Source organism: Amphibalanus amphitrite, unplaced genomic scaffold (assembly GCF_019059575.1).
Source record: "Amphibalanus amphitrite isolate SeventyFive unplaced genomic scaffold, NRLGWU_Aamphi_draft 000252F_arrow, whole genome shotgun sequence".
NCBI classification, from domain to species: Eukaryota; Metazoa; Arthropoda; class Thecostraca; order Balanomorpha; family Balanidae; genus Amphibalanus; species Amphibalanus amphitrite.
Genome location: NW_024881747.1, coordinates 1 through 286,606, shown reverse-complemented (window position 1 = coordinate 286,606; position 286,606 = coordinate 1). Strand labels below are relative to the sequence as shown.

Genomic DNA, 286,606 nt, shown 5'->3' with positions numbered 1-286,606 from the left:
TAACCTCACCCGTGGTGGGGTCACTTAGCACTACGCCGCGGGCGATAGAGCTGGCATCGGTCCACACCGTCACCGAGTCTCCTGAGACGCACCACTGTCCTCGTGCCGGGTCACACTCTGCCAGCCGCCGGGCCACATCACTGACTTGTTTGCGCAGGTCATCGTCGGTGATCGGTGAGTCCCAATCTTTGGTGACCTTGTTCGCCGCCCTTTTCAGCCAGGCGGCGGCCGGCCGCAGCCACCCGGCGACGGGCACGTGTGATGTTAGCTGACCCGCCCAGGCGAAGATTGACCGCCTGGTCAGCACCCCGGGTGGCTCAGCTGGTGTCTCGCCGTCCCGAGACCATCTCAGTGTGCCGTCACCGCCAGACTGCCGTCTCACTCGGAGCCCCAGCATCCGGGCTCCGGCCTCATCCGCTACCCGTTCCGGTGGCTTACACGAGAGCCCGTATGCGGCAAAATGTTCGGCCACCCGCTCAGCAGAGATGAGCGTCTCGTTGACGAGCAGGTCGTCAGCGTACGGGAGCACTGCTTTTGCGATCTCTGGACTTTGATCCAAAACTTCCCGCACTACCGCTTGCATGATGCCGCTTGCAACGCTGAGACCAAATCCGACCCTTGTCAGACAATGTCGCTGGCCGTCCACGATTACCGTCTGAAACGGCCACAGCTCCTGGGCCACGTGCAGCTGCAGAAACGCCTTCTTCAGGTCGATGACGGCCACATCGTCGCCGTGTTGCCGCCACTTGCGGAGCTGGTCGCGGCACACATCAGCTTCAGCCGTGTGAGCCACCAGGTGCTCATTCAGTTCACGGTAGTCGAGCACCGGCCTGACCTTGTCCTTGGCTTCCTGGGTGACCGCCATGAGCGGAATTAGGCCACGCACCGGCCCGTGTTCCTGCTCATTGTACGGTTGCAGCCACCCTTCCTCGATCCACAGCCGTAACTCTGCGTCGAACCGCTCCTGCGACTCTGCCGGCACGCGATATTGCGGCACAGTATTCTTGAGTTGTTTTGGCTCCTTTCCGTCGGCCCACTTCCACCAAACTGTCCACTTTCCGTCGCTGAACTTAGCCACAAAATCAGCCGTCTCGATTTGTCTGTCCACTGGACCACGCCCCTGAGACACCGCTGCCGACATACCGCTCGATTCTGCCTTTACACCGGCGCACCCCGAACGCTCCCCCGTCACCACTTTACCACCAAAACGCACCTCTCCACCACTAACAAACACACCACCCAGCGCCTCTAACCCGGTCATGCCCAACAGCACGTCAACACCCAACAACCTTTCCGCCACTACCACAGCACGGACCACCGCCCGCCGGCCTTGTGCCTCCAGCAGCACCTCTGCACTCCCGCAGCATCGCACGACACTCCCATTCACCGCGGTCAAGTTTGTCTCACATCGATCCCATTTATCGACACAACCCGCGAACACCACGGTCTCCTCGCAGCCCGTGTCCACCAGCGCGTGACACGGTCGCCCGTCGAGCAGCATCTGGATTACCGGCGCTCTGCTGCCGGCTCGGTGGACGGCGGAGGAGGTGCTGGCGCTGATGCAGCTCCCCCGCCGCAGCCGTTTGGGCACATCCGGGCGATATGACCTGGGCGACCACATATCCAGCATCTGATCGGAGCCGGCCGGCGACTTGACCTTGAAATGTCACGTGATGGCCCACTCGCCGCCGCCGCCGCCGCCGCCGCCGCCCCCGCCGCCGCCGCTGCCGCCGCCGGTGGCGCTGCCGTGACTGCTGTCCTGGACAGTACGGCTCTCGCTCGGTCCAGGACGTACTCGAGAGTGAACTCGTCTCCGAGCCCGTCCCGAACCGCAGCTTGCGCAGCCTCCGGCAGCCCATTGACGAAGGTGATGGCGATAGCTCTCTCCGGCAGACCTCCCATCAACTCAGCGAGCTGCTGCAGCGCCGCTAAGTACACATCCGCCGTCTCTCCGGGATGAAGGCGACGCCGTGCCATTTCCGCCTGCGCGGTGAACGGGTCCATGGCGAAGGCCCTCAGCAGCTTAGCCTTCACGCTGGGCAGCTGATGACGAGTCGCTGCGGGCATTCGGGACCACACCGCGAAAGCACCGCCGCGCAGGCGAGTCGGCAACACAGCCATCAAGGACACTGATCGCAGCTCGCACAGGAGAGCAGCCTGCTCCAGCCACTCCACTACGTTTCCAGTTCCGTCGAACTCCGGAATAGTCCTGGCGTCGAACGCCGGAGTCACCTCCATCACCGCTCTTCCCGCGGCGTCACTGGTCTCCTCCTCGACACTCGGCATCTTCTCACCACTTGTCAGAAAAATGCCGAAATAGCTTGTGGCATTCAAACCTTGCGTCTATCGTAGACTGTATTTCTTCACCCTTCTTACATCTCAACGCGCACACCGACCCGTCCTCTCTCTCTCTCCCGCCCTGCTCTCCACTGCCCGCCCGTCTCCCATTGTCCAGCCGGGCCGCCCGATATACGGGCCGGCGTGTCCCTGCTGCCGCGCACATGTGTGGCACATGGACCTCGATTTATGACCACTTATGACCCGACGCCGACCCTACGCGACAAGGCTAGAATACAAACTATGTGAACAAACAGAGAGACACAATATGATTGCAAAATATGAAGTGAATGGAAAGAAAACATTTGCTCATGTATGTTCCTTTGCACACTGTAGTTCATAAGTATTATCAGTGGGAAAAGGGCTGTTTTACACGATGCAATCAATGATTTCTACAAACGGTTTGTATTAGGTAATTGACTTTTGGGGAACGGGTCCAACTGGTCCCGATTCCAACTTAGACCGGGTCCGACTGGTTCCAGAGATGTCCAGCCGGGTCTGGTTCGAGTCTGGTTCCCAAAATTTTCACGTTTTGCCACCTCTAGATCAAAGCAGGAGTAATTTGTAGGCATCATTTCGTGATAACTTGATATCACCTGGTGAGCCACAGACTTCTGCATGTCTCGGTATACAGAGGTATATGGGTGACCTAAGCTTGAACGCTCTCAGCCTGGGATTAACCCGCGCCGGGCTGGTGCTCCGCGACTTCCGCGCCGGGCGGTGAGGGGGGTGTCTGGTCTAACTCGGCTCCTGGGTCACGTAGCGACACGCAGTAAGCATCATTCGAAAGAGCGTCAAAAATAATGACGGAAACACTTCGGTCATTTTTTGGGTCAGGTCAAAGGTCAGGTCGCCTGAGGTCATCGAAGGTCAAATGTAGGCCATTTCAACAATTTTGGAAACTGCAACGGCTAACTCGGGACCAATAGAGCTACAGCGCCGCGGAAAAGCGCATTCGATAGCCCTTTTACAGACCTTTCTGACCATTGTTCTCAGATTTGACCTAAGGTCAACGACCTAAGGTCAACTCAGTAAAATAGCAGTTTTCACGAAAACTGTTTTTCGGCAATAACTTTTGACTTAAGAGTGCCACGACATTACTTTTGGCAGCATCATGTTCCTCTCGTCGAGACGCGTCGAATGAACTATTTTTTTTACCTTAAATGGTCATTTTTAAAATTTGACCTCAGGTCAAGGTCATAACCTGACCGAAAAGGGTCATGTTGCATTTCAGTCGATCCGTATCGTCGAGCTGAATACATCTGAAGTGTTTTCATCGCTCTAGCACGCCTTTATCAAAAGTTACAGCCAAAAAACTGGTGGTGACCGTCTATCACCTGAGATGACCTCAAGGGCACACAGAGGGGTCACAGGTGCATTTTTTCCGATTCAGTGTATCATGTTTACCTATGAAACGATGTTTGAGAGGGTTCTAAATACCATTCGTCCAAAAAAGGCTCATTTCAATTTTCTCCCATTGACTTATAATGGAGAGGTCGCAAAATTGACCTGACCATAGGTCACTGATATCAAAATTCCGAGATAAACATTTTAGACATACTGTTACTCTTATCAATCGCTGAAAGTTTCAAGGCGATCGTTCGTCGGTGTAGCTATGACGAGGATTGCAACTTTTTTTCTGAGGTGAGGTCTTTTGACGTGACCTGGTGACCTGACCTTGAGAGCTCTGGGTCTGAAATTTGCACATGTGTAAAAAAAAAGATGCATGAACAGGTGTGCCAAAAACGGCGGCGCGGAGTTTTGAGATATCTGCGAAAAACCGCAGGGGAGGTGTTCACTCCCCCCCCCCGGCCCGGCGCGGGCGGGGGGGGGGGGCAATTTTTTATTTTTTTCGATGAGGGCAAATTTTTGCCACTGGTTTGCTTCTAGAACACGTGCGGAAAAGATGCAGTATGAAGTGTGTTCTTAACTTAAAAGGGGAGGCGTAAAAACGTCCCTTGCTTCTGCGTGGGGTGAAGTTCTACAGATTTGTTTCTTTAATCTCGCCTTTTTATCAGTTGTTTTTTCTTTTCTTTTTGTCAATTCATCAGTTCGTCTCGTTTCTTTAGAAGAACTAGGGGAGAACGGGGTCAATTGTAACATTTTTTGCATTTTATCATCTGGTGCAAACACGTTTGCAGCTATAAAGCTCTTTCTTTTATTTTCAGAAACTATGATGTTTTGTCTTTAAAATGCAGTTAAAACATTTCCGAAATAGCTTCTTTTTCGGGTCAAAATTGTTGTTCGAAAAAGTCAATTCAGCTGTTACAATTCGCCCCAGATACGGGGTCAAAAGTAACACCATCCGGGGACAATTGTAACATGTTCATTTACAGGCTACAGCAACACAATTTTTTCCAAAACTTTGATTTAACAAAAGTATTGAACACTTGTTTATCTTCCCAGACTTGGTAGGGACGGTTCTTCTCAGGAAGAAGGCAATAAAACCTCGCACTTATACAGGGGTTGGATGGACCTCCTCTCCCTTGGTTTTTCGCAAATAAATCGCGTAAAAAGCTGCCGATTGCGACAAAACTCACAGTTCTCTTAATTCTAGCAATGTTTCATCTCCCTTGAAAATTTGACGACTTTGACATAATGGCCACTGACCTATAACCTGTTACATTTGACCCCTGCAAAAATGTTACAATTGTCCCCGTCGCGCCTTGACATATTTTAGACGAAACATGGCGCAAAAAGATGTTGCATGTAGGCAGCATTTAATGCTTTCAATTTATCGACAACAAGCCTGCCAACGCTTACACAAACTCTGAAGTCGATATCTTTTCAATGGCGGGAATGAGCTAATCAAATATAACGGCATAAAAATCTACAAAATGCTCTCAAAAACACATTACTGTGCACAGCCATCGACATACCCGGCACTTTCGCTTCAAACTCCGTTGGGAAAGGCAGTATAGAATTACGCATTTTCGGTCTGAACATCAGCTCATTCTATTGGTAAGTTTATGAATTATTAACACTGTTACAATTGCCCCGTGTTACATTTGACCCCGCTCTCCCCTACCATATGCGTTGTTTAATAAGGCGTCACTACCCTGGTCCCCAATTCCACTACCCGCCCCCGGTCTCTGGTCCCCAAAGTGCTTTCAAAATGTATTTGGTTACAAAATAATTCCGCGCTTTTGGCGCGCTATTTCAGAAAAAAACTGCAACATAACGTGCCAAAACACGACGGCACAAAAACAACGTGCTATGGTAAAAAAATGCTGCCGTAAACTGAAATAAGACTTATTTCTAGACAGTCACGGGGAGGCGCCCCCATGCCCTTAAAAAGGCGCCCCCGACAGCGTTGCCCCCCCAACGAAAACCAAAAAGTTACGCCCCTGACAGGATCAGACGCAAGAACCACCAATAAAGAACCCAGAACCAGCAAGCGCCATGCAATCAAGAGCAGCCATGATAGCGTTTGATTAACTTTCAGAAAACCCTGGAAGACGCCAGACGGTGAGCAATCAAGAGATCTTACAAGACCAGTAGTTACTTGAAAATGAGAACCGCCAGGAAAATCAGTAGATTCTTCAATTGCAACACATTTCAACATCTATCTAGCAATGATTTGCAGTTTGCACCAGCGAGGTGCTATCATTGTGTTTTGTGTCTGTATCCCTATAAACTGCTCAAAAATATTTGTCAATAAATAAACAAACAAACAATAATGCGTCTATTTCTACTGAAAGTAAGTCCTCCAAGTGGCAGGGGATGAATAATAGAAGGTACCTACCTAATTTATTGTCCTCTATTCATTCAATTCATAGGCAATTCAGGGCATCGATCGGCAGCGCCCTTACTGCATGGTACTGCGGATCGTCAATGGGTTTCTTGATGACTCCGACTCTCACTCAGACTTTCAAAAATCAACTGACTTTGATTTCAAATATCGGCTCTGACTGACTCCGACTCCACACTTCACAGCCCTAGCAGGTCTGCGGAGGCAATGGATTTTTGGTGACTCAGACTCCGACTCTGGCTTTCAAAATCGACTCTGACTCTGACTCTGGTCAGAACTGTCGACTTCGATCGACTACAACTCCGACTACGGAACCCTGAAAGGTCTGCCTGGTGACTGACTCAGACTCCAGCTTTTAAAATCGACTCTGACTCTGACTCGACGACTCAGGTCAGAACTATCGACTCCGACCGACTACAACTCCGACTACGGAACCCTGAAAGGTCTGCGGAGGGGATCGAATTTCGGTGACTGACTCAGATTCCAGCTTTTAAAATCGACTCTGACTCGACGACTCAGGTCAGAACTGTCAATTCCGACCGACTTCATGACTCCGACTCCGGAGCCCTACTGGCAGTTATCACGCCAGGAAGCTGCAAATCGTATGTTCTGTGGCGGTTTATGGCATTAAAGTCGATAATGCGGCTGAATCGCACTATGAAACACCCTTATTGGCTGCAAGAACCACGAATGATAGCGCATCACCACTGGAAAACGTGACAAGTTATCCATTAATTGGCCCTGGATTTGGATAAATAACATGTTGATGATCATATTAGCACACATTTACATTATCATCTATCTCAGGGTTGCCCTTCAGGCGGCTCTAAACTTTGGCATTTTCCCTATCTTCAACATGTAAATGCCCTCGGGCGTCCTCGTGGTGACGTAGGCATGGGAGTGCCAGGTTGGTAGGAACTAGACTTCGACGCCCCCTGAGTAAATCCAGCCAATTAGCGGCACACGTTTCTGTCGATTTACATTTATCTTGTCGCTACCGCTTGCGGATAAGGATTTTGAACGGAATTTGTCGACAATCCTTCATGAACGCCTATCGCACTCTTTTCAATTGTTGTTTTTCTACCAGTACCTCTGTCATTTTTGCTCTTTTGCTATATGCAGGGGTGGCTAGTGTGCCTATTTTTTTCCCCAGTGCATTCAAATTGATATCACGCTAAATGCATAACATAAAATAATTTATGACACATTTACCTTTTTCTCAGGACTCTGTTTTTGTCCATGGCGACTTTTTGTTTTACGTGCAGGGCCGGTTTGGGTTGTCTTTAATTTGTGAGCTTATGAAATTGAAATTGGAGTTGGTAGGTAGGAAAGCTACCTACTACATGCCTCTAACAAATGTTTGCTGCAGTTTTATATGCTTATAGTCAAGCCTGACTGATGTGTTATTAAAGAATCAAGATGAAGAAAACAAAACAAAGCTACAGTTCAAGCTTATGGGCAGAAGGAAATATGCCACTCCTCAAATAAGTTTTTTTGCCTTAGTTTTATAATTTCATACGCTTAAAATGATAACAAATGAAAATGATTTTTAGATATTTAAATATAGGAAGATCTATTTTCTATCTTTGATAGAGGCAAGCAGTGCTAGTGGCGAAAGCCTATTACACATTGACCAATCATGTTGCATGCTTCAACACCAACTGCACTCTGATTGGCTGACATTGGCTTCTGCCAGAAGTGGGTGCATTCTCTGCATTCCTCGGTAAGCCGTAAGGCACCACATTTCAGCTTAACCCACACCCTGGTCAGGTGGGGGCTTATAACACCCTGTTTATAACGCGACCTGGCTGGGGGGGGGCTATTTTTTGTTCCCCCTCGTATCTCTGAAACTACTGAATGGATCCACAAAATTCAAACGGTGTTCAATAGCCCTGTTAAATCTGTCAAGGAAAATCTAATTTCATTGACCTCGGAGTCACTGATGACGTCACAAGTCAAGTCAAAGATAAAATGTTTTTTCTGGTCATGGGTCTTCTAGGGAATGCGCTATAACATCAAGTAAAACTCATTTTATCGAAAATCAGTGATAGGGCGTCAGTTGCCTTGTACACTACATGTGTTGCTAATTGCTATTAGAGGTCACTGATAGTACCAGGTCAGGTCACCAAGGGTCAGCACATGAACCCAATTTTGCTAGGGCTGTGTGATGCATGTTTTGTTTTATGGCCAATTTTTCATTTCAAACTCAATAGTGTTGGTTATAAGACCATCAGGAACAGTTTAAGTCACTTCATGGTGGACAGGTAAAAAAGGTCAAATTTGGAAGTTGGTATTTTGGCATAAAATAAGTATCGATTCGATGCAGCTCTTCACGGCGAGTCTAATGGTGGTCTTTGTTTTGCGTTACGTGGTCTAGAATTGCTAAAAATTGAGTTCGAAAATTTGACATCATCAATGTTGAACAGTTTTTTGGATATAACTTGGCCCAAAAAAGAGATATCGATCTCAAATTTGGTATGTGAATAGAAAGCGGTAGGGACTATCACTTATGTTCCGTTTTTCGAAATTCAGAAAACTTCTTTGGATTTTTTGCCTATTATATTAACAAAATACCATTTGATTTTTGGGGATCAAAATCCAAAAATTTCAAAAATCCGACATAGCAGTTTTGTAGTCCTGTTAATTCTACACCTTTTATGTCAAAAACATTTTTCTGTATCTCTAAAGCTGTAGGCCCGACAGCTCGTCCCACGAAACCTTTTTTTGGGTCGAAAATGGCAGAACATGACGTTACTCTGACGTCATTTGCGGCCAACCTATCATAGCCTTTGGAAAAATTTTAGTCACGATGTGTAAAATTGATGCCCTGGAGAGTACTGAAAGTTTGGTGACGATCGGCGCAGCGGTTCTGGAGATATATCGAAAAGTCTGGAGGGGGGGGGGGGCAAAAAATAATCCCCTCCCTCCCCCACCAGGGCGCGGGTTAATGAACACTGTTTTTGGAATGAGAATTAAAATATCCTTGCTTATGGTGATCGTTAAGCGGAAAAAGTAGTTAGGTATGGCTAATGAATTTTTCTTGGCTATAATTAGTTATTAAATGTTAAAAAACAATTAAAATACCTTTGTTATTCCAGGTTTACCGAACTTCACCCAGAGATGCTCATGTGCTGGTGATATATTTATCTAGTTTTATTAAGACTACAAGGGAATCAGCTTTTTATAGCTATGGCAACATCATCTCTTACTAAGGTGAGAATCATTTGTATGCAGCCGATAGGCGATACTGACATCTAGTGTTTGTGAGCCTGATGAGTCTTAAAATGCACTTTTGAAGTGCCTCTGATCTGTTTTTGTTTGTTTGGTACACTGATAGGTATTGTACTATTTTTCCAGTCCTGTTTTGTATTCAAACCCAAGTCTGGTGGGTCTAGCTCAGCGGCTCTAGACAGCAGCCAATACTTTGCTGGCCTCTCCGATGACATGGGTATCCAGTCTGCTGAACGAAGGAGCCAGACATTCAACTCTACATGGCAGACAGCTGAGAAACTGTGCACAGTAAGTGGAGGCAAGCAAACAACAGAACTGAAGCAGGGTCTATGGGGTTTAACAACAGTAAAGCAGCTCCTCCAAAAGTACCTGTCTAGCACATCTCTGCTCAACTTTAACACGGAAATAGACACTATGCAAACACTATAGATAAACACGATGTTGGCAACCACTGCTCTCTTTACAAGCCAAACATGCCCGCTGTCAGCAGAAACCTTAAAGTCAGCACATTCTTACCGCCATCATGCTGTATTGATATGTGACTGTATGCATTTGTGCAGGACTTCCAAGAGGAAATGTTCAACACTGTGTTCCACGAGATGATTGAGTACCTGCAGGGCTCTGTTGACATTGAGGAGGACGCTGGTATTCCTACTGCCACCCTCATCACAGGTAAGTCATGACAATTAGTAAGTACCTAGTTGACAACATGATTGGCTCATTTGTTTTTAGCAGACATTACATATATGTGATAGGCAATTGCTAAAGCAGATGCAGGCATTGCATCTTTTTCTTTTTGTAAACTCTGTCTACATTATAGGTAATGTATAAATGGTGCTTTGTTGTAGTTGTCAGACCTGAGACCAGTCAGATTCTGCCTCTGGACACATTTTCTACCCAAATCGTGCCACTCGGAAAGTCGACCATCTGGCACATGTCGCCCTTCCTTTGACGCCTACTCGTCCGTTTCTTCGGCCAGGTGTGAACATGCCCGACCACACCGGCGTGTTCCGTTCACTGGCCGAGCGGCTCCGAGCGCAGGTCACTGCGCACGTGGCCGTACTGGAGGCGGCCTCGTGCACCACCGTCCAGGCCACCGTGCGCGCCATGGTGCGCCAGCTCACTGCGGCTGGGGAGGTGAGCTGGCCGTCCGGAGGGGAGCGGGGCTGCCGGAGAGCTGCCAAACAATGCAGCGTCGTCTTGTGGGTGACTGATATGCCGTGAGCACTGAGCAGTGAATGCTGAGACATGGATCTTAGTCATCGTTGATATTTTTGTAACCAAGTTGCAATGTAGGTGCTATGTATGTAGTTTTATTTTATTTTATGCGGAAGTGCTTACCTACAAGTGCAAAAAAGGAATAAGCACCATAGTACCTATAACGTTGCTATTCACCGCTCCTCGCTGCAACAACCACATTGACTGCATCGATTACCTATAACCTCGGATCCAGTATGTATGTATGTCCGACGCTTGCTGGCACGCCAAACAGCACCGGAGACCGTGTACCTTTACCTCACCAGTCGGCGCTACGACGCGCTGGCAGCGTTCACAGCCAACGACAATAGCAGTTGTTACCGGAGGTTTTGGGAGGTCGATATCATGGCTACTCACGGATAGCCCAGCAACACTGGCGGGCGTTCCGCGTCCTCTCACAGTACTGGCAAGGTGAACGTCCTGTTGTTGTTCCATCCGCCTGCCTTTGCCTCTGTTTTTAGGCCGTCGTGTCTTTGCGTTCACGTATCCGCCCGTCCGCCTCGCCTCGACCTGTCTTGTTCTTTCTGTTTGGGTGAAGATCGCCTCTCTGTGTAACATCAGTCGCTCAGTCTCGTCTCTCCTTACTTCAGCCGCTGAGTCCGGACGTTCCTGTGGTCGATGAAGACGACGAGGACGACTGTTTGCTGGACGTACCCGATCAGACCAGCCGCCAGCGTCGGGCGCCTGCCACCATGCCGGCGCTAGTGGCGCACTATGAAGCGGCACAGGAGACGGTCGCCTCGCCAAAGAAAAGTAGGTACTAAGTGACATTTTGTTACAGGTACTGATCATGTGAATGGTTTTTGAGTGAATGTATGTAAGCATTGGAGGTGTCACCCTTAAGACCTGCTTAGACTTGAGTGCAATCCTAGGAGTTCTCTGATTAAATAGGTTTTGATTTGTCCTTACGAGCGTATTCGTGGTCTTGACACTTTATCCTCTAATTCGATACGCTCGTAAACTCCAAATTGCTAGCGAGCTGCACCAACATCTCGATGGCAGACTGATGTGTGCATTGTGACGTGACAGGGTCTCCGCGGAAGAGAGCAAGGACAGCACCGCAGCGCCGACCCTTGGTGGTGGTCTGGAGAGACCTGGAGGCGTTTCAACCCCGCGTGCTGCAGGACCTGGTCCTCATCTGCAGGTGAGCAATGAGCATGCTGTCCTACATGGGGTGATGTCGATTGAACGTGCTGTACTTGAATGAAGTGGACTTGAACTCAGCAGCTAGAATGACGCGAATGCAAAATATGATTAGAAACATACACAATGCAAATTGCTATCGTGTTTCTAGCAGGCCTTTTAGATAATATTCTCGAAAATTGTGTCGTGAAAGTGATCTCTTAAAATTTGCAATAGATAGTTTGTCATCAGATCGTCAACGCTCGACTGTCATTCAGCCTAAGAGATAGCCAGACGGGAGACTGGCTTATGGAGTTCCTCAAAGATCTCTCAGGATATCAACCACTGGAGTGAACGACGCCCACACTCGCACACAAATCGCATTGGATCTGCATCGCATGACACTTTGTTTGGCCACTGTGTGCTCGTTTCAGCCAGTACCGCTCCCGGCTGCCCATCTCGTTTGTGTTCGGCGTGTCGACGTGCGCGTCAGCCGTGCACCGGCTGCTGCCCCAGCACGTCTCCGCGCGCCTCAGTCTGCACAAGTTCCACTCCCAGCTGGCTACCCACTGTCTGGCCGAGATGATTGACAAGGTGGGTGAAATGATGGTGCTAAGGTGATTGACACAACACACGGGCGCTGGCTATGCCCGTGTGTTTTGTGGGCATCCCTTTCTGGTGACCCGACGTTGTGGAAAAGCAGTCGGATGAGCCACGTGAACAGGGCCCAATCCTCCCAGCGCAGCGACCATTTTTAACGCTGGTGGTAATGACTACAGACACCGCCGGCTGATCCAATGTCTCTTTTTGTGCCGTGTCAGGTGTTGCTGTCTCCGTCCATGCCGTTCCGGCTGGGAGGGCGCGCGCTGCGGCTGCTGCTGGACATCTTTCTCTACCACGACTTCTCCGTCAACAACTTCATCTCGGCGTACAAGGTATAGTCGGTCAAATATGTATCTTTCCCGGCCGGCCCTCCCCACGCTGGACAGGTCGGTAACTTGGCTGAATCCGCCGGCCGCTGCGAGTACTACGGAGGGGAGGGGACAGGTTGTGCGGTTGCCGCGTCGGCCAATGAGCGCGGACCTGGCGAGCGGGCTGGGGCCACGGCGTGTTGACCTAATATGGTCAAAGGTTCATGCCCTGCGGGTATGGTCTGCGGCCAGCTGGCCCACTGATTGAGCCACAGCACCGGGTCGCGGAAAGGTTTCGATAGGTATCTGAATTGGAGAGTGGAGACCGTTAGCTTGAACTTGAGTGTAGTCGCTCTAGGTTTGAGATGCCGTATCACTGCATCTGCATATCAACAGTTGTAGCTTTGGTGCAAGTTCAAACTTTTTGTGACGTTAGGTCACTCAAACCGACCTGTTGACCTGACCTTAAGTCATATAAGGTCAAAATTCGCACACAGTATGCGCAATAGATGGAAAAACAGGTATGCAAAATTTGGTGGCGCTGCACGCCGCCGTTTTTCGGCTATCTGCGAAAAACCTGGGGGGGGGGCGCAAATCGCCCCCCCCCCGGCCCGGCGCAGGTTAAGATTTTCAGTAGATATGGCTTAACGCTTTCCCGTTAATGCCAAAAAAAGTTTTTGCTTTATCAAAAAATAACCGGTCATAATTCGATTAAATATTTCTCTTGCGCTAATCATCATATCACCAAGCATTCGATCGTATCAAGAGCAACCATCTTAATTTTTAGGTCAGCGACCCCTGTTGAAACACCAGATAATCCTTTGATAGCTCATAGCACTCAGTCTACAATTTACACGGCGCATGAAAGCACAGCCATCATTAGATCATCGCGCTGCCCTCACATTCGTTAGATTCCTAACGCATCCGCTTGCTCGCCTCTCCCGGCCAGACCCGCCGGAGCACCCGGCGGCGAGGCCGTCCAGTGCTGGTCTGCGGTCACTCTCCAGCCGGCCGCTGTGTAGCTCCGCCCCCCGCGCGTAACGTCACAGGGCCGCCAGAGCCGCCAGGGCAGCTGGGGTGTGGGCTCAGCCAACTATCGAATCCAGACCGTAGCGCCACTTGGCGGCCGGGAAAGATACATATTTGACCGACTATACTAGAAATGGCCCCTGCACTGGTCGACTGCTGTGTACCGGATTGGTATACTACTTGCTAGTTTGAGAAACTAGACGCTCGAGGCGAACTTTTAGTTGTTCGTCATAACGAACTGCCGAAGTGATCCTTGTATTATTTAATCCATTCATATTCCATTCATTCATTCATTCATTCATTCATTCATTCATTCGCTTTTTAGATAATGATTACATGTGTGATTTTAACTGCTATGGGCGCCGTTGACCACTGTAGTCCGGGCGCCCAAAAACCCCAATTCATCATCATCATCATCATCGATTTTAACTGTTGATGCAAACTTCCTGACTAAATTATCCCTCGCATAATATGCGAAATTCCTATTATATTTCATATGTGTTACGCTTATATGACACAAACATAATATGCACATGATGTTCTGTCAGTATTTTAGTGGTGATCTTACGACTGGACTACACGCCTGTATTCGCTCACTGTCCGGCCCAGCATCTAACACCCGCTGCTTCCCCTGCTCCTGCCGTCAGTTCTGCATGCTCAGCCACTTCCTCTGGTCACCGGCGAGCGCGCTCTGCTGCGAGCCCGGTCAGCTGGAGGAGAGAGTGGAGGAGCTGACGGGCGCCCAGGTGGCCGGGCTCCGTGCTCTGCCCTCGGTGCGCGCCTACCTGGACGATTTAGAACAGGAGGAGAGGCACACACTGCAACATGATGGGGTGTTTAAGGTGAGGGTGGACGGGGAGGAGGGGCGGATATGATACCACAGGATGTGGTTGGGCTGAGAGACCAGCACAGGACTCATATGTTGGGTGAACTCATTAATGGAGATACTCGGGGACGAGGGTGATAGACTCAGTCGAGGACCACGTCTGCATACCAGATTAATGATAATGTAGTTATCTCGTTCAAAAGATACGTTTGGTTGTGTCGTCTTGTCTCTTTAATTTTGTGTTGATAAAGCAAGCGTTTTCTATCTTACATATTATCATACGTATGACGAGCTATTGATGCTTGAATTATAGCTCGCATGCTGTTTTTTGTTCCATCCGTGTGTTAGCTCGTATCATTATCTTTGCGTTTCACACCTCTGATTAGCGTTTCGCCGCTGCGTGTCTGTGTTGGTCAGGAGTGGGTGCTGCACATGGCGCCAAAACTGCACTCCAAACACGAAGAACTGCTGGTCGGACTACGCTGTCTGTTTGCGCTCACCAAGCGACTGCCGGGCGCGCTGCTTGGAAAACAGGTCAGTCTACCCGCTCCCTAGAACAGAAGCATCACTATACGAGTAGAGTTGGCGAATACTCCTTAACCCTGAATATAAAGGCAGACAAAACGACGCTGCTTTGTGTATTGATGCGCCCATCTGTGGTCTAAATCGGCGTAATATTTGCATAAGAAGGGATCCGTTATTTTCCAGTAACTCCTGTAAATTACTGTGATTAGAGCCGCCAGTTAATTATGCACCGAGTGAGTGTAGGCCTTGTGTGGTTCAAAAACATTCTTATGCCTTTTTTCATTTGAATGCCAGGATTCGTTGAAAAGATGAAGTTGTCTGATTTTATGACCATATATGGTCATCGCTCCGCCCACTCCAGCCGCTGATTGGCTAATCCAATTTTTGTTTGGCTCCTCGTAGTTTCCCCAACTGAGTTGCCGGTGATAATGTTTTTACTGTAGGTATCGCGGTTTACCGCATCAGCCATCAACACCTCTGAGTTTGACCCTACCACCTTTCCTTTACGTCCTTATCTTCTGCTGCCCCAGTTCCGCGAGGCGTACAACCTGGCGCTGCTGCACGCGCTGCCGGAGAGGGACGAGTACAAGCGCACCTTCCAGCTGCTCAATATGCTCTCCCGCCAGGAGCTCACTGCCACGCTGGAGCACGCACTGGAGGCAGTGTCAGGTGGGGACGTGCTTATGGCGTAGTGGATCGGTTCTTTGGTACTCGGGATGCTCGTGTGTGATGTTGATTTGTAATCGGCTGGATAGTAGATACATTTTTGCAGTATAATCAGTACACCGTATTTTCACGTAGTTTTTATGTTATACTCCTGTCCTGATTGATTTATAAATTTGAATCGGAAGGACCCTCTATCACCTGACCATTTTTATGCGCCGTCTTCAACTTTGTGACTACATCACCGCTCCAGTTATACACTAAGATTCAATGCTCTCACTGTGTATTGAAAGGGCTAACCGTCAACCTATACTATAATGCTAATCGAGCCCCTTCCTGCGCCCAGGCTCCGGCAGCGCTCTGTCCACCCTGCTGAGGACCCAGCTGGACCGGGTGCGCGCGCTGGACGACCGGCCGACGCCCGTCTCGGCCGAGGAGAGCAGCCAACAGCGCCGACTGGTGGCCGACACACTCAAACAGGCCACCAGCCGGCAGTCGCTGCGAGAGGTGCGTGTGTATGAGTGGCACCATGGGAGGGGAGGCTTCTGGTAGAGGGGTTTGGTGGATGGGTTTCAGGGGTAGGTTTCAAAGTGGTGTATGAAGCTGCTGAGAAAGTGAGGGTTGTGTAGGGATGGTATTATGCCTAAAGTGTCTCTGTTTTATGCAATGCAATGATGTGATGCGTAGCTCAACCTGATATGCTTGCACATTGTCGTTTGCTTGAACGTGTTCTTTGGCGCGTCTAGGTGTCAATACTGCCGATGGTCCTGTACACGAAAATGCAGAGTACAACCAGAGACCCTATAAACTAGTCGTATTTTGTAATTATATTGCCTCTACTCCTCGATTGATCGCTGCTTCACCGCCATCCTCCTCCCCACTATACCTAATTCGCATCCCTCCCCTCCCCATTATGTGTAACTCCTACCTCCACCCCTCCCCTCAACACAGAGCTTACAGTCGATGGGCGCGGCGCGGAACGCCCGGCTGAACCCGTACGAGACGCTGCGGTCGGCGCTGCTGGCCGAACTAGACGAACACCTGCGCGGACTCATCGTACAGCCTTCCAAATGGCCGTTCAATGTGAGTGGGCTCGACGTGCAGTGGAAAGGGACCAGACTGGCGCGGTGGCTGGACGAGACGATCGCAGCACTCTTGTATGTAGGAGTGGAAGGCATGTCGAGCTGGCGTTAGTTGGGGGTGCCAGCTGTACGAATATAAGGTAGTGGAGTAGCGTATGATATTCTCGATACCGGAGTTTGTTGTGTTTGGCGAGAATTGTGTGGTGTTTAATGGTTTTTCCAGTGTATTGTGTTAAGTCAGGAATTATGTGGTGTTTGATGGCGTTTCCTGTGTTGTGTTTGGTGAGGAACTGTGTGGTGTTTGATGGCGTTTCCTCTCCCTCTCCAGGAGTGTGTGGTGTTTGATGGCTTAACCTCTGTTCCCCAGGAGTGTTTGTTGTTTGATGGCGCACCCTCCGTTTCCAGGAGTGTGTGGTGTTTGATGACGTGTCTCTGGTCCGACGGAGGCTGGTCGGCGCTCCTCGGTCCTCTGTACAGACGGCGCTCGCCGACCCGGCCAAGTACCTGCAGTGTACCTGCTGCCAGGTGAGTCACATCCCCGTCACCTAAGTGAGCAGCTCATCCCCTTATCCGAGTTTACATCACGCCGTCCGCTGGGCTGAAACTGGGCAGCACACTGTCTCACAAGGTGAACACTGCACCTAGTCTCATTCTGGCACGCATTGCCACTGGCCTGTTAGGCCGCCTGCGGTCCATTGGATGGGCTTTGCAACGTCACTTTGGCACTGCGATCCTTGTGTTGCTAGACGGCATGATCACAGCTGGAGGCCGGTAATCCATAATTGTTCCGGCTATTGTTAGTGGTCTTGCTTGTTTTTATACTCCTCTGTAAATAGTGGATTGTTCTACGGAGTAAATTACCTTGAATACCAACCTTTTTTTAATCAGACGTGAACCACCACTTATGTCGTGGCTCACCGTGTCGGTGATCCCCATTGAGCCCTCGCCTCTTGTTTGCGCAGCTGGGAGACGCCGCGTCCATTCGGCCCACCATGCCCGATCTGTGTATCGTCTACAAACTGCACCTCGAGTGCGGCCGTCTGATCAACCTGTTCGACTGGATGCAGGCGTTCAGAGCGGTGGTGGGCGCGTCGGACGACGATCAGACCATACAGTATCCTTTGTACACGCCAAGAGGCTTGGAGGTGTATGTAGGGCATTGTAGGGGGACGGGAGCTTTGAGCGTGATGAAGTGTAACGTATTCCGTTATGGCAGGTTATCTGCGGCGTCAAGATTTGTGAACCACTATGAATACGTTCAAGTTCGGTTTGCTACAGCTTGATGGTGTTCGGTGGTTCAATGTTTTTCAATGACAGATCTATCGTTAATTATCTTTTTTATAGAATTTTACCTTCTTTTTTCCTGACAAGTATTGCATTAATGTACCTTCTTCATTGCAAGATGCGTGTATAACCTTGTCAGTTACCACCACCAGGCTATGGTTGTGCATGCCCTGATTCGTTTTTCGAATTGATTCCTATTGTTGACCATGTACTCCAGTACCAGCCATTCTCCTTAACTCGCGTGTTCAGAGCGCGGTTCGCCCACTGTGTGGCCGAACTACAGTTCCTAGGATTTATCAAGTCGACCCAGCGGAAAACTGACCACGTGGCTCGGCTGACCTGGGGCTCGTGCTGAGCTGAGCTGAGCTGAGCTGAGCTGCCTGACCCAGCTGCCCGGTCAGTCCAGTGCTGTGGGACCCGTTTTAGAATAGGTTCACAGCCTGCTTATGTGATTTGTGTTTGTCGGTCACAGCAAGCGAACGCTTGTTGAACTCACTGCCATAGTTCAGAAATGATGCCCTGTGATGACGTCACTCAGTGATGTCGTTAGTTGCCCACAGTCATTCTTTCAACGTTTTCCCGCCCCGCTAGGGAATCGGAATCTGCTACAGGTACAAAGCCTTGATTGTGTGATGGCGGATGTTTTGAATACATGCCTTTTTGTAGTAATCATGATTGAAGGCAGTACATAATAGCTCATTTCTTTGATGATGTAATGAGTGAGTTTAGCCAGCCCATGATTTTAAATCATGATGCTCAGCACTTTGATTGTTTGAGCAATGTCTTTATGGACCAAAGCGCGTCGGATAAGCTTGCAATTTGTCATTTTTGTTGCATTAGGTTCAATTGAAATTCATGGAATGAATTTGAATGAATTTGAAATTCATTGATTGGGAAGAATTTTTGGCCAAGTAGGATTATTCTGATTTATATTACTGACAAAACGACACGGAATGCTTCTGGAAATCATTTTCGAGGTATACATTACAACTCCGCATAAGATGCTACACAATATGCATTGCAAAGCTCTGTGAAAATACTTATTGCTCATGTGCCATATAACTATAAACCACAATATTATTTGGTCAAGTCACAATATCCCTTGGTCAGCATCAACGGTTCCATAGCCTCCTCCATTCACGGTTCAGTCCTTTTCCACATCTTTCTTCGGCCGCCATGAGTCTCTGGCGTTTGTTATGACGATACTGGCTGCGATGGTGGCATCGTCTTCTTGAGGACCATGAGACGCCTTCACCTGGAATCGTCAAATAGGAACGCTCAGTTTTGAGCATGGGTAGTGTATGGTGCATATGCGCCGCGAGTGTGGTTAGCCTTTACTTTTGATGCATTCAACTGTTGAGAATGAAGGCGACATTAAAACGAGGTATTGGAACACACTGCAACGAAGTTTGATAGGCTGTGACACGTTTGTGTATGAACTTGCAAAGAAGTTTCAGCTAAATGACCGGCACACAAGTAAAAAGCCTCACCTTTGCGTTCGTAGGTCGTCGCGTCAGAAGTTTTATCGTCACGAAGTACAATATTTCGGCAATGGATACGATAGAAAAGCCGAGGAATAGTCCGAGAAGACCACCGACGTTCGCTGAAAAAAAATAGAGAAAAGTTTGGTAACGGGGCATCATTAACCGTGCTTTTAACGATTGCCTGCAGATGAGGCCGATGGACTGTTTCCATTGCAAAGGGATGTCGCTGGAGAAAGCTCACAGGCGCGCATGCTCTTTGTTTGATTTACACAACTGGTACTGGTATGAGAGGTTTGTCGGTACCAAGATTCTTACAGATAGTCGGTACAACAGTATCTGGGACAAATACTAGTTTTTTGGGGGGGGCTTTTGGGAATTCAAAAGGCGCTGTTGTGGTACGGATCATGTGCTAACACACCTAAAAAGGGGAGCATTATGCATGTATGACTGTTCAGCCAGAGCAGTGCACTCACCAACAAGCTGGTCCGTGGTGTACAGAACACCGCGCTTGTACCGTGTGATGGAGTTGCTCTTGAAGTACGCGTGCACTTTGACCATGTTTGCCCTGCGGTAGATCAAGGCAGAACGTTACCGTTTGAGACACAAGGGTTTGCCTGCACAAATGACAAGAAATCATCGCTATTTTCTTGTCGTTTGGAGCTAATGAATTCGTTGTAACAATCATCGTTATAACAATATCTAGGGATACTCATTAAAAGAGGAAAGGTCAGTTACCATTGTCCTAGGAAACAACACATGCAAGCGTCTGCCGTCTGGCGAAAAATCGTTTCGCAATTAAATTTAGTAGGTATACATGTATAGTTGTTAGAAAATTGCTGCCATGTAAAAGCCCCCAGAGGCTCCTTGCTGCCCCACTGATATGTAATTCCGTTCACCTGGCGTATCGGACGGCGGCTGCGTAGAGGGCATTGGCGTCGTGTTCGTTAGCCGACGGAAGGAGGTGGCCCTCAGTGGCGCCCGATAGTAGAGCTGCCAGTTTATCCCTGTCGGTCGAGTCCGGATACTGTCCTGAGGCGATGGCGTCGCACAGGGCGGCCAGCTCCGTCTCCTGTGTGAAACGCCAGGGAAGGTGACGATTTTTACCGAAGTCGACCCCAGATCATTATCAACATTCTACATTTTTCTGAACAAACAGTGACTCTGAATACCCAGACATTAACCCAGTCTGTGTGAACGTACGCAAGGAGCTTTTGTCGCTGAATGCACGAGATGTGCTCCCTTTCATGTTTAGCAATCACACACCTTCAAATGTATGCATGATTCACGGCCTAACTGATATTTCATTTTCACACATCCTTTAGCCTCGAAACGGGCCTCAGTCGGCACCTTTCTCTCACCTCCAGCGTTAGTTTGTCGTGGTGAACCGCCTTGCACATACTGGCCACTATCAGTTGCACAGTATCTCCAAAGGAGGGGTGTGAGATCAGCTCCCGGCTGGGAAACTCCGAACTGGACGTGTACGGTAGATATTTTATCTCGTCGCAGGCGGGCAGACACTTCCGCCATGCCTCCTCTGATTGTCGCAGGTCCTTGGAGGCGTTGTCTGAAAGACGTGGATTAGTTTGTTCAGGCCCTTGGGAGGCATTGTTTGAAAATGTGGATTAGTTTGTTCAGGCCTTTGGGGGCAGTATCTGAAAGGTTATCGTGTTAGATACTGAATGGTGCACTGAACATGACTGATTGAGTTGTCAGCTGATTGAACAAAGGCTTACGTGTCACGTATAAGTCATTTGATTATCTGACATGAATGTGACATGCTAGCGCTAGAAACAATGATAAACCGATGAACCCTCGTTTTATCGAGGCAATGACGAGAAAGGTTTGTTTGGCGGCAGTTGCTCCTATCCATAACTTTTAAGTTTCGCACACATAAGGTCAGGGGTGTTGATTCATCGTCAACCGCCTTTTTGGAAGTTCATGAGTTTCTCTTGTTTCGTGTTATTTTTAATTACCTACTTTTTTACTTGATTAGTGCCTTGTATTAGTCATTTTGTTCAGTAACACGTAATATGGCCAATTTGTCGAGGCCGCTCGGGGCCGGGGTATTCCATATCATCAGCGCCTCATTAGACAAGCGAGTGCCGTGCGATTACCTGGCAAATGTACCTCGGTGGGCTAGAGCTACCTATTTGTTGGCTGTATCGGTTTACTTACATGTCAGGCGTCTGAGACAGGGTAAATGATCCTCCTCGCATATTGTCCCATTGCCTGAAATTCATTTTGTGCGTTATTGTATCGCATGAATTAGGTAGGGAGAACGACATATTCACTATTATGGTGTACGTGATGTCGTAGGCATACATATTACATACACAACATATTCTTATGGAAAAGCTGTTGTGCGCAGCCAGGTCAATTCTGATTCCAATCACCGATTTAAATACCGAATCAAGGACATGTCGGCCAATCAGTATGTAAACCATGGAAATGGAGACATTCACATTTATGTAAGCAGCTTAAATCAGCCAATCCCATGTCTGCCCAGCGTTCAGCCAGCCTCTATTGCAGCTCCTATACTGACCGGGCATGTAGTGTGCCACGCAGCCACAGCCTTCGTGGATCCGCGCCGTCAGGTGGCTGAGAAGACAGTTGGACAGCGTGTAGACGTGGGTGTCGGCGAATTCCAGCTCCACCTCGTGCTGCTCGAAACAGTTCCTCTGCTCCGGCGTGAACGAGTGAAGCGCCTCGTCTGTGAAGAGGAAGGGTTGACGTGTGATCGATGAGTGGGGTGACTGGGTGAGAGTAAGCAATTTTTGTGCATCGAACAATTCCAGCAATCGTGAATGGAATCAAATTCAACGTGTACCGATAAATGGCACGGAACTCTGAAAATAAAATGTTCCAATGCAGTTATAGTGAATCTTGCAACGTCTGAAGAAAATCAATCTGAAAACATAATGGCACTGATCATTATCTTCCCGCTGTGTCTAGTCCTTGACAGAGACCTGCCGACTTTCGACCTGACCTGACCTAACCTGCGGCTAAACCCTGATGACTTCCTCCCTGGTCCACTTGAACCCTGCCCAGACTGACCTGTGGTGTAGACGTGCTCAGCCGTGATGGAAATGAACATCTCATTTCCGGGCTGGATGGCCAGACCTCGCTCACGGACCTCTGGCTCGTCATACGGTGCGTGGATCAGCACCTGGGTGTATGTTAGGGTGGGGGAGGAGGTGCCAAGTCATGACGACCGTCTTATGGAGAACTTGGGCCGGTTATATATGTGGACGGTTGATAATTCACCAGGAAGCTATAAGCTACCACACTCAATGAATCGTTGTGCTCTTGATAACTGAGGGTAGAACGGCAATGCTGGTTGAATTCGACGTGTTTTTCTTCGCTAGGGTCTCCTAACGTACGTCAAGACACTCGAATCGTATCCATGGACCTGCTGAGTTAATAATGAAAGTAAAATACCTATCCCATTGAGGGGTACTGGGATGGGAGTACTGACCTTGAATCCCACGGAGAGGTACTGGGATGAGGTACTGACCTTGAATCCCACGGAGAGGTACTGGGAGTGCGAGTACTGACCTTGAATCCCACGGAGAGGTACTGGGAGTGCGAGTACTCGTAGCGCCGCGCGTCCAGCATCATGCTGAGTCCGTTCGTGTAGCCGGCGCCCGTGTGCTTGTCGTCCTTAGCATGTTCGCCGCTGCAACATACGCAGCGGCAAACATTGTGGGAAAGCAGATCAGAGTGGCGGCTCATATGTCATCAATAAAGGCATAAAGCTTTAAAAACATGGCTTTCCAGTTTCCATGAAAACAAAACCAAGTTCTTTGAAACGCCTGTAAAAGTCGGAATTCAACTGATCGGTGTATCTAATAGTTAGTTACCGATATTACACCATACTGATTTCTTGCTGTCTTTCATTCAGTTTATCAGGTGGATTACCCCGCCCTGTCTGACCTGGTGTTGTCAGGTAGATTACCCCCTCCCTGTCTGACCTCGTGTTGTCAGGTAGATTACCCCCTCCCTGTCTGACCTCGTGTTGTCAGGTAGATTACCCCCTCCCTGTCTGACCTCGTGTTGTCAGGTGGATTGTCCCCCCCCCCCCCGCCCTGTCTGACCTCGTGTTGATCAGGCCCTGTCTGACCTTGTGTTGTCAGGTGGTTTACCCCGCCCTGTCTGACCTCGTATTGTCAGGTGGATTGCCCCCCCCCCCCGCCCTGTCTGACCTCGTGTTGTCAGGTGGATTATCCCGCCCTGTCTGACCTCGTGTTGTCAGGTGGATTACCCCGCCCCGTCTGACCTCGTGTTTTCCTATTCCCGGGAACATTGAGAACGGTCCCTGCGGTGTTGGAGTGAAGGGATGTGCATTGTGCAGACGCTACGCTGAATTATGCCCGTATTATTTATTAGTTTTAGCATCCGATAATCACTGTGCAAGGTATTGCATTTCTCCCTTTCCACTAAATATCCCAATGAAACTTTTACCTGGCTCGGTGTTCTATATAAATGGCAATTCCCAGATAACACATTTATCTCTGTAGCCATTTCACTGATTTGTGTCCATTAACCCGCGCCCCAGTGGCGGTCTCAGCCAACTTCGCCCTAGTGGGGGGGGGGGGGGGCATATGTTGTCACCCACCTCTAACTCAAAAACTAAGAGGGCTAGAAAGACGCGGTAAAAAGCAGTCGATAGCTCTCAATGCGTTGGTTTGAAAGTATATCAGTCATTTTTCATCTTAGAGCAATATTGGGGTCACCAGAGGTCATCAAAGGTCAAAATTTGCCAATTGTCATTATGTTTTTCAGAAAACATGCCGTTATCTCAGAAACTATGGTAGCTAGAAAAACGCAAAAGGAAAAGCAATCGATAGCTTTCGAACTCTTCTTTTGAAAAGGTCATTATCAAAATTGACCTCAGGTCAACGGTTTAGCCTCCAGACGGCAAAAACTCCAAAAATAGCTGTTTTTTACGAAAAGTGTTTTTCGACAATAACTTTCGACTACAAAAAGCCACGACATTTCTATTGCCAGAATCGTGTTCCTCTCGCCGAGACGCGGCGAATGAACTATAAGTTGACCTTGAAAGGTCAACTTGAAAATTTGACCTCAGGTCAAGGAACCGGAAAAGGTCATGTTGCATATTAGTCGATGCGTCTCAACAAGACAAACACAATGAGACCATCCCCAGCGTTCTATCTCTTTCCAATCGCGAGTTATTGGCAAAAAACTGTTTGTAGCCTCAAATGACCTCGGATGACATTTCTAGAGACTATCAGCAAAAATGACGCCTTGGTCATCACGGGTGGTCCAAATCATTGTGATTCTGAAATATTTGGACTGTTCCTATGCGTACACATGGATCTAGAGGCATTTTCATTTTTCTCCGTTGACTTATAATGGAAAGGTCACGCCACTGACCTGACCTTAGGTCACAGATATAAAAAATCCGAGATATACAAATTGTAGGCGCCCATAACAGCATGCAATCCACCAAGTTTAAAACCTTTCTGACAAAGACTGCAGGCTGGACATGATTGCAAACTTTTTTAGGCTTGGTCAGTTAACTTGACCTGGTGACCTGACCTGACATGACCTGGGGTCAAAAATTTCACACCTTGTCCAAAATTGATGAACCAAAAGCTACCCCAAACGGCGCGGCGCTACGCGCCGCGGTTTTTTATTCACACGCGAAAAACGCGACAGGGTGGTAACATATGCCCCCCCCCCGCCCACTGGGGCGAAGGTTAAGTGATAATTTGCAAGCCGTCTTTTTCTCGAAAGGTGATGTAATTATCCAATTTTACCTCATTTGCTCCCTTACCACGATTTTTAAACATCATCTTGCATGCTTAGTGCTTACTGCACCTAGTAATCGTGCTAAATACGGCGCCGGTAATTTCCGTTCATTGTTCATGGTGCGTGTTGCACTCGTCCGTTCGGTTGATCGATGGCAATGTGTTAATTAGCCTCATAAGTAGGAAATACTCCCGGAAGATGGCCTAATGAACTAGCGCAGTCAGGCCAAGTAATTGGTATGCGAGCCTCGTGATAGACCAGGCTAACCCATTTCGTGGAATTCGGCTGTCCCACCATTGATCCGACGCTTTACAATGTGATAAGAAAGCTGTGCTACTGCAGTGACGTACCCAAGGGGGGGGGGGGCACGGGGGCCATGCCCCCCCCCCCTGAGCGCCGAAGGCGCGAGGGAGGGGGCCCCTGCGGTCCATAGATAACTCTGGTGGACCTAGCACGCCGAAGGCGTGCTAGATCCCTGTGCCTTAATTCCAATGCTAGATAGAATGTCTTTTACTCGAAAGAAAAAATAATATCGAAGAGGGATTATGTCACGGTGACGAGCCCACAGCGCCTCTTTCTAACTGAGGGCCACTGGTTACCTGAGTGGCCCCTGGTCACATGAGGGGCCCCTGGCCATCTGAGGGGCCCTGGTCACCTGAGGGCCCCCCTGGTCATCTGAGGGGCTCCCTGGTCACCTGAAAGGCCTTCTGGTTACCTCACTGGTCACCTGAGAGGACCCCTGGTCAACTGATTGGCTCCTAACTACCTGAGGGCCCCCTGGTCACCTGAGGGGCCTCCTGGTCACCTGAGGGGCCCCCTGGTCATCTGAGGGGCCCCTGACTACCTGAGGGGCCTCCTGGTCACCTGAGAGAGGCCCCCTGGTTACCTGAGGGGCCCCCTAGTCGCTTGAGGGGCCTCTGGTCACCTAAGGGGCCCCCTAATTACCTCACTGGTCACCTGAGGGCCCCCTGGTCATCGGAGCGGCCCCTGGCCATCTGAGGGACCTCCTGGTCACCTGAAAGGCTCCCTGGTTACCTGAGGGGCCCCTGATCACTTGAGGAGCCCCTAATCACCTGAGGGCCCCCCTAGTTACCTCACTGGTCACCTGAGGACCCCCTGGTCATCTGAGTGGATCCTGACCATCCGAGGGTCCCCTGGCCATCTGATGGGCCCCTGGTCACCTGAGGCCCCCTGGTTACCTCCGTGGTGGTCACCTTAGGGCCCCCTGGTCACCTGATGGACCGTGTTTATCCGGGAAATGTCTGGTTATCTGCAAGGCCCCTGCAGCCATATGAAGGCCCTTAGTTACGCGAGGGGCCCCTGATATAAATGACCCCTGTTTATAAGAGGGTTCCCTGGTCACTTAGTGGGATCTGGTCAATGGAAAGTCCCCTGGTCATTTGAGACGCCCCTGATTAAGGAGGCCCCTGATCACTTTGATTCAGTGGCATAGCCAGGGGGCTAGGGGGCATGTGGCCGTTATCGGGTTTAGGTTCCCTCGGGCCCGAGGGGCCCTGTGGTGCCAATTGGCGGCAGACAGAGGGTCCACGCTGACCATCTTTCAATTGAAAAGCACGCGACAGGGCTTGAGAGAGCAACTCGTGGGCTCGTATGTAGCCACACTCTCCAGAAGGGCCCCACGTCGGCTTCTGAGGGACCTTTGTCGGCCTCTGAGGGCTTAGCTGGCCAATGAGGGATCAGTTATAAGGGCCCCACATTCGTCTGTTATGGACCCACGACCCACATCAGTGCTTCTGAGTGCCCTCATAACAGCGCCTGCGAAAGCCCTCACCGCCACATCTAAGCGCCCCCCACCAGTGCCTCATGAGGGCCCACATTTGCAGCTCTAAGAGCCCCCACACCGGCGCCTCTGAGGGCCCTCCACTAGCACATCTGACGGCATTTACCAGCGACTCTGAGGGCTTTTGACCGGCTTCTGAGGGTCTCTTGTCGGCCTATGAAGAGCCACCAGTAACTTTCAGGGCCCCACACATGCCTATGATGACCCCCACCAGTGTCTCTATAACCCTAAGGCCCCCACAACGGCGCCTGTGAGGACCCCACACCGTTGCATCTGTTGATCTTTCACCGGCACCTCTGAGCGCCCCAGATCAGTGCCTCCGAGGGACCCACACAGGCGACTCTGAGACGCTCGCTCGCTACGCTCGCTCATAAGATTCTGCATTTTATGCATACTTTTCAGGCAAAAATGACGTTTTCGCCTTCCAATTTTCCACATTTTCTTAGGGCTAAGACCGTTACAGATGGGCCCGTCTGCAAGGGAGGACTGGGCCCGCTGTACCCAGCCCCCCCCCCCCCCATCGAAAGGTTCTGAGCACGCCCCCTGCCTAGGCTGGCAGGGGGCGCCCTAAAGCCCCAATTAACAAACAAGGCTGGCAGGGGGCCCCCGGGTGACCAGGGGGCCCCTTTGAGAGCAGGTGGCCCCCTCCTGGGCAAAATCCTGGGTAGGTACGTGCCTGTGCTACTGTGTGTTGACTGTTGATATCCTAACAATGCATAATTACACTAAAGAATTGCATTCGTGAATTGTGTTCCGGTTTCAACATAACCGGTTTCAACATAACAAAAGCGGCTGTTAAAATTTGAACTTGTGTTTTTAATCATTAATTAATTCAAACTCATTGTTAATCAAGTAATGAGTTGCACCTCTCTGCAGTGTCCTCGGATACACCTCTCTGGGTTGACCCGAGTTACACCTCTCTGGAGTGTCCTCGGGATACGCCTCTCAGTCCTTCACACTCACTGTTTGTGCTCGAAGTCGGCGTTAAACACACAGCAGTAGCCGAAATCGGTGTGGTGCGGCTCGAACAGCTCCTTACACGAGTGGGGCGTGTTGCGCCACGAGCAGGCGGAGATCATCTCCTCGCAGGATGGTGACGTCTGTGGACGAACATAGCGTGAGCGCAACCAACTGTCGGCTGATCGTAGTGCATACCAGGGTCAGTTGAAGCTGTTTCAGCTATTGGTCATGATAGGATGCCTCCAGAGGTCATCTAGACTCATTTTTATATTTGCCGACTGGGATCGTCTTTTTCTCCGCCAATGGTGCCGTAGCTCGTTATACACTATCTAATAGCAGAGCTATAGCACCTAATAGCAGAGCTAGCACATCGCCTGCGTTTCGCCGACTTTCCACTGTATGAAGAATGTGCGGTCAGCTTCTCGACAGAATGGGCGCCGATGACAATACCCCTTGGGCCTGGTAACACCCATGTTCCGGTACCACTGACCAGCTCTATGATGCGGAGCACCTGCTCGGTGGTGAAGTGCTCCTCGTCGTGAAGCTCGTGGCACTGGTCACCCTCGCAGCTAGTGGTGGCATAGATGTTCTCCAGCACGTGCTCGACACGCTCGTGCCACTCTGTGTCGTTGGCAAACACCACTCTGTCGAACAGGGGCGCGAGCAGGGCAGTGTAACTGTATACGTCAGTGATGGCTGCACACTGATGTCGATGGGATTCACACGCCTGAGAGGTGGTCTGGTGAAGTCTTATTTACCTGCGTACCAACGGACCGAGGTACACCCGCCTGGCACATCGATATTGCGCTACATTGCTCGAGCTCTTTTGTTAGCAAACTTTTGAAGCATGCATAGACACTTGAAGACAGTTGGACGCTTCAAATCGGCATTGTGTATGATAAATGGTCTATCTTCGTCAACTGTGAAGCCTTCGCAGCAGTCCAACGGGTTTAAACTGAACACTAGCGATCGATACACCCTCAAGCTTGTTCCAACATCCCCGAGGCAGGTTTTCCCACTTACCTGAACCCTAACCCTAGCGACTCAGCGAGCCTGACTAGCACCACGCAGCATACCATATTTCCGATCGCGCTTGTCGGGTGGCATGCGCCGGTTGTCGAGCCTCGCACGGCACCGGCTGTCAAGGCTGGTTCGAAGCCGGTTGTCGACTGTCGAGTCCCTCTCACCTTCCCAGCACCTGCTGTTGGTCAGGCGGCATGCGTCGGCTGTCGATCTTGTTCATGTTGCACACGGTCAGTGCCGGGAAGCGCAGCCGGTGCACGGGATAGTCGGTGTTGTCGATGCTCAGCAGTGTTGGCGTGTAGTAGTAGGTGATGACCACGCGGTAGATGAAATAGCCAGAGGCGATCACCATGGCGAGAAGAATGGCCAGCCAGTAACACCTGCCGGGAGGGTTAAGTGGGGTCGCGCGAGGGATAATGTGGTTAGGGGCGTTTGTTCATGATATTATAAACAAAACAGCAGACCAAACGTGATCTTTTTTCATCAATGCATGACGAAAAATGCTTATGCTTTTGGATTGTAAGCCCCGTAATGCGTCGCATACCTATACGCGTGTGTACGTAATGTCATATTCTATGTATGAAATAAACTTTCAGTTAACAGAACAAAAAAGCAGTTTTAGTTGAACAATTTCCAGATGTGCGGATATCTTTCATGGGGACCAGCAGTCGTCCTAATGTGAAACGGAACGTCCTCTGTCGTTTGTCCTCCATTATGGCTTATAAGCCAGTAGCCACATTAATGCGTGGTTTACTGAGCTGCGAGTTTTTCGCAGTTATCGTGATTCGTTGCGTCATCATCTGTTGGTATTCCACAGATGCCTACCCTTAGGTAGGCATCTGTTCTCGGGCGAGAATCTAGATGCATGGGGTGGGGTATCGGACATCTCAAGACTCTTTTCATTTATGCAAAATTGATTTTACCAATGATGACTTATGTTAGGTGAATTAAAAAAAGAAATAGTTATTTAGGATGTTTGAATGCCTCCTTGATAATGACGTCTAGCTAGTCCAGTCCACACCTGCCACACATAGTATTATAGTAATATTGTTCGTGACTAGCTCCTCTAGCATGTACATTCTACCATTTTAATTACCGGTTGTGCATTACTTGCGGCGCTACGCACGACATTTCCACCGAGACATGGCGTGGAAGGACGGCCAAAGTTCGGTGGTACTGTTATCGTCCCGATCGGCCGAGACGATAACAGTAATCGGCCGGGTTTTCAATCAGTTACAACGCAGAATGCGTTTATTCCGTTATCCTGTCGTGACTCGTATCTACGCGGACTGCAGTCATATTCTGTGACTAATTTGTTCACTTTCAACACAAGTGCCAGACGTAATATGCACCGGTCCGACTACGCTGGCTATTTGTCGGTTGGAGCATGTTCAGGGGGATCCCCTAGGGACTCAAGTTTGTTATAGCAAACGGTCAATACAGGCCACGTCGTTTTCCATGTATATTGTATACCTGGTCCCATTTGCACTGCCCGAGGCACTTACAATTTCGGGAAAACTACCTCGACTGATGGTTCCTCGGTGCCCGCGGTGTTTGTGTTTGAAGGATGTGTTGTGCTGAGGTCATTGCTTTGTTTCTGTAGCATTCTGTATGCAGAATACGGTTTGCCTTGAGGACACTAGAGCTAACGGTCACTTGCTGCGAAGCAAGACGTGGATAAAATATGAAAATTGTTATTGGTTTCCGCACTCCCGACAGCTGGGGTGTCATTGGTTTCTCGTAATGGCCATTGTGGCGGGCATATGTATTTAGCAGAGTGAGGCCTGGCCAATGGCCATCATTTCCGCACTCCCGACAGCTGGGGTGTCATTGGTTTCTCGTAATGGCCATTGTGGCGGGCATATGTATTTAGCAGAGTGAGGCCTGGCCAATGGCCATCATACAATAGGTACAATGCGTGAGAAAGGAATTTGTTAGGGCTCGGCCGCTCGGTGCTACATAAGAGCAATGTGAGTGGGGCAATTGATAAGATAAGATAAACAACAATGACTTCTTCATATTTTTTATGTGTGCAAGCTAGGCATATAACTTCGCAGTTCCACGCTTGTCGATGCTCATTGCTCATGCTATCTCACTCACCTATCCCAACCGCTGGCTGTCTGTAGGTACTTGATGCCGTGCAATGTTGTGTTATTGCAATATTCTTCCAGGAGACAGTCATCTTCTTCTGCGATCTGCAATATTTCGAGACGCAATGCATTAATGACTGGTGTGCCTTGTGTAACGTAGGAATTAAATATCTCGGTTAGGCCCGCGTTTATCTTTGTATGCATCTCACAGTGACAGCTCACTCTTCGATCGCAAACTTCTAACATTTGGGTCTTACCCGTGGTTGTGTGGGTTGCTCTGTGGAGCTTTGGGTGAGTTTTGGTGGCGTAACAAATCTCCAGTCTTGCGGTCGGTTCGGGTAGATTTTGATCACGTTCTTCTCCCGCGCTGCCTGTACCAACAAACGACAGAAACATATAAACTACAAAGCATGCTTTGTGAATGCACAATTTGTCAGCAATAATGGTTTCATCAAGTTGTTGAGCAGCCGCTCCAACTCACCCTGGCTGTCCGCAGCAGACCTGCCGACACACGGCGCGTTTGGTCGACCTTCGTCATTCTCTCGGCTGTCGCGCTCGACGCTGGCGCCCGTCGCGGTCGACGTTGCCGCCCTCTCCTCGCCGTCGTTCGGGGTCGACTCCGTGTCTGTGCCAGTGGACAGCCGTCCCACCCCAGCAGCCCAGTTCGCTGTCCCTCCACCAATGCGCACGCAATGCTCGGGCCACCTAAAGCGGCGCGTATCCACGGAAACCCATCGCATTATACCCCAGGATATCAATGAACGAAAGGCGCCATTTACTGACGCGAGCCGGTGGCAGTTGTAGTCGAAATGGACCATTGTTTGCGCCGCTGTGCTGTCGCTCAGTCAGTGGATTATTCAGTGGGAGGCTGCGCTGGGGCGTTGGGTCCCAAGGCTTGCGCCAGACGGTAATGGGTCACCTGGTTGCTGATGTATGACAGCATGATGAGGTCGGACTCGGTAGTCATGTGAAAATGCCGCGAAATTCGATATGCGAGTCTGGATGTGCCTATTGCACACAAAGGATGCTACGGAAATAATGATAGACCATTGTCAGGCTATTCACAGACTTGTGCCTACCGGCATACAGATGCCTACTGCCTAGTGAAGACAAATGTCGCCTACCTACTCACTGGTGCCTGGTAACTGCCAGAGCTTTTGTCATCACAGAGCTGCATGTGGCGTGTATGTTCGTGCTAGAATGGTCAGTCGCTCCGAATGCCTGGGACGTTTAGTCGTCGTGCCACCTGACGCTAAAGCTGGCTTCTTTTGCATCAGCAAAAGATGTGCTTTCTGATGTAATATTTTAGCGCAGTACACAGTATTATATAACTTCATAGCATTTCCTCATCCTGGGATGAAATATATCTGATATTAACATACATTTTCACTCGCTAGTGTATTTAAGCCTAGTCAAAAAAAAAAAAATATTAGTCCTATCAACAAATCGTTACGCTGCATTGAAATGTATGGGGTAGTGTTGATCATATCCGTAAAAAAATGATAGATGCTATCGGGATTGCTTCGATCTAGAAGTGACGTCCTGTTAATTTACCTATATTTTAGTTGCCTGAAGTTATTTCAAAACCGAAGTGTCCCGCTCGCCGCTACCGCTACGCCGCTAAATTATCTTTTTTGTGAATTTAGCTCGAATATTTAAACGGACGTACTGAGGGAGATGGAGTCCACGCTAAGCAGAGCTTGTTGCGTATCACCCCGACCTGTATATGTATGTAGGTACAGTCCGATTGGGTGATGTCTGGTAACGAGAAATCAAGACACCTGAAATTTGGAGATGGACTTATTTGGAAGAGAGCACGCATAGATCGAGGAGGAAAAGAAGCAACACACGTACATAAATAATTTATTAAGTACACAATACACAATACCATGTCCGTAGTCAGGTGTTCATATATGTATTTGCTTCACACAAATAACCTGTTATTTGCTGGCAATCATAGTTACGTGTTATGCCTATTTTTGTAGGGGAGAGTGGGGCAAAGCGGCCACCCGGGGCAAAGCGGCCACCCATCGTTTTAGCCCTTCATAGCTGGCGTCAGTTCCAATTTATGGTTTCCAATTATACTTCTCTTCACGGTCGTTCGAATGAGCCAGACCGGGGTTTCAGGCCCATCACCATTGTTCTGTGAAACACAGAAAAGCCTTTCTTGCCAGGTTACCAACTATGTTTACAATTTTTAAATGTTATGTTATTCCATAGCCGTTTGGAATTTTTACAAGCGCTCTTGTCCATGCATTGCATGGTTATCGTATATGTATTCTACCAATTTTATTGTTTTTTACTCCACTAATAGTTAAGCTGGAATATTTTTGTCTCGGACGGTATGCGCGGGGCAAAGTGGCCGGGGCAAAGTGGCCACCCCCCAATTTGCCATAAGTTGTTTCCATCTGGATAAACAACATTATTTATATTCAAATGTGTCCTCATGCATCCATCTTGGCCACTTTTCAGTTGCATGAGTTACCAAATAATGCAATTAAATGTTTTTTTTCATTAAAATCCTTTTTTGTTTATCTACAGGTGGAAGATGATAAAGTTAACATCCATCCTCGCTTAAACCTTGTCACCATCTAATAACCTAGTCGTACATGAGGCAAATATTTTCTTCCTCATATCGGGACTTGAGAAGACGCCGGTGGCCGCTTTGCCCCAGGGTATGGGGCAAAGTGGCCAATATGCATAGGTTTAAAGTTTTGTCAATATCTTCCATATGCGAACGCCTTTGGAAATGAAACGCAGTTGAAATAAAAGGCAACTTAATAGGGATCACATTGGTATAGAAAGGATCTTTCCAAGTTTAAAAATCAAGCGTTGGCATCGTGAGAAGCGTTAGGGTGGCCGCTTTGCCCCACTATCCCCTACATCAATTGGCAGCCGCCAACTGGAATGTTCCGACATTGTGACCTGCGTATGCTGTGGAGCTCATAAAATAACCAACTTCCATCGCGTGCTATGACTAGGCGCGAGCACTATTTGAAAATCCCTCCTAGAGTGACAACTATTCACCTTATTGTCTGGAAATCAGATATTATATCACCAGAGCAACCACTTTACATAGTCCTTGACATTGTATAAACGAAAACAGCATAACTGTCAAAACGGCTACATAAACAATGAATTGATTGCCAAGCATAACGCAACGCAAATTCATCCAGTAATCACGCGCGCTAGGCGTGCTGGTGCCCCGCCTGCGTGTCTGGCTCGTGGACGGACGGCCGGGCCCCTCAGACTCGGGCGGGGTGGCTCCGCCTGGGGCGAGTTCGTAGGACGGGCTCTCCCAGAGGGTCTCCCCGGCGGCACGGCCTGTCCGAGGGCGAGGGGCGACGCATCGCCAGCAGTGAGTCCAGCACGTCGTCCATGGTGACGGACGCCAGACGCTTAGTGACAGCGTCGGCACCGTCGTCGGCGTCAATGTCGCTGACGACTCCGCCGTCTGCGCAGAGAACTGTGTGAGGGCTAGGCAAGTGGGCAAACGTAATAATACAGTATGGAGAGCGCGGAAAATCGCTTCTATGATGACTGACTCGCATAATGTCGGTTAAATGTTGAAACGTTTAGGTACCATTTTATCAGTTTTTTTTTTAACAATACATTTATGGTGAGTGAGCATTAGAACCAAAAACAGTAATTGACGGGGGCATTATCATATCACAAAAGGAATATGGGTTCCTACATTATGGACGGAAAACTGATATAGAGAGTTTTAGGTTTAATTATCGAAAGTTAAAAAAGAAATGGAAACAATTTCATTCTATATAGTTGGTATAAACAATCTCAAGTTTTCATTACATCGCAAAAACACGACTTCGGTGGTAAGACATGCGGACTTTGCCACTCCAGGCACTACACTCGAAATCAACATTCAACAGCTCTCAAGCGTCATGCATAGCATAACATTCATTCAAACTTGTTTGCGGAAAATTGTGAGAATTAGTAGGTAGGTACGCAAAAATTATTTCCAACTAAAAAGATTTGCCCTATAATTACAACTTTTCCTTGTAAGTGATTAACGTCTGCGACTAATATGCAAGGCATTTTAAAAAGTGACCCCGAAAGCCCTGCCAGGTTTGTTGTAATATAATTCGTTCGCAATAGTCTATGATCTCGCGTTGTGTTCAAAAATGAAGTCGTTCTCTTCAGTTTATATTGGCTTTAGTCAAAATGAGATTAGTCGGTCCGAGACTCAAATCGGCTCGGTTGAACGTCTCTCCGGCGAGTCTGTCCTGTCGACTCGTGGCGGCCACGGCCGCACCTCGGCTCGACCGGTATACAATCATGCGTCATACATGTACGTCATATCCCGGGGCCAATAAGGAAAGGATTACCATATAAGGAATTAAAGCTGGGCGGTGGGACAAGGAGGCTATTTGATAGGACAGTAGGTTACTTCGTTACATTTGTGGCCCGTCTTATGGAGCCGTGCCAGACTTGCCACGATTTTAACCCGCGCACCGACGGGGGTCTGCGCCAACTTCGCATCGACGGGGGGGGGGGCGGATGACCGCCCCCCCCCCTGAGATCTCGATACGCACGGTCAAGATCTACAATTTTTACTAAGGTCATTTTCAGGTCAGGTCAAAGATGACGTCACAGGGGTCGAAAAAGTCAAAATGGCGGTGCTAGATATGGAGAGAGTTTTTCTCGAATAACTTTCGAATAAGTAAAGATAGGAACAAACTAAGGGCATCATCGTGATCCTCTCGTCAATCCGCATCGAATGATATTTATGTTGACCTCGAAAGGTCAAGGTCAAAGGTTGACCTCAGGTCACGTGACCTCGAGGTCAACATGTATATCATTCGATGCGTCTTGACGAGCTGAACACAATGAGACCATCCACGCGGCTGTATCTTGTTCCTGTACGGAGTTATTGGCCAAAAACCTTTGGTGACCTTTGATGACGTCACATGACCTCACAGCTGCCCAACAGCAAAATAGACCTCAAGGTAGTGAAGGTTGATCGTATATGAAGTCATGTATGGTATATGGGGCCATTCCGACCCGTTTTAGTGGTAAAAATAGGGAGTTGATTTTTCCCCCATTGACTTATAATGGGGAGGTCGCGAAATTGACCTGACCTTAGGTCACCGATATCAAAATTCCGAGATATACAAATTGTAGCTACTAATGACCTTATAACATCCTGCGACTTTCAAAGGCCTCCGACATCTACTGTAGCTCTGGCACGGTGACAAAGTTGCAAAAAAAGTGACTTGAGGTTGGGTCATTCAAAGTGACCTGGTGACCTGACCTTAAAAGGTAGGAGGTTCAAACTTGCACACCATGTGTAAAATTGATGAGGGAATAGTCATACCAAATTTCGCGGCGCTACGCGCCGCAGTTTTCCCGCTATTCGCGAAAAACCTCAGGGGGGGCGGATATCCGCCCCCCCGTCGGTGCGCGGGTTAAATATAAGTTACCTAGAGACAAAACAAACCAAGACATTGCATTTTGCAATAATGGAAGCTCAGGTGCACCTTTGTTGTCTACCTATCGTAGTTTCTTTCATAGCATTGTATTGTGTATGCATTGATTGTTTTTGAAACGATGGTGAATTATTTTTTAGTGTTAATGGTTAGTATAAGTAAAAAAAAGATTCACTACGTGCAAGAATAACGGAACGAACACAGATGAGATTAGTAGCATAGGAATCACATAGGCAAAAGTTATTGGGTTGAGTGCATTGCAAACTCCTATTTCAAAACCACTTCCATTGTGAATGACGCTGTTACCTCTTCAGTGCAGAACCATGCCGCTTACTGACAAGAAAAAAAAAACTAACGGAGTTAGTCTCAAGAGCATTTTCCGCAACGTGCTAAACAAGGATAAATTCATGAGTAACGAGTTTTTGGTCAGCCAAGACTTTGATCAGACAAGACGGCAGGTGTAATCCTGCGGTGCCATTGCTTACGGAATACTCGCTAGATGTCGCTGGTAAAAGACGCCTGAATTAATACTGTACCGCAATGCACTCCACGAAAACCCAACACAGTGAGTGCATTGCGAAGGTTACAGGTGCCTACATGAACGTTATTACGCTGGATTGTTGCCATTTGGCGAAGCATGATAGTGCGTTTACTAGTTCTGACATGGCTTTTGGTGGTTGAATTAGGAGTCATCGATTTTACGGGCCAGCACATCACATGTGCTTATGTAGGTACCCCATTAAGAGCGCACGGAAGATCAGCAATCGGAGTACCCAAATAACCCATGGTACGCTGTTGCCTGTTTATGTAAGTGGCATCGCAAGTCAAGCTTTTTTCTTTCACCAGTTGGTTTTTTTCCTCGAGTTCGTATTTTTAAGACATTGGGAGCACACCCCTTAGAATAACAATACATCCAACAACGATGACAATAAAGCGATGGGTTTAAAGCAAACTGAATTCAAAGCGGCTAGCTTATAGAGCCATGCAGACGTAACTCACCTTTCCATTGATCGAGGAGCGTGCGCGCATGGTCAGGCCGAACCTAGTTAACTTCATGTAATCTTCGCACAAAATTGACTACATTACAGAGCACAACAATCATCGCACAGAAAAGATACTTGTTGGCCACTCTCATCATTTATTTAGAAAACAAACACTTCAGTTGAATATCCACGGGTGGAGACGCATACGCACAGCAGTCAGTGTCGTGAATAACCATTAAACCCGCACCTAGGATTTCACAAAGCGGAAGAATAACCAGTGTGTTCATTGGTAGAAGGGGAAGTAACTAGACGTTTACGTATTTATATGTTGGTGGGTGTATGTTTTGAGTGTAAGAGGATACGTCAAAACACTTTAACCAGTGTTACTTGTGTTAACGTGTGCATGTAACTACCAAATCAAAGAGCTCTACATAAAAATAGCCTAGCATCTGAGTGAGAAAAGCCCGGGAGATCTTTACTGGTGCCAATTATATATAATGCGGCTGCCGAGATAATACAAACGTAAAATATATACCTATATACACAATACATATCGGTTGTCACAGTCCGCATCACGCATCGCAGTGCTTACAATATTTACTACAAGCGTTCTTCAATAACAAACGCATCACCTATGTGCCAAGTCAGCCGACTTGCTCCTTCCACGTCCACGAATTATGGCTACCACAGAAAAACTCGCGTCAAACAATAGCCCGGACTTGATACTTTGGAACCATTCAAACGTCGTAGTGCGTGCCCAGATGGGTCACCAGCACAGATAGCACGACCACGGCAGTCACACACTTTCGGCCGGTGCTCATAAGGGAGACAGCCGGCCTATCACAAACGATACAGGCAGGCAGACAGGGCAGCGATAGAGGTGCAAACACACAGCTAAAGCGGACGCCGCCGAGGGAGCGGGCCCGGCAGCAGCCGGCGGGCGACGCTGCCAGGCACACTGCCGACGAAGCGGAAGCGAAAGCACACGGTGAAGCAGGGCACAAAGAGAAGGCAGCTGCCGCGATCACAGCTAGACGGTCAGCGGCCGCGTCAGACTGCGACAAACTCACCCAGCTCGAACCGCTCCTTCCTCGCGTCGCTGGGCGCCAGCAGTCGGTCGATAGTGCTGCCACCTTTTGTCGGCTCGCCAGAGCCCTCTGCCGGCCGGTTACCGACGAACGCAGTCTCCAGCCACATGGCACGGTGCTTTGAGGGCGATTCTTCCCTCGCCGTCCGCGCCGTTGCCGGTGATTCCATCCGACCGTTCTGGCCCTGAACATCAGGATCGAAATAATGTACAATTGCATCAGAAACTTCTCTAATGGACGTTTTCACATCATCGGTCGGCGGCGGGGGCCGCGCAGGGTCGGCGCTGGCCGGTGACTGCTCTGGTGGCGCCACCTGTCTCCGCACACCAGGAGTGCCGCGGAAGCTGCTGGCCAGTCTCTCAACGGGCGTCTGGTAGCCCTGTCTGGTAAGCCTCTCCTGACTACGCCAGCCCAGGTAGGGCCGACGCAGACTCTGTGTAGCCGTCACGGCGGGGGCGCCCGTCGGGGGAGGCCCCGGCCGGCGCGCGCTGCCCGCAGAGGCCCGTCGGTACAGCGGTACAGGAGAGGCAGAGGCCGTGCCCGGTACAGAGGCGGTCTCACGGGCGGCACGGAACGAGCGCCAGTCGCCGCGCCGCGGCACCGGTGTGGGGGTGGCCGCTGAGCTGGTGGGTAGGCTCTCCTTGGAGTTTGACTTGGAGCTGAGCCCGGACCAGCCGCCTGAGGGTGACACGGACAGCCAGATGTCAGCACTGGAGATATCTGCTGCCACTTCGAAATAGAAAGGTTCACAGAAAGTTCAGTAACAAAGGCACGATGGTAAATGATACCTTGACGGCGATAAGAAATGCAAGCTCGACCGGGAAAAATCCTTTATCAGGAACGTAATGGATATAATCCAAAAATTTTCGCTCCCCATACAAATTATTAATGGACGTTACGCAAACATAAACCACCTCGCGCCTAAACCCAAACCTACAGTGTGAACGCACCCCTGCCGTTCCCGCGCCCACACCTACCCTGCAGTGAGGCGGTGTCCAGGTTCCTTCTGAGCGCGGCCGTCGGTGCCACGGCCGCCCTCCTGTACCACTCCGGGGTGTGCAGGTTCCGCAGGGAGCGCTGGAAGCGCAGTTCATGTCGGCTCAGCTGGCGCGCCGCCTCGCCGCCGCGCATCAGCTGATTCTCGGGCGGCTGAAAACGTCAGGTCAGGGGTCAGAGACGGCTGGGGGCCTCACTTAGCCCGGGTCCGGGTATTATCATCGATCCAGTGATAGCTGATAGTCGATAGACCCAGGGCGATAAGGGGATTCAATTAAAACGAGTCAATATTCACGAGCAAACATTATATTCTAATGCATACAGTAAGGCTTTTGGTCACATTTGCAAGAGAGCAATGGTAGGCAATGGATGGGCATCCATCCGTGACGGTTGACATGCCAATCACACCACGACTCGAAACAGCCAAACAAGCTAACGGTCTGGAATAGCGAGGTAGCTGAGACGTTTGTTTTGATAGCGGGACCGCATGTCGTGTTGATGAACTATGCAATCGCGGTTTTATAACAGGAATCGATCGCCCATATGTAGGTAACCCAAGCAGCGATTTACGAATACCATCAATGTCCACAGTGTGCTGTGAATGAAGATGATAGACAGATAAGCAGATGATTGAAGAAGAAAAGAGAAATGCCTGAAATGCATACAATAGAAATGCAGAAGATCAGAAAAGCCGCTGCGAAGTTGAGATAAACTATGATATCAAGAAGTCACCAGTCTGAGGACGGACTAGAGATCCCGACAGACGACAAAAAAAAAGACATACTGATAAATAACTGAGAAGGCGACGGATGAGAGGCGCCGACGCAGCCAAAGCCAGACGTCGGCTATAGCTGACTCACCCCCACCGCGAGGGAATAATAAAAGTATAAATAAAACCCAGACGACTAAGCCGACTCTAAGCGCAACAGTGCCTCTGTCCAGGATATCTACTAGCCAACTGCGACACAGCGGCCTCAGCACAAACGGCGCGGCACCACGTGCGCCAAAGGAGGATGTGCCAATAATTAGACAATGTTCCGCTGTCATCAGCATAACAGGCGCTCATGGACGGGACTAATTTGGTCCCTGTTACCGAGCCTAGGGTGGTCTATCGGAATAAGGTTAGTCGCTTCAGTTTTCGGACGCATTCTTGACTGACACCCACAGATCCTGATCTCAACTCTTCGCCTCTTATTCATTTCGCTGGATAACTGATGTTTGCAAAATGCACAGGCACCCTGCCTTGCACTGCGGTGACATAATCGTCACGGTAAAATAAGAACAGTGGCCTCAATACACACGACACACAGTAACGCCGCCGAAACTGAAACCAGCGGGGCTCGTGTAAAAACAGCGCCCGGAAAAAGCGCGCGCGCCGTGTCTGGTGGCGCGCCGGCGGCCGGCAGGTACGGCGCGGGCGCGGGACTCGGAGACGGCACCCACGGCGGCCGCCCCGCCTACTGAACGACGCCAGCGGCGGGGACAGTGGGAAACGGCGCGCTCGCCCCGCGCGCAAATGTGGAGAAACTGAGCTGCAGAACACAGCGTCCAGCTGTGATACTTCAGGAGTTATGTGTATGTGAAATGCACCTTACCCCATGTGTATAACGAGCGTGCACGCCTGTTGAATGTCACCCGCGCTGACTGGACAGTAGAATGCAATTGTGTGCTTCTTTGGGCCATTATAGGGTGCGCGCACACTGGCACTGCACGTCACCGATAAGTGGAGGAGAAAGGGCAACTGCGCATTTCCGCTTCTTTATACTACCTGTGACCTTATACTTAACCTGTGAGCTATAAGAATGTATATGGTCGCGATAGGGGAGCGCTACTATGTAATCCAAATTTTATCGCGTATTGGACCGAAAACTGTAAACAAATAAACGTTTATCAACGGACGCGTAACTAGTACATGTAGGTATGTACCAAGCGTCTGGTGATAGACGTTTATTTCATTTTATCCTACATGCACCACTCGGCCTTAGCTTGGCGCCAGAGCAGCGAGAAGAGTTTCCACTGCCAAAAAAGAGCCTGTAGGGATTTGTAGGGACTTGGACTCTTTTCGCTTGAGAATTGCAATATCAGCGAGTTACACACTATAAACAGCACATATCCAGTAAACGGTACATGCATAAACAGCACCGTTCTGCTGAAAACCGTACGAATAACTGCGACAAGAGGCCACTGCGATTGTGCGGACATATGGCTCCACTGTAAGTACACCCGAATAGACACGTGCAAGGCAAATTCGACATGTAAGCAAGCGAACTATGCCGGCGCGACGCCAGGTAAGCAGTGTGTTTACACAACTCCAGTGTAAACTTCCAACCTCGGTACCGCCAGCGCCTCACGCCCGTTTGAACAACACAGAGCGGGCGCGTCAAATAGCAGCAGCTTATCAGCAAACGAAAACTGAAAATACACCGCTCTCGGTGTCCCATTGTTGCTTCCGACCGGAAGCGCGGAAATGGGACCGCACCGGTGCGCGATCTTATCGGACGGTTGATAGGAGGTACCCACACGCGTGTTTCCGGCGTGCCAGCGCTGCAAACACGGGGCATCGAACGCGACAGGTGAACTCGAGGCCGCCTTTCTCTGCGATTCGAGGACTCGAAACAGCCCGGCGAGGGCGTCAGGACTGTGTATGACAGTTCGATGGCCTGTTATAGATAGTTTGATAGCGCGCAGATGCTCAGTTTCAGGGGCTGGCTGCTCGGTCTGAATCGGTCAGAACGGGCCCGGAGTCCCGGGTTTAGGGCAGCTCATAACTGCCCGAAAGCCTAGTCTTTGAACAGCACAGGACAGCTCGACAGTCCGCTATCAGGAAAGACAGCCAGGTTTTCATATAGGCCGATAGAAGGTATCCGGGCAGGGTTCGGTATGTATATTAAAAAAGTCATGTGTTGAACAGTCTGAGGCTTTGATAGCCAGGTCACTGAGAGGCATCTAGACGTGAGTCGTATGTCCTCGGATCCAGGACAGCCTGCCCATCGGCGAACCGTCCATGGGGTATGTGTCATGTGTCACGCTTCGAAAATGCACTGAGTTCAGCGTGCCGGCCGGTTTAGCCCAGCAAAACGATGAAGGCATGCAGCTATGAATCAGTTAAACGGTTGGCTCTGATACTGCACGCAAATATGGAGTTACATCCGATAAAATAAGTCTATCCCATTCCAGCTTCATGGCTTAAGTTCCAGGTCTTCGTGCAGTGCAGTGCGTGCAAGCGCTGGTACTAACCGAGTGCCAATTTACTCCACCTCTCAGCAGGTGCCCCGTGCCAGACACTCGGCACGCTCCGACTACCCATATCTACCTAACAGGAGTCCACTCTGCCCGACCTGCCGCGCCGGTCACCGCCGCATAACGTCGAGCCACACGGCGGTATCCCATGGCGCCTCAGAGTGACCGTCCGCCACCCGGCGATCCGAGGGGCCGCGACGAGCTCTAATGTGTGTCTGGGCAGCTGGCCAGCCGAATAGAGCGCCCCACTTTGTTTTCTAACCAGCGTCATTAATCGAACTCCACTGACGAAGCCGTCGAGGACGCTGGAACGCAAAGCTGGACTCCGTTCTCGGTACAATTACAGCATGAATTAGATTGCTACCAGCTGATAAATGGTTACGGTAATACGAATAATTACATTTATTACGGCCTGAGTTGAGGCTGTAGTTCGCACTAGCGTGCATTAGTTCGGCAAGGCGCGTGGAGCTTCTTATCTGTGAATCCGATCAGCGCTGAGGTTTGACAATATCGATGTCGTGCACCACCGGCCTGTGCGCAGTTGCAGCATATAAATGCAGTGACTGTCCCAGGAAAACATCATAAAACACGCAGCGCGCGCTTTTCTGCAGAATATGGAGCTGGTGGAAGATGTAATCTCGAAGTCAGTGCATTATACCACATTTCGCTCGTAAGCACTGCGATGTAACATCACTACAGCACAACTGTTGTGCCCAAAGGCAGATGCATGTAGGCAGCTATGATGTTAACAGTAATGAATAACACATTAACAGTGCTATTTATATATGAAGAAGGTATTATGCTGCATATAAAAACATAGTTATGTAATTTTCCTTCCAGCTTCATAAGCCAATTTCAATCCCACTGAAGCCATCGTCATGGGAGACCTATCTCCTCAGCTGGCCTCTGGCTGTCAGCGTCCCGGCGCCTCTGTGCGGTCACCTGACCTCGACAGTGGACCACTTGGCCCGCGCCCTGTGCCGGTGACCGCGCTATGACACGGTGGCAGGACCCGCGTCATCCGAGTGGCGGTCAGCACCCTGGCAGCGGCGCTGGCGTCCGTCCGACTGCCAAACGACAGCCGAGCTGTCAACTGCCGCCGTCCGACACGTCCCTACCGGCGGTGCTCCGGCTGACAGGGTTCGGAGTTCACCTCTGAGGGACACGGTGATACAGACTCCCGCTGGTCTGACATGTTTGTAGACTGTCCGACCACCGTCCATCTTCTGGCCCAGACAGTTCCTCCATGCGACAGCTCGGTGCACAAACGCCGACCCGCGCCGGACGCCGTCCAAGAATGCGCCAACTATCCGAGGCTGCCTCCGAGTGGCATGTGGCAGCGAAGTCGCCAGCCGTAACCCCAAAATGCCCACTCACCTCTTCACGGTGGGAAAACCTCAAAGAGCACCGCAGGAAAAATAGCTCGCCGACTATCCGTCATAGCGGCTCGGGGCCCGGGCCAGGTCGTTGGCCACGCCTGCCTGCCACCGGAAGGTCAGGAGAGACGACGCTATGGGGATCTCCTCTGAACATGTCACGAGGTGCTCCAGAATTCTTCACAACGCAGAAAGACGAACCGCTCTGGCTGTCGTGCCCTCCACGAGGCACGAGCTCCTAGTTCGTTCGTTTGCATATTCGCTCTAACCCTCTGGATGGTCTATGGCGGAATTTCGGCGGCTATTTGTAAGCGCGTGCCGACTGTTTTGCACCTGGTGACAACACCCGCGCGAGCGGAGACGACGATGGCGACAAAAACGCACCCGGATGGGGCCCGAGCAGGAGATGGGCCGTGGAGGGGTGCCAGCGGCGCAACCTGAGCCGATGGCACGCGACCGTCGCGACCGCCACCAGCAGAGAGCGACTATTTTTATGCGTCTGACAAAACAGATGTTTCTTGATAGAGTGGATAGGTGTCACACCGACGGTTTTCATTGCGTTTTACGGTTGACCGAATAGAAGGTAGGTAGTTACTGAGAAACTATGCAAGGTATAACGAAAATTTGCTCAGTTTCGTTTCGGTCTCATAGTATTCAACTTTTAAAAAGTATAATAGTCTAGGACAAGGAAATTAATGTAATGATAATAAATGCCTGGGCGACATTTGATCTGCATCAACCATCACCGTTTAACCCTCGCCGGCACAGGCCACTTCGCGTCCTTCGACGGCACAAGGGGGGGGGGGGGGTTGGTACGACCCCCCTCGCGTTTGGCCCCTGATCGAGCTAGAGCTTCGCGGAAAAAACGAGCGTGTTGCCCGTCACGAGAGAAAGCCGATGATACCCAACTTTAAGGTCCTAGGTCATCGGGTGACCTTCCAGGTCAGGTCAATGACCCGAAAACCGGGAAAATCGGGATCTGTAAGAAAGTCGTAAATTGTGGCTGCTATAGGGTTTTCCGGGGTGCTGATCACGGATATCGTGTTAGTTTTGATCAGAGATGATGTCTTTAAGCATTTAGACCAGGTCGGGTCAGGTCAGGTCAGGTCAACCGGTAGGGGTTGTGACGGGTATTCGTAATACGTGTCAACCGCCTCTGACAGCTTCGTAACATGTTACGAAGGCACCAAAACTACTTCGTAAATGTTCAAATGGTTGCTAAATTCGAATCCAGCTCCAAAAACTAGCCTAGAAACATGTAAAACTCGAAAAAGTGAACCGAGGTCACCCGAGGTCACCAAAGGTCAATGACCTGACCTGACCTTCAGGTGACCTTGGCACCCACCCTAATGTATGGGAGCAACATCAAATCACATGTTTGAACGTTTGAAACCACGAAAAGCTTGCAAACGCGCGGCTAATGCGAGCCGACATACGCCGAATCGCGATTCCGGCCAAACATGGTCTCGGAAAAGAGGTCACAGGTCAAAGGTCATTTGGGTCAGGGTCATGAAATTTTCAGGGTAGGTGTATAATTGATCAATGCGAGGGTACTGAAAGTTTCGTCGCGATCGGCCGCTTTTTACGCGAGTTATTCGCGAAAAACCTTAGGGGGGTTGCATCAACCCCCCCCCCCTGTGCCGGCGAGGGTTAAAGTCCCCCAGGCCACCCACTCGCTCAGCCAAAGCCTCACTCAGAGATGGAAGTCGCCTCCTTCCGGCTGGAGTCCATCCCTATCAGCCTATTCCGGATATGTTTATTTTCTCTATCTCTCTCCCTCCATGACGAGAGCGTCTCCCCCAGCCCGTGCCCGGGAGAGAGCCGAGGCACCACGACAAACAGCTCGCCCTGAGGGGCTCTCATTAACGCCGCTCCTCTGCCGCTGCTGCCTCCCGAGGACAGTCCTCTCCGGAAAGAGAGGACGGGTCGGAGGACCTTCCTCGGCACTGGAGGGATGAGGATGTAGACCACTCGGGAGGGGAGGGGGAGCGGTGGCCGGTGGCATGCGACTGGCACGTGGCTTCCACGCTGGTGTGGGCGCCGACAAGAGGTAGCATTGTGTGCCGGCGCGACGGGTCACGCACCGTCACCGAACACACTCGCGCCGCTGTCACCGCGTCACCGATGGCGCGGCACCGTGTCACCGATGGCGCGGCACCGTGTCACCGATGGCGCGTCACCGATGGAAGGTGAACGGTGAGGCAGGGAGGCAGCGGCCGAGTGACGGGCAAAGGTGTAGCGGTAACCCACAGACGCAGCGCGGTCTCACTGATGCTGACCAGCGGTCAATAAGTCACAGCAATATGATCTGGTATGGTTTACAAATGCGATCGCTGGGTGTGGTCGCTGAACTACATTACTGGCAACAAAAGGATGTGTGTGCAATAATCTGTGCGGTTATGCAACCTCTGCCCTTCCTCAGACTAGCTCGATCCATTAGGCGGCTTTTCAGCTCGCTGCGCCAGACAAGCAAGAGGAACCCTTATATAATAAAAGCAATATCATGCTTCCATGGCAACCGTCAGCACCCACCAGTGCAGCCAAAAACGAGTCAGAAGAGAGCTAGATGTCGGCCCGCACCTTGGGACGACCCTGCCCCATAGGCAACAACCTGCATTTGGAGAACATTTCGTGTCTCCGAGTCTGAGCCAGCGGGCCGGCAGCCAACTAGGAGGACACTGTGTTTAGAAAGAAAACTACCGCTGATCGTTAGTCACGTTTTACGAAAGACGGATGTCGCAATAAACTCTCCCGAGATGAACCTTATATCTCACAACGCGTATCTAAAGAACACAGTTTCAAACATCGCGCGCGTTACCGATACTACAAAAAACGGTTAAATTGTTCCTGAGGATACCTACAAATTGGAAAACGCATGCCTAGATTTGAACATCATGTAGCCTAAGTAGTCACGTCTGGCAAAGTAAAATGTTAAAACCATGGCAAAGTCCCTGAGCCTGGGACTGGTAAGAATAACTTTATTCACGCCCTTTCGTGGAATGCATACAAACATAAATTCAACTTATTTTCTCCCCTCAAATCGATCCGGATTTTGTTAATCCTAGGCTTTCGCAGGTAACTTTCTGGAGCTGCATCAAAGTTCGCCAAGTTCGGCAAGAGCTTGTGCAATGGAGGATCATTAAAGCTGCCGGTATGACAGTTCACCGAGCACAGAATGCGCCGGTGCATCGGCGAATCATTAGAGACCTGCCGGTATATGACAGCATCGAGAAGGAGACACAGCACCAGACGCACAGATGCCTGGTCTAAGTGGACACCGGAGCCCGGCTGGGATTTAATGGGACACCCGAGAAGAGACGGAGGGGTGCTATGAAGGGGAGGGGTGGACGGTGGGGAGTACCTAGAAGAGGCATGTGTAACTGTACCTATATCCGAACGGTGCACCCAATATCAGCCGACAGAGACTGGCCGATGGAAGAGTCCTCAGTTACGGAATGGATACGAGAGCAAAACCACTTTTATGGACGGAGAAAAGAATGTGCTTCAGTGAAATAAAAGAGAAAATTTGCAACTAAGGACTACGGGGGTAAATATAAAGCTACCGGAGGATCCAATGATACACCACTCTTTCTAAACGCCAAGACTCCGACTCGAGCAGAGCGGCTGCGGCTGCCCGAGCCCCACTCGTCACCCGGCAGCGCAGGTGGCGCAGAGGGGTGTCTCCCTGCGTCTCCCCCACCCCTCTGAAGGAGTGGCACGGGCTCGGTATAACGGATGGGACTGCCACAAGTCGGCTGGTGCGGCGTGATGAGACGCAGGCCACGCACAGGGAGGGGAGAGAAGCGAGAGGGGGAAGAGAGAGAGAGAGAGAGGGAGGGAGAGAGGGAGGGAGAGAAACAGGCAGGGGAGAGGAGAGAGAAGTGCGAGCGGGGAGACATACGCGGCACTCTGCCTCCATCGACAGCCAAATGACGTGAGATTTTCAATTTTCCATCGAGATCTCAAGTTCCTCATCAAATTAAAATGCCAAAGTGAAGAAGCCTCCAGGTCAGGTGGCCAGTAATATAGGGGCGAAGTGGGTTAAATTGACCTGTCACGTTGGACTGACGTATAGCGGCATGTCAGATCTGACAGAAAGTGACAAGTTATGACTAGTTGGTTGTGGACATTGAGAAGGACAAGTTTCGCGGAAATGCCATCGTCTGTCAAAAAGGTGCAACCCTTCCTGTCATAAATTCGCAGTTCGGCCATGCCTGTTCCTGGCATTCTTGGTCTGGGCTTTACATTCTCAAAAGTAGCCGGCAATTATGCGGTGCACTAAATGAAAACATGGCGGTTACCCCCAGACATCCGGTCAGTCCCCCACCCTTGCACCTGTTGGGACCAAACGTTAGACACCCTCCACCCCTCAGTAATTACACCCCTTCACAAAGGCCTCCCCTGGGCTGAAAGGACGGTCCACGCCGGACACGGTCCTTCACTCCGGTTCAACGTTCTACGGGAGAGGAAATAAGCTCCACGGGGAGCGGGTAAAGAGGAGGTGGAGACACCCAGCTCTCTCTCTCTCTCTCTCTCTCTCTCTCTCTCTCTCTCTCTCTCTCTCTCTCTCTCTCTCTCTCTCTCTCTCTCTCTCTCTCTCTCTCTCTCTCTCTCTCTCTCTCTTTCTGCCGACACAGCCGCAAACTGACGCCCGCTTCCGCGATGACCGCAACAGCCGCAGCCGCCGGAGTACATACGTCGGAACCACACTGGAACCACACTGGAACCACGATAGAACCTCGACAGAACTTCACTGGAACCATGGTAGAACCTCGATAAAACCACGGTGGAATTTATGAAGAATGAAAGCGGAAACAAGACTGAATTCCGCTCTGCTGGCCTTCCCGGGATAGGCGGATACGACAGTTGATATCACCATTCTACATACATACACCCCATGGCGTCATCAGCGTCTGACCTGCAGCGCGACATTATCCGTCACACGTATGAAGTCCGTTACCACATGTCACATATGTGACAGAATGTGGTCCCCCCCCCGCGCTCGCTCCAGCCTGCGGGGGCGTTCAGGTCCCACCCGGCTCCACCGCGGGCGGCATACCATACCAGCACCCTCAACCCTGCACCCACCAGGGCGTGCCGCTGCACCCGCAGAGCACCCGGCGCCGCATGGGGTGGGAGTACTGCGTCAGAGTGATTCGTAGCAATCATTCTGGTCTGTGAAGGGCAAGGCATGCAATCCAAGTGGCCTTCATAAAATCGATGGACGTTCAGACATTCGAAGAATTGAGTTATGCTCCAACCGACCGATGACAATGTAAAGTCGAATGCCTCTGCGCCCGAGCCATTGATTCAATTCGTGAATTCAACTGTTGGACCCGATGGTTCAACCAGCATTGATCGAACTCTGTACCTAATGCTCCAAGGGCTAACATTCAAGAATGAGTCATTTCCTGTGACGAAGTCTGCGTAAGAGGCAGATAACCTTTTGACCTTTAGCACGAAGACATCGATGCTTCGTCACGCACCGGAGTCTTGTCTAGCGAGAGTGAGTTGCGATACTCTCAGTGACCACGTAGGCAGATATCTGTTATTCAGCACTCACAAACCACTTAGCAAGCTCAACAACGTCCAAAGGTCACATGCATACACATTGCACGCTCTTTTATACCACCGCTAAAATCAGGATCATAAAACCGACATTGCAAAACAGTCGGCTCCAAACAAGTCGTTCAAAACTCACCTTATGTGACCCGGAGAGAGTCGTAGGCAAGTCGGCATCAGCCAGCTCACATAGCTGCACCCTCTGTGCAGTTGGAGTTCGATCAGACCAAACGGAGTCCTCGGATATCGTATCGTCACATGGGACCACATTGCACTCTCTCACCGGCTTGGACATCACTTCGCGCCCAGTCTCTTGACGACGCCGGTCAGGCTATGAGACGACGCTTCTGTGCGAAACGTTACAACACGGTTCCGTCCGAGACAGAAGCGATGACGGACTGCGAAAGTCGCCCACAAAGGGAGCGCGCAGGATAGCGCAGCTCACCGCAGACTTCCTGGCGTCTGAATGCAACAGGCGACCGCCGGAGACGGATGGAGACCGACACACTGACGGGTGAAGAAACGGGTAAAGACTGGTCCAGACGAGCCGATCAGAGATCTCCGTCTCACTGACCCCACCAACCGTCCTGCCGGCGCGTGCTCCGAGCCCAGACTAGCGCCGGTCTGCCGTCGTCTCTCTCCCCTCTGTCACGACCCGGAGCGGCGGCCGTCTCAGTGGAACTCCCGGCGATCCGTCGTCGGCCTCAAAGGCTGCCGTCAGCTGCCGACGCCGCCGCAGTCGTCATCGGTCTCATGACGTGCGCGCCGCTGGCACTCAGCGGACGTCAGAGTGACGTGAAACTGCACCGACCCGCTGCAATGCTCTCACGCCGCTCCAAATCAGGCGTGCTTCGAAAGTCACCAGCCCCGGGTCGTCCTCGTGTCGTGCGGTTTTCGTCCCGTGTGTTCTCGTGGTTGTTTTCTCAGCAATTATTCAGACAATTTGCGGCGCACAGTACACAGAGCTCCGTATTCGAGCCTCTGTTGTACGTCTTGATCCGACTCCAATCGGTATGCGTTGCTGGACAGAGCACTCACCGCTCACAAGCCGCACCCTGCGAACGTGTCCTAGCACTGTTTTTGCCGCGCCGCGCGCGCCGTGGTGCTGTCGGGGCGTGCTCTAACCGAGGTCGGCCGTGCTCGGACCGAGTTCAGCCGTGCTCGGACAGAGTTCACCCGTGCTCTCTCACTGCCTGCGGCCAACTGAGCTCGTGTCGAAACTGAGCGGAACTGACCGCGTCTGCGTGCGACGGGATATCGTCGAACGGGGCGGTATCGGAGCCGCCCCCGCCCCCGCCCCCGCCGCCGCTATTGTGGTGGCGATACCCACAGCCGGCGCGCCAGTCATGGCCGCAGATGCGTCACAACCGTCGAGGAGGGCACGAGCCAGCCGCAGCAGCGGTGGGGGCGCGGTTAGATCTCTCAGCGACAGACGGTCCACTATCAGCGCTATGGTAAACAGAGACATACGGGCGGCCGGCTGAGAACGCGGGGGCGGCACGGCGGGGGCTGATCTGTAGCGCCATGAATCGACCCACAGAGCCGACAGACAGAACGCCACTTAGAGGTGAGGTAACTCAAGGAAAATGTGAGCAGCAATACACACAGGAAACTGATTGGATGTGTTTAGTACCGGACCAACGGTATCAAAGATAAGACAGAAACAAATACATTTCCTCGCACGGAAAACTGGTTTGATAAGACTTGATGGCCAGATAATATAGGTAATTGATGGGGATGGGGAATGAATAAATTTCCCTGGTGGGAGGAAGTTACTGGTCGAACCTCGGGCCGAGTGAGGCAAACAGTAAGAAAACATTTAATGTGCAGTCGCTATTTAGCCTCTGACATGAGTAATTGACTCACAAATGCACATTTGAGAATAGAAGATCATCCTCTTGTCAGATTTTCAACATCACGAACAATCATGATTTCCCTCTGAATAAGCAACTTCATTCAAAACCAACCGATCACGTTTTAGAAGTCCGTGCACTCGCCTTGATACCAACCGATTTGTGCACACCTCTGAGCCCATATTTCATGGCCGGCCATAGTGATTCAATAAGCACTCCCGGCTTTCTGTTGAACGGTCACGCATTCCGTCCGACTGGGCCCTCGTGACGGGTCATAAACCAGTCGATAACGAGAGGCCGCCACATCTGCACCCACTGGTAACGTCGCATTATTCAGCACGGCTGAGGCCCATGGGTCAGCCCGGGCAGTGCTGGTCTTTTCGGCATGGTATGGTACGGCACGCGGTACTCTGGTACAAAGTACCGTGTATACTTCCATAAAATCATACTTGTTCTTGCGGCATGGCACAGGAGAGCTTGCCACTGATGTGAAAGTATGGTAATGGCGTAATGGGATTCGCCATGGTTGTTGGAATGAGTTGATATCAATTACGAAAACTTCATCTCCAAGTTAATCCGTGTAATCTTTTAATCATGTAATAAGGACGCATTTTATATTACGAAGGAACTGTCCTTATGTAAGATAAATGTCGGCCTTCTGCGCATTACAAGTTTGCATAGGCGGAGTGGAGCGACAAATCTCGAGGCCGGCGCAATACCTATATGTAATATTCATACAAAACACATGACCCGAACGACCTAAGAGATATATCTACGTCACTTCTTAACCGTCTATGATTGATATGTATCTCAATGGATGATCTTTATGCATAGGGTAGTACTCGGATCCCGTCTAACACATGTGCACCAGTCAGTGGGTCCGGGCCCGTACGGGTCAGGATGAGCACCACAGGGGTGTGTCCCACTGTCCCACTGGACAGGACAGGAGGGGGATGGCGCCGCTGACCGCAGCCAGCCGTGACGTGACGTCACCGGTCTGTGACGTCACGGTCCGGCGCCGGCGGCCGTATTTGGTGACCCAGTGATGCCGACCCTCTGACGGGGCTCCTGGGATGGGTTACGGGATGGCACCCCACTTAAAACACGTATATACAGAGTGCAGTGGACGATTTATGACATGATACCGCGAAAATCTCGACGACTGGACGACCGGCCTGACAGTTGAGAAACGGAAACCGAGCGGAAAATAGCCATAAAACGACTCTGCAGAGGAAGGACACATCCTCTGAAATGGTCAGCTGAGAGTCCATTTAACCACACTCGATAGCCAGTTCTGTGAATATCCGCAACTAACGGCGGTCAGGTTCGGTCTGTGAACCATCTTCACCCCATTGAACCGACCTGACCAATGCCAAACCACTGCCAAATTAAACAGCCTCCCGCTGAGGCCACCAACGGTCCCTGCTGTACAGCAGGCACCTCTGCGGCGCGTGACACCGCTCTCAGGTCACCAGGTCATCGTCTGGGACGTGGGGTCACGCCGTGGGGCCGCCGGGTCACGGGGGTCACTCCACTCAGCTGACTGGCGGCGAGCGCCGACCAAAGAGCCATGTAATGTATGTCGTCCCGGCGGCTGAACTCTGCACGAACTGCGCCGTACCGTTCGCGAGACCGGCGGGCCAGTCGTCTGGTGCTCGTCAGCCGAGTTTGTTTAAAACGCCCCCGGCATGGCACTGACCAGCGGTGACCGGGGGCGGCGGCAGCGGAAATCGCTGGACGAGAGCGAACATTACCGGACACTGGAAGCCACCATCGGACGACTGACAATAGCGCCGAGCGGATACCGGTGGGGAACGCTGGACACCAGTGGATACATATCGTACACACAAACTATGTAGTGGGCATGCAAATGGATATAAGCGAGAGCCGAAAACTTGTCATTGGACTAGGGGCCTTGACAGCCGAGCACAAGTGACGAGTAACAGGACCCCTAGAAGGGCGACAGCGACCGTCGACTGACAGCATCACCAAGCTGCAGCACTCGGCTGATCAAAGTCGCCTACTGAGCCTAAAGCAACACGAGATAACGATCGTGGCCGGCCGATGACAGGTCAGCGATGGAATGCGTACACACTGAGAGAAGGAAGACGGCCGTTATCTCAGTGTGAAAAACATTCCTGCAATGTTAATGACAAAATCGCCACCAATCCTCAGAGAACTCAGATAGATCAAACATTCATCTCTTCCTGCTTCTGAAAGCAATTAATATACCTAGATAATATAAGTGTTGAAAAAAGTTTGATTTCAAATAAGGAATTAGACATTCCCTTCTTTCTGAATGTGAAACATAATGCCTTTGCCTAGTGATGCAAGTCAATGCCGACAGCACGCGATTCAAAATCATTCTACGACATCGTTGCCAAATCAATCCGCTTCCCCAGCCTTCTGTCGTCGGCGATATGGACTGTTTATACCGAGCTGCCAGCGGTGTTTTCAACCACACCGGGCATAGTGCGACGGACATGTGGCAGCGAGCCAGGGGCAGAGCTCAGATGGATCTCGCTCAGAGCAGACCGTCACGCGACCCAGCAGCGGCAGAATCGGACTCTTATCGCGCACAGAGCCCGAGCTACGGCAATGCTTCGGTTCCTTGAAGCGTGATAGAGCTGGATTTCAACCGCTCATTTCTAATACGGTCGAGGTAATGACTAGCTATGAAGTTATCGAGCAATATAATCATAGGAGGCGGAACGGGGAGGGCACCGGAGCACCATGCCCCCCTTGATTATGGCTTTTTTACATTAGCCCTCCCTATGGGCGTTGCATGGAAAGAATGGGACCAAAAGCCGGCAGTGCCCCCCACCCCTTAATTCAAGGTGTTCCGCCGCTACTGAATATAATTGATTTTTTTTAGGAATCGAAGTGGGTCTATATTTTGTTCATTTATCAACGAAGCTCTCTCCAAGCAGAACATAAATCAGATTTAACATTAACATATAAATCAACATAACATATAAAGTATTTAACATTTAACATATAAAATATTAGACCAAAATAGCGATGCCTTAGTTCGAAAAAAGGCCTCCATAACTATTCGGATAAATATTTCTTAATCGATTTCACGAACAGGTAAAAAAATGCCTATAACGATAAATGAAAACACCCAGGATAGTGTCAGAAGTAACGATAACAGAAATGTGAGAGATTGAGAGACAGACGATACAGCAGTGAAAGAAAGGCTGCAACTAGCCCAGCTACGGTAAGTGAGAAGGTTGACTAACTACTGGCAGAGAAAAAGACTCCGGTCAGCACACTCGGTAATACTACCCTTTATTAGGCCGTTTAAGTCCGTACTCACCTTGGGACAACGGTCGAAGCGTCAATTCGCTTAGCGAAGGAGTGCTGCAATGACTTAAGCTATACAAGAGCTCGGCTTTTTATTTCGCTCAGGACATCAATGATCAACATGGATCGAGTTTCACGTCTTTGCATGGTGATACCGTGTAAGTGAACGCCTTTTAAGAAAAATGGCAAATAACTTGGCCAATTAATTATGTAGCTTTATTTTGAGCTCCAGGAGACTTGCGATGAACTTGCATATGGTCAATGGTGTAAAAATAACCGATGTTTCTAGTTATGTTTACTCTGACTGCACTGTCCGAAAGTTCGTGCAATGTAAGAGTGCACCGTACAAGGCCACTTGACTAACAATTAGCGAATGACTTCAGGATAATAGCTTCAAAGCTAGTGATGAATTACTTCTTTGTATAACTAATTTGCGTAAGTGGCGTTATATACATAATGCGTACCTACGCATAAACTAAACACGATGACTCTCTGGGAGACAAGTTTTGATGGAAATAAATAGAAATATAGACAAATATCGATGTCTGGAAGTAAATTCAGACCCAGAGGTTCTAGATGCCACAATTTGGAACGAAGTGAGGCCAAATTTGAGCAATAGGGACAGTTCAGCATTGCATCGTTACGGTCCAATTTATCCAATTAATACAGCAGCACTCCTTCGCTAAATGGTATCCCATCAATCGCCAACACAGGTGTTAGGCCAAGCACAAGCAGTGTCCAGTCAGTCCCCGTGCAGAGTTAGTCACACATGCGGAGAGAGAAAGAAGGTGTTACCATCGCTGAGCGCCAACCCAGCGCGCCGATCCCGAGAGCAGTGCCCGAGCGATACTACCCTCTAAAAGTCTGCACCGGTACGGTGAGGAAGACCGCGCCCAGGCCGCCGGTGAGCCGCGCAACTCCACTCTAACTCACCAGAGTTGTCGCCTTGTTTTCATCGTCCAGCAGGAACTCCATCGACTTGGCGCGGGAGTCGGACGTCGCAGACGACCTGCCCAGCTGTTCGGCTTCCTCCAGATTCAGCATACTCTTGGCCTTCTCCCTCGGTGGTGAGATCTCGTCGATGAACTGCTGTAAGCCGCGAACGATGGCGTCCAGGTCCGTCTCTTTACACGGCAGGTTCTCCTCGGCGTGTGTCCGCGCTGCCGGCACCTTGGGCCACGCCCTGGCCGCCAGCGAGGGACGTGCCGACCCTCTAGCCGGCCGCACAGTGGAAGTCGACTCTCCCCACTCGATCTCGTAGCTGTCATCGTGCCCGAAGGTGGTGACCTCCACCCGTCGCGGCCGCGGATCGGGGGACGGCGGCCGCACCAGCTGTTTGGTCGTCGTCTCGATCAGGCTGAGATCTGGGGTACTGAGTGCTAACCGCGCACGGTCCTCCTGTGCCTGACGCCTGAATCGCTCGAACGCCTCTCTCACGTCAGTGGCCGTGTCGCCGCTCGGGGCTGCGTCGGAGACCGGCGGGGGCAGCACAGGATGCGCGGTCGGTCCCCACGGCTGAGCACCGCCTGCTGCCGGGGACGCGCTCGATGTGCTCAGGAATTGGTGGCGCGCGCTACTGAGGCGTGCTCGTGTCACCTGACTGGCAGTGACACGCGGCGGCAGCGGCGGCTTGGAGATGGATTCCTCCGGCGCGCTGGTAGATTCACTCCCCGGAGGAGTGGGGACGGTGGCCGGTCGGTCCAGTCGCTCGGTCGCACGCTGTAGGGGAGACTGGAGTGGAGTCGCGGGCTCTGTCGAGCCTCCTCGTCTGGAGGTGTCCCATGTCCGGCCAACGGCGGCTGCTGCTGCAACTGCTGCCGCTTCCGCTGGTGACACGGCTCTCGCTGTCACCGAGGGGGCTGCCGGGGGCGCACTCATTCGAGTAGCATCAGACACCCCCGCCGCCACCGCCGCCCTCTCAGCCCTAGGACTGACAATCTCAGTCTCTCTCACCACCACACTGCTAACACCTGGAGACGGTGACCGACGAGAGACAGGACTGGCCCTCTCCTGACCCCCAGTCGCCCGCCGCCGGCTCCCTGACAGTCTGCCCAGTCCGAGTCGCTCCATCATCGTCCTGGGCCTCTCCGCTGCTGCTCTGGGCGCCGCCGGAGGAGTCGCCAGGCCGCCGTTGGTGCGTCGCTCCCGTCGCTCCATCTCAGCGGCGTCGGTGCGTGGCTGCGTCGTGTCGGCCGCGGCGCGCTCACACGTGACCACCTGTCGGCGCACGCCGGCGCCGTCTCCGCTGTCCACCGGGTAGGAGACACGGAGCCGGTGGGTCTCCACCGGCCGCGCCGACGCCGGGCGACTGTCTGTGCGTGGCGGGGGCTGCGGCGGTCCGGCCGCCGCTGAGGAGGGGGCGGGGCCCGCCGGCCGCAGATCGGCGTGCTGAGCGGGCAGCGGCGGCCGCGGCGGCGCGCTGCGCTCCTCTGGTGACGTGTCTGGGTCTCGTTCATCCCAAGCAGGAGACAGGCTACGTCCGTCAGTTGATTCCTCGTCTATGTATGTCTCACGCCAGCGAACTTCCGAGACGAGCGGGCTGAACTGGACACCTTTAACGCGGCCGGGAGCGGCGGGCGGAGGTTTACCGTCTTGTCGGTTAATGCGGACTTCCACGGCGCTCTGCGGACCGTACCGGCGAACAGAGCCATCCGAGCCGCTGATCAGACCGGGCAGACGGACAGTGTCCGGCGGCGCGGCGGACACGGCCACACGCGAGAAGAAGCCGCCCACAGAGCTCGTCTCGCCGGTGTCGGCCGGCTCCATACTAGTGTCCAGCCAGTCCGGGTAGCCCAGTCCGGGGCCGTGCAGTCGGGGAAGGTCGGAGGCCGGCGCCGGCGGCGCGGCCGGCTCCGGACGGCCCCAGGAGCGCGCCTCCTGCCGCGGCACAGTCATGTTCGCCTCGCACGAGCCGACCTCACGAACACTGCCGTCGAGCACACTGCCCGTCGGTTCCGGCGCGGCCGGCCCGTCCGCCACCACCGACAGGTCGCACTGACTGGGCGACTGCCTATTTCCAGGCGCCGCCGGGCCCGCCGCCGCCGGCGCCGCGATTGGCCGGTCGGCCGCCCCCGCCGCCGCCCCGGCTGCCGCGCCGGCCGCCCCCGCCCCCTCGGCCGGCCCCTCGCTGCGGATGTGACGCGCCCCGTCCGGTGAGAACACGAAAGCATCCGTTGCGAAACGCTCACCCTCCGCTCCCTCTAACAGGATAAATTCCTGCGCGGTCGCAATGTCGAGCGGTTTAGGACGACCCGCCGCCCGGCGGTGGATCATTAAAGGCTGGGGTTCGTTATTTGTCAGATAGATGTCGCGCGGTTCTTCGTCACGCACCGATTCATGAGCCAGGGAACCACCTCTGGACACGGCCGGGAGGGACCTGTCCTGCCATCTGCCGTCAAAGGCTGTAAGTTCACCTTTCTCCCCCGCGCCGGCCGGTCCGCTCACCCCTGGGCCGATGACGGCCCGTCGGACCGTCACCGGCGCGTCACTCACACCATCGTCAGCCGCGTCACCGCAGTCACCCGCGTCACGGTCGAGCGGCGTGTCGGTCGTGGCGCGTGCAATCCCACGCGTCGTCGGCGTCGGTCGCGCCGCCACCGCGCCAGCGCGCTGCCCACTGCACATACCTGAGTCAGCCGGGGGACCGGGGTCCGGGGACGGAGCCGGGTCCGGGGCCGGGGCCGGAGCTGGGTCCGGGCCGCGGCCGGCGCCGGAGCTGCCGTTTACCTGTGTGGTGCGGCGTACAGCCTCCTTGCCGTCACCAGCCGCCAGCGCTGCCAGCCAGGCGTTGGGCGGCACGTTCTGATACACGGCCGCCGGTTTGGGCGGGGCGGAGCGCGGCGCCGGTACAGGGCGCTCCTTGGACACCCCAGCCGCCGTCTCCAGACTGAGCTGCCGCCGGGGGACCGTCGGCTGGGCCGCGGCGTCCAGCCCGGCGGCGTCCCGGGCGTCGGACGCCGCGGCGTCCAGGTACACCCGCGCCCGACGCCGCTCGTCGCGTCCGATGAGCTCGAGCAGTCGGCGGCGGCGCTGGGCGCTCGGGCTCAGGTCCGGTGTGGACTGAGACCGGCGGCTGAGCCGGCTGGGCGCCGTCTCCGGCTGACCTGAGCTCTCCTCTCGTGGTGTGGTGAGAGACAGGCTCGGCGGCGGTGAGCTGGCCTCAGAGGAGCTGCGCGCCCCCACCGTCTGCTCACCGAACCCAGAGTCCTCGCTGAGGTTCTCACTGGAGTGGCGCAGGAGCTCGACACGCGCGTGCGGCCGCGGCACGGTCGTCTCTGGAGTACTGATGTTCGTCTGCTGCGCTGCGCCGAGTTCGAGTCGCCGTCGATTTGAGTCGTTTTGGTGGCGCCGCGTCGCGCGGCCGGCCGCTCGGAGCGGGCATCATCACCGATCATGGTCAGGTCACCGGAGCTATGGAAGCGCCTTACCGGCTCACAGAGCTGGTTTGGCTCCTCAGTAGACGCCTGTCTGGAGCTGGAGAGCCGCTGGTAGCGCCGCCGCTGCACGTCTGTAGCCGACTCCAGGCTCTCCAAAGTCTGTAGCGTCCTCTCCTCCTCCTCAAAGTCGAACGTCAAAGACTCGATCCGACGGTCCAGGTTCTCAAAGTCCTCACAGCTGCCCAGGTCCCACTTGGGGTCGGCGGCGGTCGGCACGCGTCCGTCCGCCGTCGCCTTGGGCACCTCAGTGCCACCGCGCGCGCCGGTGGGTGTTGATGTCACCGCCGCGCGCTCAGAACTGACGGCGCACCTTTCCGCTGTGCTGGCCGCCAATTGAGCGTTGTGTGCCGCTCCCAAACCCCCGGTCGTTGGGTCGTGACCGATGGCCGGCGCGTCGCTCCCACCGCCGGTGACCGAGCGCGGCGTGGGAGCCGGCCGCTCCGGTGACCTCCGGTGACCCTGCGGTGACACGGGCCGGCCGCCGGTCACTGGGCGGTCGTCCCGTCCGTCAGACGGCTCAGCGAGGGTCACCGGCAGACCGATACGGCCGCCAAAGGTGCCAGGGTCGCTGTGCCGCCGACCGCCGGGGCCGGCGCAGCTCAGTTCCGCACTGATTGGTTCATTGTCCACGCGCCAGTGGTGGCCTCGGAAGTCACTGTGCGACAGCGGCGCCATCTGCGACAGCAGTTCGGGAGACTGACGCCAGGCGGCGCTGGTGGTGGCGGCCAGCGGCCGGGCTGGCGGCAGTTCGCTGAACAGTGGTGCTCCGACACAGGACTTGGTGAGCGGCTGGTCCCAGCTCATCAGTCCACCGCGGCCGAGTCCGTCTGCCTCCAGCAGCTCGTCACCGGCTGAGGCCCGCCGCACTCGTGGCTTCGGCTCGCACTCCTCTGAAAAGGACAAAACGATCGTGTCAAACTCTTATTCAACATCAAAGTTCAGCTACTGAAACGGGTGTTGTAATGTGACAATTTACTATAATTATGTGTTTTTGTTAAGCGCTTATTTAACTGAACTCAGATTGAGCTAATCATGCAGAGTGGCTTATAAGGGAGGAGGTAGTGAATTCACTGTGATAAGCACTGCTCGGGCAATGTACGAACATGAAACATAACGGTCAATCATTCTGTCAGATTACTTCAAACACCACCATTATGCAACAACCGGACAATTTCACTGCACAATAATTCTATCACCACCTGCCAACACGGACATTTTTCTAAATCGCCGATAGCAATCTCCTAGATCTATCTCCCATCACTGTAAAAAGCCGTCTCCGTTGTCCGTTCGTTACTCTGCCTCAGTGGGAAGTATGGCTGGTAGCTATAGCCCCCAGTCACGACCGGGCAATCCTCGACCGCGTACGATAGGCAGCGTTCAACAGTGGCACGTTCCTGCCCAGTTCGTGCGCCGTGAGCATTACACCGACCGGTGATTTGCCGTGTGGCGAATTCCTGACAGCCATTCAGTGGCGCGGGAACCGGGGGGGCTAGGGGGGGCTGAGCCCCTCCAACTTTTCGGCTGGGGGGGCTCGTAATGTATTTGAGCCCCCCCCCCCAGCTGGAGGAATCGAAATCGGAAATCTACCAACACAATTTCATAGATTCATACATAGGCGCGAGAAAGTAATCTTGGGCGCGGGAACCGGGGGAGAGGGCAGTGGGGGAAGCTTGCCCTCACAACTCTGGGGCCGTGGGGGCGGTGCCTCACATCTTTTTATGAGGCCAGGAACCGTTGGGGCAGCTTGTCCTCCCCAAATTAGGGGTTGTGAGTCACAAAGAAAGAAAGCATGTAAGTGAAAAAATCTACCTATTTTACTGACTCGGCAACTCATTTGGCAGCTTAAAACCTTTATTCCAGGTTGCCAAAACGGTAGTTTCTTCACTCAGCTGAGACGGAATACCTATCTCACTTTTTTGCAAATATTTTCTTCTTTTTTTTTCGTTGAAAAGGCCAAGGTCTGAAAAATAAGTGGCCTAAAACCGATGAGAAAACTAGATTTGGGGGTACCCTAGGTTGATCTCTATGATGGTTCAGCCCCCCCAGTCTGGAAGAAGTTCCCACGCCACTGCAGCCATTCACCCGAACTATCCCCGAGTGTTCTGCTGCTCTCACGGTGCTTAGATCAGGGGTACGTCTCGGCAGTGAACTCATAAAGCCAGTCTAATAGCAGGTTGGGTGCTGTTTGAGCTTATCGGCAAATGTAATAGCCTAATAGGGATCGCACATGTTATATCACTGATCGTCACGAATGTTGACTGTGATAGCTGGGTGTGTTCTCATGTGTCATAATATTTTGCGGCAGGTACCTTGCACTGACCCGAACGCAAGACACCGACTGTTACCAGTGGACCTGCGGCGAGCCGCCGCTCCGGGCGGACGAGGCCGGCGCCGTATCCGTTTTTCCGTTTTTACTTCTGCGGCGTTCAGTGGCCGCCGCTGGCCTTGGTTCCAGCGGCACCGCAGCAGACACCTGTCCCTTCTGAGAACCGGTCCTCGCACTGGCCGTTATTTACCGGGCCCGCAGCGCGGAGCAGTGCCGCCGGGCCACTACATAAAATGCATGAGCGTCATACTCAACAACGTCAGATTCTCGGAAGGCGCTGTATAACGCTGCATAATCAGGCCCGGTGTATTCAGATCACCCGATCGGCGGGTATTTGCAGGCCAATAACGTCAGCAATGTATCGCCAGGGGCAGTCTGCTGCCGAGGAAAAACCACATCGATACAGGACGGACAATAATTCCCGCACAGCAGACCTGCTGTGAAAACAGAGCATTAATGGCATACGACGCATTGTGATGGTGAGTCCAATAGCTTAATCGGAGTTTAAATCGATGGTGAATTCTTTGAGCGGTTTATATAAATCGCATGTTTAAAGAATATATAAAAATAAATTACAGCTGACCAACGAGACTATCTGGATCTAAAGCGGAGCAAGAAATGTGTAAGCTCCAGGTAACGTCACCTTCCGCGACGGTAAAAATCAAGGTGCGTCACTTCTCTACATTCTCCCCCCCCCCCACCCCCCACCCCCTCCGCCGTGCCCGTGACAATGGGGTGGCTGCGCACCTGCCACTGTCGTCATTACTCCGTGGGGTCACCTATAGGTCAGATGGCCCCACTTCCGTCGCTCGCGCCGTGACCGTTACGCACAGTAACGCGCGCCGTCCGTGACGAATAGTGACGTGTTAACAATACCGACCACGTGACGGATTGCAACACTCGTGTGCAATGCGCACACAGACACACACAGACACGCACGTATCAAAACAGCGGTGCGCCACTTCAAACTGTGGCGCACCGCGACGGAGTAAAGTGACTCTTCCACGACTCCTCGCACCAAACCTTGGACGTCCGGGTCGCGTCGGTCTGAGAAATCGCCGTCTGGAGGTACTGACACCTAATTAAAGCCGTACACCACCCTTGGACGCTATAGCGGGACACGCTGTGTGGTGACAATGGACCCAAGCACCACGCCGTGACAGCCCGCCCTCGTCCTAAAGCCGACCTAAAACGCCTCGAGCCGTTACTCCACAATCTGTCGCCCTCAAAACATCCCCACCAGGGTGAAGGGCGCCCCCCCCCCCCACTACCACCACACGTCAACAGAAGGTTGCACACCCGGGCACTCACTCGCTCAATCCTCGCGCCCTTGCAATTCTCGTTTGCGCAACGGATCTGTCACTGCTGACACCCGCCCCATCAGCGACGTCACCGCGGCGTCTGACGTGATGTGGTGACGTGGCTGATGCGTGGGCGGAGTGACGTGGTGGTGTGTATAGTGCAGTGCAGGCTCTGAGGGTGTGTTATTGCCGCCGACGAAATGGCCCGCATCGCCCAGCTGTTATATGCAGAGGAGATGCCCTGCGACCTACGGCATTACTGCTTGCCTGCTAGGTTTGTTTGAAATCGTGGATATGTCTGCCCTTGGTTGTTTATTGGGGGGTTCCAGGACGTCCCGACTGCTGTGGTCATTTTGCGTCCACTGCAGATTGCTTTCAATTTCCGACCGTCTAAATTATGTCATCGTGTCCGTATCCTGTTTCCGTCCAATCTTCAGTTCATATGTTTATAGTTCCCAGCCCATTTCCGTTTCATTTTAGTAATGCTTGTTTGTCCATGCACCCTTCCTGCCAGCCCTCTACTTTCTCTCTCCCTTTTCCTGACCTAGCTCAGTTCAACCCTTCTCCTCCCGTCCGCTTCGTCCCAGCCATCCCATCCTCTCCTCCCCACCTGCCACTCCTTTCTCTCCACACCATATAACGGACCCTTTATGCTACCAGCCGGGCGGCAGGGCCATCGGTTCAGGAAGTAGCGGTACCACACTACCCTCTCGACAATCGACACCTGAGCCCATACAGCGTAACGGGGACATCTGCAGGCCCTGTAGAGTGTAGACATCTCCTCTATGACCTGTTTTGGGTGATTTTAGGCCCAACATCTAGACTATTATTACTTATCAGCAAACGTCACACTCACAGCCACGTCAGACATCAGACGGGCAACGTCAAACGTCAAGACGGATCACATCACACTTTACACCTCAGAAGCGCCGTGTGAGTGTCCTACGTCACGCCGCTACATCAGACATCAAATCATGGCGACATCACCGGGCCACGTCAGGCCGCCAAAGTTGGAGTGATCAGTTGCCGGTTATGGCAGAACTCTACAGAAAAGGAGCGTGTTCCAAAGCTGGCCCGGGGCCGATCGCCCACGCTTCTGCCGCAATCACAGGGCTGGCGGTCCTCAACTGTCGTCGTCGGGATGTTCTAGGAAGAGGGACGTATCGGTAGAGGACGAGTGAATAAAGAGGAGAGGCGAGCCCGCGAGCGAAAGTAAGAAAAAGAGAGAGAGAGAGAGAGAGAGAGAGAGAGAGAGAGAGAGAGAGAGAGAGAGAGAGAGAGAAAAAAAAACAGAAAGGGAAGGGAGAGACGGAGAAAGAAAGGGTGATAGGGAGAAAGCAAAAGGAAAAGACCACATTAGCGGGATCTGAGATTCTCCCTGATCTGATGCGATCTATCCAGTAAGCCTCAGACACAACCTGACGGCTTACAAAGCGCAGTCCGGCGCTAACAACGGAGAAACAGCGAGCTCAACCCAAACACCAGCGTGATAAACTCTATTATCTTCCTCAGAGAACATAGCTGGCAAGTCGCATCGCGCCCGCCTTCTGCAGGCACAAACATTGCAAGTCACCTAACAAAAACCTCTCCCGGGCGCCCCCCTCCGACACCCTCTGCGCGTCCCTCCATATGTGGCCGGGTCACCTCCCAGCAGTGGTCGTCACGACTGCTATGGACAGGGGCGTCGGCTGGTGCCGACCCCGTTAGTAGACGGGTCACGACCCACACCCACTGCAGACGCAACAGACGAGCTCGGCCGGCCGGCAGTGGCGCAGTAGACCGGTCGGTGCCAGCCGCGTGGGTGTGTAGTGCTATGAGCGCTGTTGTACTGGCACCAATACCGGCACCGACCCAAACTGATAAAAGGTGCTGCAATGCTATTTACGGCATTTGTCAACATACGCACTGCAGCACCTATACCAGTGTTGGCAAACGCGTATCCGAATCATCCGAATCAACAAAACGATTCGGGGCCGTCAATATATGGACTGAAATGTGTAAAAAAACATTCAATTTAGTAGCCGTTTTCGGCAGCTGAAATTCAGCCAGTGCTGTCATATCCATTCCACGGAATTTATAAGATTGGATTCAGTTGCCTGGTTTCCCAGTGGTATCCACTCTACCACACACCGGGCAAGGCCCGAACGGTCCAGGCAGAGCCTCCATGTGAACAGACCGTCGACGATACCGCCGCGGGCAGTGTCCCGAGGCCAGGAGGGTGGCGGCCACCGAACTGTGCCGTGCACTGGTCTGCTACAGACCGGTCAGCCGGCGGAGGGGTGGACGGCATTATGAATGCAACAGCGCGGGTCGCCCGGGAAGAGGCCATGGGCCTTGGAAGGATCCGGACCGGCCTTTCCACTTGTTGCCCTCTAGTGCGGGTTTTAACTTCTCATAGTTATTTGTTACGAGGCAGTTGGTGAGGATGCAAAGGTTGTATGAATTTTGTAACACGCTAGAAGTACGAGTAGACGGCTTTGTTTGGCCTTCGCTGAGCCTCTTGCTTTCGGCAGGCTTTAGCGCATCCACTTGCAGACGCATCATTAACCCGCCCGAATTCCCAATATTCGCAACCATGTCGCGATATTCCTAGAAACGCCCCCTCTCCCCCCCCCCCCACACACACACACAATACTACACATCAACAGTCAACAGCTATACCAAATACCAATCCCACTTTCCCCATCCAAACCGTGCCCATTTTGCAGCCCTCACTGACAACTCCCGGGCCATGACACAACGCTCGCGCGTCACAGGGTCGCTCGGTGACCCGTGACGCGGGGCGGACACATGACGGGACGTTACGTGACGGAATGGGTGGTGACGTGACGGCTCTATTGACCGTCACGCTCGTCACGCTGCCGATGCCAAAGTGTTCTGTCCGCGAGATACCACGCCGGGAGTTGTAATGGCGTTGTCAGATCGGGCCGTCCCAGCCATGACGGTATGACGTTTTGACATGGCTGCTTTGATGTCGGAAAGCAGCGAGTGTACGGTCACCTGACACCTGTTTTGGTATCACGTTAGCGATCAATGTAAGGATAATTTGTGGTTATTTTCTGGTTTCTCTGACAGCTACTATCATCGCCATCTAATAGATGGTCAGCGACCCAATTACAACCTAACCAGCTAGAATTTTGTTGTGCCTTAGTCCGTAAATCATAACTGATAACACTGATCAGAACTGTCAAGACAGATCAACAAATAACAACTCAAGAAACATAGAATGAAAGACAAAATAACTGTCGATCATTTACTGATAATCAGAGCATCGCGGATGTATTTATTGGGTCCAGAGCCAAGCATCAATTCATCTTGACAAAGCAAGCATACCTAGCATTCGCTTCAAGACAGTACATTTAACGTGCGCTAAACCATGAACTGCCTTATACTAGTATAAACCGCTGCACATGTCTTTCGGGACATCTTGATCTGAGTGCCGTCCACCCAGTTCCCCCCCCCCCCCTGCATCGACTCGTGCAGGCAGCTCGTGACATGGCAGGGGAAGGGGAGGGGAGGGCGGAGAGAGACAGGGAACTTTCACAATGCACTCCTCACTCCAGCTGAACGTGCACTGTGCCCCACCCACGCGTCAGGAACGTCGTCCACGTATGACGTAACCAGTGCAATGTCTCGTTAAATGTGGCCACCGAGGCATGACTTCCGGACTGGCAGTCAAATTAGGAGTGCATTTATCAGTTGGCAGTCCGCAGACGTCACTTTAGCCTTGTAAGCTGTACTCCATGCATCGCACGAGGTATTCTGCGACAGTTTTGATGAATCGAGGCACGGAGCGAGCTGACTTGCACGCAATTTTAAATAGGGACAATCAACATTTCTTTGATCGCTAGAAATAAACGTTGGGTATTTGCCATGCTAAGGCAAAGTGACGAGCCACCGGTGTCCAAGAGCGGTGTCCTGTATATTTATACGACCCGCAATGCCGCCGCCGGTGGTCAAAACAAAGTCAGCTGGCGTGCATACTATAACTAGGCTGCCACTTTGAGAGTCTCGTGAGAATATTCAACGCTAGGTAGCTCTATCCATAGGAGATAGCCAAATCGAGTGTTGACAATGTGGTTTTACAGACATAACAATGCCAGTTTCCATGCACACAAGCTGATGAATCACTCAGCAAATTGCTGAAGCCAAATAGTGACCTTGCACTTCATGCTTACCTAATGCCAAATAATTACTTCGTGCACAACATGCCTTCCTACCTATCCGGCATGCCTTAATGCTTTGGTATTGCCTGTTGAAAAATGTAATTTCAGGGCTAAGGCGTCGAATTAAATTACTGGATTAATGCTGTCATTGTTATAGAGGCATAAAGCACCAATAATGTTTTCAATGCGCAATAAGACTTCGCCAGAAATTAGGTGATGTCTTTTGCCTCAAATATGGCTTCGCTCTTTCCTGCCATTGACAGCCATTATCCTCATTTAACAGGTCGTTTTCCCTGTCTTTCCCACACCCAGCCATCGACGACCATTGACTGGTTTGACTGACCCACTAAGCCACACCACTCGAGGTGCTCCTGACGACCTTTTGGGCCCTGCCTTCCTGAAGTTCTCAGCCCCCAAATAACCTGGACGGTGTAATTACATCCCTAACGCACTTAGCAGATCGAGGTCTTCATGAACTTCATGACATGATCGGAAATACTGTCTGACCAGTAACATTCTAGACCACGAGCCGAAGAATGCGTCTAGTCCGTCATGGTAGCCCAGTTATAAGTAACGCGTGTAACATTCCTCGATACCTTCTTGTTTGCATCTCCGGTGACTTGTTTTCGATGCCCACCCCTCTCTGCTGCTCATTGTCATTCTAGGCAACCCTCGTGACGCTCAGCACAATCTCTCTACTCTGCAATCTAGCTCGCCCCTCATGGACAACTGGTTCTAAAGTTTCCTATCTAGGCCCCTCCTCCCGTCTAGAACCCTCCCGATGACAGTGCTGAGATGTTTGGACATAACCTTCATCAATTATTCAATAATACCTTTTAAGTATTCGTCTGTCGTTCTTTCAACACTAATGGCCCAAGTTCGGAACGCTATTTCTTTCTTAGCATCTTCAAATGTTGCAAGCGATCTGTCCTTCTGCCAGGGAGCACCTGCAGTGCCCCGCGCCGGTCATGCCAACATTCTGACCCCAAATCATCGACATTTAGTTCACACCAGTGATACTGACCTGATCTCCAGTCATCTTTACACAATCCGCGCCAGGATACCAGTGATAGTTACTGGCCTTCTCACCCCCTGGTCATTGATATAGAGCATATTTTGGTACACGGGATATTACGCCCCACTGATATTATCGCCACCCGTGATACTGACCTTCTGAGCCCCAGTCGTCGGCGGCGCCGGTCGAGTCGGACGGCTCCAGGCACCAGGTCCAGCCCGGCGGGCCGGCGGTCAGTGCAGACGGAGAGGTAGTCCCGTCCTGGCCGTCCGAGTCCTCAGACCAGTCCCGGCTGGCCGGACCAGAGCGCAAGCTGTCGCTGTCGCTGCGCATATCGTCTGGGGAGAGAGGAAGACCGGCGGTCAGGTCGTGCTGAGTCACTCACGGTCATGACTCATGAGTCATGGGCGTGAAATTATAACCAGTCGGCAATCACGACCTGAGTACTGTCGCGCACCGTCCCAACAAAGGTATATTTGTGTGGTTCTGAGTCAACGTATACGGTAAAACAACATGTCACGAATCACAATCGTGAGTACAGTGTACTTTAGAGTTAACAAAAATAAGGCGCCCTCATTTTCAAAGGCACATACGAACCACAAGTATCAACCTAGAACGCTTGGAACTATATATGCTCCATTGAACACCTATGTAAGCACCTTAGCCCTTAAGTGAACCCGAATCTCATTAGTCACGGGGCGCACATTCACGACCGCCGTAGCGTAGCGCGCAGGCCGCAGGGTGAAGGGCAGCGCTCGTGAAGGTGCCCTTCCACCGCGCCGCGCTGCCGTGAGTCTTCCAGGGGCGGAGTGGAGCGTCGGACGCTGACCAGCACGCTCAGCGCCAGGCTAGCCATGACCAGTCTCTCACGGGGACACAGAGATTGTCGTTTCACGATCATTAACTCGGCGGTTACCGCGGTCGTTAGCCTGCTCTTGTCAAATTGGAGTCCTGATTGTGTGGGAAGTTTAATATGGGAATGCTCGCGGCGAGCGCCATGACCACTCGAAACAGCGGCGGAACAGGAAGTATCCATGACTCACGATGCATGGCGAGGCGAAATGCTTAGCAAAGCGACGTTCGAAGTTTTGCGGGGTTAAGTAATTACGCATATGTCGGAACGCCAATTCCATTACACTATTTGAATTGCTGTGTCATCTTGCGATTAAATTTGCCGTCAGTTAACTATGTAAGTACCTATTCACATATATAGAGGCGTAGCAGCTGCAGCATTGCATGAAGCACTTGCCAACCATTGATATAATCAAAATGTATCCTGCACAACAACTGCTTAAAATGACAAATTGTTTGCCTTTTGAGATCCTTTAACTTTCTTTACAACGGTGCAGGCGATAATATGCCACCAATACAATCATCCTCAAATGAGAAAAGGTTTTTAGAGTCAAATGAGAATCGTTCGTGCCACGAACGACTCATGATAGAAAATTGAAAAGCTATCGGGATGGGCTCCGTCAGAAGCGTGGGTTTTCAATTAATTTCACTGAAAGGTCAGAGGAATTTCAGGAATATCGAATGTCAGTTTGACTACATGAATAAATTAAAGCTCCATATGTAGAAGAAATTAAGTACGAGAATGTTCGAGACATTTCGTAATCGAAGCATGCATGAAAAGTGGTGAAGATATTTCACCAGCAGGAACAAGGTGGAACCGAAGAAATGGAGGCGGGGGTGGAGCGGGGCGGGAGTGGGAGTGGAAGCGGGGCGGAGGCTCCATCGGCACACATCCCAGACAGGAGTGGTTCCCACCATTTCCGGTGTCGGTGACGGCTCCTCCTTCCTTGAGGATCCCCCAAACATTCACGTCATCGTCCCTTCTCAACCAACAATTTTTTCACTACCGGGTGCGCCAAGGAAGGCCTCAATTCCTTCATGTCACAAGTCCAAGTCTGTGTTACTCGCTCTTCTTCCAGACGACCTACCGCAGTCGCCGCGTTGCTTTCTCGTAATGATCGACACATTGCTGGGCAGTGGGCACGACCAGCTCCGGCGCGTACCGGGCGTAGCCACCGTTCGACACGAGTTGTTCCGGCGGCGGGCTGGCGCCGCGGAGCCGCTGTTTTGGCCGAGCGGAGCGCCGTGTCTCGGCTCCGTCACGCCGGATCGAGCTGCGTGCCGCCGACACAGCCGGCAGCCGCCGCGCCGAGACGCGCCGCCTGATCGCCACAAATGCGCCAGTCATCGCCGCAACAGCGTGCGTGAGGAGCAATACGGCGGCGTCGCATCTACAATGTTTTTTGTGGGCTGTTTTGCAGCTCTTTAAGCGCAGTCTCCTCTCTCCTACCGCAGTTTCGTCCCACACGCGTTGGTCGGCGGACTGCTGCGTCGAACGGATATAATCGCTGGCGATTCGGATTTGACGCATGGCTTCCCTCGCCGCATGACGGAGCAAATGGATTAGCAAACGGCTTCAACCGAGCATGACCGACCGGCTGGAGGTAACGGGCGACCGACCGGGCAGGTCCAGCAGAGGTCGGTGGGAAACCCGACACGCCAGCACCCGGTAGAAAGGTCGATGAGCTAAAAATGTGCGCTAAATTGGTGGCGTGATGCTGAATTGTGACATGTTTGACCTTTTGCCTGACATGACACGCATCCCTATAAGGAACAGTTTCTCCTTGTGACCCAGCCTAGCCTCAAGGCTCATTTGACCTTCTCCTGCCATCACTGGGCCTTGACATGACCACTCGTGTGACCCCCTTCCCATGTCCAACTCATATGATACATATGTAACTCGCCTCGCGTGCTCCGAAAACACCACAGGCGGTCCTCTGTAACATTGGCATGACCTCATTGTTCCATGTTATACATAATATAGTCCGAAGGAATGCTGGTAGGTATTTTTAGCCGCATCAGGCCAGGCGGGAATATGCAATTCCTGGCTCACGTCACAAGCAATCTCATCCTGTAACAAGCCTGTTACCAACTTCACGTCGCTAGTGCGTACATCAAACGCTCTGATCAGCCTTTTGATGTCGCTATTGCATCGGATCACATCCTCCGGTGCAGCCCCAGAGCTTCCAATCAAGAGCTTCCGCTAGACTGCCAGAGCGTGCAGCTTTGTCGGCAGCTACAGGCCAAACGGATATGAGCATTCGTACAATAGGTTTGTGGACCGACTTTGCCATGCTGAGGTCGACGGCAACTCGCGGCACGGGTCTCTCAGGCTGGGCGTGGGGCCGGTAGCGGTACAGGTCACTCAGGATGAGGTCGGTGGCGGCACGGGTCACTCGAGTTCCAACGAGGCTTTGTCCGTCTGTCAGTGCTGAACATTAGAGTCATTGGGGATTTATGGCAGTCGATAACGACATGAGCTAGGGTTCGATAGATGGGCCATACAACGGGGCTGTGAAACGGGACGCGGCCGTCGTAACTTACGTGTAGCCGGTTAGGAACTTCGTGGGGTTATTGGGTCCATGGGGTTGGATAGTGGACAGGGGCGCGGGAACTACTTTCCGACTGGGGGGGCACACCATAATAGAGATCAACCTAGGGTACCCCCAAATCTAGTTTTCTCACCAGTTTTAGGCCACTTATTTTCCACCCCTCGGCTTTTTCAACAAAAAAAGAAAACATTTGCAAAAAAAGTGTGGTATTCCGTCTCAAAGCTGTGGGGGCACCGCCCCCACGGCCCCAGAGTTGGGGGGGGGGCAAGCTGCCCCCACTGCCCCCCCGGGCTCCCGCGCCTATGATAGTGGATACCTTCTTGAATCAACAGACACAAAACAATGAGTCTCATCCAACTTAGCAAGTCTGTCATCGCTAATCGCTATCCAATTTTTAATCATGTTACTGGTGATGATTCTTGATTGGATTAGTAATCAATTCGGACCTTTTAACCCTCGCCCGCACATGCCATTTTCCCATCCTAGAACGCACATGGGGGGGGGGGGTGGTTGCCACCCCCCCCCCGCGCCATTTCGTTCCTGTTGGAGATAGAGCTTAGCAGTAAAGACCAAAAAGATTCTTTGGGAAAAGACGAATCCAATGATACCCAGTTTTACCTTCTCAGGTCAGTCATTGACCTTCCAGGTCAGGTCAAACTAAAAAATGTTGCTGTTTTGGGTCACCGTTGGATATCAAGTGCGCTGCCTATCAAATACCGATGACGATGCTGTTTTCTGGTGCCAAGCCAGCTAGAACCTCTTTGTCACACTATCCGACCAGAATTTTGCTGCTGAGGTCATTTCAGGTCAAGTTAGGTCAAGGTCAATTATATGTTTTTGTATGTCTGTGTGTGTCTGTGTGTATACTGATGTGTGCACCGATTGTTTTTGGGTCCATATCACATGAAATCATGATCTGAGAAGCTTTTACCAAAAATGCAGTCAAAAAACTTCACAAAAAGTAAATTCAGCTTGCCTAAAACGCAATTATCTTAGATGACCTAGGTTGACCTTGACCCTGACCTTGACCCCTGTACATCGTCGAACAACATGTTCCATGATAGGTGGGAGGTAAGACTGGCAAAAAAGGCCGAAATCAGGGTGTCAAAAGCTCACAAGGCCCATGGCAAACGCAAGATGTTGAGAATTGGCCATTTGGGTCATGACATGACCTAAAAAACAAGGTCATATCTCCGAAACCAAAAATCACAGAAACTTGAAATTTTCAGTGGACATCAAGAAAGGATAGACGAGCAGCTATACGAAAAATCAGCCTTCTAGCTTTAAAAATGTTGAGTGCAGAGCAGAAAGACTGCCTGGGGGGTGGCAACCACCCCCCCCCCCCATGTGCGGGCGAGGGTTAAAGAAAGCCCGATACAAAACATAGACATACATTAGCATGCATCACATTTTCTAAAACATTGCGACAGTAGAGTTACAAGACTCACCGGAATTCTCTTCGACGATGGTCTCCAGGCAGCTGTAGCCTTCGATGAAGTCTGGCTCCGAGCCCAGGTCTCCGGCCAGGTGGAACATGGCGGCGGGCCGGCGACCCGGCTCGGCCGAGCCCGCCTCTTCATAGAACGGCTGCAGGTCGGCAGTGGCAACTGCAACAGCCGGGAAATAGGGTTAAGAAGACGGTGACCGATGAGCATATTTCCTCTTATGGAGTAGGTCTGATTACCAAAAATGGTGAATTCAATAAAAAAATATTCGTATAAGCATCGAAATAATTAAATAGGTACACATCAACAGAAACAACATGATACCGGACCGGACACCTACTGCACTGTAGGTGCACTGTAGCTACCGGACACCTTCTGCACTGATGCACTCTTGACATCTAGCCACAAATGCAACACGGTGTGTTACTCATCTCTGAGAATGTAGCAACCAGCTGAAATGTGCTCCAAGTGACAACAAGCACGCTGAAGAACCGTTGAGACAAGTGTCGAGCACAGCGAACAAAAACAAGGCTCGTTACGATGACGTCGAGTGACACACAGCACAGCCTCCTCGAATGATGACAAGTGACGCCTGACGGGTGCTAGTGATGTGACGAGCTGACACTGCAGCGGAGGGGCGCGGCGGGGAGCAGGTCGAACCGACACAGTCGAAAGCGGCGTCCGATTGGGGTCAACAGGGTGAGAACTGGGGGCCCTGGTGAGAACTGGGGGCGGGCGGTGTCACTTCCGATCGTCGGTCGTTGCGGCGGCGGCGCAGATCCCACGGTGTTCGTGGGACGCGAGCTGTTTGGTGGCGGTTGTGGCTAGGGTGTCATGAAGAGCGATGATTCGCCTTGTGTGGATTGAATAAAGGGAAGTTCTAGCTTGGCTGGCTGCGAGGTGAACGCTCATTTGCATAGCGACTGAGCCCCATGCAATGGCAAATCTCCAGCCATGACAGACACAGTGTTGACTCACGAGACCAGTGATAACCAATAGTGAATATCAAACACATCGCGGTATGTGCACCTAAAGTGGGTACCAATCATTGGCATTAATGCCTTCGGAAAGGGTGTTAAGTCATAACTGAGCTGATAAAGCAACTATGTCGCATTTTTTATATAACTGACTTGCACGAAATAGCTGGCATTATACATACGGGAATGACGGGGTATTGTCCTTATTGGCGGATGCTGACCTGAATACAAACTGTTAATAACTGTTAATCATTTCATCATACGTCGAAGTCGAAAGTAAAGCTGCATTCAAGGCGAATAAGGCATTTTCTGGTTTGACCACTAGATAAACAATACGTTGTCATCATAATCAGCCCAACCGTTGGCATATAGGACGATTATGTATGTATGAGCAAATGTGGCTTTAAAGCCATATGAAGCCGGACACAACATTATAACATTGGATAGCGAAACATTGAATCTTAGCACGGTTGTGAGAAACATCAAATAAATGTGATGAGCGAAGAAGGAGAGACAAAGATAGAAGAACTCTTCCCTACAGACGCTTTTACAATAGTCTATTCATGAAAATAATCAAATGAATTGAATCACAACACAATTACCAAGATCAACAACTGTGTCATTTTTCCATTAGCCAGCGCACGCAAAACCCATTAGTCCGCTGAGGACCACGTGTGGCGTTCCCATTCCGGGCGTAAAACGAGCCTCTGTCATCGGCCGGCACCTGAGCTCCGCGACAAACATCGATTTATCGGGGAAACCGTCACACCCGGCCGCCAGGCTGTCTGGCCCGCCGGCAGCAGCTCCTCGACAGATGCAAATGCCGCCCTTTTAACCGGCTGAAGCCGACCAACCAACCGCTGACCGTGTCGGACGTCAGTCGGGCGTGAGTGGAAGGCGACTGAAGGCGACAGCGAAAAGGGGTGGAAGGAGACAGGGCGGGAACGGAACGGAAAAGGTAACTGGAAACTGAACGGAAATGGCATGGGAACGGAGAGAAAATAGATCGGAGACGGAGATGGAGACGGGAATACGGGATAAAGGCGGTAAGACAGAGACGGGATGGAGACGGAACGGGACAGAGACGGAACAAAACATGACAGAGAAAGAGAGGCGGTACAGAGCCGAAATGAAGACAAAATGAGAACGAAGGGCGACGAAAAGAAAGCAAACGGACAAAGGCAGGACACAAAACGGACGAGGTTGGTCGGAACGTGACCGCCAAGCAGCTAAGGCTGGATAAAAGGGAGCCAAGTGCAGCACATCAGTAAGGGTGTTCGTCACGGTATTCTGACGGTAAGCTGCACAGCGTATGGGCGGGCAGGGATAATGGGGCGGGAGGCGGGGAAATTTTTGTGAAGCGTGGGTGATGGCCTGGTGAGTTGTGTGCGTCTGAGATGCTCAAAAGAGGAGGCATGGTGAGAAGCATGTCGACTGTGCGACCTAAGATATTATACAGACAGGATGAGTAGTATATAACATCATTTAGAAATATGAAGAGCTGAAATTACACACCAGAGAATTGAATGTACAAAATGTGTGATACACGGAAAATTCAGCAAAAACATCAATAGAATCAATGAATTGCGCAGACACGTAGTCGATGTTATCTCAACCAGCTACGCTCATGAGCCACCCGCCCTGTTTGCCCACAAATCGCCATGGAGTGACGCTTAGTCACATCACACTGATGTGGGCCCCGCAGACCAGGTCAAGGCCGCCCCCCATCTCGCTCACGGCACTGCCGATGCGTTTGCCCTCATGTCACCAGCTCTGCGCGACGGCCCAGTTCGGGTCTGTTGGGCGTTCAAACAGCACTGATGGTCCATCGACCAAAAACAAACCCCACTGCCCCGTATTGGCCGGCCTTGGACAGAGGCACACACGCAGCAATTCACGTCACTCGGCGCACAGGTGGCCGGTCGCAGCGCTCAGCTGTTTAGAGAGCGCAAATTGCCTCTGTGCTGCCCGCCCCTATGTGCGTTGCTGACTGTGTGTGTATGGGAGTGTTGTCAAGGTGACACAAGGTCACTTGTTTGTTCGCACAACAGCGTGATGCAGCAATTCTGCACAGTAGCGACAGCCGCTTGTAATAAATATTTCGGTACATCCAGTCTTGCCGTAGACGCATGCCCAAAGAAAAGAAAACTAAAAGTAGAGATGGGGAGCCTTTGAGTGATCCAATGCGAAAACCTGAACAAAGCGCCCCAGTCAAACCCGTCCTAAGAAAGGTTTCGCACTGGATGCCATACATCAGTTTTCATGTAACAAACAGCTTAGGCCAGACGGATAGCTTTCCTATGTGACAGCCGAGCAGCCTATAACTCCCGACCAGCGACCATTCACGCCACAACACAATGGTCACCAGAACATGTCTCGTATTTCCGGTGAATGGACCCGGTTTTTCGCCCTGCACGAACGTTCGCGAAACGCGCTAATGATCACCGTCTAAAGGCCTCTCCTCACGAAACCGGGGCCGCAGAATGGCACATAAAAGCCTCCCGCTGGCTAAAAACGTCCGCCGCCACCGCGAGGGATTTTGAACTGACCGAGCTCTAACTGGCGCGGCAGTCCGTGCCTCCCGACCGCAGCGATCGGGCTCGGCGGTGTTCCGTTTCGGGCGAACTGCACCGGATGCCTCCCATCTGGTAGCGCCGGTGCTCTCAGGCCGCCTCTGATTCATCGGTGCTCACTGCACCGACTAATCGGATAATGGCAGCCAATCGAGCGCGAGCCCGGTGACAGATGCGACGCGGTGTGCGCCAGATTCACCCGTCCCGCGCGCCGCCGGCCCACTGGGGCATCACGACCGGCCGTGTCACAACATCCGCCGCCTCCGGCTACGGTGGGTCACCTGATTCAAGCGGCGCGGCGCGCTCACTTCCGGCTTCCATGTGAACACGCCGCGCGCACGCCGCCGAGCGTCGCCGTGCGCTGCGAACGCCGCCGCCGCACGTCACACCGGTCATAGCACGTCCGGCCGTTGGCGTTGGCCGTGATTGCCCCCCGGGCGGCGGGTGACTGTGCTCGGAACGCTGTGGTCACTTTCGTGGTCATGTCCGGCCAGCTTCCACTGATCACCGAGCCGCCATGCAGGTAGCATCAAGGAGCCAGGCCATCGCTAAGCGACATTTTTAATGTAACCAATGTCCATGCCATCACTTGTACAGTCTGTCTTAAAAGTACCGCGCAAAGTGACGGTGGATCCATCAAGCCTGACCGATGAAGGACTGCCAAATTTGAGTCACCGAAGCAATGGACATCCTCGTCCATTCCCCAGCTCCATTGGTTCGGTGACTTTCAAATTATAGCAGGCCCTTCCTCGGTCAGGCTTGATGGATCCACCGTCACTTTGCGCGGTACTTTTAAGACAGACTGTACACTGACGTGACCGTCATGAGAAGGGCTGCAGCCCAAGGTGGCAGTAGATCGACTCTGGAAAGGCCGATACGGCCGCGGGAAAGTCGCACCCGTCGCCACGCCAGTCCGTGTTCGTGGGCGGGTGAAAGTCTTGTGACGCCCGTGCCGGCCCTAATGAGATACATCAGGTCGCCGTGCTGATTATGTGCCCTGCATCAGTGATAACGGATGGCGAACGGTCTCCCTGCAAAGACTGGCGACATCAGCCAGTGAACGCCCATAACGTCCAAGCGCCACTAATAATTTCGGATACATAACCGCTAGGCGTTGCATAGAAAATGGCTGCGGTATCCTGAATTACCCATTACAATCGAGCCAACGCACTTCGTGTCCACCGTGGTAGTACCTATCCGTTGTCGAGCGATGGTGTCTAAGCAGCGATGGTGTCTATTCTGACCTAAAAACGTTACTTGGGCACTAAAGCCCCTGAACCCGTGCATCATTTTGGCACTGCCTTGCACATCATACACGTAAAAGTATAAGGTATGCATCTATAGTTAACCTTTTATTTAATCATATATAACAAAACAAAATACGCTGTACTCAGGGACAAAGGACAGCAGAACAAAACTTCGACCTCCCAGTTCCAACATGGCGGTCATCTCAGTTTTCATCGGATCCAGAACCGCTACCCTCACTTCCCTCTTCCTCTTCTCCGAGCTCATCCAGGTTTTTCTTCTTCTTTCGTCGTTTCATGAGGAGCAGACACAGAAGACAGAGGAGCAGCAGCGCTGCGACGGCTCCGATGATGGCGGCCATGCCGCCGGCACCTCCGGCTGCCGTCATCGCTGCCGCCGTGACCGTCAGCGGCGACTCGGTACCGTTGACGCCACCCACGCCGCCGCCGCCATCAGAGGTCCTGTTTTGTTTCTGTGTCAGCTTCGGTGGCTCCCGATAGTGAGCCTCGAGAATAAACCTCGATGTGTCTCTTGAGACATATTCTATGCTGTGGAACCATTCTCCCAAACGATTGCTGTAAGTCAACGTCATGTTTTCGGATCGTGCGCTCAAAACGCGAGCATTTTCTTTCGGCTCGTTGAAGCCGAACACCGAGGTGCATTCGCAGGCCAGGCGGCGACCTTTGTCCTGGTTATCGCTCCCCCACATCATGCGTATTCCCCAGGTGCAGTCCCACATGCTCGGTCTCGTCATTGCGTCTTTTTCCTCTCTCTTTATCGATTCGTGCAAGGCTTTCACACCGTCCGGATGCATACGAACCGAGACGAAGGGTAACACGCCTTTGCCTGAAGGTTCCAGCTTGACAATGATAAATATTACATCGAACTTGTCTGGATCAACAGGCGCGCTGATTGGCATCATTTCGCCCAGATCGTATACTCCACCCTCCGTAATGGTACAGTTGAAGACCCCGTCTTGCAAAGGGTAAGGAAAATTGGTTGATATTTTTGTTTCGCATAATTTTCCAGTATAAACAGGCAAACACGAGCACACACAATCCTTCGTCAGATAGCCGTAATTCTTGCATTTCGGGACTTCTTTGCCACTTTCCCGGCATGCCGCTGCCCAGTCATCAGTGCATTTGTACATCAAATTGATGGTCTGCAGGTCAAGCGCACTCGGAGGAGGCATTTGGAAATTTTTGTACTCAAAAAGATATTGCTGGTATGGATCTCGAGACACAATGGTAGGAACCGTATCAACATTATTATAAATATATGAGTAATAACTCATCATCGATAAAAAATCCATTGGCATCGGCACAGATTTTCCGGAATCGAGACATTTCAGAGAAGCTCTAACACTCGATAGATCTTTATTGATCTCAATCATATTCTCGTAGTTTAATGAGATGTAAGTGTCTCTGTCATCTCGATAGATGATGTATAACATTCCTAGCTTTTCTCCAAGTTTCGCTTCATTGACGCCACGACCCAAAGTTAGACTGTGGTCCCACTTCACGCATCTATCGTCTTTTTTCGGCGATATGCCATAATCCTGGCCGGCATTTAACGTCATCAATAAAACCTTGTCTTTCTTTTCTACATCTTGCCAGCACCAGTCATCGATCTCCTTCTGATTTTCCGATGGCAAAGAAACCTTCTCAAACTTCAAACATGTGTTCGTTGTCCACCACTTCAATCTATTTTCTTGCCAATCTATCACGGCTTTCAATTTGTCATCAGGCTTTAAAAACGGTGGTGAGAATGCATACCGTATTGGCAGCCGGTTTCCCTCCTTGTCCATCCACCTATGATTTTCATCAGCAACCGCGGCTCGACCACTCACAAACATTTCATTCGTTTCGGGCGTTGCATTTCCGTGGCTATACATCTTGACTTGGTTGTGTATAATTACACAGTCAATCAGGTGGACGCTTCGAATCTGACAGCTTTATCGACTGTCGTTGTCGTTCTCAGGTTCCTACCACAAATTCCTAAAATAATGACGAAACATCTTAAATGTGTTAAAGAAAGCCTGGAAATTCAATCCACTATATTATTTCCAGCAAAATAAAGAGATATAAACAAAGTCAAACATAAAATATAAAGAATGGACAAGCAAAAGATTTAGGTAAATGAGAAAACGTACCTAACTACAAGCATTGTCCGCCCCGTGCTAACTATTATCGATACCTAACAACTCTTCAAAGGAATACGCTCACAGTGCAAAATGCTAAAGGCAGCACACAAATGACGTCACTGACCGGTCTGGCTTCTGCGTTTAAAGAGCAGTGTAATACACGGAGCGCAGCCTTTAACAGGTAACATTGAACAGAGCATTATAACATTTGTTAACACCGATTGAGTAGAGTGATGTTTCCGATAGGCTTTCGATTGTCTGATAACTATCTGATAGCCTGAACGCAACAACACCAAAACGAATTCACAGTCACAGGAAAGACAGCTTCAACGGCATACGCGGCTAGAGCGTTGGGCGCAGTGGACAGGTCGCGTCAGCTGTGTTGCACTGGATGAACGAGCCGATCGGTGAGCTCTTCTGCGAGGGTGACGCGCAGAGTTGTGCAGGACAAGGATCGAGGCGCGAGTGATAGGTAACGGGCCAGTTGGGGACCGCCCACAACAGTGCCGCTTATTCGCTCGGCATTATGTGCCTTGCTGATGCTACTACCGCCGTACCGGTCAGCTTATGGTGGGTGTACCCTGTTGTACCCCCTGTACCGCGGTGTGAATCTGTCCTTCCCGTTGCCATGTGGCGCTATGGGCCGATTTACCGACCTAGCAGGTTTCGCTTTCTGCTGCAGTCTGTCAGGGGAGATAAACCGAATAATGGAAATTAACTATCGTGATGAAGGAAAATTTATAAATCAAAACACCCCAACATCGAATCAGTGCCGTTTTTTGGTGAAAACTCATGTTATGACGTCATCATAATGACTAGCAAACATATTTCCTACACAGGTGCTAAAATACCTAAGTCAATGCGTTCAACTCTATCACAAGAAAATACCAAGCTTATTCTAAGTCTCGTGAACATATGTCATCGGAAGCCACGTTGAAAAAAGTCTCAAGAACACAATAGCCGTTTCCACGACGGGCTATCTGTCGAATGCACCAAATTTGACCAAATCTGCACCAAATTTCTTTTGCAAGAAATATCTTAATATTATGAATTTATTCAGTGTTTTAACCGAAAATAATGTCTGATAATTTGAAAAAAAGAGGTCTATAAGCATATGTGCAGCCCAAACGGACAGTGTTAAAGAAACACAATGAACCTCATTTGACCACATCTGCACCAAATCTGCACCCAATCTGAACAAAAAGTGTACCAGATTGCCGCCGTGAAAACAGCTATTACCTACTCCCCCACAAAAAAAAAAAAAACGGAGAAGCTCTCGCATGGTTCAACCCATCAGTTTGGCACGAAACATCAAGTGGCCATAAAGGGCAAATGTTCGGCATTGACAAGCCTGAAGTCGGGCACTCCTGAACTCGGAATTCGTCGCCGTTGCTTGCCGTGCATTTGAACGACCCACCTGCCGATGATAGGTCTTTCACTGGGGACAGGCCTGGGCGACGGGACGATTGCCAGTCATGACTCATCGGCTGAGTGGTTACTTCATAGTTACTGGTTACCTCACCACCACAGAGCGTATCCGGTCCTGTGATGCCGAGGCGCCGCCGCCAGGTAGCACTTCGCAGTCCCCCCCCCCCCCATCAGTGGAGCGGCACCCGCGCATGATTCACGATCCCGAACGACCCAGATCGCTGGCCAACCGGCAACCATCGGCCGAGGGCAACCAGGTTGGCAAACACCAAAACCACCGTGACAGTATTGCAGTTAGCATCACATTGCGGTTTTAATAAACCACACCGGAACATATTATCACGGGACATTTAACCAGCACAATCGGTGCTGAAGTGACTGAGGGATTGTACGTAACGTACACAACTAGGCGTAACAGCACATTGTTCAAAAACGAATATTTTCGAGTCGGCCCACGATGGCAGAAACTGGAAACGCTAACGGTTTCTCGCGCTAGTATGTGGCTTCATCAAAACCTGTCCCAACGTCAGCCCGCCACCTTGTTAGACAGCTATTCCATCCACGCCAATGAAGGAAATAGCGAACAGCTCGCCGGCTGGCGTCCTGCTCTCACACCTTGTGGCTTCACGCCGGAAAAACACGAACGCTCCGAGTCTCACGCAGCTTTCACGCACGGCTGCCGTGCCTGGTTCGCGTTACGGGCGTGACTGGAAGGTACAGCGAATCTGGCGTGTTTTCCGTGGATCGCCTCGAAGGATCGCTAAAGCCTGAACAAAGTCTCATCAGTAAACAGAGCCGATGAGGCGTGGATCCGCATACTGGCTTACAAGGAAGATCGGGGATCGAAACCGACTAACATTTGGCCGACGTCGTACCAAATACTAAGTCGTGAGCCAGATATGTAAGAACGTTGCATTCCAGACCATCTAAATCTCAGCTATTGCGATCAGTTTCAAGAAATCAGTTTCAAGAACAATAAGTAAGCTTCAGCAACAAGCGGTTTCGGGCATGATCAAGTACCGGCTAAGAGGCTCCGCACACAATTTTTCCGGATCATATCCGCCATGGGCCATCATACCGTGGCAGATCAAGTATCGATGTCTAGCCATACAACCCGTAACCACCCAGCTGCAGCGCTGCTCGGTAGGTATCGATCGCAAGTCGTGACGCTCTTCACTGCCGACGGGCCAGGCGGGCTCACGAGTCACAGTCATGGGCAGGGGCGCCATCCGACCTGTAGGTGGGGTGCTCCGCCGTCCGTCGTCAAGGTTCATTGCGTACAGCCGGCTCGACTTCCGGAGAGGGGCTGGAGACGCCGCCGCGGCCACTGTCTGTCCGGTGGGTGGTCTAGCCCCCGGGCGTAGCCAGCGCACCGTCCCTGCACCCCACCGAGACGGACGGAAGAAGATTGCATCTACCCGTGCAAGATTGTAGCGCCACGGGCCACGGCTGAGGGCTTCGTGGAAAGGGTGTTCCTCAGCCTTTGACGTGTTTGATTCTCCAAGATTTGGTGAAAGTCGTTGCTAGTGTCATGGTTGACATTGGGGCTAGTGGCTACAGGGGTTTATTTTTAAGCTGTCTGCAGAGGGTGAATGCTAGCGGCGGAGACATGAGAAGATAGTGCAAGAAAAGTGAGAAGTGTCAGAGCTTTCCTTCACGCTTTGTTCTAACATGACTTATATTTGAATACAAGCAGCGGTATTATAAAAAATGAACCCACAGCATTCTATAGCGAATGACTGATGACGTCCACCTGTCCCAGTCCAATGACTTCCATCGATCTGATTATTCTACCTATAACTACCACATCTTAACCCGCGCGGGGCTGGGGTCTCCAGCCGAACGCGCGGGGCTGGGGGGGGGGGGGTAAATTTTACTCCCCCTCCCTGTTATCTCCCGAACTAATGATCCGATTTGGAAAAATCAAACGCCAATCGAAAGCTCTCATCACGAACAACTAAAAACATGTACTTAATTTAAAGTTTGAGGTCACGGTCAAGGTTAGGTCAAGGGTACAAATTGCAAGTTTCTACAGTAGCGGCCTTGCACCGTAGTTGCCGAAGAATGGAGTCATGGACTGAGACACTGATGGCCCAAAACGTGTTCTTAGGCTACCAAGACAATATTCGTTGCATACAATATCATTCAGAGGTCAAGGTCAAGGTCAGGTCAGGTCAGGTCAGGTCACCAAAAAACAAAATATAGAAAAGGGCATGTGTGACACATGTTTTATGGGTCATTTTACTCATAGAATTCAATAGGCACACTCAATAAGTGATATGGACCACCTCTGGATGAATTTCAGGTCGAGGTCAGGTCAAGGTCAGGTCAAGTGAGGTCATATTTTGAAGTTGGTTGTTAAGGCCTAAAAAGGTGTCTATCTGATGCAGTTTTTCACGGCGAATCGAATGGTGCTATTTTTGTTACCGTACGAGGTCTAGAACTTCAAAAAAATTATTTTTCAAAATTTTTGTGTGTCGTGACGTCATAAAATTTTGAATAACTCCCACATTTTTGAACCGATTCTTCTAAAAATTTGTATGTAGGTGCACATAGACCACTTCTCTGAGATATATTCCGGTTTTTTCGATAGACTCAAAATTTTGGATTTTATAATCATTTTCCCAAAAAAGTCAGTTTTTTGAAAAAATTGGGCTAAAATCCAAAATTTTCAAAAAACCGAGATAGTCATTTGATAGACAAAGTAGAATTACGTATAAACTTTTTTGTTACGTCTTGATTCCTTTAAAAATGAAGATGTTAGCGGCATTTGAAATTTTGCTGTTTTTGAGGCGAAAATGGCGAACATGACGTCACTAAAACGTCAATTTCTCAAAAAATTCCGACGGATTTCGCTCAAATTTTCAGGGAACGTGTCAAATTGATGTAAGAAAAGGTACTGAAAGTTTGGCGGCGCTCGCCGTTTTTGAGATATTGCAAAAATTCGCGAGGGGGTAAAATTTACCCCCCCCCCCCCCAGCCCCGCGCGGGAACCAACACCGCAAAAGCACAACTAAAGGTATGCAGCTCCTAAAATGGTTCTGTCCCAAGGTCAATCAGCTGGATCTTAATGACAAAAAAGGCTTCAGAGGTTCTTTTAGCCGATTGCCATCTCCCCACGCCACGTGGGTGGAAAGGGTCACGGCGCGGTTGGTCCCCCGACCCTGGCGACCGGCCGGGGCAGACAGTGGACGCAGGTGGGCTGTGGAGGAATGCGACGCCCGGCTCCGGTGGGGGTTCAGGAGGAAGGGGAGGAGAGTCAGGAGGGAGGGAGGTAGCGACGCTCAGGGGTGGCAGGTGGCCTCTCCTCGCCCCCGGCTACCGCCATGTGGCGACCGAAGGAAAGAAACGGATGACGGCAGGAGCGGGGCCGGATGCGGACTGCGGAGGCCAGGTAGATCATCTATCCTCTGTATCCTGGACGGCTGAAGTGAGCCAAAGTGAAGCCTGCACGGTAGCAGCCATGAAGCTCGACAGTCAGGCAAGTAGACTTACTGAAACGACCTATACGGCAGTGTGCCCACATTCATCGAACTCAGAGCGGCAGGCGGCGAACGAAGGGCGGACGACGGTCGCTCGAGCCTGAAGGGTGGGAGGGAGTACATACGACGTAGAAGAGAGAAAGAGAAGAGAGGGATATGAGGGTCCAGGGACGCCACCAACTGCGCCGTTAGTGCTGGGCGGTGCCCGGGTGGTCAATGGATAGCAGTGAATAGGGTATCCTTGTTGAGAGTGGTAGCGTTGGCCACATACGACCGAGCACACATAGCGGTCGGCCTTTGAAGAGGAGGGTGCATAATCATATAATGACCGGTAAAGCGGGTGAACGGTAGAGTAAAGCAGCTAGCAAGGTCATCATACAAATAACCATTCCTTTAGAACCCATTCTATCCAGACTTAGCCCAGTAGAGCGAATCTCAAGATAGAAAACATAAGCCGTTTACACAACAGTCACAACACACATCCCTGTAGACGAGTAACTACGGCAGCCAGCCATACTCTGGGGAGCCCCGGCCCATGTTACCACCGTGCCCGTCGATCGTAGTGTTGGCGATTGCGTCAATGACCTCGGCCTGAGTACCGCGGGAGTGTTCTTCATGGTGCACTGGGCTGTAATGGCCCGCTGCGGACACGGAGACTGGGAGCCGGTCTGCCCAGCGCCACGGGAATGCACGCCCCGCGGCCGTACAGGCAGTGCAAGGAGTGGTCAAATATGGGAGCGAGTGGGTGGACAGCTGGGGAGCGGGGAGTGGGGGCGGGGGAGCGGAGAGTGGACAGCTTGGCAGCGGGTGCAAGGATGAAAAATTAGGTCGGTGTCTCGGTGATTGGGTGTTTTCCTCAGTTATTATGTCTTCCATTTCGTTTTAAACTTCAAACAGGCCAACGATGTTACGATATTTAAAACTTACCCACAGCAAGCGCTATAAGTATTGTCCTATTCTGAGACGTGAAAGGTCAGCCATTTCTGTCCCTTTTGCCACACCTCTGCTTTGAACAATACTCGATGAATTTATCTGCCAATGCATCCATGATATCAACATAATTACGAGAGTATTACAAGTCTCGGCCGCTGGAATTTTCCATCCGATTCACCTCATTGTTCATTGCTCAACTGCTCACATGGCACAGCGCGGCACGTGGAAATCCACAGAGGCTGATATCATTCGTCCTTACATTTTTCCTTTTCGCCGCATTACAGTCGGTTTAGCGCAGACACGGGTTCCCTGAGCGACGTGTGATGTTGTCAGTCGTGCTAGCTGACGTCACGGCCACTGACGTGAGACCCGTGACGTCATTACTGATGGTGTTTTGACGGCATACCTCAGGCATGCCTCAGGTAAACGGCCCTTGTTGGTTTGCCGGTACCGTATGGATGCCTTTGATCAGGCTAACTACCGTACTGAGTCCCCCGCGGCAAGTGTGCGGGTGATCGCAAACTTCAAAATAATTCATCAAGCGATTTGAAACTAGACAATGAACTGCTCTACTGGAAAAGTTTGGGTCACTCTTCGACTAAAATGTTCAGAACAAATGAAAATGAATGCACAAAAGTAAAATAATCGTTTGCAATTTTGGACAAACTATTGTGGATCAGAAAATAGGACAATGAACAACCATAAAGCACCCTCCACTTTCAAAAACTAGCCCAGCCGTACATTGTTCAACGGGTTCAAACCGAGCCATGAAGGTTTCGGTCGCACCGCATTGTCTAACGCCGATATCACACAAAACAGAGGCTGGAAGTGAAACCGGCCGCCTCGCGAAATGTTTCCTGTGACGTCAACATGACAAGTCGCATGACAAGCCTTTCGCCACATTTGTGTCTTCCAACAATGGGCCTTCTATCATTCCACTGATGAGGCATCATAGCGAGAACGATGTAGCAGGTTTCACCGAGGCTTACTGCCCGAGCCATCTGTGAGAGGCGATAGGTAGTGCAACAGGCCCGGTAGCTTGCAGTGTTGCCTGACACCACGACAACGGTGACCTTGTTCCGGGGTTATTACGGGAGACATGGTAACCAATCCTGCACAGCTGGGGCCGGTGGTGACGCATACGAGTGTGCACGATTATCCTATCGACCGCTGGGGCACAGGTCGACCAGCTTTACGAGCGCCGTAACAAAGACGACGCTAATTATACTTACCTATACGAAATGACTCGTAAAATCGATCAGCCGTGGTTACTTGCTATAATGAAACACAACACGCTGTGACCCGGGGTCAAAGCAGAACGGAACGACATACCGAGTCGGTCGCGCGCAACAATTCATCATAAAATAGCCACACGGGAGCCCACATCGACCATTCCTGCGGTCGTCCAGGGTTGACACGCTCAGTGGACGCCAAACATGAGCGAAAACGTGACATGGGGAAGGGTCAGGGTAATGTGGGGCGGTAGAGGGTAGCGACAGCTTCAGTAGCCGAAACAGTGGCCGTCTGGCCATGATATCGGCAGTTCAACATTTGCCACTGACCTCGACTGGCGGCTGCTTCAACTAATCGTGATCTGAGTGACATTTATGAACAGGGCCGACAAGGAACTGCGGAGTAAATGGGTTCTGGTCGCAGTGAAACGGCTGGATAAGGCTGCACGGTTGGATGGCAGGCTGAAGAGCGAGGTTACATGAATACTGCACACAACTGGAAATGAGAAGCAGGACTGTCTGGAAAGCTGAAAATGGAGACGACTGTTGCAGACTGTCGTACCTATACGATTGACGGATGGAGCAGTTTGCACACAAAGACGGAAAGGTACGGCTAATCAATACTCTGCATGCAAACAAACATCGCTCTGTACTTACTCGTTCGAATTTCGTCGTCGTTGGAGACGGCGAACCAGTCGTCGTAATCGTCGTCCTGCTCCGGCTGGTTCTCCCCGAGGTCATACTCGTTCTCGTCGCTTTCGGCATCGGCATCTTCGCCATCACCCTCGCTATAGAACGTCTGATTACACGGGTTCACCTCGTCCGAAACGTCACTGTCACAGTCCTGCTCTGTCCGCGGTACCACAGCATCGTCCGCAACGTCTGTATCACAGCCAACGCCATCAGTTCTACACTGCACGTTCGTGGGCACACTCTGGCCCACTCCGGCTTCACTCATCGTCACTCCGTTCTGATCCAACACTCCACTCGTCACTCCCTCGTCAGAGATCACCACTCCGTCGCCAAAGCTGACTCCCTGCGCCTCGAACACGGGCCTGGCCTGCGTCGCTCCATCCCTGTCCGGCGGCCGACCACCGTCCACTGCCGCCGCTGCGCCACTCGCCGCGGGTTCGCGCGACCCTGCGACGCTGCACATGACTGGCTGGGCCGAGCCGACGACCCGATCGGTAGTGTCGTCGGCGGAGGTGGTCGCTTCGTCGGAGAGAGGCGAGTCTCCCGTCTGGTGACTGGGTTTGAAACTCACCAGTCGTCGAGCGCGGCTCCACAGCACGGGCGCAGCGACCCCAACCACGCGCCTCAACCCCGTCCACAACAACAATGCGACGGCGCCGGTCAGCGCTGCCTCGACCAGCTCCTCCACCGCGCTCGGGCCAATCGCAGCCGCGCTTGGCGCCGGCCGGCCAATCATCGTCGGTGTTTCAACCACAGCGACCAATCAGAGTCGTCGGTACAGCCGAGCAGCTGGAATGGATGAACGGTGGGTGAGCGCCGTGACATGGGCGAGGGAGGGGAGAAGTGGGGAATGCGAGCCGAGGTGAGCCGGTGAGACGGGAGGGGAGAGGGGCAGGGCGAGTGGTCGGGCGAACCGGAAACCGACCGGAAGGGTGACCTGACGTAAAGCGGGGTCACGATCTGGATTCTTTTCGGAGCAACGACCGGAAAGCGATGGTTATTTGGGACGGCATAACATCTTTAGCGAGGCGGAAGACGGGATGAGGGGGAGGGGGTATTATAGTTGGCGAATGGGCTGAGATGACATGTTATCACTGGCGGTCCCGGGGGGGGGGGGGCCACGGGGACCATGGCCCCCCCCCCTTTGGTGCTGAAAGGTGGGGCCATACTATCTTTTGGCCCCACCTTTCAGATCGAACACAAGTCCTAGAAAAGCTTTTTGTATGTTTCATTTTCTTTCTTGTGCCATCAAAGGACGTAAATTTCACTCATGAGTGGGCTCAGTTTCGTATTCTGTCAATTTGGTGGTCAGCGTCGCTGGCACCGGTTCACGAGTATGGCCGCATCTTACATGGAATATCAGCGTGGGTTTACTTGAGGCTCTCGTAGGCCCAGCAATGGCTGGCATGAGACCTCTTCGGCAGTGGCGGGTGGCCCTGCCAAAGGAGCGTGGCTCTAAGACACTAAAGTAAGACCAGACCTCATGGGTTGGTGCTGTGCACCTCAGAAGCCCGGTGGTGACGCCGTATGCCGGCTTGGTTTCTTAAGGATTAGCGTGGGATCTCCGGGGCCTGCATAGAGTTTGCATTAGCTAGTATGTAATTTCAGAGGCCTGTATGTAATGTGTACACAGTGGCGGTCGCGGGGGGCATCAGGGCCATGCCCCCCCCCCCCAAGGCACATAAAGGGGGCCATCATATCATTTGCCCCCCCCCCCCTCAAGCAACCGATGGGCCCCCATAGGTGTATGGGACCCTGGCCCCGATTCGATCGTCACGAGGCTAAAAAAACACGCCCACACCGGTCTTTGAGCGTCCAACACTGACCTCTGAGGGAACTTCAGTGGCAGTCAAGCGCCCACGTTGACCGCTAAGAGCCCACATCGACCTCTGAGGCCCCACATCTGACCTATGAGGACCCCTTACCGGCCTCAGGGGCCCCAACCGGCGTCTGAGGGTCTCACACCGGTCTCTAGTGGCCTTATTGCTGTCTCTGGTGTCTCAAGGCGAACATTTAGGTGCCAATGAGGGCCCCGCATTGGCTGCTGAAGACCCGATGCTGGCCTTTAAGGGCCTGCATTGGCCTCTGAGGAGGGCTCATCTTGGCCTTTGAGGGCCCTCTGCTGGCCTCTGCCTCTGGGTTCCAACGACGGCTCGTTCCGGTCTTTTAGGGCCCCACGCTGACCTCTGAGGGCCCCATGTTGGCCTGTAATGAGTAGGACCCACATAAGCCTCCGAGAGCCCAACTCGGTCTCTGATGGTCTCAAACTACTGGCCTTTGCAGTTTGCAGGCCCTGTACTGGTCTCCGAGGGCCCTAAACTGGCCTCTAAGTGAAAACATACATGGGTGGGCTTCTGAAGATCACAGGGCTCACGCAGACTCCTGCACAGCCGTACGTTGGTCCTGATCGAGATTACTTTACGTCCTGATGGTCCCACGCAGATTCCCTCATATTTCGACGTCGGGACCCCATGAGCCGGTGTGGGTCCTGGGGCTGGCAGAGACTGATGAAGTCCTTAGGGCTCCGCTCAGGGCCATTCTTTTTAGCAGTAGGACTATAAGGCAGGTTGAGTGAGCCCCAATAGAGCCGTTGCGAGGCCCCGCGCGAGTCGTGCGCGGCCCTCAGATGCCAATTTTGAAAACCAGGAAGTAGGAACCTGTGGGGCCGGGGGTCTCCAAAGGTCGGTGTACCTATTCTCTCCCGCCGCCAAACAGCTATATGGGTAAATGTCATAGTCTGAAAATGATCTCTGGGTTTCACATGCTTGTTCAAAGCAAGAGGTATCCGTACTTTTCCGAATTGTTTTATTGTGGTAAGGTCATGAATCCGCGTGCCCGACCTTCCAGTATATGCTACACCGATCCGTCGCCATGGTGCAGTGGCCCGACCGGTGGAAACACCGTGGGACGGGAAATGGAACTGGTGCTTTTGCCTTAAATTGAGCTTAAAGATTTCACGCAAGAATGAGGTGGATGAAGCATAAGTAATGCCAACTGCGCGGCGCCTTGTGGACGTAAAAAAGTAGCCGATCACCCCCCCCCCCCCCCCCCCCCCGGTGACTGATCAATGTTCAAAGTCAAAGTCAAAGTCAAAGTCATTTATTAGAATTCTTCCACGGGGTGGGTATTAAGAATCCGGTCAGGAATGTGACATGGTGACATAAGAGCTAAATGAGACCCAGTTAAAAATATATGATACTGATACAATGGCAAAAGCTACGTTAAAACACATCGACGATTACATTAAAACACTCGCGAACGCATCATCCGCATGTAGGAAGTTGACATCAGCAGGTTGACATTCTAAAATCAGGTGCCTGTGGCGGTGTCCTTCGCATTCCACGATGCTGCCGCTCTATATACAAACTCCCGCTGAGTTCTTGCGAGCCGCCACTTCGGGAGCTGCAACTTCCCGGCTGCTACCGCGCGAGTGTCACGTGACGACACTTCGGCCCGGCGGGTGAACATGGCCGACATCGCTGGGGGACATTGGTCATTATACAGGGCTCTCTGGACGTGAACATGATCATGGCGGCGCAGCATCACATTCACCCTCTCCCAACCAAGCGACTCCAACGCCGGCGATATATGCTCGGACCGTTGCGTCCCGGTCACAAGTCTGGCGGCGAAATTCATCGTCTTTTGGACGCGCTGCATTTGACACTTGGCGGCTCCTCCCCAGACGGACAGGCAATACTGAATGTGTGGGAACACGTGGGCTTGGACTAGGAGTTTAAGGACGTCAGGTGTGAGGTGGTGCCGGATTTTGTGGAGGGATGCGAGGATGGAGTTGCAGCGACGCACAACCATGGTTATGTGGGGATCCCACGTCAGGTGTCGGTCGAGCAGCACACCCAAAATTTTGACGGTCTGACTTGGCCGAATGTTATGTCCCGCGAGTGTGACTTTGGCCCCCCCCCCCTTTTGCGAGCGGCTGCGACCGCCAGTGCATGTTATATCCAGGTTCCTTAGAAAATGGACGGCAGCCTTCTATGGCCAACAAAATCTTTGGAAATCGAGTACGGAGTAGGTAAACATCAGTTATGAAATATTAAAGTTATATGCAGTTCATATTCTGTATTCATAATGTGTTCTTTGCGCGGGTAAATGACCGAATAAGGCACCAAATAGGCACCAAATTCAATTTCGAATTGAATGTGCGCAACATATGGCTGACTTAGATATGGAGGACGAGGAGGAGCAGGTATTGTACATGAGCAACAAACGTCCGTTGGAGCTGTTGGATGGGAGACTAACATGAAAATAAAATTTTCACTCCAAACGAGTGTACAAAGTCCTCAGGTTTTCCTACTATTGACGAGATTCGGTCATCGCCTATCTCAACAAAATAGCAATACCACTACCTATAGCTGTTTTTATCAATTGACAAACTTATGTGTTTATCTATTTATTTGTATGTGTGTATATTTGCCCAGCTATTATATATTAAACCGCGAGTAGGTAGAACAAATCTTTTAACCCGCGACCGCCTGGGGGGGGGGTCGCGGATCCGACCCGGCCCCCCCTCCGTTTTTCTTGAATAACTCATGAACCACTTTCGCTATCTACTTGAAATTTGGCATACCTTCTTCCCCATCAATTTGACGTCTCCTGTGCAATTTTTAAGAAAGAATTTCCAATTTTTTAGATATATCGATTTTAGTGATGTAACTACATGGCGTTTTTAGTCAAAAAAGTGGTAAATGTTTAAAAAATCGCCAAAAATCAGGGTTTGAAGCAAATTGCAAATTAAGGACATGAAAAGACGCAGATCAACGAATTCTTTAAAATGGCTATCTCGGATTTTCCATAAAATGCGTTTTTCACCCCTAAAAATTTAAAAAACTATATTTTTGGGAAAACAGCCTATAAAATCCAAAATTTTGGGAATTTCCAAAAAACGGAATATATGTTGTAGAGCTCTATTAGAACATTAGATGCCCCAAATTTCAACTTTTATCTTGATTTTGACCCCCAAATTGTAAAAAATAGCTCCAACATGCATAGGGCATGGTGACGTCATAAGCATTTTCGTGAATTAGAGGCACTTCTGAACATCGCATGTGAAAACAAATGGCACCACTAGATTCCTGGGACAAAGCTCGTCTAGAAAAGTGCATTTCATGTCAAAAATAAAAAGTTGAAAAATTGACTTTTTTTCTTAGCCCTCGTTTAGTTATGTAAAGTAATAAGTAAAAACGATTTTTTATGCTTTCAATGCACACTTATCACCAGCACAGTGACTTGGGGTCACATATAACCATTACCATCGGATTCGGCGTGAAAAATAAGCCATAAAACAAGTGTCGCACGCCCATGTAGCAGAAAGTGAAAACCGTGACCTTTCGTGACCTGACCTGACCTTGACCCGTGCTTAGTATGACCCCTATACGCACATGGTACCTTCACTAGGCCTTTGAGGTCATTTTTGGTGAGTTTCGAGCAGCAGCTATCGATTCCGCTGTCCGTAAGCCGATTCATGCAAAACCCCTGAATTTGACCTTTGACCTGACCTTGACCCGAAAGTTGACCTCAATCTTAAAATCTTAAGAGTGCTTTGGGAAGGTCTCGTAGAGACCTTTCGAACGCCGCCTCGCGGGGCCCCGCGCCCCGCTGGGCTATTCAGGGGCAGAATCTGCCCCCCCCCCCCTGTCTAACTTCCGAACCGATGGTCGTAGATAGACGGGGAAAACGGCAATCGAAAGCTCTCAACAAGGCGGATCTTAAGAGCCCAAATTTTTTTGCTTAGGTAGGTCAGAGGTCAGGTCAAGGTCAGGTCAAGGGTACAAAATGCAAGTTTCTACAGTATCCTTGCACCGTAGTTGCCGAAGAATGGACTGAGACTGATTGCCCAAAACGCGTTCTTAGACTACCAAGACAATATTCGTTGCATACAATGTCATTCAAAGGTCAAGGTCAAGGTCAGGTCAGGTCAGGTCAGGTCACCAAAAACAAAATATAGAAAAGGGCATGTGTGACACATGTTTTATGGGTCATTTTACTCATAGAATTCAATAGACACACTCAATTAGTGATATGGACCACCTCTGGATGAACTTCAGGTCGAGGTCAGGTCAAGGTCAGGTCAAGTGAGGTCAAATTTTGAAGTTGGTTGTTAAGGCCTTAAAAGGTGTCTATCTGAAGCAGTTTGTCACGGCGAATCGAATGGTGCTATTTTTGTTTCCGTACGAGGTCTAAAACTTCCAATAAAATCATTTTTCAAAATTTTTGTGTGTCGTGACGTCATAAAATTTTGAATAACTCCCACATTTTTGAACCGATCCTTCTATAAAATGGTATGTAGGTGCACATAGACCACTTCTCTGACATATATTCCGGTTTTTTCGATACACTCAAAATTTTGGATTTTATGATTATTTTCCCAAAAATGTCAGTTTTTTGAAAAAAAATTGGGCCAAAATCCAAAATTTTCAAAAATCCGAGATAGCCATTTGATAGACAAAGTAAAATCACGTATAACCTTTTTTGTTACGTCTTGATTCCTTTAAAAATGAAGATGTTAGCGGCGTTTGAAATTTTGCCGTTTTTGAGGCGAAAATGGCGAACATGACGTCACTAAAACGTCAATTTCACAAAAATTGTCCGACGATTTCGCTCAAATTTTCAGGGAACGTGTCAAATTGATGTATGATAAGGTTCTGAAAGTTTGACGTCGCTGGCGTAACGCGTTTAGAAGTTATTGGCGAAAAACGGGAGGGGGCAGATTCTGCCCCCCCCCCCCAGCGGGGCGCGGGTTAACCCTCGCCGGCCGAGGGGGGGGGGGGCGGGTGCCGCCCCCCCCATAGGTTTTTTTCGCGATAGCTCCGAACACGCTGGCGATAGAGAGCTGAAACTTGGCATACCTCACCTTTGATCCAATCCGCATCTTATGACACCAACCGCATTTTTGGGTCAGGTCAGGTCACTGACCTATGACGTCATAAGTGAACCTCTGCACGGTCTTCAGATGTCGCAACTTCGCAACGCCCTCACTGCCAGAGGAGATGTCACAGGGAAATGAAACTTGCAGGATCTAGTATCCATTATGAGTCTCACAACTTGTATATCTCGGATTTTTCCCAAAGGTCATATGAGGTCAGGTCATTTTCGTGACCTCACCATTATAAGTCAATGGGGAAAAATGAAAACTGCTATTCTGGCGCCGGGAACGATCTCCAACTATCTCAAGCACACAGAATCGTGATTTGATGCACTCCTTGCAAGGTAAGATGCGTCACTTTTGCAATGTTGACCTTGCGTGACGTCATTTATGACGTCATCAAGGTCATATTAGTTTTTTGTCAATACCTCTTGATCAAATTGAGCTAGCGAGTTGAGAAAGCCACCAATGGACTCAGGAAGACCTGCCGAATCGAATGATATGCGACATGACCTCTTTCGACCAACTTCGTGACCTGGGGGTGCTGACCTAACCTTGACCTGAGGTCAACACCCCAAGTTGACCTGACCCGGACAAAAAGTATATCATTCGACGCGCCTGAGCGAGGCGAACACGATGCTGCCAAAATCGCGGCTCTGCGGCCGTTTTTTGCGAAGTTATTCACCAAAAACTGAACCGTACCCTGGGGCACTTGACCTGACCTCAGAGGTCACCGGTTGACCTAGGACCTTAACATCGGGTACCAATCTCTGCGTCTCGTAACGGCGCACACGCTCGTTTTTTCCGCGACGCGCTAGCTCCACCAGGGGCGAAACGGCGAGGGGGGGTCGTACCCCCCCCCCTCGGCCGGCGCGTATGTAGAAAACCAATAGGTCCGGCGAGGGTTAAAGGTAGCAAAATACATTTTATACAGAAAATAAGACATATTTCAGACTAGGCGAAATGTATATGTTACAGACCGTATGAAAACCCAGTCCGTTTGCAAACGGCCTGGCCCAGTCAGGCCGTTTGAAAACGGCCTGAAAAAGCCGGCCGTTTGCAAACCGCCTGAAATATCAGGCCGTATGAAAACGGCCTAGGCGGTTTGAAACGGCCTAAACAGTTTGAAAACGACCTAGTCAGTTTTCAAACGGTCTGGCGAAGTACAACAGCCTCTGAAGATTGAACTTAATGGATCCATGTTGGTCGATGATCAGGTTGCATCCTTGTGAATGCTTGCGCATTCCATGCCGAATGTCTCGTCTACATACGTCGAACATTTTCTTACTGTGCTGATGTTCGGCCCGGCCGTTTTTCGACAACATTACTAATTATACAAGTTCACGGTCCGCCTGTGTACGGCCATCCAGTTGATGGAGCCTGGTGAAGCCACTACTGGTGAGGTTTGCCGTTTGGTGAAATGACGTATCAATCCATGACTCACCGATTATTTTGCGACATAAAACGCCGGAGCGCGCAATGGACATCAGAGTTCACATCAGTGGCGGGGGAACGGGGGGGGGGGGGCTAGCGGGGGCTGAGCCCCTCCAACTTTTCGGCTGGGGGGGGCTCGTAATGTATTTGAGCCCCCCAGATGGAGGAATTGAAATCGGAAATCTACCAACATAATTTCAAAGATTCCTACATAGGCGCGGGAACCGGGGGAGGGGGCAGTGGGGGAAGCTTGCTCCCACAGCTCTGGTGCCGTAGGGGCAATGCCCCACAACTTTTCAAGAGGTCAGGAACCGTTGGGGCAGCTTGTTCTCCCCTAATTAGGGGTTGTGGGTCACAAAGGAAGAAAGCATGCAAGTGAAAAATCCACCTCTTTCACTGGCTCGGCAACTCACTTGGCAGATTAAAACCTTTATTCCAGGCTGCCACAACGGTAGTTTCCTCATTCAGCTGAGACGGAATACCTGACTTTTTTGCAAATATTTTCTTTTTTTTGTTGAAAAGGCCAAGGTCTGAAAAATAAGTGGCCTAAAACCGGTGAGAAAACTAGATTTGGAGGTACCCTAGGTTGATCTCTATTATGGTTCAGCCCCCCCCCCCCCCCCCAGTCTGGAAGAAGTTCCCGCGCCACTGGTTCACATTAGAGTCCTCACCGCGCCCGGTCGACCGCCGGCGGCTGGCCGGTGGCGTACGCCGGCAATACTTGACCATTGCGGTGGAAGGCGAAACTTTGGAGTCCGGGGGAAGCCCGGGTCGACCGGGCGCTATAGGGGCCGGGTCTCAGTTCTGCTAATCTCTTCCTGACCAGGCCTGCATTCGTCATCGGGAAAATCAAGGGGATTTTTCCGGAACTAGCGAGAATCATCGGGGATCACGAACGGTATCGCGATAACGAGACATGCTGAAGATAGGCGCTCAACAATAATTTTCCGACGAGAATATCCGGGTGACAATATTTTTCCGGATGCCGAATGCACCTCAGGATTTCATGGTGCCATGTAATGTCATGAAACGGTTGTACTTCAACAAACTCAAAATTGTCCAGCTGTAACTTTATGCAGACCAGATTGTTTTCAAAATGCCTAGACCGTTTGCAAACGGCCTGGTGTCTGGAAAATTGTCATACGGCCTAGACGGTTTGCAAACGGCCTGAAATTTCAGGCGGTTTGCATACAGCCTGGAATTTCAGCCCGTATTCAAACGGCCTGACTTTTCAGTCCGTTTGCATACTGACTGGGCTGTCCAGGCCGTTTGCAAACGGCCTGAATCGGGCCAGGCCGTTTGCAAACGGACTGAGTTTTCATACGGCCTGTAACATATACAAGACGTTTAACAAGTACCTATTTGGTGCTGTTTTTATCCATTGACAAACTTATGTGTTTATCTATTTATTTGTATTTGTGTATATTTCTCCAGTTATTATATATTTTAACCCGCGCACCGACGGGGGTCTGCGCCAACTTCGCACCGACGGGGGGGGGGGCGGATGACCGCCCCCCTGAGATCTCGAGAACGAAGCAAGATAGCGACAAGCGGTAAACGGCATCGGATACGCACGGCCAAGATCTACAATTTTTACTAAGGTCATTTTCAGGTCAGATCAAAGATGACGTCACAGGGGTCGAAAAAGTCAAAATGGCGGCGCTAGATATGGAGAGAGTTTTTCTCGAATAACTTTCGAATTAGTCAAGATAGGAACAAACTAAGGGCATCATCGTGATCCTCTCGTCAATCCGCATCGAATGATATATATGTTGACCTCGAAAGGTCAAGGTCAAAGGTTGACCTCAGGTCACGTGACCTCGAGGTCATCATGTATATCATTCGATGCGTCTTGACGAGCTGAACACAATGAGACCATCCACGCGTCTGTATCTTGTTCCTGTACGGAGTTGATGGCCAAAAACCTTTGGTGACCTTTGATGACGTCACATGACCTCACAGCTGCCCAACAGCAAAACAGACCTGAAGGTAGTGAAGGATGATCGTATATGAAGTCATGTATGGTATATGGGGCCATTCCGACCCGTTTTAGTGGTAAAAACAGGGAGTTGCTTTTTCCCCATTGACTTATAATGGGGAGGTCGCGAAATTGACCTGACCTTAGGTCACCGATATCAAAATTCCGAGATATACAAATTGTAGCTACTAATAACCTAATAATATCCTGCGACTTTCAAAGGCCTCCGACATCTACTGTAGCTCTGGCACGGTGACAAAGTTGCAAAAAAGTGACTTGAGGTTGGGTCATTCAAAGTGACCTGACCTGGTGACCTGACCTTAAAAGGTAGGAGGTTCAAACTTGCACACCATGTGTAAAATTGATGAGGTTAAAGTCATACCAAATTTCGTGGCGCTACGCGCCGCGGTTTTTCCGCTATTCGCGAAAAACCTCAGGGGGCGGATATCCGCCCCCCCCCCCGTCGGTGCGCGGGTTAAACCGCGAGTAGGTAGAACAAATCTTTTAAGAAGAACAAATTGTGGTATTTTTATACATAATGTATTTTTTACCGCGCCCGAAACATATCGGTGGTACGGGATAAAATTATTAAACCGCTCGTAGGTAGAAAATCTTTTAAACGTCGAGCCGATAATGTTCTACCTACTTAAATAATATAAAAAATCGCCAACAATCAATAGCCATGTTTATAAAGTACTCCGTGAAAGACTTATCTAAGGTTTGACCTAACGATCACACAAGCACTGCGCGGTCGCAGCACACCCTAGTGCACCGCTGTGTAATGCATAAACCATAGCATTCTTGTGACCTAGTTAGCGTTTCTGAGATCGACCGCTCATCGCTGCTAAGCAGGGGCAATGGCACCTGACGAGTAAATGCAGGAACCGACCATGTTCACCTGTTCAACAAGTTTTCCAGCGCCAGCCTTGATTCGGGTAACCTGTTCTCAGACAGTGTAGACGTGCCCTAATTCAATATACCCTGGACGTGCCTACCAAAGTACATAGCCAGGCGCAGGTGACTTTTCTGCAATTTTGACACTATTTGCAAAATGTAAAAAACATGATGATGAATTTGGTCTTACGATTTACTTTAATTAGGTATGACCGATTATTCTAACATAAAAACGTCGGATTTCTTTTACTTACGCACTGCCGTGCCGTTAAACATAAACTTTCCCAATAAAAGATATTGAGTTTTCTTTCTTTTCGAGAATAACGACACGTTTTCATCGATTTGGGACAGTACAAGGGGGCACTTGCCCCCAAACCCCTCCCCTTGAATTCGTGTGCCGTCTTACGAGCACTCGAAAGCTGTTTTTCAGTTGCAATGGCCGATCTAGAAACATGGAATTGTGTGCTGATGGGGTTGCTATCTCCTAAACGAGTTTCACCAATTTGTAAAAAAAAAAAACATATTTTATTTGCTTATGCGCTGCCGTGCATTTTCAAGCTTTTTTTAACGAAAATTATTTAGCTCAGCTTATGCAGGTGAAAGGAAAGGTTCCGTCAAATCTGGACACTGCGTGAGGGGCAAATGGCTTCCAATCCCCTCCCCCCCCTCCTGAATCCGCCAGTGTCTACTTGTTGCTACTTGACACTGGAGCCGAGTAAGAGCAGCAAGAAAGACGCTTAGATATCCCCCCTCCGGCACTCGATGTTTTCAGTGGCCCGTAGCAGCGGTGGACAGATATGTATGCAGTTCTGGTAACGAGAAAATTCAGGGAAATGGAAGCAATTGTTAAACATTAAAAAATGCAAAGAGTTTCGTCTTGAGCTCCGTTCGTTGCGCTGAATTAAATGTGAAAGGAAAGATGCAATCAAACCGTAACATTAACAGGATTTGTTAGAATCAAGTTGAAAGCAATTAAGAATACCTCAAAGAGCTCGGATCACTGGCATGTTTTTGCTGGAGACTGCCGTGCCGGGGTCCCGTTTTGGTCACCACCTTTCCCCAACAGCTGTTCGCCGTCTCCACACCGCCAAAAGTCCCAACCCACAGAACAACAGCTGCAAACTGCACCCTTGACCCGCCTATCTTTCACGAACAACATTTCTCACGCTACTTACCTCACTACCCACGATAGCCGAGCTATGGCCACTCCGCCACAAATTGCAGCCGGCGAACTTGGTAGATCTGGACACATTCGCTACGTGCACTTCATACCGCTGATCGATACACTCGGATCCATTCACGGAGATGAGCAGCTACCTCACTCGGACCTCACCGCCTTCGCAAACCGCACGCCTCGCCTCGTCGCGCACAACTCGCGCACGGCCGCCGCGCCGGCCTGGAGACCGCGACGCGTCGCAGGCGCCTAGCACCCGGTCACGTGATCTGTCCGACGCCGGCACCCGTCCAGTCCGACGTGTCACGTGGCTGGTCAGGTGATCACCGTCCCGGGTGACTGGTCCCGTTCTGCTGCCAGGAGAACGGACACTCGCTCTGACCAATCTGCGGCGATACTGAGCCGCCCAGGAAGGCGAACCGCGCAGCACCGACCGACCACATGCGCTGCCGTGGTGGGAAGGTCGGCCAGTTTCGACACCGCACAAGTGTAGCTCGCCGCCGTCGACGCCACGACGGCTCCGGCTGAGTCTCACCGGGTCGCCGGGTCGGAGCGGTGAGGTCAAAACTGCAGGGCGCGGCGCGAGCGAGGGCGTTCTGAGGAGGGGTAATGACAGGCGGCAGGGGCACCTCATCACAGGCGCAGTAGCGAGGTCACTCGGTGCTGGGGGCGCGGGGGTCGCGACGGGCAGAGCAGGGGTCACGACTGATGACGGAACGCGGAGCTACTGAAATTTGTAATGACTGGGACTTCTGAATTCTCGCCGAGAAGAAGGCTGGCGAGGTCAGAATTACGCATGGTTTTCTGGGAACCCGGTTACGTTCGTTTCGGCGATAACATTTAACTACCACGTAAACTAATAATGATGAATTCTAATTCCAATTCAAATAAGTCGCAACTCTAATAAAAAGCCTTCATCAAACTTCAAGGCCATGCCCGCATGACATTATGACCACGATTGTATCGATTGTCTTTCAACGTGAACGCATCCGCCAGCCAGCCTCAGCCCTTACGTTTCCCGCAGACCCGGACTCAGCCCTGGCGTTTCCCAGTCCGCATCGACCCGCGACAGTCTGTCAAAGTAAAGCTCGGCTGTCAAGGTTATCCGACAGCTGACACTACTCAGGGTCACCTGGGTAGACGGGGCAGTACAGGGCTCAGACACGCTTCATTCTGGGGACAATTGGGCTAAGTGCTGTAATTCGCTCGTCTGCTCTCCGAGCCTTAATTCCGAAATTGCACCTACCCAGTCCCGGATGCTGAGATGTTATCCGTCTAATTATAAATGTTCCGGTAAAAGTACGGTTTAACCTAATACCTAGTACCTGCGCCCATGTTGATGTCAAGACTATATCTTACGAAGTTAATACAAATACAGCGTAGACAATTGTTTCGAATCATCACTCAGTCACATTTTATTTTCATAGCAGCCACATTATAAAAACGCAATGTCATATAAAATTGGCCCACCTCAAAAGTCAAAATATAAGTTACAACTAACAACAGCTATGCTCAAGCCCCTAACCACATAAACACCCAAGCGAACAACGCCAAATTTGTCCCGGCTCCTCAATGCACCATCCTTACCACCGGCTTCAGAGTCTGGCGCTGTGCCAAAATTAAAACTCGCTCGCTGCCACACCGGTCACTGTCCTCGGCAACCAGCTGTGGCGATCACGTGACTAGGCTCGGGTCAAAAGGTCAGCCGGGCGCAGACAGAAGCAGCCAGCATACAGTCGCCTTATGAATCGACTTTGTAAATATGGGGCTTAGATGAGCTTTTCTATGACTGTGAATTATGACGTAAGGCAAGGATTTGGTTTTGCTATAGACTCGGTAACGGTTCAAATATGAAAATATTTACAGGTTTCTGAAGCTATAGGACCTGTGTAACGCAGCGTCAAGCGTTACCTTATTTCTGTAATAATGTGAAACATATGTGATGTGTAATGTGCAATAACCGGTTATCTAAGGCTTATCTGAACTTTGGGTTGCACCATAAATAATATATCGTAAGTGGCCATCCAAAGAAGAGCCGGTCCCACTCGACCGAAAGGTATACCTAGCACACAGCAAAAAACAGGACTAGTGGCGCAAACGGGGACCTCGTTTTACGCTTCAGTGAACAGTGAACACTGAACACGTATTGCAGACACTCGACCAACACTTGTTTTGACCGTTCCGTATTACCGTGAAACGGTCAGTGAACAGTGACCAGCCTTACATTTTATTCACACACATGCTTTCGATCAAGCAACTTTCGGTGCCTTCGATTGATTTCAAAGTCTGGGTAATGCATAGTACGACGTAAGTCGTAAAGTAAACGGTCGGTGTATTAGGCGAAATGGTCTACAGAAAGCTTTTGATGCGAAAGATATGCTTATAAAATTGGCACAACTCAGAGTTGGTTAAGCGAGGACTTGAATGCTGCAATAAAAACGAGGCGATAGCGAATGGTTTGGGCTACCAAAATCAAGCAGCTCGTGTTCGGTGAAAGTGATAATTAGTTTTACCTTCCTGCCAGAAAAAATGTCAAGGGCGTCAACATTCATATTTATGCTATCAACTATATTTCATTATTATTTCAATTTAATTTACTTAAAATCCATTTCTGCTGCGTATCTTGCTGCACTTCTCCCTCGCGGGCCCGTCTACCTAACTACATTTTGAAATGAGCAATTGCAATTCAACAGTCCCGCCTTTCGTCCCTAGATGGCAGCAGTAGTATGCGCCTGAATTTATGCTGCACCGGACAGCACGGAGCGGAAGGCTGAGTCGGGACTCGGGAATGATGAACGGTAAACGCGGATCCGGGGGCAATACTCGGTGGCTACGTAATAATAAGCTGGTGGGTAGCTTCAGACACAGCAAATTCCTTGCTCGACGTCTGCCTATTGCTGTTTATGTGAGTTGTGACTGCCTTCTGCTAAATCAGTCTTCCTTCGTTGTTCTACCGGGCAAGTTCCTCGTAACAATGTGTGGGTAAGAGTCTAGCATAAAAGACAAATGAGACATTATGACACCAGGGAAGTTCCCCATTGTGCTACCGTGTTGATCACTCAATTCCAAATTAGGTGTCATTATGCACTTAGCCCATTGTGCAGCGGCCGGTGAGGTGTCTATTAGAGTCGGGCTGGCCCACCGCCATTGGGCTCTGTTGAGTTGTGAGCGGGCGGCCCGCCGGCCCCGGGCGGCCCAGCCATTGACCCCAGTCACAGATGGCCGGCCGGGGGCCGCCAGACGGCGAGGGGCCGACACGACCGACCACCTGACGGGCCAGTCACACCTTCACAGCTGATCACCTAACCGGGCGACCGCTGCCTACGTCAGACTGCTGACTAGTGCAGCTGAGCACATGTCATCAGCACCAAACGTCATTACTAGCGCCTGGAAGGCTTCCGAAAATGCTGGCGAAACACTGGTTACATTATAACACAACCAACATCAAAGGGTTACCAGCCGCACTCTGAGCACTGAGGTGAGATGAATGAAGCGTGACTGGCATCAGCAGTGCCTTCAGGGCTCTGTAGATCCGTCGGTGTAGGTATCTCGGCGCTTCTCGAGGGAAGGAGCGTATCACAGGCGGTCACGATCGTCACGGTCCACGGTGCAAGGGTGGATAACGGTCACTGCACTCATCCGACAGGTGGTCTGCTGTTCTGTCTCTGCCTCTGCCTCTTTCTTTCTTTCTTTCTTTCTCTCTCTCTCTCTCTCTCTCTCTCTCTCTCTCTCTCTCTTTCTCTCTCTCTCTATCTCTCTCTCTTTCTCTCTCTTTCTCTCTCTCTCTCTCTCTCTCTCTCTCTCTCTCTCTCTCTCTCTCTCTCTCTCTCTCTCTCTCTCTCTCTCTCTCTCTCTCTCTCTCTCTCTCTCTCTCTCTCCTCCCCAGCCCTTTACTCTGTCTGCATGCCTGCCCCTTCTCTCTCGACATCAGGCTTATTGACTTTCATCCGGGCTTGTTTCTAATCGTCTGTTGTTGCGATTAAAAGCTACAGCCTGGCTTCTCCAGAATCAGATTATTCAGCCTAACACGGTCGTTCGACAACCAAGAAAACGTTCCATCACATTTTATATTATGGGAACTTGTGGAAAATAATTCCTTGGTCCATTATTTTAGGCCATTCATTTTGAAACTAGCCGCCATTATTGAAGGAAGCCGGATGCGAAATTCTCGTCATGGTTGCCCTTGGTTCAGAACGGCTTGCGTGAACATAATGAGGAATGACAAGGACGGAACAAGTCATTGAAATGTTGAAAAGGTTCATCATATTTCATTCACGCTTTCTGGCCATCACTCGTTCGTTCTAGGCATCTGATGAATGTGTCAGCCGCATTTGAGAAACACGGTCATGGATGTGAACCACACATCATGAGATGGAAAATGCTCACTAAACATCCTATTATCAGACTGATAATCAGTGAAACTCTGCAACATCTTGACGAATTAAGTGGCGTAGTAGTTGGTGTAAACACTGTCCTACTACTGTAAGGTAATGTCTTAACCCTTGACAAATTCTTCGTTTTCTCTCCGTTCCCGTTCTCTCGCCGACAGTTTGGCGAGGCCACGGGAGCCGCTCGCAAAGGCAATCAGGCGTTGCACGATCATTTGTGACGTCACTATCGGTGATTTATCATCTCAAGAGCCATGGAGAGCCAGGCGGGCGAGGCCATCAACACCCCCCCCCCCCCCCGGAACGCCGTGGGGCCAGGTGGGGTGTAATGAAGCGGGTGGGTGGGGCACGGGGCCTTCTGTCGGCAACACCAACAGATGTGTGACTTGAGGGCTGCGGTGAGGCATAGAGGTTGTAGAGTTAGAGTATGTCGAGTGGAATATACGTCTCTGGCGTAGAAAGATAAGCACTGAAAATGAGGTGTCCAGAGATGAATCCCGGGCATAGAAAGTTGAATAAATTATCGGGAGACGAAAGTCGTCCGTGACTTGCGATGAAGCACTGTGAGGTCTGGGCGAAGAGATTCATCTGAAGCTTGCAACTCATGTAATGGAAAGTACGCCCGTGGGTCGTCGCACTCTCCATCAATCGATCCATCGTATTTTCACTGACACTCTTTATTGAGTCATTTGTACACTTCAACACTTCACTAATAGCACCAAACTCAGAACAAAAGAATAGTGACCAAAATAAATGTCTAGAAATGACTTCGGACCACTGAGCAGATAAGGAAGATTCAAAACTCGTTTGACAAAGAATAGAGAGGGGGTAGAAATGAAAAAAATATCCTATCATAATGCCATTTCTAACACAGGAATGACAGTTATCACAACACGCAGGATTAATTGCCTCCTAGAGATCATAAACCTAACCTGAGCAGCCTACGACATCGTCGATGTAAAAATATTTCGCTGCGAGTTAGCCCCACGCCCGCCGTGCGACGCACGGTGCTCGCCAGGCGTCACTTTTGCACGCCGAGTCGCCAGTTTACCTGTGGGCGTCTGTTTTACCTCGCGGAAAAGGACGCGTCCGGCACAGTTACCACGACGCCACGGGTTATCACATCTATCAGAGGTAACTCGAGCGCGCGCTGAGTGACGCACCGCTCGAACTGAGGCAGGGTATTGCAACGGCAGCTGGGCTACGGCGCGCGACATTTTGTCACACCCTCACACGTCCTTCAGGACGATCACCACGCACTGCAAAATCAGCTATGGGGCGGGGCTCTCCGCGCCCGGCGCTCCTACCGGTAGGGGCCGCCGCGGCGTCTGGGCTCGCCATCCCGCAGGGTGGCCACCTCATCGCCGCGGTAGAGCCGCTTCAGGCCGCGCGGCAGGGCGCGACACGAGGTCAAGTTGAGCTCGCGCAGCTGCGGACAGGCGGCCACCACCAGCTGGACGGCAGGTAAGGAGCCGGCCGCGCCGCACAGGTCGAGTCGGCGCAGCGGCGGCGGCGGCCAGCGCTCCGAGCAGGGCGCGGCCAGCTCGCGCAGTGCCGCGTCCACAGTCGGCTGGTGTCCGCCACCGGCCAGGTCCAGCTCCAGCAGACTGTGCCGCCAGCGCTCCAGCAGCGCGTACAACGTCTGGGAGCCGGCCGTGGCGCCCGAGCGCGACAGAAACAGGTGCTGCAGGTTGTCGGCCGGCAGCCGGAGCAGGCCGTCGGCCGTCACCGCCGTGCAGCCGCGCACGTCCAGCAGTCGGAGCCGGGCGGAGCTGCAGAGCAGTCGCCAGAGGTCGGCGTTATCCACCCCGCCGCTGCCCGTGTCCTTCAGCACCGCCACGCTGAGCTCCTCCAGAGCGGGGAAACCGGGCGCCGGCTCCTGGTGGCGCAGAGAGAAGGCGGTGGTGTTATAAGCCGGCGGCAGATGGCGCTCGGCGATACTACTCGTCTCGGGATTTCAGAGCGCGATAACGGGTGCCAAGGTCTCCTTGCAGGGTATTATTCTGACAATTCAGACAACTAATGGGAGTGACGGTTTAAGGACAGACCAATCTGGTTAACGTTCTACGATAAGCCAGAAGAGCGATCAAGGTAGTATGTAGATACACATTCAACATTGATGCGTATCGATATCAACTGAGACACGTTCAGAATGCTTAAAACGAAGGCATTCGTGCATTTGATATACGATGACCCGGTTACGGGTATAAGATCGTTAGGATAGTCACGTCTTGTCATCCATCCTTCTCATGTCCTATTTGACATCTCCGCTAAACAAAGAACATTAATGAGAAGTAACCACCAAGTTACGAAAGCCAAGGTCTGGTATTTCCCTTTCTCTTTACACGCTAAAAACCATTCAACACGCTAAAGTATGCATGTTTACGAGCAATCGCTGCATGGCGCTAGTCAAACCCGTTTTCCAGGTATCATGGACGGGCAATCCACGATGTCCTGCATTCATTAACGAGTGGCCAGTTACTGGTTCTGGGAAATACCTACATCAAAGTATGCCGGGCCTCGTCCGAGCTAATCCCTGCTATTTATGCATCACACACAAGGACAGTCACCTGACATGCTCAGACTCTCATAATACCACCTAACAAATAGCAGAACAGCCATTTATAGATACCACATGATTGAGCTATTTTCAATATAAATATACCGCTAAGCCAGGCTATCAAGTAACAGCCATCAAAAGAGCTCCGAATCACAATCAAATATGATAATTGTTTTCAGCGATGCAAGTCATGCCTGCCTCAATGCTATTCGTGCCCCAACCACATAGCGCCCCACATCGATGTTGAAGTACCACCGACTATGCACCTAGCGCAACCAACACACCCTTGGTATTCCCTCCCATATATTTTGTCCTGGTATTTCCACCTACAGCACTGACTCCCACTGAATGTCTAACGACGCCCGCTCCCCCAGGGGAGTGTCGCGGCCCCACTGACCTCATCCTCTGGCTCGGGCCCCAGTCGTATCGCCGTGTTGGTCCAGCAGAGCACACGCAGGCGCCGGCAGCCCAACATCAGCTTCTCGACGGGCAGCGAGGCGGCGGCACTGCTGCTGACCACCATATTGGAGAGGTCCAACACCTCCAGTCGAGGGCAGCTCTCCTGCCGAGGAACGGGGACCGGGTGCATTCAGCAGTGGCCAGTGGGTAACGATTATAATGCAATTAATTACTATAAGAACGCGTTAGGTGAAAGTTTGTCGATGTCTCGAATTCGATAAACTAAAATGTCCATCTATCTAAACTGATCTCACCCACTTCAATCAGCATTCAATAATCGCGCTCACCCACCTAACATCCTGTTACTGCGCCCCACGCTTGCCCCTACTCACCGCCAGCACCGCGACCATCTGCGGCAGGCCGGTAAGCAGATTGTGCGCCAGCGTCAGCTCCGTTAGTCGGGAGCCCATCACATCGGCCAGTTGGCGCAGTGTGGGAGCGCTGACAGTGCCGCGCGGTTCGACAGCCGAGAGGTCTAGCGCGCGCAGCCGCGGCGCCTGTCGCGCCACCAGCAGCAGCAGACTGGCAGTCACGTGCCGACAGCGAGCCACGCTCAGACTGCGCAGCTCCGGGCAGCCGGCGCACACGGCCGACAGGCAGGCAGGCTTCATGACACGGTGCCAGCCGGCTGCGGGGGAGGCAGAGGATCAGTCAGCATACACCAAAATAAGGGTGGAGGGCACACTGAAATAAGAAGCTGATGTTATGCTGAACAAGTTGATGGAGAAGTAAAAGCTGATTCTGGTCCTCGGTGGATTATGGCATGAGTTAGCAAATGCTCTGAATAACCGAATTCCTTACAGCAGCAAAGCGGAGCGTTTTGAGACACTAGCATGAACGGCCTGCACGAACGACAAGACAACATTGACTATTACCTGAGAACTTGCAAACATCAGAGCTTTTTTGCACATAACAGTGCCTATTTGGCAGCATTATCACGCTACTCATAACACAACTCCAGCTCATAAAAAGCAATTGACGTCATCACAAAACATCACGACAATGATATGGCATCATTCCAGCCATTATCCAGCCCAGCCAAGGCCGTCGGTAAAGCGGGACTCACCCAGACTGAGGTCTCGTGCGTGCGTGAGTCTGTTCTCCAGCAGCCACATGAGCTTCTTCTCGGTGCGCCGGCTCTCTTTGGTGTGATCCCCGAGGTCGACACTGCGCCACAGGTGCGGCGAGAACGCCGCGTCGCGCCACAGTCGACACACAAACGACAGCCGCACCAGGGTGGGCACGGCACCCACTGTGCGCGTCGCCTCGGCAAAGATCACCTGCAGCACCTCCAGTGGCACGCGCGAGCCCCAGTCGCCCTGCGGCTGCTGCTCTTCCTCCTCGGCCTTTCTCTCGCCGTTGCTGTTGGCGGCCGAGCAGGCTCCAGCGGAGTCAGACGGCGACCCATCCTCAACAGCGGCCCGTTTCCGCGTCGTTCCGAACGTCACGCGCCGTCTGTGAGAAGGGAGTTTGCGTTTCCGGCGTGTTGATGAGCCGGGCGTGTCCTTAGTGTCTGCAGAGGGGCGCTGGTCGGTGTGCTGGTCGGCGCGGCGGCTCGGGTCGTTATAGACCAGCGGCGGGCTGACGATGGGGCGGTGCTTGTGCTGCACACGGCCCCACCAGCCGCCGTCGTCGCTCTCACTGGTACCCGACGGAGAGGTGCCGCTCTTGGCCAAACCGTTCCCCTCCTTGGAACTGTGTCCGTGCCTCCTGGGTGAGTCGCCGCCTTCCATCTTCTTGGGTGTGTTGGGCAGGGCCATCACACCAGTCCACACATGAGTGTTGTTGTGTTGTCTTCTCCGCTGGTGTATATGCCTGTAATGAAGTATACACATGTATATTTCAAATTTTTCTTTTACCAACAGAGAAATACAAGGATACCTACAGAGTATTACAGCTTTTTATAATGAAACAAACAAGAATAGACATTGGATAAAGAAAGTAGGTGGATAATAATATAAATTTACACCTGTAGTGAAGAATGAAGATATCTCTTGGCTATCTACTGAATGCCTATGCATCTTTTATTATGATTTTCCAAATATTTGTACATTTTTTATGATACCCATCAAGGTTCTATTGAATAGCTAATGAGTCATTACTTAGCCTTAATTATGATCAGGATTCAGGAATAGAAACGTCCTTATCTATCAGTACATTTTTTTTAATATAGATTTTCAGGCAAAGCACAACCAAAATATCTGACTAGAATTGAAAAAATAACCCTTTATATATCAGACAGGGTAAACGTTTATGGTAAATTATGTCATATGTGAGGATTCAATATTAGAGCCAGGCCAGAAGCATGACCAAAGCTGGAGAAAAGCTTAAAGCTGACCAGGAGAGGAGCCAAGCCCTCATATAAGAAGTTCACATTCCCCAGCAGCAAGTGAATGTGCAAATACTTAATTTTCTAGGCCTAGATACCAAAATGTCACAAGCAAAAAATGTCATTCTTGGTCTTAGGTATTGATAACAACAAGAGTAAACCCAAATTTTCAGAAATTCCAAATACAAAACATGGTGCTTATGAAATGAACACAATAAATAGCAAGACTAGCTGCTCTCAGGACATTACACCGCTTACTGCCGACACCCGTACACGGCAGAGTGGTACGAGTACAACGACTCGCGGGTCCACGTGATGGATCAGAGAAACGTCAACAGCGGAAAGGCATACGTGCTGTTCTTTGAGCTGGCCGGCTCGAAACACCGCTCCGGCTCGACCCACGTCTAGTCATCCAGTCACGGGAGAGGAGCCTGCGATCGTCACCCGCTCGGGCCCTGTGTAGTCACACCGGCCGGCGCACATTCTGCACGGACAACTCTAGCCAGCGGCCTATCGTGATTTGTGATATTGGGTGTAAGGTGTTGTTAAAAACCAGAACGGTCTTTTTTATCGTGAACTGTAAACTGTCTCGCATAGCAATAATTGCAATGATAATAAGAGCACTACATATGTTAAAAAAAAAAATAAATACCTAATCAATTGATGCAATTGAGAGGAAAGTTGAGTCTAGCACTTCCATTAACTTTATAAGCCAAGTGTGAAAATTGTGTGCCTAACAGAACAATGTCTGGTGTGGGCAGTACAGGTGGATAGAAAACACTTCCAGACAGCTTGTAAATTAACTACCTACCTATAAATGCACTAAATAAACCACACAAAAACAAGATAAGCAAAGCAAAAAGACTTTGCTATAGGTATTCTTGAATGAAGGAAAATGTAAAGCTAAAGCTATTAAATCAAAACAATGGGTGGAAGAAACAGAAGTTTTGAACAACATTCTGTTCTGCTCAAATTTGAACCTTGAGTGGGTACAGTTAAAACTTGTTGCCTGTTACTTGGTAATGATAATTCAGGCATTCTTTTACTATGAACCTGTCACCTTCTGCCACAGCTCACATGTATATGCTAGATGATAGATGGGTGTGTTGCGGGTGTTATCAATGTGTTCAGTAGGTGTCAGTTTAGGATAGGTTTTGCTGGGTACCTATGTTCTTGGACAATTAATTTCTATTTTCTTATTTGGCTGGAATCAGGAATGTCATATGAGGCAACTCTAATATCTGCAACCCAAAGTGGCAGGTGCTTTAGCCAAAGACAACCAACATGTTGCATGGTTGCATAAAAATTGTCACTCTAGAATATTGCAACAGCAGATGTGCAGCTAGCAAGGGTGACTCAAGAGTCAAGACATTGCATGCCTGAAGAAAGAACTTATGTAACCCCTAATTCAATCTGATGACCCATCACATTTCATGTTGCTTGAAAGGTGGGAATATCACTTGTTTTGTTTTGGTGGTATTTATTGGATCAAAAGCCTACAAGACTAGAACACAGCTTGTATGCATGCAAAGTGAAAACTGTATTGATTCTCCATCTTCAGTGTCCTATTTGAATGCATGGCGTGTTTTTATCCCAACACTCAGAGCAATCAACCTGCAACATATTTCAATGGAAGAAGCAAGACACAATTTTATTGTGTGTTTATGAAAGCTGTGTTACAGCCTAAAAATGAAAGCTGGTCAAACTAAAATGAATCTGGTAGTTAACACAATCCAATGGCAGTTTTCCCTGAATTCAAAGTCAAATCCTCTTTACAATATAAATTTTGTCCCTTTCTATGCTTCATAGTCCTATGTAAACAAGACACTTATTGCTATTGGTAACTAACATATACCATTTAAACACTAGAAAGACAGTGACGGTTCGGGAGAGGCAGAAGAGGTCAGTAGGTGGAACTATGGTCATGAGTACCCAAATATAGGAACGTTCCCATTTTTGGGAACGGAGTTCCCAAATATGGGAACGGGCGTTCCCATTTACGGGAACGGAAGGTAATTTTTCGGCCATTCGCCCACTAAAACTCATTAGTGCATCACGTCTCAAAAAAGTGCACGCTAATTTAAGTATCTACTGAATCTCTATAAAATTATCTTTAATCTGACCGTTGAACAAGGAAATTGACCGTCGAATGATATTTTTAATGATTTTTTTGAAATGACGGAATGGTGAAAACATGGGTTATACTACATTTAACATGCAATTTAAAGGAAAATGAAGCGTTTTTTACATTTTGAGGTCAAGTATAATAATTTTCGCCTGGTTATGAAGTTTCATACTAGCGACACCAGATGCTGACATATGCAAGCGAACACGCGGACAGTCCCGAGGTAATATTGTTGACTTTTGGTCTCGGGGCGCACGACCGCGTGGAACGTCAGTGATTTTACCGAACTACTGTTGTAAACTCAGTTTCAGTGGTTTAAAATTATTCAGCTGTATTTTATCAGCCCGGAAAGACATATTTTATTTGGATGCTAGCTGTTTAGCATTGTTTTATAAGGAGCGTCATGAGCGTGGTTTTTGTCTTCCGTGTTTCTAAGCATGATCGTTTTGGGGGAATTTCTCTTATATAGGTCGCTCTGTGTGGCTTATTTATAATTTTTATGCTGATTTCGATCATTTCTCGTGCCCATCCTACCAGGCCTTTTGCCACTTACACTCATTAAGAAAGGAAAAAACTAGATTTTCCATGGGACTAGGTGTTTTGAGGGTGTAACATATTCAGCGTTCCCATTTTTGGATACTTCCTTGTGCTCGTCAACTATCGGTGATAAACAGACAGGTGCTTGACATGTCTCCACCCTCGGCGCGGACGGTGGATATAGGTATGGAAGACCTTGTTGAACATCGCTGAGCGTTGTGAATTACGTAATCCTGCAGAGGGGGGCGTGCCCGCTGCGAGATCGACGGGAATAAAAGCGCAGAAGACCGGGCGAAACATGCGACGGTCTTGCCGGAAAGGTCATCTGATGATTGTTGCTTAACAATAATTTGCGGCGTTGGACATGATGCTTGTTAATGAAAAGAGCCCCTGAAAGGCGTCGGTGAAATCGTTCCCAATTTTGGGTACGCCGTTCCCATAATAAGGAACGCTTGCAGCGCCAGTGTACGAGAGCGTTCCCAAATTTGGGTTCGCGGCCCGGATGATGGACTGCTTTAGAAATAGGGGAACGATTTGAAACTACGATGGGCCTTACAATATCAAACTCTTTCCCAACAATATTGAGACAAATATCAGGCGGTTCACGATCGTTTTATATTTTTTGGACGTCATTTAACGGTTCTTTTTCTTGTTTTAAATAATTCCTACATGGCGTTCCCATATTTGGGTTTATCGTTCCCAAACATGGGAACGAAAATGCGTTCCCGAAAATGGGTACGCTTGACCATAGTTCCGCCTACTGAGGTGCCCTCGAGTCGCAAAGCAGCACGTCACTGAATTACATAACCAAAAATAAATATATGAAATTAAAAAGTAATTGCCTATAGGGCCAAATAATGCACAAGCTACAAGAATTCGAAAAAAATATCAAAAAGTGGCCCAATTAGTGTTGCGATCTCCAGATTTAATCCCTCAGGCCACCTGCCCTGAACGGCCACAAGATAGACACAGAGGACTGCAGCAAACATAAGCCATTAGTTCAAAGCTCCGAGCAGCGAAAAGTCGAGGAATTCAAAAGCCATACACACACAAAATACTAGAAATAAATCGGAAAATTCACGCCAAGCACCCTACACGTCCAAATCCAAAACGAGAAGACTACCTATTATTTACAATGCCGCACAAAAGATGAACGCGTCACGTTCTACACAACAGCGTTTGTTTCGTCTTACATTACCGGGGCTGCCACATGTAGAGAAATTCCTGCTAGATTTTTTCCCCTGATATCAATAGACGCGTTTACATAGGGTTTGTTGCAAGCTTAGGTATATCTCCGTCCGTGATGTTGCAAAAGATGCTAATGGTGCTTAACAATTTACAAAATGCTCCCCTCTAAATATTTGAAGACCATTGCATCGAAATTATCGCCAAATTAACGAGCTAGAGCCTCGTCAAATATGCTATGTAAACCGGGTTAATGTTCTTACGATCAACTAGGTATACCTATCTAACGAGTAACGGTGGTCCTATACCATACCAATTTGATAAGTACTAATAGATCTTCGCAAAGCCTTTGAGGCTACTTTGCCTGATTGTCGGGCAAAAGCTACTGATTCCACCGCTCATAAACCTCGTGATGCAGATAGGTACCCCAGAATTTAACCCTTGTTGACCCATAATATTGACAGCTGTCATGCCTATCATTGGCCTATGTCTGCGGCCGCCGCGGCTCCCGCGGTCAAAAAGGCACCCGGGGCTTAGCTGGCGACCATGCGACGGCGGGCACTGCCGTCGTGATCTTGAAAATGAAATTTTTATTCTTTAGAGTGCTTTGGAAAGCTATTGGAGAGTTTTCAAGTGCCTCGAACTCTCCAAGTTTTTGGGGAGTTCTCGGTGCTCGATACGACCATTGGTTCTCGGGATAACAGGGGGTGGGGTCGGATCCACCCCCCCCCCTCGTTCCCGGCTATGTTGAGTATCTACCTATAGGTGACGCTAAACCAAGCCGCCCACTGCCCAGGTGGCGCGGTGCCGGCGGCTTATGACCTGTCTGGTGATGCCCCCTAAATTAGGCAAACAGGCGTCAGTCATCCCGTCAGTCATAACGTCGTCACGAGCACATCACGGCAGCACGGAAGGAGCTGGGGTCAGATGTTCTTTTGCGCACTAATCGATTACCGTGACTCGGCGCTTGTGCATTACGCCGTGCACTGTGGCAACGGACCTGAGCGCCTCAAATCTCTCTAACAGCCAATGTTTTATTGGATGCCACAAAGAAGGCCGCAATAAATAAATAGAGTGCCAGCATGCTAACCATCATCACCAGCTCACATGCTCACCAGCACGCTTGTAGATGGGCTTTTATAGTCGGAGCTCTGGCAGCTGGTCATCAACCGATCAAAACACGACATGACACTACGCTAGAGATAACGTCCATGGGATTCCACGTTTATCGAATGAGGGACGATATTTTGAACGAGACCTCATGAATAAAAAAGGACATCGGGGTCCAGAATTCAGATGGACTACACGTGGGCACGGTCTTGGTATCCACGTGCACCAGCTCATGTGCCATGGGCATGCAGTTGCAGCTCGGGCAGTTCGGTCTCCAAGGCATCGCGCATCCTGTCCGTCATCTGTGGATCGTTCGTTCTTTTAGACGAGGTCACGGGAGTGAGACCATGCAATTCAGCTGCTGTCCGCCTGTTCCACCTGGTACGACCTCTGGGGATCGTATGATCAAGGCTATATAACTCCTATAGAATAGAACTCCTATCAGGGCATATTTTAACAAATTTTTACTGCGTCCCACGTTGAGCAGAGGGCACGTGCTCCGACTAAATGCACAGGGCAAGGAAGAGAGTAGGGCACTGAGGAGGGCAGAAAGTAGGGCACGGCAAGTTTCAGGGCATGGCAGAGGACATTTTAGAGGGAAGGGTACAGGTCAGGGCACACAGCAGGGCACAGAGTAGGGACGCAGTGGGTCAAATCAGCAGGGGCTACGTCCCAAGGCGAGGGGGCTGCGTCCCAAAATGGGACGCAGTAAGTGCCTTAAAATATGCCCTGACTCCTATACATAGAACGCGTATGACAACATATAATAGGATTAACATGGCTGATATTATAAATAGTTGACAAAAGCAAGGGATATAAAATAATGCAAGGGAAAGTCCCTAACGATCCAGCCTGAGTCACTGTTCCATTGGCACGGTAAGAGGTCAGGTAGCGATGCAAAGCTGAGTGGCACGGTTGGAGCAGCCTTAAAGGAAAATATATTAGGTACCTACCCAAGGAGAGGGGCTATTTGTCATTTTAGGGTATTTGCCTTTCAACACCGTCTAAACCGACAAAATTGTATTGTTTTTCCCAAGAAAAAGTTTTTAAAGCATTATTCGAATTATTTGCGACCCGTGGAAATGAGGTAGAAAGATTAATAAAATTCAAATTAAAACGTTTAATGAACAACCAGTTTCATTTTACCCCTGTGAATGCTAGGGGCCCTGCAGCATTAATTATCAATATTAACCGTGATTTGTCAAAGTCGAAGTAAGGAACGAAGTAATTGCACGTTTACACTATTCAATTTAAACAGACGGTGAGTTTTGCGTTTTGCTTTAGTTTTGCGTAGACGGATTCACGGTCATAGAATACGACGGATTTGGTAACGAAAGTTAAAAACATTCCATAGCTACAGAGCATGTTCCTGAAACTATGATCTAGTTACAGAATATGAATTTGAACATGATAATTACATTTAAAAAGCGGAAAAAGTCACTAACGACTGTCGGATCCTGCTATCTTTCTCGTCATACTTAATCTTTGATTGTTCTTCTACTGTGCACTGTGAAAAGACAACTGACAGTCATGTCATTCAGTCGCGAAATGTGTGAACACTGCGTTCGGCGCAGTCTCATCATCTTCTGGGCTCTTCTTGTCGCCACATCGCTTTTCTACCTGGGCATCGCCAGCGCCAGCCTCGCGTATTTCGGGGAGTTTCGGCACGAAAGCTTTTTCTTCTACAAGCGCGTCAACATCGAGACGCTAGTGGTGGCCGTGCTCGGATGTGTCACGGGCGTGTTCGGCGCGTTCGGCACGAGGCGCGTGATGCGACGCGTTGTGTTCGGCGCCGACCTCTCGCTGCTGGCCACGTTTGTGCTGCTGCTGGTCGCTACCGTCAGCCTGCGCCAGATGAAGAACCCCTTCGCCGAGCACGATTCTTCTGTGGCCACCTCTGAGGTCATGAGCAACGAGATCGTGGAGTACGTGACACACGCGACCCAGAACGGAACAGCGCACAACGGAAACTCCTCCACGCCCGGAAAGTCAGCCGAGGATCTGCTGCACTTCATGAACCTCGGTCAGCGCATCTTTGAGTGCTGCGGCAAGGCGTCCTACCGCGACTACCAGGATGCCCCCATCCCCAGCAGCTGCTGCGTCGATCCCCAACACTGTCCTCTGTCGAGCCGGCTGCCCCTCGCGCGAACCTTCGACACGAGCACGTTCTACGGCACCGGGTGTCTGTACAACATGTACAACTGGGTGGTACTGGTGACGCTGGCCGGCCTGAACCTGGCTGTGTTCTGCATCACCGCCTCTGGCTGCCTGCTGCTGAGCGGCGTCTTCCTCTACTTGAACCGAAACAAACGGACCGCCGCGCTGTCGTCGAGATCGACGCGGTCGAGCCGCACCACAAGGAGCCTGTCGCACGGCTCCACCGGCAACCTGAGCATGGTGGTGGTCGTGCTCGACGACCGAGGGGACACACAAGCCTCAATTGTAGTATAGATATGTGATTGTGCATTGTGCATGTTATCATAGCTCCAGAAATGAATTGCTGGAAGGGCCTGGAACACTGAAAAACGAGAGTTCGTGTGCTACTAGTTCTGCAATATATCATGTTGCGTGAAGTAAAAGTATGGCTGTGCTTAAATTATAACGAATTGAGCGGCAGTTTCAATGTTTCGCAAAGCAAGTTTGAACATTGTTCGTCTTCATGAACCAGAGGGTCGAACTGCTTTTAGTCGTTGGTTCACGTGCACTTGATATCACCTATTCCCATTTAATACTTTCAAGATAAACTAATGCATATTGCATGGAGTACCTATGCCAGTAAAACTAATAAAACAACCATCATTTCAACGATCATAGGCACCCAATACTGGAAAATCCTAAGAAATATTAGCTCCAGATGCCATAAGTTCTGTCATATACATCTCCGCAGTTGGCTGGCGGCCGACCCGACTGCAGCGATGGGGAGGGGTAATGGTTTCGTCACTGGACTACCGGACGACGCGGGCCGGCCCGGGTCCGGCGATAAACAGCGGCTGCGGAACTGCATGGCTGCACCGTTCCCAGAACCTCGGTCGCACCAGCTGGGGAGGAAGGGGAGGGGCATGAGGTGCACGGCCGGCCCACCGACGTCCGCTCCACCGCCGGCTACCACCCAGCATCACACGGGGTTTTCCGGGCCCGGCGTGACTCGTAAATACGGCGGCGAGTCAGCGGTCGACATCAGAAGCTCCCCGTCCTGACACCCGTTCGGAACTCGCTCCACGCTCAGTGGCGGTCAGCGCGTGTCAGTGTCAGCAGTAGCAGTGTGGTTTGGATAGACTGTTCCTGTCTCAGAATGCGGTCCATGATTTTCCTGCTCGTGGCGGCGGCCTGCTGCGGTCTGTCGTCCGCCTCCCCGGCCCGACAGCGCCGCTCTCTGCTGCCGGAGGGGGTGCCGCTGCCCGAAGGCGTGCCCCTGGAGCTGCTGTTTGCCGCTTGCGGCAGCGGCACGGGGGAGAGTGACATCGGCCCCTGTCTCGAGCAGCTTCTGCAGGGCACCATTGAGCTGGCCAGACCATCTTTCGCCACTGGACTCAAGGTCGGCGACAAGACTGTCATTCTCGAGCCCCTGGAGCTCAAGGACATTGAGCCGAAGAACAAGAGGCCCGGCAAGGTGCAGGTTTCGGGAAGGAACGTCCAGGTGGCCGGCATCAGCTCGCTGGCCGTGGAGGACGTCACGCTGCTGCCCGACAAGCTGGCGCTGACGCTCAATTTCACCGAGCTGCAGGCGTCGGGAGACCTGTCGGTGCGCTACCGGTTCATCTCGGCTAGCCCGCAGCTGGTTCTGACGCTGGTCAGGCCCAGCTTCCACGTCATGGCCGACTGGGAACTTGTGCAGCTCGACGACAAGCTCGCCGTCAGCCTGAGCAACGTCAACGTCAGTATCGACATCGAATCATTCTCCACGGAGATCAGCGGCCTGTCGGGCCTGGGACTCTTCCTGCAGAGGATCCTCAACTCCAGCAACCAGATCCTGCTCGACCTGTTCGAGCCCAAGCTGGAAGAGAAGGCCAAGGAGTTGCTGGAGAAGGAGTTCCAGACTATCAAACTGGGAAATCTGTAAGCGCCGACCAGCATCAAGACGTTCATCCTTTGCTTTCAGGGTCGGGAATGTCTCCCGAGGGTTGTAAAAGAGTATTCAATCCATGCTGGACATTTCCAGTTGTGATGAGCCTTGTTTGTATGCTCGTACCACCGATAAGTGCTGCCGTTCGACCATGTCGAAGTGACGTGCTGAAAGCACTTCTGGTGATCTGATGTTGCTGCGCACGATACTGTTTCGTGTAATGTTGTGATGTGGTATTATGCTTTAACTGATAAACGGTTTGAAACTCGAATGTATTGTAAAATGGAGCTAAGTATGTGTTAAGATTTGATAAATAAAAAGTAAAGATGTTTACATAACCTGTTCAATATGATGGATTGGTATATATGCGGCATTACCTAGTACCTTCTCCTGATAAGTTGCCATGCCATACGGCTAAAGAATGGTGCATACCCATTACACCTCGATATGTTACCTACTACAGGACAACGGCTACCGCATTACTTCACTTGGCAATTTTCTTCGAATCCACTTCGTAAAATGCAGAGTGAAATATAGCTAAAACGTCACATCATTAGTCAGATGAGTTCAGCGTTACTAAAGTATAACAAACATCAGCCTATAAGGCGAGAACAAGTTCAGCATTACGGAGTACGCCGCAATGGAATTTTAGGTGTACCTACAGGCCCATATTACCTACAGCTTGTACCTAGCTAGGTATAGTTGTTTTTTAACCCGCGCCCCAGTGCCGGTCTCAGCCAACTTCGCCCTAGTGGGGAGGGGGGGGGGGCATATGTTACCACCCACCTCAAACTCAAAAACTAAGAGGGCTAGAAAGACGCGGTAAAAAAAAAACATTCGATAGCTCTCAATGCGTACGTTTGAAAGTATTTCGGACATTTTTTATCTTAGAGCAATATTGGGGTCACTGGAGGTCATCAAAGGTCAAATTTTGCCAACTGTCATTATATTTTTCAGAAAACATGCAGTTATCTCAGGAACTCTGATAGCTAGAAAAACACATGGAAAAGCAATTGATAGCTTTTGGACTCCTCTTTTGATAAGGTAATAGACAGATTGTTATATTTTCAAGAAAACCATAAACGAATTCTTCATATGCGATTTCATATTCGAAGAATTAAAAAAACTCAGTTTCATACACGTTTTCATATTTAATTTTCATTTATAAAAATCGCAATTAGCAGACAACCGAAAACGACGGCCATGCTGGCTGTGACGTCACGATTCGTATGCGCGCACAGCGTTCCCGGACGGCGGCACTGAAGACGCGTATCGGGCCGCAGTAATCTCTGTGGTAATTCGCAATTTGCATCGTCTTTATGTGACTTCGACATATTCATCCATTCCTGGGAGAGCTGAACTGTTTTTATCATGTTTAAACCTTGCATTGTATAGGAACTGCCTTACTGCCTCTTCCCACCCAACTGGCTGGATGTGCGGAGGGGGCTGACAGCTGTGATGGATTCCAAGACTAGGTACTGTAGAAGTAGGATGACTCCGGCTCTGTGTGCTGCAGTGCGTGAGCCGTGGGGCGACCAAGGGGCAGGGGAAGTGTCCTCTGTGGCACGCTGTGCCATTTGGACGCATTACGGCGTCCAAAGCGCACGGGATGGCTCACTGCCAAAAGAACAATGGCTCTTTGGCGTTAGATATCCTCGGTGCTGCAAAGGTGAAGGACACTGCAGCGATGACGCGTGGCCGAAGGCTAGATCTGGGCGAAAAGATCGCCAGCTATAGCATTGCATTCTTAGCAGAGGAGAACATCCGCATGCGTTCGGTGCTTCGCCAGACGAGGTAACTGCCAGTGGTAGTATAGTCGGGGTGAAGTGTCCCTCGTCTGACAAAACACTGCGTAGGTACATCGGCAGCAATGATTCTAGAAAGATCAACGCGCAGAAACATGTGGCACAGGTCCAGTTGTTGATGCTGAAGGCGCAGTGCAAAATGGCATACTTCTGTGTGGCTGATCCGTCCTTCGAAACCAATAGGCAGGTCACGATCGTAAGTGTTGATTACGACGAGATGTAGGTACTGTCGAGGGCTATTAGTGAGGGATGAGGCGTTTTGGCGTGCGGCTGTGGAACGTCGAACTGCGCCGCGCGCGCACGCATAACTTCTCGGTAGCTGCCAGCTGGTTCCACGTCGTCGCCTTGACTGAAGTGTTATTATATTATTTTAAGTCAACCCATTATAAGTCAATGGGGGAAAAATCAACTCCCTGTTTTTTTTTCTCTGGAACGCGTCGGAATGGCCCCATATACCATACACGACTTCATATACGATCAACCTTCCCTACCTTGAGGCCTGTTTTGCTGTTGGGCAGCTGTAGGTCATGTGACGTCATCAAAGGTCACCAAAGGTTTTCTGCCAATGACTCCTTACAGAAACGAGATACAGCCGCGCGGATGGTCTCATTGTGTTTAGCTCGTCAAGGCGCATCGAATGATATACATGATGACCTCGAGGTCACGTGACCTGAGGTCAACCTTTGACCTTGACCTTTCGAGGTCAACATATATATGGTTCGATGCCGATTGACAAGAGGATCACGATGGTGCCCTTAGTTTGTTCCTAGCTTGCCTAGTTCGAAAGTTATTCGAGAAAAACTATCCATATGTAGCGCCGCCATAAACTTTTTTGACCCCTGTGACGTCATCTTTGACCTGACCTGAAAATGACTTCAGTAAAAATTGTAGACCTTGTCCGTGCGTACCCCATGCCGTTTACCGCTTGTCGCTATCTTGCTTCGTTCTCGAGATCTCAGGGGGGTGGTCATCCGCCCCCCCCCCCCGTCGGTTGTAAGTTGGCGCGATTCCCCGTCGGTGCGCGGGTTAACAAACACTTTATCAGGTGTTGAGGATGAAGTACCTACTAGTACATTCTGGAGTAATACACCACTTATTTTGCTTTGTAGGTACCTACCATCTTTCTTCCACAAAGATTCACCTTCGTCCGCCGACCAATACTAACATAATGCAGCCAACCTTCACGGGGCTCGCTGGATACGAATCGTGACGTCACGACCAATCAGCGCTCGTTATTTAGTCACGTGATAATAATTGACGTTTAAACCGATTTTTAAGGCATTTAAACTTCATGAATCAAGCTGATTTTTTCACCGTTGGAGTTTTCAGATCAAATAGCTACTAGTACGTGCGAAAAAAGTAGCATTTTTGCATAGCGCAACACGTCTATTATCAAAATTGACCTCAGGTCAACGGTTAAGACTCCATAGGTCAAATATTTTGAAAATAGCTTTTTAGGATAAAACATTTTTCACGAATAGCTTTTTAACCAGAAGATGAAGAATTGGCAATGACACTATCATGTTTCTCTCCTTCAGTCGCTTCGAAACATATATTTTTTTACCTGGAAAGGTCAAGGTCTAAATTCGACCTCAGGTCAAGGTCACGTGGGTGATCCAAATAGGTCATGTTGCACATCATTTGATACGCCTCGACAAGACAGACACAATGAAGCCATCCCCAGCGTTCTATCTCTTTCCCATCGGGAGTAATTCGCAAAAATCTGTTTGTAGCCTCAAATGACCTTGGATGACCTTTCTAGAGGCTATCAACAAACACCTTGGTCGTCACGGGTGGTCCAAATCATTGTGATTCTGAAATATTCCTATGCGTACACAACTACACAGTACACACGGATCTAGAGGCATTTTCATTTCCCTCCATAGACTTATAATGGAAAGGTCACGTCACTGTCCTGACCTTAGGTCACGGATGTAAGAAATCCGAGATATACAAATTATAGGTGCCCATAACATCATGCAATCCACCAAGTTTAAAACCACTCTTACAAACACTGCAGGCTGGACATGATTGCAAACTTTTTTAGGCTTGGTCAGTTAACTTGACCTGGTAACCTGACCTGACATGACCTGGGGTCAAAAATTTCACACATTGTTCAAAATTGATGTACAGAAAGCTACTCCAAGCGGCGCGGCGCTACTCGCCGCGGGTTTTTATTCACACGCAAAAAACGCGACAGGGTGGTAACATATGCCCCCCCCCCCCACACTAGGGCGAAGGTTAAGTTCGACCCTCACTGTAAAAATCTTTTGAATACAGCAACAGCATTGTAAATGAATTACTGAGAAAACTGGCTAGCGCACACTGTATTGGATAGATGAAAAATATTTTCTCATACGCCAGGATACATTGGCGCGGGAACCGGGGGGCAGTGGGGGCAGCTTGCCCCCTCCCCCAACGCTGGGGCCGTGGGGGCGATGCCCCCACAACTTTGAGACGGAATACCGCACTTTTCGCTAATGTTTTCTTTTTTAAAGCCAAGGGATGAAAAATAAGTGGCCTAAAACCGGTGAGAAAACGGTACCCTAGATTGATCTCTATTATGGTGTGCCCCCCCCCCCCGTGTGAAAAAGTTCCCCTCCCCTGCCAATCCCTTTAGCATTATCCTAGCCGTGCAGGGAACATTGCATGTGATCTTTCCTACACTACTTTCCGGCACGGGTTGATGACCCACAGTTCTGGTGATTTTTTAAATAAGAACTACCACGTAATAAAAACTATTCATTTACTATAGATATTAATAAACTAGCAATAGTACCTAAATAAACTACATAATAGTTACCTATTAATAATTTTTAATGAAAACGGTTAAACGACTTATATGGGAATACTGAACCTGCTCTGGAAGAAAAATGGAATTCTTGGTCTTCAAAAAATTCTGTTTCCATTTTTCTTTCCCAGAGCCATCCAGTATTATATATTCCAACTAACCCTCACTGGCATAGGCCATTTTCCGTCCTTCAACGGCACGGGGGGGGGGGAGGGGTGGTTGGTGCGATGCCCCCTTGCGTTTGGCCCTTATTGAGCTAGAGTCTGGCGGAAAAAGTAATCCTGTAGTTCGTCACGAGACGAAGCCAACGGTACCCGTTTTTAAGGTCATTGGTCCAATGGTGTTCTCTGACGTCAGGTCAATGACCAAAAAGTCGTGAAAATTGGGACCTGGTAGAACGTCGTAAAGTGTGGCTGCTTTAGGGGGTTTCGGGGTGCTGATCACGAATATCGTGTTGCTGTTGTGATCACAGATGATATCTTCATGCATTTAGGCCAGGTCGGGTTAAGTCAGGTCAGGTCAACCAGCAGGGGTCCTATCGGGTATTCGTAGTACGTGTCAACCGCCTCTGACAGCTTCGTAACGTGTTAAAAACTAAAAAGGTGCACCAAAACTTATTCGTAAATGTTCAAATGGCTGCTTAATTCGAATTTAGCTCCAAACACTAGCCTAGAAACATGTAAAACTCGAAAAAGTGAACCAAGGTCATCAAAGGTCAATGACCTGATCTGACATTCAGGTGACCTTGACACCCACGCTAATGCATGGGACCAACATCATATTCATATCACATGTTTGAACGCTTGCAACCACGAAAAGCTTGCAAACGCGCGGCTAGTGCGAGCCGACATACGCCGAACCGCGAATCCGGCCAAACATGGTCTCGAGAAATAGGTTACAGGTCAAAGATCATTTGAGTCAGGATCATGAAATTTTCAGTAAAATTGATCAACTCGAGGGCACTACAGTTCCGTCACGATCAACCGCTTTTGGCGTGAGCTAGGTGTTCGCGAAAAACCAAGGAGGTGGGTCCATTCGACCCCCTATGAGTGCGAGGGGTTATCCAGCCCCCTGTTGTGTTGCGCCAAAAGCCGTAACGTGCACCCCTCCGCTGGGTAGGGGGTCAATTTTTTTTAAAGAATTGTCATGGTTGAAGCAAACATTCCGTTCATCGATTTACTGATTAAGATATATTTTAGTCGGTCGTCAACATGCTCTGGTGTACATACATGCTTCTAACATAGTTTGTTCAACGATTGCTAGGGATAAAAATGGCCACAACTGCCTACCTATTCAACGATTCGGACTTAATTTATAAAGCAAAGTGAATCAAAACAATCGGCTGATCTCTTGAATGCATACGATTACATTTCACATCTGAGTCGATAACTATCACTCTCTATAGGATTAAATTAATGTTCATTCACAATGCATTTATCAAATCCTTATACCTCATAGGTTGAAGCAATGAATGTACATATAACGGTCGTTTTATAATCAACATTTTTCTACCTATCGGGGATTACTACGCACCGCTGTGGGATGTAGGAAAACGGGGAGGGGAAGGCCTAGGTATGGCAGCCTAGAAATCGAGAATGATTGGGATTGCTTGATAAGATGCGAGAGAGAGAGAGAGAGAGAGAGAGAGAGAGAGAGAGAGAGAGAGAGAGAGAGAGAGAGAGAGAGAGAGAGAGAGAGAGAGAGAGAGAGAGAGAGAGAGAGAGAGAGAGAGAGAGAGAGAGAGGAGTAAATGATCGAATGTATGTGATAGATACAGTGGGAGCTGCCACTCAGCGTAGTATTACTCAGGGTTGAAATTGATTGTGGGAAGTTGATCGTTGCTTGAACTAAGAAACCTATTGATCGCTCAGATAGGTATATTGAGTTTGAGAAATAACCATTAATATTCGAGGAGATTATATTTGCTCGATAAAAAGGATAGTTATATTTCGCAGTGTTATTTAAGGCAACTTAAGTATTTTTTATTGTCTAGTTTCATGCGGCTCACAGCTAGCGAACTCTAACCTTTGAATAAAATCCCGTGATCGATCTAATTAGTTAGAGTAAACCATCACACCGAAGCCCCTTTTTTAGTTGTTTTGTTTAAATAGCTGATTGCCCATCCTATCCCGAGAAAGGTGCAGTGACCTATGTGTGACCCGTGGACTGACCCGCCTCTGGAGAAAACTGACAGGAGACCGGCAACTGTCCACGAGCCGTTTTCCCGTGATGGAAATCCCGTTACAAATGCAATTAGTGTCAAGGTGCATTTTATGCAGTTTTCTACACAATATTTATGATGAATACAACCTGAGGTGAGAACAACAACATTCAGGTACAACAGTGAGCACATTCCCAGCATTTGGTACGCATCACAGCGAAATTATTGACACATCTGTAACGAGTATGTACAGCATCAGCGTTTGGTCTCATCTAAAGCTGATGTTCAGCACAAATGAACATCCGCATTCCTTCAGCTTACCAGGCGAAAGCAGTGAACATTAGAGTCGACACACAACCCAAATTACCACACATGGCACAGTTTCCCACGGGATTTCCATTGCCGAGACGAAACCTCTCGCATGTCAGCGAGGCAGTCAACAGTGATCGGCATTCAAATGCGCCCCAGCTTGATGGTCTGGAACTCCTTCTCCAGCAACCTCTTAGCCTTCTCTTCCAGCTTGGGCTCGAACAGGTCGAGCAGGATCTGGTTGTTGGTGTTGAGGATCTTCTGCAGGAAGAGCCCTAGGCCTGACAGACCGCTGATCTCGCTGGAGAACGATTCAATCTCTATGCTGACGTTGACGTTGCTCAGGCTGACGGCGAGCTTGTCGTCAAGCTGCACAAGGTCCCAATCGGCCATGACGTGGAAGCTGGGCCTGACCAGCGTCAGAACCACCTGCGGGCTAGCCGAGATGAACCGGTAGCGCACCGACAGGTCTCCCGACGCCTGCAGCTCCGTGAAGTTGAGAGTCAGCGCCAGCTTGTCAGGCAGCAGCGTGACGTCCTCCACGGCCAGCGAGCTGATGCCCGCCACCTGGACGTTCCTTCCCGAGACCTGCACCTTGCCGGGCCTCTTCCTCTTAGGCTTGATGTCTTTAAGCGCTAGTGGCTCCAGAATGATCGTCTTGTTACCAACCTCGAGGCCGGTGGCGAATGATGGCCTGGCCAGTTCGATGGCACCCTGCAGCAGCTGCTCCACGCAGGGGCCGATATCACTCCCACAGGCTTCAAACAGCAGCTCCAGTGGCACGCCGTCGGGCAGCGGCAACCCCTCCGGCAGCAGAGAGCGGCGCTGTCGGGCCGGGGAGGCGGACGACAGACCGCAGCAGGCCGCCGCCACAAACAGGACAATCATGAACCGCATTCTGACACCGAGACAGTCTGTCCTGACCACACTGCTACTGCTGACACTGGCACGTGCCGGCCACTACTGAGCGTGGAGGGAGCTCCGGCTGGCGGGTGGACCCGGGAGCGTCTGATACCGACGGCTGTCGCACTGCCGTATTTACGTTTCGCGCCGGCCCGGAAAGCCCGACCGTCGCTTCCGGACCGCCAGCACTGCGTTGGATCAGAGATTCAGCGAGATTTTTCCACAACCGACCGACCGACTGCAATGTAACTTGCTGAATCCCTTGTCGAAACTGTCCGACCATGGTTTCCATGGTCCATGGAAATGGTCCTCGTGATAGAGCATGGCTATTCGTCATTTCTTTAGGTAGTCAGCGATGGCGAACCACAATGCTTGTAAAACGGAACATATGTATGTAAAAACGGGCTACATGGAGCTGATAACGAGACAGGCAACTGTTCGTATGAAGGTGGGCTGTGGCATATAAGTTGCATTCAATGTGTGAGAGCGAGCATGCTGTATAAAATGATTGATTCGATTTCGCACAACATGTTCCCTGGCATACTTTTGACTACATATAGGTAGTTACATTCATGGTATACCAGGCTGCACCCCGAATACATTCGAGATGGTAATGCTTTTTCGGCTGTTGCACTAGCAAGAGTTAAGAAGACATCTCACATCTCTACGCTTTGTTCATACATATATTTCGAATTTTCGAGCATGCAATAGATAGCATGCCTACGTGTATAATTTACAGAACATTTACACTTTCCGCTTTTGAAATTATACCGATAAGCTGTAAACTAACGTCATTCCAACAAGTACTTTCCCTTATGAATTCCAGTGTTGTAATTTCAATTAAAACAGCTTGCAATGGCAAGACTCAGCTTATCAATAAGGCCTCATTGAAGTTCAGGGGCCGATGCGATCCGAGCCAGCTGTTATGCCCACCGAACCACAACGGTTCCCCTCCCCCGACCCAGTTACGTCAGAGTGCGACCTGCCCCGGCGGATTCCCAAAATGAGTCACAGCCGATCGGCTCCCACCCGACATAACACAGTCACGTGAAGGCCCATACCGACCGTTTGTATATACGCGCCCTGTCCTCCCCTCTGGGGAAACTGGACGGCGGACACCTCTGGCGTTAGGAAGTTCCGCAGCACGCGCCGAACTTCCCGGCGTTGAATTCGGATGTCCGGATGGGGAGGGAACTCGGGGCCTGTCCAATGTCCATGCTTCTGGTGAGGGGGAGGGGAGGGGGCTACTGTAGGACAGGTCACGTGACCGGCTAATGCGCAGGACGGCTTGATGAGTCAGCCATTCGACTGGATTTTCATGCGTCTGGCGAACGACGTTGAGGTGTCGCAATGCAGCCTGTGTTCAGTTATAGACCTCTGTATACCTCGGTATACAGAGGTCTATGGCTCAGTTACTTGCTACTGTATGAACTCAATCGCGTGCGTGGAAATGGCGCGGTTGTGTACATACGTGTTTTTATTGGTTTTATGTTCGGCCCATTTCTTTAAAGAATGAAATTTCAAGATCAATGCAATAGCTGCAATTGCTGCAGGAATGAAATAATCAAATGCACTGGTGCATGTCATTGTCAACTCATAGAACTCAGAAAAGCATACAAATGAACATTTTTTTTTCTTTTTGAAACATTAAACAAACATAAAAGTGAACATCCCAGTTAGCTTTGAGTTAAGATAGCCAAATTGGGGTTCCTGACTTGCACTTACTGGTTTGGGCACTCACTGCTCACAACATCGGAAAGTGCTTCAATTCGGGGATAATTAATTTTAAACTTGCAGTTTTCATATTTCAAGGGGCTGATGCATTTGAATGCCCCCTTAGACTTTGTGACGTCAGCGGAGATCTAACGATTTTTAAATCTTTTACTAAAATTATCGGTAAAACGTGGTGATATATATTGCTTTGCGCTCAACATCTGCCGCATTTTTAGGATGCAATATTATTGCTTCAAAATGACGTCGTAGGAACAACGGAGGTCCCAAGAAGTAAAAAGTAATATCTTGAAAACCAGTGAATATTTTTTCGATATTTTTCGGTAAAATTTGGTAGATATCCATTTCGATCTTTCTGAACCACGGGACATCACTTTTATGCCAATTCATTAACTTTTTTTGAAGGTGGGAGGGTCCCAGTTCAATTTCACAACATAAGGTCATCCCAGTGAGGGATGAGCAATTGCCTCTCCCTCAGCGTTCCAAATAGTCGAACCTTTATCGCTTCCATCAGCTAGAAAAAGGAAACAGCAACATATGCGGAAGCGAATTGACCTTATCATTTGTGGTACGTAGAGTACCACAAAAGGGTACACCCATAGAAAATATGATATATGGCATTATTATTGGTGTAGGTACTAGGTACTTACGTTCAGTAAGGCAGCTAAGTTAATTTTAGGCTAAATTTAGAATTTGAAGACAGCGAGCCTGAGCATGCAGTTATTTCTTTACAAAAGTGGGGTACTTGTATGTGTGTCCCGCAATATTCCATGCCATTACCGACTTTCTTGAAAAAAAAGAAGTGTTCCCATGAAAGCTAGATATGTAACCCACAGAAGGAAACGAAGGAAAGACATATATAATTGATCGTTATTTGTGCAACCGTGTACCAATGTCCTTTGCAAATATATTAGACAATCCATTCCACAATGCATTCTTTCCATAACTCGTTCAGTTCTCCTGTATCTCCCACATACGCCTGAATGATTGATAAAAAATTAAACTATTTATTAAAAAATTTAACGTAAAAGGGCAAAAAATAAGCATTCTTTATCCTATACAGGGGTATCCTATACAGGGAATTTGGGGGTGCTCGAGCACCCCGTGAAATTCAAAAGTCACCATATGATATTTCTTTAGCGGTGCTTAAATTACGTCTGAGACACAGACTGTTTTGCGTAAGTCGCAAGGAGAGTGATGCTGCTGGCAAAACGTACCTTTATGTGCTTTTCTACGCAAGAATTCGACGCTTCCATTCGCCAGGTGCTAGAAAAGCACCCCCTGGGATTATGACAATTCTCCGCCCCTGATCCTATACGCTTGTGCGAGATTTTTGTGACATTTCATTGAGTCAGCACACGCTGCCACCACATACAATGTGCATGGTCATCGCTACGCTCTACGGATACATGTAGGCAATAATGTAATAATTACGCATTATGTGTATTGTGCATATGTATTATGTATCTGCCTGATTAAAGTCGCATCCATCACACCCAGAGCTACAAGGGTATCCTCATTCCTCACGGCTCACATCACTAGATATTCTACTGTTTGGAAACTTTGTGAATGAAATTCCAGCGGGATTGATGTATATGTAGTTCCCGGACATCGCCAACCAAAAATCATCACTTTGATCAGATACAGTAAAGCACTGTTAACGCAATGAGCCCGATCGACCCTTTGGACTTTGGTCTCATAATCCAAACATGGAACATGCCAGAGCCTCCTCTAATGTTTACATCCAGCTAACTGAAATGCCGAACGAAATAACGACACATGCTTATACGGTCCAATTGACATTCCAATGACGCGACAAGGGGAGAAGAGAAACATGAGCTGGCCAAAAAATATCAGTTTTTTTTACTTTTATGCGCCAGAGCTCGCTTGTAGGTATTCCACGCGCCACGTGACGTTGAAGCGCCATCCATCAATGTCCACGAAGTATACCTATCACTTAACGCCACTTTCCAAGTTTTCTGCGCTCTACACCGCACTTCCTGCTCCGTTGCAATGGAGGATGTCACGTGAGCTGACGGTCAATGGGCAGCTCGTGCCGCAGCGGAAGGATGCTCCATGGAGATTGGATATCAGGCCCTAACCACTTCCTCCCGAAATGGCGCCAACTCCGCCGGTCAGCGGAGATGGTGTGTAACTCCCGGGAAGTGGAAAATCACCAGCCTAACATGAAGAGAGAGAGGAGTGAGTGAGTGAGTGAGTGAGTGAGGGGGAGGGAGAGAGAGAGAGAGAGAGAGAGAGAGAGAGAGAGAGAGAGAGAGAGAGAGAGAGAGAGAGAGAGAGAGAGAGAGAGAGAGAGAGAGAGAGAGAGAGAGAGAGGAGAGTGGAGACAACACACACGCATATTTCACTCACCAATTTTATTTCTAGGCGCTTTTTATCAATTTGCATAGCCATGATTGCGGGGACCCGACAGGCCTCAAATCCTCGCGGCATGCAGTTGTATACGGATATCTCTACAACACCTATTGGCGAGTAGGTCATCCTCCTATCAACAACCCTTGCACTAGAAATATATTCTGCGTAAACTCTTACACAGACTGAACTTTGCTGGTCCTGTATATGTTATCTGCCTCTAGAATTAATAAACATTGGTCTGCGCGCAGAGAAGTCTAGACGCCAGGCGGGTATGTATATATAAGGACGAAATCAGCTCATTCACTGACCTAACACTACTCACTGAAGTCGCCAAGGGCCACTTGTACGTTCTGTCTATTTGGAGTGAGCAGGGTAAGTCGTGCACGTGTGGCGTGGAGTTCTTCGAGTTCATTGGTGATAAGCTATGTTACTTTATTGGAAGCGAGCATTAGGTCATCAAAGGAGTGTGAGGCATTTAAGTGACATCATGACTTCGGAGGGGACTAATGTAATAACTTTACATTGTAGGGGAGACTGAGGAAGAACTGGATTATAGGCATCATTATCCCAGCCAGCTTTGAATATTTGTAAAAATTGAAATAGGGTCATTCAGCTTCCCATCAAACGCAAGACTGTAAGAGCTCAGTTCTGCTCTAATGTTTTGAGTTAAATGAAATAATAATTATTTTTCGTTGCAGCTGTGACCATTGCCATGGAGTTCGGATGATTTGTCCCATCACGTTTTAGCAGTAGGTAGGGGAGACCCGGGAGGTATGGGCCGGTTTTATTAAAAGGCAATTTTCTTCCAGTGGGCAGTGGCTAGACCCGGTTTTTTACTCTGTGTACGTGAAATTGCCTTTCGCCTGCAACGTGTGCCTGATATTCATCTGGGATCAACTATTTTGTCTCAAGATAACTTTCAATAAACCATGTGCTTTTTCGATCCATCAAAATACACCGGGAGGCATGGGCCATGGCCCGGGAGGTATGGGCCGGTGCCATGTTTCATATTCTTTTCTCGACAATGAGAATAATACTCGTAGCTGGTATCTACCTTAATCTATCTTAGAGACCAGGAACCGCATAAGCGGCCAACAGCTTACTTCATGGAGGTGACTTGGGCCCATATGTATTTCGGTAAACTCAAGCATGCACCATAAAATAAAATCAATAATATTTTTCTGTTTGAATGAAATTTGAAGTTAAATTTTCGACCTTGCGCGACAAAAATTATTCTTATTGACGGGGACATTCAATGAAAGCATCTTCGTATTTATTTAGGATCAACGGCCGGTGGGTGGCCCGAACCTCCCGGTTAGGACCCCAAAATGTGCATAGCATCTCAGCTCATAATCTTGCAAGAAAGCTTCAAATGGTCTATCCAGTCTTAATTTGCACGCTTTAAAAATTATGTTAGCGATGATCTGACATCCTAAAACGAGCCTGGTTCAAATTTATCACGAATTTTCTGTATGTGCCGTATTTTACTCGAAGAGGGGAAAAACGCTTTATCACCGCTCATTGCCAAAGAAGACTGAGGAAGATTTTGAAAATCACGTGGGATGTATGACGGAATGGCTGCTACCAGTTAACGCCGTCAAATGTGTAAAAATACGCAACACTTCTTCAAAACTGCGATGGCCCATACCTCCAGGGGGCCCATACCTCCCGGGTCTCCCCTACCTACTACCTATGCTAAGACAAATAATTTATTGATGTTCGTGTCCCCCTAAAAAAATGCAAAGCATACAAACAAGCCGCTTTCATTCTGTCATTGCAGATTATTTCTGAGGTAGGTTGTCTGTCGACAGCCATGAACATCTCCCTGGATGGCAAGCGGGTGCTGATCACTGGCGCCAGTCGCGGCCTCGGCCGGCAGCTGGCGCTGCGCGTGGTCGCCTGCGGAGGACACGTCATCGGCCTGGCCCGCTCGCACGAACAGCTGGACTCGCTGAAGGCCGAGTGTCCCTCGGTGGAGACGGTGGTCTGCGACATCAGCGACTGGGAACAGACCCGCGCCGCCGTCCAGGCGCTGGGCGACATCGACTGTTTGGTCAACAACGCCGCCGTCGGTCCACACGGGCCGATCCTTGACCTCACTAAGGAGGACATCGACACCACCTTCAATGTTAACGTCAAGGCCAACCTCAACATCATCCAGGTGGTGGTGCGCGGTATGATTGCGCGTGGCGCGCGCGGCACGATCCTCAACGTGTCCTCTCAGGCGGCGATACGGCCTCTGCTAGATCACACTGGCCTGTACGGCAGCTCGAAGGCGGCGCTTGACGCTCTGACCCGGGCTCTGGCGCGCGAGCTCGGGCCGCACGGGATCAGGGTGAACAGCGTCAACCCGACGCTCTTCAAGACGGAAATGACGCGTTTCACGTGGGAGGACCCCGTCAAGCTGGGTCAAATCCAGGGAAAGCACCCCCTGGCCGTTGGTAGGCTCTGCGAGTGTGACGATGTAGCCGACGCGATTATTTTCCTGATCAGCGACAAGGCGGCATACATCAGCGGAGTGTCGTTGCTCGTGGATGGTGCAGTCACAATATGCTAGCCGCACCTCAAACTCGATTGATGTGACGCTTGAAATGTGACTTCTCATGAGAGAGCCGGAGGGACGATAGGTCAAGAGTACCTATCTCATATCTGTCACACGTTGCGTGGAGAGTCGTTGATACATAAACATGAAGTGTGACGTGTGTGCACTGTGCAGGCCCAGTGCAAACCTTCTATCCAAATACACTTACATTGAACACAAATGTATCCAGACAACACACAGCATACGTTAACAACGAGTCGTAAGTGAGTTCAATAAAGGAACCAAAAAAAAAAAAAACTGCTAGCCACCGGTGACCGGGAATGATTGAAGGTTTATTGTAATCGGAATCTGTGTTGTTGTTCGGGCCGTCCGGACCGCTCAAGAAGTGTTTATGACAGTTTATGTTTAACGGGGCCGGGTCCGTTATCCCGCGCATGCCTACAGGCCACCGTCTAAATCGATGTGAATGGTTGGATGCAAGTTGGATGGGCTTATGATATATTTTTTATCATCTGAAGGAAACCCTCCAGAGTTTCCTTCAATTTGGTAGCTCTGGAGAGTTCAACTCCAGAGCTACCAAATTTTACAGATCTGGCGCATAAAGCGTTTCCGGCGCAATCACAAAAAAAAATCGCGTATATATATCTTTCCCGAGGGGGAGCATTCCGGTCTAGGGGTAAGATACTTGCCTCTAGATTCGGCCATCCGGGTTCGATTCCCGGGCAATGCACGTGGCATTGCCGCTACCTGACCGCTTGGAACAGCGTGAGAGTTCCGGTTAGCACCTTGGTCCACTGGATGTGGTGCTTAACCCAAACCAACCAACCATCTTTCCCGAGCGACAAAAAATCGTTGCCCCGTGTTGGAGTAAGTCGCTTAAAAATATTTTTTTCGCTTATGTCAATGTAGAATAGGTACGGCATAGAAGACTTGGTGCTTTTCTTTTTTCACGGTCAATTGCGACTGCGAGGTGCTTATTTGCATTGTTCACTGAGCTTTATCAGTAGGTGCTGTTGACGTGTGTGCTTGTTCGGTACCTACCGCCTACGTACCTAGTGTGTTAGATTTTGATATTTTTGCTTTCATTTTATTAATTATTTGAATTAATAATTTGATTTTTTTCTACACCGCCACTCATTTAAAGGTGACCAGGAGTGCCCCCTCCATCATCCCAGCGACATGCAGAACCTTACGATAACTCCAGTGAAATTAATATGATAAGTTGCGGCACTCCCAGCTAGCTAAGAGTAAGGAAAAAAAAGAAACAAAAGAAATATCACTGGAGTATGCATGCTGTTAATATAGTAACTTAAGAGAAGCAAAGTATTCACAACTGCAAACAGGGTGACTGCCCTTCTATGCCTGGAGGCTGGAGCGCCCACTGATGCACACTCACACAGGGCATTGTTAGTGGGAGGAAGGGATCAGAGGGGAAGCAGTCACACATAAATGTGGATGGTCGTAGCCCGTAGGTAATATTTCTGGTCAAATTCAAGCAAGGTCATTCACTGAGCCTCTGTAGAGCTATCCAACTAAGCATAGCTTGTTGTCAGACAGCCCACAGGGGCCAGTTCTGAGGTGGTTGAAGTAGAAATTACCTAATGCAATTAATTGATTGGTTGACATTTGCCACAATATATCTTTTTTTTAGGTATCATGTTGATGTCAGGGAAATAGTAGTTGAATAACCTTGAGTTAGTAGGCCTTGATTTTTGGTGAGACAGGCCAGGATACAAAGTTTTTCACCCCATCCTATGCTTTCCCTTTCAGGAAAACTTTAGAATCAAGCATGGGGAATGATGTGAGCATCAGTGCTGATTACACAGTCAATAAAGAGTCATTTGGTACTGCTGCTGAATGGGTGCTGTATGAGGGCAGGCGAAATATTCCTAAAGCAGCTGGACAACACACTGAAGATGAGGCTGCTGAAGTTCTGGATAACATTTCTGGCAATGTTGTCACAGTGTTTGTCGGAATGCCTGGAGAGAAACGTGGAAAGACCAGCACTCTCCACAATAATGTTCAGGTATGCTACCCTTCAGCAAGATGTGTGTTGTATGTTGAGTTAGCTAGAATGCAGAGCTGAAAATATCTAGGTGCTATGCATACTTTCATGCAATTATTATTTATTCTTCAGCTGCCCCTTGCTCAATTGCTATGCCATTTTGAGAGCTGTTTTTATAAAGAAATCCAAAAACTAGTCCATGCCTTACATCCGAAACTTTTATTATAAAACTTTGTTATCTGTCACTGTGAATTCTTCCTATATGACACATACAATGACAAATTATGTGCAGTTACTGTTGTGTAATTTTTATGTCCAGGAAAAAGCCCCCTGACTAACACTCCCTGTCGTCCCATGCGGCAGACGCTGATGACGGCGCGCCACCCGGACCTGCTGCGCTTCCTGAGCTGGCGCCAGACGGGCAGCCGGCTGGAGCTGGTCACGGAGCCGGTCCGGCCGCTGGCAGAGGTACGGCCGCGGCTCACCGAGCTGGACGTCAGCGGCGGACTGCTGGCGGTGCTGCGCGCCCTCGACTTCCTCCACAGACAGGTAACAGAGCAGTCTCCGGTAACAGACTAGTCTCCGGGACGGTAACAGACCAGTCTCCGGTAACAGACTAGTCTCCGGTAACAGACCAGTCTCCGGTAACAGACTAGTCTCCGGCCGGGGCGGTAACAGACTAGTCTCCGGTAACAGAGCAGTCTCCGGGACGGTAACAGACTAGTCTCCGGTGATAGACCAGCGGGCAACTCTTCCCTCTGTTCCCTCTGTAGACCTCTGTTCACAATATAATGCAGTGTGCAGAGGCCCAGGTCTACGACATGCACTAGCCTATCGCTGTTATGCTACATATTGAATAAGCCCGCCCATTGATAGATACATATTGAATAATCCCGTCCATGACATGCACTAGCCTATCGCTGTCATGTTACATATTGAATTAAGCCCTCCATTGACGGACCACCCTGTCCGCAGGCCGGGCTGTGCCACAATAACGTGTGTGAGGCGGCCGTGTTTGTGACGGCGGCCGGCGGCTGGCGGCTGGGCGGCGCCGAGTTCGCCTGCCCGTTCTCTGAGGCCACGCCGGAGCGGCTGCAGGCCACGGCGGCACACCGGTACCAGCCGGCACTGGCGCCGGAGGAGGCCGAACCGACCGCCGGCGCCAGTGAGACCTGGTGAGGAGCGCTGGGAGATGGCAGGGGATGGGTGGTGTGGTGTGCTTGAACGTGCTATCATGTTCGTTTGATGTTGATAGGCATGGTTATGAGTTTGCTAGCGGTTATGAAGGCATAGCGGTCTATGCGTTAAAGGTGCGCTTTGGCTTGGGAAAAATGTATTATACCAACCCTGTTATAAAACACAAAAGAAGTTTGCGTTGAGCTTCTATCTCGACACTTGACATGATGGGTAACGTGTAATGAGTGACTCAGCACAGCATTTGGTAATGAGTGCTGTGCTGCATTATGCATACCTGTTGGCATTTCCACTTTCGTAGCTTTATCAGTTTTTATTCTCTTCTCACTCATTTGTAAAGATTCTTGTGATTATCCTCTGTCATAACCATTATTCATCTTTGAAGACGATGAAATGTAGAAACCAACCTCTTTTGTGCACCTGACAGCTTTTACTCTTGCTTAGTGAAATATTTTGTATTCGGCATTTGTATAATTATCGTATGTTGCAACAGATAACAAACAATACGGCTCGAAGCGCTTCACTTCAACATTTCAAATGTCAATTTCACCAGAGCAAATCTCGATGGTCCAGCCAGTCGCTAAGACGTATCGATCAGTAGGCAATCTCTACCGGAATCTGGATGTAGAGTGTCGTTCACGCCTTCAGCACAGCCATGATCCAGTCAAGATGCGGCGCGACGGCAGCCGCCACGACCATGGGCGCGCGGCGGCGGCCGGCGCAGCGGCGAGCCCACGACACGAGGCCGACCAGTGTGGCCGAGCCGTCCGCGGCGGGGCACACCACCGGTGAGCCGGGGTCCAGCTGGCACAGGGTCTCGGCGGCGCGGCCCGGCCGCAGGCACAGGTCCGACGTCAGGTCGATCGACTGGCCGCGGCCGACCAGCGCGCCCAGACACTCGGCGCTGGAGGCGAACTCGACGGGCACGTCGGCGAGCGGCGCGGCTGCGGCGTCGTGGCTGGCCACGTCCCGGCCCCAGCCGGAGGCCCAGCAGCCGCCGTCGGGACTGGTCGGCGGCACGGGCGGCAGCGGGAGGCAGACGGAAGGCGCTGCCGGCCCGCCACCCGTCTCCAGTGGCGTCTCCAGCCGGAGAATGGCCACGTTGTGATTCTGGTCGCCTGGGTGGTACTTGGGGTGCACGATGACGACCGACACGCGTCGGAAAATCTCTTGGTCGAGGTCCTCCAGCAGGTCATGCATGTTGGCTACGACGACCAGCTCCTCAGCGGGTACCTGAACCACGCTGTGTGCAGCCGTGATGACGTGTGTGCTGGAGAGCAGTGCGCCGGCGCTGCGGTACAGGAGACCGTCCGGGTCCTGGCGAGTCACAGCCACCGTCCAGCGCGGCCCCGCGTCCGGCTGACCCGGCCGGCCGCAGCTCCGGCCGCCGCCGGGCAGTCTGGGTACGTCGAGCGGTGCCCGCGCTGAGCAGCAGATCAGACCCTGTTCGGCGCAGCGACCGGTGGACGCACTGATGAGGTGGTTCGGACACAGACTCGCCGGCGCACAGCGGCACGCGGACGGCTGCTGGGACGCCGGAGGAGGCCCAAACAGCAGCGCTCGGTACTGGGCGGCAGCTGGGGCCGGCCAGCTCGCTGTGATTATAAGGACTAGCAGCAGCTGGATAGTGGACGGCGGCGCCCCGAGCCACGCTGGAGGCGATATCCTCGTAAAGCAGCGCATCCCGTGATCAGTTGAATCTCGCAGCAGCAATACACCACCTCGTTGATTTTAGCGATTCAACAGATAAAGGTGTTTCGTTCTCATTCACGGTTTTCGCCTTACAAACATCACTGGCCACAATATTCTCACACGCTCCACTGCCACAGCATACACGAGCCACCACCAACCGCACTGACATCGCTTGGTATCTGGGAGACGGCCGGACTCCGCCCCCTCGAGTCACGTGACCGAGTCGAGGTCACAGGTCACCGTTGGGCATCTGACCCCGCCCGGGGGCGACAGCCAGACCGCTGCCGTGTGTGGGGAGGGGAAGAGGGGGCGTCTCGTTGCCGCAGTGCGGGCTGTGGGGAGGAATGTAGACTGGGTGAAGCTGTATTCTGTATCGGTGTCCGTTCTCTCTCACCGTTGGGGTTCGGCTGTGTCGGCAGGCGGCAGAAGCGGCCCTGGTGTCGAGATGTCTACGCTTACGGAGTGCTAGCCGAGGAGCTGATCGGGCCGGCTGTCCAAAACGGTAGTAATTCCCGTCTGGTTATCGGGACTGCTTGTCCAGTCGGTATTCGGCAATTATGCCCCTTTTTCTTTATGAGAGAAAATGATTGTTTTTTTAAGTTTCTTGTTTAATTCATTTTATATCTGTTTGAAAATGCAGATTTTATTCTTTTTGTAGAATATTGGTCAAACCCGAAACATGCTCGGACAATTTGATTGCATCAACTGATGCCGTTTCTCTTCACTCGTAACGCTAATTTTAGATAAGAGGTTTTCCGGTATTGCCATGCGTTACTTTTTGTTTTGTAAAATGTGAAGCCTTTACAGTTATCGTTCCTTTTTTATAGGCGTTCATCATCTGCATCCTCGTGTGATGTTATGCCACCAGTGCCCTGTACCGTCCTCATGATTGACCTTTATGCCTGCTCCACGTTTAAGACCGTTTCTGTTTGCCGTGCAGAGTTCCCGGGCGCCCGCCAGTTCCGTGACGAGGTGAAGCGTCGTCTGCTGTCGCGTGACCCGTTCGCCCGGCCTTCACTGGACCAGCTCGAGGGACACGACTTCTTCAGCAACGAGTTCAACCAAATCCACGGCTTCCTCGAGAACCTCGTGCTGAAAAGTCAGGAGGAGCGCAAAACGTTCTTCATGTGAGTCATTCACGCTAAAATTAGAGGAAAATTTTACCTAGGGCGTTTTGGTTATTTTCTTTGGTCCTTGCCGGTACAAGAATGACTGTATATAAGCCTCGAAATAAGCCCTTAAAATACTTGGAACGTTTCAGGTATACATTTTATCGCCAAAATCATATTTTGATAATGCAAAACAAATTCATGTTATTCGTTAGTTAACTAGGTATCGCCGAATGTAATGGATACTTATATAGAATGCGATAAAAGAATGAATAGCTAAATAAATATAGAGTTTGACTCAATGCCCAATCCGTGACCCGTCCCGTGACCCCCCCCCCGCGGCTGCAGTGACCTGGCCAGCCGACTGCGGGCCTACCCGGAGGAGCTGGTGGCCAGCCGCCTGTCGTCCCTGTGCCTGTCGCGGCTGGTGCTGCTCGACCCGGACGCCTGCCGACACTTTCTGCCGCGACTGCTGTCGCCCAGATACGGTGAGACTCGGTGGTGAGGACAGTGGTAATGGGTAACATGGCCAATAGTTGACCATTAACTTTAGCAAATTGATGATATAATCAAGTTGCTAACCCTTTAGCCCAAGCTGGACAATAAATAAACGTTTTTAATGCGCTCGGTAAAATTTGCCGCCAGTAGGTATTGCGACTGAGCTGCTCTAGATATTTATTTATTTAATCGTAATTTAAGATTTCGCCCTTTTTCATTCACCCCGTGTGCCATCCGCAGACCAGTACGCCACTGGTGAGTGCGTGCTCTCTCCGACGGTATTTCGGCGACACATTGTACCTCAGCTGCTGCGTATTCTGCACGTGCACGACGCTCACATACGGCTGGTGTTGCTGCAGCACTTCTCCAAATACGTGGCCGAGATCCCCAAACATCTGCTCGGCGATGTGGTTCTGCCTGAGGTAAGGGTGATATGTCCGCCTTGTTTGGGGTCAGATCGTAGGCTGAATTGTCTTGGCCTGTTAAAATGGCGTGTAGTGAGTTGGTATCGCCCCGGGTAGCTAACATTGTAACATTGAAACATTAGCTAACATTGTACCAAAACTTACGTAAAAATGTTAGTGTCTGAATATTAGACATGAATGTTCGCATGTAAGACGCGATTTGGCGTTCAGCTTAATGTATTCTGCATTTCTATCTGTTATTAATGCACATCTCTAGACCTCAATGCCTGGTATAACTGTACGTCGACAGCACTCCATACACCCGGTACGTAGACCATTGATCCAACCTTGTATGTTGATACGTGTTTTGCCCCTTAATCAGTGTATACTCTAGACGACTTTCAATTGCATGAACTGAACTACCGCTTTCACTGACGCTCCCTCCTCCCAACCCAGTTACTGCTGGGTATCCGCGACACGCACGACGATCTGGTGGCGGCCACACTGCGCGCCCTGGCCGATCTGGTACCTATCCTCGGCTCCCAGGTGGTCATTGGGCCGCACCGACACAAACATTTTGGAAACGGGACGCCCAAGGTACGTACGTCATTGGGAGTGGTGCGAGTGTGGCGCGTATTACGAGGTTTGGTGTTAACCCGCGCCCGGCTGGGGGTCCTGGATTTCCACGCCCTGCTGGGGGGGGGGAGGTTGTTTGAACACCCCCCTTGTAACTCGGCTCCTGGGCCACGTAGCGATACGCGGAAGGCGGCGTTCGAAAGAGCGTCGAAAATAATGACGACATTACTTCGGTCAATTTTTTGGTCAGGTCAAAGGTCAGGTCACCAGAGGTCATTGAAGGCAAAATTTCGCCGATTTCCAGGTCGAATGTCGAAAATTTCCAAGAAGCCAACGCATAACTCGAGACCCAATAGAGCTACAGCGCCGCGAAAAAGCGCATTCGATAGCCCTATTAAAGTCCTTTCTGAGTAATTCTCTCAGATTTGACCTAACGTCAACGGTTTTGCCTACAGGGGGCAAAAATTGCAAAAATAGCCGATTTTTTTCGGAAACAGTTTTTTTGCAATAACTTTTGACCCAAGCCTTGTACGAGCTTACTTTTACCGGCATTGTGTTCCTCTCGTCAAGACGCATCGAATGAACCATAAGTTGACCTTGAAAGGTCAACTTGAAAATTTGACCTCAGGTCAAGGTCATGACCTGACCGGAAAGGGTCATGTTGCATATCAGTCGATCGGTATCGTCGAGCTGAACACATCTAAGGCGTTTTCATCGCTCTAGCATGCCTCTAGCAAAAGTTATTTGCGAAAAACTGTTAGATACCATTCGTGACCTAAGATGACCTCAGGGCATAAACAAGGGTCACGGACACCATTTTCATGTTCAGTGTGTCTAAACCACTTGTAATTCGGTGTTTGGGAGTGTTTATAATGTCTTTTGTCCAAAAGAGGCGCATTTCAATTTTCCCCCATTGACTTATAACGGGGAGGTCGCAAAATTGACCTGACCTTAGGTCATCGATATCAAAATTCTGAGATAAACATTTTGTACATGCTATTGCTCTTAGCAATCGCTGAAAGTTTCAAAGCGATCAGTCACTCGGTGTAGCTATGACAGACATTGAAACTTTTTATGAGGTGAGGTCACTTCAAGTGACCTGGTGACCTGACCTTGAATGACCTTGGTCTAAAATTTTCACAACATGTGTAGAATTGATGTACGATAAGGTGTACCAAAAACGGCGGCGCTCCGCGCCGCCGTTTTTGAGATATTCGCGAAAAACCACAAGGGGGGGGGGGTGTTCAAACACCCCCCAGCAGGGCGCGGGTTAAAGATAGTGTACGTTATGGTTTTCCATAGTTGATGCTAGAGTTGTTACTGACGGTGTATGAATGCCTTGAAGTATTTCCCAACTTTAACTTCTTACAAGACACTTGCCTCACGTATTTCGGGCTTTGAAGTTTGAACACACCTTACTGGTAACTATTGGCAATATAAGCTTGAGTTGTTTCGGACAGCAGGAAATATCGATGCCATTACGCATCGGCATCGGCCAAGGACGAGGATATCAACTTTAAATGCTACTGTTTTGGCAAACATAACTTAGCCGTACATCTTTCCCGCTTCCAGGCCTCGTCTGGCAAAGGCGTCACCCCTGCAAGGAGGAAGCGTGTGACGCTATCGCAAAAGGCTACCGAGGCGCCGCCTGGTAAGTCCGAAACCCGAGTTTGTGTGCGCTTCGCGCTTAGCCTTTTCACTGAGAAGCTTCATTCGAAACCGTTATTGTGCTTGTTAAATGTTTTCATGGTATGGTGTTCGAGTGGTACAGTTGTACTTTTGAATTGGATTATCAACGATATTTCTATATATGATCTGTCCCTTGTAATCGTGCTCCGCCCTTGAGCAGATACATTTAAGACATGCTAGCTCATATTTGCTTAGTTATAACATTATCAACAATTAGACAAAACGCCGCCTTGGACCCTCTCCCACCACCACATTCCTCCCTATACCGCACCGACACCACCTGCCCGCTGCCGTGTCCCCAGAGCGTCGCCGGACCCTGCTGGAGCTCTCCCAGGCGGCGGCCGGTGAGTCGGACTCCCTGCCCGAGCGGCGTTCACCAGAAGGCGGCGAGGAGCTCGGTCTCGAGCCTGACCTGGGACCGGCCGCCGACGCTCCATCGGACCCCGGCTCGGACTCCGAGCTCGGCCCGGGAGTAGAGTCGGAGGATGTGGAGGAGGATGCAGGTGACTGGTCAGACTGGGAGGCGACTGATGTGGACCCCGACCCGCCCCCGATACAGGAGATCTTGGTGCAGCCGGAGGATAGCGGTGCGGTCTCTGCTGGGTTCGAGCTCAGCCCTACGCCTCTGGAGGCGGGCCCTGTACCGCAGACGGAGGCGGCTAGTGGGAAGACTGTGACTGAGGTCAAGGGTGACTCTCCGGCGGTGGAGGGGTCGGCGGCGGCGACTGCCGCGCGCGCCTCTGGCGGCGGCGGTCTGAAGCTGTCGGGCCGGGCTCCGCCGCCGCGCCGGCCACAACCCCAGCCGGCCAGTGACGACTTTGAGCGGTTCAGTATCCAGGTGCGGCGCAAAGAGCCGGAGGCAGAGGTGGATCTGTTTGCCGATATGCAGCCGGTGATACGGAGCGGCAGACCGACCCTGCTGGCCCCCGAACCGGCCCCGGCGGGGCCCAAGACCGACCCAAAGCCACAGCCGAGGCATGAGGTGAAGCCGGAGTTGGAACCTGAGGTGGTGAGCAGTCGCCTGGACATGTCCTTCCGTCCGGCAGACGGTGAGTTGACTGACGCCGGGTGGGGCGATGGCGACGACTGGGGAGACGAGTTTTAGGGCTCTGAAAGGCTGAGTGAGGGAGTTTTAGGCTGGATTTCTGAGCTGAGTGACGGGTGCTGAACGATTATGGCCTACACACATGATAGTGTGTCATAGGTGATTAAAAGGGATTTTTGTCCATGAGAGCGGTGGGGTTCGCAGATAGATGATATCACCGTAAGATCAAAATGTGATAAAGTCGCATTATGAGCTTCAACAGCCGTTAAGTTATTCGATGTTAGGTGGTTGAAGTTCCATATTTTCTTATGCCGTTGTTTGTTGGCTTGTTGTGCTATGCATTGCGAGTTCCTGTAAGTTTGCTTGCTGTATGTGTACTTTTCATGTGATTTACTTCGTGTTTGATGAGATAGCTAGACTGTGAACCGATGTTTTAACGAGTTATCCGTTTGGAAGGCGACAAGGTTAGTTTCATGCTTGATCGAGGTTCGCACAGCTCACTCCTCATTCATCTGACCCATTCCAGTGTTCTACGAAATGAAGTGCGAGAGAATAAATGCTTACTATTTAACTTGACAGTTTATTGTGGCGCCTTGCGTAGCCTGGCATTAACAACTCGGTGGTTTTACAGCACAACTCGTCACACTAGTCCGCACAAACAAAACCATCAGCGGTGCGGTTCAGGAGCGCGGTCGACCGCTGTTTTCCACCCTGTCGGTCTTTAATGAGCTGTTGGAGCTGCCGTTTTCAGTACATATGTCCGCAGGTCCGACCCGACACCAGCAGGTCCCGGACGCCAGCAGTGGCGTTCTGGCACTTCTCCCAGGGAATACGGTCCATTTGTGTGATATCTGAGGGACGGAAACGTTGTATCGGTGACATGTTTTCGCCGTCCTAGCGGAATGGTGAAAGTAAGTGTGTAATGTGTATGTTGTGTCCCCCGGATCAGATAGTAAGACTATTTAGAGTCTGTATTCAGGTCGTACTAGAGGTGGTTCTTAGGTCGTTGGATAAGCCAAACACCAATTGATGCACACAAGTTTCAGTTTTATTGTGATATCGCCATCGCGACCGTCGCCCAGATCACAATTGAATGCACAGTTTGGGGCATCGGCTGTCGATGGTGGCCTGTCGACGGCCTGACAGGGTACACATAGGGGGGTCTTTACATTTCTGTCATTTAGCTCATGCCTATTATTACTTTTGATCAAGCCTGTTCCCGGCGTTGACAACTAGCTGAGATTCTGTTTGAATCGACCAAATACAAGACATACACGACAAATCCACTCTAAGCAGCGCCTTAAGCTCATAAGGCACTGCCAGCAACTCCTAGCGCCACACAAATCCCAGCAAACACAAGAGAAGAAAGTCGCAGAGAGCTGTCCAAATAAATAACGCTCCACTAGATCAGCGGCTGGACGTTGATTCGACAAATCTGTCTGATAAATTCGGGATGAATCCAGTCATGCATCCCAACACGGACCGAAGCTGTCAGAGGACACCATTAATCGTCCTTTTCCACCACGCGAGTTCGATGGTGCCATTCAGATCAGCCTCGGCCAACGGACGAGCGCTATCGAAATCAGGATCAACGTATGGCGAGTCGTATCCCGGGTGAGCTATGGTAGGTGATGAAATAATTTTCACGTGTTCCTACGGGGACGGGGTAGGTCTGTTCTCTCTCAGACTGTGATGGACGTATTTTCTCAAAACAGCTCACGCGCACGCACACGCGCCATTATGGTAGTTACGATCACGGAATAAAACAAAACTCACTTAACGAACAGAACATGGGTAGGTCGTTTGTCCTGAACAGTTCATGCGCAAATAGCACGGTCAAGTTGAAGCTCGAACAAATGGCTCCCATTTATCTCTTCGCAGGGCGTTGCAATACATTTTATGCCACCATTCTCCTCGGTAAACCACAAAAATCACTAGTTCATCGGAACAAACACCCACAACACGAACGATCTTTCTCGCACAGCACTGGGGCGGAAAATCCTCCAGGTAGGGTCACTGCTTTGGTCACCAGTTGACACATCCAACGTCAAGTCTGAGCTCGTTCGCGCGCACGGCTTCAGTTCATGCTCGCCTGCTTCACAGCCGAACGTACGGACATCGATTGTCTAAGACGGCTGCGATCGTTTCACCAAGCCCCGGCACTCACTCAGCGTCTCCAGCGTCACATCACCGCATGCGTCGCCGCGTCCCAGGGTCCGTACGCACACTGTCAGCTACACCCAGTACTGGTTCTTCCTCAGGATCGGGTTGCTAGGCTGGCTGGCGCTAATGTCGGAGCCGTCCTGGCTCCAGTCGTCGCCACAGAACTGGCGGTCGGCGTCCACGTCATACGAGTACGTGACGTCGGCCGGCTGCGCTCCCGTGTAGAGCGGCGTCACGGTACACTGCGGCACGCACGGAGACACGTCGCGCTCCGGCCAGCCGGGCTCCAGGAGACGCGGCTGCTCCAGATGTCTGGGTCGCGGCAGGCTGCCGCCCGTCACCGAGATCCGCGGCCTCGGCAGAGTGCTGATGGAGGGCCGCGGCAGCGTCGAGTTGATGAAGTCGGGCGTGGTGGCGCGACTCACGGTGCGCGGACTCTCGCTGGGGGGCAGCTCAGTGAGCGGAGCGGGGCCCAGCTCGCGGGCCTTGCGCTCCGCGCGCCGCCGCCGGTCAGTGATGCACTTGACGACGATCAGCAGAAGGATCGACGTGACCACTACACCAATCACCACGCCCGCCACCAGCACGTAGTCACTGCGGATGAAGGAACTGGAGTCCTGCGGCCGGCCGCGACCTACCACTGAGTTGACGCCCGGCGTGGCCTTCTCGGCCTCCAGCGCCGCCTCACTGAGGAGGCGCACCTGGAGTTCCCCACGCGCGGGCTGCACGCCAGACGCCGTCAGCTCGAACCTCACTGCGTCTGACAGCGTCTGGTTTCCCGTCAGATCCGCCGGCGCCGCCACAAAGAAGATGACGTTCTGTGTGACGTCGGCGTGCGTGAATGAGGTGACGTTCCATGCGCGGGTTTCTCTCCTCTTTCTCCGGTCGCCGACCGGCACTATCTGCGTGACCCGGCCGTGCCGCGGAGGCTCCAGCAACTGGTAGCGCGGGTTGCTGTTCGTGCGAGACGCGAGCTCCGTGGCGTTGAGGACCGCGAGACTCAACAGCACTAGCTGTCCCGGGGCGCAGCGCAAAGGCGTCATGGCCACCAGTGGTGTCGCCAACACTACGAAGGTCTCGTTTCGTATGCCGTTGAATTCGTTATAGACAGTGGCGGCGAAGGAGTCGTTGGGCGCACTGAGGTCCATTTGCAGGTAGGACACCCGTCCTGCGTCGACATCCGCTTGGGAGAACGTTGTCACCATGTCTGCACCAATGAAGAGACGTCCCCTGGTCGGTTCGCGTGTGACGTTGAACACGATCTCACTGCGCATACCGTTCGTATCGGCGGATACCTGCTCCGGTTTTAGGGTGACGCGACTCTGGCCCTGCGGCAGACGCAAGGGCAGGTTCCGTGCAATCGTCAGCGAGAGGGGCACCACCGTGATGCCAAAGCTGGTCATCAGCGGGCTGTGCACGCCGTCCCAGACGCTGAAGAGGAACTGATCGCTGCCGAGGGAGCCGTCCTGCGCGTACAGCAGCCTCTCAGCGTCGACGTCCGCCTGACTGAAGTTGGAGACCCTGACGTGCGGCTGCCCGCGGAGGAACACTCGGCCGCGACTGGGGCCGCTGATGATAGTGTAGAGGATCTCAGATGGAGCGTTGTCCGGATCGGTCACCTGCAGGTTTCTTGTGGTGATCGAGGCGGTTTGCTTCTGCACAACAGACACGCCCGGCGCGGGAGTCTCCAGCCGGAACTTCTGGTCGTTGACAGGCACCACGGTGACGTTGACGGTACCGTTGTAGAGGAGGACGTCCGAGGCCGACGTGGCCAGGAACAAGCTGTAGCCGAAGCTGTCCGTCAGCGTATCCGAGTGGTCGTGCCGGTAGGACAGCCTGCCGGCGTTGATGTCCTCCTGAGTGAGGAACCCGCTCAGGGATCCCCCACTCCCGTCCGATGCACCAACGGCGGGCTCCAGGCGCAGCTGGCCGTGTCGGGGCGGTGTGGTGAGTCGGATCCGCACCTGGGGCGCCTCCTGGCCGGCCGAGTGGCTGCGCAGGAACTCGGCCACGCCGCTGACATCCAGCACGGCGCGACTGACGCCAGCGGCGCCGCCCTCGGGCAGCCGCAGCGGCACGCCGTCCACGTAGCGCCGCAGACCGCCGCGCGTCATCGTCGTCACCGACACGGCGACCTCGAGCACGACGCTGGTCAGCGGCTCGGCCGGCGGCGTCTCGACGCGTAGCTCGACGCTGTCCGAGGCGGAGAGGCCGGCCAGCGGGCGCTGGTGCTCGTACAGCACCAGGCTGCGGTTCAGGTCCTGCTGCGTGAACCAGCTGACCTCCACTGTGCTGCCGTCCGGCTGCTCCCTGCAGACAAACACCGGGAAGGGGACCTGTTAGCCGTCTGCTCATTGTTTAGTGCTTACCACATCATATGTCCAGCACTCGAACCATTGGTATGTTCCATTCCGCTTAGAATTCCGCTCATAATGATGTGCTGAATGGGTCTGGAGAGCGACTCGAGGTTTGAGGCATCGCCAGCTTCGATCGGTCGCGAGGAGGAATTGAAATGCCTCCCTGACAGGGTCAGACATGCAAAATTCCAAAAGTTTGTCTGATGGTGGTGAAAAACCGAATTAATCAGTATCCACCAGCTATTCGAGAAGACTGTGGTCAAACGGGGCGATTTAAGTTGCGAGACGGGCGAGCGTTAATCATGGTGCATTTAGGCATTCATCGAGTTTTGAAGCATTTTCAAAGACTATACCTCCAAACGAACGGAAACGGCACTCCATGTGATGGACCAACATTTACCTACGTGCTAGATTTTGTGAGATGTTGCGAGTGCTTCCATTCGTTGACTCTGGCCACTATCCAATTGATTCAAAGTTAGAATAATACTTATAACTCAGGTGACCTGGGTAGATCACATTCACCGGTCATCAACCATCACCATCTTCATCGACAATCGAACTTTGAACTACCATGCTAATGCTCGAAGAAGCTGACGTTGACAATTGACATCACAGCGACACATACCCAATGTTATAAAACCATCTCTATTGGCTTTTGCGAAGAGGTACCTAAGTAAACGTAACATCCCTTTCTCTTACGTCTTCAAGACGCTTTTAGAAGTCTGCCATCACAATTCCTCTTTCATCCAGCACAGAGCTCGGCCTGCCAATTCTCTCCGCCGCCGCTGAGCTTAAATATCCCATTTCTATCCTCTGGACCAGAGATGACGGCACACCTTTTGAACTTGGCAGCTGAGAAAAGCCGATTGGCTCGGCGTAGCCACAGGCGCTCATCGGCTCAGACCGCGAACGGTCTTCGCGTCTGGCGACTGCTGGTGAGAATGGAGCTCAGGGGCGGATCCAGAAAATCTCCAAGGGAGGGGCCATTAGAAACCAGGAGGCCCCCCCCCCATAATCCCACCTGTTGGAGGCCCCATCTTCCCACTTGTTGGGCCCCCCCCCCCAAAAAAAAAAACTGCGTCTATTGAGCTTATCTAGCTGTTCAGGCAACATCTCAACATCTGTGCAGGCTTGGAGGCCCTCTGTGCAGGTTAGGAGGCAGTGGCGGCGGAAGGTATTCTAGGATAGGGGTGCAAACGATATTGAAGCGCCCCTTCCCGCTGGGCGCCCCTTACCATTGCCGGGCGCCCCAGGAGAATGAATGTTACACATCAACACCAATATGCCTCCCAGTGAAATGAATTATGAATGTCGCCTTTCGACGCCGGTAGACGCCCCAGACACCAGTGGATTTACTGCCGCCTTAACCCTCGCCCGTAAACGGTGTTTTGCCACCTTCGCCCATGCAGGGGGGGGGGGGTGCGACCCCCCCTGGCGTTTGAAAACGGAGCGTCGTAGAGCTTAGCGGAAAAGACCAACGGATTGCTCTCAACGAGATCTCGCGATTGGTGGTATATTTTTTGGTCCTAGGTCAACATTTGACCTACTTATGACCGGTCACAGGTCAAATTTTCGGAAAAATCTAACTTTTTCAGATTTCCGCGCCGATTGCGGCAAAACGGTAAGAGATATCGACTTAAAACCTTCACTATCGTGATCCTTGATCACTTCTCTATCTTTTGGTGTGTATTTCGATGTGATAACTCTAAAAATGATGCGTTGGGAGCATCGGCTTTTATTGGCTTTTATTGAGCTTTTGTCCGTCCTCAGGGTTGCGTGTATTTATATAGATTTATCTTATATTTATCCATGACTTCACCTGTAACCGGGTTTTATCTGTACCTGTTGGTGATGAGCAAATAAACATAAACATAAACATAAACATCGGAAGTCTGCAAGGTCATTTGTGCATTGGGTCACGTCAGGCGTGTGACGTCACTGACCTGACCCTGACCCAAAATGAACTACAAGGAACAACCGACGATGCCTGAAATGGATAGCAAATTCGAATTCAGGGCATCAAAATACCCCGAAAAGGCATACAAGTGCAAGAAGTCATTACAGGTCAACCGAGGTCACTGACCTTACCTTGACCTTTAGTAACCTTCAAAATGTCAACGGACATTGTGCCAATGTCAAATCAGCCAGTTGTGATTCTAAAACAATCCATCAGTGTGTCAGGTCAATCGGCATTTATACCAATGTGAAGCAATCTCCAATTTAGCGTAAATCTGGCCGGAGGTTGTTCCCTTTATGACGTCATAACTCCGTGACCTGACATGACCTTGACAAAAAAATACCAAAAGTTGCGCAAAGGATGCCCCAAAGGGTACTGAAAATTTGAGCGCAAGCTATCTGAAACGGTTCGGCGTGTAGCTAAGAAAAACCTCAGGGGGGGGGGGGGTTGCACCCCCCTACATGGGCGAGGGTTAAAACAACGATAGGCACCTCAGTGAAGCGAATGCCGGCCTATACCACCGATAAGCGCCCCGGATGAATAAATACCACCCGTCAACGCCGATAGGCGCCTCAGTGAAATTAATGCCGCCCCAATCTCCGATAGGCGCCCCAGGTGATACATGTCGCCCATCAACACCAACGGGCGCCCCATTGAAATGAATACCGCCCTTCAACACTGGCAGACGCCCCAGTGGAATGAATGCCGCCCCACAATGCCGATGGCCGTCCCTGCACTGGAAAATCAGTTTCGCCCCTATACAGGCGCCCATAGAAGTTTGCAGAGTGCTATTCCTGGTCATAATCATCTCCCCATTAAAAAAAAACGCAAAATACGCCCTAGCACTAGGGGTGTAACCGCCCATACGGACAGTGCAATTTTACAGGCCCCAATCTCGGACCTCCCTTAACATTCATATGTTGTAAACGGCAAACCGCCCCCAATAAATGTTACACAAACTAATTTCCTCTCGCATATCGGCCATCAGGCCGATTCTGCCTTTTTGTCGCATGGAGCCTGCGCCCTGCAGCGCTATAAGCTCTCATATGTTCGTGTTGGCGTTCGGAGGCTATCGCCTTCAAAGACGTCTCCATAAATGTTTCTTTTTCGTCCCACACACAGGCGCCCCTCTTTCGCATGCTGGCGCCCCTCTTCCGCATGGCGCGCTTCTTGAGTGGCTGCGCCCTCCTAGCCTTTATCGCCTGGCAAGATTATATTCGACAGGGTAGGCAGAATCTGCCTTTGTTTCAGATAAGGATGCCCTCCACTCTTCAGCATATCAAAAGATACTTTTCCCACGTCATTGCCACCCTCTTCGTGTCACAGGTGCCTTTATCAGTTGCGGTGTCGCACTGCTCAGCTTTATGGCTGCCGCACCTCTTAACTTCCTGCCTTCTCTACAGATTTTCGAGGCGCCCCTTTCCATAGCTTTAGGGTGCAGCTGCCCCCCTTGCCCCCCTGCTTCCGCCGCCACTGTTAGGAGGCCCTGTAAAAGTGGTCATCTCTGTGAGTATAAGAGACCTCCAAGTTATGAAAAGCTTTACCAATCTTCTAACAAAGAAGTCTTCTCAGCTATAGTCTTCTAAGAAATAACTAAGTGGGTAGGTTTAAAAAAAACTCATCGGATTTCGGCCACTTTATTTTCAGGAGGTCCCCTTTTCAGCTTTTTAACTTTTTAACTTTTTATTTTATTTTTGAAAAAAATCGGCCAAGGGGGGGGGGCCATGGCCCCCATGGCCCCCCCTTGTATCCGCGCCTGATGGAGCTTAGTCTTACCGCTGGAGACCGCGCCGCTCAGATTTCTAACCCTTGAGATGAAATATCCAGGTTTGTTTTGAACGTGCTCACCCAAAATCATGGCGAGATATAATGCAGTTAGGACCTGATACTGTTAGTAGGTAATGATCCTAACCTGACCTGAACGTTTGTGTTGATACTGATTACTGGCCTGGCCTCTAGCTTAGCCGGTCAACTGATTCGGACTGCCTGGTTATCATCATGATCCAACTGTGATCTACCCCTATAACCTACCTTATCATGAACTAAGTTCTGATTCGAACTCCGCCTTTCCCGTCGTTTCTCTAACCAGGCCCTTTGAACCCAACCCGGTCGCTTCTCTTACCTGGTGATTTTTCCGAGGCGCGGTTTTCTGATGACCGAGTAAGTGATGGTTCGTGGGGTCCGCGGGTCATTTGTGCCCACCAGCAGGTGGCCCTTGGTGATGGATTGCTGCATCATGGGGAACACGTGCAGCCGGGTGTTGGCCACCAGACGCAGCTGCAGCCGCTCCACCAGCACAGTCAGCCGCTCGGGAGGTGTCCGGTGCACCCCGTCACTGACCGTCACCAGCACACTGCACCGCGACACGTCTGGGGAGCAGAGACGGGGAGCGACGTCAGTAACGGCCCGATATTTTAGATAGGTTCAAGGCTCTATAGAAGATAGGTTTATTGTAAACTTGTGTATGCTCACTGCTCAGGCATCTCGGCATAGTCGTTGCGTTGCGATTATCTTACGTTTACCTACCTACCTTATTATCATATTTATCAACACATACACGTCGGTCGAATTCTCAAATAGCTGTTTAGTGTTTACTCGTACGAATATAATAGTCATCGGCAATCGCCCATCGTGACATTCTTGAGGCTGAAAACAAAGTATGTCAACATGAACCTTCGATTTCTAGCGGAACGGACGATCCAAGGCCCCATACCCATACCAGACGTCGATCGATTTTCCTGATCCAACTCGCGGGATGCGGGTGATGGCCCACCACTCCCCTCCCCTCCCCTCCCCCGGCGGTCGTCTCGAGCAAGTCTCGAGTCGGGTTCGCGCCGCCCGGGGCGCTTTGAGAGGCGAGTGACGCGCTCAACCAATCAGCGTGCTGTCACAGGGGGCAGCCATGTCTGTTATTGTTGTCCAGTCTCGTGCGTTGCGCGCGGTGGGTGGCGGTGATTGTTCACGTCGTGCTAATTTCGGCAAGATTACGCGCATCGGGGTGAGGCATTGTCAGGCATTGTTGACATAGTGATGTGCTTGAAATACTGGTGCTCTTTGTTGGTGAAATGAGTGTAAATTGCGTAGGTATCTGGTGAGTGCTGAGTGCCATCTCAATCCAAACGGTGAGGCGTCATTGGCTACCTTTACCTTTGGTATTTATAGTCACCGTGCATTGGCTGAGGTGAACCGCCGTCGCACGACAGCCAAGTTTGAGGAAGTGCACGTCTCATACTGAGGCTCGGTCGGAAGCAACACAGGATGCGACTACGAGACTCGACCCGGTGATGTACCGATCGATATCTACCTATTTCAATTTGTATATTTTCAGATCGTGTTCTTTCTACAGAAGCCACTTTCTAGATGTTCTGGAAATTTTGTGGAAGGCAGACCGTAGCTTGAGCTTGCATGTGTGCACTTGAAGGCACCATCGTGCTATTCTTACATCGGTAATTCATTTATGCCTGTAGCGAGGGGGTGGCCAGTCAGCCTCCAAATGTAACTCACCACCAGAAAGCAATAATTGCCACGAAGCCTTTATATTTTCAACCGGGCGTTTCGAAGAGAGCAGAAAAGAGGGCAAATTTTATTATTTAAAAAGTCAAATCTAGCCGAAGCAGAAAATCAGCCGAAAATGTAGGACACTGCAGCGTGCATTCGGCCATCCATCGCACGACGTCCTCGGTCTTGTTTGTACTGGACTGCTGCAGTGTCGGCCAAACTCGGGCCGTCCGTCAGGCGCGGCTGGCAGTGACGACTTGTGTCGCGCGCTGAGATCGGTCCTCCGCCGGCCGCTGTTGTCTCGGTCCTCTCCGTGACTGGCGGCTGCTCCGCCCCCCTCTCGGGTACCCCGCGCCCCCAGCGATCCCCCGCCGGCCCCGGTCGGTGGGTCGTTTCGGCCGGGTCGCCGCCGGTCGGCGGTGCGCCGGCGGCGTCGGTGGCGGCGGCACCGACCCGTCGATCGTCGACACGACCCTCCGGGGAGCTCTGAAGCCAATCGGGCCGCCGTGGCGCGCCCCTGATTCCGGACCGGTCCGGCCTCCCCCGGGAGCGACTGGAGACCCGTGTGGTCCGCCTGGAGGCATTGTGGTCCAACCAGAGACCGTGTGGTCCGACCAGAGACCGTGTGGTCTACCCGGAAAACGTGTGGTCCGCTCAGAGACCATGGCTGCGCACCGTGCGGTGCACTGCCTGGACCGTAAGACTCCTGTGTCTGACCATTTTTCCGGTAGAATTAAAAATTTTGGTGGGTATTATATATTTGCACCCCTTCCGCGCCCCCTGACGAATATTTGATATTGCTCCCGAACAATGCGAGTCACGACACTTTTCGTATACCTACCTTTTCCCTAGTCAATTTGGAATCTTATGAAGTGAACAATTCTAAACTCGACACGGTAAAAAAGACCTAGCATCGTAGGCACTAGCCACTGCACAATAAAATGCATTCTTAGGTTATGTTAAGCATCGACTTCCACAGGGGCTTTGATGACAGGTGATATTGAGTATGACTCACGGGTCACGAAGATGACCGAGGTAGTGCTTGCCCTACTGTGTTCATCGCTTTACCCGATCGCCCTGGTCTTGTCATTACTGAGATCAGCTAGTTAGGGTGGATCACTCTCAACGGGCCGAACTACACAGGAAACGAGTGTGTTGGCGAAATAATTGTGAACGGTAGTCGGTAAGCCGGTAACCGAATGTTTAGTCTGCAATGCCGGCAAACAAGTTCAATGTTCTTTAACTACAAGTCCATCAGCAGCTAAATCCATCCAGAAATATTGTTCGATGATCTAATCAGGGCATGGTGCCTGCGCTCGTGTCCCTATAAAGAGCGTACGGATTATCACCGAGCCTCTGGAAAATGATGCTAGCTAAAAGAGGCCAATATAGTACGAAAACATGGTGACAGATCATGATTGATAGCTGTCCTCCGCGCCGTATATTCGAGCACGGGGTCCGCTGGGACGGTCACCGCTGCCCAGCGACAGAGGGTGCGTTTCTAATGGAGCGAACTGCTCGTGGCAAAGTAGGCATTTGTCAGTTTATAAGGGTCGATACGGGCATTAAAAAATCGTATACCGTGAATGTGGATGATTGTACAGGCTGCATTTTCATAGTATTTCTTTAGCCGTTTGGTAATCGTCCTGGGTCTATTCCCCTTGAATGTGATGTGAAATTTGCCACGTGGAAGCTTATACCTACCGATATTCAGAATACGTACCGCGCGACCACCCTGAGGTCAGGAAGAGGTCGCGGAGAGCATCCCATTGGTTAATCAATAGTTCTTGGAGGCCATCTGTCGATTGATCCTCATCTGTAGAGGGCAGGAGTGCTCTGATGCCAGCCACGTGTCGCTGAGATAAATTTCAGAGCGGTATTGGAAGAGGGTTCGACAGCCTCGTCAGCGGCGCGCAATTAGTTCGCCGGCGGATCTAAAGGATCAACGGCGCTGCCATCTGTCGGTGACAGAGTGAAATAGGATCCTGAGTCGATCGTCGACTAAACCGCTTACTGAGAACAAAAGGAGTCACCAATTTATACGAACGAGCCTCTAGTGGGTTCACAATATCTTTATTGTATGTATCTTGATGAACCATAAACATCATCAGTCTGCCTTACCTAATTGATTCTGAGTTGTTTTTTTTTTTGCTCTGAAGCCTAACACGAGACAGCATCGCCCAATTATATAATCGCCTGCCCCATGATTTTAGGAGCCTATCTATGGGAAGTTTTAAGCGCTCCGTTTCCGAGTGGTGTTTACGTATTTAGGGATGGGTGAATGGTTCGATGTTTACTGAGTGCTGTGATTTGAGTGCATTTCAACTCGTTTTTCCCTTGTAACTCAGACGCGACACTCAGAATAGCCATTTTAATATGGAGAGTGTTTTAATTGTCAATACAATACAATACAATACAATACAATACAATACAATACAATACAATACTAGACCAATAACTAAATCTGCCAATACCCAAAGTGCGATGATGAAAATACCACCCTGTTCCTCCCATACTGCCCCTTCCCACGCCGACTGCCCTGGTCGCTTATGGCTGAAGATGCGCAACCAGTATGAACACAATTGCTTCCTCTGTCCCGTCGACTGACCTGGTCGCGTGTGACTGAAGACGACCTCCCCGGCGTCCAGCTGGCTGCGGCTGAAGTTGGCCACGGTGACGTTGGGAGCCGTCAGCAGGCTGATGTTGCCGCACTCGGAGCGGCCCAGTGAGAACACCAGGTCCTTCTCGGGCCGGTCCGCGTCCACGGCGTCTGGGGGCGCGCGGGGCACACTGTCACGTCCGGCGGCCCCCGGGACACATCAGGCCAGACATATCGGCGACAATCTGCTGTATTGGCCACATCGACCGCCCCGCTGGAGAAGGCGGCGCGATGCATGGCCTACGATACATCGCCAATCGTACTGGTCACAATGGTGAATTTTGCAAGTGTCGCACACGTCTGTTCAACCAAAAACATTTTTTTTTTCAGGAGTTGTTTTGAATCCGTTGATTTTGCAATATTTTTGAAAAGCTAGGCATCTTAGTCTCGCCGCCTCATATTTTTTTTCAGGAATTGTTTTAAATGCGTTGAGATTGCAATATTTTTGAAAAGCTAGGAACTTAGGCCTCGCCGTCTCACATACGTGATGTTTTGACCTTTATCCCTGTGCATGTATAAGGCCAGTTTGGTCATATCTTGCATCGTGGGTGATACCAAGCTGATCGAAAACGGTTATCCCCCGAAAAAGTTTTCTATGGGACCGTCATTTTAAATAAGCACGTCGGTTTCAGTGGGCTCAGAGAACAGGGAATGGGTAGTGGGTACTTATTCTAGCTAGCAGCATTGTGTGGGTACCGCAAAAGTCGCGCGTGGATGAGTGCTTTCATCCATGCAGATTCTTCGAAATTCTATGGTGTGCGTTGGTTGTGGCTTGTCAGCTTGATCCAATTATATACCTACATATATACTTTTGCGATGAAAGCAATCAATCAATTACGCCCTTAAGTTGAGAAGACTACAAAGAACCTTTGTCGTTTATTGCGTGTGTGTCGGCACCAACTAGTTGGTATCCTACGCTGGAAAATATTTGCCAGCCTCTCCGACAATGTGCTAAAAAGGAACTGTTTACAGCGATCTGTCACCAAACAACTTAGAGGCTGGGCGGGGGCGTGACGACTCTGTTCAATTTGGCCGGCGCCACCGCAAAAAGCGAAAAGAACTGAAAGACTCGGGCGTCTTCTCCAGACAATAAAAACGTTTAAATTTCAACGCAGGGAGTCAAAGGCCACGCTGGATTAAAGAGACCCTAAAGCGCAACGTTGCGTATAATCGATATGGGATGGAGAGTCGGTAACTGCAAGAGCCAAGAACGGCCATGAAGTCATCTTTTCGAATTAGCGATCGGGGCCACTACATTTTAGCATCCGGCGCTTTTAGAAAACTCCGCCCGGATCATGATAAAGGAGCCGTCGAGTCATAAAGCCTTTCATAATAAATTATTGAAAATCGATGGGGTAATACTTTGGCAGAGATGTATTTCTTTCGTCACGGAATCGCATGGCCTGAGTATCACTTTGACATAAATTGCGGTATAAGGGTGCCTATGCCAATAACATATCGGCGACTTGACTTCAATTTTATAATTATGATGTCAGTCATTTTAACTGTACATAATAAGTTAATACTTATTTTAATTTGATACAGCATTGTTTCTTTGCGTTGTTAGTAAAACTGTACGTCCTCAGGCACAGACTTTTCTATATATAGAGAAGTCTGTGCCTCAGGATATTTCTCTGATTTGGCCATGGGATTGCAGCGTAGAACGGTTGTCCTTGAAATTGTAGGTCGAATGCTGGTCGCCCGCATGGGTGCATTGAGGGCGGAATTATTGTGCAGCCTATCAGTCCATGCCCCTATCAAATCGCGTACACAATTGACTTAGTGTCATTGATTGCTGAAGCCGCATCAGCTGATGTGAAAGAGAACGTATCGTTTTATTGTTTCGCTCTCAAGACGACCACGCAACCTTAGCGGTGATCCTTGTCCTAATCTGAACAATCAATTTACTATTCTAATCCCATCTAGCAGCGCTATGATTTAGCTTAACTCCCTCATGACCATCGCTATGCCTACCACAGTGAACACTGAACATGTCTTTATGCATCACATGTAAATATGCACACACATCCAGACCATGGATGCACATTGCACACAATGCACACATTGCACAGTAAACACGTACCGAGTTGGTGTGTGGTGAGGAGCACGCTGCCGCCCTGGACCACGGTGATCCCCGTGTTGTTCACCAGACTGGGAGGGTGATCGTTGACGCCGCTGATGGTGAAGCACAGCTGGCCCGGGGCCGAGGTCTTGGTGTCGGCTAGGGCCACCAGAGTCAGACAGTCGCCTCTAGACTCGTCACCGCTGTGCACGTACTGAGAGGATGAAGGGAGATGGTCAACGAGGGTAGACAAGGGACAACAGGCGTTAGGGATGGGGCCAAGTCTTGAGAGAAGGCGTGCATTGTGCAATATACGTTTCTTAAAGATATTTTTACGTGGCAACAGAAAGTCTGGAAACATCGAATCCGGTCAAATATATAAAAGTGCACCAAGCTTGACTAGAGCACTCTTCGTGGGGAACCATCTCAGTAGAATATCGTGATTCATACTTCATCGCTTGTTGCCAACTCCCGCCTTTTTCATTAATTAGTTACATTTTCAAATTACTTGACTTCACTGATGTATAACTAAGATCAATTATAAGGGGCCGTCTTCACGTCCAACTGTAAATAAAGACATCAAGCTGGCCAAATTAAAGGTCAACACCAATGCATTCCAATAAGCAGCGGCGCCGGAGGTATCGACTGGTAGGCGGACTCGGACGATTCTGCAGCAGAAAACATCGCGGCTTGAACGCCGGCAGCATTGTAAATCGCCCGCTCCCCCGCCTCCCCACTGGGGCGCGGCGGCCCGCCTCCGCCCACCAAAACGCATTGAACCAATAAAGCTGGTAGCTGGGCGGCGGCGGGCCCGCGAAATTGCTCCGCGGGGCAGAGCACATTCCGGCCGCTGGGCCGATAATGCAATCAGCAGCGCCGGTTAGCCGAGTCGGTGCGACGCTCGCACGCGCAAGGTCAGGCGCTGTCGCGAAATTCGACGGAATTTCTGCAACGTCACGCGGTCTCCGGCCTCCGGATAGGGAGTCCTCAGGAGAACTCTCGATTCTTGTAGAGATATTGCAGAAGCAAGTTCCTACATGGTTAGCTATATGATATAATCAATAGGATGGTTTCAATGGCTCCGAGTGTTTGCGGTTGATCATTGCATCATTTTGTTAAACAATATTTATGAACAAGGCCGTTTTACACAGACTTTTGGCTCGACTGGATTTACGTTTTTTGAATTTCTGAAATTGTCTCTCCAAAAGCAATTAACAACGCTACCTCCTGGAGTCTCCCATGCTCGTCAAAACTTCGATGCATGTTAGTCTCAAAACGGATGCTGCCTGCTTTGTTGGCCTCGGCTCATTGCATTGATGGCAAAAGTGGGACCATATTTGAAACAGGCGACTTCCAATATTTGTGTTTTGACGCAGTGGTAGGGATGCCAAGGGACGGTGTTTTCTGTTATGGTTATTGCTTTCTAAAGCAGGTTATGTGAAACTATTTGTTATGTAGCAAATTACATAACTGTCGAATACAAATGGTTAGAATTCTGAGATATTTTTGATACTGTACAAAATCGAATATGTTTATTTTGACTATATAACAGCTTGCTTTATCAAATAAATTTAACACAAAGACAAAATCGAGGTTTCAGACCATATTTTCGATTCCTGGGTGTGCCATGCGTAGCTGCAGAAGTCACAACTGACCCAGAAGTCAGCACACTTGAACATCATATATTCTGCGCTACACTTTCCCCTCAGGGAAATGTCTCTCCACATAACAAAACGCTTATAATCCACCACAGAATTAGGGGAGAGTGGGGCAATGGCGGACGGTGGGTAATGCCGGCCACCCATCTCTAGTGAGTACTTTGTCCATCACTAATCAGCTGATGTTGCTTACATTTCAGTTGAGCGCCATTCTAGCACGTGGTGTAAGTTTGTCACGGTAGCTCCATTTTTTTCATTTTTATAGCGTTAAATGTGTTTTTCGTATCTGATTTTTAATTTTTGTTGCATCTATTTGCTGACTGTGAAATGTGTTAACGCATTTTCAGAAGTGCTGCTTTGCAATGACCTTCAATTAAGCCTTTCTTAAGCGACTGCTGGATGTGAGGCGTTTGCGGCGCAATGCCTTTGACTGCTGCCTGCTTTCTTAAAATAAAGCTGACCTCGGGGTAATACCGGACACGTGTCCGGAATGACTCCACGCGGTTTTGTTTGCGACTTCTGTCGTTAAAGCTCAACGTTTCGGGTTGCTGTGTTTACGGCTGTGTTAGTTTGCTTGCTGTGTTTACGGTTGTGTTAGTTTGCTCATAAGTGTAACTTTATATCTCTTTGTGGGTGCTCAAGCACCCCCAATCCTGAGCTCAGCACCCCCTGCCTCCCTAAAGCACCCCCTGCCTCCTTAAAGCACCCCAGCCTCCTTAAAACATTCCCAGCTGACTCAAGGCCCTCAATAATCAGTATTTTCTTCTCCTTCTACTGTAATGAGCTCAGTGAATCATGCAAATACTATGCTTACTCAATTCAGTGACTAAGAGAATATACATTGAATAAATTACCACAAATTAAGATGCATGATATTTGTGTTTACATTGCATCTGATATTATGGTGCTTGGGACTAAGTAAGATCTCCAATCTAACCAGGGTAACTTTTAAAGGGGGGAAAGGGGGAATTTCCCCCTTCGAAAATTCCGCTCCCCCTTTCAAATTGTGCGTGAACGGCTAGGGAGGGAAGGGGGAATTTCCCCCTCTCAAATTTATTTTTGAGCCCATTTTCAATCAATTCGCTACTCAGATTCTATAATCATCGTTGATCAGACTCTTGTCATCAATCAACGTTGCTGGCGCTTAGATAATTTTCAATTTGAGGTTCCATCCAACCATTTTACGTTCAGTGCAGCGAGAACTCCAGATTTGACCCGATACCGATCGGATGGTCGGTGGGACCGTCTCTTGTTTTGTCTCTTCCGTCTCTTCGCAATCACTGACATATCGCTACAGGCGTAGAAACCGGCGGGGGACGGGGGGTAATAGGTTGATACTACTGATTGACTTTTGCAAGGGCGCAGTCAAGTTGGGACCTCCCCCGCCCCTTACCGCCAAGGTAGGTACCTACGTATATTTTTTAGCTAATTTATTTTTTGGCAACCTAACAATATAAAGTGGCCAGAATCCGGAGAGAGAGTAGGATTTGGGGGTAGGTAAGGTTCTGCAGGCGCCATCCTAACAAAAACCTAATGGCATTGGGCCCCCTTTCAGATGCCACTGGATCCGCCCTTGCCCCGAGCTTTATTCACCCCCCTCCCCCCTCGACTTTTCCTGTAAAAGTAACCCTGAATCTAACATAAATGAAGGTTGGCAAACAATGTTAATGGCTGTAAAATTTATCGACATTCACAACACCATACTTAGTTCCTCTGTTTGGGTAAAACATACAAGCATGTATACCTAAGCAGCCGCCAGCCTAACAATATCCAATTTTCTGTAATATTCTAAAAGTTCAGTACAACCTGGGTCAATTAATCAAGTGGGACATGATGACAGAGAGATCCCATAGCTGCCCAGTGTTCGGGCGTAGGTACTGGAAAGCCTCACGCCGGAAGGACGTGGAAGGGTGGTAAAAGTCCACCGACTGACCTTGTGCCAAAAATTGATTGCACAACCGAGGAATATGCACAGAAAGACAGTTCTTTACGGTGTCATTCTCCCGAAGGGCACATGAAAAAAGCCCGTGCGGCGGTTACGCCTCCCAGGCACATTAACCCTCGCCGGCACAGGCCAATTTGCGTCCTTCGACGGCACAAGGGGGGGGGGTACGACCCCCTTGCGTTTGGCCCCTGATCGAGCTAGAGCTTCGAAGAAAAAACGAGCGTGTTGCCCGTCACGAGAGGAAGCCGATGATATCCAATTTTAAGGTCCTAGATCATCGGCCGACCTTCCAGGTCAGGTCAATGACCCAAAAGTCGGGAAAATCGGGACCTGTTAGAAAGTCATAAAGTGTGTCTGCTATGGGATTTTCTGGGGTGCTGATCACGAATATCGTGATAGTTTTGATCACAGATGATGTCTTTGGGCATTTAGACCAGGTCGGGTCAGGTCAGGTCAGGTCAACCGGTAGGGGTCGTGACGGGTATTCGTAGAACGTGTCAACCGCCTCTGACAGCTTCGTAGCATGTTACGAAGGCACCAAAACTACTTCGTTGATGTTGAAATGGTTGATAAATTCGAGTTCAGCAAAAAAAAAAAAAAAACTAGCCTAGAAACATGTAAAACTCGAAAAAGTGAACCGAGGTCACCAAAGGTCAATGACCTGACCTGACCATCAGGTGACCTTGACATCCACCATGCATGGGAGCAACATCAGATCACATGTTTGAACGTTTGAAACCACGAAAAGCTTGCAAACGCGCGGCTAATGCGAGCCGACATACGCCGAATCGCGATTCCGGCCAAACATGGCCTCGGAAAGTAGGTCACAGGTCAAAGGTCATTTGGGTCAGGGTCATGAAATTTAAGGATTGGTGTAAAATTGATCAATGCGAGGGTACTTAAAGTGTCGTCGCGATCGGCCGCTTTTTACGCAGGTTATTCGCGAAAAACCGAGGGGGGAAGGTTGCATCAACCCCCCCCCCCCCCGTGCTGGCGAGGGCCAAACATCGATACCAGAGGCCTCTTGCACCAAACTACCTAGCGAGGTAAAATCGAAAAACCGGTGTCAGAATAAGCTAATCTAACTGTGGTAAATTTGTTTACAATAGCCCAATACATTGTCCTACATGTGCTTGCTAAATTTTGCACGCAAATTGTTACATTTGAGACTTGGACTGGGTATACGATGCAAAATAATCCAAGCATTGGTGCAAGAGGATTTTGGTGCAAGAGGCCTCAGGTAAGCGCAGTCGTTACGGTGGTGAAGGAGTTGGTACAAGTACATGACATCGGTATGAATGAGGCGGGCTTTGATGGACTCAGTTTTAAAGGTTTGCAGTAGACTACGATAGTCCATAGGACAGTTCCTCTGCGTTTTAGCCCCTAGCCACATGAGAAAGCAGTGCTGTAGCCGCTCCAGCCGTACCAGGTGGGACTGGGCTGCACCGCTCCAAATGACACTTCCGTATTGGAGGACGGACCTAACACGAGCGTCGAGCATTGAACGCGCATAGTATCGCCCTGTGCTCGAGACGCGCTGGAGGTGGACAAGCTGGCATCTCCATGCTCCTCATGAGGAGCCCCAGCATCCGGCAGCAAATCTATGACTTTCGTTTATTGAAATCAATGTGCCATTTTTAAATATTCTTAATCAAATTAAATCATTTTTGAGTAAATAAATGTAAATATAGCACGGCAAGTATAGCGTTATTATTTAACCCTCGCCGGCACAGGGGGGGGGGGGTTGATGCAACCCCCCTAAGGTTTTTCGCAAATAACTCGCGTAAAAAGCGGCCGATCGCGACGAAACTTTCAGTACCCTCGCATTGATCAATTTTACACCTACTCTAAAAATTTCATGACCCTGACCCAAATGACCTTTGACCTGTGGGCTGTGACCTACTTTCCGAGACCATGTTTGGCCGGAATCGCGATTCGGCGAATGTCGGCTTGCCTTAGCCGCGCTTTTGCAAGTTTTTCGTGGTTTCAAACGTTCAAGCATGTGATTTGATGCTGCTCCCATGCATTCGGGTGGATGTCAAGGTCACCTGAAGATCAGGTCAGGTCATTTACATTTGGTGACCTCGGTTCACTTTTTTCGAGTTTTACATGTTTCTAGGCTAGTTTTTCGAGCTGAATTCGAATTTAGCAACCATTTGAACATTTACGAAGTAGTTTTGGTGCCTTCGTAACATGTTACGAAGCTGTCAGAGGTGGTTGACACGTACTACAAATACCCGTCACGGCCCCTACCGGTTGACCTGACCTGACCTGACCCGACCTGGTCTAAATGCTTAAAGACATCATCTGTGATCAAAACTAACACGATATTCGTGATCAGCACCCCAGAAAACCCCATAGCAGCCACACTTTACGACTTTCTAACAGGTCACGATTTTCCCGACGTTTGGGTCATTGACCTGACCTGGAAGGTCAACCGATGACCTAGGACCTTTAAATTGGGTATCATCGGCTTTCTCTCGTGACGGGCAACACGCTCGTTTTTTCCGCGAAGCTCTAGCTCGATCAGAGGCCAAACGCGAGGGGGGTCTTACCAACCCCCCCTCTCCCTTGTGCCATCGAAGGACGCAAAATGGCCTGTGCCGGCGAGGTTTGAGTTCCAGGGACAAAATGCAATATTTCACGACAACCATGTCCGGAGAGTAACCATCGAGCCTGTCCCGTCAGGCGTCATGTTGGATAGCCCTCAATATAAGCTCATTCGTGCAGAGCTATGCACAGGCTGCCTAATCGCGGACCTACTAAAAGTCCGGTAGACCCTGAATTAAAAATTTTAAACCCAGCGTGTTCTGAAATATGTTAAAAAACTTCCCTGATTATGAATGCATTGGGTGAGCCAAAATTGTTTTACAGTGGCGCTATTAAAACAAGCTCTCGAAACGATTTAACATCATTTCTGGCATGCTGCCTGATACAGTAAAAAAGAACAGCTGAAAAAAAGACCTACGAAAAATATGGCATGCCTTTCTGAAAGCTATTGAGCACCCCCAATGATTTTTGGAAAACTACACCCATGAGTTTGCTGCTCTGTTGGGGCCGCGCTGTTGTGTTGCAGCGAGTGCAGTGTTGTGTTGCAGTGCAGTGTACTGTTAACTGCTGAATACAGTTGTCGTTTCTTAATTCTCACTTAAATTTCCATCGGAAGAACGGTTTAAGGATGAATACCAGTGACGATATTTCGACTTTTGTGCTATTGCACTTAGTGGCCGGCATTACCCCTCGCTTTTTTGCACCTCCATTTTTCATCACATTTTCGCGTAGGCTCTGAATCTGTCATCAGTGATCTGAAATACTAAAACTGGGTGCTATCTGAAAGCCTATTCCTTTGGCTATAACCACAGTCAAAATCACCATAAAATAGCTTCAAATAGCTAAGCTATTGAGCAAAATGCTTATGGTGTCGCCATTGCCCCACTCTCCCCTATCTAAGAAAACAGCCTTGATGTGAGGTTGAAGAGTCTCATCACGTCCCCGAATCTCTGCGGTGGCGTGTCTCCCAGCAAACAGCCGTGCGGCACCGCGGCTCGGCCTGAGAGTTAGCCACTGTGCGAGCGCGGCATTCGTGGCTCGTTGGCGGCCAAAGTTGGCACGCTGAGGACCACAGAGACCAATGAACGGCACCATCGAGCGCCAGAGTTGGGCTGGTCTGTCAGCGCGGCCGGCGAAGGCCGGTGCACCGCTGCAGAGGGTGCATCATTCTAACGGCGGGACTGTCGGCCGTCTATCTGACCTCTCCGGCCACGGGTCTCTCGGGAGGACAGGAGGGGTGTGGGAGGAACTGAGCTATAACAGCGGGCCTGTCGGCGTGTGTGGGCGGAGGGTGCTAAATGGGGACCATCCGGAGCGGAGTGGGAGACATCCCAGAGAGCTGATATTCAGTGAGCTGAGAGCTGGGAGGGAGTGAGGTGAAATGGACGGCCACCGAGAGCGCCTTTGGCAGAGGAGGCTTTTGATGCGAGCAGGACATCGTTAACCCTGCTCTAAATAGCCTTGATTTGACATCCTCGCCTTGTTGGTTGTTTTACATTGTTGTGATACACGCCATGCTGATATTATTGCCAACTGCATTTACAGTTACCTTTGAACGTTTCGCTTGCGTTTCGCTTGCGAATGCTTTTTGAAATAATGAAACAGGTACTTAAAGTGACCATCCCACCTTAACATTAGTTTTGAGGTGAGATAGCCAAAATGCCGGGTCCCTGGCTTGCACCTACCGGTTTTAGCAATCCCAACATCGAGAAATGCCTCAAATCGAAAATATCTAATTTTAGAGTTGCATCATTTTGATTAAGAGGGGCTAATGCATTAGAATGCCCTCTCTGAATGTGTGACGTCAGCGTAGATCTAACGATTTTAAATCTTTTACTTAAACGTTTGGTAACACGTGGTGGCATCCCAGCTGCTTTGCGCGGCGCGCGCAACAAGTGCCGCACTTTCAGCTACCAAATTATTGCTCCCAAATAAAGTCGCTAGGAACAGCGGAGATCCCTAAAACTTAAAAGTAAAGAAAAGTAAAATTATATAACTTGAAAACCGGTGAATATTTTTTAGTGAAATTGGGTAGATATTCGTTTTTGCTCTTTCTGAACCGAGCGACATCACTTTCATGCCAATTCATTAACTTCTTTGAAGGTGGGAGGGTCCCTTTAAAGAAGTTCATGCTTGCCATTTTGTTTCTCCAGTGTGAATAATGCACTAAGGGAATAATAGCTAATAAATAGGTACTGCAAACACGTAACAATTTTTCTCCCTAGGGACGACGAGTCGTTTCGACTCCGGTAAGCCTAAATCTGATCAGAGCTCATCGCGAGCTGTTGTTTGCCAACAACTATAATAAAAATGCCAGTTTGCCAAAACCTTCACGTTGTTTGATGTACCGTTCGGTACTTTAATTGGACGTTGCACATGTAAAAGAAATATCGGATATCATATCCAGAGATATTAGTGCTGGTCTGTGCGGCTCTCTACCGTGGCATATAACTTGCATATCACAGACTAATATATCCCACGCCGAATGCCAATTGTTTGGCCAAACTGATGCCAATATCTTCGCATCCCACAGCGTCGACATGTACCACTTTCAGAAGAAATGCAATAGCGTGTTATTGAACATTCCACTGTACAAACATGTATGTACACAGTCGACTTTTGCACATTCTCGCTCGCTAAGTTGAGCCAGCGGGACTGACTTAGGGACGAAGGATGCCGTATCAATCCAGGTGTCACCGGCTGAGTGTCGGTTGAAGAGCTCCGGTAATTACCAATCAATTAAACCCGTTTTAGCTTTACATAAATGCCATGTAGACTATTCGCCGTTTTGTGGGGTATTTGTGGTACTAAAAAAGCTATAGCTCCGAACAATAAGTTAAAGATGTCCACCAATAAGCACGCTATCAGAGTATTTATGAACACACCAGTTTTTTTTATTTATTAATACAGCTTCTTATGTCAGAAATTTTAGCTGAAAGCTCCATTTGAATGCATACCTATTTGAGTATTGCATGATAGTATATACTATTCTTTTGCATCCTGTCTGATCAAGTACGGCGGCGCCTGGCACTCACCGTGACGTGTCCGTCGCTGAGCTGCTGAGCGGTGAAGTGCTGCAGCTTGACGTCCTGCCGACCGGCCAGCTCCAGTCGGCCGTGACGCGGCCGGCCCAGCACGTCGAAGCCGGCCACCCTGCGCCGGTAGTACTCGCTGGCGACGGTGAGCGCGTGCGGGCTGAGCGCCACACGACCGCCCTCGCTCAGTGTCATGTTGCGGGTCACCAGTCGCACCTGCACCGGAATCACGAGCAGCCGGAACAGCAGCGACGGCAGGCTGACGATGCCGTTGGTCACACTGAACTCGAAGCTGTCCTCGGTGGCGTTGGCCACCGACTGCACGTAGCTGAGGTTGCCGTCGTTGATGAACGCCTGGTCGAATGTGATGACTTTGGGGCGAGCGTCAGGACCGCGCAGCATCAGGAAACCGTGCGACGGTCCGCGGGTGACGGTGAAGCGGATGTCGCCGGGCGCCACGTTCGGGTGCATAACGTGCAGTAGAGACTGCGATACCGTCACCATTTCACCCTCGGCCACCAGAGCTGAGCGGTTGTTTACCACCCGTAGCGGCTCCCAGTAACTTTCCGGGAAGATGCGGAACTGCAGTGAGCCGTTCGACTTCAACTTGCCCACCTGCACCGCGAAGTGGATAGAGTCCTGCGTGCCCGAGCCTCCGCTCGACTCGTACTCTACGGCTCCCAGTTGCACGTCCCGGAAGGAGAACGCTTCGGCTGGCTCGCCGCTTACCCTCAGACGACCGCGCTGCGGTGGAGTCGTCACCGCGAACCGCACGTTTTCATCAGTGACCTCCACGTTAGTCTCCGGTCTTAGCGCATCGGCGGTGATCAGCTTTGTGTCTCCGCGAGGCACTGTCAGTGGCGTCTCGGTGGTGTTGAGCCGTACAAACGGGGCAGATGCAACGACGTCGAGCACACCGGTGGTGAAGTGTGTGCCGTCCGATACCCAGAGGACGAGCCGCGCCCGGTCATCACCGGCGTGCTGGAACACGAGCCGGTCCGAGTCGATGTCCGACTGGGTGAAGCGGAACACCTCAGTGTTGTAGTCCGGATGCAGGTAGAGCGCTCCGTTCGGGATCCCGCGACGTGTGTACTCAATGTCTGAAGGCTCCGTGTAGAGATCGCGATCCGAGAATGTGAGCTCTGCAGGTCGCACGGCACGCCGACCGTTGCGCACCACATACAGAGTCCTCGTCGCTGTTCTTCGCGGTGCATTGTCGTTCCGCATGACCACGACCACCTCGGCAGCTCCGACATACTGAAAGTCATCGTCCGGGTTAAGCGAGGTGGCGACGAAGGAGAACGTGTCGCTCGGGTGCTCCGAGTCGTCGTGTGCGTACAATACGCGACCTTCGGCCATTTCTTGTGATGTGAAGTGGCCGAGCGGCTCCGCGTCGCTGGCTGAACGCAGTTTACCATGCTGTGGCGGATCAGTCACGTTGTAGAATACGGTTGTTATGCCATCAATCTCGATGCTAATTAATTTCGGGGTGATCGCAACCGCATCGCCCTCACCAACCTCAATCCTTTTGATGGAAATCATGCCTTTTGGTGCCGGGGGCACATGCCTCATATTGAATTCATGCACGTGAGACTCAAAACCAGGGATGCGAACCCGGAATCGGAACTGATCTGTAAAAGCTGAGTACGACTTTCGATGAAGTCTGTATAGAATACGGCTTGTATCGATATCTCTCTGAGTGAAGACGGCACCAGTAGGCAGAACTTGTCGTCGCGCAGGGCTACCTTCCAGTCGGAACAGCTCTCCAAACCGCGGCGTTGACACCATCTCAAAGGAGATATTTGCTGCAGGCTGCGAGAACGGCAGCGCATCAGCTTGAAGAAACTTGTTTGAGACAACAGCTTCTTGGGAACGATTAAGAACCAACTCGACATTAGCAGTCAACTTGATGCTGACCAACAAAAACTCTATTCTGAAATCGTAGACAGTAGGCCGTGGAGAATCCCGCAACGTCACCTGAAACTTGAAACCGTCATGAGTTGGCGTGCCGGAGGTGTGGCGGTATCTTACCCGACCCCGCTGAAGGTGACGCTGAGTGAAGTGACCGGTCGGCTGCCAGCGACCGTTTCCGCGCAACTTCTGAATCTTGCCGTCCTGAGTCTGTTTGACAATGACGTACTTGATCTCCATGTCTTCTTCCTGCGCGTTGGTTGTAAATGACAGATTGGCTGGTGTTATGAGGGCGCTGGCACCGTGCGTCAAACGCAAGCCCGTATTATTCGCAGGTACCGCCTCCAGTCGAAACACCACTATTTTGAGCACCGCTGTGTCGCTAGCTGCCTGGCCGTCTGAGACGCGGAGGGCCAACTTTGTGTCGTCGCTACCCTCATGCACGAACTGCACGAGACCGTCGTCCACCTGTTCTTGTGTGAACGACTGCACTGGCACCCCAGGATGCCGGTCGAGTTCAACATGCCCTGACACGTCGGTGGGACTTGTCAGCGTGTAGACCAGCTGCCTCGGACGACTGTCTGGGTCCTCAGCACGCAGAATGTCGGAGTCGAGTGTGCGCCGCGTGCCGGCCGCCATACGCACCGATGCACCAGGCGGTAGAACGAGACGGGGCCGATCGTTGACGGGCGAAACGGCCACCTGAAGGACGAACCGGTGCCGCGCCTGTAGATACTCGGGGAGCGTAAAGCCCGCGCGTGCAAACAGCTCCAGCTCGAAGACGATGACGTCCTGTGCGCTCTCATCACCGCCGTGGAGGTAGTGTACCCGGTCGGAGATTAGATCGAGCAGGGTAAACACTGACTCATCGGGACGCCGCCATACGTCAACACTGAGCGCACCTTGCTTTGGCGGCTCACGAACGTGGAAGAAGACACCCGAGTCGCGCACGCCGTACTTTTCGTAGTCGAGCACTACGTGAATGTTGGCGCTGGTCAGAAGTACCTCGCCGCCTTCTGGGACAGACAGTGGCGTCAGGGATAACAGCTGGAGGTCGTCGGGGAGCCGTGTGTCAGCGAACACGTCGTGCTGACCGGCGAAGTCGGCACGAACGCACACGGCCTGGTCACATTCGCAGCGGAACTCAGACACACCTTGGGGCACGCACACACCCCCTGACACGCATGGATCACGCAGGCACGGGTATTCCCAGACGCACTCTGCACGAACGCCCAGACTCTCCACAACGCTGGGGAACCCGGTGAGCTCCCCGTTCACCAGCAGGTTCTGCACACAGCCGCGGAAATCCAGAGGTAGGTTCGTGATACCCTGTTTCGAGGCGCGCAACCTGTTCTTTTCACTGAGACCTCCGACGAAGAAGTTTGAGATGAATGCTTTGAAGTCGCTTTGATTTTCGGGTTTGACGCTCGTTAGCGTCTGGTCAACGGTAAGCTCGACGTACTCGGCACTGATGGTCAGCTGGGTCTTGTGCCAGACGCCGTCGTTGATGGCGATCCTGCTGTTCAGCTGAAGAGTACGACCAGCACTGTGAAGCTCCATGCTCAGTCGTCCGTCCCGCAGCGCCACGATCAGGTGGTCGGGGCCCCGCCGACCGGCGTCATTGTAAACCACGAGACCGTCGGCGACAGACGTCTTCAGGTCCAGTCGGATCGTGCCTCCTACCCGCGGCAGCAGCGACGGCATCATCGCGTAACTCCGCTCGTCGACAAAGCTCATTGAGACATCGGCGTCAGCGTCGAATTGCTTGTCACAGCCCCAGGTGACGTGATGCGCGGCGTTGCGGTCGCGCGCTTGCGCGAGGATTTCCACCTCGTTGAAGCGCACCTGGTGAAGACAGCCGCGAAAGTTGTCCAGCAGGCCGAGGAAGATTTCCGAGAAGTCACCCATGCCTCCCACGAATACGCCATAGTGAATGTTGAGCTCGTAGAATCGGCCCGGCAGCTCGATCCTGTAAGAGAGAATATGCGTTTTAAAGTAGTTGTGGCGAAAATGCTGCCGCAGCTAGTTTTATGATGATAATTTCTGGGACCAATGTCCCATACCTTGGTTTGCTTTTAACCTCCCGAATGGCTAATATAGCGGTTAGCGAATCTATCTGAAGCTACTAAAATAGTTCAGTTAATAATCTTGGAAACGAAAATATATTGTCTAGTATCGGATGCGAACTATTGAACTGAAGTGGCTCTGGTAAATGCTCGGCAACGGCCTTGGACTACCCAGTTGGCAGTTGAACAGCCAAAGTTGCGCGATGAATCAATCAGAGGTCTCGCATCAATTCAGCAACTGCAAGTCTCAGAAGTGATGGCTGCTGCGCGATGTATTGATCGTCAGTCCCGATGAGGAACGCTATTGAAGAACTTTGAAAACAAACACAAATATTGCTGGCCTTTGTACAGTTGCCTGTGAACAAATATGCCTCAAATTAATTTATTTGAACTTCTGGCCTTAGTGAATTATGGGCCATCATATGCCGTTATACTTCCATCGATAATTAGCGCCGTGAATACCCATTAAAGTTCCTTTTTAGTGCAACCGTCACCGCCCGCTGTGTAAGGTCACTAGATACTGACCTTGTGACGTGCACACCGTCGATGGTGAGAGCCAGGTCGGCGTTGTTCCTCTGCACCTGGACGTCGTGCCAGAGCAGGTCGTCCAGTCGCCGGTCACTGGGCGAGGTCACCTCTCCCTCGCCGGCGCCCAGGTTGATGCGCACCTGCAAACACACAAGCATACCGTCAGGTCCGATCAGGGAGTAGCTGGAATTGATCCGGTCCAAAGAAGGCAGGGGTGATGGTAGCGCACAGGAATAAGTCTTTTTTAAACATATGTATTGTCTAGTCAAAATCCAAGTCCTTACGACACCTTTCAAATGATTTTTAACATCGGCCAATAGTGCCGTCCCAAGATGTCCCCAATTATCAACATACGAGTCAAATTGCCAGGGTCCTATTGTTTATATAGACACTCCTCTACAGAAACTCTTCCGTAAACGTCTCTATAGTATACTATTGTAGCTGGGTCTCCATGGGTCCACCACAAGCGACCATGTGCTACCACTACGCCAGTCGTAACAACTTACTACCCTGGACAATAAGGTCATCATCTCTTCGTTACGGCCAAGGATTCGGCTTCCGCAGAGTGGAATGACCTCTTCCGAGACCAAATGAAATCTTACAAAATAAATGGCTGCAATCAGGGAGTTTCTGTATCTTCACTCAACTGCTAATGTAGTCTTGATAGTTGGGAGGCTAACTAGCAACTATAAAACGAAGAGAAATATCACACTAAATTGGATAGCGTGTTAAGCCCTTGCCTGACGGCTCTATAGCCGATAACAGACTGCTTTATTTGCGCCCTCTTCATAACGGGCTTTGGTTTGAGTCTATGTTTACAATGACTGGCTGCTTTGTGCCTACCACCACCAATATAAGCTGTTCTGTTTGATGTTAAATATGACCAAGCATAGCATAGGTAATCATTTATTCGATTATTTAACAACGTGAACCCATTTGCAATGCTGTACACTTCTGATGAATAAGTCATGCTTCTCGGACGCATGCTTTTACGACGCATGTGACACAAAATCGGCTTTTTAACTATGTTAGATGCTTCGCATCATCAACGTCGTATTATTATTCTCTGACGCACGTGTTTGCATCGGCGGCATAGGTGCACACCATCTGCGATAGCATGTGATCTGATCTTGGAGGATTCTCGCATCGCCCGCTCTACCGCCCTCTGGCATCGCCATTTATCTTCACACATCGTTATTCGGGTTATCAGAGAAATAATATGCTGATTGATGGTCCCCTAAGGCGATTGTATGGAATGCCTTGACCTGCCTGCAACGGGATGGAGTACCGCGGGACTCCGAGAAAGTGTGGAATGGCAATGTGGAACAGCATGCCACAATACTGATGCTAAGCTCGGACAGGCACAAAATGGTAAGCTCTCGTAATAAAACAGTTACGAAACGGTCGATTTGATCGCCTAACCTGACGGATAGAAACTGCGAAATATGGGTCCCGGTCAGCAGGAACACGATTGAATGTGGATCCTCATAGATCCATTTGGATCCCGGCAAAATTATTTCATTTTTTCATTATCATTAGCTCCTCAAAAAAGATCAAGCTTGTGAATATCGAAGACCAGTATTTCGAATCAATTGTAGTTTCGCGGTCAGGCTGACGATCCCGGTATGAAGAAATTGGGCGAGGAGATACGTCCATCACGGAGAATGTGCAGTGATACCGGGAGACACCTCAATTTTCCGGCCAGTCGCGCGAACCGGAATAAGTTATCGGATGTGGAGCCGTTTGCGAAAACAAGGCCGTCGTTCCGCGGCAATGCGTTGGCAGGATTCGCGGCTGTTCTCGCAAACAAATTCAGTCGGCCGACAGGGAAGCGACGATATTGAGAATCCACCGCGGTAGAACGAGACCATTTTTTTTTTGTCTGAGAGTGAAACGATTCAGTTTTGTACGGTTGGATGTGTTGTTTATGTTTGTCATTTGTGTATTATTTTTAATGACGCAGTGATTGTCATAAACATTCATGTAGTTTTTAATTTCGCCACAGTTCTGCAACTTCAAAACTCCCACACTTCGGTGTCAGATTGTGCATGGCTAGTATGCTGTTCTATCTCTCGTTACCAAACTGTTGGAAATATATTTTCATTTTTTCAATTCAAGGTGACAAATTGCCAAATGGCATTGGTAAGGAAGCTGGAATGGAAACTGAAACTATAAACCCATGCTCCATTATCACAACAGGTCCCACTGATATGACACATTATAGAAAGACGGTGTTCGCCGGCCTGCCTTTCCGCGGTCGCTGGGAATTCCCTGGGAGCCGACACGGAGGCGGGCAGGGAGCCGAGTGGTCCGGCAGACTCAATGCCCCTCGCTGGGCGGCCCGCCTCCAAGAGGCCTCTCGTGCCACGCACCGTCCGCACTCGAGTGCCGCCCGGTCCTGAGTGGCCACATCGGCCGCCGACGGCCCCAATCCAGTCCGTTTGTTGTCTAGACTTGGCGACGGCTGTGTCATAATAGCGACGAGAAGTCGGCATAGTGGAGCGACACTCGTCCGGAGAAGTTGCGCCGCGCCGAAAAGCTGGGGTGAAGAGAAAAGCGAGCGGTAAAAAATAAAGACAAAATGAATAATGAGCAAGGTGGGACAAAGCACGGGAAGAACCACCACAAAAGCCTGGCTACAAAGCAGACAATGGCCGTACGAACAAGACCGAGCTGACCTGGGCGTGCGCCGTGTTAAAGAGAATGGGATGGCGCAGCAAATGACTCCGGGTTCATTAGGTTGACGGAAGCTAATGCGTTGTTTTTGCCCTGCCGCCACACAGCGGAGAGCTCCACTCTGCTATCATTGCAGGCGGGGAGTCCGCGCAGAGAACTGTAGTGACGGCGGCGACGTCGCGGCGCGATCGGACGCACCTCCTGCACCCGACCCGCCAATATCGTCGCCTGTCGTCAGCTGTTCGGGTGTCGCCGGCGCACCCGGCGATATTAATAGTCGGTGTCGACGCCGGCAGCTGCCGACGGAGCACCGACGGGGAGGCGGAGGGAGCGCACCACCGGAAGAGCGCCCATCCCTCTTGGTCGACAGCGGCGTGGGGAGCGGTGCGTCCCTCCGCGCCGTCCGAACGCGACGAACCGCGCCGCCACAAAGACGCCCCGCCGAGTGGAGACCGCTGCCGGCGGGGGCTGTCGCCTGGAGGTGCTCTCAGACGTGAGGAATACGCCCGCAGCGAGCCGAGGTGGCGGCAAATGATGCACTGCTGACGTGTCTCTGACGTGTCCTGTGCTGATGGTGAATTGGGGACAGATTCTGAGTCGAGTCTTATTTAGTTACCTTGATTGAAGATATAGAACAACGGCGGTGATGTGCGATTCAAAACGTCAATAGTTATTTGTCCCCCTTCAGTCGTGTTGTAGTGCTTCTGGAACCAGGGGTAACGTCTCTATGTCACAGATGTTTCCCAAACGTTTCCCATATTTCCCAATGACCAGTTAAAGTATTTTCACTGTGACATCGCCCCTGGCCAATACCACAATATATCCCATCAGTAGTTTCCATGCAGGTGGTATTGTTTTTGCAGGTGAAGTTTCTGTCATTTTCAGTCTGCCTTTAAGATTGATTTTGCTGCTACCTACCTATCGCATGAATAGGGATAATTTCACATGACTTGTTCAATTACCAACTGAAGCCCAGCTCAGCGTGATTTGTAACGGGAAGGCTATGCCATACTGGGAATGGAGCGGTCTCGTTGCATTTGCGTCCGAATGATTTCTTCGTCTGGGAGTTCGGAGTTGCAATATTTATGCCGTGACATTTGTGTTATGACACTGCTGGATATCGGTGGTGTGGTGGTGGAGGCTCTATGTTCATAATTTAAAATTGATGCCCTTCAGGCTGTTTTATGGCCTTCTTCCTTTTCGTTGAAATTTTCTTAGATGATGGAGAGCTTCTGAAACCAGTGGCAAAGTCTGCGGCAAAGACAAATCACTTGAACTGTTAACATCGTCTCCCTGGTTGACATCATCCCCTAAAGACTCACTCTGTCTCTCTCTCCTCTCTATCTCTCCTCTCCACTCCTCTTTTCTCATCAGTGCGAGCACCGATCCGGCCAATGCATTCGTCATCTGACATTGAAATTACCTCTATTGATTGACCGAGCAGTAGCAATTGCCCTTTGACATCACGCTGGGATACTGCCCATCCGGCAGCCGGACAGTCCCCCTCTCCCTTTCCTCCCACCCCACTCCTGTCCAGCAGCGACGACGAGAGCTCGCCGGAGTAGATTAGTCCGACTAATTAGCACACCGGACCGCCGGACTCACAGCCAAATAATGGCTCTGGTGCAGCTAATGTCGGTCGGAGAGCGGCCATCATGCCGTCGGGTCCTACAACGCGACGCGACATGGGCAGCCACTTAGAACGGCAACGGAGCAAGCAGCAAGTGGAAAGCGACATGGTGCACATTTGGATTAGTGAGTAGCATGGCATATAATCTATCAAGAAATAGTGTGAAGTCACGGTGTCTTTTTTATATTTACTTTCTTAGTATTTGAATAATAATTTTCTGGCAATTTTAAGAATGCCCATCGCACAAAAGATTCTCTTTTTTATTTTTCGGAACAAATACTTTGGAATCTAATTTTAGCCTGTCCATCCAATTCATATTGAATAGAATAATCCATTCCTGTACAAAAGATTTCGCTCACGACAAATGCCCTCAAGTCCACAATGCGGGACTCAGCCTCCTTTGTCAATGGCTCTCCTGAAGGTGGAAGCCAGGCTGGTTTCTCGTCTCCAATACCCACCACCACTAGCTTTGGATATTGGCATCTCGCCACTCTCCCTCTCCAACGGAGACAGCGCCCAGCGGACCAGCGACCGGCGCGGCGGACCAGCAGACCCCGGCGGGCACAGGGACGCCGGCGGCCACCGCCCTGCCCTATCAGTGAGTACATCGCCGGCCGCCGGCCCGACCGGCCACTTTACGAGTCGCCCTCAAAGAGCCCGAGGCGCCGAGCCGATTTTAGACGAGTCCACTGTCCCCGGTGGGGGAGGTCGATCTGATGGACGGCGGCGACATTTTCCGACCAGCGCGTGAAGATGATGCAGTAGACACCGTGGAGAGCAGGGGTCCGGCGCTGTCGGAGAGGGACGCACTAATTTAGCGGCCGTTTGGTGGCTCCGGGCGCGTCTCATAAAGCGCAGGTCGGTCGTTGGACAGCACTGAGGCGAACGCCGTGGGTTGAGAGGAATGCCAACCGAGCGGTGACCCCGACATACCGTCCGTGTCGACGTCGACGGCGGGCCGACGGGGACACTTTCATCTGCGCCGTCCGTCACTCGGCGTCGTACCGAGCTCAAACAGCGGGCCGAATCACTGTGCCGCCGCGCCGGAGTGGCCGTTACTCGTCGGAACCCTCTCCCGGTCGGCACCGCCGCGCCGTCAGCTCGACTCGGCTCTACGGCACGACCGGCCGACGATCCGACACAACCCGATGGAGATCACTCGACAGTCGGTCTGTCTCGGCCGCAGCCGCTGCCACGGGGGCAGCCTGTTCCACAGTTCTGTCTGCACAGCTGCTTTCCGGCAGCTGGTGTCGATTTTTCAGCGTCGTCAGTCGATGGTCGCCAGGGGTGCCGACTACTGCTCCGTGGAAAAGTTGTGACGCGTCGGCCGGATATCAGAGACCGACGGCGCGGGAATTGTGGCCCCGGACGGAAATAGTATTCATTCGCAGAGGCGCCGTCTGAGTCCTGCGCCAGGCAGTCGACAAGTCTTCTAATGGTGGTGGGTCCTGCGGTTGAATGTTTTTGAAACAATGAATATGTAATGAAACGGAACATTTTGTTATATGCTTGAATTTACCAGTGATAAATACCGGGCTTCTCAAAAAAGTTAGACGATTTTATAACTAACGTATTGAAGGGTGTATCAGTGTAACAAAACATAATAAGGTATCACCTAAAAGCCTCATCAAAGCCATTTCGTTTGAGGGGATTTCGATCCTCGGTAGTCGCCTTTCTGAGCCGCGCCGAGGTCATGTTCGAGATGATTCCCTTTTTGCTCGATGTACAGTTTAGCCCGGCGCAGCGCGACCTCTGCTGCAGCACGACCTACGGAAAGCTGCAGACGGCACACCGCTGACTTCACTGCATCCTTATGATCTTCGGAACTTTTTGGGTGGTTTCGGTACACCTGAGACTTGAGGTGGTCCTATAGGAAAAAGTCCGGTGGGGTTACGTTCGGAAAATTCGCCGACCACGGGCGTGTCTCGAACCTCGAGATCACGCGCTACCCGAGGCGCTCCCACAGCCCCTTCCGGGTTTCTTTAGCGGTATTGGCGTGGCATCGTCTTGCTGGAACCATTGGATCTTAAGCGTTTCCGGATCTCTGCTCGTCCTGATATTGCAGAGCCCTCCAAAACGTCGCCAGAGCCACCCGATATCGCTGACCATTGACAGTCTGAGTAGCGCATCTCTCGCACGAGTGGTGTTCGCCGTGAGCCTTTGATTGGGTTTATGGCCGCCGCTGTGTCCCTTGAATTGCGTGAACCTATTGTTAACAATTCCTCGAGCCAGAAACTTGTCAATAATGTGGAAAATTTTGTTTCAAGTGTTGCTCTCTTTGCCCTAAACTGTTTGCGGATCTTCCGTGGTGTCGAACCGACCGACTTTGTCTGGGAAAGCATAATTTTACGAGTTTTGCTTTTACTTCCTAAGACCACGGCTTCATTTTTAAGCTCAAACCATGGTGTCATATACATCTACGAAAAATTCTCCGTTTTTCCACGTGCATTGATTATGCTTAAATGTTGTTAGGGGTCCTCTATTCGCAAAAGAAATCCGTCTAACTTTTTTGAGAAGCCCGGTATGTCAAATGTCATTCTATATCGAGTAAGTAGTTACGAAGATGTTGAGTACCTATGTCCAATATGATTTCACGTCTAAGTTAATTTATGACTAAGCTACTGTGGAAGAGCGTCAATATAAGGAGCAATTAAATGCATGATTTATATTTTTTACTAGGCTAGTTTCCGAATTGGCGTTTCTCCTCTATTCGAAGTAATTTTACATGCGGTTTAGCGGTTGGTGTCTACCGGTAACGAGGTGCAACTCCCGGTTCCGCTCATAGATGGCAGCAGTATACATGCGCCTGAAGATATGCTGTGCCGCATCACTCCCAGGCTGTGCCGCATGACTCCCTGATTCACTACGGCGAGGCCGTAACAGCGATCCTGGGAATTTACGTCATGCCTCGCTTGGCATGTCGCACGTCTGGTACTAACAGATCATTCAGGATTGCTTGTATCACTTATAGCAAAACGAACTAACTGGTAGATAGCTTCCTGGTTTGGGCAACCAGGCACATGTTAAGTTAGATAATGGAGTATGTATGTCTGAAGATAGGGTCTGCTAAGAACATTGGTGACTACTGACTATGTAGTCTCTGCACACGTGCTCTTAGGTTTTTTCTTTTTGAATGGTGGCGTAATATTCTCAGTAGAAATTAATTGTAAAAATACGTTTCGTAATTATTAGATTCAACACAGTTACAATTCGGCAGTGGGTAAATGCATTTACATTGCTATTCTAGCTGTATAATGTCTTTGCTACTTTCCAGTCCATTCTAACCTCACTATATGGGCCAACCATCATCATCCCTGGGGCAGGGTCGTTCCACCACGATCGCTGAAGTACGGCTGCATGATTAATCTCTGGTGTACTAATTCATACTGACAGAATGCTCATAGCTTGACGAAATAATCTATGTGTGGAGGGCTATAAATATCACGTAGGAATTACAGCCAGACATCATCACTGGCAGCGCCGATAGACGCGGGCCAAGTCAACGACCCTATTTATATGAGCCGAGGATGGCAGGGACTCCCGGACTGCTTAAAAAGGGATGCAATGCATTAGTGGTACATATATGCGGTTCTGTTACAATCGTATTTAATGTTTATCTTTATTGAATCAAACAGAAAAAGATGTCTACTCGGTGTTCGAATCTAATCAAATATTGTAAAGTGGTAAAGAAAAATAATCAAATTATAGATAACATGGAACACAACAGCCGTTCCAGTTTATCGTCAGATTTGAAGCGATCTTGGCTTTTTACAAAACGTAACGTTTGAAACACAGTCTTTGACAGATCTCTTCGACCTTTCGACCTCCGAATGGACCTCCGACTTCTACGGACCTCCCCGGACCTTCGCGTACCCTCCCCGACACTCCCGGACCTCCCCAAACCTCCCCGGGCGGACCCCCGACACCCGCAGGTGGCCTCCCTCACCTTCAGCAGGCCGCCCTCCAGCAGCATCAGCAGGTAGTCGGTCCGTCCAGCAGCCACCAATAGCAGGGCGTCGCCGCGGCCCGTGCGGAACCGCAGACTGACCGAGGTGCTGCTGCGCGCCTCCTGGAGCGCCGCCGTCACGTGACTGGTGCCGTAAAACGAGCCTGCGGGCACACAGTGGGACAGAGTGTCACGTGACTGATACCCTAACATGAGCCTGTCGGCACAGGGTGGGTCAGAATGTCACGTGGCTGATGTCCTACAATGAGACTGTGTGTGCACGGTGTCGGGTATGCCACGGGTATAGACCCCTAAAAACTGTTTAAAGGGGTCTATGCCACGGGTGATGTGACTGCAGCACCTGAAATGAAACTGCGGGCTCGGGATTGGGCAGGTGAGGCTTTCTTGGCGTCCCGGTACCATTCTAAACAATGTGTCAACATTGCTACGCCGTACTTTTGGATACGCCGTGGGCGTTGAATCATTCCACTCGCGACTGTTGCCAACGGAACTGGAGGGAGGCAAAACTGAGGCCATGCAGACGAAACAATTAACATGATATTTAATGCGATGAATGTCATGATCCGGCGTCAGTAAAGTATTACCTATTTGCCTAGTGTTAGAATTGCCTTTATTATGGTGATAAATGCACCAGTAAGTACATTTTATGATGCTTCATGGACGATGAATATGGTCATTATGTTTTAAAAGTGGTTAATAATGAATTAATGTATTTTATTTAGTCTTCTATCATTCTCTCATTAACCTCCCAATAGCCTTATTTCCATATTTTCTTCATTAACTCGTCCATGTGGCGGGGAGATTGTTTTGGAACCGGTGCCGATAGCGGTGGACACTATCTTGGCCATCGGCTTCTCATGGCGCGGCCATTGAGTGACGGCCGAGGAGCGCTTAACAGGCAGGCACCGCCACCGACACGGAATAATGCATGAGCCAGCCGCCGTCGTATCTTCGCTCGCCCCATCAACTATAAACTTGATCTTGCATTAAAGTGTCGCGCGGGCGAGATTAAGCTCGCCGCGCCGGCCTCGCAGATAGCCGGCGACTGACACAACTCGGCGCGAAGGACAGTGTGAATGGAGGTGTTGCTAGGGCCGGCGCGGTTCAGACAAAAGTGGAAATCACGTGGGCGAGAAATCCGGCGAAGACTTACAACGTACGGGTCGATGCTGGTTGTCCGGGTAACAGCATACAATCACTTCTGAATTCTTGTGAAGGACTCTTTTACATCGGACAAAATTGTTCCGTAAATCTTATTTTGTTTGAGGAAATTTGGCCCATTTCGTCTCGGCGGGCATCCATCCAAATCACATCAGTGCGCGCCGTTTAAATAAAGAGAGCGATCTGAAACAGCATCGATCGTGGCTCCCGCAGGCGACGGACCGAGAGGTGGGGAGAACCAGTGAGGAAGCGGGCGGATCGCGGAAGGGCTGACGCAAATCCTCGTACCGGGTGACACAAACAACAATAATAAATGGCTTGGTTGTCGATTAGGTTCCAACTTCCATGCGTCATGTTCTGTTCCGTGGAGGTTTCATCATTACTTAATTATTCCCGGTATGTTAATTATTTCGCTAGTGTCGACATAAGTTCATCCAAATAAAATCTACTTATGATATTTCCTAATAAGCAGCATCAATGTATGGTTGGACTGTTGCCTCACTCTACTCAACGTTTATAAATATCGTGGGGCTGCGCCACGGGTAGACGGCGCTGTCTTGCGGAGAGAAACATGGTATGCTGATCTGTATCCTCACAAATAGTCAGTGTTTTCACCGCATGTGTTCCGTAAAGGAACAGTGATTTCGGTCATACCCTCAAGTCTGGATGGGTCTCAGAACGTCCAGTGCAGTTGAATTATATGGGGATGGTGTGGACGGTATGTGGGCTGGCGTCACATGTTGCAACCTCATACCGTTTATTGCACCATTGTAGATCTCATCGTCACTCAGCATTCATTCCTGAGTGGTTTCCTAGGCTGCATTCACATTCAGTCACTTCCACTTCCAAGGGTGACATGAGCCCACTCGGACTGAGAGCAGGCGAGTGAGAGTAAGGGTATCGTGTGGCGACGGGCGCAGTACGAGTATGTCTTTCCAGGGTATCTGTAGGACATCCAGTGATAATGAGTCCTCATGGGGCAGTGCCTTATGGACATCTACCGGAATTCATCAGCTGGACGAATCCCCAGTGAATGGGACCGTCTGCAGATATTTGCAGCGCTCCCTGGGAGACATGCACTGCTCCAGGGAGAAGCGGTACCCATGGGAGGCAGTTCTGGTTGGTGGGAAATTACTCCTGGGAGACAGTACGCAGTACTCCTGGAAAGCTGCACTCGTGGAGCCGGTGGGCGGTAGCCGGCAGCAGGACACTGACGCTGGGCAGCCGTCCTGTCTCGACGCTCGGGGATGTCCCCGGTCCCCCGGTCCCACAGTGCGCGCCAGGAGATGTATCGTGACCCGGTCGCGCCGTGATGACGCCGAGCCGCCCCGGCTGGCGCGCGCGGCCGGTGGTGGCGCCCTCGGAAGGTGGCACATCATTTGCACGGCTCTATTAATGGTGAGCTGGATGATGGCCGACCGTCTGTGGCTATGTTGTGTCGGCGCGGAGCTGGGCGGCTGTCTGTCCGGAGACGGACGAATGTGGCTGCCGGTGATGACTGACTGTCTACTGCTGGATAGTGTGGATCTACTGGATCTACTGTGTTGGGCATATAGCTGGATCCGTGCATGGTAAAACAGCTCGGTGGGGTAGAGTAGTGAAGTGTGAATACGAGAGTTGAGTTGACATGGGATGACGTGCGATGGATTCCCAGTCTAAAAGGTTTTACATTCCAAAAATTTAACATTCCACTTTGTATACCAAAAAGTATTGACAAATAATGCCTGACGGAGGGAGTTTGGGGCCGGTCAAGTCTTTTTTTCGGTGCGCTGTGCGTCTCAAGTGTCTGATAAAATCGAAGAGTTGTGCGGGCCGCTCTTAGGAGGGTGGCCCGCACATTTTTAGGATCTCGGGAAATAGTTCGGGACAGCATGGGGGAGGGGATGGCGGGCACAGGTCCACACAGACCCACGCATCAATTGTAAAAGAAGTTGTCAAATAACTCGTTTTGCGCTCGTCTTTTTACATAATAACTTGTCTTTTAATAATAATAATTTTTTAATTACAAAATAACTCGTTTTGATTTTTAGTTTTTTTTTGTAGAAAATTTATCAACATTTACTTCTTTGTCGATGTTTATTGTTTTGTTGCGTGAGGCCTAGGGGAGACATTTGCAAAAAGTTCCAATTTCATTTTTTTATGCGGGATTTCGATTTTTACTGCCATCGCTTACCAGCACTTTCTGTGCTTTTGGGGTAGGCTTTTTCATGCAGCTTTTTATTCATTCATTATGCTGCTAACTAATTGTCTTAACTAGCAAGCGATGTAGTCTCATTTCAATGTAAGCTCGACTGCAGAATATTTGCCAAGCCAGTTTCTTCAGACCACCTATTAATTAGGGATTTTGCTGGCTATTCCCACTCATATTAGCACGCATTGTTACGCCTGGTGTTCGCTTCTCACGTAGGTTGACATTCTAAAACTCTGAAGACGGAGTCGTTTGTAATAACTTATCCTGTAGCTTTCTGTTGACGGCTGTAAAATGCGGGCTCGGCGATTTCCTTGCAGACATCTTAAACTTATGCTGTTAGCTAAGATGTGTAACGATTTTGTGCGCTTTTTCATTATTTCCTGTGTAAATACATTTATCGCCATTTTATTCAAATGCACGATTTGGCCTTCTGATTGATAATTGATCACTATATAAAATTCATTTTGTCTGCCATTTTCATTTTCCGAAACATTGACGCCATTCCAATTGCGGTCTGCAGCTGAACTGTCATGTGAATTAAGCGACACCGAACACATTTTTTGTTTTATTTTTACACTTCTCACCACATCTTATCAACTAAAGAGATCAACTTATCAACTAAAGAAAAGCACTCCATCCATTTTCTCTACTACACCAAAAATAAAAGGCAAAGACGCATGCATATATCTTAGCTCTCTCATCCGTCAAAATGAGCCATTTTATCACGAGCCACTCTGCTATCCCTATTAGCGTCTCTGAGAGGGCGGCGCATACCGGGCAGTTGGCCGCTGTCACCGGTCGGGCCCCGGTCCGCGGCCTCTGCGCCACCGATGCATCATCCTCGGAGGCGTGTCGGCCGTCGGAGCCGGTGCCGACGAGCGGCCACCGATAACGCCGCCCGTCGCCAGCGACGCGGAGACGGCGGCAGCCGAGCGTCGCTATCGGCGGCGCGGCCGCCAGCGCGAGCGGCCGACTGTAAAAGCGCCGCCGCCCAACCGGGCACCGGGACGGAGGCACGCGGACCGCTGGCCACCGCGAAATATTGATACATTTTACTGGTATGAAGATAGTTATGTGTTTCGCTGATCGTTTTTCATAGATTGATAGATGCACTTTAAAAAATAGAAATAAGGAGTGAAAGCTTTGGATGGGGCTGCTGCAAACTCATATTTATATTTTTCATATGAGTATTTATTGTTTTATTACACATTTCATGTTTGTGATGTTTTGTCTGTTCTGTCAAGGATAATAAACTAGTCAAAACGAATTTAAATGCCATAATGAGAGCGACTTTGACATAAAAGTGATCTCGTTCGAGCTTTGTTCAACTTGAAACGAACAACAGCATCAGCAACTTTAACAACTTCGGCATCCCTGACTGCGTGCTGGCTGTGCGCCGCTTGTTTCTTGAATGACCAGTGCAGATAGTTAACTTTGATCTGCCTGGAGGATCACAACGAGCGGCTGTAAAGCCCTGAGAGGGGCGGGGTACAGGGATCGTAAGCGATCCGGACTCGGCCGGCCACTGCAGTCGGCCCGTTTGATTGTTGATAGTTTATCTTGGGAAATCGGCGCTCGGCTGCGCGTGGCGGCTGGGGCTTTACGGTATTGGTTTTATTAGGACACTCGAGCCTATGGCGGATCCGCTGGTTTAGGAGAAAACGAAGTACGATGGTGCCACTTCCGCATGAATTTTTATAGTTTGGCCATGGTTTGGCTGTATATTTCGGTAAGTCGTTCAGAAGATGATTGAAAAAGTACTTGATCCGTCGCTGGGGTCCATGGCAATTGTGATGGGATGCTTTCTTGCTAAATGTAACCTTTATAGATTTAATACCATGAAGAGATCCCCTGCTTCAGGGAAGCAAAAGGCCTGCACCATTTTCCATGTTTCTTCGCGCAAGTGAAAGGCGAACGGTCGGGTAGAAAATCTGACAGAGCAAACATGCAGAATCCACATTCGTCTGGAGGCGAAGCGAACATTAAAATTGTATGTGTTTCAGCCTAGTTCAGGCTAATTCCGTCTGCCACTCTGACTCATTCCATTTCATGCTTTATGACCCGCAGACACGCGAAAAATGCGTTAAGGTGTGCTGGCATGAGCGACGCCATTAGTTACCAGCACGTGGCGTATGTTATCCTCCCTTGCCATAATAATTGAGTTGAACGTTGCTAATCTAATATTGCCGGGATAAGTTGGATCTGATTACGTGCACATTATTCGGACCAAACAGTCTCAGTCATGTCTTGTGTGGTGTTAAACATACCTGGTTCTAAGCATGGCTACTTTTCGTGAGCTAATAACTCGGCATCGTACTATGGCTCCTGCCAGTAGTTATTGCATCCTAAATTAAATAGTGATCTTGGACCCACTCCTTAACAACACTCCTACTTCTTACTTATGCCCCCTTTATTGAATTCCATCGAATACAGTGCGAGCCCAGTTCAAGTTAACGAGGCCATTATTGGCTGCATTCCAATTACCATTGACTGAACGCTTTATGAATGCTCTTCATCCATCCTCAAGAATTAACCGCTCTCTGCAAATGTAAAAAAGGAAGTGAAGAAGAATTGAATCTAACGGCTCATCTTTCGTACGTCGCGCCAGAATGATTAGGGACGGTCTGGCGCTGTCTCGATCATCGACCATCATTAGAGTGGGGCTCTCCGGCGAATTCTGCGGGGACCGGCGGCCTCCGGTGGCTGGGAGCGGGCCTAGCCGGGGCTCGCTGTGCTCAGCGGATCGTTAGATTGTACTGCACCCGGGCCGGCGCGCGTCTCAGGAGGCTGCACAGGACTCCGGTACTGAGGGGGTCATCTCTGAGACGAGCAGGAATACAGGCAGGCTGTCTGGCGGGTCAACGAACAGAGAGTGGGTAGATTGAAGGGGTCCCCTTTTCTCATTATAGTCTATCGGACGTTGATGCACATTGCACATTGAACATGATCTTCAGTTTGTTTACATTTCCTCCACGCATTCTCAGCGCTTGTTATCGTGCTTCCATTGCAAAGGTGTCTCGCTGCACCATATAATTAATATTTGCTGTTGGTATAATCAGTGACAATACGGGAAAGGTTTGGCTCATATTTTTGTCTTTTAGTTTGCCCTGCACGTTCATAGTGCATAAGCACAGTTACATTTGTTGAAATTGCTTTTTTGCAGTCTTAATGCTTTATTTATTGTGTAGTTGTGCTTTACAGTTTACTGAATGTTAATTTTGTAGTTGTCGGTCATTGCGCTCATCAATTTACTATAGCATGTATACCACTTTACAAGAAAGGTGCAACTTCAGCATTCCTCGCCGTCACTTGAACCAGGTCAGACGTCGACTGCATAGCGCTGACGTCATTTCTGCGGGCTCCCTGAATAGGTTCAACCCGTGACACATGTTAGATGCCTCAGGTCTCCTAAGGTGTCGAGAGCAGCAGCTGGTGCGACGTTGTTATATGACCTGAACGTGACTGGTCCCGACATTCCCACCGCTCTGTGCAACACGTTCCACCTCCAGACAGGCGGGAATCCATTAGCTTAGTGCCTTGTGAAACCGCCTGCCAGCTGTCATATGTATGGTAGAATATACCGACCGGCCACGTCTCTAAGCGGTTCATTTACTGATCCTATTTCATTAATTATAGGTTTACATCTGACTTGTGTAAGCTCTGTTGGTGCATTAGGGGCAATGAAACTGTCGGACAAAAGGCGATGCTGCGTAAAGCACTAAGCAGAAAGTAGAAACCGCCGATCTTGTTAGGCTGCAGTTATGTCGCATTTCCGCATGATGGCGATATGTATGTATACTTATGTATTTGTTGCTGGCTTTGCCACAATGGTGTCGGTGGTCCTAATTATTCAGCTTATGCGAGTTTATCCCCAGTTCACTATTTACATTGCAATATGCCTGGTAGTTTCAATGGGCGCAACGTAATCGAAGTTACAATCAATGCATAAGAGATGAATCTGAAGAATGCTAGGCAACATCAATGCAATGCAATGCAAACACCGGTGAACTGGGAGTGGGCGAGGTAAGGTGGTGGGTCCGAAGCGCCATTCGCAACAAGCGCCGCTTGTTTTTCTCACAGACATTGACAATACAAAAACAATGTAAATAGCTTATTAAATAGCTTAACTATTGTCATTGCCGGTGAGAAAAACAAAATGTCTAACTTTTCTAAGCACCACTTAGCTTGGCACCCGGGCCCAAAGCCCCCTATTCATGCATGCGGTCTAAATTTCTAAATAAAAATCGAGAGATCGTACTTGGTTATGTTAGATTGATATCACACGCACTTGGTAAGCTGTACCACATCAATTCGAAGCATGTGAACTTTTCTGTGATAACCAATTGCATGCCTCCGCACATCCTTCATAAATGATTTTCAACACATTTTGCCACTTTTTGCCACTAATTTGAAATTATTTATGCCAGTGCTGGCAGATACCTGCCGGCGGTATTTTGTATCTATCATTTGGTCATGCATGTATGTAGAATCTACATGCACTATCTACATACACGATCTACATATGTACAATACGATCAAAACTCCGATCTACATTGTAGATCGTAGTTCGTGACACATTATTTATTTTGTTTCACGTGTGGAAAGGTTTCTACCCTACCTAAGTTGAGCTAAGTGTAGATTGTAGGCCTGTGGAAATATCCGGATTTTTGTTTTCAGCTGCTTCAATTAAGTGGGTTTGTGACCTCATTTTTCTCATTGTTCTCTCCGCTGAAGAGGAGACCACTCGTGACTGGAGAGCCGTCGGCGTCGGCGTCGGACGGGGCTTATCTGCTGTTTTATGTCGACCGGACCAGAAAGCAGAGGTCTCTCCCAGGCAGCCGGCGCGACTCGGTCGGGTCTTCCGAACCAACTGCCACGGATAATTGTGGAGTCCCCAGACGGCAGAGAACAGATCTCAGGAGGTTCACTGATCCAGAGCTACAGCTGTTTCACGACAGTCGCCAGAGAGTCATTCGGTGATGCATTATAAATACACCAAGGGCTATGAAATTAGGGCCCTTTTACGACTGACTACACTTATCAAGGAAATGTATAAAGTCTTCTGCAGTTTCCAAACTGAAATGTGTAGATAAACATAGATGATCAAGGTCCTGACTCATGTCCAGTTTTGGCTCGCTTCCTGATGCAATGTTGTAAATTCTTACTTTTTTGTTAACAAAATCCGGTTGCCAAATATCCGAGGTTGTCGGTAGTTTGTATTTAGTGCAGCTGTCGTTTGGTCCGAGCTAGTTTTTCCCCACTGGCTGCAGCTGCGCTGGGCCATCATGCCGTGAGACTGGCGACGTCCGTCTCCTTAGAGCTCCCCGGAGACTCGGCTGGTGCCGGGCCGAGTGAGACGCTGACATCCACCAGACGGCCTCGGGCAGGGACGGTGCGGACTAATGGCACCGGACCGAGGGCCGAGAGGCGCACATTGCCGAGGACCGAGAGGAATGCATTGCCGAGGACTGGGAGGAGTACATTACCGAGCCATGGCGGCAGCGTCAGAGCGAACTCACCGGGCACCGACCGGCGCGTCGGACGGAGACGTTGGCGGTGGGAGTGTCACGATAATTCTCCTGGTCACACGGTATAAATAATTATACATGTCAATCAAGTCAATTATACATGTTGACTTCCTGATCAGACTGAAACATGTGTGCAACCGATGTCAGCTACATTTGCATTTGCTAGCGGATCTACGATATGCATTTATTTTGGCATATATCGTACCTCTTTTATAAGCTCATAGACATCCGTTTCGAAATTATAGACTTTATTTAGCGAGTAAAAAGCACGCGTATCGTGGAGTAACCACGATATGAAGGACTGTAAGTTTTTTTTCTTCCTACTTAACTCTCCTGAGTCTCCATTTGCAAGCGGACCATGTTTTTCACATCGCCTGGTTTGCATATTTCCCACCATGTTTGCGTTTCATTCGTTCGTATTTTCCTTCGGGCGTGTGGTATCGTGAGTAGCGCTGTTCCGATGTAAGGTTGTTGTTTGCCGACCAGCCTGAATTAAACCGAAAAAGGCTGGATGTTTATCGTCCAATCATACATAGCACTGCGTCCAGGACCAGACGCAGTTGCGCTCCAAGTTGTATATGTTCTCCAAAGTTTCGTTAAATACACGTCAATTTGGAATTCACGTTTTCAGCGTTCACACATTGGCATGCTTCTGTATTGTTACCAAATAAAGTGTTGTGGAAGTTCTGTGCTTTTTGAACTTGCACATGTATCAGTATCATGTGGTAAATGATGCACTGGTTTTCTATCGTTAAAGCTTGCGATTTAGTCATAATGGTCCTTTTATGCATAATGTGCGCTCTTCAAGTGTTTGACCTGGCTCTGTGCAACGTCAGTGCGGCGTTCGCTCAGATAACGCTCCTGCGTTGATGAGTGATGCTATCCATAAACTACCTCTCATTCTATGGAAGAATTGCTTTTAAATCTGAACACCATTCGAACTAGGAATTGAACGCCCTCCTAATTTACCCGGGGCTTTATAAATTTTCAATCTCGGGAAGCTCGAGTCGTCGAGGAGACTGTCGTCCTAAGGCTGGCGCCTGATCTGAACAGTATGGAGCCACCAGCCGGGGCGGGGGCAGAGCCATGGGAAAGACGTTCGGCGGGACTTGTCCCAAAGATGGCCGATTCAGTGCCTATGCATACCAATGCATGCTCTCTCAAACGGACGTCAGTTTTGAATCGTTAATCCGTCGTAGTTCGACCTTGAAACCGGCCTCTGCACTTGGATTGGAGTTCAGGGAATGGCTGTAATTTTGATTTTGTTGATAGTTTGGTTGAAGATTTTAACCAATTAAAATGGAACAACAGCTGCCTACGAATCGACAGGGGCGCGGGAACTACTTTCCGACTTGGGGGGGGGGCACACCATAATAGAGATCAACCTAGGGTACCCCCAAATCTAGTTTTCTCGCCGGTTTTAGGCCATTTATTTTTCACCCCTCGGCTTTTTCAACAAAAAAGAAAACATTTGCAAAAAAAGTGTGGTATTCCGTCTCAAAGCTGTGGGGGCACCGCCCCCACGGCCCCAGAGTTGGGGGGGGGGGGGCAAGCTGCCCCCACTGCCCCCCCCCCCGGCTCCCGCGCCTATGCGAATCGATTCAAGTTGAGCAAGAGTATTCAATCACTTCATCTTACGTGCAGCACTTCTACATATTACCATTCAAAGTATTAACAAGTTCAAACCGGCCGTGGTATCTCCTCGTCGACCGATTCCATTCCATCCTGAGTCGTAGTTTGATTAATCATTTTTAATTTGACCTCTCGGCGTGCAATAACGGAGGTCAGTATGGCCGCGCGCGTGGACGTCGGTCCGTGGACTAGTGCCGTCTCTGGTAACCCGGCACTGCGCCGCGGCTCAATCCGTCGCGTCTACCGAGCGGACACGGCCGCTAATTGAGCTCGGCTAGTGGAAGAGCGCCGTCCAGAATTCACCGGCAGAGATGGAGGACTGGTCTCCGACAGCAGGTTTAGATTACCTTTTTATATCAGTGTATTTTGGCAGAACATTTTCTTTTAGACAAGTTTTGTTGAAGGCCAGGGAATATCTTGTTTTTGTCAGCTTCTTGCGTGTTTGTTCGATATGTCGAAGGTCTTTATACCTTTTTATTGAACTGCAGTGGCTACGAAGCGCTTAGCATTAGGGAACGTTCTAAATTTGAGACATCGCTAATGCTGAGAGCTCAAACCTGCGTTTTACACTCAACTACCGATTTCCGATGGTTTCTTTCAACAACTTTGCCTTTCCTATATCAGATGCTGACACCAACGACATCAGCATTGTGTTGCAGTGTGTACAACGACCAACGACATGAGCGGTGTGCTGTTGTTAGCAGCGAAACTGCAAATGAGTTGGTCATTAATTAATTTTTGCAAAAAAATAGTGATGTGTCATCCTCTCTCTCCAAGAAACACTTCAGGTACGGCACGTTCGCTTGGCGACAATATCCGCAATACGGTTTGCAGCCGGCTGCAAACCGTATTAATACTAACTGATTTTGATGACGAGATAGACGCAATGCGATTTAACCCTCGCCCGTAAACGGAGATCTGCCACCTTCGCCCATGCAGGGGGGGGGGGGTTGGTGCGACCCCCCCTTGGCGTTTGAAAACGGAGCGTCGTAGAGCTTAGCGGAAAAAACCAACGGATTGCTCTCAACGAGATCTCGCGATTGGTGGTATATTTTTTGGTCCTAGGTCAACATTTGACCTACTTTTGACCGGTCAAAGGTCGAATTTTCGGAAAAATATACTTTTTCAAATTTTCCGCGGCGATTGCGGCAAAACGGTGGGAGATATCGACTTGAAACCTTCACTATCGTGTTCCTTGATCAATTCTCTATCGTTTGGTATGTATTTCGTTTCCCTAGCTCTAAAAATGGCGCGTTGGGAGCGCCGGAAGTCGGCAAGGTCACAGTCGGCGGCAGAAATTCGAAAAATCAAAATTTAAATCTTTGAAATCTGATTGTATTTTTGGATTTGGGATGTCCATTTGCTCCCTATAGAAGCTAATATTGCTGCATATTCCCATTGAGGTGACAAGAATTAGCAAAATAGTGGTTCGGGCGCTTTTCAAAAATAGTACCGGACGCTGTTCCTCTTGTGACGTCATAGCTCCGTGACCTGACCTGACCCGGTCAAGTTTCTTATACCATATGATAGCCAATACTTGCCCCAACATGCATGGGAAGTTTCATCACGATCCATCAACCGATGTCCGTACCACCGGCAGGAAACCTCGGGCGTTGGCACTCAGTTTGTGAAAATCCGGCCGGAGGCTGTTCCCTTTGTGACGTCATAACTCCGTGACCTGACATGACCCGGTTAAATTTTTTTATCAAAAGATGCGCAAGGCTTGCCCCATAAGGTACCCAAAATTTGGCGGCGCTGCGCGCCGCCGTTTTTGCACTATTTCCGAAAAACCTCAGGGGGGGGGGTTGCACCAACCCCCCCCTACATGGGCGAGGGTTAATGTATACCTATAGTGCGTCATGAGATATACCGTGTCATGCCATAGCATAGTGACTTTTAGCAGCGAAAGAACAGAAGCTTGCAGGAATATTGACCAAAGTGTGTTGAATCGCGCTTACCTACTCATTTTTTTTTTTTGCATTAAATACGTTAGTTTGCGCTGCTATCCCCGAGTTCATATATACTCGTAGAAGCATGTATAATAGCCTATGCCTTTAGTGCACTGAAATCACTGCGCCGGAAGCTGTGACTGAGACCGCTAAATCGGCCACGCAACGGTTAGGTCTGACCGGCATCGTCGAACCGCTGCGCTTTAACTAAAACATGAAAAACTGCCAACATACTTCCGCCAACCCGCCTTCCTTGCCACACTTCTTTACGGACTCATTCGGACAAATAAACTGCCTACAACCTATAAACACGACTGCCTGCGCATACACGGCTACATTGATGTTTTCAGACACAGTTTCTAGAACCGATATGGCGATATAAGTGCTGCCTTGCTGACACAGCATATTTGCCTTTATCAGGTAACATCGAATTCAACACAATGTCCAAGTCCTCATAGATACCAAGATTAATTAAACATGAACACTCGCTCAGGGAAAAGTCACAGCGCGATTGTTGGAATGGGAACTCGTGAATATTCATTGACCAGACGAACTTCTCTGTTCAGCTACTCAGCGGGGCGTGATTAGCGTTGAATAACATGTGGTCGCCGTGCAGGCCTAGCATAGAAAGCACGCGAAAACGCTACGTCAGTAAGTGTTATGAGGGTTTGAGATCCCGCAGATTCTCAATTTTATTTATCTTAAGTCACCAGCCGTGCTGCCATAATTTCATATTTCATGAAGTCAAACAAATTTTGTGATTCAGTCAGGTAGGTATACCTGATGATTCAACCATATTAGAGCACATAAGTATTTCAATTCCTATTTATATAATTAAGACTTGATTATTTTTTACATGACTTACACAACATGATATTTAGTTATTTATCGTGGCTCGGTTTGTGCTTAGGTATTTTGAACTTGATTCAGTAGCTACGGCTAAATGTTTCATTTGAGTACTTTTATGCGTCTTAGAGTTGAGCTCAGGCTACTTTACGGAAGAAGTACTGATGACTTACCAGGGCTGTTTCGGAGACCATAAGTACGGCAGCAAGTAGGAGCGTGTAAGCCCCCCCCCTTCAACAAGTCGTGAGATGAGAAGAGCTCTGCATAAGACATACATAGTCCTGGTCGAACTGGGAGGGAAATATCTTTCCGCGTATCCGTATTTCGTTTAGGACATGGCCTGACTTTTGGGCATGGTCACATTTACCTGTCACCCTTGACGGAAGAGTGCGTTAAAATGTGATTCACGCCACTCGTAAAGTGCGCTATCAGTCATTCATCATCTGCGGTCATTCCCATTTATCAAAGGACTCATTTTCCGTTATCGGCCGCTTCCGGGGTGATGTGTGCGATCTTCCGAGCAAATTTATTCCATCAGTGGCCTCTTCCAGCTGTTCCTTTTGAATTAAGCAAAACTAGGTCGTCAGCTCGCTTGTGCAAGTTGCAACCATGAATGCATGGTGCCTTTTGTGCAAACGGGTATCGCCGTCGGCTATGATTGACTGGATTATATTGCCAAAGGACAGATGAGAGCATTACTGATAATAATGTATGTATGTAGGTACTTGCTACTTTCCAATCGTTCATTTATTGTTATTGTTTCTTACAATTTCCCAATGTGGTTATCACTTCACCTCTACTACCAAGTTATTCCCGATGACCCATAATCCTCGTGCCACGTGCAAAAGGAAGAGTTGTCAGTTTTGTATTGATCACATTAACTCTGGCAATTATTGGGCCGACATGGGCTGAAACTCACTATTCATGTAGGCACCCATCGGGCAGTTGATTTTCATGCATCATGGTTGGGTTGCTACTGCACGTGCGCACGTGCAGGATTCGCTTCCAAATATCGAGTTGCGCTCAAATTTGAACACCGCTAGACACTGGTTAGAAGGATGCCGTGCTCAAGTGTTTTTAAAGGGCTCACCTCTCATTTCAGCACGTTCAGGGATCATCCTCTAGCTTGCTCATTTGTTGCTCCAAAAGGCGCCTTAAGGCCTGGCTACACTATGCGTTTTCTGCGTGCGTTTTTGCGGGTTTGCGTTTTTTGGTAATATGATCGTTCTTGAAAACAGTTATAAATAATATAATGTTTACATTAGTTGTGCATTAGTTATATGTAAAAGTTAATATAACTCTTATATTAATAAAAATATAATATAAGAAGCGTCACAAAAACGTTATATCGTTTCTTTTTCCAGAACGATATTACGCGAAACACGCAAACCCGCAAGAAACGCACGCCGAAAACGCATAGTGTAGCCAGGCCTTTACGGCTTACTGGTATATATTCCAGAGCGTATTTCAAAATTGTTTTGCAAGACGGCAAAGGTAACGAAAGGGCTCGAAATGACCAAATTCTCACGGCCGTACCAGTTGCCGATAATTTGCGTCGACGTCTCGGCAAATATGCTAGCGCAGTGTAAAGTCGGTGTATTTTTGGCGGCTGCAGAGAAGCCCAAACACTAAAGTCGTACTGAATGTCTACTGACGACGCGACGGTAGCTTCCCCTGTAGCTGACGAAAGGCGGTGTCCGAGCCTCTGAGCCCGCGAGCGTGACCGGACCAGCAGCAGAGACCCGCCTGCGTGGGCGTGTGTGACAAGGAGAATTGCTGAGTGAAGGGGCCGCCAGAGGCGCAGTGCGCACATCAGGCGGCTGCGTCAGGAGGACGGCCCGAGCACTAAGAAAGGAAGGACATTTCTGGATTGCTGAGTAACTGCTTTTCATGTGGGTAGTAATGCAAATATAGGGAGCGTGCGTAAACGATGTTAACCTGATATAAAGAGTGCGCTGGTTGGAAAGTGTATCTAATGATGAGCTATGCGTCGTTTGGTGGAGCATTTTGTGCACTTTAAATCCTAAATGATCGTTGGTGTCATCACGGGCACATGGGGGAGGCAGGTCACGCACTCAGTTGATGCATCACCAATATTGGTGGTTTGACAGCCGGCAGGATGGGCCACGTAGTGGTTTTATGGTGCGGTCCCAATTTGGAGGCAGGCCACCAGCGTTTGAGAGGCGATACGTATTACGTATACGGAGGGAATAATCTCAAATATTGAAATATGGAATGTCGCGCACTGCTGTTTCTTGAAGCCGTTTTGCACATATTTTTGTAACACTCTTGCCACTGCGACCATGATGTATTTTTTTTCTCTCTTGAAGTCCTAGGATTCCCGCTAACATGATCACTATATGTAGGCTTAGATCATTAGCAGGTAAATATTCTCAACAAAAATTCAATTACTATCATAACAAATTCCAAGTTTTTATAGGAGGAGGTAATCCAGGTGATCCGTCAGCAATCCATCCATGAAACTCAGCGCCCCACTCGGCGGCGGCACCACTGTGTATCAGCGCTCGTTCCTGCCGAGATTTGCCTGCTGATTTCCCGGTGGGCTGTTGCGGCCGCCGTCCAGTAATGAGCGTAAATTACCCGAGCGGACCGCCGTGCCGTCCCGACGGAGTGTCCGCCAGCTTCTGGGACGCTAAATCTCCGGATGGTGGCGACCATAAATCGCCACATTGGCGGCCACTTCGCGTGTTTACCGGCGATACGTCTCCCGACTGCTATGTCCCCGGACAGGACCGCGATCCGCCGCTCCCTACACCACTGCCGAAGCAGAAAATATCAGAACGTAAGTCCTTTGTTATATTGTAATTTGTAAATGAGTATCTCGCTCATCATATTTCGCTCCCTTTGCCGTTGCTTAATTCTCTCTCTCTCTCTCTCTCTCTCTCTCTCTCTCTCTCTCTCTCTCTCTCTCTCTCTCTCTCTCTCTCTCTCTCTCTCTCTCTCTCTCTCTCTCTCTCTCTCTCTCTCTCTCTCTCTCTCTCTCTCTCCCTCTCTCTCTCTCTCCCTCTCTCTCTCTCCTCTCTCTCTCTCCCTCTCCCTCTCTCCCCCTCTCTCTCTCTCTCTATGTCTCTGTCTCTGTCTCCTTCTCCCTCTTCCTTCCCTCTCCCTATCTCTTATATTACCCTTTCCCTCTGGCTGTTTCCCCTTCTCTCCAGCGCGACTCCAGGCCGCAGCCATGTAGCGCCTTCGTATGCACCGAGCTGCCGCTGTGGCCTGCCGGCTGTGTAAAGCTCTCCCTCAGAGACGCATGACGTCAGCAAAGGCAGACGTGACCTCTTCGCAGGCCCGGCGGCGACAAACATCGCACTCCAGAATGGCGCTGCCCGTCCGCACGAATGGAAATCAGGCTGAGGCCGCCGGAAAGAATCCAGCAGTGAAGCTGTTCTTTTCCAAATTAATTGTGAAACGTGGCTGTCAAAGCGCTTTTGCAAAAAGTCATTTTTCATCAGCAAAGTTGAGTTTCTCATGCGAATAACTTTGCATAAGTCATAGGAAAAAATATCATAATGCCTTATTCTTCTGGTCGCATGTCGCAAAGCCAGATCCGGCAACTGATGCAGAAATTTGAATCTGTATCGGTACAATCCTAGCAACAATAATTATATATTTTAAAAGAGTCTTCCATATTATACACAACACTCACCACAATTGTTGTCAGTATCTCTCGTTTCGGGGTATTGTAACAGAGAACAGAGTCCTATTCTTGGCTGCGAGCGGGCGTGCACGGCACGGGTCAATACAGACTCATGTGTAAATGTATGCAATATCTGCTACTCTTTCATGTTGGGGAAGCGGTTGCTAGGTATGGGAGTACGGTGGTGACCTGCGCAGAGGTCACAGTGGGTCACAAAAGATGAACTGATTCGCACTTAGCCTGGCGTTTTATCTTAATCCAGGAAACCAAATATTGCTTCTTTTTAACGACAGCGACACGTATTCAGAAAAGGTGTTGTTTGATAAAGGCGATTAAAGGCGCTGACACTGACACGTGCCAACTAAAATCGCGTCTGCCAGATCCCGTTCCCTTGACGCACTCGCCTCTACATAATCGACCTTCAAAGTCAGTAATTACAAACTTTAGTTCAAGAACGCATTCCTAACAATCCCAAGCTCCAAAGATGAGTCACTTCAAAGATGAGTCACTTCAAAGATGAGTGACCGGTAACTGATGAAGAGCACACCCCCAACTACATTGGTACACTCGGGGGCAGATTGATGTTCCACCACTCCCTACCCATCGGGCTCCCATGGCTGAGCACTGGCTGCTGCCAGTGTTGCCTGCCCTCACACTGTAAACTCATTTCAACAAACGTTTGTTACTTTTACAAGGAAAATTATTTAGCGCAAATCCCCGCACCCTTTGCCATGTCATCGAACGACCCTATTGTTTGTCATGGTAGTTTTTCTTACAACCCACTCACATGTAGTTCGTTAGACTAGCTACCAAAGTTTGCTTTGTCATTGTTGTGTGAACGACTGTTTTCCTAGTTATAATCATGCGGCTACCAGGTAAAGACCTGCGCATGTTTGCATTTAACAGGGCTGAGCCGTGTACTTGTTAAGTCAAATCAATGCAAATCTTAGTTAGCATAGTAATGTCTACGTGCAGCAAACCTGTACTTGTAAGCAATCTACTAGTCTCAGGTTTGTAACGTTTTACAAAGACCTCCCTTGTATTCTTCAGTTTTCTCCACAAATCGCAGGTCGCCGCTCTGCAGTCTCATTATTACAGCAAAACCGCATTACTGAAAGTAGGTCATGTATTTAAAATGGTACATACACATTACACACACAATGGTGATAACACTCATGACCCAAGGGGCAAGGGCAATAACGCATGCGAAAAAGCAATGAGCGTCATCACTTACCGAGTACACTGTACCCATTCAAATCTAAGGGGCATTCAAATTCAATAGCCCCTTGGAATTCAGGTGCTTTTTCATTTTTAGAATTCTTGAGTTTCTGCAGTTTGCTGTCTTCAGTGTAGCGACCCTTGCTTGCCAGCTGGAGCTTTCGCTCCTGATGAAAGCCCGAAAGAAAGCATCGCTATATTATAGCATATGCAGAACAGTATGGCCTGGAGCAGAACACAATGTGCTTGCTTCCATACATCACGCACTTATTTAGCAAATTTCTCTGATTCAATCTGCATTACTATCAGTTGAAAGACATACATTTCATTAAAAAATGACAAAAACGACCGAACACTGTTATCACCTACCATTTTCACGGAAGTGCGCAGGAGGCCACATCACTGCACGGCGGTTGGCGCGCAACTGAAACTTTCAAAATGAAACGGCCGGAAACGTTTTTGGCGCCACCTATATAACAAGTAACAGCTTTGTATATGTTACTACTAACACGTCTAACTAGCGTAACTAAGTCCGTGTTGCAAAGGTGTAGCTGATACCTTTGACAAGGACATAGATTACATAAGTATGTATCAGTATTGTTGCAATGGTGTAGCTGGTTCTTTCGACAAGGATATAAATTACAAATCATAAGCAAATCTATGTTCCATATTACGAATAAGACCCTGGTAGTTTTCACAATAGCCTCCATAATCCTCGTCAATTTTATGAATGGTCGACTGGGTGCTGGGGCTGATACTAATAATTGCCCTGTTGATTCAACCAACTATGACAAGATATTCGTCGTTCGACATAACCTTTATTAGTATTTTTGACAAACGCTCGTCGTTGTACGACAACCCCTTGTCAAAATGAGTTTACAGTGCAGTACTGCTCACACTGTAAACTCATTTCAACAAACGTTTGTTACTTTTACAAGGAAAATTATTTAGCGCAAATCCCCGCACCCTTTGACATGTCATCGAACGACCCTATTGTTTGTCATGGTAGCTGTTCTTACAACCCACTCACATGTAGTTCGTTAGTCTAGCTACCAAAGTTTGCTTTGTCATTGTTGTGTGAACGACTGTGTTCCTAGTTATAATCATGCCGCTACTAGGTAAAGACCTGCGCATGTTTGCATTTAACAGGGCTGAGCCCTGTACTTGTGAAGTCAAATCAATGCAAATCTTAGTTAGCATAGTAATATCTACGTGCAGCAAACCTGTACTTGTAAGCAATCTACTAGTCTCAGGCTTGTAACGTTTTACAAAGACCTCCCTTGTATCCGTCAGTTTTCTCCACAAATCGCAGGTCGCCGCTCTGCAGTCTCATTATTACAGCAAAACAACATTACTGAAAGTAGGTCATGTATTTAAAATGGTACATACACATTACACACACAATGGTGATGACACTGATGACCCAAGGGGCAAGGGCAATAACGCATGCGAAAAGGCCTCGCAATAACTGGTTTTGGGACTCGCAACATCGAGGAATGCCTTGATTTGGAAATATGTTATTTCTAAGTCTGCGGAACACAAATTTTACGAGGCAAACTCATTCGAATCTAAGGGGCATTCAAATTCATTAGCCCCTTGGAATTCAGGTGCTTTTTCATTTTTAGACTTCTTGAGTTTCTGCAGTTTGCTGTCTTCAGTGTAGCGACCCTCGTTTGCAAGCAGCTTTCGCTCCTGATGAAAGCCTGAAAGAAAGCATCGCTATATTATAGCATATGCAGAACAATATGGCCTGCAGCAGAACACATTGTGCTTACTTTCATACATCACGCACTTATTCAGCAAATTTCTCTGATTCAATCTGCATTACTATCAGTTGAAAGACATACATTTCATTAAAAAATGACAAAAACGACCGAACACTGTTATCACCTACCATTTTCACGGAAGTGCGCAGGAGGCCACATCACTGCACGGCGGTTGGTGCGCAACTGAAACTTTCAAAATCAAACGGCCGGAAACGTTTTTGGCGCCACCTATATAACAAGTAACAGCTTTGTGTATGTTACTACTAACACGTCTAACTAGCGTAACTAAGTCCGTGTTGCAAAGGTGTAGCTGATACCTTCGACAAGGAAATAGATTACATAAGTATGTATCAGTATTGTTGCAATGGTGTAGCTGGTTCTTTCGACAAGGATATAAATTACAAATCATAAGCAAATCTATGTTCCATATTACGAATAGGACCCTGGTAGTTTCCACAATAGCCTCCATAATCCTCGTCAATTTTATGAATGGTCGACTAGGTGCTGGGGCTGATACTTATATTTGCCCTGTTGATTCAACCAACTATGACAAGATATTCGTCGTTCGACATAACCTTTATTAGTATTTTTGACAAACATTCGTCGTTGTACGACAACCCCTTGTCAAAATGAGTTTACAGTGCAGCACTGCCTGCCAGTGCCAGTGCTGCCAGTGCTGCCACTGGCATGGCAGCCAGTGCTGAGCCATGGGAGCCCGATGGGTAGGGAGTGGTGGAACATTAATCTGCCCCCGAGTGTACAATGACTAGGTATCGCCGTCTGCGATTCTGATGAGCCTTCCAGCTGTTGCAGCCGACATGTGACCGTTTTCAACATATGAAACTAGCCAGCAATTCGGCGTGAAGCGGTCACAAGGCTGCTCTGTCACGGACACTCTGCTGTCTCTGCGGTCAGCTTTGTTCTGTGTCCTGTGTCCTGGTGACCACCCTATGTTGCCACAGATACTCGTAAGCACTTGTGTTCGCAGAAAGAAACAAAGGACATTGACAGTTGGCTCATTGGTAAGCATGAGGTGGGCTGTGCCACGCCGGCTTCCACTCGACACAGATTTTGTTGTCCTGCGCTGATAAGTAGAATAGTGTGATTGTTCTTTAGATTAAGATGGCGCATACTCGTAGATAACATGAACCATGTTATCTATGGATGGCGTAATGATCAGATTCAAACATTTGGGAGTGTCAGCTGTGCTGTGTTATGTTGTAAGTCCATAACCTACCTTGTTCTCTGATGACGCGGCTTATTGCTTTTATGATTCACTAGATGTACACTGTACAGGTTTACGCGATAACTGTATGTTTTGCTACACTCGTATGATTAACGGATGCATTAGTTTCGTTTTAGGAACTTGCATTTTTATTTGTATTATTTGGGTAGATTTTGGTAACTGTTTTTAATTGAGCTGTAAGGTTTGATGGTGATGTATGCGGGGTGTTCGAGCCTTTTGTATGTTCGTATCTCATTGAACTCAACTTTACCTCTCTCTCTACGGCGTTCCCAGGGTGTCACTTGATTAGCGGTATTGACACATTTTTGACGTCTTACCCGTCCCGATGGAGTTTGTCTGATCGTCTGTCACTTCTTCTGACGTGCCGTACGTACCAACATCGCTCGCTGAAACAAAAGAGAGCACCCGGTCAGACAAGGCTCACATTGCTCCTGTTGATGTGGTTAAATTTACGTGCTGTAGATTGGATGCTGTTTGGTTGATGATACAATCGCAAATAACTCATCGGGGAGAAGAAAACGTCTCAACTTGGGAGGGTTCAATCGTCTGTGCTGACACATTGTGTTTACAATAACTATACAACTTTCTGTTCTCCCTGTGTCTCAATTGTATCGAAATTTTGTTTTATCGATTTTGTTACATGAGTGCAATAGTACCTAAACTCGCCGTTTTTCCACCCTGTTAATGCCGCCGCGGGCCCTGTGTGTTGTTCGCTGGATGGCCATGGCCGGTATGTGGCTGGATGGCCATAGCTGAGAGCCGGGCCCACCCAGCACTTCGTCCGTTCGTCACAAAGGTACATGATGGAGCAGGTTTGAGGTGTGACTGCTGGCGAAAAAGACCCTCCACCTCCAGGGCTGAAATTGTGAGAAGATCCAGACATCTCTACCGTATCTAAATGCTGTTCCCGTAGAGGAATTCAGTAATATTTACCTCCACAGTCCTCTCATTACTAGCATCCAGGCTCCAGCTCCATTCATTTTAACCCGCGCACCGACGGGGGTCTGCGCCAACTTAGTACCGACGGGGGGGGGGGCGGATGACCGCCCCCCCCTGAGATCTCGAGAACGAAGCAAGATAGCGACAAGCGGTAAACGGCATCGGATACGCACGAACAAGGTCTACAATTTTTACTAGGGTCATTTTCAGGTCAGGTCAAAGATGACGTCACAGGGGTCAAAAAAGTCAAAATGGCGGCGCTAGATATGGAGAGGGTTTTTCTCGAATAACTTTCGAAGTAGTCAAGATAGGAACAAACTAAGGGCATCATCGTGATCCTCTCGTCAATCCGCATCGAATGATATATATGTTGACCTCGAAAGGTCAAGGTCAAAGGTTGACCTCAGGTCACGTGACCTCGAGGTCATCATGTATATCATTCGATGCGTCTTGACGAGCTGAACACAATGAGACCATCCGCGCGGCTGTATCTTGTTCCTGTAAGGAGTTATTGGCAAAAAACCTTTGGTGACCTTTGATGACGTCACATGACCTTACAGCTGCCCAACAGCAAAACAGACCTCAAGGTAGTGAAGGTTGATCGTATGTGAAGTCATGTATGGTATATGGGGCCATTCCGACCCGTTTTAGTGGTAAAAACAGGGGGTTGATTTTCCCCCCATTGACTTATAATGGGGAGATCGCGAAATTGACCTGACCTTAGGTCACCGACATCAAAATTCCGAGATATACAAATTGTAGCTACTAATGACCTAATAACATCCTGCGACTTTCAAAGGCCTCCGACATCTACTGTAGCTCTGGCACGGTGACAAAGTTGCAAAAAAGTGACTTGAGGTTGGGTCATTCAAAGTGACCTGGTGACCTGACCTTAAAAGTTAGGAGGTTCAAACTTGCACACCATGTGTAAAATTGATGAGAGAATAGTCATACCAAATTTCGCGGCGCTACGCGCCGCGGTTTTCCCGCTATCCGCGAAAAACCTCAGGGGGGGGGCGGATATCCGCCCCCCCCCGTCGGTGCGCGGGTTAAATTTGCGGTTGAAGACGAAGACGAGCATCTCTAAATAACAAACTCTCTCTCTTTCGCCGCCGGATAGCGAGTGCACCGCGTTGTTATTTCGTCCGGCTCGGTCGCTGCGCGGGGAGGATGTTTTATGTATTCGAACGGGCAAATGGGCGGCGCCGGGCGAGGCTGCATCAAGTCTGACTGAATTCGAGCGGGCCGTAATTGGCTTTGATCGGTCTTGGGGCGTGTGTGTGGTCGAGAATACGGCCTCCTGGCGCAGCCTCAACGGAAATCCCGCTGGAAATCGGCTCCGGCTCAATGGCGGGACCGGGCTCAGGACCGTCGTCCCACAGTCCGCCTGGCTCAGATGGATTGGTTTGCCAGATTCACGGCAGAGAAATGAACAACAAGACGTATATTGGTTCGCATAAACCGCAGCACACGGCAGAGAAATGAACAACAAGACGCATATCGGTTCGCATAAACCGCAGCAAGAGCGTATCAAAGCATCGTCTGCACAGGTACATTGTTCTGGCGAAAGATGCAGTGGATGTTTGGGAAAATGAATTTCTGAGCTGCCTTTGATTCTGACAAGTTTCTCATTTGCTTTTATTAAGCGGTTCTTTGATCTGGTTCATCCTATTGTGAATTTTAGGCTGTCTGAAAATGAACATTTTTTAGATTTAGCAAGCAAGGTCCAACAAAAGTTTGACGATGTTGTTTTTTTTTCTCTCTTGTCAAAACAAATATTTTTTCTTCAAATGTTCAGTAAAGGTAGAGCGAACACGCCTAACGACATTGTCGTTTTTGCATTGGTGTCTTTGTGGATTGGGTTCAAACCATAAGCAGTCTTTGAAAGTGCTAGCATCGGTTTCTGGCTGTTCGCGGCACCCTAAATCAAAGCGACGTCGTCAGTTTCAGCTTTAGACACCCTGGCCTGAATGACACCCCAACAACAGCAACATATGGCAGCACTGTTTAATGACACCTCAACAACAGCTCCATATGGCAGCACTACTCGGCGGGCGTGCAGCTGCATTAATTGTACCTTTCCAGAAATGGACCGAATTGTGCGAATGGTTTCAGCATAACGGGCTCTTGGCGTCAACAAGCAGTCGATTACGCTGAAGGACCACCGCTTGAGATTATAATTACAGACGCGCTGTGTTGACTTTGTGAGGAAAGTCCTCTAAACTCTTTGGAGCAGCCCCAGATTTGTAAATTTGTGCCCTGATGTTGACAATGAATGCATAATTAACGATGCTTTGAGGTATTTCATTTTATTTTATTTTTAAACTATTCACTCACATACATAGGTATCCCAGTCAGTGTTTTGCCTGTCAATATTTTAACATAAATTATCTAGAGTCGGGAAGTCCTGTTGCACCTGCTTGACTAAAAACCATATGTCTAAATGTGTTAGACGGTCTGAGACTGTCTCAGAGCACCGTTGTGTGCCACGAAACGTAAATATGTTCCAGCTCGTCGTGTTTCTGCGCTTGCTTTAGCTAACGTGTTTGTGCTTGCTTTATGAACTGCAATATGTATTCGGTCTTTTGTAAATTCATAGGCATGCTTCAAGCGGATCTGATTATGAATTTCTGGAACTTAATTTCGCATGACGCATTTGAATTATATGTATTGACAAACTACAGTTGGCTTTGAAAGGATTGAAAGCTACTGCGTTATGTCTGTATTGCTCAGTAGTATGTCGTGATTCGATACCTATCGCAAAAAAGTGGAAGCGCCAACGCGATTGCAAGTAGGAGCGTGAGTCATCAGGTGAGTGTTGTTGGGCAGCAAAACTGTACAGGTACCGCGTAAGATGTAAATGCATGAAAATAAAATTACCTGGTTCCAATCACGCTAATATCGAAAATTATATGTAATATTCGTACTATTCGTAATAGTCGCAATGCGTTTATGGACTGTCTGAGAACGAAATTAAGCAGAAGATCCTCTGCATATAACAATTCCAGCAGACCCACACACTCAGGCGCTGCCGCAGATCAGAACCCAAGATGCCTTCCAGTTTCTAACCCAGTTCGGAACCGGCGTTCCTAACTCGACAATCAATCTGGCCGACGCCGGCCATGCCGGGTGGGGCCTCGACTCAATACAGACCAGACCGTATCAGGAATCACTCGAGACTCGATCAGGGAACGGGCGCACTTCCGACTTGGGTCCCGGGCGGCACGGACCGCACCGATCCCGGAATCCCGGAATCGCCGATCGGCCCGGAGCTGACAGGGTTCGGTGCCTCTGGCCCGGAGACTACTTAGACGCCGCAGCGGCAGGCGAGCTCGGTCGATCGACGGAGACGTATGCAGATGACCCAGTTCGACGCCCATGTGTACTGCGACACGGCGTCCAACGGCGTAGAATGACCCGCATCGCCGCTTAGGGAGCTAATCTGTCTCATATCGATGAAAGTGCCGACTTGTTATGGATGAGTGGTGCTGTTGTGTTTTTATTAATTTATGCAAGTTTGAGTACGCACTTCAGGACTAGACGAGGCGTGATGTTGCGGAGCCATCCATCGGCTGTAACATTCGAGCAAGCATGAAGTTGCCTCACTAAAGTGTGATATTTTTCAGATGGTTATTTTTCATATGCATACCAGGTACGCACGTCAACGCTGCCTCCAGACAAGTGAGTTTTACTACCGTCTGCGTCACGGCTGGGTACATGATGAGGCTGCCCCAACATCAACTCCAAAACAAACACTCCGACTTGGCGGTCCAACATCGCGCTTTCTTTGGAGCCGTGCCACCTGTTGTGAAAGCCAGCGCACCTCCGGGAACATGCTCAGGTTGAGAGTGGCGGCTTGGCAGGTGCTAGTATCGGGAACGACCGAAAGCGGGACGAGTGGTGAACTACGGCGGGACGTGTGGCGAACTATACTGGACTAGCGACGAGCTACGGCACGCTGAGCGACGGTTAGCGTAGAGCAAACTAACTAAATATGGTAGAATGAGCGACGAATTGCGACGGGACGTGCGATTAACTAAGGGGAGATGTGCGGTTAACTACAACGGGACTTGCGTTTAACTACGGGGGATGTTCGGCGAGCTACGGATGGAAATGTGATTACCGATGGAAATGCGGCGAATTTCAACGCAAGACGAGATAACGACTCTTCGACGCCTGTCGGATGAGCAACAATGGGAATTGGGCGCCTACAGTAGCCTTCTTTTTGCACCATGCTTTGTGCGAGTCCCATGTGAATAATGCATTACCTACCTTAGTGTTGGATGAGATTACTGCAACAAAGTGCAGAAAAAGTCGGGGAGGTGACCCAAAAATAGACGTATGAGTTTAGATAGTTTGATAAGTTGTTGACCGTGTGCGTTTTCAGCATGCCCTATACCTGCTTCCCGTTTACCTTGTTACAAAGTTAAGTAACAGTTAACTTGTTTGCGAACTTGCCACTTATACGTTTCTTTTTCCATTTATTAAATGTTGTTGACACTTATCTGTATGAACAGAAAACGTACGTACATACCTGCTTGTTTTCGAAACGCGCATTACTTTCTGTAAACATGCCGAGAAGCCCAAGTGCCAAGCTGTGACAACATTGCCCGTTTAGTGTGTAGGACACATCCCCCACGACCCGGATCTCTCGCTAAGCCGCTCTCGGCGACTGTCGGGGATCTGGAAATAACACTGGAGCCCGTATAGACAGCCGACCGTCACCCTAACGGCCGCGCGAATAGCTGTTCATCTCATCAGCACCAGACCGTTCTGCCGGCCAGTTATGAGCCGCCGAGTGATCATAGGTGGCACTCGGCCGGGCCATGAGCGCTCCACCGCCTATTGAAACTAGCGTGGCGCTGATTGCCGCTCGGCGGTCACCCGATGAAGCTGTTCGGGGTCACCGAGAGCGGCTGGGGGCGGGCGGAGATGACCCAACACTGAACATTACCCAACACTGACCGGATCTCGCCTCAGGCCAGTGGTTTCGCGCTCGGTGTTCGGTGTTTGGTGCTCGCTGTTCCGTGTTCCTTGTTCTCCGCTCTCAAGGCGCGTGTGTCTGTCGGCTCTGGAGTGCGCTAACAACGCCTGCCCCTGTCAGGTGTCGGTGCTGATTCATCGCGAGCGGCGCACCTTGTCCTGTCGACAGCTCGAACAATGCCGGTCCAGAGCTCATCCGCCACCACTGTCCGGCGTCCGCGCCAAACCGCTCAAGGAAGCATTCTCCTCTCACTAAAACCTGCTTTTGAATATAACATCAACACTGATACGGGCTATTGCAGGTAAAATACGCCATTTAGGAAATATATTTTTTTTAAGCCTTTGCCAAAGGTGTTTGCAGTTCTGGTCAAGTTATTTTTTTTTTCGTCTCACTGCCCATCCAACGCTTCGGATATTGAAGGGATTCCTTTCGTGGCACAGTCCCTAAAAATTTATCGCCAATTGCCATCGCCATTCTCGTCATCTTCACCACCGTCGCCACCCTCATTGCCTTCACAATTGCCGCTGTCTCACCATCGCCATCGCCATCGCCATCGCCATCGCCACCGCCACCGCCATCGCCGGCTGAACCGCTTGGGGTGTGGCTGACAAGCGCGTGGAACGGGGGAGGCGGCGCCGGCTGGACTGCGCGGCGGGGTGGGTATATTTAGCGCAGGGTGGGTGAACTGTGTGCGGCGCAGCCGGCCGTTCTCGGGGGCTGCACGCTACCGTTCACGCCGTGTGTGCCCACGTCCGTCTCCCACGGCCGTGCGTGCCGACCGGCAGGACAACGTCCCCCCGAGGCTCGGGGGGACGTTGTCCTGCCGGTCGGCATCCTCAGCTCGGGGCCCGAGCTGAGGCGGTTTTCTGTCGATTTATTTTGGAATAGGGTAGTAAAATGCGTAACCTTTACCTGACCTCACTTGGACTTCAAGCCTTTAGCTATCCCCTCTCAGCTGATCTTAGTTGATCTGAGGAGGTTTCAGATTTATCAGAATGTTAAAAATGATTTGAAAAAACGTGTCATAAAATAACACCAGTACCTGAAGCTTGTATACCTACCTGAAGGCGATGGGTGGAATACATTGAAATAGACAGCACAGCAAAACACCCTAGCGCAGTACGAACATAGTCAAACGCAGCACAAGCGCAATCAAACGCACATGCAAACACGCCCAAGCGCAACATAAAGCGACATTGTGACGCTTCGCTAACCGCATCGAAGCATGGGGCGTGCTGATTAGAAGCTACCCTGCTTTTTCTCGTCCATATTCTTGGTATGTCACACTATCCCAGTGCGGCGTTACATAACGATTCTAGCACAGCTGGACAGACCGCGAGTGTTAGAAATGGCATCTAAGACTCGCAAGTCGTTATATGGAACGAAGCTTGTCCCGATTTTCCAAAGTTTGGGTCATGACCTGACCTGGAAGGTTACCCATTGACCTAGGACTTAATGGTGTATAATCATCGACTTCCTCTGGTCATTAGCAACACAGAACTTTTCCAAGAAGCTCTAGCTCGATCAGGGGCCAAACGGCTGGAAAAGGGGGTACATTGGACCCCATTTACTTAAGACGCGGTAAAAATACCCATACGGGCGAGGACTCAACCTCTTTTGTTACTTAAAAACAACTTGAATTAAAAGTTCGCCGTCAGTCTCACTTACCATTATTCATTGAAACTGAACCCAGTATCCAGTCTTAGAAAGGGGTTCCGGCCAACTCCCGTGGACAGGCTGCAGGTCACGGGTGTAGGGAGGGAGAGTCGTGGGAAGGCACTTTGCCGGCAGATTGGCCACCTTTCACCCCGCCAGCTCCATCATCCGCTCTGTATCCCGCCGGTGGCCTCCCGGCACGCCAAAGGCGCATTGTCCACCACAGCGCCATTCACGAAGCTGAGAAACTGCGGCATTCTTGGAGTTCATGAGGACGTTCGTGGCGCATTATAACTGAGAACGAGGAACTTTTAATGCTTCATGGTGCATTGAAGTTGATGTAGATTTGGTTCAGGGGTCCGTGTATTTGCGATTATGAAGACTTGCCTCCAGCAAGCCTGATCGAGGAGCCTGCTGAGAATGGCTTCGGGCTGACTTCTGGGTCTTGGCTGCCGTACACAGAGTGCTCGAGCTATCGACTGATCCGAGAAGTAGCACTCCGGACGGTTCGTATGGCTAACGACGGGTGATAACGCACTTGGTTTTAACGAGGGACATCACAAAATGTGGTGCTCTTTTTCCATTTTTTTTTTTATTCACGATAGGTACCCATTGCTGCTTACAGACTTTTTTTTTTCGGTTGTTCCCACTTAAGGGCTAGTTTATTGAACGGTTCGAACGGTTATCACACATGACGCACAATGTTCGTTGCAAGAAGCCACGATGACCTTATCAGCTAAAACAGCATTGTACGAAAAAGCAGGAAACAAAATATACGCAAAGACTAAATCAATAAATAACATAAAGACCTATGCGTAAGTTGTGTATGTGTGTGTAGGTGTGTGTGTGTGTGTGTGTGTGGGTGTGTGTGTGTGTGTGTGTGTGTGCGTGTGCGTGTATGTACAGGGTGTCCCATAATTACCCGGACATTGTTAATTAGCGTATAAAATAAGGCAAACATGATTGCGCTTTTTTCTTTTTACCGTCCTATATAGTCAACTAGGGTGGCTGTGAAATAGCACATGCAATAGATACGCTTGTTACAAGATCAGCCGACAATGATGGAAAATGCCAGCCATTGCTGGTTTCAGTTGTTTTACGGGTCTCCCGAAACTGGGTGTAGGCCTGTTTTCTTTGACCTCTTGCCGGAGGATAATACGATCATATAAGATAAACTTGACATCAAAATGTTCCCAGGCAATAAGGTATTATCCCCCAAAACAAAAATTTCTGCCTACGCCACTTTTGCTGCGTTTTTTACATCTGGAGTGGAGAAGCTCCATGTCTGAACATTGCGCAACCTTTGGCTTCCAACAGATTTGGTTTTCAAAACAAACCCGTTCATGGCCATTTGGCTCACGGCATCCAGTTTTCGCACTGGTAGAATATTACCGCAGTAGTACCCTGTACTAACAGTTGTCTTTGGGCCATCATATCAAGCCCAATGAGTGCACGGTGGCTCAAAATGTCTCACAATTTGATTTTAGACGGGTGCCTGGCCGTCTCTGCTGTTGGGGCGTTGTAGCCATCTGACGTTCACACAAGCCTTTTTCGGGCGTTTCAAATGACAATACCTTCGTTAGACCACAAAGTGTGCCTCAATATACTGTTTTGTTGTATATGTTATGTTTTTGGGATGAATTGTAGTGATTTGCGCTGCTTTTCCCGTAGTTTTCGCATATTTTTCTGGCGAAGGACCCCAAATTCCAAAATTTTGTCGAAGATAGTGGTGCAAAGTAGACTGATGTTTTGTAGATAATCCTGATCTATTGTTTAGCTAGTTTTTAGCTAGATCGGTGACGTTTGTTGCCTATGACAAGCAACCACTTGTTTGACAACTGGTGCATGGCCCTTTTTGGCCGAGCCCAAACTTGTCAATCAGGCTTATCTCTTGCTCTCTCTGGCTTCGTTAGCTGATATAAATGCGCTTTGCTCAATCCTAACTGCTTGCAGATGAGCTGCTGAAGCTCTCCAGCAAAAACCATGCCGAAAGTTCGTTTACAAAGTTGAGAACGGGAGTTGATTCACCATGGTTGCCTATTAGTGGCTTAAGCTGAAAACGGAAAAGGACTACTCTTACTTGACTCGGGATAATAATTGATTCGAGTCGTTACCGGCCACCAAAAGCACACAGTCCCCAATCTCGATAGCTAAGGGATATCCTATAAAAGTATGATGCTTGTATATCATTAGAAGCGAGCGCAGTCGTACTTTTAGCCAGAAAATAAATGTCCGGGTAATTCTGGGACACCCTGTATGTGTGTGGGTGTGTGAGAGAGAGAGAGAGAGTTGGCGTTTATGTTTATTTATGCATAGGTGAATGTGTATGTGTGAGGACGGTGTAGGTGCATATGTGTATGTAGTGTTTGTGTGACAATCTCCTCCTCTGTACCAGGCGCGTTGCAAATCAACTAAATTGGAATGTATTTTTATTCAAGTATTTTGTAAGATTACTCCATCGCTTTTCAAACTCTGTAAGATTATTATTTCGCTTCGCTATGATGAACTCATTTTTCACTTCAAATTTAAGGCTGTAGGACATCATCTGCAAAGACGGTATTGTTGATTTTAGGCGTGATTTATGTATGCATTTTTTAATAAGTGTGATAATCATCACCTCTATACTATTCAAACCTGTTAGCAAAAACCAATTTACACTATTAATATGCAAGGTAATATTGAATCTATTTTTCAAGTGTGATAGAACTTCTTTGATAAATATTTGTGTTATTCGGCATTGCCAGAATAGGTGAACTATTGTTTCCGTGGTGTTGTCACAAAATGAGCACTTATCGTTCTGGATAACTTCAATGTTTGACAAATATTTGTTGGTTGCATAAATTCTATTAATTATCCTAAAATGAAGATAGATAAGAAATGTTGATCTTGTGGCTTTGGTAACTCGTTGCACCGTTCCTTGTTCAAATTCGTTTATATCAAGTTTCCACTTGGTTTCAAGATGTTTGTTAGTTTTTTTATTCTCATCTGTTAATTTTTCAACAAATGTGTGATATGCAACCTTGGGTAGCTTGCAATTGCCTACAAGCAAAATTTTGAATGGTATATTTGGATAATTTATTAATGCTTTATCCACCTTTGCGCTTATTGTTGTTGGTAAGCTACGCAGTAAAGCCATGTAACATAAACAAGTCATTTGTATCCCATAAACGGTTTCCAGCTCTTCTTTTGAATATATTTTCCCGGTCATATTATTGTATAAATCACATATAAATCTTATGCCACTGTTGTCCCACCTTTTGACAATTGTTGTATCGTATTTTGTCCAATTGGAGAACCATATGCTTTCTGACAATATTTGTTCTACTGATGGGTTATATTCATGATTAAACTTTATGAGACTATCCAGAATGTCAGTGTAAAATAAATTAGTAGTTTTGTCACGTAATAAGTTTAATTTGTTCGTGCCGTATGTAAGTAATTGCGTTGGTTCAGGAATCTCGCTATTCGTCACAAACGTCCAGTCGGCTTTTGATGACATATAGCGTTGTAACCATGATAGTTTTATGCTTTTAATAAATGAGCCAATGTGTACCATTTTCAAACCGTCTTTGTAATAGTCTTGTATTACTTTTGTGCGTTTCACCTTATCATTTTTACAGTTCCACACAAAATTGTAAAATATTTTTTCCAATTGTTTGATGCATTGTTTTGAAGGATTTGGTAGTGACATAAAAAGATGAACTAGTTTTGCTATGAGCAAAGATTTAAGAATAGTAATTCTTCCTATTGGTGTCAGATTACGACGCTTCCATTGCTCTATTTCTCGTTTTATAGATGGTATTTTTTGTTGTATATTTTTATCTGATACATCTTTCAAGTCTTTTTCGAATTTCACGCCAAGAATCGTTAAAGTATCAACAAAGGTAACATTTACGCCTGTGCTTGCGTTTATTTGATTCTCGTTGAAACCTCCTATCCCCATGCACAGTGTTTTTTCCATGTTTATGTTTAAGCCAGACTGAGTTCCAAATTCTTTGAATTCTACTAGAGCCCCTTTAACTGAGTCGATTGAGCCGTCTAGAAATAAAATAGTGTCATCAGCATATTGACTGATTCTGATTTCTTTATGGTTGATCTTTATTCCAGCCAAGTTAGTGGAGTTATAGATTTGTTCGGCAAGAGTCGACACTGCTAAATTGAAAAGATAGCCTGAGGCGGGATCTCCCTGTCTTATCCCTCTCTGCATGTGTATTTTGTTGCCTAAATGTCCGTTTATAAGAATACGTGCGTTATTCTTAGTATTGAAATATAGATGATCTATGATCCCTCGTAAATATGGCCCAAAGTTCAATTCCTTTATAACTTTGCTCAAATATTCCCAAGCGACCGATTCAAACGCTGCTTCGAAATCGGCAGCAAGTATCACTCCTGGTTTTTTGTTTTTATTTGCCCAATGTATTATGTCGTAAGTTAGTCTTGTATTTTCTCCGATGTATCTCCCCGAGGTATAAGCGGTCTGTGTCGGTCTTATGAGTTTACTCATGACTACCTTTGTGAGCCATGATAGTCTGTAAGGTATATGGCAGCACCAACCAAATTTTTAAATATAGATGGTCACAACATAAAATCTGCAGACTCAGCCATGTTCCTAACCGAGGAAGCAAGAACAACCGCCATGGCATCATATCCACCATGGCTCGCTGGTTCCTGAATAAGATACGAATCATGTAAAAAAATGTGTTAATAACTCACTTGTCCTGAGAACAGTCCCCATATAATATGTATAAAAACGATAATGCGTTCTCGAATTTTTCAATCTTCCAGACAGCAACAAACACTGCGCAAGGTTAGAAACACATGCGCTATAACAGATGCTTTTACACAGCTGAATAAAACGCTGCAAAAAAAAGTTTTAAACTTGGCGCAATGCCTCGTGGATGATTTTTTTAGAAATAAAAACGATCCAAGACGATATTAAATTCTGATGTTATCAACATTTTCAGTGTAAATGACGCCAAAAAACATTTTCTGATCAGAAATTCAACTTAAAGGGTAAACGAATCAATATTACGTCATCAGCTCGCCTATTTCATAAAGAGAGAGCGGATCTTAAAAAAATCAATCCTTGCTTGCTTTTTTGCGCCACTATCGTCAATTTTGTCTGTGTATTGTGTTGTGTCGTCTTGTTGATACGACAAAATGCCAGTTTAACTTATCTTCCTTTCATTTTAGGACCAAAGTCAGGCTCAAGGCTATTTAATACCTACCTTTTCAGCTGGGTTTTCAGTGTCAAATTCTTTGTAGAGTGTGTCAGACCACATTCCAAGGCTAGTTTCCAAACAATGTGTTTTGAGGTGTTTTGATTCTGCCTTTTCCCATATAGAATGTTGCCAATGTCATGAAACTTTATTTATTCATTGTATTATACTTATTATTACCTACCATTTGACTTACTAATTGATTGTGGTTTTGCTATATGAATAAGTACTCTTCCTTTTATAGACCACAGTAGATTCTTAACAATTCTAATGATAGCCAACCTTGTGAAATGCTGAGGTCCATGTCAATGTGTTACCCCTATCCTTAGCAATGCAGCTTTTACCACAAAATGTATTTTGCAGTGGCTAAGATTGCTGTTATTACAATTTGATAGCTTCCTAGTGTCCAACGTTTGGATCTTATGGCGATATGCTGATAGTCTCACAACCGGTTTGTAATGAAACGGATTATTATGGATATTTTTTGGATGTATGGCTGAGATACGGGCCATGGGCGGGCCGGATTTTGAAATTCAAAGAAACACGGATAATGGGCGGATCTGGATATGACTTGCCGGATATGGGCCGGGCCGGGTCCTGAAAAGCCTATCCGTGAAGTGCTCTACTGCACACCGGTCAGTTGACAGAATTCGCCTCTCTTCAATTAACAGAACGTCTATCATTTTTGTTCGATAAAAACTCTCCCAACCTTACTGCATCTGTTATAGTGGTGCCAATCGAAACCTGGACATTTGGAGTTCTGATTTTGTCCAATCTCCAATTCGGAATTGGCTGGACAAAGGTAGCAGACTGGACAACATTGGACGATGGCTTGCTACACTTCAGCGCTTTTTATAAAGTAATCGTGCATAGCATTGATTGGCGAATGGAAAGCTTATTAAGCTTTTAATATAATGAACACTTTTTGGCTGGTAAAATTACATTATAAGCAATTTAAATGACAGTTTTGAGTGTTGATTAATGCGTAATTTTCGGACATATTTGGACAAATGGCTGACCTTAACATTTTTGAACGGAAATCAACGAAAATGCCGGACATTAGACGGATATTAGACGTAATTTTTTATAAAACTGGCATCACTAATCTGCTACTGCTTTGGGTCGAAAATATTGGCAAAAAAACTGGGAACGCTGTTTTTTCGGAGCTATCCCTGTCTTCACTGAAATTCTCACACTATGTTCAAATTACCCCACGCTCAAAGTTATTTTGCCATATTTAAAAACAGGCTTCAAAAGCAAATTTCTTGGATTGAAGGCACTGATTAGGTCATTGTACAACAAAAGCCGTTGCGTATTAGGCGCTAGCAATGCAAGATTTTGCGCTGCAATGAAGTTGCAATGACGTGTTTTTAGGCGTTTTTACTTGCGAAATGGATTTTTTACAGTGTGCGTCAACATCTTCATTCCCTGAAACTTTAAACCCCATTCATATGATAGCCCTTTTAGTTACGATAATTTCCTTCATTGGTCTCATTGTCATGCCACTTATGGATTTTCCGTAATTTTCTGTTTTTCACACTATGTTCAAATTGCCCCACATGTTCAAATTACCCCACCCTACAGACTGCTTTTACTGCTAAACAGTAAACGGCAGAATGTATAGGTAAGTGTGGTGGCTGTTGGGCATGCCAATGATTATGGAAAATAAGCGATATAGGCTGCCTTTTATTGCTTTTTCATCTTATCTAGATCGAACGTTTCATACGAATTGAAAGCTGGGGTTCAACAGTGCGTATTGCGGAGATCCACGGCCTGTAGTACGGTCAGATCGCTAAATGCCTGTTGACATGAGAAGGTCATGCCAAAGTTAAACGTGCCCACATAGCTGGTCACGTTCTTCAGTGCCAATTGCCAGTAGCCGGGACTATATAATATCACCGACCGCAGGCTATCCCCGCCCGGAACCCTGTACGAGTAATCATGCGGCGCTGAATCTATTCGAACCTGGGCTTACCATCAGGAGATATCAGTCGATTGTTCTTTCACAGGACGAGGACGAGGACAGATACATCACCACAGCTACACGTCATTTAGCCGACTAAAAACTGGCATGGAAGGTAAACATCCATATATTTGATACGTGAGAGGCTTATAAAATATGTAAATGTAAGCCAGCGGAATGATACATGTTTTTACAGCCCATTATTAAATTTTACATGGATCCTATTTTGCCCATAGCCGGAAAGTGAAACATAAAATGTAAATAAAATTTAACAAAATAAAAGTTTTGTGCGATTCTGGCTGGATGTATCGTTTGGCAAAACCCAGCAAAGCATCCAACTGATTAAAGAATCACGGCTGCTGAGCTGGCGGAGTATGGCCGGGGCCTGAGAGGATTTTACGGCAAATGGTGAGTTCCAGGAAGAGGACTGGGGGCTGGTGATGATGCCTGACGACCCGATGCCGTTGGCGCTCCAACTCGGCCTGTGATCGAGCCATTCGGCGTGGTCACCGGTCGGGTCGGGCGGGGCGGCGGGTGGCCGAGCCCGGGACATGGGTCACGGCGGGCGGACCGTGCAGCCAAACCCACCGGCCATCCAGGCCGGTCAGCGGGGTCAGCCGGAGGCCGTAGGAATAATCTGCCGCTGCAAGAGCGAATCGGCGTTTCCGCTAAACTTTGGTTGCTGGATATGCATGAGGTAGCACCAGATCAAGCCAATTCTTGACAGTTGCACGATTAAATGGGGTTTACAGCAATGCCATATGAGTGATATTATTTCTTTTGACTGATTATTTGGTACATAACTGAAGAAGATTCACTTGCTTGAACTCTAAAATTGTTTTCAGGCGACAAAAGACCCTCAAATTTTAGACCAAGCACTTCATCGCTGGATCACACTTTACAAAGAAAATGCTGTCCATTGGATCGGACAATTTTTGCGGAAATCTATCGCTCAGACAGTTCGAACGCACAGCTGTCATGCCCATGGCATTGAGCGGATATTGGATGCACAGACATTTCTGCAAATTGCAGCGATGGTTGATCTGGTCGGATGTGTAGTGGCGGAAATCACCTTTCTCCGTACTTATAATGTTCTTCGAAGCTTCTTGTACTTACCAACCTAAATTTTACTTATTGTGTATGGATAAATTTCCTTTTGACATGACTCGCAGAAAATACTTAAACTACGCATCATTTTTTTTCGCAGTGAAATACGTTGACAGCGCAATTTTATCGACTTATCACCAGGTTTGCGGACTGCGGTCAATAGTCAGATCAGAAGTTCATTTTTTTCTCAAATTAATGAATCCTAGTGTGAAAATGCACATGAAAAAAGAATAAGCGGCATCATACTACCTAAACACATTTCCTTCTCCGGATAATTCAGCTTTTTGTTCAGGAATAAAATTGATAAAATTAAAATATAGTCCTAATATTTACATGGTTTATATAAAATTAGAATAAACTGAATAGGTAAAATGAGAAAAAAAAAACAACAACTAAAAATGAATGAATAACTAGCTAAATAAATAACTTAATAAATAAACATCACGTCTGAAACTGTTAAGGCGGCCCAAGTGTTCGACATCGCAGCCGGCAGTCACGCGTGTTGCGCCAGACCGCCGGGCTTTCGAGCTGCGTCGCCGATAATGCTGGATGACTCCCATAAATCGCCGCTGAATGATTGTTCCTGAAATCAGTTGAACAGTTTTGTTGCCACCGGCGACTGCAAATCACGTTACCGGCACCATTGTAACGATAAAGGCGTCCCCATAAAGCAGCTGGTCCTGTCACCGCACCTTTGGCGGTTATCTACGAACGCTGTCGCCTTCACAGCGCCGAATAATCCAGGCCTTCAGAATGGGATGGATATTATAAAGTTAGACGAATACGTGTATCGGTGTTGCAATGATTAAATGTTCAGTTTATCGCATTGCTTCATATGGCCTAAGCTGATGAAACGGTAGTGATATTTAGTCATCAATTATCTGTTGTCGAAATGTTGTAACATAGACAAATCAGCAAGCAACTGTTCAGTGTCCAGTCATGCAAAGAATGTGAACTCAAAAATCGATACTTTGCAACACGTTTTTACGTTTCATTTCACCACCTCTGTTTCAAGTCGCCAGCGCAGCAGCAACGGCCCCCGGGTTCGTATAGCTGCGACGAACGAGAGCACACCCCGGTCCGCCACAGCTTTCAGCCCACGCTGCAGATGGAATGGATGCTTTTATACGGGTCCGATGCGCCACCTCATATAGCAGCGGCCGGCGAGCTGAAAAGTAGCTGGGAGCATGGCGCACCCGGCTGCAGCTGCTGGTTGTTTTGATCAGAGATAGAGGCGACGTTCGGTCGTCGATAGTGCGTCGGTAATGATATGCTCAGAGGCGCGCCTTTGATGGGTCACGCAGGACTGTGTGGTGTTCCGGCAGGACACGCAAGGTGCGGAACTGTGCGTGACTGGCCAATCAGCAAGTTTCCGCGAAATTATCATGTGAATACTGCTAAGAGATGTGTGAAGGTTTGATTGGAAATACTTTGCCGGGTCTTCTTTGACGGAACTGAGGTATGCGCTGGTTCTGAAAATGCGTGCAATCAGTGAAGGATGGGCTTTCGTTGCCCGGTCGATATTTACCGACTAGGAAGTATCGATTTTCTTCAAAAAGCAGTTTTCTTGATGAAATAACAACGAGAGCCGCTGGCTCTAGTAGGACTACCTTTGCTCAGCTCGGTGAGATGAGATCATTTCAAGAGGTAGCCGTGAAGTTTATTCACCCACGGCCATAAAACAAATCAAACACAAGGCCAGTGGTGGAAAAGGCATCATTCAGAAAAAAATAGCCGCGGAAAGGTTTTGTTCATTTATCATGGAAGATGGAAGACTCCGAATGGGGCAACAGGTAAAAATGGAAGCAAATAGTCATATGGGATCATTAATTGCATTCATGTCGTTTAAAAGTCGTAAAAATGTGCCAGAATCATGACAATGAGTCCGACTTATTTCGATCATCTGGTGTCGCTTTTCAATATTTGAAAATGACCCATGATACCTAACTAAATGGGGTAAAGATATGGAGAGAGCTTTGAATCATTTATTTGAATAACATTTCGCCACATCAAAGGCAAATGTGTTGGGAAGTATCAAGCACCGTTAGTATATTCATTGGATACGAAACATGATGGGTCCACACCAGAAACACGGGATGTTCTCTGGATTTCCCCATCAGTAATACGTCACGTTACCGGCTCCGAGGGCAAGAGAAGCACCAAGCGGTAAAAATACACCTCGTATCAGGCTGAATGTACCGCGATCGCGAGAACGCGTTCGATACGTCCACCGAATGAAATAAATGGGTGACACTGAGCAGCCAGCTGGACTGCCGGCCCAGCGTGGGTGTCAGCGGTGCGTGGAGTACTGCACTGCACTGCCGCTCGGTCACGACTGCAACAACCGCATGCAAGGCTCGCTGCCGACATGTGTCCTCCGCCTGCAGCGGCGCGCGGGGCGACAGACCACCCGACGTCATCCGCAGCGCGACTCACTTCAGTCGCACGGCAGGGGACTGACGGCCAGCTGCGGCAGACGCGGCCCACATGTCACCGCCACTGCCGCCCGTTTCCGCTCCATAGTTGCCAGTTTCCGGCGGTCTAAAGCCGACAGCCGAACGCCGGACAAATTTATGACCCCATGCTTATCTGGCTCAGCGCGGCCTTTTGTCAGCTGCTACAAATTCATAGCAAATTCAGGGTGGTCGCCAGATATGTTCATGTCAAAAGGGCGGATAAATATCAATATCAAGAAGGCCCAAATGAAATATGGCACGATCAATGTCGTGAGTTAGATGTGTATGACGAAATCGCCAATTCGACAAAGGAATATTGTGTTTGGTTATTACTAAATTGATTAAAATGTCTGCCTTAAATGGCGTGATTAACACCATGATACAAATGCCGTGATGATGTGCGTTTGAATATTAAATCTGTGCAATGATGTGTTTTCCTTACCAGTGTCGAATCCAGAAGCAATCCTTGACAGCAATCCGAGCGCCACAGCAAATCCAACGAACTTCATTTCTTTTCTTGTTTGGTCACATTGACACCTAATTACCACTCTCGGCGTACACAAGAAATAAACGGTAACGGACCGCACTTATTACATCCCATAAGTTCGCGAGCGCTATACGCGGTGACTCGCACACCAACAATCCCCTCCTCGGGCCCTCCGGCGCACCGAGACACCCACTGGCGTTTGCGACTCACGTGGGACTCGTATCGACTCACTGGTGACTCATCCCACTCACTTTTGACTCCGCTGAGTCACTAATGACTCCACCCAGTCACACCGACTCCGCTGAGTCACCAGTCTCCTCTCGCACTCGTCTACCGGTGCTCGAACCGGCCCGCTACCCACCGGCACTTGACAGCGCTCGGTTCGTCGGAGGCGACGCGGCGGTCCGTCGACGTCCATCGGCAGCGGCGCCGCTCGGCCAACTAACCGCACCAGACGACCGACGGCGGCGCCGGCGGCGGAAGCGGCCCCCCTGCCTCCCCGCCGCCGCCGCCACCGCCGCCGCTGCTTCTCCTGCAGGGTGTTCGTCTTTAGTGTTCTGCTTCTAAGGCTTCCACCTCTGTCATCCTGGCCGTTTGAGACGGTGCTAGCTTTCGGCTGTGATCTCTCGTCATCATCGCTACGATTGTTTCGATTGGTGCTGTCGCGCGGTTGTAACACAACAGTGTCTATCTCCTTTATCGTTTGTGTGAGTGTCGTCACCACAGCGCCGTCATCGTCATCGTCACACGTCACCGTCATCTCTCCACCGCTACCGCCTAACCGAAGATGGAAGACAGATCAGACCGGTTCAGCCGTGCAGGGGTGAGATACGGGTGCCGTACACTGCCGGAACGCTTGTTGCCCTCCGCCGGAGGCAGCGTGCAACGGCGTGGGCCCTATTTCAATCTGGGATGTATACAGAGTGTGATGGGGAGCTTGGACGATTGGGATATTGGAAGAGCGACGACAGACTATAGTAACGGATAAAATGATTTACTAAATCTTTTGATTTCATCTGCTCCTGGCAGCCACTATTTATTTTTATTTGCATTCGTCAAGCAACTGTCACACATCACTGGACACTCCAACCAAATATAATAAATTCTTGATTAAGTAAATGTGAACGATTTTATTACATTCATTTCGCATATAGCTCCCACCACAGAAAGCTGAGATCAGAGCTGATTACCAGGCGCCGATCGTTTTTCCGTTGACGAGCGGACCAGTCGGCCGCCGGGACGTCAGCCGCCCCCGCGCGGCGCCCATCGCCCGGGGCGGTGTCAGACTGGTGTTGAGGCCCATCTATCCACCGGTCCGTTCGATTATTCAGCCGGCGAGCTGGCGGCACAAATTATGTATGCAATGTCAGCAGAGTGGCGGAATTAACGCCCCCGATCCCACCGTCTCTCTCCCCCTCTCGGCCCTCTCTCCCCGCCGCTCAGTTTCGCCGTCTCCAGAAATGGCTCAGTCGATCTCGTTGGTCCATCCAATCGTATCATGTGACACGTGCCGCGCGCCGTCTGAGGTGTTGCATACATGAATGCCAGTCGCGACTCCGGTCAATTTCAATCAGCTGAGATCAGAGGGGATGTGGGGATGTGATACCCCCCGTGGGTGGCCTCCCCAGTGGATCACTCCCCACCGATCGACCCCCGCTTGATCCGGCCTTAAATGGAGGAGACAGTCCACGCTTCTCACGGGATGCTGAGGGACAAGTGAGAACATATTGTCGGGCCTTTGAAAGCAAAACATGCTGTACGCATATCCAAGAAAGCACATAATGCATACATATCCAATAAATCAGCCTGCTTTGTCCGAGCTCAACGGAACTAGGGATCTTAGGACTGAAGGGGAAAATGACGTTAAAAAAAAAAACGATTACGGAGAAAGGATAGGTAACTTTTTCAATTATGCCAGTCTTCGTTGAATGCTGAGGAGGCTTGAGTGTTTAGTTAGTTCAATTGAAAGTTTTTTTTTGTCCTCCATGCATGAATCTTCAGTTAATAGAGGTTTTTTATGTGACTGATTTTATTGTGACTAATTTCACAAACACACAGAATTCTGCATCTTCGTCTGCTTATTTGATAATCACCTGTTTCCTCTCGGTCAGTTCACCTCTCTCGGGACCGAACCGTAGCGGACCCAGGCGGCACCCTTGGTCTAGCCCGCGCGCAGCTATTTCAGTTGCGACACGCGGGGTAGGCAGACGGCCGGGCCCGGCAGACCGGAGCAGCAGCAGCGTCACAGAGCTGAACCCAGCTGCTGAGAGCGGGCGGGCCCGGCCGGCCGTCTGTGTTGTTGTTGGCCCGCTGCCACCTCTGCAGTGCTCCAAAGGGGAATGCGTCGGACTCGGGGAGGGAAGGGAGGGCGGCCGCCGCCGCGTGCGACGCGCTGGGCCTCTGTGCGACGCGTGGTCTCTGCAGTGTTGTGTCGGACAGACGACGGCTGACGATTGAGGTGGATGAGGGAGGTGGAAAGAGAAGTGAGGGACGAATAGACTAATGTCGGCGGGAGAAGAGACCGAAAATGAGAGGCAAGATACGGGCGGCGAGAGACGAGAGACATGAGCGATGGGGCCAATCATCATCTTCGAACAGTGAGAAAGGAACGATGAGAGCAATAACTGCAGATTGCAAACATATCCCCCATATCAGGCCAATATTTCAGGAACAGCTCTTTTCAACGGCACACCATGCGACATAAAATGAATTTGATAATGAGCATATTTAATTGACCGAATCCTCAATGTAATCTGAATAAAATGACAAATAGCAAAAATTCGGATTTTTGCTATTTGTCATTTTATTCAGATTACATTGAGGATTCGGTCAATTAAATATGCTCATTATCATCACGATGATTTTCCTCACTACGCTAAACTCTCTTAAATAAAATGAATTTGTGACGACAGAAACTGATCCCACCTTTGATGTGGCGTTTTTATAGCGGAGTCAAGGCCCGACGGACATTTTATATCGCTGCCAACCCTTGTGAAATTGCCTCTAACGTCACTCATACCCTATTCGAAATTCGTCGCCGTCTGCCTGTTTGATGGAACAGAAATAAGGCTGATGTATTGGGCCATTTTCACCGATGGCCACCGGCGCGTCCTTCGATGGTTATCACGTTTGGTCGGCTCCCGTGGCCGGTCATGCGGAGAACGATCCTCGTTGAGGTGTGGGTATCGGTCGCCTGCCCTCCCCGCCGATCGGAAGCGGGGGTGGGGACAAACGGACCCGGACGACGACCCGCGGTGGACAGTGAGGATTGATGGTGGCGGTGCAGAGAGGTGCGACATGCAGACCTATGATTGGCTGTTGATATGTTGTTTGTCAATGAAAACATTGACGTGCCTCTATTGCGTTACTAAATATGTAATTGTGCTCCACCAAATATATTAATTATAATGTACACAATATACATAGTTATATTGGTCAACTATATTTGTTACTTGCACTACGTATACTACTTGTTCAGCAAATATCATGTAAAAATCGTATAAAATTTGATTTAAAACCGCCGGGCGTGTAGATCAAAGGTTACATTGACGTAAAACTCTCTGCTACCATATTCAAGTCAATCATGCGAATATTTTGTAACCATTCTCAGTATCTCCTACGAGTCAGTACTTGCGACGGAAATAAGTTAATTCACATTCATTCGATGTTGAACGAGCATAAGGTGCAGATACTATTCTGGGTACAGTTTCAGAAGTCATTGGACCTGTTGATAGATGAAGTCGTATGAGCCACTCTGGAAGGTCTAAAACTGAATTCTTTCATGAGTACGCAGCGTATGCACTTACCAAGATAGAAACGAACGGGTTAGAAATCAGCATTTTATTATCCGTTTCCTTGAAACCCGTTTTTAGCGTCTTAAGGGTAACTACCAGCTGTTATGATTTTGTTTGTAGGTACTGATGACTGAATTTGAGTGTGTGTTTCTGTATTAGCAACAAAATTGTAAGAAGGTACTTACTCATGCAGAGATAATGCACATACATTGAATGAAAAACACCTCTATTTGTTTCTATGCCTACTTATCTTTTTCATTTGCCGACCATGAGACAAGGCCGCGGCACCGAACAAAAGGGATGCCTAAAGATGGCAGCGGCGTGCACCACTCTCCCCCTCTCTCCCTCCCTCTCTCCCTCCCTCTCTCCCACCCTCTCTCTCTCTCTCTCTCCCTCCTCGTCCACGCGTCGTTTCACGACATGCTCGGACCATGTGGTGGTGACGGTGGTGCGTTATTTTTACCACCTCCCGTCTCCCCACGTCGGCCGCCGCATACAACACCGACCGACCCTGTGACGTCACTGCCAGGACAGGGGGCGGGGTAGTTACGTCACCGCCACCCACGACCCATAGTCGTCCAAGTTTGGGACCGTGGGAGCTATTAGAAGTAAGGCGATACTGGAAACTGGAACCAAGCTTAAAATATATTTCCCGTGATGGCTAATTATGATGTTTAAGTTTGGAAATGTTGAAAGCTAATCGGGAACAAACTTGCCCTGATTAAAATGTTTTTATTCCATCCTATATATCTCTTTCTTTCTCTGTTTCATCGTCCTCCCACTATTTCTCTCTTCTTTTTCCTTTTTTCGCTCGTCTTCTCTTCTTAACTTTCTCGCACCATCCCCACCGTCTCTCGACTCGGTCGTCACTCACGAATATCATCTCTGGTCCAGCAGGTTACAGCCAAAGATCGACCGGGCCTTTAGTACCCGCATTAGTCTGGCTAATTTCCGGCCCGGTCTCCCAAGGAGTTCTCGGGCTGTTCTCAGCCGGTCGACTGACACTGGCCGGCAGACGTCTCGACCATTAGTTCCCCGGGGCGGTGCCGTGCCCTCTGACCGGTCCAAATCTAGCACAGACCGAGGGCGGCCGGACCACCTGGCTGACCGGACCAGAACGCGACAGATTAGCCCATTACGACGGGACGACTTGGCTCTCACAGACGTCACCCGCGCCGCCGCCGCCGCCGCCGGCGCGGGGTCTGATGAAATGGATGGTCTTTGCGAACGGAGCTTTTAGCAGACACGCCAGTATCTTTACCGCCAGTATCGGTGTTCATATCACAATATAGATATCCGCAAAAGTCTGTTTGTTTAGTCCCACATTCATTCGCATGCTTTTTATGCATTCATGCGCTTCCCCTTGCCCACTCCTGCTTGCGACATTTTCTTGCTGATCTGTCTTTGGTCGTATGCTTCGTCAACGTATGCCCTTTTATCCTGAAAACAGCCTTCGACTCTTCGCCCCGGATGTGTTGCTATCTGAGCTGCGGCGCTGGCTCCGAGGTGTCTGACCTGGTTTGACAATTCACGCTGCTGATATGTTTAGCTGAGCCACACGGGATGCAGCCCTGAGTGTCGGAAATCCGACAGGAAATTGCTGTATGTAGTGGAGATATGCGAGCTACATCGCCGATTAGACAAGTCCTGTTGTGCGAATATCATCAGTTCAAAGGTGCTGTGCACTGCAGTAATCTCAACAATTATAACATTCTGGTATGGCTGGCTAATTTGGCTGGTCCGGAGTGATGTTTGGGTATGATTTTAACCCGCGCACCGACGGGGGTCTGCGCCAACTTCGCACCGACGGGGGGGGGGGCGGATGACCGCCCCCCCCCTGAGATCTCGAGAACGAAGCAAGATAGCGACAAGCGGTAAACGGCATTGGATACGCATGGTCAAGATCTACAATTTTTACCAAGGTCATTTTCAGGTCAGATCAAAGATGACGTCACAGGGGTCGAAAAAGTCAAAATGGCGGCGCTAGATATGGAGAGAATTTTTCTCGAATAACTTTCGAATTAGTCAAGATAGGAACAAACTAAGGGCATCATCGTGATCCTCTCGTCAATCCACATCGAATGATATATATGTTGACCTCGAAAGGTCAAGGTCAAAGGTTGACCTCAGGTCACGTGACCTCGAGGTCATCATGTATATCATTCGATGCGTCTTGACGAGCTGAACACAATGAGACCATCCACGCGTCTGTATCTTGTTCCTGTGCGGAGTTATTGGCCAAAAACCTTTGGTGATCTTTGATGACGTCACATGACCTCACAGCTGCCCAACAGCAAAACAGACCTCAAGGTAGTGAAGGGTGATCGTATATGAAGTCATGTATGGTATATGGGGCCATTCCGACCCGTTTTAGTGGTAAAAACAGGGAGTTGATTTTTCCCCCATTGACTTATAATGGGGAGGTCGCGAAATTGACCTGACCTTAGGTCACCGATATCAAAATTCTGAGATATACAAATTGTAGCTACTAATGACCTAATAACATCCTGCGACTTTCAAAGGCCTCCGACATCTACTGTAGCTCTGGTACGGTGACAAAGTTGCAAAAAAGTGACTTGAGGTTGGGTCATTCAAAGTGACCTGGTGACCTGACCTTGAAAGGTAGGAGGTTCAAACTTGTACACCATGTGTAAAATTGATGAGGGAATAGTCATACCAAATTTCGCGGCGCTATGCGCCGCGGTTTTCCCGCTATTCGCGAAAAACCTCAGGGGGGGGGGCGGATATCCGCCCCCCCGTCGGTGCGCGGGTTAATGACAATCATTTACAAATACGTTTGCTTCCATTACCATGCATGTGTTGACACACATCCATAAATGAGCATGTCAAGCTTCCTCTCCAGCGCTGTATTTCAGTGCTCCATTTTCTATATTCCCTAATTGGGCGTTGTGTGTCTCGTTTTCGGCGCTCCGGGCGCCTCGTTGTCTGGCCGGCCGGGCTGAGCCCCCTCAGCAGACGGTGACTTCATTATGCTGATCGACAGTGCCCGTCTGTGTGCCAACCTCTTCAGTCGCACGGCTCCTGGGAGAGCTGCGACGGCTCTCAGAAATGGCTCGGATTGCATTGTCGGGGAACGGTATAAAAGGGCTCGGGAGGCGACGGCGAAACTTGGACTGCGTCGGGAGATCGGCCTAATTTTTGTCTACCATTGTGGTAGAATTTGATAGCTTTGATAGTAGCTTCAATGCTTTGTAGTTTATCCTAACACACTTACAACATTTTCGAAATCCATTTGCTATGTGCTAATCAATGTAAATCATAACTTTTATTTGCATGGATATTTACTTACGTAACAAGGTAGTAGCACCAAGGGAGAAGGTCATGCATTTGAGCAAATGAGTTTTCAAAACGAGTAAACTTTTACTCTTGACTGTTAACGCTCCATACATAAGTTACTCATCTAAATACGAGCATACCTACTTATGAATGGCGAGTCAAATATGAATTACTCTCCCCTCATGAGTGGATTTGTTTTCAGTGAAACGACATAAGATTTAGTCTCACGAGCTTTTGGAGTCATTCCATGAAGTACTTCTCCAGATATGGCTTGAATATGAAACACCTCAATTTTAGGCATTCACTGCTTAGTGTTGCAAGCCATATTAATTTACTTCAAAGGAAACATTGCCAAGTTGAGGCGACAGCATCGCTCATTTTCACTCGACAGACCGACTTTAACATTGCGGGTCTGTTCCTAAGCCGCCGTTCAGTTCGGTGCACGCTGTCTCCTTACAAAGCCCGGTCAATATGAAACTCGCGTGTCCCTCTGTCACTAGCGTCACTTCAAAGACGCTACTGTCTTTGATATTGTTCAGCATGTCATGAGACAAAGCAATAACGAACGCTGATGCTGGATTGGACAGTTGTGTTGGCACAAAGTGATTGTCTAATTTCCTATTGGTGTGTCAAACATGTTTGAATATGTTAACGTGGACTGGTAAGTTTTTGCTTTACTCTTCTTGCTTGGAGCACATTACCCAATATACATTCATCCTATAGCAATGCAATTCGCTGCCGTTCCACTGGATACATGTATTTAGTTGAAAGGGGGCTATTTGTCGAGTACCTACATCCTCGTTGTTGTATCTTACGATGCTATCTTTAATCGTATACCTTACAAGGTTTGACTTGGGTTCCCATGGACCTTGGGCTGTATGTGCACGGCTCCGACGCACCGTGTCATTCGCTGATTGGCTGTTCAGCGGCTTACTGCCGTTATCCGTCAGTCGTTATTGTGTTACTGCCAATCGCTGTCACCAGTCAGAACAGTGCGCTTATCGATTGCAATTGGTCTGCGAACTGATTTCTTTTGACGGGTTCTGACGAATAACACCCTCCTCAGAAATGAGAAAAACGCCGGGAGCGAAAGCTGAACGATGCAGATGTCACCTATGATCGCAAGAAAAGACAAAACGGCTCGGTGAATAAAATGGAAGTTCATGTATTGCCTTTGTCAATCGAGGAGCGTTTTTCAGGGAGTTATTGCCTTACGGTCCATCAAAAGTAGTTATCGATAATTTTCACCAGCATTCGCTGTCGTCAGCGTCTGCCGGTTGGTGGCACCACGATACCCGTCTCGGCCTCAATCCAGTCGATAAATTTGCTGACACGTGTGTAGACGGACGGGTACTGCATGTAGCCGCAGGCTACTCCCCAGGAGGTGACCCCGACTAGCGTCCAGGGGCCTGGCATGGCGATCGGCGGACAGGTCAGGCTGCCGCCCGAGTCGCCCCAGCACACGTCGGCGCCGTCTTTCCCCTCGGCACAGGTCATGTTGACGGTGAGGTCGTAGCCGGCCAGCTTGGCGCGGCAGTCGTCCAGCTCCACCAGCGTCATGTTCACCGTCTGAAGGGCTGTCGGGTAGACGGGCTGACCGGTGGTCGGGTCGACGCCGGCGGCGCCCCAGCCGGCCACCGAACAGGAGGCTGCGGACAAACGACGGAGAAAAGTGTCATATGGGGCGAGAGAATGTAGGCAAATAACACAAGGCTTAGGTTAGTCTTACTAATCATTGATTCGATTGCAAAACCTTACAATCACTATGGGCCGGAATTCGAAGTGAATCCACTCCGATTCACATTTATTCCCTCATCCGCCGACCCTGGTGACATTCAAACTCGGCCGGAACACCACTGCGATCGGTCGCTCCGCCAACTTGGTCATCAGATTAGGGTGTGGCGGAGTTGGTCTGTGTCGGCAGCGGACCGATATGAGACCTCTGAGCTCGTTAGGAGACTCGTGCCAACTGGTTCCCGCAGCGGGGCGATAGGTGAGCGTTTGATTAGACACCTCTGCGTCCAGGTCAATGGGGCAAAGGTTGCGGATGGCCTAAGGTCAGAGCTCATGAATGGATGCCCCGGGAGTTGACTGCCCATGACTGCAAAACGAGCTCTGGGTTTCTCTTCCTTCCGTGACGGATTCAGAGCCGGGCTAGAGCCCACATTCCTCCAAGACACAACACTTTGGCGGTTAATGGAAATAATTTTGAATGTTTTCGTTAGTTACTGCCATACATTATCCACACTTACGAATTCCCCGAGCTAGATCATCCACGCAATCACACAGGAAATCGATATGAATGAGACCTCTCTTGGAGTGTGCTTACTGAAGCCGGCGTCACTACGCGACAGGCCGATGGCGGCCACTCTCTCGTTGAACTCTGCAGGCTCATCCAGCTCGATCAGAGCGATGTCGTTCGGCAGCGCTGTCCTGAAACGCATCAAACTCCAGCTCAACAGCGACCAAAGAAATGCTCACGGGATGCTCACTCTTGCATCTTGCGATTTCTTTTTACGATTATTACGATAATTACGAGGACGTACCCTTTCTTATTAAGAAAATATTAATAGCTACCAAGAAAACAAATAGGGAAAAGTTTCATGCAGTCTGCAGATGACATGGGTGTTTGCTAGTTTGCAGCGAGTTGTCATTTGCAGACTACGCCTGTCGAAACACTAACCGTGTGCTGAAGTCGGGCTCGATGATGACCCTCTTGATGGCGCGGATTTGCTCAAACTCATCGTGCGCCGCTACGTCATGCTCTCCTATGACTAGCTGAAACACACCGATTGAGTAATGAGCACGAGCAGCTGAACTGATACCTAACTAATGAGCAACTGGGTCACGCAGGGCTCAACTATGCAATGTCTGCAATGCTGATCTCTACATCAGGCAGACTGCATTCTACAACCACTTATGTACAAACGTTACCTCTCAGTGGTTCTTCTATATGTGTGATATCATCTGATTATGTTAAATATATACATTTAACGATTTGCAGCACCGTCCTTTATTGGTGCTATTCCAGCCTGATGAATGACCTTCAAACTTTGCTGACATTTCTCAAACTTTTACTCACGCCCCGGACAACAGACAGCAGAGGAAAGTTTTAACGAAAGGCTAGAGCTCATCGAATGTTTTGCTGCAACGTAGTTCGGATCAAGACAGAATATATAGAGTATGGACACAAAACAACTTGTGATGGCATTAGGACAAGGCGAGGGCAAAACTAAATTGCACATGATCAGAATCATACACTTATTCTTGAGGATGCTATTTTTATCGATGCTGTCTGCTATTTCCAATGTTTGAGCTCGTCCCGAGGAGTCTAATATGTGTTGCTATATATGTGTGCTGCTAATTTTGGCAAAACGGTCGAGGTCGGAACCGAAAGGCTAATATATAACTCTTGTTCCTGTGAGCTACTCTTGTTCTGTTGGGCTGATGCTTCGCTGACTTGTCCATATGGGCTGATAAATGGCAGTTTTGTTCGTGTTGCCTCTTTTATCTCACTTCTTTTTTTCGGCACCATTTTTAGATGCTTCTCGTAAACCTATGGATTTAAGATAACTAATCATTAACACAAATATTAAGAGTGATTATCGCAGAAGGTGTGACATAAAACTCGTTCGTTTTGCAATGCTCAACTCAATTGTTTGACATCATTTTTAGACACAATGCAATTGTGGTCAAGCTTTGAAGATAGAAAACTTATAAAAATGGCTCTGTCGGCCGTTCTTCTCACCCTGAGGTCCTCTGGCGCGATGGTGGACACGCAGTGAGCAGCCGTCACCAGCCACTTTGGGTCGATCAGCGAGCCGCCGCACTTGCTCTGGCCAGTGTCAATCATCTGAATGTCGGCCAGCCACGGAAACTGACCTGCAAATACAACGGAGAACGGATCAGTCATTTTGTGGGAGAGGAACACATCAGAGTGTAATCGGGAGAGTAGAATATAGCTTATTGTGGCCGGTATTTTCTCACTGATTTGACATTGACCTAAGACCTTGACCTCACCTATGCTTGATGTACTTCAGGGACTTTTCAGCATGCTCTTATAAGTTTGTCTCCTCGAAAGTTCCTGTTGTCACTTACCCTTTCTACTACCATCCATTTACAAGTTGTGCGCACAGCAAGACAGATATTAGCCGGAAATGTTTTTAGCTCCTTGCCTCTTAACTTTCTGTCCGCTTAATTGGTTTATGCTCCAACTAACACTGCTTGAAGGAAGGCGGGTAATAAAGCAATCCCCGCATTACGAAAGCATGCAGTGCCAAAATGCAGTGGGTATATGGGTATTTATTAGCGTTTTATGTGATATGATTGGGTAGAATGTACAGTACTACGTTTTTCATGATAAGTCGGCGTGTCTCGCTTATCAATAACTTTATATCAAAAGCCTGACGTCGTATTGCTCACCCCCAGCCCCTTCCACTTTACCGCTACTCGTCTACAAAGTAAGACTAATTTCATATCATTAATAAGTCAGAAGTGAAATCAAATAGGACCTACTAAAACTCATGAAAAAAATGCCGGAAACCGAGCTTAATTTGAAAGTAGAAACAATCCCCCTGCAGTTTTTACCGAGTTTGATCCATTAAATGGTTTGGAGAGGAATCGACAAACCACAATAATGTCACATACATTATGCCTGAAACATCAAGCACCTTAAATGGGCATTTGAAACTGGTGTATTAACCCGCGCCCGGCTGGGGGTCCTGGATTTCCACGCCCTGCTGGGGGGGGGGGGGGTGTTTGAACACCCCCCTTCTAACTCGGCTCCTGGGCCACGTAGCGATACGCGGAAGGCGGCGTTCGAAAGAGCGTAAAAAATAATGAGGAAATCACTTCGGTCAATTTTTTGGTCAGGTCAAAGGTCAGGTCACCAGAGGTCATTGAAGGCAAAATTTCGCCGATTTCCAGGTCGAATGTCGACAATTTCCAAGAAGCCAGCGCATAACTCGGGAACCAATAGAGCTACAGCGCCGCGGAAAAGCGCATTCGATAGCCCTATTAACGCCCTCTCTGAGTAATTCTCTCAGATTTGACCTAACGTCAACGGTTTTGCCTGCAGGGGGCAAAAACTACAAAAATAGCCGATTTTTTCGGAAACAGTTTTTCTGCAATAACTTTTGACCCAAGCCTTGTACGAGCTTACTTTTACCGGCATCGTGTTCCTCTCGTCAAGACGCATCGAATGAACTATAACTTGACCTTAAAAGGTCAACTTGAAAATTTGACCTCAGGTCAAGGTCATGACCTGACCGGAAAGGGTCATGATGCATACCAGTCGATCCGTATCGTCGAGCTGAACACATCTAAGGCGTTTTCATCGCTCTAGCATGCCTCTATCAAAAGTTATTTGCGAAAAACTGTTAGATACCATTCGTGACCTAAGCTGACCTCAGGGCATAAACAGGGGTCACGGACACCATTTTCATGTTCAGTTTGTCTAAACCACTTGTAATTCAGTGTTTGGGAGTGTTTATAATGTCTTTCGTCCAAAAGAGGCGCATTTCAATTTTCTCCCATTGACTTATAATGGGGAGGTCGCAAAATTGACCTGACCTTAGGTCATCGATATCAAAATTCTGAGATAAACATTTTGTACATGCTATTGCTCTTAGCAATCGCTGAAAGTTTCAAAGTGATCGGTCACTCGGTGTAGCTATGACAAACATCGAAACTTTTTATGAGGTGAGGTCACTTCAAGTGACCTGGTGACCTGACCTTGAATGACCTTGGTCTGAAATTTTCACAACATGTGTAGAATTGATGTATGATAAGGTGTACCAAAAACGGCGGCGCTCCGCGCCGCCGTTTTTTAGATATTCGCGAAAAACCACAAGGGGGGGGGTGTTCAAACACCCCCACAGCAGGGCGCGGGTTAATATGCTGATGCCAAAAAATACCGACTAAAATTGCCAATTCATAGGCCGCAATGGTACTAATTGCCACGGTGACTATAACTAATTGCTGCAATGTTGATTTTGTCAATATACAGCCCTTATACGTAAAAAGTAGGAAATCTTTTGGAATTTGAAGTAACGCTTCTCGACTTGAACTGAGTTATTGGATTGCCCGTCATTTATTGACCGTATGACGTGATGAAAATGATAAATTGCTGAGAATCAGATGCCAATGGACAAGTTCAGCATAGGTCAAACAGTGGGGAGGGGTGAGTGTCTGACCCGTTCAGGAGCTTGCTGCGAATCTCAGTCACCTATGGTCCGATTATCTCACAATACCAAGGATTTCAACGATGATAGCTGAAAAGAAGAGCGTGGCGTGACGGGTGCCTTATAGCATGGAGTTAGTAAATGCTCAGAAGAGTTATCAGTTTTCTGTGTCAGTATTCGCTGAATCGGTCCGATTCCCATAGCAATCACGACTCAGTGGCGCTGCATGTTTCCCATTGTTAGTGTGTGTTATAAGAACTGGACCACCTTTATATATTCCGGGGACTACCTTGGTATTCTAAGTGAGTGCTAAAAGCAGCGCCGTGCATGCTAGTGGCAGACCATATTATGTGAGTGTTCAATTAAGGATTGTCTGGGATAGGTTGATATCGAACGATAAAAAACTCTGCAAAATGGTAATAGACAAGATAGCATAGCTCAATATCTATTGGAGTTAGTTTTTTAACTTTTATCTGAGCTTTAAGCATGATAACGGCACTGTTCCAGAAGCCTGCGAATCAAATCCAAATGTTGACATGTTGGTTCTCCGATAAATGCATTTTGTTCAGAGGCCTGTTTCACTAAAAACTTGCGATTACAAGTGTTTGAACTTTACAATTCATAAGTATTTTTGCAAACTATGTAAAATCGGATTTCACTAAAATTCATCACCAGCGGCACCTCCGATAAAAAGAGTTGGTAAATAAACTTGTAAACAGTAAAATTGTTTTTGATCAAGAACTATAACATGTTACAGATATTGCTTCTTTTTATCAAACTATGTCTAGTATTCATGTCAGAAATTGCAGGAATAAATTAAAAATAATGATGCTCTTTCTAAATGGTATAAATGATAGTTCACAATATCTTATTATTGAAAGAAAATAACACGTAAAACATTTGACAGCAGAAGACTGTTGAATGCAATTATGGCGCGCGAATGACAAAACATGACGATATTTATTTATTGCTTGTAGCTGGTTCGTAGGGAATGTGCTAAGTGAAAAAGAGCATGTAATGACTCGGCATATCATATTTGTTTTAAATAATTGATTGCTTTGCATCATTGCACAAAAAGTGATAAAATTCCAAACGTAAGGGCCACTGGAATTTCGGGTTTGTAAGTACAACGTTTTCTTTCAAGTTTTTGGTCTTCGTGAAACAGAGAGTTTGCGATTTCGATGTTTCTTACAAACTTTTTTCTTGTAAAAAAGTTGGTAAATTTTAAACTCAAAATTCATGCCCCAAGGTTTCGTGAAATCCAAATTTCAAATATTGGTAATTATTTCTTTTAAACTCAAGTTTTTTCTTTGTAATTACACACTTTATTTGTTAGTGAAACAGGCCTCAGATTTTAAAAGGATACACCTTGCATAAAAAGATGGATTCTAATACTGGTACAGCCATACCCGTACATACCTGTCATGTTGCATTATCGAACCATCCAGACAGTTGTAAATAACATAAGATAGATAACTTCATCAGACAGTCAATCAGCTCTCGTGATTGGTGCAATCGCCTATGTCAACATTTGAATTACGGGCGTCATATTTCAGTCGCCGGTTCGGTAATGAAACCGCCCAGCCGGGCTCCACGACACTCACTGGCCGGCCTGGAGACGCCCGGGATGGTGACGTCACAGAGTTCATTGCGTCATATTAGACGATCAGTCTCTGCGGATCTGCATGCGACGCTGATGCGCTCATCGATCGCGGCTCAGCCGGCTCATACCGCTCTCATCTCACATTGGTGATTTGGAAGACATATAATTCTACTACGGTCATGACACAAGGCGTGCGGCCCCGATGGGCTCAGTGCTAGAATTTTGCACGAGTGTGCGGTGGAATTGGCAACCCCTCTGGAGATCATTTGTTCTGTTTCTGTCAGGTCAGGGGTATTTCCTGCGGCCTGGAAACAGGCTAACGTGATTCCCGTCTATAAGAAGGGCTCCAGAAAGAGTCCCGACAACTATAGGCCTGTGTCGCTGTTACCGATCTGTGGAAAGATTTTGGAAAAGGTGGTTTCGGAGAGCTTGTTACCCGCGTGCTTACCTGCCCTGCCATCCTCCCAACACGGCTTCCTTCCAAACCGATCCTGCGTCTCCAACCTATCCTGTTTCCTTGATCACTGCTGGTCCTCGATTGCGAGAGGAAAGCAGACTGACGCAGTCTATACTGACTACTCTTCAGCTTTCACAAGCGTGAACCACACCCTACTCCTGCACAAGCTGCATCACTCCTTTGGCATATCTGGTGTCGCCTATGACTGGCTCTGCTCCTATCTCAGGAACCGGACACAGCGAGTAGTCCTCAATGGGAAACGCTCACAGTGGATTCCTGTCCAGTCGGGCGTCCCAGAGGGCAGCATCCTGGGCCCCTTACTGTTTGCGTGCTATGTGGCCGATATACCTCACCACATTGAGACCAACTGCATTGCTTATGCTGATGATCTCAAGCTTTACCACCGCATCAGCAGTCCCGCCGATGTCCTTTCCCTGCAGGCTGACCTTGACCGCCTCCACCTCTGGTCGAACACGTGGAGACTTCGTCTTAACCCATCTAAGTGTAAATTCATTTCTTTTACCCTTCGTACGTCACCTGTTGACGCTGTGTACAACTTGGATGGCCATTCGCTTGAAAGGTGTAGTCAGATCCGTGATCTAGGCGTAATATTAGACTCCAAGCTCACGTTTTGTCATCATGTCGATTACACCATGTCAAAGGCTAATCGGATGCTTGGGCTTCTCATGAGGAGCATGCAGATGCCGGACTGTCCTCGTGCGGCACGCTTCGAGTACAAAGCGATGTTGAGCGTTTTTAACGCGCATGTCAGGTCCGTCCTCCAGTACGGTAGCGTGGTTTGGAGTGGGGCCGCCGTAACCCATCTTGCACGATTGGAACGGCTACAGCACCGCTTCCTTATGTGGCTAGCGGCGAAGACCCAGAGACGCTGTCCCTCTCTAGACTATCGTGCCTTACTGCAGCATTTTAACACTGATTCCATTAAAGCTCGCCTCGTTCATGCCGATATCATGTTATTGTACAGTGTGCTTCACCATCGTATTGACAGTGCTCACCTGGTCTCCATGTTTGGTTTGAGTGTACCGGGGAGGCGCAACCGTCGCACCGGCCTTTTTCACATTCCATTCGGGAGAGTGAGCACTGTTAAGAACAGCTTGACCGCGCGCATCCCTCTTGTGTGCAACGAATTCCTGACGCATAGTCCCTCCGTAGACTTTTACCACCCGTCTGCATCATTTCGGAGTGAGGCTTTGACGTACGCCCGTACTCTGGGCAGCTACATTGGCTGATTGAATACCTACACTACAGCCTCTGTTTTCAGTTTTATGCATGTGTTCGTGCATTTTGTCGATTGCCTTTTTAGTTATGTGACTGCATCCGTAAGTGGGCTCTTTGTGCCTGTGGGTGTCTTGGTGATAATAAACAAATAAACAGACACATCATTCAACTACTACGGTCATGACGGCCGAATTGGGACGATAACAAAATATCTACGTAATAAAGCGGTGCATACGCTATTATCGTGAGGACTGAGGACTCTCCGTAGACAGTGTACTTACCTTTAATTAATGTGCATGGAGAAAAAATAGCCGTTTTCACGACGGCCACGTGGTACACATTTGGTGCACATCTGGTGCAGATTAGGTGCAGATTTGGTCAAATTAGGTTCAGTGTGTATCAGCTAGGGTTGCACTATTTGCTTATATGCCTGCTTTGTCATATTATCAGAGAGTATCATCGATTAAAACACTGAAATAAAATCATGAAATAAAGATATCTGCTGTAAAAGAGATTAGGTGCAAATTTGGCCAAATTAGGTGCACTCGCCGGATAGCCCGTCGTGAAAACGGCTAATATCTATCAATGCACTTCCGATATGACTAATATGCAGAAATTTAGCACTTTCGTAAACATAACTTTGCGGTCACCTTATTATATAAAAAGAGGTGAACCGGATGACGTCGATCGTCGGTCCGATTACAGCTGTCTCACTAACGTCTAAATTGATGCTGTATCGACGACTTCGACAAACTGCTAGATGATTTGTGCTGTGTCACCATGCCTGATCAATCTTCAAACTTCTGTTTCTAAGGCGGCTGCATTCTGGGATGTGTCATACTGTCACTCAATGCTTCTGTTCGCCAGTGAACGGAAATAGTTACGTCACCTTTTTGAGATAGCTATCATTGCGACATCAATACATCAGTGTTCCCAAGTGTTTGGTGGAAAGTCAACCAAGTGCTTGAGACTTCAACAGGCGTAAAGTAAATAAAAGTTAACTCGCGAAGTTTGTTTCATTATGCAGGAAATGAGATTTCTAGAAGTACCACTGTCGAAATTGTAATTAGGACGTCGCTGCCCTTATTTCACAAGTAGATAGCACTCATTCAGAAGCTCCTAAGGGGCTATCAAATGTCTATCTGACTTCTGTAAGAGATTGTGAGGGTATGCTTGATATCACGACGATTGAGGCCTCAGCATGCCTGATAACTCGTACTGTTATCTAAGCTAGCGGCGTGGCGTGTTTCCGGACATCGCATGACTTCTTCCTGTGGCCCGGATCTATGTGGCTGCTCATTTTTTCAGCACACTTTATATACCTGATGTGCTTATAATAGTGGCTAGTATACAGTAATGGTTACTTTTAATGCGTATTGTCTCATGCTGAGCTAGAAGGAGGGCGTCACTTATCGCAATGGGCGTCATTTTCCGAAAATGATTGGTAGGGTTCTGCCGGATAATTTCAGGATACCAAAGCCGTTCTTACTTCTTACTATACAGTACCATAGGGTTAATGTTGAAATTGTGGAATTATTGGTAGAGCTCAGGCCCTACTAAGCCGATACCTACAAAACGACACCCATGCTTATCGTAACAAACTCATTAACGTGTCTGTCGGTGCAGGTAATCAATTATCTATTTTGCTGCTTGACAGCGCTCAAGTTAGCACCTATCAAACACCATTTGACCCAGCCTCCAAGGTCTGTCGAGTATCATCAGTTATGCCAACTCATCAGGTCGTGTCAAGCAGGATGCGCTCTGCCCCTGTCCCTGACCTGGGTCGACGTTGTTGTTTTCCCGCTCTGCCCCTGTCCAACTGACCTGGGTCGACGTTGTTGTTTTCCCGCTCTGCCCCTGTCCAACTGACCTGGGTCGACGTTGTTGTTTTCCCGCTCTGCCCCTGTCCAACTGACCTGGGTCGGCGCTGCTGTTTTCCCCTCTGTCCCTATCAAACTGTTTCGTTTCCCGCTCTGCCCCTGTCCAACTGACCTGGGTCGGCGCTGCTGTTTTCCCGCTCTGCCCCTGCCCAACTGTGTCGTTTCCCGCTCTGCCCCTGTCCAACTGACCTGGGTCGGCGTTGCTGTTTTCCCGCTCTGCCCCTGTGCAACTGACCTGGGTCAGCGTTGCCTCCGTTCATGATGCCCAGCTGGTGCGTTGGGTGCCTGCGGCTGCTGTGGTACATGTTGCCCGGTACCCGGATGGCCTTATCAGGCAGCTGGCCGGGTGGTCGGAGGTCGGTGGGCACCTCTTGTGCCGGCACCGGGTCGTGCACGGTGGCCACTGCGGCAGACAGCGCGAGGGGTGTTAGTTGCTGCTCTCTCTCTGGTGCTGAAAGCACTGCAGTGGGAGAAGGAGCCAGTGGTCTTACTGAAAGTTCAGAAGAGCAAATTGCGGTGATGTCGCTGGATATTTTTGGCCATCCGGTGGCAGCGATTGAGTGATTTACTACAAACTCGCCTAGAAGCTTGAAACCTGTTACTCACTCGGAGACCCCTGTACAGCTTAAAAACATGCTGTAAATGTTGTGGATATATGAGCTCAATCCTTCTTTTATTGAGATGTGGAAAGTCTTTTTAAAAGTAAATCCTTCAAGTTCCGTTAACTGAACCACACAACTCTTGAGTTTTGACTGTTAAGAAATGGTTGAAAAAAGTTTCAATTCCGAACGCATAGGTCTCTGTCCCGAATTTTACAGCGGGGACTTCCAGAAGTCAGAACATGATGAAATGGAACTGAAAGGCCGAGTGACAGGTAGGATACTACTCGTATTCACAAAGCTCATTATCCACTTCAGGGAAAGCGTTCTTGTTCAAACTCACCTGTGTATACCATCCCGGCAATGATGAAGAGAAGAATAACCATGGCGAAACTTCGCAGTGCCAGCTTCCTGTAATAGTACTGCAACAAACGAAGGACGCAATTATCCTACACGCCTCCGGAGCTCATCCCAGCAGCGGAGCCTCGCGCTGAGAAGCGCTCATCGCTCTACGCTCACTGCGCGCCGACTGCCCGCACATTCACAGCTGCACAATTCACAGAAGACCGTCCCGACCTTAACACTGGAGGCCGTCACCTGCATCTCAGGTCGGTGTTCCCATAGAGATGCCGCACTTGCTCTGCTATGTGAAATACTGATATGGATTCTATCTCTGTGCACTTTTTATGCTTCCGACAATACGTCAACGCAAGCATAAGCATGCCTACTCATGGTCTGATTGAAGGCCTGTCTGGTCTCTGGAGAAAAGAATGCGACATTCGGTGACACTCGCTCACCTGTTTGGTGTGGACCTTGGGCTCCTGCTCGGCGGCGGTACCGGTCGGTACCAGCGTGTACCGCTCCCTGCCCGACTGCCGCTCGGCCTGCTCCCCGCTCGCTGATGGCGCCATCACCTCCGGTCTGCTCGCGCCGTGTCAGGTGCTGCGGTCCCGTCACACCCCACGAAGAGCTCCTGTCTCACGCTGTACCGGCACCTGCTCACGTGTGACACTGCGAGCCTGTCCGCCTTCTCGCTATCGCTCCGGCCGAGAGCGGCGCCCGATAGCGGCCGTCGCGAGGGCGCCAGGAGCCGCTCGCGTGCCTTTCCGGTGACTGAGGTCATCTGAGGTGTGGAGGCGTGCGTACACGGAACACAAGGTCCAGAGGGTGACCGGGGTGCAGGAGGTCATGGGGGAGGGGCACACGTGTATGCACTATGCAAGTACAGAGGGTGTGCTGGGGTACGGAAGTCTGCATAAAGGAGAGGAGTGCAAAGAGCCCAAGGCCCAGAGGGGTGACCACTGACCAAGTGACCACACACTATGTAGATCCTGATGTTGAGGGTGATGCGACGAATGGTTGCTAAGGCCCAGATGGTTGGTTTGCGGCTACAAAGGCTTGCAAGAAGTTGTACTATAATCATTGGTACACAATAGACCCATGGCTTCGTGACTAACCCCGCGACTTACAAAGTTAATAAGGAATTGACAGTAACTGATAATTAGAGCATAGTAAGTTCATCTCGGATGTATCTAATGCGCAAGAGCCTCATGCTTGGTTAAATGCACTTTTCTTAGCTGAGCTATCGTAATTCGTAAAGCACGTAGAGGTTCACGGCACGTGTTTGTCCTTCACCAATAGCGGAGGCTTGCAACGGATGTGTCGGCGTCCGACCAGAGTCGATTTGTAATTGTATGACGTCATACATCCGCGCAAGGAAGGCATTCTGCTGTGTTTTCCTGTGTGCCGTACGCTAACAAACCCGTTATTTTATCACGCGGTGGCAAACACACCGCCCGGCGGCTGCGTTGGGCTCTATGGCATGGGCGTTGATTTCGGTCTTCATGAGTTGCTATGCATAGTTTGGGTACGGTTCAGTACCTTATCACACATGCGTCATCTCATGGGTGTCAAAGCACTTGGATATGACATGTTTTAGCTTCGTGCTCTTATCATGTGCGTTATCAAAATTGCCACCTCTCGGCTGGAGTATCCGATGATTTTCGACCTCTGACGTTAGGTACTATCACTCGACATGACATATCAAAACTGTAAATAGGTATACGGAGACAGCTAGTGTGGAAACGAGGTCTACTCCCTTTAAACTCTACAACATTCGTGCTGTTATGGTATGGAAACGAGCACCACATACGACCGTTCCGTGCTTCTATCCTCAGGATACTGAAATCTTTCTCCTCCACGCCGCAACCTCCCTCCGGGCTGGACAGGCAACTTTATCTCATGCGGGCTGCTCCCTTGGAGCGGCACCGCTGCTCCCGAGGGAGCGCACCCCGTAGCCGGGTGCAGTGAGTGCCTTGGGGCTGGGTGGCCTGTCCTCTGTACGGGCTCAGCCCCGGCGACTCACTAGGGTGCCTGCCCAGACCAATGTCTCCCCCTATATCCTATCATCCTCCCGGCTCTGAAATGGTCTCATTGGACCGAAAGGGCCTAACCCAACAAAACAAACAAACAGCACCACATTCTGGTGTGTTCCCATAGCACAGCATCTATGCTGGTAACTGATGCGACCATGGGCGTCGTCTCCTTATGCTGCTAATTCACGATCTCAGGAGTCATGATTAAAAACTTCTGCTGGTGAGACGTGAGACTGCTGGCGCAACTCTGTCTTCAGAAAAAGAAAGGAAACCCCTCCTGCTCCTATGAGCGATATCTATACCAGTGATGATGGGTGACCGCAGAGGGCCGCCTCCTCATTCGGTAAGTTGTGAGTTGTGGCCAAAGGCGTCACCACCGCTGGCGCCCCTGCCGGCGCGGTGGCGCCACCTCTGGAGGGACGCAATGGTGGCACCACCGTCACCACCGCCGCGTTGGCGCCCCCGCCACGGTGGCACCACCTCTGCAACGCAGTGGGCAGTGGTGGCACCATCGACGACAATCGATGAAATAGTGCCATCCATAGTGCTTGCAGACGTACGAAATCCTTTGATGTGGTTTCTCACACTTTGAAGCTCAGTTTTAGTGTTGCAGTGGGACCTAAACTAACTAATCCTCCATGCGCTGTTTTATCACCGTTTACACGCATTGATATTCATCGCCTAAACTCCATCCCGGGGTACCTAATTTTTCGACAATAGGAATGTATTTTACACACAACATTGATATAATCAGTTCCGATCTCACAATACCGCGACAACGCATGGGCACTGTGATGCAGGAAACCTCGCCCTACCACCCATCGCCCATGACGACCCATTTATTCCACATTGTAAAACTTCTGTCGGAAGGACATAATTGCCATATGAATGCAAACTGTGGCGGTAAGCGCATTAGCCTTCTCAAGGAGCAAAATTATAGGTACACCTGTTACTTATCTATAATTAATGTCTTTTGATGGTTTGCCAAAATCAGGGTTGAAAGGATTTTGATGAAGCATCGCTGCTGAATACATTTTGTAGTTGCTGTATGCCCCAAATTTTCATTATTAGGAGATATGTACTACTTTAGAGCAGCGACAGCGGCTTACACATCATTTCATTTCATTGCACTCAATTCATAAGATACCTAAATCTGATACAGTGCGCCATCTTTAATACTTCCCTATGCATGTACCTATATTATCATGTTCCCATGTACGGTGTGCTTCCTCAGGCCAAACGATACCAATTCATTTTGTTTGATTATTTATGCATACTCAGCAATGAGCAATATTCAAACTCGCAAGAAATCACTTACACGCATATTCATCATAATCATGACACTTCGATACACAAGTCTGAATCAATACCACATCCATTTTCGATATTAATGATTATAAAGACTTCATATGCATCAACATGCCTACATCGGCATTCGAAGTGACACCGACAAGCTGTTCATTTAGCTGTAAAGTGGTGCCAAACGTGGGTGAAAAAGATCAGTTTTGACCTTCCATAAGAAGCAAACGCGTAAAAATAAATCCTTTGGTATCTTATATCTAGAATCTAGATATATGTCCCTAAACGCTCGTGACAGAAAATGCTTAGTAGGCGAGGTGCATCCAGCACTCATAACGGGCCGCAGCGATATCAAGACATCGTCACATTAATGGACGTCGATAGAATATCGACAATCACAGTCATCGGTTTCACAGTGCAAGCAGAGCAGCAATTGCCTCCACCCGAAACCTGGAACATACGCTACGGCAAATCATGCTCTGCTTTCCTCATGGGATGTTTCCCTAGCCTAAGCGAATGTCTTTCAAACCATACCTGAAGCACCGCTCATCTCACTATACCTTACCCCTCTTTAAATTTTCACATCTTTGCGTACCTATATCAGTTCTTTACCACATCGATTTCACGTGTCCCCTCCCTTCGACATCCTCCTCCATCCATTGATGCAAACATCGAATCACCAATCCCCATAACACCTCCTTCGCCGCACCGTTTACAGTATCACAAGTTCACTAGTCGCCACTAGATGGCACCACTAACACGTGCACGCTCACTACGGCTCGATATGACTAGTTGCGATCGGCGACTAATCGGCGACGATCTCGACTGTTGCCGAGAGGTCGCTTCCGTGACAACAGCGGATCTCCCACTGCGCGTTCGGGTTGGCGCGGTAGCAGTCCAGCAAGGAGGCGTCGTGGTCGATCCGACGGTATCCTACGAACAAAACATGGGTGAGGTGAGCGAAATCGAAATAAGAATGCTATCGAAGGCATCATGTGCGAAAGACACGCTGCCTTGGAAAGGGTTCTAAATGTTCTAAATGCCACAAAACTTTGAGAATGGCGACCACGGGCTCAAGTTGAAATCAATTGCAGTCAAAGATACTCACGAAGCAAGTCACATCCTGCGATTTAGGTACCGCTTCTCCCCACGTGCAGCATAAAGATAAAAGAGCAACAACACCGGCCAGCCACATAAACCTGAACCGTTTCCGAGCTGCGTGTGGTTCACATACCTATGTTGCCGCCGTGTTCGAAGAGGAAATGGGCGCTGAGCACGCTGCCCGCTCCGGTGTCGGACTTGAGGCAGGCGGCGACCCCGCTCGGGGTCGGCCCGTCGCCCTGTCGATGGGAGCCCCGCCTTCCCTGGATGCGGTCCTCCAGTTCCGACTTGAGCAGCAGCGGAGACAGGTACCTGTCGGACAAAGCCGTTGTGATGAAGCGTGATATCGGGTACTCATACGTGTTGTGAACCGATACAGGCAGCCCGTAGAACCTAGCATCGGCACGGTTTCAAGTGGCGCTGATCGATCATGAGCCGTTTAAACTCGTACTCAAATTGGGTGCACATAAGTCTCGCATTCAACATACCCCTTACATTCTGCTATAAACTCATATTCCTGATGTTCGTACTACCACCTTACGGCCATTTTCATTTTTCAAGGTCTGTTCCGTACCTGTTGACGACGTCTCCGGCCGTCGTGCCTTCTTTCAGTGGCACGTCGTTCCAATGCTTGTCGAACTGGGGAGCCCTGATCTGGATCTTACACCCGTGCAGCTCCTTCTCGTTCTCGATCTTGGGCGCCACAGGTGATTCCTTCTTCCTCAGAAGTTTCTTCACCTGACGTTCAGAAGAAGAACGTTAGAATGTAGCATTCACTTTATGATTTAGTTAGCAGTAAATCAGGATGTTCCCAGCCTTTTTTACGGATCGCTACAATGTCTGACCTCTTGTCTTATCCAGTCACCTCATTGTCTTACACGTTTCCATCGCATATGCTTCTAAGAGCGCGATGTGCATACGTTCCAAATAACTAAATACTTGTCATTTTATAATATCCTTGCACGTCAAACAGCAATAAACTTCCTAGCCAGACAAAGTGACAAAAATAAAGACCTCTTTTGCTCAAGCAAAAGAGGTCTCCAATGAGCAAAGTGCAATGAGAACGTTACACGCGCCGTTTGCCAGGAAGTGTTTAGCCTTACCTGCCGAGAATGGTCTTTCTTCGCCTTCAGCTGCTGTTCCGCTTCATGCTGTTGGCGCACCTGGCCGATGAACTTTGGCAGCACCTCCCACAGGCCGTCACGGTGTCGGACCATGTTTCTCACTACTCGCGATGTCACGGCCGCATACTCGATCTGTCGGGCCGGTAAGAAACGTTATGCTTACAAGTGCGTGGTACACTGGATGCTCAATGCTCCAACTGATGTGCGACAAGCTGCCATGCGAAAACAAAACAAAGACACACTTGGACAATAAGCAGTGGTGAAAAGAAATTGAGTGGGAAGTTGATGATGCAGAGCAATTATGATGCCACAGTGCGACAACATTCGTTCTGATGAGAGTTACATAATTAGTCGAAGAAGCATTTATCCAGATCAGGAGCCTCACCTCTACAGATATGTCCTTCTGCCGTCGCTGTGCCGGCCACATCAGGTTGGGCGCCATGATCATGGCCACATTTTCCAGCGTCATCTTGTTGGCCGTCTCGCGCGTCGCCACCGCTGCCAGGAAGTCGAGCAGTCGCCGCAGCACGGCCCTGTTGGTCTCGGGCAGCTGGAGACAGAGGAGGTTCAGCGCGCCCACCTGCTGACCCACCGGCAGTGCGTCCGTCTGGTGGAACGCGTCCATCAGCTCGCGGGTCAGCAGCGGCGCTGGCAGCTCGCGCAGGAACAGCTTCACCAGCGCGGCCACGTCGTTGGCGCTGCTGTTGCGGAGCGCCTCATCCACGTCTCCGGGCCGGCTGTAGAAACGCTCGTCGACGGTGCGCCGCAGCTGGTCCACCTTCTGTTGGTGACCGGGCACGCGCAGCAGACCCTCCTCGTGCAGACAGCGCTGCTCCAGATGAGTAAGCACGCGCTCCAGCAGCAGCGGCACCGTGGCGTCCGGCTGCCGCCGCCGGTCGCGCTCCATCAGCGTGGTCAGGGCGCACCCGAATACCGCGCTCTCGGCCACACTGGGACGCGTCCGCAGACGGCGCTTCCGGGCCTTCCGGCGGCTGTAGCTCAGGTTGTGCTCGTCGAATATGACTGTGAAATCGATGAAAGCTAGCTTCTGGATGCGCTTGACGTCGTCCTCGCTGAGGTACTCGATGAAAGTGCGGCCTAGCCGGTACTGTGGGAGATCAACGAAGTGAGATAAGATTTTGGTCTTCATCATATTGGTAGGGTCGGACTTGTCCAATGAAAGAGGTAGCACTGAATCATTTAATTTCAACAATCGCCTCACCACGCGGCTTTGTTTCACTTACCAGGTCGTCGCTGCTGCGCCTTCTGGCTGGATCAGACTTGGAGCCAGTCCTCGGACGCGGTATGTGCAGTTCGCCGACCTCCCCCAGCCCGGAACGTTCCGAGTGGCGACGTAGCGAGCCCAAGGGGTTGTACGACACCGCCTCTATTCCTGACAGCAAGGAAAGCACATGGCTTCACTCGTGGGCTCATTGAGCATCCGCAGCGTCTCCTTACACAATCTCAGTGTGTGATATTTCATTCAAAAGTACGAGGGCCTTGGATCCCTTGCACGATAAACCTTTCAGGTCGGTTTCAGATAAACCTTAGAACCTGCAACCAAGTAACAGCACTCACCGCTGGAGTCAGGCGGTGCCGACTTGCGGCTTGGTTTGTAGTGGCCGGTGGCATCAGCTATGAATAAGCTCTTCGTTTTTGCTCCGACCCGGTCCAAGGCGTCATGGCTCTGCTGAAAGGTAGCGTTACCGGCTTTGGGTGGCGATGTACTAGCGACTTTGTCCACGGGAATGCGGAGAACATGGCGGTACTCTGGTGTCCTGTGAAACAAGGCGAATCAATTGTCAAACCAAACCGAAACAACAGGCAAGACGCGCAATCAAGTAATGGCCCTATCTTTCTAAATTCGCATCTTCAATTTTTTATCAATTCGCTCCCACTGTGTAAGCGTTACTAGTAAGCGTTTGCTGTGACCTTTCCGTTTTTCATCTTTGGAGATGCAAGACTTACTTATCAAAGATATTTTCCAGCATAACTTTAAAATCCGGTCAGCCTCTTGGATGCCGTTTAAACGTCACCTAAGGCTACGAAAAATCAGCTTTCCCTATCCTCCTAGTGCATCTTTAGGAAGACAATTTACACGACAGTTCCCTCCTCGGCTCTCTTCAGTTGGCTTATCTCACTTGTCCTCAGCCCCTTTCCAGATCCCTCACTCACCTGTCGCCCTCCTCAACTCTCTCCAGATGGTCCAGCGATCCTCTGGAGCTGCTGTGGTAGCCCTGACTGTGCGGGGAGCCGGCGTCGAGCCGCGAGCACGAGCCAGGCGGTGAGCGCGGCGGGGACAGCGAGTCCAGGGAGTCCGGCGTGGCGGAGCGGCTGCGCGAGTCGGCACTGGCCGCCTCCGAGGGGAACACGGAGCGCACGTCCACGTGCCGGCCCTTGTCCTTGCTGCGCCGCCGCTGGGTGTCGCGATATGTGTCCACCTTGCGCCTCACAGCTGCTGCCTGTAGGGGAGTGAGGTCAGACACTGAAGTGGCGAAATTTGATGTTATTTGTAATTGTTAAAGAGTTTATATTTATGCGTGATTTTGTGTTACATATGTAACCACGCACACAGGGTGTTGTGCAAGAAGTGTATGCGGGCGAGAATAGAACAGTTAGAACTTGGAACGGATGCTTTTTTGCCTGACGAAGACCACAGAAAAAGCATATGTTTTATTTAACCCACACCGCACATTAACCCGCGAGTTGCTGGGAAGGGGGGCGTTTAACGCCCCCACTTTTGTCGCCGGGCCATAGCATAAAAACGGCGCGCCGCAGGCGCGCCAAATTTTGGGCACCTGTAGGGAATTAATTAAAGTGTATTGTGACAAAGTTTTAAAAAAGTCGTTCCGAAAATTATTGAGATATCGAGGTTCTAGTTACGTCATGATTTCTGAGTTTTCGACCAAAAACGGCATATATTCAAAAAATCATATAAAATCACAGAATAGACATACAGACATGCCATAAACGCCATTAGACTGCCAATGCCATGAACAATCAAATGGCTATCTTCGATTATTGATTATCGATCCGAATTTTCCAAAATCTTGAACTGAATCTTGGCAATTTCTCGTGACTACTTCACGACCATGATACATGCATTTCTTAAATTGAACTTTTTGAGCCAAACACGTACACATATGACAAAATGAATGTCACCATCGTGTTCTACGCCCCAAATTACCCATAAACATGTGTCACAGGCTGCGAATATGGCAGTTTTGATTTTCGGGGATATGTGCCTACCCGGTTGACCTGACCTTGACCCTGACCTATGCTTGACTGACCCCTTCATGGAGATGACACTCTTGTAGGCCTTATATGATGGATTGTGCACCGTTTTGACAGAGTTTATGACGAGAGCCGCCCATTGCGAAGTCCTGAAGTCCATGCTACTGAAAGCCCGATTTCAGGTGTTTGACCTGACCTTGACCCAACCTGTGACCTCAAAATTCAAGTTTAAAGTACTCATCTGAAGCGTCTCGTCATGTTCTTTCGTTTGCCGCCTCGTGCGTTTCGCTGCGCCTATTGGTTCTCGAGCTATCGGCTGGGGGCGTTTAACGCCCCCCCCCCCCCAGCAAACGGTGGGTGGCGAAATACCCCAGCAACTGCCGGGTTAAGTCGCCTGACCTGCTGTGGAGTTAGTGAGTGGAGAACCGCGTCCTCCGCTGCTCCCTCCTGCTCCAAGACGAGCGAGTCGAAACCGACCTGCGTCAGCCAGTCGAAAGCATCTCCGTCATCTGTGAATGAAAGGAGTCGACAGTCACAACAAAAACAACGAACAGAAGCACACAAATCAGCCGATGGGACTGTTTTACCATATATGTACAACAAGCAAAGTATCATAGTAATAAGCGTCACCATGACATGGATGAGTTCAGCGCACTGCAACAACCGGCGTGATAAAGCGCACCCATCAAAAACACAAAATTGGAGTTTAAAATAGGACCGACCATTTCAGGACCGAAAGCTACGCTAACTCTCTTAACCCGCGCCCTGGTGTGGGTCTGAGCCACCTTCGCCCTGGTGGGGGGGGGGCCAAAATGACCCCCCCCGTCTAACTCGAAAACGAAGAGGGCTAGGAAGACGCGGAAAAAAGCAAACGAAAGCCCATAACAAGTACGTTCGAAAGTATTTCGGTCATTTTTTCGCTAAGGTCAATATTGAGGTCGCTAGAGGTCATCATAGGTCAAATTTCAGTGTTTTCGGTGTTGCCGGACATATTCCGCTGTAGCTCGGAAACTAGAAGAGCTAGAGAGCCGCGGAAAAAAGCAATCGATAGCTCTTTTCAAGCTCTTTCGCCAAGGTTCGTCAGATTTGACCTCAGCTCAACGGTTTGGCCTACAGAGGTCATGCAAGGTCAACTTGGCAAATTTCGTTGAAAATGTTTTTAACTATAGCATGCATTCACGAGAAAATAGAGAAACGATTCATGCACCATCGTGCTTGGCTCGTCGAGACGCGTCGAATGATATATAGTTTGACCTCGAAAGGTCATTTTGAAAATTTGACCTCAGGTCAAGGTCATGACCTTACCGAAATAGGTCATGCTGCATATCATTCGATCCGCATTGACGAGACAAACACGATAAACGTCGAACGGAGTCTCTATCTCTATTCAATAACAAGTAAGTGCAGAAAAACCGCTGGTGACCTCTGGTGACCAGGGAGATGACCTAGCGTGACCTCAGCGAGGTCACAAGCAAATGGTTTCACATGGGCTGTGATTTGCTGACCCAAGACACTTCAATAACGAAATATAGGAACAATCACGCCCGATTTAGCTGAAAAACAACTACTTTTCGATTCTCCCATTGACTTATAATGGGGAGCAGCGATGACCTGACCTGACCTTAGGTCACATTTATAAAAAATCCGAGATAGCCATTTTGTAGAGCTGGGTGACATCTTCAAGTACTGTAAATTTTACATCGATCGGATAAAAGCTGTGCCTTTGAGAGAGCTTTGAACTTTTTTAGAGGTGGTGTCAGTTTTGGTGACCTTGTGACCTGACCTGACCTGACCCGAACCCCCAAAAAAAGGACATGATGTAAAAATGTTGAATAAACAGCTATACAAAGTTTCAGGGCGCTAACTCAAGTGGTTTCTGAGTTATCGCTGAAAAACCACAGGGGGGGGGGCCAAAATGGCCCCCCCCCCCACCAGGGCGAAGGTTAACCCGCGCCCTGCTGGGGGGGGGGTGTTTGAACACCCCCCTTGTGGTTTTTCGCGAATATCTCAAAAACGGCGGCGCGGAGCGCCGCCGTTTTTGGTACACCTTATCATACATCAATTCTACACATGTTGTGAAAATTTCAGACCAAGGTCATTTAAGGTCAGGTCACCAGGTCACTTGAAGTGACCTGACCTCATAAAAACTTTCAATGTCTGTCATAGCTACACCGAGTGACCGATCGCTTTGAAACTTTCAGCGATTGCTAAGAGCAATAGCATGTACAAAATGTTTATCTCAGAATTTTGATATCGATGACCTAAGGTCAGGTCAATTTTGCAACCTCCCCATTATAAGTCAATGGGAGAAAATTGAAATGCGCCTCTTTTGGATGAAAGACATTATAAACACTCCCAAACACCGAATTACAAGTGGTTTAGACACACTGAGCTTGAAAATGGTGTCCGTGACCCTTGTTTATGCCCTGAGGTCAGCTTAGGTCACGAATGATATCTAACAGTTTTTCGCAAATAACTTTTGATAGAGGCATGCTAGAGCGATGAAAACGCCTTAGATGTGTTCAGCTCGACGATACGGATCGACTGATATGCAACATGACCCTTTCCGGTCAGGTCATGACCTTGACCTGAGGTCAAATTTTCAAGTTGACCTTTCAAGGTCAAGTCATAGTTCATTCGATGCGTCTTGACGAGAGGAACACGATGCCGGTAAAAGTAAGCTCGTACAAGGCTTGGGTCAAAAGTTATTGCAGAAAAACTGTTACCGAAAAAAATCGGCTATTTTGGCAGTTTTTTCCCCCTGCAGGCAAAACCGTTGACGTTAGGTCAAATCTGAGAGAATTACTCAGAAAGGGCGTTAATAGGGCTATCGAATGCGCTTTTCCGCGGCGCTGTAGCTCTATTGGTTCCCGAGTTATGCGTTGGCTTCTTGGAAATTTTCGACATTCGACCTGGAAATCGGCGAAATTTTGCCTTCAATGACCTCTGGTGACCTGACCTTTGACCTGACCAAAAATTGACCGAAGTGATTTCGTCATTATTTTTGACGCTCTTTCGAACGCCGCCTTCCGCGTATCGCTACGTGGCCCAGGAGCCGAGTTACAAGGGGGGGGGGTGTTCAAACACCCCCCCCCCCCAGCAGGGCGTGGAAATCCAGGACCCCCAGCAGGGCGCGGGTTAAAAAATGTGAATATGATGCTTTAATTTCGTCGATTCAATTCACAAAATACAAATACCACTTTTTTTAGGCTTTTTAAAGATAAGCTGTCAATCGTCATCGATGACGTACCCGAACTGACGTCTGATCTGAGTGCCAATATTGGCTGTTGACGTTTTCAGGATAACAACAAGAGGCTCTGCAGATACCCACGTCCGGCTCTAGCTGGTTGTTATTATAGGAAAGCTGGTAAGTGCGCCCCATGCGAATCATCGATCGCGACAATGCTCGAGTGCGGTCACACCACGTCGATCGGCGTACTATACCCAGAACCCGATCCGGTACTTATCGAGCATTGACATGATGGGTCTGATAACTGCTGCCAGATAAGCCCTGAGTTGCACCGAAATGTGACGTCATAACACAAATAAGCGTCCATCTTTGCTTATTCGCGGGCCAGTGAGATTCTGCTACTCATCAACAATGGGTTACATGGCTCTTGTCTGACGAAACGTATCGATCAGCTACGGTATCGACCAATGCAAGGTATATCGGCTTACTCCAATACCATATGATAATGGAGCTCATTTGCATGACATACATAATAGGTATAGTATCCCAATTATTACTTTGTATGACAAAAAAAGTTATTTCTACACAGGAGGAGCATTGGAGAATAGCACATTTTTCTGCGATCTGCATGATTTATATACTGCAAAATGCAATATTGGTAATAGACTCTCATGGTGATCGCTTGTAAGAAAACTTCTAAAATGGGTGATATTTCAGTCGTTCCGACTCACTGAAGTTGGAACTCAACCCCGACACTGTGCGGCCGGCCGGCTGATTACACCCATTCAAAACGGCGCGTTTCTACCGCGCCACGACCGCCTCAATGCGCCGCCGTCGCCGCGGCTGTGGTCAGAGGTGTCCTGAATCCATACTGAGCGCGTCTGGGGATCGCCAACCGTGACCGTCCGCCGGATCCACGGCCGGGACAGAAGAGCGCCGCCCGCGCCCTCCCAGTCACTGGGTCCACTCCGCATGAGCTGGCTGACCCGCCAGCTACCCGGTCTGGCAGCGTTCAAAGTCTAGGACAGGCTAGAAATCAGCCCCGAGGCCTAGCCGGGCGCATCCGGCGCCATATTTGGGTCGCAAAGAATTGGTTTCATTTTTCATTGGAGCTAGGCTCAGAGTTCGGCAGAATTATAACATTTTCAAGATTGACAAGAGGTGATCTAAGCATGTGCGCAAATAACTAACCCGCTGCCTCAAATGACTTGATGAAGACTCAAAATGTATAAGTGGGATTATAGTTAGGTTCTTCCAAGACCTCAGCGTGATGACTCAGAACTCAGGAATTATCTGTGAGTGGTCGATGCTTTCGCCGCAGCCTCCGGCGCCGTCGTCTCGTGTGAGGAGGGCAGACACAGCCGCCGCCGCCGACCGAAGCCCCTCATTACAGCGGCCACCGCTCCGCCGTCGTGATGTATCTAAAACGCCTGCTCTACCAGCGGGCCGGATGAGTCGCAGCTGTTGGCGACATGCGTCCAAGGCGTCCACTCCATCACCGACGGAGAAAGGAGCCGCGACGGACGACCAGCAGGAGGCAAGATGCATCGTCGAACGAGAGGGATGAGCGGCATGGGTTGGTCGACGCATGTCGGCCAGGGCCGTCTGTGAACGGAAGGTCTCTCCCACATATTTTAGAACGATCGGTTTTTGACATAACGACACACCGACAGCCATACATCAATTTCCATGAGGTATAAACTGCTGCATTTCTGCAACATTTTGCTGATCCATCGGCAGCCATGCAACTACTTTTACATGACGCCAAATCCTCTCGAAGTGTTTCTGTATTTGATATGTTAAGTTTGCTATAACTGGACGCACCCTTCTACCAGGAGCCGCCGTTCTCTCCACGGCCCCACTCCCACGCCTCCGGAGAGGTGCCGGGTGGGCATCCTCGGACAGCGGCGCTGGCTCGACGGGGTGCCGACACGGGTGAGCGCGCGGAGCGGCGTCCACGGGCCGAGTTTTCAATCACCTCTGATGGTGAAAGGCCGGCCGGCGTGTGTTCTCCGGCGCTGACGGCTCTGAGCCATTGTACCGATCGTGGAGGTCACCGATTTCGGCCTCTCTCCGCCAGCCCAGCCTCGCCGCTGTGCCCGGAATGTGATTGGGAAGGAACTGGGGGTATACAGACTGCCGATTTGGCCTCTCGTCGACAGCCGCTGCTGGGTGGTGGCTGCAGGCGGCAGGTGTTCCTGGGTGTGGTCCAGAACGGCCTTCATATCGAAGGAAACATGTTTGAGGGTCAGCAAGTGTTTGGCGAACGCTTGCGGAGGTCCGCTCATTTATATTTGCCTATTGAAAACGACATCTAACACTCTGATCAGGTTTTTGGGAATGACAATCAGATGAAGATTCACCTCAAACAGCGTCCGGCATTCTCATGCCGACGGTTGCGTGTCATGCAGCCATGCCTCATCCTCCGGTAGCTCGCTATACCTCCTTCACCGAACTCAGCCACACCCTGCCCGTCCCAGGTTCCCCGAGGCTGGGCTGCAGAAGGACACGGCGCGGGTCGGGGAAGCTCTCCGGAGCGCTCTCACGGCGACTGACGCGAGCTGCGCCAGCTGCCGCAGCTACCAAGGCCGCTGCCGGCCGCCGGCTAGGTGAAGAGAAGGGTCTGGGGTCGGGATGGGTGGGAAAGGTAGCATGCGGGCAGAGCTGTGGTGGGTAGCTTGTGTGCAAAAGGAAATGCCCCAAGATATTGACGAGAAGATATGCCACACATGCGACATGCCTGACACACAACAGCTACTTCTGTTGAGGTTTTATCATCTTTGGTCTTTGCGGCTCATACATATATTGGTATTCTCAGCCTCAGCAGACCTGAGGGTGACCTTTTATGATCTTCTGATTTCTTTTCACCCATCATTGTGGGATATATTGCCTCTGCTTGTGCGTTATGCAATTGTCCAGTCAAGGACCAACCACTACTTCCACTGCATGGTCCTGGCCAAATCAGTCACTGCTGGTGAGCGTTACGGCACGAGGTCAAAGGTTGTCCGACTAGGAGTCAAATCCGCTTCACGCACCGTCGGCAGATCGGTACTCCAATTACCATATAATGAGCCACGGCTGGCTGATCTCCGGTCAAGGACCATGTTAATCAGAGCCGGCGATAGTGGCCGTACGGACAGCGCGTACGGACCGCGCCGTCCTCGCCGGGACTGTGAGGCGTGTCGAGCTGACTGGGGAGGGACTGGACGGCGGGGAAGGGTCGACTGTGGGGTGTGGAGTCTCAACCGTGACCGAATGAAAGGCACTGAGCCGTGGATCGAGGGTGAGGCACTGGTAGCAGCGGACAGGGACATATGATAAATTTATGAATTTTGAAGGCCAAGACCATGTAGGCAACTGCTTGACATGCTCTAAAGGCCAACAACGTGAGACTACAAACCATCGCCTCCACTCAGCTTTCTCGCGCTAAAGCGACCCATCTTCGCACTTCAGTTGACTATCTCTGGCGCTCACCGGCGGTACTGGATCGCCCACAATATTCCATTGTCCTACGGCGCTCACGTCCATACAATACCTGCGCGGTTCCCGGTCACCCGCACTACCCCGTGACCGGGTCGGGCCGATGGGTGTCCGCTCTGACCACACATTACCGGAAGTGGTGGACCCCGTCGATTTTCCCTGGCCGAGTCGGCGCGCTGCGCTGGCGCCACGGCGGTTCCGGCGCGCCTGAGTCGATCGCGGCGCGGTGGCGGTGAAAGTGCCGCGCCGACGGCATATACGCGGCGCGGCGCGCGCCGGCAACAGGTGGTCGCTGCAGTCAAATTACGGCACCCGTTCTGGAACGGTGGCCCTTTTGTTTACAGCTGAGCGAGCCGTGCAGATGAGAAAGTGACCGCGGACCGGTGGCCTGTGACGCCTGACGGCCAGCGGGACAGAGAGTGCACGCGCTTTGTGCCAGGCAGAGGTGCCAGTGCTGGTCACAACTCACGGAGGACGCAAGAGTTGCTTCATGGCACGCCGCCAGGCTTCGGTGCTATTCTGGATGGGATAAAAGAAGTGAAAATTTGGTTCTTTCGCCATTTCGACCGTAGACACTCGCATATCGCCTTTTAATGTTCACAAATGTCAGTGCTAAATATCGACGACCCTCAGGCTATATAGATCCAACGGACTCGACCATCACACCGAAGTTAAACATCCAACAGCTTGGCCCATCCTTCCACAACCTGTCGTTGGCCAGCGGGCGTGTGACACATCCTGCTCACTCCCGCGCGACAGGTGCTGTGCCGGCTAACTGCCTCAGTTGAAGGCCACATAAAGCACCGTCCTCTGTAAGCCAGGTGTGCCAACTCTCGGAGCGATGGCTGCCACGCCAGCCTCGCCAGACGGACGGGTGACGTGGCCGACGCCCGACTGCCAGTCTGCCGTCTGCCGCGCGTATTCCAGGAGATGGTAGACGATGGTGTCGAAAGTTTTCGGCAGAGGAAGGGGAGGTGATACGTTGTCACTGCCGTCGGTCGCGTCCAGAACGACGTTAAGTGTGGTAATGCACCAAAATGCTTTTAAAGACTGCATTGCTTTAGGCGTCCAAAGTCAAAGGTAACGCCTTTTGACCGATAAGGGCGTCTTTGGACCAATAATTTGCGTGAATGCGTCCGGATCTGCCGATGCTATTTCAAGGTATCTGCTGTTGACAGAGGTCAGTGGCTAAGAATGTAAAAACATTTGCAATGACGTTTCGATACATTCGCATCAACTTCGTTATTCACTTGTTAGCACAAGCGGAAGACGCCTCATGCTTTCAAATGTTCCGTCTGCGCGGTGTCACCATACGAGTCCCATGGTCGGTCGTGAGTAGTAATCGAAATGCGTATTTGGTCTGACCTTCCACCTCAGGCCGACTGTCACTCAACGGAATCGCACATGACGGAGCCAGACGCCGAGGCGTCAAACTGAACACGACAGGGGAGATGTCAGCCCGGAGCGCACTGACAGCTCCAGTGACAGCTCCAGTGACAGCCTGGTGACGCCAGAGTGGCAGCTCAAGAAACGGCCATGAGTGCGCGGGCGGCCCCATGCAGATTCGGCCCGCCACCTCCTCGCCCGCAGGGCACGTGGGTGACCGGAGCACCTGCGTGTCAGCAGGGGGTGGCGCGGCTGAGTGACGGCGGACGCGCCGGCTGTCCGCCCCCAGGGCCGAGCTCGATCCGAATCCCCTGAGTAGCTCATTATAGGGTCTTGGGTCAGGAGATGTGAGAAACATGGCCAGTGTGTGTCCGGGAGCGTTCATCGAGCGTAGCAATGCGACTGACGACCTCCAATTATTATTCAAGTCGGGTGTCCGGCTATTTCTTTGGGCGCCGATGAAAACGTAAGCGTGAACTGTGAAACACATCGGGACTGCCAATCACAGAAGATGACTGGATCCTTGGGGCCGAACCTTCACGCTGAGCGATGAAATCGCGCCGTTTCCATTTCGGTTCGGATAGCACCTCTGTAATAGGCGTGGAATGAGCTGACGCTGACGCCGAGACAGGGCTGGCATGGCTGGGGTGTCGCCTACTCGAGGTTCCTCGGGTCGGGGTCGGCTGGGTGAATGTAAATGACAGGAAAGGCCGCCGGTATACCGGTCTGACTGGACACCGCGGGGCCGCTGACCTGACCGGGTCACCACCGACCCGCTTCGGCCCCGCTGGTGGCTGAGGCGGCGAACGACAAAGGTGCGCTCAGGGAGAGGGAGAGACACTCGAGTGACTCGAGATCCCAGGCTACGGGAGGTGGGTGATGGCAATTAAAATGGATGAGGACGTGAAAGGAAGTGGTGTATTCAAGGATTCTAAGGGCGGAAAATGTAATTTGTTTCAGTGGATGTGGAGTATGCTGATTGCTAGAGTGATCTGGCGATTTCATTGTTTCCCTTTGGAGTTTAAAGGACTGTCTTATTGTATCAAGAGCAGTGTAATTGACGTTCGAATGACTCACAGCCTAAGTAGAAGACTTGATTGGTCTAACGGACTAGCAGGCTATTTGCCCATTCAAGAATGCTAAATGATGACGCATAGGATAGTGATATTAGTATGTCATTGATGCCATTTTAAACGTTTATTAGCTTGATAATCGAAGCTTCATAATCATGCCTGTGTTCAAAACTAATGAGTTGCTGTATTCACATGCTTTTCAATAGGCATTGCTTTGTTTTAGCCTTGGAGGGTTATTTTTCAGGCATCCAAAATGAATTTGCAAGTTCCAAGGTAAGAACATTTTCTTTGTAAATCTTAAACAAGGCCCGGCCTGGCCAAGAAAAGTTATTTTTAAAGTCCTGTATTCTAATGCGGAAGTAAACCTACTCCAAAGTTCTAGAATAAATAATAAGTCTGCAGAGTAGCACGCGGCCATATCGGACTGTCCGTTCACTCTGTCTCTGTCAGGTCAGACTACCGGCTCACGGCTGGTGCCAGTGGTGCGTCTCCGCCAGGTCAGACTGCCGGCTCACGGCTGGTGCCAGTAGTTCGTCTCCGCCAGGTCAGACTGCCGGCTCACGGCTGGTGCCAGTAGTTCGTCTCCGCCAGGTCAGACTGCCGGCTCACGGCTGGTGCCAGTAGTTCGTCTCCGTCAGGTCAGACTGCCGGCTCGCGGCGCGTGGCTAGCGGCGGGGTCCGTCCCCGTCAGGTTTGGCGCCACGGAGGACTGTTGTGGGAACGCCGGTCGCGGTCGTTGGCCCGAGTATGTAAATGCGGGTTGGAAGTCAGCCATCGTCGGGGTGTCATGTATGCGTGTGTCCTGGGACTGAGGGACTTTTGAGTGCTTGTTGAACATTCGGCTGTGTTGGTCACGCATCTTGATTCATTTGTGCGAACAAATTTAGACATGATTAAAGCTTCCCATAATCCCTCAGCTCACGCATGGTGCAAACTCATGTCAGATATCTTGATGGGAATGCATGTTTTGATAATGACCGTTTTTGTATCTCAACACTAAGCCAATCAGCATATTCACACAATCCCCATTACAAGCCCCACACTAAGCGATTCATGGTAAAAGCACCGTCAGATTGCATGCGACATTGAACTGCAGATAAGTGCTCTGTTGCAACACGCAGCGACATCCGACGGAGCAGGAACCGGGAAGCTCGGGGCGATCGACAAGCGTATCAGTAGCAGCCTACTACGCAGACGAGAGCGAACAATCGGAAGCACATTCAGCTTATCTTATCGCATTTGTGAGAGATCCTTCAACAATAGAAAAAGCAGTCTTTCCGATGTACTGTATGCCCTCTTATCGGTGGGCAAACGAAATTCGGACAGCCCAAGAAATGTAAACCAACGCCACTGATAAACACATCTTTGACAAATGTGTCACCGCATGAGCCGCATATGTCGCATTTCATATCTTGACGACCTTTTATGTGACAACATCTCTTGACCGAAATGCTCACTAAAATAGGGCAGTGTAAAATCTATGTGATAGTATAAATGTAGAAAACGGAATCCTGGCGTCTCGTGCGTTCTGCCGAGTCGTAGGCTAACTCGTCAAATATTATCTAGCGTGGCGTTTTCTCTGCACTTACCTCGTCAATCTCTAATATGCTTGTTTGTTAGGTCGCTTCATTTAGAGATGAATAATTAGCGATCAAGAAACTGCCTCAGTAAGTTCACTTGGTCAAGACGATCTCGTGATTAAGTTATGCTTTGTGCCATAGCGCTGGGCACTGACCTTGGTTCCAAAATGCCACTGAGAGCGGGGCATCCGTTCCAACACAGCGCTAGTTCCATCATGATGAGACGCTCGGCTGAATTTTTCGAAATTGGCCTTGCTATTGATCCAGGTAGTCTTTGGGCAGATATACTATCTGTGTCATTAGGAAGCGTTACGCGCCAAGCTGTGCCACACGATTGTAATGACCTTGGGGGAACTACCCTGACGATTGACGAACTCTGATTGAACTCTGATAGAATGACACAGATACCTTACTACGGCACATCGTGAGGTCACCAGGGTATTTGCGTGCGGACGATCAAATCGAATAAAGTGCATGTTGAAACCATGCGCACGTATAGTCTGTACTGAATTGTCATTTGGACTATACGACATTAAATAATCACTTGAGAAGCGATGTAATCAATTATTCATTGATTGCAGATATGTAGGTATATTTAACTACCTCTTCAGTAGGTATAACCTACTTCGTACCTCATTGCGATACTATAACTGAATTTAGTGTACATACAAGTACGTAAAGAAAGAAGTTGATAAATGATTACTGCTATGCCAGCACGCTGTCAAGTCCAAGCAAGTGCTTATTGTTAAACAATGAAAAAACGATACCAATGCTCGTGAGGGCAAAGGCTACTGAAGACTGCCTTGCTCTGTCTTGCACGCTATTTCTGATCGCGATAGTTCGTTGTTGGCACGTTTTATGACTGACGATATGGCTGCCTTTGCCCCGAGCAAGATAGCGTGGTACCCCGCAGAAAGCGACGTGCAAAAGCATCGCTCGCCTTTGCGGGACCACTCGTTGTCGCGACGGAAAAGTGAAAGGCGTGGATAACGAAATGCAGATCAACTTTGTAGAAAAAGAATCGATTTTATAATCAACGTTATAAAAAAATTGATAAAATTTCGATATGACCGTTTCCATTTAAAGCTAAGCTCGAACTATTTCGACTGTTTATGCATCATGTAAGTATTCATACAGTTTTTAATTCAATTTATCGCCATGCGAAGTTTACACCCCTCAGCATCAGTAACAGGTAGACGGACATGTTGGACGAAGGACAGGATTAGCGCTTCATTGCCTCCGCTCGCCATTAGAGTGTCTATCAGAGCACGGCTTCGGACGAGCACGGCACCATTGTGCGTGGCGCGTCATTGTTGTTGTCCGTCACAGTCACGGCGGCCGCCTCCCCTCGCCACTCGCGTGTCACCGTCGCGTGCGTTGCGTCACTCTGATTGTAGCGCGATGGTTATAGGGACACATTGAGCGCGATTCAGTGACGCAATTGTCATCTCGACGCGATGGGAAAATAGAGTTATGCTTTGTCGCCTAAATATAAGGGACGCCTGAAACAGGTGATGTATCTTTTATTGTTCTTTAAATATTGGCTATCTAAACTCTTTTCTTTATGCATCTAATTTATTAGCCTTGAGCTGATGACATAGAGCCATGGGATGGGGATTGGGCTTGAATGCATGATTTATGTGCGTTGTTCGCCTTAACCCGCGCACCGACGGGGGGGGCGGATATCCGCCCCCCCCTGAGGTTTTTCGCGAATAGCGGGAAAACCGCGGCGCGTAGCGCCGCGAAATTTGGTATGACTATACCCTCATCAATTTTACACATGGTGTGCAAGTTTGAACCTCCTAACTTTGAAGGTCAGGTCACCAGGTCACTTTGAATGACCCAACCTCAAGTCACTTTTTTGCAACTTTGTCACCGTGCCAGAGCTACAGTAGATGTCGGAGGCCTTTGAAAGTCGCAGGATATTATAAGGTCATTAGTAGCTACAATTTGTATATCTCGGAATTTTGATATCGGTGACCTAAGGTCAGGTCAATTTCGCGACCTCCCCATTATAAGTCAATGGGGGAAAAATCAACTCCCTGTTTTTACCACTAAAACGGGTCGGAATGGCCCCATATACCATACATGACTTCATATACGATCAACCTTCACTACCTTGAGGTCTGTTTTGCTGTTGGGCAGCTGTGAGGTCATGTGACGTCATCAAAGGTCACCAAAGGTTTTTGGCCAATAACTCCGTACAGGAACAAGATACAGACGCGTGGATGGTCTCATTGTGTTCAGCTCGTCAAGACGCATCGAATGATATACATGATGACCTCGAGGTCACGTGACCTGAGGTCAACCTTTGACCTTGACCTTTCGAGGTCAACATATATATCATTCGATGCGGATTGACGAGAGGAACACGATGATGCCCTTAGTTTGTTCCTATCTTGACTAATTCGAAAGTTATTCGAGAAAAACTCTCTCCATATCTAGCGCCGCCATTTTGACTTTTTCGACCCCTGTGACGTCATCTTTGACCTGACCTGAAAATGTCCTTAGTAAAAATTGTAGATCTTGGCCGTGCGTATCCGATGCCGTTTACCGCTTGTCGCTATCTTGCTTCGTTCTCGAGATCTCAGGGGGGGGCGGTCATCCGCCCCCCCCCGTCGGTACTAAGTTGGCGCAGACCCCCGTCGGTGCGCGGGTTAAGTTTTTTTTTTGTAAAAAGCGAAACCGTTCTGAACATTGGTCGAACATTTGCCAACACCTTTTCGACAGTCGGCGCTCATGATAGGCAAAACCGAGTTGAATTTCGAAATATTCCGCTCTTGAACGCTGACATCTGGGCTCCGATACTTCACCAGATGGCTTTTATTTTCGAAATAGAACAAATTGTAGTGACGGTCGTGACTTTTCGTCCTCGGCGTAAGATCGGCCTAACGGCACTGTGGTTCGGCAGTCTGTGACGTCACACAGGCTCCTCGTGACGGTCAGTGAACGTCGCCAGCGTCACGAAAACCGTTCAGTCGTGACGGGAAAGGTGCCAAATCACGGCAGCCGTTCGCTGCTGTATCTTGCTGTGCGACAATAGGGATACTTTAGGCCCATGGTATTTCTTAAACTATACCAGGTCAATCCACCTTGGGTTTAACAATTTATCAGCACCTAACGTCCACACGCCATATCGTCATCTCTACTCTACCTATCCTAGGCCAAACAGTTCGAAGCCCACATCACCTCCTTAGCATCAACTCAAGTCTGTTTGTTAGTAAGACGAGGGATCATCGCAGTAGCACGATGTGATGGTAACTGACACCGCACCCGTGTCTGACCTTCCTGACCCTTGACCCGTGACCTGCGACCTGGGTTGGCCACTGCACAGCGAGGGAGGCGGACGGGATCCGTCCGCACCCACGCCGGGTTACGAGCCGACAGAGGTCACGAGGGGTCGCTGCCGGGGCTCGCGCGACAGTGCAGTGTGGCCCGAGCGATGGTGGCATTTCCCGCGGAAGACGGAACGACTTCACTGCCGGAGGAGGTGCAGCAAGTGGGTTGCCGGGTGGCGAACGTGCGGGTATGTGTGCTCTGATTTGACCATGGTAATACTTGCCATTGGTGGTTTAAAAGGTTTTATGCTATAGTTCATGAAAAAGGAACAAAGCACGGTATCGTTGAAAGCCTATTTGATGTTTCACTCGTTTAGTGCGGAGAGCAACGGTGCACTCTGTTTATGATTTAGTGTCAAAAAGAACACGTAGTCGAAAGAAAACTGTACAAACCCGTCCTTTGAATTTGTTTTTCCATCTCTGGAGTCCGATATAGTCGCCTGCAGCTTTCTGTTTCTGAGATAGGAACTGATTGTTTCTACGAGACTTCTGCATCTGAAGTGGCTGTACCGGGTACCCTAAATCATCTCTCAGCACCGGCTAGTGACCTTGACAGAACAGCCCCTTCGGCTTCCTTTCCATCTGCCACTGCGCTCTCCACATCGACGTATCTCCGTCGTACTCGGCACGTTTTCGCCATCGGTTAGACAAACAGGATCCGTTGTTGGGCCTCACGAACTTCTATTGCCCCACGACTTGTCTTGGTCGCTCCCTCTCCCGCGGTCTTCTCTTTAGTCATTCATAGATCGTCTCCCTGATTATGCACGACGTTCGTGCCTATTTATGACCGACCGCCACGCGTCTGTCCATCCCACGGATGTCTTCGCTCGATTTCATGAGAAGAGGACAGCTAGGTTGGCCTTGTCCTGAACGAGCTTGGCGCAGGCTCTCCAGTTTTGGGAGAAGTGTCGCCTCTGTGTATGCTGTTTGCGCCTAGAGTGTGGTCTTTGGGGAGTTAGGCGGCGGCAAGCAAAGGGTCCACTGCCTACCTTCGGGCGTGTTGTCATCGTCGGCGACGTCGTCAGAGTCGCGGCGAGCCATGCGCGACTCGTTCACGAGGTCAAAGTACTCCTGGCTGTTGTATGTCTCCATGCTGTGAAGCGGGTCCTGTGAAAGAGAAGAACACATGTTACCAGGACTGAGTGGTATGGACGAGACTATGATCTTGGCGAAGTTTGTTTATGAGTTAGACAGTCTTCCTGAAAAATAGGTAAAGCAAGTAGCCCTACATGGGTATATGTTTTTAAGCGTATCGATCAAAGGAACGTCATTAACGTTTCTCGAACTAGTTGGCAGTGAGCGTCATTTGTAACCTCCGTCAACAGATAACGGAGGAGACGGATGTGAGCCGGCTTTGGAGAGCTCGTTGGAGATGTGTTCCGCCTTCTCTGGGCGCCTATCTGCTCTCACGAGCTCAGAGAAGGAGCGTCCGACGTTCATTTATCACACCGCACTGGGTCAGCTCTTCAGAGCAGCACTGGCCGAAAATCTCCGACCCACCCATACAGGAAACGGATGTGGTGATAACTGTATACACTGTATACAGTCTACAGAGAAGGTGATTCAGGAATGCTGAAGTCGTGAACGAGACGTCATCAACGTCACGAAGGTGGCTGATAAAATGCATGAGTCGTTACATCGTCACGAGAAACTTGATAAAGCCAATAAATAGTGACGAAGTCACCTCGTTTTTAGTTACTTCGTAGCCGATAATTATGACACCTTTGCTAAGTTGGGAATAGGTTCTCCCCAAACCATTGGGGAGTCTGGCTGTAGATTACATGTAGATCTCAACGGCCCGCGATGGGAATTTAATGCTTTGAGCTCATCGATAATGTGTGGTTATTTGTCTAAGCCAAGGTCAGACGTGGCCAAGGTGGAAATGCGGCCTGTGTTATGACAGCGGCGGCATGATCGTTCATCTCTAATCGGAGATCTTTGGCCCAATGTCGGGCCGAGGCAGCTCGCAGACTATCCATCTGACGCCGATTGCTTCCATGACCAGAGGTCACAGTGGTAATGCATCATTAGCGTGTCCTCCGATCAACTCCTCTCCCTGTTTGGCTGTGAAAGGCCGTCAACACCCGGGTTTATCTTCGCCTCCAGCTCTGTGCGAGCCACCGCTTCGTCAAACCCGGGTGGACGACGAGGGTCGTTTGGGAACAAAGGACAGGACGGTGATGATGGGGATGGTGGGTGGGCAAACACTCCGCGCACCCCTTGTACACCGCGGCTCGGCTCACACTGCGCGTGTTATCGGCCGACCACGGCGGGGCCGCCGCGGTTCTGTTTGTTCTTCTCCACCCTTCTCGTTATCGCCCCCCCCCCTCCCCCTCCCCATTCCCTGGACCCCACTGGCTCGGTGTCGCGTCGTGTCACGTCGGCCCGCTAATCACGATTCAACGTCCCGTTAATGCTTGATTAGCGTGTCCTCCGATCAACTCCTCTCCCTGTTTGGCTGTGAAAGGCCGTCAACACCCGGGTTTATCTTCGCCTCCAGCTCTGTGCGAGCCACCGCCAAACACCCCAAAGGAACCAAGGGTATGTGTATTCATACTAGATTATCGCCGAATCTAGCAGGCGTCTAGTGAACGCCCTCCCCGGCGGGACGTACTTGCTGGCGTGCACGAGACGTCCCACCACCGACAGCAGTTCCCGCTGTGTGCATTTCTGTCGCCCGAGCAGTGTCTTTAGTAACTCCTGGGTGCCCACTAGCTTGGCGTCTGGCAACGCTAGGGTGTCTAGGGTGTTTCTGTGTCTATCACAACCCGAGAAGCTCCATCCGTGTTGATGGCGGGGCGCGTTTCCGCTCGGCCAGCGGCACGCCCACTTCCGCACAAATGTCTCGCAGTCTCACATACGCTACGTCGGCACTGTCCGATACTCCACGCCCTACCCCGAAGAAGTCATCTAAATAATTGCGTATATACACGTCCGATGTCTGATCCTGGAACACATAGGCGCAAGCATGTGGCAAAATCATTGAAAACCCATGGACTGCTTCTAGCCTCAATGGCAGACAAACCTGGTAGTATAGTAAACCGTCCCAACAGAACCCCAGTAGCGCCCACTGGCCGGGCCGGACAGGTATAAGTTTGAATGCATTTTTAACATCGGTCTTGAACAGCAAGGTCCCGGCGCCTCCAGCTAGGAGAATCGACCGCACGGCCTCGTCGAATGATGTGTACGTCACACGAAACTCGTCTGGGTCTAACCCGGCGTTGACCCCGACATCTCTCTACTGTGATAGATCTAAAATGAGCCGCACTTCGCCATTAGGTTTATCGCGCGCACTCAACGGGTTCACTATCATGTTCGGCAGCGGTGGAGCATGGAACGGTCCCCGTGTCGTACCGTCCGCGACCTCTCGCCGAATGGCTGCCGTCACCCCGGCACGGCGCCGTTCGGCGGACTGATTGTTTTTCGCGAAACGGCCCCGCGCCGCACCGCGGTATCCAATGTCAGCCCCGTGCCGGAACCGCCCAACGACAGTTTCTCTGGCATCGACCATTGTCCACAGCCTGTCGCTTGGCTTCCACCCTTCTGCACTGTCGACGGCGTAGGATCATGCACGAGTCTAATTATGAATACGCCCCCGAAGTCACGCCTAGGATCGCAGTACCACAGCCTGCCGTGCCGGGCTATCTGCTGTTTGCACTTGCCTGACCGGCCCGCCGCGCCGGCGCCGCGGTGTGCGTTATGAGTCACTCGAGGTCGTCTTTCCGCGCGTCCGCCCGCTCGGCCGCACGTTCCCTTATCCATGTCGCCGCACCCCCCCTTTCTCTCTCTCTCTCTCTCTCTCTCTCTCTCTCTCTCTCTCTCTCTCTCTCTCTCTCTCTCTCTCTCTCTCTCTCTCTCTCTCTCTCTCTCTCTCTCTCTCTCTCTCTCTCTCTCTTCCTCTCCCTCCTCTCTCTCTCTCTTCCGCCCTCCATCCTCTCTCTCTCTCTCTCTCTCTCTCCTCTCCTCTCCTCTCCTCTCCTCTCCTCTCCTCTCCTCTTTCCTCCCCTCCCCTCCTCTCCGTCCGTCCCAGGCCATTGTCCCTCCCTTGTTCGTCGGTTTGTCGGCGGTGTAGCTTTTATCACCGCTACGGCCGCCCAGGCCGTAAGCAAATAGCACCACTGGGTCCACAGATTCCCCTCATGTCCGGCTTTCGCGTTTGACGCGAGCACTAGTCAGCGAGTTTGCCGCGCTGCGTTTCTGCTGGGCTATACGCGTTGAACTTGGCATGTCTGGCAGGCGCCGCTATTGCGCCAGGTATATATCGATACCATACCGAGGCCGCGATGACATGCACACGCACCGACCAGTTGGCGACATGTTGACCCTGTTAATGTCATCTAGACCGCCTTGCCGACGCCGGGTCTAAGCCAACAGAAATGTGACGCCCACACCACGTGGTCAGAGTATAACCGGATCCAGTCATTCCAGCCGGTGGTCCAACCTACATACACTAACCGTCGCGTTCACTGCCTTGCTGGGGGAGAGCCGGCGCCGGCCGAGACGAGACGAGACGAGTCGGCCGTTTGGGGTGACGTCCTTGAGGCTCGCTTTGGCGGAGCTTAATGACGTCCCATTGGCGACCGAACTGGTCTGATGACCTGGGCATTCCAGCCCAATCAGGAGCCGGACGGCAGGGGGAGGGGGGGGTCCAACTGACCCCTTCCCCACACGCTAGACGCAACAGAACGCCGCACACGGACGAGGGATATGATAGGTGTACGGATCAGGCTCATTCGAAAGCCCGACCCATCAGTATCACAAGCGGCGGCCGCCGCCGCGACGGGACAGTGACGACCTGCAGTTGTGCAGTTACATTCCGACTTAGCGTTGGAAACGGTCTAACATGAGCCTTCTTGCTGATACGTGCCCTGTGGAAAGACCGCAGTCGACACAGCCAGCCGGGAACCACCGCGGCACGTCAGCGTGACACTCACCATATCAATCCGCCTAGCGCTCAAAGCCAGCCGAAATCGGGGCGCCCGGGGCACCCGGCTAGCCGACATACAATGCATCTCTGCACGGCTGCGTGACACTGACTGGGACGGTCTATTCTGCGCACACACCCAGTCTGGAATCCATCACTGCACCGCAGAGTGACACTGACTATTTCGATCTACCCGATGCACATGTCCAGCCAAGTGTATCTCCCTCCCCCCCCCCACCCCCACCCTCCGTTATGACCGGCCCCTCCCCAGAACCCAGCCGCCGCTGGAGACCGCTCCCAACGTCCCATCTCCCCTCCCTGGGCCTCGGCACGGCCGACCTGTTTGTCTTAGCGCGCAGCTGCGTGCCCTCAAACTCTCCCTCTCTGCTCTCCCACCCTCCGCTATCGTCCCGACCGGTCGTAAGCTCCAATATTTGCTCAGCCGCGACAACACCTCGCTGACGGCGCCTCGTCTTTATCACCTCGGCGTATGCCGTCTAGTGGTGTTAGTTGCAGAAAATGTATGTCCAATGTCCGTCCAATTCCAATGCTTACGCCGATTTCCGTCCAAAATGTTTAAGCTAGCCATTTGTCCAAAGATGTCCGAAACCTACGCAATAGTTTACACTTAACACTGTTATCTTTTTTTTATGTATTTTTAGCAGCTTTAATGTGTTAATCATCTCAAAGGCTGATCTTTCTATTCGCCAATCAGTGTTAACCACGATTGCTTTATAGAAATGCTGAGGTGTAGCAATGATTGTCCAAAGTTGTCCAAACCTGCGTCATTGTCCAACCGAATTCCGGATTGGACATTGGACAAAATCGGAAATCCACAGATTCAAGCTACGATTGACACCACTAAATTGCCGTCTCACCCAATGCCGCCGCGCCCCGATGGAGGCCATTAGATACCCGCCCCTCTCCTATACGTGCCCGCCTGTTCTGGATCAGTTCGCACCATTACCTGCCGGGTAGAACTCGCGAGTTACGTCACGTGTCAGGTCATACCCGTCGTCGGGCCAGATATGGCTCGACGGGGACCACAGTTGCCAGGTCCTCCTGTGCACACGGCATGTACTGATCAGGTCTCACCCGTCGGCCGTGGCCATGACACGACGGGGACCACAGTTGCCAGGTCATCCTGTTCACACGGCATGTACGGATCAGGTCTCACCCGTCGGCCGTGGCCATGGCCCGACGGGGACCACAGAGTGCCAGGTCCTCCTGTGCACACGGCATATACGGATCAGGTCACACCCGTCGGCCGTGGCCATGACACGACGGGGACCACAGAGTGCCAGGTCCTCCTGTGCACACGGCATATACGGATCAGGTCACACCCGTCGGCCGTGGCCATGACACGACGGGGACCACAGTTGCCAGGTCATCCTGTTCACACGGCATGTACGGATCAGGTCACACCCGTCGGCCGTGGCCATGACCCGACGGGGACCACAGTTGCCAGGTCATCCTGTTCACACGGCATGTACGGATCAGGTCACACCCGTCGGCCGTGGCCATGACACGACGGGGACCACAGTTGCCAGGTCCTCCTGTGCACACGGCATATACGGATCAGGTCACACCCGTCGGCCGTGGCCATGGCACGACGGGGACCACAGTGGCCAGGTCATCCTGTTCACACGGCATGTACAGATCAGGTCACACCCGTCGGCCGTGGCCATGACACGACGGGGACCACAGTTGCCAGGTCATCCTGTTCACACGGCATGTACGGATCAGGTCACACCCGTCGGCCGTGGCCATGACACGACGGGGACCACAGTTGCCAGGTCATCCTGTTCACACGGCATATACGGATCAGGTCACACCCGTCGGCCGTGGCCATGACACGACGGGGACCACAGTTGCCAGGTCATCCTGTTCACACGGCATGTACGGATCAGGTCACACCCGTCGGCCGTGGCCATGACACGACGGGGACCACAGTTGCCAGGTCATCCTGTGCACACGGCATATACGGATCAGGTCACACCCGTCGGCCGTGGCCATGACACGACGGGGACCACAGAGTGCCAGGTCCTCCTGTGCACACGGCATGTACGGATCAGGTCACACCCGTCTGCCGTGGCCATGACACGACGGGGACCACAGTTGCCCGGTCCTCCTGTGCACACGGCATATACGGATCAGGTCACACCCGTCGGCCGTGGCCATGACACGACGGGGACCACAGTTGCCAGGTCATCCTGTTCACACGGCATGTACGGATCAGGTCACACCCGTCGGCCGTGGCCATGACACGACGGGGACCACAGTTGCCAGGTCATCCTGTTCACACGGCATGTACGGATCAGGTCACACCCGTCGGCCGTGGCCATGACACGACGGGGACCACAGTTGCCAGGTCATCCTGTTCACACGGCATGTACGGATCAGGTCACACCCGTCGGCCGTGGCCATGACACGACGGGGACCACAGTTGCCAGGTCATCCTGTTCACACGGCATATACGGATCAGGTCACACCCGTCGGCCGTGGCCATGACACGACGGGGACCACAGTTGCCAGGTCCTCCTGTGCACACGGCATATACGGATCAGGTCACACCCGTCGGCCGTGGCCATGACACGACGGGGACCACAGTTACCAGGTCATCCTGTTCACACGGCATGTACGGATCAGGTCGCACCCGTCGGCCGTGGCCATGACACGACGGGGACCACAGTTGCCAGGTCATCCTGTTCACACGGCATGTACGGATCAGGTCACACCCGTCGGCCGTGGCCATGACACGACGGGGACCACAGTTGCCAAGTCATCCTGTTCACACGGCATGTACGGATCAGGTCACACCCGTCGGCCGTGGCCATGACACGACGGGGACCACAGTTACCAGGTCCTCCTGTGCACACGGCATATACGGATCAGGTCACACCCGTCGGCCGTGGCCATGACACGACGGGGACCACAGATGCTGGCCTCTCTAGGCGCACGGTGTCGTGGTCAGCTAGGTACCCGCCCCTCTCCGTCACGCCCACTTCTATAGCGCCCGTCGAACGGTCCCCCCCCCCCTATCCCGTCTCCTCGTGGCCGTTCTACCTAGATCCTTCCCCCCCCCCCGCAGCCTATCGCTGCGCCCACCTGCCATCATGCGTCCGTCTCCTGTCGCTCCGTTGATGTTGTCCTGTTATTCCGTACACCAAACCGAGCACTTATATCGCATTCGTCGCGCGCGCCGCGCGAGAAACACTCCGCGCACCCCTTGTACACCGCGGCTCGGCTCACACTGCGCGTGTTATCGGCCGACCACGGCGGGGCCGCCGCGGTTCTGTTTGTTCTTCTCCACCCTTCTCGTTATCGCCCCCCCCCCCTCCCCCTCCCCATTCCCTGGACCCCACTGGCTCGGTGTCGCGTCGTGTCACGTCGGCCCGCTAATCACGATTCAACGTCCCGTTAATGCTTGAATAACGTCCGTCATGGCTAAAGCTCGAGACTGGGGTCCCTTGTAGGTGGATGATCGCCGGCGAGCATGACGAAAATTTACCGAAAGGGACGGTTCTCATCAGGTGAGAGACATCCCCTTCGGCGGTTACCTAACACGGTTCAGGCTTCGAAGAATTGATGGATCGATACAGCCGGCCAAGTTATTCGTGCTTGGTATAGGCTTCGGGCTGAATGCGTTTCAGAGGTCAAGACCCCAAGACAGTTGCCACTTTTACTTATTGGGCAAAATATCCCGTCTGCAGCCTTCTAACAACTGCAAGGTTCCTAGAAGTTTGCTGTGCATCTAGAAAGTCAGACACAAGTATGACAGAATCCAGTTAGATAGACAAACTTTCTAGCAGATGACAGGCAGGATTCTACCAATAAACCACACTTTACGCAGCTGCACAATTATTCTGTAACTTATCTAATGTTTACAAGCGTTCACTGATTTTAGCGCACTTATGAGTCATAGTTATCGGGTTACTGTCAATCGACATGCAGCTGCTGTCAACGTTGGACTGCAGTCACAGCAAACCTCGAGCGTCACCGCACGCCGAGTCCGACCACGAAGTCCTTACCAGCCTCGGTGACGCCGGCGGCGGTATCCTAGCCGCCATGGTGACCTGTTGGCCTCTCCGGCTGACCTGCGTGCACCCCTGGATCACCTTCTGCTCCTGCCACTCGCCCTGCGCCCCGCAGCACCACTGCAGCTGTCGTCGGGCCGGCGCCGGCGGCGCTATCTGTCACGCGCCGCGCGGCGGCGTTATCGGCGCGCTGGGCCAACACGACGCGCCGCCGCTGGGAGCGTCGTGCACCGCGCCACCGACGCCGCACCCGCGCCACAGCCGCCGTGACCGCGTCGCCACCGCCGCCGTCTCGGGCCAGCCCGGTGACGAATTGGTATGTTCGAAGAGCAGACAAAGCTGAGAGTTCGTGGAGGCAAATGAGATGATTCTTGAAATATCACATCAGTGATGGAGGCGGAGCATATTATCGTGAGGCTTTCCCGACAGCTACCTGAGAGCCTTATCTGCCTTATGCGCCGTTTCCTCAATCCACGAGTCTCAATTTACGTGCGACACTCACTTCCTTTGAACCCGCAGGTGTTGCTCGAAGACATGACTATGGTCAGCTGAACTATCGAGTTGCGGGGAAGCGTCTAACCACTGCAAGCGCCAGAGGGGCGGGCTGCGGCCTGCGAGCTATTTTTCGCGATAGTGTGCAGGGCGGGAGAAATTTGGCGCTACTATCCACCTCCGATCGCTAGCCGCGGGAGGCCACTGAAACAGAAAGCTCGCGTGCTGGCCCGCGGCAGAGATCAGTTTCACATGCTAAAGTAAACTTTCTTCCCTTCCCCGAAACTGGAGCGTATTTGAGGTGCAGCTTATCTGTGCGCACAGCCAGCGTGCGTCAGGTTACAGCATTCTTGCGATTTCTTTGATAGAAAAGGTGAGAAAATCACTCGCTTTGCGGTTATTCATCGCTATGTTTTATATTTGGAATCAAGACGTTGACTATCCTTACATCAGCTAAATCAGCTACATGTACAACTTCAAAACAAAGCTTTTTATTGGCGCTATCAACATTACCAGATCCTACGACTATGGGGACCATGCGGACAGCTCTGAGCCCATGTAATTGGTTTATGCTAGCTGTCGCGGCCACGCGCCGGCCTGTGCTCGACGGGACACCGCTCCGCGCGGCGCCCGACTCTCCTCTGGCGGAGCGGACTGTAAACACTCCTTTCTGGCGCTAATCAGACCGGCGGGTCCACGGCATTTGGGTGAAATGACTCGTGCACACCCTATTCAACACAAGTAGGTGAAGGGCTTTAGGCAGATCGATCGGATATGAAGGATGGCCACAATTCAGCAGCCAGGAGCCACGGCAATTCAGCGTGACACAGGTGAGAGATAGAAGTCACAATTCAAGCGACAAGGAGGCCCACAATTCAGCAGACCAGGAAGGGTAAAATGGGAAGGTTAAGTGAGTAGAGATAGAAGTCACAATTCAAGCGACAAGGAGGCCCACAATTCAGCAGACCAGGAAGGGTAAAATGGGAAGGTTAAGTGAGTAGAGATAGAAGTCACAATTCAAGCGACAAGGAGGCCCACAATTCAGCAGACCAGGAAAGGTAGAGGAGTGAAGGTAAGGTAACTTGTGTAGAATGAAGAGTTGCGCACGCGCCGCACACGCCCGATTCTAACTCCGCCCGCTTACTGTTGCTCACTGTGTCTCGTTGTTTGCACACTTCCCGACACAGCACTGAAGAGGTATTTCTGTATTGCGGAGCGACGACCAAGACGAGACAGGCGCACGTCCGCACGGTGCGGAGGCCAGAACAGAACAGGGCGAGAAACATGTTTACATCAGTTTAAATATGGCGAGAAATGGGGTCACGAAGAATAGCACAGGTGGGGAGGCTGAATAGATCCGGAAACGAAGGGAGAAGAAAAACACGTCTAGCGACGCGCAGCGGTCCCAAAATAGCCGCACCTGGCCGGTCCGCGCGCCTGCCTGGGACGGGGACGCCGGCGTGGACAATACACATTCCAGACGCCGCCGTCAAAAACAGGGGGGCCGGTCTCGGCCCTCCCAGGCTGCGCGGCGGCGGAAGGGTCAGGCGGCCCGGTCAGGCCGGGCCCGGGCGGCCGGCGCCCTCGCGACCGGCCGGTCCCGGCGGTCTACCTGGCCGGCGACGAGCCACAGCCGGTGCATATACATTCATACGTACATGCGTCGGTCACATCCCGCCCCCCGTGTTCGACTCCACGAGAACACTAAAACACAGTACCGCCGCTGATGTATCGGCTGATAGACGGCCTCGACTGGGCTGCGTCTGGAGAGGGCGAGCAATCGTCGGCTTTCTCTAACCGGCTGGCGCGAACGAAACACGATACACGTATTTACATAACTATTCTCACCATTTGCACACTTCTCTTCCAGCACCGCGATCTTGACTACGGCCATCTATTCTCGCATCGTCCTGCCGCCTTGATCTGGACAGAATGGACTCATCCATCTGGTCCCGGTAACACCTGGGTCACGCGGGCGAGCGGCCGCATGTCCCGCGCCGTGTTGGAGTCGTGTTGGAGACTGTGGCGCTGGCTGGCTGTGTTTGGTCCTGGAAGCTTCTGTGGCTCGCCATTCCTTTTCCTGTTCGGACAGGAGCTCTCCAGCGCTGACTCTGCTCTGGACAAACATTACCTGCTGCGCAGGCTCTGGGAGGAGGGAAGGCACCGCCCCCGGTGCTGCTGCGTCTGCTCCCTCGCTGCCCGATTCAGGCTTTGCCACCGAGTCATCAGGCTGTCGCGATCTGACTGGCCGACTTCCATGGAGAAGGGCGTGATGTCGGTACTTGCAGCCATCACTTTCACAGCGCCTTGCCTTTCCGCAGTCTGCCACGCGATGGCCCTTCCTGAGGCAGTAGAGGCACAACCGCTGGTTGAATGCGTGCTCGAGCCTGACATCAGGAGACTTCCCGATGAAGATCTGACACTGTTGCAGATCGTGCTGGCCTTCACATGCCGAGCACATCTGCTTGTGCTTTGGATTCGCGGCTGTGAAGAAGGTTTGTCTTTGGACGATCTCATCGGCGCGTTCCTTTCTTTGCCTGGCGCCGACTTCTTCGCCGTCCCCTTTTCCCTTGGGACAGCTTCTGCTGATCTTCACTTGGGTCTTCAGCCACGAGTCAACGTCTAGAAGTGATGGTCTGGTCGGCTTCAGTTCCAGCGAGAACTTTCCCCACTCTCTTCTCAGGTCCCGAGGTAGTTTTTCCACCGTCCGATGCAAGCTATCACTGCTGTGAAGGTCAGCATCTGCCCCCATGCTGTGAAGGATAGTCACGGCGCAGTGTACCGTCGCTTGGAATCTTTCCAGCGCTTCTGCATCATCTTCCTGCGGGTCCGGGGCGTTGAAGATGCTGTTGAGGTTGTGTTTGATGATATCGTCATCTTGACCAAACCGCTCCTCGAGGGCTTTCAACGCTTGGTGGTACAGACTTCCATCGTATAACATGCCAGAAATTGTCTGCTGCGCTAGTCCACTCACCGATGACTGAAGGTGGGCGATCTTTTCTGTGTCTGAGAGGGACGGCTGATCGTGCACCAGCGCTTTGAACAATCCGCTCCATCTCGGCCATTCTGACGCCTTACCACTGAAGGCCGGAAGGGTCAGTTTTGGGATACTCTTCGCGAAGGCTGAAAACGGAGCTGCGCTCTCTGCGCGCTGGGTCTGACGCGGACTGCGCAGTTTTCCTATCCATGACGGGTTGTGCCTCTTCTGATGAGATCCTGGACCTTTGACCGGCTTTTCACGACGTGCCTCCATTTCATGGCTTGGTGCGGTAGTTGTCCTTTCAAACGATGGCTGTACTTCTCGCTGATGACTTCTGTCTCCGGCTTCTTCTGTTGCAAACAGCTCATCTTCGAAATCGTTCCTCCTTTCGTGTTGAAGGTCACCGTTGAGCTCCTTACGTAGATTAGCTTCGAGCTGGGCTGCTTCAGCTTCATCTTCAGCATCTTGAAGCTGTCTTCGTCGCTCGGCTTCCCTCTCTTGGCGCTGCTCTTCTTGCCTGCGGCGCTCTTCCTCTTGTTGCCTACGGCGCTGTTCTTCTTCCCTGCGGCGCTGTTTCTCCTCTTCTTGACTTTCTTGCAGTCGCTGTTCTTCTTGCCTACGCTTAAGCTGCTGTAGGCGTAGTGCTTTAATCTTAGACGCAACCTCTGCTTCGACTTGAGATGCTCTTGAGACGGCACTCGTCTGGGTCTTCTGAGCGACAGAAACGACAGAGCCGGCGTCTGATGGCGGCTCATCTCTGCGCTCTGCTAGATGCTGGGTGATTCTTTCGACGATATCTTCTCTATCACGTTCTGCCTTGGCACAGTACTCCTCTGCATCAGCCTTATCTGCTTCAGACGACAGGCAGGCTTCCAGTGCATCATTCGCTGTGATGACGCCTTCCAATGCCACATCGACTGTCTCGAACAATCCTTCTAAGGTTGAGCGACTCCCACGAACGGCGATGAGTAATTCTGCTCTGTGGCACGCGCGGGAAAAGACTGCCAACTTCTGTCCCCTTTTCCGGCGCAGCACCTTCAACTCCTCGCTCACCGCTTCATGACGCTTCTCTCTTGGGACGCTCTCTTCCAGGTCTGCTGAGGGAGGCTGTTCTGTTTCTCCTGTTGCTGACATGTTGCCGGATGTATCCGGCCCGGAGGACCAGTAAATGTCGCGGCCACGCGCCGGCCTGTGCTCGACGGGACACCGCTCCGCGCGGCGCCCGACTCTCCTCTGGCGGAGCGGACTGTAAACACTCCTTTCTGGCGCTAATCAGACCGGCGGGTCCACGGCATTTGGGTGAAATGACTCGTGCACACCCTATTCAACACAAGTAGGTGAAGGGCTTTAGGCAGATCGATCGGATATGAAGGATGGCCACAATTCAGCAGCCAGGAGCCACGGCAATTCAGCGTGACACAGGTGAGAGATAGAAGTCACAATTCAAGCGACAAGGAGGCCCACAATTCAGCAGACCAGGAAGGGTAAAATGGGAAGGTTAAGTGAGTAGAGATAGAAGTCACAATTCAAGCGACAAGGAGGCCCACAATTCAGCAGACCAGGAAGGGTAAAATGGGAAGGTTAAGTGAGTAGAGATAGAAGTCACAATTCAAGCGACAAGGAGGCCCACAATTCAGCAGACCAGGAAAGGTAGAGGAGTGAAGGTAAGGTAACTTGTGTAGAATGAAGAGTTGCGCACGCGCCGCACACGCCCGATTCTAACTCCGCCCGCTTACTGTTGCTCACTGTGTCTCGTTGTTTGCACACTTCCCGACACAGCACTGAAGAGGTATTTCTGTATTGCGGAGCGACGACCAAGACGAGACAGGCGCACGTCCGCACGGTGCGGAGGCCAGAACAGAACAGGGCGAGAAACATGTTTACATCAGTTTAAATATGGCGAGAAATGGGGTCACGAAGAATAGCACAGGTGGGGAGGCTGAATAGATCCGGAAACGAAGGGAGAAGAAAAACACGTCTAGCGACGCGCAGCGGTCCCAAAATAGCCGCACCTGGCCGGTCCGCGCGCCTGCCTGGGACGGGGACGCCGGCGTGGACAATACACATTCCAGACGCCGCCGTCAAAAACAGGGGGGCCGGTCTCGGCCCTCCCAGGCTGCGCGGCGGCGGAAGGGTCAGGCGGCCCGGTCAGGCCGGGCCCGGGCGGCCGGCGCCCTCGCGACCGGCCGGTCCCGGCGGTCTACCTGGCCGGCGACGAGCCACAGCCGGTGCATATACATTCATACGTACATGCGGCGGTCACACTAGCCCCTATCGGCCGACCGGTCACCTTTCACTGACCTCGGTAATGAGCGCACTTTGAGCCGCCTCGGTAGTTGCCACGGCCCTGTCATGAGCGCGCACCTACCTACACTCATTACTTCAACGAGCTGATAAGCTCGCTACGCATGTCAGACCGGCCTCGCGTCATGGAGCGCCGCGCATGAGCCTGGCTCACTCGCTATCCATCGCTTCTGAGCGCGCCAGGTCCGGTGCCCCCGGCTACACGCGCTGGAGTGCCCTTGTGCTGTAATTAACGACACATGGGGCCGGTCGACCGAGCGCGGTGGTCGCTGCCTCAGAGAGCTGAGGCGAGCTGCGCTTGTGTCAGATCAGGTGCTGGAACCATGAGGCGATGACAGGGCAAGGGAGGCAAAAGACTGGTCCCGTTGTCACCGAAACCCGTGACCAGGCGCATGGAGGCGCTGGTTTTCTATGCGGGTGGTCGAGTTAATCCAGCTGAGCGCCGTTATAAAAGCGTGCCTAAAGAAACGGTACCACTGCCTGAGAAGGAAGAGTTAGCCACACTTTCTCTCATTCCATGGCTGACTCTACCTCCAGTTAACCCACGCCGTTACCTCATGCGAAACAGTATGCAGGTCAAGCATGCGTTTCCACGTCTACGCTTATGCATCAGCGCATGGAACCTTCACGGTCACCGACTAATTTCGCGATATATCTGTTCCTGTCGACGTATCGCCGGATCTGGATATCCTTGGCTGTGACCTCGGGCGACCTCTGAGGCGGCGCCACGCCCCTGGGTCACCGCAGGCGGTCGCGCGCGCTGCACTCATTTGGGGTCGCGGTGTGGCCAGGGAACTGCCAGGGGCGCTCGAGCCAGGAGAATGTTTGTGCCCTGTTAGGCTGCTAATAAGCCGTGACTGAGGATAAGAGACTAGCGCTTCCCGCCCATGCCACAACTGAAGCTGAGAATGAGACGTTTAATCAGTTTCTGAAGTAATGTAGGTTTTCTTTTATGACGATGAGGTGTCCTGCCTCAAATTAGGTTTTTGCGCTCCCCATACCGTTCAGCTCGAATCACCCTCAACAAAGCGCTTCCCCAGTTCTTTTTTACCGTGACTGGTGACTGAACTCGCTCATCGTGACTGTATGACCCTGCGCGTGCCAGCGGGAGGCAGGTGGCACCCTTCCGTCCGTCAGCCATGACCGCCGCGGCGTTCCATCCATCTATCAACTGAAACCAGTGGCCACATCATTCTATGACATCCCTTCTCTCAACCGCCAGTCATTGTCTGAAGTTACCGGAGCACGTGGTCGCCCATTGTCGGTCGGACTTATGACGGGTTGGTCTGGGACCTGGGTGATGTTTTGCCAGCTGGAAAAATTGATGTGAACTTTTGGTTGGCTTTCAGGTGTCCTTTGAGTCACGTAAGGCCATTTAGCATAGTTGGCTCATGCAACGGATGTGATTATTTCAAGCTAACTGCACGGAAATGGTGAGCATTAGTAATGCCACATTTAGCTGCGCTGATACTGATCGCTTCCTGTGACCGAATTTAGTCCCTTTCTGTCGGCATTTTCGTGTGCAGTGGCACGCGTTGATATTACTTCTTGTGCGGCCTAACAATACGTCTCTGTCAAGACACAATGAATGGCAGTGAGTCATGCACAAACCTTGTGTTTTTAGTCGAAGAAGTTGGCATCATACCACCCGTCGAAGCTGTACATATAAAAAGGTATACAAAAAAGATGTAATAAGGCCGAGTCGGTGGATTGCAATTAACTAATCGTGCTGTTTCCCAAAAAGTGTGAAGTTTACGAGGTACATGCTATATATAGCCCTTACTTTCTGTTGCATCCCTAGAAGGTCTTTCTTGTTGAATGTCTTTTTGACGTACAAATGAACGGAGCTGCTCATTAGGCAATAGGCATGTCCATGTGCGATTTCTAAGGTACTACAGCCGTCCATATCATCACAAAAAGACATAGCCAGCATCTGGCATTTCCTGATGTCGATCCGTGGTAGATGACTTGCATAAAGGAATAGAATACATAAGCAATACATGAGCCGAGAGCGATCCACCCAGCTCGGCAAAGAAACCGCCGAAGGATGAACGAATGAATCGCGTTGAGGTACCATGGATGTAAAATTGATCGGTCTCATCGATCAATGACATCAACGTCGACGTTGAACCGCTCGATGAAAGGTCTTGCTCGTTAACATGGGTGACATGCGCTCAGCGACAAGTCAACAACATAATTCAATCAGTGAAAGTCATTCCGAAGTGGGGGCACAGGCAGGTGACTGGTTGGTTCCTCAGCGATCGCTCGCGCTGTTCGCTCTGAGCCAGCCTCTTCATCAGCTCCCCACAACAAACGGTAACTGGTGAACAAACTACCATCAAACCCGGCGCGTCTGGTCCGGACATCATTCCGACATTTACCAATAAACCGCACAGGAGCCATTCTGACCATCTGCCGTCGATTTGGATCGGACACCGCGTGTGATCGACACCCAACGGTATCGGGCAGGTAAACGGTCGGCGTGGTGGACTGACGCGAACCGTTTAGCCGTCTTTAGGTGGTCAATCACCGATGGGTCTCCGGACGAAGCGGGGGCCCGGTATCGACGCGACATATGGGAACGGTGGGATATGCTGGGTGAGCGGCGGATGATGTGCTGTGTTGTATTGTGTGTGTTTGATAACTTCAAAAGACGTAAATCCGTGCTAGACCTTACAAGCCTAGCTCTGGCTGTCACGGATAGTCAGGAAAATGGAATGAACGACACACAAGCCGAATAACCCACAGTGCACAACGCTTGCATCATCCTGACCTTGCCACTCCCTCCCTCCCGTCCTCTCTTCCCTCCTAGTTCCTTCCGTCCGTCCGCACGTCAGTCACGTAAGGCTTCTCCCGGTCACCCACACGCTTCGCGTTGTTTCCCGCCCCCGACAGTGTGTCCCACCCCAGACTGTGAGGTCCCACCCTAGACAGTGATGTTATTGCACCAGGCGCCACCATCAACACCAGCGCAGCACCACTGGTGCTGCGCTGCGGGAGCGTGCCGCCAAGGCCCCGGACCGCGCCCCGGACCCTGCGGAGCGGGCCGCCAGCCGGAGGTGCCCGGAGTTACCCGGAGGTGCCCGGAGGTGCCCGCTGCGGCGCCTATGAAGGATATCCTGACCGCTGACAGTGTGGGAGAAAGTGCGGCGAAGCGCGGCGATGCGTGCTCACCTTCCTGTCGCGCCTGACAGGAGGAAGGGGGAGGGCGGCGTCCGTGTAGCTGGGCCCGCCTGACTAATGTAACGAGCGGTAGATGGTAAACATAAAGCTACTGGTTGCTGGTCGGGTTTGTTTTTATGACTTTTAGGGGCTTAGTGGGTGAGTAGACGAAATGATTTGACTGTTTTTCGCGAATTGCTTACCCAAGGAGGAGTATAGGAGGTATGTAAGGGATGGTGACCCATTACGAAGCTGCGTGAGCGTGCGAAGCTCGAACCGTTAGACATTGCAATATGGAAAGGAAAGTCTGACTGATTGCGAACGTAATCACATCATTGATGATCATTCTAGTGTTACTTCTCGTCATTATGCTAGAAGTCTTTCCGTGTTGCACAAGCTTTGTGCCGACAAGGAATTATGCCAATCGGAGTTAGAAGCCATGGAAGAAGCCTCGTTATGTGCTGACGGCGACTTTTGGAGGAGGGAAGTCGTATTTTTGGTCATGGCCCAGTGGAGGTGGTATTAGCTCCGAGACGAAAAGTTTTATAGGATTTGGAAACCTTAGTGTATGTAGATATTTACAAGTTACCTACCGGTCGAAGAGATCGACGATTGCATGTCAGATATATGTTCTAGGTTATGGTTCAGGATTTCAACCGAAGTTCCTGGAATTTTCATGTGGCACAAACATAATTCACCACGGAGGAGACAATAATCATAGATCATTGGTCTTCTAGCATGATTCACACCAAAGAGTAGCATCATTTGGATCAGAAGTCCGAATCATAGCAGTCATGACCTCTGCAACAATTTGAAAACTTTCTTGTGCGATGAATGATTGGTGAGTCACTTCAAATGAAATGGTCCCACTTCTCAAACCTTTTGTTTGCTTCTCAGCAGGCAGCAGCCTGTTCCGAATGTACACAAAACTGCTCCTTATGAAACATTTGAGAATATGCTTTGCCAGACCACCGCACTCGTTTAGGTAGAGGTAGTTTGTTGGTCACAGACGCAGGTAACTGCTGTCGCCACGACACGGCACGACGTCAGTTACGTACGAAAGCGAGCCTCAAGGGTACCTATACAGCTGCTCCCCTTTTCCTGCAAAATTGCGACTTAGGGCAAGGCAGTAATTTATCGGTCTGCTGACCACCGTTCAGATAACACTGAGCTATTTGGCTGGTCGTGTGCACCTGCCTGCATGTATGTATGAATAATAACCGGTTTAAATGTGTCTGAGTGAAGAGGGAACTGTTTCCCAATGATCCCATGTCGTAGTTTTTTAATATATTTATAACATTGGTATTTATTTAGTATGTTTATTGATGATAACTAAGGATAGGCACCTGTTCTTTTGCTTCCGTCACCGTTGCGTTGGTGCTAATTCAAATGCAAAACGCTGCATATGCATTATGCATATCAACAATGCTCCTGTTTGTCCTTTGGTTGCAAAATTAGAAAACGAAACAATAGATGCCATCAGTAGTGTCACCTTCTACCGACCTCGCTTTGTTCTTGATTAATCGACAACCTGGTGAAATGACTAACCTGAACCACCCTTTTGCACTTAAGCCGGGCCGAACCCGGGTATTAACGATAGGTGATTTCCGCTTCAGCTCCACTTAGAGCCGGCGGCGGCGACCCTGAGCCGATGACGTCACTGACACGCAACACAGACGCGGTGAGGAATGACAAGTCATTGCGCCGTCCTTGGCTGGGCGTGTCTGCGATGCGCGACCCGGCCCGTGCGAGGCCACGTCGGTACATCAGACCGCAGGAAACTGACTGCTACACCGGCACCGGATCTTCACCCCAATGAGGCGCGAAAGTGGTGCACGAGGCAGGCGCGACTCTCTGTGACGTCATCGGTTCCAGGCGTGCGGTGTTCGTGCGTACGAGTAGTGTTAATGATTGCTGTCATTATCGATGCAATTTGCACGAGTCTGTACAGCAATTTGTTTCAATGCTACCAGCAGAAGTTACACGTGTCACAGTAACACGATAATGCGGAGTGAATGATTTGCATGGATCGTGGAACTGGAAGAGGCTCGGCAATCAATTAACTATTCATCTTTACTTTGCTGTTACTGGTAAAGTCAGGAATAAAGTATGTCAAGTGGACGCTGATGCTGAGCATGCTAGGTACTTACCTAAGCATGAGGGAGATGAAAGTACTTTTAGATACCAATGAGCGTCAAACTAGCTTATTTTATAACTTTCTGAACTATCCTAAGGTAATTATAAATATGACTATGGTTTACTTATCCGAAAGCGTCAGCCTCAGTTGACCCTGCCCTCCTATTTGCGGAGCTTTTTTATGCAGATTTCGGTTCGTGGGCAGCGATTCAACGGCACACTTCAACCTGTTGCATTGTCATATACTCTATCTGCAGATCAAAGCGTTATGCTCCAGTTCTTGTCCAGCCTCCTCGCGACAAAGGCTCCGATGGCCTACGATAGGTGCAGCTGTGCGCCAGCCGCCGTCGCCAGCCCGTTGCAGCCGGTGGGCGTCGGATGACGGCGGAGAACCCACCAGACCCACTAGACCCCATCAGACCCACCAGATCCCACCAGACCCCACCAGACGGCAGACGCAGTCAAGCGGCCCGGCCAGCCGCTCTGAATAGCACAGCCACTGTGTAACCGCTGCTTGATTCTGGCCCGCCACCTGACCACCAAACTCCACGCAAAAACGGCAACGGCCCCTGGGAAACTGGAATGACCACATAGGCGGTCCCAGGGGGGGGGGGGCACGGGGGCCATGGCCCCCCCCTTTGGTGCTGAAAGGTGGGGCCATACTATCTTTTGGCCCCACCTTTCAGATCGAACAAAAGTCCTAGAAAAGCTTTTTGTATGTTTCATTTTCCCTCTTGCGCCATCAAAGGACGTAAATTTCACTCATGAGTGGGCTCAATTTCGCATTCTGTCAATTTGGCAGTCAGCGACGCTGGCACCGGTTCACGAGTATGGCCGGATCTTATATGGAATATCAGCGTGGGTTTACTTGAGGCTCTCGTAGGCCCAGCAATGGCTTGCATGAGACCCTTTTCGCCAGTGGCGGATGGGCCCTGCCAAATGAGCGTGGCTCTACGACACATAAGACTTCATGGGTTGGTGCTGTGCACCTCAGAAGCCCGGTGGTGACGCCGTATGCCGGCTTGGTTTCTTAAGGATTAGCGTGGGACCTCCGGAGCCTGCATAGAGTTTGCATGAGCTGGTATGTAATCTCAGAGGCCTGTATGTAATGTGTACAAAGTGGCGGTCACTGGGGGGGGGGGGGGGGCATCAGGGCCATGACCCCCCCCCAAGGCACATAAAGGGGGCCGTCATATCATTTGCCCCCCCCCCCCCCTCAAGCAACCGATGGGCCCCCATAAGTGTATGGGGCCCTGGCCCTGATTCGATCGTCACGAGGCTTAAAAAAAACCACGCCCAGCTATTAATATAGCTCCCACACCGGTCTTTGAGCGTCCTACACTGATGATGGAACTTCAGTGGCGGTCAAGCGCCCACGTTGACCGCTAAGAGCCCACATCGACCTCTGAGGCCCCACATCTGGCATATGATGGCCCCTAACCGGCCTCAGGGGCCCCAACCGGCGTCTGAGGGTCTCACACCGGTCTCTAATGGCCTTGTTGCTGTCTCTGGTGTCCCAAGACGAACATTTAGGTGCCAATGAGGGCCCCGCACTGGCTGCTGAAGACCCGATGCCAGCCTCTAAGGGCCTGCATTGGCCTCTGAGGAGGGCCCATCTGGGCCTTTGAGGGCCCTCTGCTGGCCCCTGGGGTCCAACGACGGCTCATGCCGGTCTCTTAGGGCCCCACGCTGACCTCTGAGGGCCCCATGTTGGCCTGCAATGAGTAAGGACCCACATTAGCCTCTGAGAGCCCAACTCGGTCTCTAATGGTCTCAAACTACTGGCCTTTGCAGTCTGCAGGCCCTGTACTGGTCTCTGAGGGCCCTAAACTGGCCTCTAAGTGAAAACATACATGGGTGGGCTTCTGGAGATCACAGGGCTCACACAGACTCCTGCACAGCCTTACGTTGGTCCTGATCGAGATTACTTTACGTCCTGATGGCCCCGCGCAGATTCCCTCATATTTCGATGTCGGGACCCCATGAGCCGGTGTGTGGGGCTGGCAGAGACTGATGAAGTCCTTAGAGCTCAGGGCCAGTCTTTTTAGCAGTAGGACTATAAGACAGGTTGAGTGAGCCGAGCCCCAATAGAGCCGTTGCGAAGCCCCGCACGTGTCGCGCGCGGCCCTCAGATGCCAATTTTGAAAACCAGGAACCTGTGGGGCCGGGGGTCTCCAGAGGTCGGTGTACCTACTTTCTCCCGCCGCTACACATCTATATGGGTAAATGTCATGGTTTGAAAATGCTCTCTGGGTTTCACATGCTTGTTCAAAGCAAGAGGTATCTGTACTTTTCCGACTTGTTTTATAGTGGTAAGGTCATGAATCCGCGTGCCCGACCTTCCAGTATATGCTACACCGATCCGTCGCCATGGTGCAGTGGCCCGACCGGTGGAAACACCGTGGGACGGGAAATGGAACTGGTGATTTTGCCTTAAATTGAGCTTAAAGATTTCACGCAAGAATGAGGTGGATGAAGCATAAGTAATGCCAACTTTTTCGGCGCCTCGTGGACGTAAAAAATTAGTCGATCACCCCCCCCCCCTCCGGTGACGGATAAGTGTTATGTCCCGCGAGTGTGACTTTGCCCCCCCCCCTTTGCCAGCGGCTGCGACCGCCAGTGAATGACCATAAACTGGTCGAATAGCGGCCACTGTGGCGAGACTGCGGTTCGATCCCGCGCCGCCAGTGCAGTCGGGGCGGAGTGCGCTGGCCCTACGAATGACTGCTGCTTCAAATAGCCGGGTAGTTTTAAGATCAGTGGGTGAGCTATTTCGGTCTGCAAGTTCATTAGCCTCTAGACAGGTTCCTCAGAGTCAAGTTTTTGCAACCGGTTTTCATAATTGTTAGGTATTCCTAAAATCTAAGGTGATAATTATTTCGAGGTTTCACAGTCGCATCATCACAGGATTCTACTGCATACGTTAGGATTCTGCAATGAAGCGTAGCCAGCCTGTTTGAAACACAACATTCATCCGGTAAGTTAATTTAATTGGTAGCTGGGTCAAGTTATCGCACGATTGGAACAAGTCGGTCTGCTTGTGTCGGAACGGGAGCACTAACAAGCTGAGTGGTCGGGTGGGTCGGGACTGGTTAGGCAGGTTGCAGGCCACAACCCACCCGCTCGTGACTGGTCAGCCCGAAATTACTTCTATAGTGGCCTACAGAAGTTGCTGAATATATGCGAGAGTTATGCTACGAAACACGATATTCTATTTAATTCCAAGAAGTCTGTTTGCATGGCAATGCTACCTAAGAAATTTCGCGACATGGCTCTATACCCACGGTTTTGCTCTGAGGCCAGACTCTTAGTTTTGTTAATGATTATAAGTATCTTGGGTATTCGATATCTTCTGACTTCGCCAGGGCTGATGATTCTGAAATTCGACAGCAGTACAGGTTGTTATGTTGTAGAGCTAATTCCCTTATTCGTAAATTTGCTTTGTGCACGCATGATGTGAAGAAATATTTGTACAGCATTTATTGTTCTAATGTTTGCAACATGGACCTGTGGCATTCCTATCACATGTCCGATTTGAGGAAGTTTAAGGTTTGTTTCAATAATGCGGCTAGGATGTTTTTTGGTTACGACCGGTATTGCAGTGCCTCCGGAATGTTTGCTCAACAATGTGTAGATGGCTATGACGCGACTCGCCGCAAATCAGTGTGGAATTTCTTGTCACGAATACGCATATCAGCCAATCGCATCATTTCTACACTGTACCATAGTGATCTGGCATGTACGTCACCTATCAGGAGGATGTGGTCGAGAACGCTGTATGGCTGGTGATTGTTACTGTATGTATACCTGTTTTAACTTCCTGTGAAGTGAAGTTCCCCTTCATTCCCCATTTCTGGACCAGGAGTCTGTAAATAAAGTATCTCTCTCTCTCTCTCTCTCTCTCTCTCTCTCTCTCTCTCGCTCTCATCTC

At 50.1% G+C, this 286,606-nt stretch overlaps 11 protein-coding genes and 1 long non-coding RNA gene across 25 annotated transcripts in view; 4 read left to right on the top strand and 8 right to left on the bottom strand.

Annotated features, from left to right (window-relative positions):
• LOC122386450 overlaps positions 1–1,671 on the bottom strand; it is a 3,022-nt gene extending 1,351 nt beyond the window's left edge. The window contains exons 1-2 of the mRNA XM_043375633.1: positions 1,658–1,671; positions 1–1,607 (exon numbers count right to left, since the gene is read on the bottom strand). The exon at positions 1–1,607 is cut by the window's left edge and continues 978 nt beyond it. Of these exons, the coding sequence (XP_043231568.1) occupies positions 1–1,501 (1,501 nt within the window). The 5' untranslated portion in view covers positions 1,502–1,607; positions 1,658–1,671. The remainder of the gene's footprint in view (positions 1,608–1,657) is intronic.
• The window catches only part of LOC122386454 (origin recognition complex subunit 3-like), a 22,677-nt gene extending 3,990 nt beyond the window's left edge, over positions 1–18,687 (top strand). Inside the window, exons 1-17 of one of the 6 annotated variants that reach the window (XM_043375647.1) lie at positions 7,145–7,174; positions 9,187–9,301; positions 9,446–9,607; positions 9,880–9,991; positions 10,299–10,456; positions 11,167–11,329; positions 11,606–11,720; positions 12,133–12,292; positions 12,520–12,633; positions 14,286–14,480; positions 14,882–14,998; positions 15,520–15,658; positions 15,999–16,159; positions 16,604–16,735; positions 17,140–17,259; positions 17,697–17,848; positions 18,268–18,687. In XM_043375647.1, the coding sequence (XP_043231582.1) occupies positions 9,278–9,301; positions 9,446–9,607; positions 9,880–9,991; positions 10,299–10,456; positions 11,167–11,329; positions 11,606–11,720; positions 12,133–12,292; positions 12,520–12,633; positions 14,286–14,480; positions 14,882–14,998; positions 15,520–15,658; positions 15,999–16,159; positions 16,604–16,735; positions 17,140–17,259; positions 17,697–17,848; positions 18,268–18,373 (2,130 nt within the window). In that variant the 5' untranslated portion in view covers positions 7,145–7,174; positions 9,187–9,277 and the 3' untranslated portion in view covers positions 18,374–18,687. Of the gene's footprint in view, positions 1–7,144; positions 7,412–7,641; positions 7,812–9,186; positions 9,302–9,445; positions 9,608–9,879; positions 9,992–10,298; positions 10,457–11,166; positions 11,330–11,605; positions 11,721–12,132; positions 12,293–12,519; positions 12,634–14,285; positions 14,481–14,881; positions 14,999–15,519; positions 15,659–15,998; positions 16,160–16,603; positions 16,736–17,139; positions 17,260–17,696; positions 17,849–18,267 lie in introns of those variants that run through there. The other 5 variants (XM_043375645.1, XM_043375646.1, XM_043375648.1 and 2 more) reach the window with 5 other exon arrangements.
• Positions 18,688–19,010: 323 nt separating this feature from the next.
• LOC122386449 (pickpocket protein 28-like) lies at positions 19,011–31,966 on the bottom strand. Its single transcript, XM_043375632.1, has 13 exons — positions 31,932–31,966; positions 29,223–29,438; positions 28,526–28,679; positions 28,039–28,175; positions 23,058–23,178; positions 22,557–22,668; positions 22,045–22,212; positions 21,678–21,731; positions 20,861–21,066; positions 20,399–20,571; positions 19,976–20,067; positions 19,509–19,621; positions 19,011–19,273 (listed from the first exon to the last, which is right to left on the bottom strand). Exons 1-13 carry the CDS (start codon positions 31,964–31,966, stop codon positions 19,163–19,165), a joined length of 1,692 nt encoding a protein of 563 aa, XP_043231567.1. The 3' UTR covers positions 19,011–19,162.
• A 1,940-nt stretch (positions 31,967–33,906) lies between these two features.
• On the bottom strand, positions 33,907–100,463 carry LOC122386452 (nascent polypeptide-associated complex subunit alpha, muscle-specific form-like). Of its 2 annotated transcripts, XR_006257383.1 has the most exons (7): positions 100,160–100,463; positions 87,763–88,587; positions 73,096–73,254; positions 68,399–68,581; positions 58,726–60,325; positions 39,644–39,815; positions 37,717–39,344 (listed from the first exon to the last, which is right to left on the bottom strand). XR_006257383.1 is itself a non-coding variant. In XM_043375640.1 (4 exons), the coding sequence occupies exons 1-4, from the start codon at positions 58,621–58,623 to the stop codon at positions 34,394–34,396; spliced, it is 3,768 nt and encodes a 1,255-aa protein (XP_043231575.1). In that variant the 5' UTR covers positions 58,624–58,645; the 3' UTR covers positions 33,907–34,393. The 2 variants fall into 2 exon arrangements, 1 of the variants encoding a protein (XP_043231575.1); XM_043375640.1 differs by lacking the exons at positions 58,726–60,325; positions 68,399–68,581; positions 73,096–73,254; positions 87,763–88,587; positions 100,160–100,463 and adding exons at positions 33,907–34,602; positions 55,933–58,645 and having other exon boundaries at positions 38,649–39,344.
• Positions 100,464–105,204: 4,741 nt separating this feature from the next.
• On the bottom strand, positions 105,205–113,676 carry LOC122386453 (F-box/LRR-repeat protein 6-like). Of its 2 annotated transcripts, XM_043375642.1 has the most exons (5): positions 113,652–113,676; positions 108,632–109,380; positions 107,898–108,193; positions 107,504–107,668; positions 105,205–106,425 (listed from the first exon to the last, which is right to left on the bottom strand). In XM_043375642.1, the coding sequence occupies exons 2-5, from the start codon at positions 109,323–109,325 to the stop codon at positions 105,850–105,852; spliced, it is 1,731 nt and encodes a 576-aa protein (XP_043231577.1). In that variant the 5' UTR covers positions 109,326–109,380; positions 113,652–113,676; the 3' UTR covers positions 105,205–105,849. The 2 variants fall into 2 exon arrangements, with proteins under 2 accessions (XP_043231577.1, XP_043231576.1); XM_043375641.1 differs by lacking the exon at positions 113,652–113,676 and having other exon boundaries at positions 108,632–109,471.
• Positions 113,677–116,399: 2,723 nt separating this feature from the next.
• Positions 116,400–117,302, top strand: LOC122386448. The gene has a single exon (XM_043375631.1). It carries the CDS (start codon positions 116,400–116,402, stop codon positions 117,300–117,302), a length of 903 nt encoding a protein of 300 aa, XP_043231566.1.
• Positions 117,303–131,073: 13,771 nt separating this feature from the next.
• LOC122386472 (L-xylulose reductase-like) lies at positions 131,074–133,809 on the top strand. 2 transcript variants are annotated; one of them, XM_043375700.1, is made up of 2 exons: positions 131,074–131,362; positions 132,771–133,809. In XM_043375700.1, the coding sequence occupies exon 2, from the start codon at positions 132,804–132,806 to the stop codon at positions 133,545–133,547; it is 744 nt and encodes a 247-aa protein (XP_043231635.1). In that variant the 5' UTR covers positions 131,074–131,362; positions 132,771–132,803; the 3' UTR covers positions 133,548–133,809. The 2 variants fall into 2 exon arrangements, with proteins under 2 accessions (XP_043231635.1, XP_043231634.1); XM_043375699.1 differs by having other exon boundaries at positions 131,074–131,363; positions 132,801–133,807.
• Positions 133,810–134,148: 339 nt separating this feature from the next.
• LOC122386451 (protein-associating with the carboxyl-terminal domain of ezrin-like) lies at positions 134,149–144,315 on the top strand. 5 transcript variants are annotated; one of them, XM_043375639.1, is made up of 11 exons: positions 134,149–134,167; positions 135,303–135,558; positions 135,901–136,086; positions 136,513–136,712; positions 138,843–138,925; positions 139,364–139,550; positions 139,881–140,020; positions 140,271–140,452; positions 140,891–141,031; positions 142,583–142,661; positions 143,002–144,315. In XM_043375639.1, the coding sequence occupies exons 2-11, from the start codon at positions 135,322–135,324 to the stop codon at positions 143,802–143,804; spliced, it is 2,238 nt and encodes a 745-aa protein (XP_043231574.1). In that variant the 5' UTR covers positions 134,149–134,167; positions 135,303–135,321; the 3' UTR covers positions 143,805–144,315. The 5 variants fall into 5 exon arrangements, with proteins under 5 accessions (XP_043231574.1, XP_043231571.1, XP_043231572.1 ...); XM_043375636.1 differs by having other exon boundaries at positions 134,154–134,399; XM_043375637.1 differs by having other exon boundaries at positions 134,166–134,208.
• An 831-nt stretch (positions 144,316–145,146) lies between these two features.
• Positions 145,147–180,412, bottom strand: LOC122386471 (chondroitin sulfate proteoglycan 4-like). Its single transcript, XM_043375698.1, has 7 exons — positions 180,386–180,412; positions 172,131–172,273; positions 167,629–171,508; positions 158,462–158,654; positions 156,328–156,489; positions 152,344–152,590; positions 145,147–148,217 (listed from the first exon to the last, which is right to left on the bottom strand). The coding sequence occupies exons 1-7, from the start codon at positions 180,410–180,412 to the stop codon at positions 145,979–145,981; spliced, it is 6,891 nt and encodes a 2,296-aa protein (XP_043231633.1). The 3' UTR covers positions 145,147–145,978.
• Positions 180,413–180,446: 34 nt separating this feature from the next.
• On the bottom strand, positions 180,447–220,836 carry LOC122386473. The gene is made up of 3 exons (XR_006257386.1): positions 220,365–220,836; positions 201,973–201,984; positions 180,447–180,549 (listed from the first exon to the last, which is right to left on the bottom strand). It is a non-coding gene; the product is annotated as an uncharacterized LOC122386473 (long non-coding RNA).
• Positions 220,837–228,645: 7,809 nt separating this feature from the next.
• LOC122386474 (chymotrypsinogen B-like) lies at positions 228,646–241,348 on the bottom strand. The gene is made up of 7 exons (XM_043375701.1): positions 240,258–241,348; positions 239,804–239,882; positions 239,097–239,264; positions 231,249–231,382; positions 230,184–230,278; positions 229,830–229,933; positions 228,646–229,149 (listed from the first exon to the last, which is right to left on the bottom strand). The coding sequence occupies exons 1-7, from the start codon at positions 240,369–240,371 to the stop codon at positions 228,764–228,766; spliced, it is 1,080 nt and encodes a 359-aa protein (XP_043231636.1). The 5' UTR covers positions 240,372–241,348; the 3' UTR covers positions 228,646–228,763.
• Positions 241,349–243,084: 1,736 nt separating this feature from the next.
• On the bottom strand, positions 243,085–271,744 carry LOC122386470 (rho GTPase-activating protein 18-like). 2 transcript variants are annotated; one of them, XM_043375696.1, is made up of 11 exons: positions 271,596–271,744; positions 263,630–263,747; positions 248,993–249,102; positions 247,535–247,821; positions 246,938–247,137; positions 246,604–246,752; positions 245,745–246,467; positions 245,339–245,491; positions 244,810–244,973; positions 244,369–244,547; positions 243,085–244,067 (listed from the first exon to the last, which is right to left on the bottom strand). In XM_043375696.1, exons 1-11 carry the CDS (start codon positions 271,632–271,634, stop codon positions 243,940–243,942), a joined length of 2,250 nt encoding a protein of 749 aa, XP_043231631.1. In that variant the 5' UTR covers positions 271,635–271,744; the 3' UTR covers positions 243,085–243,939. The 2 variants fall into 2 exon arrangements, with proteins under 2 accessions (XP_043231631.1, XP_043231632.1); XM_043375697.1 differs by lacking the exon at positions 271,596–271,744 and adding an exon at positions 270,673–270,858.
• Between the last annotated feature and the right edge of the window lie 14,862 nt (positions 271,745–286,606).

What these genes read in the sequence shown, in the direction of transcription:
- LOC122386449 (XM_043375632.1), bottom strand. Translation starts at nt 31,966, where the DNA reads ATGGTCCATTTCGACTACAACTGCCACCGGCTCGC. An exon ending in CGTGGCACACTACATGCCCG is followed by an intron (nt 21,732 to 22,044) that starts GTCAGTATAGGA and finishes AATGAATTTCAG; the next exon opens with GCAATGGGACAATATGCGAG. An exon ending in GCCGCCGTCCGATACGCCAG is followed by an intron (nt 20,068 to 20,398) that starts GTGAACGGAATT and finishes GATCTACCGCAG; the next exon opens with GGCAAACATGGTCAAAGTGC.
- LOC122386452 (XM_043375640.1), bottom strand. Translation starts at nt 58,623, where the DNA reads ATGTGCAGTGGGCAGCGCGCTGGCGCGGTGGCGGCGCGACCGACGCCG. An exon ending in AAAACAAGGCGACAACTCTG is followed by an intron (nt 39,816 to 55,932) that starts GTGAGTTAGAGT and finishes TGACGTTTTCAG; the next exon opens with CCGCCCGAGAATCAGCTGAT. An exon ending in GGACACCGCCTCACTGCAGG is followed by an intron (nt 39,345 to 39,643) that starts GTAGGTGTGGGC and finishes TGTCACCCTCAG; the next exon opens with GCGGCTGGTCCGGGCTCAGC.
- LOC122386453 (XM_043375641.1), bottom strand. Translation starts at nt 109,400, where the DNA reads ATGTGTATACTTCATTACAGGCATATACACCAGCGGAGAAGACAACAC. An exon ending in AGATGGTCGCGGTGCTGGCG is followed by an intron (nt 107,669 to 107,897) that starts GTGAGTAGGGGC and finishes GTTCCTCGGCAG; the next exon opens with GAGAGCTGCCCTCGACTGGA. An exon ending in GGCCCGAGCCAGAGGATGAG is followed by an intron (nt 106,426 to 107,503) that starts GTCAGTGGGGCC and finishes CTGCGCCACCAG; the next exon opens with GAGCCGGCGCCCGGTTTCCC.
- LOC122386448 (XM_043375631.1), top strand. Translation starts at nt 116,400, where the DNA reads ATGTGTGAACACTGCGTTCGGCGCAGTCTCATCATCTTCTGGGCTCTT.
- LOC122386472 (XM_043375700.1), top strand. Translation starts at nt 132,804, where the DNA reads ATGAACATCTCCCTGGATGGCAAGCGGGTGCTGATCACTGGCGCCAGT.
- LOC122386451 (XM_043375639.1), top strand. Translation starts at nt 135,322, where the DNA reads ATGGGGAATGATGTGAGCATCAGTGCTGATTACACAGTCAATAAAGAG. An exon ending in GAGCGCAAAACGTTCTTCAT is followed by an intron (nt 139,551 to 139,880) that starts GTGAGTCATTCA and finishes CCGCGGCTGCAG; the next exon opens with TGACCTGGCCAGCCGACTGC. An exon ending in GGCTACCGAGGCGCCGCCTG is followed by an intron (nt 142,662 to 143,001) that starts GTAAGTCCGAAA and finishes CCGTGTCCCCAG; the next exon opens with AGCGTCGCCGGACCCTGCTG.
- LOC122386471 (XM_043375698.1), bottom strand. Translation starts at nt 180,412, where the DNA reads ATGCTGCTGGAGGGCGGCCTGCTGAAG. An exon ending in TGGAGGGCGGCCTGCTGAAG is followed by an intron (nt 172,274 to 180,385) that starts GTGAGGGAGGCC and finishes GTGTGTTTGCAG; the next exon opens with GTGCGCATCAACCTGGGCGC. An exon ending in CGCCTCGGAAAAATCACCAG is followed by an intron (nt 148,218 to 152,343) that starts GTAAGAGAAGCG and finishes GTTTGTCTGCAG; the next exon opens with GGAGCAGCCGGACGGCAGCA.
- LOC122386474 (XM_043375701.1), bottom strand. Translation starts at nt 240,371, where the DNA reads ATGGCGCCATCAGCGAGCGGGGAGCAGGCCGAGCGGCAGTCGGGCAGG. An exon ending in CGGAGGCAACGCTGACCCAG is followed by an intron (nt 231,383 to 239,096) that starts GTCAGTTGCACA and finishes TTGTATTTGCAG; the next exon opens with GTCAGTTTCCGTGGCTGGCC. An exon ending in GCGTAGTGACGCCGGCTTCA is followed by an intron (nt 229,150 to 229,829) that starts GTAAGCACACTC and finishes GTTTGTCCGCAG; the next exon opens with CCTCCTGTTCGGTGGCCGGC.
- LOC122386470 (XM_043375696.1), bottom strand. Translation starts at nt 271,634, where the DNA reads ATGGCGGCTAGGATACCGCCGCCGGCGTCACCGAGGCTG. An exon ending in AGAGTTGAGGAGGGCGACAG is followed by an intron (nt 247,138 to 247,534) that starts GTGAGTGAGGGA and finishes CTTGTTTCACAG; the next exon opens with GACACCAGAGTACCGCCATG. An exon ending in CGAACACGGCGGCAACATAG is followed by an intron (nt 244,068 to 244,368) that starts GTATGTGAACCA and finishes TTTTGTTCGTAG; the next exon opens with GATACCGTCGGATCGACCAC.